Genomic DNA, 288,358 nt, shown 5'->3' on the forward strand with positions numbered 1-288,358 from the left:
TTGTAGCAATAGCCAAAAATACATTGTATGGGTCAAAATGAGCGTTTTTTTCTTTTATACCAAAAATCATTAGGATATTAAGTAAAGATCATGCTCCATGAAGATATTTTGCAAATTTCCTACTGTAAATATATCCAAACTTAATTTTTGATTAGTAATATGCATAGCTAAGAACTGCATTTGGACTATTTTTAAATATTTAGATTTTTTTGCACCCTCAGATTCCAGATTTTCAAATAGTTGTATCTCAGCCAAATATTATTATTGTTATTATCATAACAAACCAAAAGTCGATGGAAAGCTTATTTATTCGACTTTCAGATTATGTATAAGTCTCAATTTCAAAAAATTGATCTTTATGACTGGTTTTGTGGTCCAGAGTCACATATATTGACAGCAATTATTTGAAAAATAAATATTTTGTAACATTATAAATGTTTTTACTGCCACTCTTGATCAATTTTAATAAATGTAAGAATTTATTTTAAAATATGCTAAATAAAAGTAATAATTCCTTTAAACATGTTTTAAACATGTATTACTGTAAAAATGTATGTATTATTGTTACTAATGTAATGTATTGTTATTTTTCTTCTTTTTTCTGTCTAAAACTGTGATCCTACAAATAAACAAGTAAATAAAATACATTTAAAAATATATATAAATATATACATATATAGGGGAGGGAGGATAAAAAAAAAACAAAAAAAAAAACTTGTCATTAAAAATGTAAAATATTCAAATGTAAAATATATTTTATATCTCATAATTTTCTACAAAGCTATCATATGCTATATTGATTAGAAATTGTAATCTGTTACTGATTCCAATTTACATGACAAAAATTGTAATTAGTAATGTAATCATATTACATTACACATTAATAATATAACCAGAGTACGTTTAGATTGATTTTAGATTACTTTTGACCTAACTTGTTTATCTCATATTGATTTAAAGAAAATACAATCTTGTACCTTACTGACATATATTACATTCAGATGAAGTGCATTAAATATTATATTACATCAAGGTTTCCCAAAGGAACTGAAGGGGGGTTTGTAAGTTTAATGAAAAGCTAACAATAAATTAAATCATTAAAAATGCTAAATTAAGAGCCAGGGGTGTAAACTTTTGAACAGAATAAAGATCTGTACATTTTTTTATTTTGCATAAATATCACCTACATGTTTCCCAGAGGACAAAATAAGTTAAATTTACTCTAATCTTCCAATTCAAAAAGTTTTCACCCCCCAGCTCTTAATGCATTGTGTTTCCTTCTGAAGTATCAGCGAGTGTTTGAACTTTCTGTAATAGTTGCATATGAGTCCCTCAGTTGTCCTCAGCGTGAAAATATGGATCTCAAAATCATACAGCCATTGCTGGAAAGGGTTCAAATACACAAAAATGCTGAAAAACAAACTAATTTGTGGGACCTGAAGGTTTTTTTCCTAAAGAACAATGGGCAGTTTAACTGTTTAGGACAGACAATGAACAACTAGGGTGAATTTGGGTGATCTGGGACACCTAAGCTCCAGTGTGTTTATTTCCTGTTTTAACAAAATTTAGTCAACAGGACTTCAATCAAAAAACTCCCCTGGGAACTGCATGACAAGGTCAGTGACATAGGATTCTGACTAGATTAATGTTAAGGACATAAATCTGTCATAAATAAGACAATGTTCCTAATTGTTGTAAAATTATCTTTGTGATCAATTCAAGCAACAAAATATGTAAGTGTCAAAAGTGTTTTAGTGGGGTTTTTTTCTCCTTCATTTTTTCAACAATATTTCGTTGTCCCACATTATTAAATATGATCGAGAATGCTGGACAGCATGCTTTTGGTAATCTGGGACAGTCTTTACATGAGGAAAATATGCATATAAATCTATTGACTGTCACACCCCTGTGGACTGTTTTGTTGGTTTCGCCCTCCTGTGCCCTTATATGGTCTTTCCTGTTCCGTTTCTTGTTACCGTTTCTTGTTCTTGTCTTTATTGGTTAATTACCCACACCTGTCTTTGTCTAGTTAGCACCCCTTTATAAGTTTTATTCACTGCCTTGGTTCTCCTCTGTTCTTGAAGTTATGTTGGCGTGTGTCTTCCTGCGGTTCCTGTCTGTATGTACCCTGTTTGGATTTTAGTAAAGCCTTTTTGTTATATTTCCTCGTCCCTATGGCTCCTTCCTACACACAAGCCTGACAATGACAAGGGCTAATATATGCCATAATGAGAAATGGGTGTTAATGTGGACTATTGGAGGTTATAACATTAGCATAAATTCACAGTAGCTTGCAGCTGGCTAAACAAGCTAGCTAGAGAGATGCTACAGAGATAGAATCTGGGAACCATATTCCAATAGCAAGCAAAAGTATCAGGATGAAGTAAGCCGTTAATTTCATTTCTCAAATTTACAGTTAGTTTAGTAAATACAACGGTTTAAATCACTGAGCAGGAAGGGGATCTGCGCCCAGGCCAGTTGGCAATGTTCTGTACACAAATTTAAATGAATTAACACAGCAGGACGTTAATCTGTGTAGAGATATACATTTTGCAATATACATTTTCTTACTGAGATTTCTGTGCTTGTCATTTTTTTTCATAATGCTTTTAAAAAAAATTGGTGATATTGTGTTTGGCATCTATTAAAAATTGTGAAAATAGGCTTTTTTAGGCCTATATGTCCCAGATTATCAAATTCAGGCAGAGTTTTTTATTTATTTATTTATTTTGGGCACAAAAACACTAATAGGTGTGGCATGTCTCCACTGGGCATTATATCTACATTCTTCTGGTGTGGTTAGAAAATGTCTTGGGGATTTCAGAAAAGTCTAATATGTTGATTTAATGTGTTAGATATCAGAATAAATCGCATTAAGGCAAAATTGCAAAAAATGTCCCAGAATTCACCCTATCACTAAACAAAAAAAAAAAAAAAAAAACACAGCTGTGAATCACTCAGGTAACAACACAGTATTAAGAATCAAGCGCATGTTAACCTCTGTCGTTTTTATTAATTCAACTACTATTTTCTCTTGTGGACTAAGCATCTTTTATCTGAAATATCTTATTCAGGTCAGTACTAAATAAAAAATAACATGCATTTTGTATGATCCCTCTTATTTTAGTCAAATAATTAACATTTAGCAGATTCTGCAAGGCGTATGTAAACTTCTGACTTTATATGCTATATGCATTGTCAGGGCAGAATTTTTTATTTATTTATTTATTTTGGGCACAAAAACACTAATAGGTGTGGCATGTTTCCACTGGGCATTATATCTACATTCTTCTGGTGTGGTTAGAAAATGTCTTAGGGATTTCAGAAAAGTCTAATATGTTGATTTAATGTGTTAGATATCAGAATAAATCGCATGAAGTCAAAATTGCAAAAAATGTCCCAGAATTCACCCTACCACTAAACAAAAAAACACAGCTGTGAATCACTCAGGTAACAACACAGTATTAAGAATCAAGCGCATGTTAACCTCTGAACGGGGTCGTTTTTATTAATTCAACTATTTTCTCTTGTGGACTAAGCATCTTTTATCTGAAATATCTTATTCAGGTCAGTACTAAATAAAAAATAACATGCATTTTGTATGATCCCTCTTATTTTGGTCAAATAATTAACATTTTGCAGATTCTGCAAGGCGTATGTAAACTTTTGACTTTCTATGCTATATGCTTTGTCCGGGGAGAATTATCTACTGAGTTGATTTGCATTGCCATCAGCATTCTTACACCAAACTGAACCTTGAATATCATGTCGCATACTGACCACAAGAGGGATGCAATGAGCTGTGCATCTAGCTGCAGTTCATCTGCAGTGTTTCCTGTCGTCACTGGTCACAATATTAGAGCTTCTGCTGACATAATGTGTATGCATGTGTCACACTGGCATTATCTCCAGCGCTGTAATCCCGCTCCCCGTCAATAACACCATTCTATCCCTCACTTTCCCTGTCCTTTCATTTCCTGCCTTTCTGCTGGGGGTGGGAGTGAATGATGGGAGATGACATTTCAAGTATGACTTCACAAAGCAGTGAGTCACAATTGATTCACTGTTTTACGCGTACAAATATAGAAACTTTCTCTGTCCGCCATTTCTTCCGCGTCCTTTTGAGCTAAAGACCAACTTTCTGTCAGGTGAGGAGACGTTATTAAAACGTCGAAAACTCTTGCACAAAGATGCAGGGATTTCTCACAGACATGTAACGTAACGTTATCTGTATGGATGTCTGTCCTGTTTTGACCTTGTTTGACAGCCGCAGCCATGAATATGTATGGGGATTGCGTGGTCCCGCGGGTCCCGCTCACCTCAGCGAAGTCACGGTGGAAGATATGTGTGTGTCCGAGGGTTACAGAGACTGGTTAGCGTTATTAGCGAGGTTAAATTTGTCAATGCGGTGTTCCAAAGCACGCTAACCTGCTAACTGGTAACCTGCAGTACGGCGACGTGTCGTGTCGCCATGACAACAGCCGGCTCTCTGCACTGCTGCTGCCTGTCGGCCTCCAACACCAGCCATAAACACAACACAGAGAAGACAGGAAAACAGCTAAAAATAAAATGCAAAAGAGCACGTTTGAAAATAGACACATGTGGAGTCCAAATAACGACTTGTTTTAATTCCTTTTGTAATTTGAATAACACCACATAATGTGAGCGAGGATAATGTTATGAGGTAGGGTCTATAACACGTCTGTTTGACTAATGAACTTTTTCTTGTTGCTTTTGCACCCAAGACAGGACAAATAGCCTGCCATGCAAACTTGATGTTTGTGAGAGTGTGTGGAGGTGGATGCATGTAAATATTTTTATGTGGGTTACGTAAGTAAAGCATAACAAAATATGGCGGAAAGGAAGTAGCTTTGAAATTTGTTTGTGTGAAATAGTGCAGTAACCCCAGTGTGTGTTTATTATAGTGAGAGAGGCTACTAAACAATGGATGACCATCATCTCTGTGAGGAATAACGTCACAGATGCTTCTCGGAGGACCGACCCACCGCGGAGGTTTTCATGCTTTTATTCAATGCGCTAATGGTGAGTCATAACTGTTAGGACTGGAGATGGTTCTCCATGGAGACGTGATGCTGGAGCAGTCTCCTAACGATTTGGATGGCAATTTTTAATTATGAAGCAATTTATAGCTACATTTTTACTTTATCTCAGTATTATAACTAGGGGTTATGGTTGTCCAGTGGATTGGGGTTTCGGCATGTTCATGTTGCAAATTAGTTTAAAAAAACACTGGGTAACACTTTATTTAAAGGTCCAATTCTCACTATTAACTAGCTGCTTATTAACGTGCATATTACTAGCATACTAGCTATTTGTTAGTACTTAGGAAGCACATATTAATGCCTTATTCTGATTATCCTATCCCATACCTTAACTTAATAGCTAGGCTACCTGCTCATCAAAGTTACATTTATTTGATCAAAAATACAGAACAAAGTAATATTCTGAAAGGTTATTGCAATTTAAAATAACAGTTTTCTATTTTAATGTACTATTAAATATAATTTATTGCTGTGATGCAAAACTGAATTTTCATCAGCCATTAAGTGTCACACGATCCTTCAGAAATCATTCTAATATGCTGATTTATTATCCATTTAATATTTTTTGGACCCTGTAATGCCTTTGATGAATAAAGAGGTTTAAAAAGAACTGCATTTATTCAAAATAGAAATATTTTCTAACAATGCTTTATTTACTATCATTTTTTTCAATTTAACACTGAATTTAACAATATTAAATAAAAAGATTTCAATTCTGTCAAAGACAGAAACAATTTACTGACCCTAAACTTTGAAAGGTAGTGTATGTTGTTACATTATTCTATATTTTAAATATATTTCTATTTTAAATAAATGCTGCTCTTTTTAACGTTTCATTCATCAAAGAATCCTGAAAAAGTATCACTATCAATGAATCAGTATAAGACAAAATAAGTTAAATTTACCCTGATCCCCAAATTCAAAAAGATGATTTCTGTAGGATCATGTAACAAAAAAACAAACAAAAAATAAATAAATACAAAATTCAGCTTTGCATCACAGGAATAAATTCTATTTTAAAGTATATTAAAATAATTTAAACTGCAACAATATTTCACAATATTACTGCTTTTTCTGTATTTTTAATTAAATAATCACAGCCCTGATGAGCAGAAAAGACTTCTTTAAAAAAAATGTTAAAAATCTTACTGACCCAAACTTTTGAATGGCAGTATATACAGTTGATGTCAAAAGTTTACATACACCTTTCAGAATCTGCAAAATGTCAATTATTTTACCAAAATAAGAGGGATCATACAAAATGCATGTTATTTATAGTACTGATGTTTGTACTGATGCTCCAGAAGGAAACACAATGCATTAAGAGCCAGGGGTGCAATCTTTTGAGCAAAATGAAGATGTGTACATTTTTCTTATTTTGCCTAAATATCATATTTTTTCATTTAGTACTGCCATTCAGAAGCCACAGAAGATACTTAAATGTGTACCAGAAGACAAAATAAGTTACATTTACCCTGATACTCAAATTCAAAAAGTTTTCACCCCCCCAGCTTTTAATGCATTGTTTTTCCTTCTGGAGCATCAGTGAGAGTTTGAACCTTCTGTAATAGTTGCATATGTCCCTCAGTTGTCCTCAGTGTGAAAAGATGGATCTCATACAGCCATTGTTGGAAAGGGTTCAAATACACAAAAATGCTGAAAGACCAAAGAATTTGTGGGACCTGAAGTATTTTTCTGAAGAACAGCGGGCAGTTTAACTGTTCAGGACAAACAATGGACTTACGAAAAAAAAAACAGATATAAAAAACAAACAAACAAAAAAACAAACAGGATCATTCAGGTAACAGCACAGTATTAGAAATCAAGTGTATGTAAACTTTTGAACAAGTTCATTTTCATAAATTCAAGTATTTTTTTCTCTTGTGGACTGTAAATGTCTTTTATGTGAAATATCTTATTCAGGTCAGTACTAAATAAAAAGGAATGCGTATCTTATTTTTGTAAAATAATTAACATTTTTAAATAAACATCCCAATTGCTGTTGCGCACCCAACAGAAATTACTTTCTTTCTTCTATGAAACATAGAAGAAGATAATTACGGAAGTGTCTCAGTTTTTATTTGTCCATACAATGGCAGTTAATGGTCACCAAAACATCTTTCAAAACATCTTCTTTTGTGTTCCACAGAAGGAATAAAGTGACAATTATCATTTCATTATTTTATATTCTGTTGCTAAAAAAAAGGGGAAAAAGGTCAGAATTGTGACTATAAACTCAGAATCGTGAGTTTATACATAACAATTCTTGAACCTCTTTGAACTTTTTTTTCTCTGAATTGAGATATATTGCAAGAAAAAAGTTGCAATTATGGTTTTACATTTTTGTAATTTCGTGGCAGAAATGGGTTTCCATTTTAGGGTGAGTAAATGAAGACAGAAGTGTAATTTTTTGGGGTGAACTACATCTTTAAGGCTGCACGGTAAAGCCTATTGTTTGTATTCAGCTCTAATATGGCAGCATTGTTATTTTTACCCACTGGACTGCCCATTAATGCCATTAGCAGGCTCTGGATCAAGAAATCCCATAGGAATTCACTAGGATTGCTTATGTGCCAAGTCCAAACAACTCACATTTTTTTCCATTCAGCTCTTACATTTTAAGAGCAAATCTGCTTTTTAAATGCATGCAACATCCTCATACCTGCGGCTTTTAAACATACACATTTCCCTCCCCTCCTGCAGCGAGCGTGTTGTAGGTGTTACTGCTAAACAGAAAAGGCTGGTTTCTGTGACATTTCCTCAATCTTTGTTCTACGTTCATCCTCCTCTTATCCTGTTTTCTCTCTTGTTGTACCAGGAAGAGAACAAAAATTCATGTGTTTTCCCTGCGGCTGTGAGGTGGTGGAGGGATTTTGCTGCGGATGGTTTATTTTTAGCTGCTTTTCTTATCTGTCAACATGTGCACATCGATCGCTCCACACCACCTTCACATGAATGAGCCTTTGACGTAAAAGAGCAAACTATCTGCCGCTCGCTGGGACGAGAAAGGCAGCGTTCTGTTTCCCGCTTTGCCTGGAATTCCAGTCTGCTCTGATGCACGGCTTCACTCCCGACCAGCCTGAAGTCTAAGGGCGATGACTGTGTTTATGTGTGTAAGCGTAGAGCGAATGCATGTATATGTGCAGACACGCACAAGCGTGTGTGTTTATATTTAAGGCATGGCTCTGTAGTGACCTGTGGACTAGAATGAGGCACGCAAGCCAGATGCATCCATGGCAACCTGGTGAGTGCGCAGAGCAGAGTAAACAACCACTATGGACTGTGTTGCATATGAGAGAGAGAGAAAGAGAAAGAATGCATTTATGAGACCACCACGATAAGACGTGATCTAAGCGATATGTAGGGTAATTGCGCACTGGAGAACACAATAGCGAAACCACTTGAAATGAATTGTTAAGATGAACCGCCCACGAACAAAAAGCCGTCGTTCCACCTCCTGAAACTGTAATAACAACGAAATGTCAAAAGCATTACCAATGTGAAAACTCATTCGAGAGCATTGCAGCGTTTGAATGAATAGATATTTTGCACAATACAGGTGGGTGTTGGGTCAAGATGTCAAACCCTAGCAGGATGCAAAACCTACGCGAAGATTCACTACTCTTCATCCAGGAAGCTATGGTTGAGTACAGACTAGAGGGTTACTCTTTTTAAAAGGAATCTCCCAAAAGCTTTACCAATATTTCTCATGGTCATTTTAAAGTGCTGCAAGTCTTCTTTTTAATACTGCACATAAAATATTTCCATATCACCAAAATGCTATATATATAGTGCCCTCCACTAATATTGGCACCCTTGGTGCGTATGAGTAAAGGTGGCTGTGAAAATAAATCTGCATTGTTTATCCTTTTGATCTTTCATTCAAACAATTCACAGAAGTATCACTGAAGTAAAACAATGGAAGGTTGAGGGAAAATCTCATTATGAAATAAATGTTTTTCTCTAGTTCACGTTGGCAACAGTTATTAACACCCAATGTCCTTTTGCCAAGATAACAGCTCTGAGTTTTCTCCTTTATACTCAATCTCTCCAAATCCTTCAGATTCACAGCTCTTTTCTCTTCAGTTCACCCTACTCATTTTCTATAGGGTTCAGGTCAGGAGACAGCCTTAGAAGAAGCAGCTTAATTTTGTGCTCAGTGACATTTTTTGTGTTGATTTTGATGTTTGTTTTGGATCATTGTCCTGATGGAAGATTCAACCATTATAAGATTTCTAACAGCGGCAGTCAATCTTCAAGTATCCGTTGGTATTTGATAGAATCTATGATGCCACATTAAAGATCCAGCAGTATATTTAACTGTGGGCATGGGGTACCCTGTTTTATCCCTGTTTGCACCAAACCCATCTGGTGGGTTTGCTGCCGTAAAGCTCTTTTTTAGTTTCATCTGACCATAGAAGCCAGTCTCGTTTGAAGCTCCAGTCATGTCTGACAACTGAATATGCTGGAGTTTGTTTTTGGATGAGCAAGCAGGATTTTTAAAAAATATTTTTTAGGCTTTCTGGCCCCTGAACTAATCTCTGAGAATCTCCATCTGTGATCCTTGGAGAGTCTTTGGCCACTCAAACTCTCCTCCTCACTGTGCATTAGGACAGTACAGACACACTTCCTCTTCCAGGCAGATTTGTAACATCTTTAGTTGATTGGAACTTCTTAATTATTGCCCTGATGGTGGAAATGGGACTTTTAATGCTTTAGCTCATTTCTTAGCTCATTTCTTATTTTGTGATGCTCAACAATCTTGTTCTGCACAACAGAACTTTATTCTTTGACTTCACTCCTTGTGATGGATGATTAAGCGAATTTGCCCTTTTTGTTCCTCATATTTACAATTCTGTGAAACAGGAAGTCATGGCTGGACAGTTTCATGCTCCTAGTCACCATGGTGTGCTAAAAAAATGTAAATATGAATGTGAATATGTTTCAGAGATATTTTACTCATAAGAATTTTAAGGGTGCCAATACTTGTGGCCAACTTGCAATGGAGAAAAACATTTATTTCATAATGTGAGTTTCCACTTTCAACTGTTTTACTTCAATGAAAGGTTAGAATATTGTGCATTTTTAAATGAAAGATCAAAAAGATAAACAATGCAGATTTATTTTCACAGCAGCCTTTGCTCGTATTTACAAAGGGTGCCAATATTAGTGGAGGGCACTGTACATACCTACGTTTTCTGTAACTTTCTATTGAATATATTTTTGTGAATATATCAGGAGCTAGCTAGGTAGGACCAAATGGTTTTGTAGTTGTAGACTCAAATGGTTTTGTAATTTTGGAATAGGCAAGAGACAAGAGAGCGCCTACTCTATCGGCTAATCAGTTTTTCTAAAGGACTGTCTTCAGCTCATGTGAGTGTGCCTCCCTTATTGAAAAAAACAAACAAACAATAGACACATTCACAAAATTTGTAATGGTTTTACTGGTTATAATGGGACTTGTATTGCTTTAAACAGAAACTGTATTGGACCCTGTGGGTTTCTACTGGTAAGTGGTCACCTTCTATGGAGGGTTTGCACTTCCGTCTTGATTTGGTCAGTTACCCAGATGCACGGCCATATTGGCGATACTCGGTTATAAACAACGTTTAATGTACTACTGAATACATTGTTCTGCTATGCTGTCTAAACCATGGAAAAAAGCATGCAATGTTTTGATAAACTAAAGTTATTAGGTGGTAAAGATACGTACGAGCAGTATTAATTAAGATGTCAGCCTAATATTTCACCTACCTGACCGGAAATGATAAGAACAAAGAAATGTTGTCAAGATTCTTGCCCTGGAAATCCTGTTTCAGCTTGGCCAACCACAAACGCCTTTTGTTCCTCAGACAGTTTTTTTGCAGTCTTTTCCTTGATTTGTTATAACTTTTGGCAGTCTGTAGTGCTCCAAATGTTTTTCCTGGTCCGATCGATTAGTACAGCCCAAAACATGAAAATAATTTATTATTTTCAGCAGCGATAATCAGCGAAATATGCAAGTTTCATTCGGTTCAGTGGCATTGTTGGCGCTCGGTGCCACCAATATGGCCGACTGATGACACGTCGTGAAAACACTCTATTGGTGGCTTGTTAAAATCACTAAATCCTAATAGAATATGTCCCAAAATACACAAAAGAATACCATTTTAATGGTTAAAAGTTGATGGTTTGTAATATTTGTAATGTTGTTTGTCATGGAAACTATTAGAATTTCTTTTTTACCGTTTTCAAGAATTTTAGAATTTTACTCAAAATGATGTGTACGACTTTAATTATCGAAAAAAATGGTACACCTTTAATAACATGACCAAGTTCGGCATAAGTTCGTGAAAACGGCTGAAATCCCATACAGCGCCTTTAAGATGTTAAGTGAAACAGGCACACGCATCCTTCCTCGCCCACCACATTCTCCCCACGCATCACAGTGCACCACAACCTACCGAAAGGGGGCGCCCTCCTCCCTGAAAACAGTTTAGTTCCTGTTCAAAAATACACATGTAAAAAATAGAAAACTCCCGGTAAACTGGGGCCACGGTTTATAGCATTCCCAGACACACGGAAGACACACTCATAATTAACAGCGGTCTTCGCATTGGCATCTTTGAGACCCGCGAGACCCGCTCTGCGGGTTGTAATCTGTCGTGTCGCGCGCTATTTTTAGAACCCACAGCCGTGGTCACGTGACCGTCGAGAGCACGTCATTAATGTTGTTGTTGGTGGAGAAGCTGCAAATATGGAGGAAAGAGAGTTGAGACAGGAAAATTTGTACTTTTCATGAACAGAGGAGGAAAATAGCGTTGCAAAAGTGATAAAGTGGCAGACGGACGCTGAAATAAGACGGACCGTGACGGCGCGCCGAACGACAACAAGTATCAGGTAAAGTAACGTTAGAAACAAACATTTACATCGTCTGATAGTGATGGTTTATATTCTGTCTTTCCCCTCCTGGGTTTGACACCCACCGACAGGCAGCGGTCTTACCCGCAGGGAAACACGTTAGGTTGACAGCGGATTGATTTTGTAGTGCATTTAGACAGCTTTACACCTTTTGCACCCTGGCGGTTACGCAGCCTGGACGGGCTTAAACAAACAGCAAGAGTTTGTCTGATTTTGTCCGAGTTCCTGGCGTTAGTGCAAACTATCGCCATTTCTTTACCCGTGGGAATCGGCTGACGGGATGACTGTAACATTTTCATGACCATTCAGTCTCCCAGTATCACATCTGAGCGCTTTGTACAGTCAGTTGAAGGTTGATCTGCTTGAACTCCAGTATAACGCAGAAGATGTTTCTGGAGCTGGAGGAGAAGCGATTATATCATCATGATCATATTCATCATGATCTTCTTCTGTTGCGCAACTATGTATGAAAAAATCAGAATGTCGCGCAAGTGCGAATGTCATTTTGTTTTACAGTCAGGTCATGGTCACTTACAGTGATCAGGAAAAGAATTGCGATGTCTGAAGTATTTTATCTAGTGATTAATGTATATTTTCGTGTGTCATGGTTTCAGCATACGTTCTAGATGATGATTATAGGCAGGATGTTTAATTCATTCTCTGACAAAACTTTCAAGTATTTTTGATCAGAGAGAACATTCTGTACCCTGCTAGAAGATTTTGTGCAATTAAAGTTGTATTATTAGTATCTATCTGTCTGTCTATCTATAAACCATTGCTTCTAGACTAATACGATTCTTCTATCCACAATAACACTTCCTCCAGTAAAATGTCGTCTGAATCAGGAGAGAAATATACACAGATCACACACCTTTTACAAGGAAAAACAGTTCATTTGGACTTTGAATGTGGATTTTGAAGTGAGAGGATGTTGTTATGGATTATATAATCACAAAATAAAAGTTTGTGTTTATATCATGTGTGAGTACTGTGTATAATTATAATGTGTATACATATAAATACATAAGCATACATTTAAAAATATTCGTCTATATATATATATTTATATTTAAATATTTACATTTTTAAAATTTTATTAAAAATAATATTTAATAATTATATATATATATATATATATATATATATATATATATATATATATATATATATATCATTTTTTTTTAATTATAACATTATTTTCTTAAATATATGCATGCAAGTGTGTGTATTTATATATACACATTATAAATATGCACAGTGCACACACATATTATGTAATCAAACTTTTATTTTGGATGCGATTAATCACAATGAATCATTTGACAGTCCATCTATCTATCTGTCTATCTATCTATCTATCTATCTATCTATCTGTTTGTCTGTCTGTCCGGCTGGAAGCTGTGGTGTTTTCTTGTCTCTACCGTGACATTTCCAATAATTATCATTTGGTTATGAGATAATAACTGTATTTCACAGAGGTCAAGTCAAGGCTATCCGCTGTTCAGCGTTTTCACCTCTCTTGTCAAGTGGGTTGACTGCGGACTTGAAGTAATCAAATCATTTCTCAGGTTTTTTTTCTCCTGATTAACTCATCAAATTAAGTCATGACTTCAACAGTCCCAGGAATAGGCTGGCATATCACTCATGCACCAAGATTCACATTATTTTCTCGGCTAAAGCAGGTTGTGGCTCATTTGTCAAGATTTGCGTGGATGGCAGGTGATGCTATTATAGCGTTATTATGTTATGAGTTTAGATGGGTGTAACAAATAACACTTCATTGTAGGTTAGTGTTGCTAGGTCAGGTTCAATTATGTAACAGTAATTGGACTAGTTGACCGGCAACAGCAAATACTTTGGTTGGCTCTTTAATGTGGTGCGACTTCTGAGAATCTCAAGTCAAGAGGTTACTTTTTTTTTAAACGTGTATTTAGAAGGTTATTGACTTAATGGGTGGTTTAGACCAGTCATAAACGTAGCTTAAAAAGCTGTGTTTGCTCTTTAGGATGTGAGAGGGGTCGGCTGATAGTGGATGTGACAGTGCTCAAGGATACAAGCACAATCTGCCTTAGTCACATTTATTAGTGAGTTGACGCCATCAGTTATTTCCAGGAAACTACACCCTCTTCACTGCTTATGGATCTGTAGAGGACCATCTGTTGTTGAAGGGAAAAAAAAAGTGTTCCTTAAAAATCTGGTTTTAGTATTGGCAAAGCAATAGGTCCAGGGATTGATACACTGATGTGCCTGGTTAGATTTTGAAAACTGTGAAATGGTTATATCCTCAGGATTGTTTTGCTGTGCAAAGCAGCTGGATTTCATATTTGACTCTTGAACTGTGCTCCTGTATTCTGGATGTAAACGTAAGGTGTGGATATTAAAAGAATAGTTTACCCAAAAATGAAAATTTGCTGAAAATTTACTCACCTTCAGGCCATCCAAGATGTAGATGAGTTTTTTCGTTGGAACAGATTTGGAGAATGTAGCATTACATCACTTGCTCACCAATGGATCCTCTACAGTGAATGGGTGCCGTCAGAATGAGAGTCCAAACAGCTGATAAAAATGTCACTTTATTACAAAAGCTGTGCGTTTGCTGTAAAGAAATATGATTCTTCTATCCATAAAAACGCTTTGTCTCCATCAGGAGAGAAATATACATATATCGCACACCTTTTACAAGCAAAAACAGTCCAAAACGGTTTTAAACAAATATATATCAGTGGATTTAGAAGTGAGATGACTAGGGCCCTATGATTTCCATGATACGGAAAATGCGGAATCCAGGTATGAAAACAGAATTTACTGTATAACAAGGAATGTCACAGAATTTGTCAAAGTTTGGATGAATGTATCAAAAGTAGGTCATTACACTTAAATCAAATCGCGATATGGACTAGTATTAAGCAAAAAGACTATTTAAATATAATTCATTCATGTTCTACTTCTATTATTGCTAAAATTGTTAAAACTTTATTTTATGAAGGAATAATCACGCAATATTTCATTCATGTTGTAATTTTAGTAGTAACTTTGTTGGCCACAAAATAAAGTTTAATTTTTATTTGATTAAAAGATAAATTAAATGATTATTTTATGCCTTCATTTGATAACCAGAAAAAATTTAATATTGTAAAAATATTGTAAAAGTAAACTTTAGTAAATTAGGTTGTTTTTATGCATTCAAATAATTAAACATGCTTAAACAGAATTTGGTAACAATAAAACAGAAGATGTGAAAAAATAAAACATTTCATAGGGCCCTAAACATGTAAGTTTTGTTGAACTTTTAAAACATTGACGTTAAATTGTATAAGTTTCAATTTAAATTAATTAGACTTGATTTTTAATAAAAAAAAAAAAAATTAAATTAACTATTAAAAAATGAGTCCAAAAAAATAAAAATGGAAAAAATGCAGTCTAGAAAGATTAAAACGGAAAAAAATGAATTTGAGAAAAAATAAAACGGATTTCATAGGGCCTTAGATGACATTATTATGGATTATTGATAGATGGCTTATTTCTTACAAACAAGCCACTTTTCACTTCACAAGCTGTTAATTGCTGGACTGGAGTCGTGTGGGTTACGGGATTATTGTGATGTTTTTATCAGCTGTTTGGGGACTCGTTCTGACGGCACCCATTCACTGCAGATCCATTGATGAGCAAGTCATGTAATGATACATTTCTCAAAGTCTGTTCAGATGTAGAAACAAACTCATTTAAGTCTTGGATGGTCTGAGGGTGCGTACATTTTCACTGTGAGATTTTCACATTTGTACCACAGACAGTGGTTTTTGAATTAAAGGATGTCTTTGTATTGTCTTAATCAGATCACCTTTGCTTTGATTGTACAGATTTAAGCTTATGTAAATCGGAAGCAAGAAAATTCAAATATTCAGAGCTTTAGATTTGTTCCGACCAACTAATGTGATTAGGCTGCCGATGAACTTGCACTAGGTGACTGCAGATGCTTTAAAAAGTTGCGTAACTGTTTTATCTTTGAAGTTTTATTCAGTTGCATTTGCTCTTATCTTACAGTATGCATAGTTTTGTCTATTTTTGTCTGTTTGTTCTGTGCTTTATTTTGATTGGCTCAATCTGGTCTGACAGGCATTTGGACTTTGATCGCCTCTTCCAGAGAAGCTGAGTTACATATTGCTTGTAGTAAATGTAAGGTAATTGTACTTTATAGGCGCATTGACCAATACTCATGAGAACTTTCTGTTTTCAAAATGGGCAGTTGCATTTAATATTTAAAGGTTCATTTTTATGCTGGGCATCTGTAGTTCTATCAATTGTGTGTGTGTGTGTGTGTGTGTGTGTGTGTGTGTGTGTATATATATATATATATATATATATATATATATATATATATATATATATATATATATATATATATATATATATATATATATATGGTAAAAACTTGTTCCACTTCTTTAGTTGTCTTGTTCCTCACCTACACGTCCAGGTTCACGCCCTCATCTTTACGACATCGTTTGTGAGAATGGAATGCAGAATGCCGGTCTGTTTCGCGTTCTATATGAAAGGCACGGTGAGTCCTAGTAATGAATAGGCTCTGGGTGTAGAATGACGTAGAAAAGATCCGAACTTCTGCACCACCCACAGCCACGCCAGCTCCTTCAGCTGCTTAACAATATGCGTGTAACCCCTCTGGGCCAGGAGGTGAGTGTGGAATGTAGGAGTGTGGAGATCCGAAAATATTTTGATGCCTTGAAAACAGATGTTGCTGTGGTTACGCTACACGGATGACCTGTACCCTCTTTGACAATCCTGGCCGCTCAGAGGCGTCCAACAACTCCCTGTCAGGATTTCAGCAGGCTGTTGAGTGTTTAAAGTTTTATGGTCAGGGCTACATTTCAAGCCAGATTGAGTGTTGGGAAATCCAGTCTTCCACAGTCCGTGCAGATGACTGGCGATTTTTGTAATCGCTCTGGACATTACAGGCACAAAAACTGTCGAGTAAAGTGGCGTGTAATCAATGTGTAATCTAGTGACTCAGTAATCAAGGTGTGTTTCAGATGGTGCGAGATCCAGTTCCTAGAAGAGTTTTTGTAATGAGCTTGTGAGCGTGGTATGGATCAAACGGACAGGAAGCAGACGGTGATGTAGCTGCACCTCACGCAGACTCTGCAGTAAAGGAAAACGCATTGCATTTGTGATGAAAAACAAGACCAGTAATTTTTCAGCTCACAACCAAGCAAGCTTAAAATTAAATTTAAAAAATGTCAATTAAAATATCCATTTAAAATTTTGGGGCCAGTTTTTTTTTCCCCCATAGTATCAGCAAAGGCACATTAAAGGGGTCATCGGATGCAAAAATCACCTTTACATGTTGTTTGCACATAAATGTGTGTTGGCAGTGTGTGTACACAACCACCCTATAATGACAAAAATTAACTATAAATAAATATAAATAACGTGTCCCCGATCTGCCTAAATGTGTCTGTGTTCGTGTGAATCATTTGTGATCCAGCTTCACCTACAGAAGAAGTGAGTATAAGGTTCTTTTATGATTTTTTGCAAATCGCCTTGCCTAGTAATGTGCTAGTTAGCAAATTCCATTGCTAAATGCTGCTAAAGTAAACGGTACGGCTCGTCACCACGCAGAAGAGAGGGGCGGGGTGAGCAGAGCTCATTAGCATTTAAAGAGGCATGCAACAAAACGAGTTGCTATGAAAAGAGCTGATTTTGACCATGTAAAAAGGGATGCGCGATCTGATACTCATATCGGGTATCGGCTCCGATACTGCCATTCTTTGTGGGATCGGGTATCGGTCAAAGAGGGCCGATCCAAATCCGACATTGTGCGTATTATTCTGTGTTACCATCAAGCTGCATAAAAGCATTATAAAGCACAATAATGTTTTCGTGCATTATATTCAAAGTCTTCTGAAGCCATACCATAGCATAATGTGAGGTTCATATGAATATATAAGTCCTTACATTAAAGTTCACACAAACTGTTCTCTCCGCTGTGGCAGTCAATTCATTCATTCAGCTTTCAAGCCCTGGTCGCATTCGGTTACGACAGTCAGCTTGGTAAAGCTCTCTCCAAGATCATTCTGTGTTCCCATTATGCTTGCTACCATGTGTCTGTGAGAACAAAACAGGAGAGTAGAAAAGATTATAAATTGTTTTTAACGCGCACAGTAACTGAAATTTGAAACTGTTAAAAGAAAGGCTCAAACTGTTGCACAGATATAATAAACTACGCATCAATTTCTCTTCCCTCTGTGTTTTGAACTTTTTAATGTGAAGTGCTGCGTGCTGTGACTCCGTTGCTTCAAGCGCATCATTCTGCACACCGGATGCGCATATTGTAAGCGTTTCATGCCGCACTGTATTTGTTTTGTCCAATCTATCATATGTTGTTGCTATCATATGGTCATTTTGACGGACAGGGTCGTAAAAATTCTGTCATAAACTATTATTACCCGTCATTTTAATTTTCTTATTTTAATTATAATAACACATTTATTTGCTTTTATTTTTGTTCACATTTTCATTTTTAATCTTGCACTTACAGGGTGAGCAGTAGATTCTAATTTTTATGAACAAATATCTATTCTTAAATCCCAGTCAATCTTTTGGCCTGTCTATGCTGTTTTCAGTTTATGAATGAACAATACATAGTGCGTCTCCTATCCAATAGGCTAAATCGCAATAAGCTAAGCTCTGTGCTTCGTTACTTTCAAAATAAAAAATTCTCAGATTTCAAATTCTGTCCATTTCATTAGGAAATTCAACCAATAAGTACTGTTTTGGCGCTCTTTAATGTGGCGTGATAGATTGCTGTATCTTAAACTGGATACTCGCCTGTGCGTAATCAAATGCATAGCAGAAGATTTGTGACAGTTTTGTTTTTGTTCTGGATTCCTTGCTCTGCTGCCACCCTGGACAGGGGTGGGAATTACAGTTACAAGAAATCACCCTCAGTGCAATCTGTCAAAATGACGGACGGCCTTCAGATTTTTCCGTCACTGATTAAAAAAATCTGTCAATGACAGACAATTTTCAGTTAACGCAACCTTGTTGCCTTATTAAAAAGTATGCTATACATTTAAAAGAAATGTCTTTTAATTTTATAGTATATACTTATATATAAATACATTATTTTTCATGAATGGATTTTATAATACAAAAAGCAATGTGTAACATTTTACCAGATTTAGTGCAACAATTTATTTGTTCCCCATAAAATAACGTTTTTTTTTCAATAAATGTTTAGATTTCTAAAATAAATGTGCACTGATTTTTCTAGAATAACTTTTGTTGTTCAATTATCCACTAACCTAGTGTATGATATATTTTTGTCATAGATTATGAATGTACATATGTTTTTTTCGTATTTATTTATTTTTCTTTATCATGAAGTAGTCTGTATTACGTAGATGGAATTTATTTCTGTGATCAAAGCTGAAATTTTCGGCATCATTACTCCAGTGTTCAGTGTCACATGATAAATGAGCATTAGACAAAAAAAAAAATCCAAACCAACTTTGTTTTAAACAGTTTCCTCTTTGTATCCAGCTCCTGTAGTTTGCAGCTAACCGAGACTTTCTCACTATATAATATTGTTTGTAAGTATATTTATAAAATTCCTTTAAGGTCTTAAAGGGATAGTATACCCAAAAATTAAAAAATTACCTCATGATTCACTCACCCTCATGCCATCCTAGGTGTATATGACTTTTTTCTTTCAGACAAATACAGTTGGAGTTATATTAAAAAAATGCCCTGGTTCATCCAAGCTTTATAATGGCAGTGAATGGGTGTTTAGATTTTGAAGCCCAATATAGTGCATCCATCCATCATAATAAGTACTCCACATGGCTCTGAGGGGGTTAATAAAGGCCTTCTGAAGTGAATCGATGCATGTTTGTGAGAAATATTTCTAATTTTATGAACTGTAATTTATAGCTTCAGCTAACTGTCGTATGCGTGTTCACAAGAGAGTGGTGTTCCAGTGGATGACATACGAAATAGCGTAGGTGTAGTGTAAGCTCCGGTGAGAATATGCTAGTATCGCGAGAACCGGGTTTTGTTTACAGGAGCAAAGGAAGCAAAGAAACCAGTCTCCTCTTGGCTCACCATTAAGTTATAATGAACTAGTGAGTTGTTTATATTAATTAATTAGTTGCTTTAGGTACATTGTGTTTGGGGCTTTGAGATAGATGAGTTATGAGGTGATGTCAGACCATTAGTCTTTTTGTTCACCATTATAAATTCTTAACACACGCACACATAGTCCAGCCTCCCTCCAGACCTCTGTGTGTGCAGTCATATCTTTTGTGTGTATTTGTCTGTGAGCGGTTCTGTTGGTTTCTCTGACGTCTGATTTGAACTTCACAGTAATTCTTAGTAATGCTCTGGATTGTGTGGTGTTGCTCAACAGAGCTCTGTGCAAATCTGAATATCATTCTTTGTCAAAGTGTAGTGAACGATTAAGTGAGGGAATAGCAGTCTTTATGTAAACCGTGTCACACAGCTTATTTTAGACATTACTGTTTTATACTGGTCTATATTTCAGCACGTTGTTGAAAAGAACAGACAGAATTTCCCAACAGGCTTCTGACAGTTTTCTGGGTTTATATATTTGTTATGGGTCTCATGTTCAAGGTTTTTGCTTGAATTTGCTGTGAGCGGACTATACCACGACCATTAACTGTGCAATTTTAGGGGGGCATAAAGCCAGAATCATTTTGAGAAAGCCACGAGATGCATTGGTGCATTTGAGTGGTGATTTTTGTGATTGCTCTGGACATTACAGGTTCAAAAACAGCTGAGTAAAGTGCCATGTAAGCGGTGAGTAATAGTGACTATATCGAAGGTGTGTTTCAGATGTGTTTCAGAGTTTTCACTTAAAATTGCAGTAAGTAGGCTATTCCATGACCCTTAACGCCACAATAGTGGTAACTACATTATGATACGATACATTGCAGTGAATCACAGCAGCGCTACTGGATCATGATTGAAACTACTGCAAGAGTAAGAACCAGCATTTTAAGAGGGAGTGAAATTGTTATGCTGTGGGTTTATTCGCATTCTGGTATGTTCTGGATTAATTCAGTGGTTTTCAAACTGGGTTCTGGAGAATGTTAGAGAAATTTTTTTTTTCTAAATTGTTTATTTATTTATTTACTTATTATTAATAAGTTTTTATTTTATTTATTGTGTGTGTGTGTGTGTATATATATATATATATATATATATATAAATAGGCAGTTGAATTAATATATTGATTTATTATTTTTGTTATGTGTAAAATTGACAGAATTTGACAGATTGACTGAGATTTTCTTCAACTCTACATAATGCAATAGAGGTAGACCGATATTGGATTTTACCGTTACCGATAACTAGGTTGAACCACACTGGCCGATACGATTAATCGACCGATAGTTTTTTTTGTAGGTGGCGGCAAGTTCCTGATTTTATCACTGAATCATTAATTCATTTGATTCGTTCAAACGGCTGATTCATTCAGGAATGAAGCAAGTGACTGTCTTTAAAAATGGGTAATTGAATCATTGACTTAAATTATTGATTCTTTTAACGGCTCAGCTGTAGTTTTGTTTCAAACTATTTTCATTGATGAAATAAAGCAAAATCAGGCAATAGTGTGCAGTAATATTAACTTCTTGTTTGTTGAACTGTTGTATTAAATCAGTATCACATTTACAAACTCTTTTAGTAATAATTAAAAGCTGTCACTCATCCTAGTTCATCACAATCTCACAAAGTTCCATTATAATCAGCAAAGCTCTCTACACTGCACAATCAGTCTCTTATTTACACTCTGTCTACACTTTGTTTATGAAAGGATTCGTGAGATATGTCTGTGATACATTACTCAACGCTGCAAAAACACGTAAAAACCTTTGAAGCTTCCCTCAGAGCAAGCACAGTGCTAATCGGGTCAGCACTGGTGCTCTTAAATATTTTTTTATAGTCACACACAGTAATTTTCAGTCGCAAATGTGACTGAAATGGTCACACTGTAGAGCCCTGCTTACAAACGGAGAGGTTTTTACAGAAGGGATTTTTGGTATCTCTTTTATTCCTTCATGGTAACACTTTACAATAAGTTTCATTAGTTATCGTAAATTAACTACATTAGTTAACATTAACTAAGAATGAATAAGACATATACAGCGTTTATTCATCTTAGTTCATGTTAATTTTATTATATTATTAAGTTGTGTTTTTTAACATTTGTTAATGCACTGTGAACTAACATGAACAAACAATGAACGGTTGTATTTTCCTTAACTAACATTAACAAAGATTAATAAATAGTGTAATAAATGTATTGCTTATTGTTCGCTCATGTTAGTTAATACATCAACTAATGTTAACAAATGACACCTTATTGTGGAGTGTTACCCACTTCATAAATCAGAACACTGTCAACAGCCGGAAAATAAATTCATCATGTTTTTAGATAGGGATGCACCGATACCGATACTGAGCTCCTGTACTCGTACTCGTACTCGTACTCATTAAAACACCCCGATACCAAATGCCGATACCACACAGCATGTGACAAGTGTGTATTCAGGCAAAGAAACACAGACAACAGAACAACAGACAGCAGACAGAGTCATTAGGGATTAAGGATAGTATACATATAGGAAGTATATGTATGCGAGTAATATAATGTTAAACATTCAGTATCAATGCTTGTATAGCTGGTGCGCGTGAGCTGATAGGCAAAGCACGCAGAGTGGATTGAGCGTGCGGCGGCGAAGATGTACGGAAAGGTCACTGGAAAGTTTGTAGTTCGGTTGGATATGTCAAAAACAAGTAATATTTGGATTAAAACAAATTCGTAAATATGAAACAAAATTTATAGAGGCATTCACTATAAACATTTATTTATTTTCAACCTTAAGTAGACGTGACTGTACGACGAAAGTGAAACTATCAGTCTGTGTGAAATGCGCTAGGCTGTACTGTACTTGCGCGCGTTGCGCATGTTTTGCTGGCTTCATGAGTGTTTCTGCATTATTTGCGTCTGTTTAGATTATAGCCCAAATAGCAGCATGTTTCAGATGAAGTTAGAGTTAGGAGATTCATAACGAGTGGTTCCCTGCATTATTACAACAAAACGCATGATTACAGTACTGAGATGCTGCAATGGAGCAGTTTAATGCTATTAAATTAAAGATGATGTATCATAGAGCAAAAAAAAAAATTGAACAGTGAAAGTAACAAAACATATTTTAATGGGCATAATTAAGTGTAAAAATAAAAAGAGCTAAGGGATATATAGTCAAACCAAAAATTATTCAGACACCAGATATACACCACCTAATTTTTGATATATATATATTTTTTTCTAGTGGGTGCAGGACACAGTTTATGATAATGTGAAAAATGTCTGATAATGTGAGAAAAGGTATCTGAATAAATTTTGGTTTGACTGTATCTACACTGTAAAAAACAATTTGTTGAGTCAACTTAAATAATTTGTAACCTGGCTGCCTTAAAATTTTAAGTTCAGTCAACTCAAAAAAAGTTTATTCAACTTGAAATGTTAAATTATACTATGTGACAACGTAGATATTTGAGTTGAATCAACTTAAAATGTCAAGGCAGCTGGGTTACTTACCTATCTGTTAAGTTTAGCAAACACAAATATCTAAGTTTTTACTTAGTACAACTTAACATTTCAAGTTGTCTAAACTTATTTTAGTTGACTGAACTTAAAATTTTAAGGCAGCAGGGTAACAAATTATTTTAAGCTGACTCAACAAATTGTTTTTTATTTTTTACAGTGTATTTGATAAATGAAGTTAACCAACAAACATGCATGTTCTTGCAACATTGTTTGTTAATAGTCATTTAACAACATAGTGTGTTTTTTTTTTAATAGTAGAATAGTGCCACATAGTTTAAGTGAAAGTTTGTGTACTTAAAAGCAGGAGGCTGTTTTGAGACTTTGTGTAACTGAGTGCTAATGAGTAATAGTTCTGCTCCCTTTTTGTTAAGTTGGGTGCGTTAACTATGCAGCACTTTTCATTTCTTTACATTTTGTCTAAAGTGATGACATTGCCTTTTTTTGTTAAAACCAAAAAGATGTGTATATTTTTGGCTTGGAATAGCCTTCTGTTAAAGATTTTTGTATTCATCCTTACTATAGGCAAAAAATAAAACCTCCCTCTAAATTAATTGCACTTTCATTGAAACCAAATCTAAGAAGTATCAGGTATCGGTATCGGTACTCTGTATCGGCAAGTACACAAATGAAAATACTCGTACTCGTATCAGTTTGTAAAAAAAGTGGTATCGTTTCATCCCTATTTTTAGAAATAAAACATTGTGTCAAATCAAGCAAATTATATGAACAAACCCGTCTGTAAAAAGCTTCAGGATGGTACTGAAAATTGAAATAAAACTGTAAAAGTGTGGTGTGTGTATATAAGTGCTACTGAAGGGAAAATTTCTGTCTCTCCGTGTGAGGAAAAAACAGCCTTTGAAGATATGTATTGCAATACAATTCTACAGATAAGAATAGATAAACTTCAATACAATAGTTTATTTTGCATGATTTCTTTTGACTATTCTGATGAAAAACAAACAAACAAACAAAAAAACATGAAAAGCCAAGTAATTCAGAATCGTTTAAAATGATTCTAAATTGATCAGTGCATTTTTTTTTTTTTTTTTGTACTTATAGTGCCCTGCCTTATTAGAAAGTATTTATATAGTCCAGATATTTACACATTTATTACACACTGTAATAGGTTTTAATGCATGTTAATTTATATAGCTGCTGTAAAAGGTTAGTTTACTCTAGATTTTCCTGATAATTTACTCACCCCACTGTTATCCAAGATGTTCATGTCTTTCTTCAGTCGAAAAGAAATTAAGGTTTTTGAGGAAAACATTTTAGGATTTTTCTCCATATAGTGGACTTCAATGGGGATCAACAGGTTGAAGATCCAACTTGCTGTTTCAGTGCAGTTTCAAAGGGCTCTGCACAATCCCAGCCAAGGAATAAGGGTCTTATCTAGCAACACAAATGATCTCCTTTTAAACACAAATGCTGGTCTTCCACTAGCTCGACTTCATGCATTACGTAGTCACGTTTGAAAGGTCACACGTGATGTAGGCAGAAGTATCAGTGCAGTGTTTACAAAGCATATGACATCAAAGACAAACCAATGCCCCTTACAAAAAAAAAAGCGAAACAACATCGGGTGATTTTTAAGTTGCATGTTAGCATTGCAGAGCTTGTGCAAGACGAGCATTTTTGGTTAAAACGTATATACATTTTTCTTTTATTTTTTTTGAAAATAACCATTTAACTAGATAAGACCCTTATTCCTCGGTTGGAATCGTGTAGAGCCTTTTGAAGCTGCATTGAAACTACAATTTAGAGCTTCAACCCATTGATCCCCGTTGAAGTCCACTATATGGAGAAAAATCCTGGAATGTTTTCCTCAAATACCTGCATTTCTTTTCGACTGAAGAAAGACAAACATGAACATCTTGGATGACATGGGGATGAGTAAATTATCGGGAAAATTTTAATTCAGGAGTGAAATAATCCTATAATCTTTTAGGAGGGGAGCCCCTTTGCTAGGGTATTATCATATTTGGGTGTTTTTTGAATTATCAGAAAGTCTGGTTTAATGTCTGGTGTGTTAGGCAGCCATTGCTAAAGGGATAGGGAGGTGAATTTGTCTTTGTGGATGAGCTATGCAGAATCCTGGAGCACAGTGGGCAGAGACTCAAGAGGTCTGATGGAGGACACCGCCACTCTCTTGGGCGGCTGCCATACCTGACATGCTCCATGCTGCATGCTAATGACCAATTTCGGCAAGGACTCTGTAACCTTACCTGACTACGTGCACCTGGTACTAAAGGTGTAAATATTATTGATCTTATATGTTATAGTATGTTGTCAGCGTGTTCATTGCGTGACGCCACATGGATGATTATCTGTATTTGGTTAAATGAGTGCTGAGTGCTGAATCTGAAAGGCCTCCTTTAAAATCAAGTCAAACAAACCTCTTGATCTCATCTCAGGGGGAATGACGCAAGGGCTTTTGTCTCCGCCGTCTCCTAGGCGAGCTCTTCTTGGGTCACCAGGCAGCGCTCACCTGATTTTTGTGGAACAGCTCACCCATCGCCCTGCAATCGAATGCCCCGCTTATTCCCCGCAGGCCCGCCGCGTCTGTACGCCCATCCCAGGGGGTGGGAGAACGATGGGGAGTGCGGCAGCACGCTGAATCTGTTGTACTATTTTAATCTTCACACGTCACTTGGATAATGCATCCGCAGCTCTCCAGCCAGCAGTCAGAAGTGGTTAAAGGTTTTAAATACTACAATTATTTCTGTGACTGCTTTCTGCCACAACTCCTTACAGTTTTTGTTTGACTTAGAAAATGGACCATAATCAGAGTAGATGTTTAATGTGATCTGCAAGAAAATGAGGCTGTAATGGATGGATGCAAAGTTTAGTAGGTTGTGTGATTTTTAAACATTAAAGGATTAGTTCACTCCTGAATAAAAATTCCTGATAATTTACTCACCCCCATGTCATCCCAGATGTTCATGTCTTTCTTTCTTCAGTCGAAAAGAAATTAAGGTTTTTGAGGAAAACAATCCAGGATTTTTCTCAATATAGTGGACTTCAATGGTGGCCAGTGGGTTGAATGTCCAAATTGCAGTTTCAAAGCAGCTTCTAATTGCTCTAAACGATCCCAGCCAAGGAATAAGGGTCTTACCTACTGAAATGGTCTGTCATTTTCTAAAAAAAAAATTATATACTTTTTAATCACAAATGCTCATCTTGACTTTCTTTGCATATTCGCTTTGTAGACACTCTTTGTACTACCGCCTACGTCAAGGTTGACCTTTCAAACATGATTACTTAATGCATGAAGTTGAGCTAGTGCAAGCTGAGCATTTGTGGTTAAAAAGCATAGCAATTTTTAAAATTTCTTTTAGAAAATAAACAATTGTTTCACTAGATAAGACCCTTATTCCTTGGCTGGGATCATGTAGAGCCTTTTGAAGCTGCATTGAAACTGCAGTTTGGACCTTCAACCCATTCATCCCCATTGAAGTCCACTATACGACATAAAATCTTGTAATGTTTTCCTCAAAAACTTGAGGAAAGATAGTGAATTCTGAGAGAATTTTATTTTATCTCACTTGTGTTTTACTTAAATGAGCAAATTCTTTTTTTTTTTAAATCCAAAACAATAGCCTGAATCCTGAATTGATTAACTCTTATGAGTCAGCTCTTTTAATGAATAGCTCTAAAAGACAAGTTACTGATTTGAATCAGCCTGAAACATTTACTGAGAGAAAATTCAGAGAGAATTTATTTCATGTGTGAACGAAATCGGCATTAATACTCAAATATAAATAAATAAATAAATCTGAACTGAATCAAGAAATCTGTCGACACTCAGCTCTAGTGCTTAAAGGAGAAGTTCACTTCCAGAACAAAAATTTACAGATAATTTACTCACCCTTCTTGTCATCCAAGATGTTTATGTCTGTCTTTCTTCAGTCGTAAAAAAATTTTTTTTGAGGAAAACATTTCAGGACTTCTCTCCAATAGTGGACTTCAATGGGGATCAGCAGTTTAAATGCAGCTTCGAAGGGCTCTAAATGATCCCAGCCGAGGAAGAAGGGTAGAAGGGTCTTACCTAGCATAACGATCAGTTATTTTCTAAAAAAAATTACAATTTGTATACTTTTTAACCTCAAATGCTCATCTTTTCTAGCTCTGGGTCAACTTCAAAATCGTCGCTGTTTTAACTTTCTTTTTGTAAAGGGCATTTGACCATCTTTGCACGTTCACTTTGTAAACACTGGGTCGGTTCTTGTGCAATAATGTATTTTAAAGTTGGAGGAGAAAATGGGATGGGAGTTTTTCAACATAACCACACTGTATCGAATCGGAATGCACAGAGCTAGACAAGACAGTCAGTTGAGTTTTGTTTTTTTTTGTTTTTTTTAATAACAAATCGTTTTGCTAGATAAGACCCTTCTTCCTTGGCTCGGAATGTTTAGAGTCCTTTGAAGATACATTTAAACTGCATTTTGAAAGTTAAAACTCGCAGGCACAATAGAGAGAAATCCTGAAATATTTTCCTCAGAAAACATAATTTCTTCACAACTGAAGAGAGAAAGACATGAACATCTTGGATGACAAGAGCTGAGTAAATTTTTGTTCTGAAAGTGAACTTTTCATTTAAGGCCTAAAGAAGCAAGAACCACACTAGACAACAATACAAAACGACGACATAAGTCCCCAAAAATTACACAATAATTTTATTCCAGTTTAGTTTGTGAAATAAGTTGGCACTGTGCTTTCAGCAGTTTAGTAATAGAAAATCTTCTGTTGCTTTTATTCCTAATAGTGCTATTCTTACATTACATTCATATACTGTAAGCTTATGTGAATCCCAAAAATGTTGATGTCTTGATGCCTTTCTGGATCTACTAAGTTTTCTCTTGGGGTTTGTGTCATCATTGTGTGACAGAGATGGAGAGAATTAGTGGACCTGTATGGTCTGGAAACCTTCATTCAGAGAGATGCATGAGGGTTTAACATCAATCACGGACGCTAGCGAGTGCTAATCAACACATCTCCACCCCCACTGTATTCACACCCGCGTTGAGTGACTGATGCCTTCTCATATTCTCAGCCTCAAAGAAAGAGAGCTAAGCACCTCGGGAAGCGTGATTTTCTCAAGCGGGCACATTGACGAGCGAGCCAGTGTTTAAACTCTCCTCCAATGTCCCATCCTTTTTAAGAGCATTAAACGCTGATCAGCATTCTGGCACCAAGCCTGACCGCTTGCACGAGAGCAGAGAGAGAGAGACAGAGAGGAGTGACAAAGATTTGGACAGGAGGAGTTTTCAGCTCTTCCATTAAATCACTGCCAGAGCTTTAAAGACCAGCTTCAGCCTGCTCTTTAGTCAATACAGGGCTTTCCAGGAACTGTACCAGCATGTTAGCGCCCCACAAGGCCCTGGGACATGTCAGAGCTGGCTGTGGCCAAAGACAAGAACAAGCCTTTCAGAATGACGTGAGAAAAGATCCATACTGTAGGTCCATAGTTTTGTTTGCAGACCATGACAGAAAATACTCAAACTTTCTGCAGTGACTCTTGTTTTTCTTAACTTGATTTTTATGATTTCATTAAATCATCATGTGAGTGGTGCTGTCACAATTAATAGGGTGTTCTGAGTGGTTTTTATTGTATTTCTGTGTTTGCTAGCAAGGTTGCAAGATAAATGTTTGGTGGTTGGTAGTTAAAGGGATAGTTCAGCAAAAAATTAAAATTCTGTCATTAATTACTCACGTACTCCTGTCCCGTAAGACCTTCGTTCATGTTCAGAGCACAAATTAAGATATTTTCGATGAAATCCAAGAGCTTTCTGACCCTACATAGACAGCAACACAACTGACACATTCAAGGCCCAAAAAGATAGTAAGGACATCATTAAAATAGTCCATGTGACATCAGTGCTTCAACTGTAATGTTATAAAGCTATGACAATACTTTGTGCGCAACCAAAATAACTTTATTCGACGATGCATTGTGGTACTCTCATGAGTGCACGTCAAAGACTTTCAGGGATGAGAAGAAATCATTGAATAAAGTCATTATTTTTGTTTTCTTTGCACACAAAAAGTGTTCTCATAGCTTAATAAAATTAAGGTTGAACCACTGATGTCACATGGACTATTTTAACAGTGTCCTTACTACCTTTCCGGGCCTTAAACGTTTCAGTTTCTTTGCTGTCTATGCAGGGTCAGAAAGCTCTCAGATTTTATTAAAAAATATCTTAATTTGTGTTCTAAAACAAAGCTCTTATGGGTTTGGAACAGCGTGATGGTGAGTAGTTAATGACAGAATTTTTATTTTTGGGTGTACTATCCCTTTAATGGTTCCTAGTTACTTGCTAGTTTTATTTTATTTTATTTTGTGTTAGTCCTAAGTATTAATTTCCATTATTAATTAGCAAAAAATATATACAAACCTTACATATTATATATTATCTTATATATTAGATAAATCTTAGTTGTAGAAATTTAATTGTGTATGTCCCTATTTTTACCGTTGTTCTTATTTATTTTTATTTTATTTGTTTGTTTTTTTAACAGGGACAATACACTAGGCATTGTTACACACAGACAACCGATGCCGTGTGCATAGGGTCTATAGCATAGAGCTAGTTTGCAGTCATCGTCCCTGGTTAAGCTTTTGCATAAAATCAAAACAACCAAATAAAAAACAAGCACAATCATCACAAGAAACAATACAAGTACAATAAACATGTAGATAACTACGTGTGTAACACAGACTAACCAACAGACTACATCAGGGACAAGGCCATATATACAGTTAAATAAATGAAAGCTTTAAAAAATTGTCAAAACTTAACAAATCATACTTTTGAAAAATTTGACAGTGATGCCATTTCATTGGTTTCTGATCACTTACTTTTAAAGTTTGTTTGTATAGTGACATTACAGGCTTAACAACTGATAGAGAAGCTTGACCCCAAATTATCACACAATAGGTTATATGTGATAATATCATAGCATAAACTGATCATAAACTGAGCTGCTTTAAGAGATATACATGGTCTTATCATACGAAAACAGTTCAGATTTGTCTTAATAGTCTTAGACATTTTCTTTATATGTAAATTAAACTTAAGCTTAGAGTCTGCAGTGGCATCTAAATATTTAAATGATCTAACACTCACTTGGTTAATTTTTAAATACACTAATTTACAATAAATGCAATAACTTAATACTATTTGTTGTCATCTTTAGCAAATCTCAAAATGAATATTCAGTTTTCATACTATACTACTGAACAATATTGTTGTGATGCCAAAATTAACAAAAGTTAATCAGATAGCATTTTATTTACATGTTTATTATGCAATTTTCTTTTTGCATTTTGCATTTTACTAGGGATTTGCATCTTGAGTATTTGTGACCCTGGACCACAAAACCAGTCAGAAGTAGCACATTGTATGGGTCAAAATTATTTTTCTTTTATGCCAAAATCATTAGGATATTAAGTAAAGATCATGTTCCAAGATATTTTGTAAATTTCCGACCGTAAATATATCAGAACTTATTTTTTGATTAGTAATATGCATTGCTAAGAACTTCATTTGGACATCTTTAAAGGTGATTTTTCAATATTTTGCGTTTGTTTTTGAACCCTCAGATTTTCAAATAGTTGTATCTCGACCAAATATTGTCCTCTCCTAACAAACTATACATCAATGGAAAGCTTTTTTTTCAGCTTTCAGATAATGTACAAAATCTAATTTTCAAAAAAAATGACCCTTATGACTAGTTTTGTGGTCCAAGGTCACATTTAGTGGAAAATCATACTTTTATATTGAAGCTGTTTGTTTACCTTATCAAACTTCCCATATTAATTTCCAGTTGGGATGCATTGGCCATTATATACATCTGAATGCAGAATTGAAACCATTCAGGGTTTTTTTTTTGTGTGTGCATGTTTATTCTTTATACATAAATCATTGTTTAATTCCTAAAATATAAAAGAAATATCTTTGATATTTTAACTCGGTTGTATTTTTCGTTCATTTTTATTTGCATTCCTTTATAGAATTGAACTGTCGTTCAAGACTTGATTTAGTGGACATCGAAAATGAACACCGCTTGTGAAATTTAAGAAACACATCTTAGGAACAGTTATTTTGTTGAGCCACATTCTTCAAGACTCATAAATTGGGGATTTGTAGTTCGAGATTAGCGCTAAGTCGAAAGACTACACAAGAAATCCAGCTACCATAAAGTTCTGGCCCAAGTTCAAGTTATGCTCTAAGTGCGTCAAAGCAAAACAGCAGGACTATTTCTGACATTTATCAGTCACTCATTACGCTTTATTGGCTCTCAGCTGATAACACATTGTGTTCACAAAGGTACTGATTCATTTAAGTAGGAACACTATACGCACATAGTATACTGCTGACCACTTAATAATTAAAGACTAATCAAAAAGTGATCGATTCCATTAACTATTCCATAGCAGAGAAAGTGTGCTGAGGGCACATTCGGTCATTAGACAAATTACACTGCAGCCAGACTGCATTTGCATGATTCAACCAGCAGGTGAGGCTACTGTCCCATTGCATGCAATGCAAGGCAACTTCTCAATGCAGAGCTGCCAGTTTTACCAATGATTTCATGTAAAAAAAAAAAATAAATTACATAAAAAATCATGCACATGTTGTTGATGTGTGCATTTGCATTAAAATATATTTCAGACTGTTAAAATCCCCAAACCCGAATGCTTTTTGGTGCATAACATTAACTACTTGAATACTTAACAGGCCCAAGGCTCAGGAAGTGTGGGCCAGTGTTTTTAATAATCACTAAAACTAGACGGTCCAGAACCTTTCTCTTCGTTGCTTGGGGCAGGGCTCTTGGTAGAATGATAAGGCAGCGTGGGTAATGTGCTACCCTGCTGCGTATCCAGTCGCTGCTAGGCAGCGTGGGTATTGTAGTGCGTCTCCGCTGACTTAGAGGCAGGGTGAGTCATCCATTAACATCCTCTGGATCTGTTTTGGAAGCGGCAAATATACAAGCCTGTTATGAGAGCAACATTCTGACACAGGCATTAATGACTCTTACAATTTCTGTTAATAGCCTGCTAGAGGACTTTGTACTGTCTTTGAAAAACAAATGAGCTGTTTTGCTATTATTTAAAAAATTTTTGCTTTACAGACAGATCACAGCCTCATTCTACTGTAAGTTTGAGTATGTGTCTTGCATGGCAAAACTTTTCAGGTTCATTAATGCGTTTGTGTTTCTTACAGTGAGGGTGTTCGGCTGGCCATCTTGGGTCATGGCTGACGCCGAGGACCCCCTTTAGAGCTCGGCGTCTTGCCTCTGAAACCAGGCGAACCTGAGGTCGCACACTGAGGTTTATTCGAAAAGCATCTTTTCCTGCTACTTGGAGAATTTCAGAGGCGGAGAAGATCCGTGGCGTCATCCATGAATTCATCAAACACACCCGGTAAGGGATTTTACTCACTCATGTTGCACCAGGAGTTTAAAGGCTGGAATACACTATGTGACTTTTGGCCAGATTTACAGTCTACAGGAGGAAGTGCTAGTTGCTGAAAGTCAGAGGCAGTCTGCAGATTTTGGTCAGCAGGAGTTGAACAATTTCATGGAAAACTGTGTTATGTATGGTGGGCGCAGACTTTGACGTCCAGTCTGAGAATATCAAACATGTTTCATATTTTGAGGTAGTTAAAGAAAACATTGTTTTCCATTTGTCATGCATTTCCTAGAAATGCGGTACATGTTTGTGTGTTTGTATGTGCCTAGTGTTTTAAATGTGTTCAGCTTCAGTCTTTTAAATTTGTTTAGTTTGTGTGGTGTATTCCAGTCTTAATTCCAGAATTCTACAGCTTGAACTCCAGATTCCATCTGGGCCTACAAAGAAGAGCTGAAGTATGTGAACGTTCGCGTTTTCTGATTTTGGTAGCACTGCATACATAAAGTGTTGTTGTTTTTGCTGGTTTGACTTGGATAAAAAAATAAAATAGATATAGTATAAATCTGTTCAGGGCAGCACAATTTGGTTGTATTTTGTTCAGCAATTTTTCCACTTTTCTTTACCTGACCTGTGGAAATAGTGTTATTTTATTTCAGTTTTATTTCATTTAAATTTTATTTTGTTTTATTTCATTTTTAATTTTTAATTTTTTTTTTTTTTTTTTTGGATAGCTCAATTTATATTATAACTTTTCATTTTTATACTTTCAGAACTAATATTAGTTGGATTTTCAGCAACATGTTTTTTACGTTTTGGCAAACCCTCACTTGAAAGATTATTATTATTGTTATTATTATTATTATTATATGAACCAAATTAAACCATTAATTCATTTCATGATTTAAAAGGGACAAATTGCCTTTATTATTTTATTTTATTTATATATATATATATAATATATATTGCATAGCTCAATTGTATATTTTAACTTTTATTGTTTATATTTTCAGAACTAATATTAGTTGGCTTTCCAGCTACATATTTTTAAATTTTGGCAAACCCTCACTTGAAGTGGATTATTTTTATTATTTATAATAAAAGCAAATTTATTTGATTGTCTATGGATACTATTTTCTCACAGTAGCTGTATTGTTTTGATTGCGCATATTAAACCACAAGCAATTCATTTCTTTAATTAAAAGGACCACATTTTATTTTATTTTATTTTACTTTATTTTATTGGATAGCCCAAACTTGAACAGGATTATTATTGGTGTTGTTGTTGTTGTTGTTGTTATTATTATTATTATTATCATTATTGATTGGTTGATTTTAGACAAGTCCATAAACTAATGGAAACAAATGTAGATGATCGACTATGGATACTGTTTTCTCCCAGCGTATTGTTTTGATTGCGCATATTAAACCACAAGTAATTTTTTATTTTATTTAGTTTTATTTTTCAGAACTAATATTAGTTGGCTTCCCAGCCAAAAGCCACATTTAGCCACATACTGTGGCTAAAACTTCTATTTCTGTTTTCATTGTGCCAATTTATGTGGAATTAATAGTTTTGTACTTTTGAGCAAGTTATGAAACCTCCAGATACTCTTAATTGTTTTGCAGTGTTATGATAGTTAGCTCTAGTCCTCACTGTGAAGCTCTTTTAAGCAACTATATCCCTAAATTAAACTAAAATCGTGAACATTTTTTGGTTCACAAAATGTGGTGATAATTTCAAATTTGCACTGCAATTAGTGGCAAGACATCATTTGGACATATTAGCGTTGTGTTAAGGAAAACAAATGATTAGTGTGGCTTTATTTAAAGGCGTTTGTTGTTATAGTAGTAGTAGTGCAGCGTGACTCACAGCTGTAGCAATTACAGATCACGTTTGGAAGAAGATTTTTGGTCTGTCAGCGGGCGAGTAACCCGTTGTTATGATTGTGTGCGTAATTGCATATAATTGTCTCGTCTCAGGTGAAGCTCGCCAGGGTTTCTCGACTTGTTGCTCAGGCAAACAAAACCTGTGGGTTTTGTCCGTCTTGCTGCATCTGTTGGCGTACTTTGCAGCTTTCTTCTCCTCCTCGCCCCTTTCTTCTCCCATCAGCCCCCTCTTAATGCTCCTTTAATTCATACCTTCGGCCCTGTGCCCGCCCCCGCTCTCTCCTCCCCAGCGCTCCTCGCTTGCCTCTCTCTGACTCTCTGCCGTTTATAATTAGAACCGGTAACAACCTCTATTAACCCTCTGTCCCCCTCATGACGTCTTTGAATGTCAGTGGATGCCGTGGCAACCTTCTACGCTGTGCCCCGCTCCACATCAACACTGCCCGAGGGCTCTTCGCTGATTGGCCCGTTTGCTCGCTTTGATGCAATCTCATTGGCTCTTTCTGTGTGTGTGTGTGTGCCAGTGTGATTGACATTTTATTGAATGTACAGCTCCAATGAAACCAGCTTAGGAAGGTACTCGTCATATATAACAGCAGATGTTGTGATTCTGTGGGTAACATTGTACCAGGTCTGTCATGATAGCTATTCAGCTAGCAGCTATCGAGTCATTTTATTTTCTTTAACTGGTCTTTTTTTATTACATTAAGGAGTTTTATTTAGTGTCCTGTACCCACTACTAAAAAAATATTCTAAATTATATCTGGTGTCCAAATAATTTTTGGTTTGACTGTATATGTGTACGGTACCTCCCCTAATTATGTTATGTCGCATTATATTATATTACATTTAGAGTTGTCAAAAGGTAGCAGGTTCGGTACTAAAATTTTAAAAAACGTCCATTTCCCGCTCATATTTGAGCGCTGTTGAGGCGATTTTTAAACATCGCTGATTGGCCATAGTGTTCACGCGCTCAGCAGACATGACTGTGATTGGCTACAGTGGGAAATGGACGCTTTTAAAATTTCAGTACTGAAAATATCGAACCCGCTACCTTTTGACAACTCTGTATTATATTATTCAGGTACAAATCGTATCTCATCTAATGCTGTGAAATATACATGCGAGTCAGTTCGTACTAATTACTATAATATTGAAGGTTAAAATGAACTGATTTGTATACAAATTTAAATGCTGTTTGTCATAAAAACTTGACAGATTTATTCAAACATAAATTAATTAAAAATGATAATGAATATGTTATATGGTGCATATATTTAGCAAAATGCTCCTCTCTAGAGGTTATTTTTCTAGCTGACTAACCAGTTCACCAGATATGTTTTTTTCTGAGGTAAATGGGACGTTACGTGACATTGTTTACAAGCTGTTATTTTGAGATCTTTCAGAACGCTGATTGAGCGATTACATGAGACAGATACAGATTTTGGTAAATTGTGCGCTTTCTTTTAAAATCTCTATGGAGGTTTATTCATGTTTATTTCATGCTAATACTAGTATTAAGTCAGAGGAGACGATCATTTCTTGTCCGCTTTGTGTTTCCGCTTCTCTGAAACTGATGTGCTACAGCGATCTGTCACTCCACATTAAACAGGGCCATTATTATTTGAATACTGTAATAAAATAGACAGAATTTGAAATCTGAGACTTTTATATCAAAAGCAATAAAGCACAAAGCTTTTTGTGATTTATTTAATGAGAGGTGCGCTACAGTGTTCCGTTTATTAACTGAAAACAGGTTAGACTAATCGATTCCTGAGATTTAAGAATCAATATTGTTTTGTAAAAATCAATTAAAATTGAGCAATTTATATTTTTTGCCCAGCCCTACAAAATAGCATAGAATTTTACTAGCATGAAAATAATTATGTGTATCAGAATCAGTGCATCCCTACTTGAATTATTTTATTTTTGCTGTTATCTGATTTAAAAACTCAACGTAGTGCCTAACGACACCCCTTAAATTAAAGTAAAATCACTGTAATGTTCCACCTCTTTTGTCATATTGCTTTATTATAGAGCTGTCTGTCATAGTTTAGTCAAGTGCACCAAGCTGAAATAATCAGCTATCATCATGTTAATCATCTCAGGATGCTTTTGATGTTGTGCCGTATCAAAGGACCTTGCTTTGCTTGTCTGTGATGATGTCCAGTGAGCCTGGAGCTCCATGTGATCTGGCCTATACAGGCCCATCGAGGAAAAACGAGTTTCAATCCATTCAACCATGCAGCGAGGCCTTTTGTTCTGTCGGGGACATGTCGTACAGTTCTGTTCCTCCAATAAAAGGTCATTTCATCTGCAGAAGCCCTTCACTGTAATAGGCTCCATGCTTTGCACCGGGCAAGTTCAGGGACGCTCGTGTCAAACGTTATGCACTGTCGCTTTGCTGTGCTCTTGTTTTTTCAGGATTATGTGTCTTTAAGATGTTTTCTTGCACTTTCTCTTTGAACTTTCCTGCATGTCCGTGTCTTGCTGAGGTCAATCAGTAGTTTGTGATTTAGTAATGGCGTCTTTAATGAAGCTAAAATTGTACCACAAAAGGATGTGCAAACACATTCAGAGATGCTGTGGAGTGACAGGAGAACATGCTGCTTTCTGTGGTTTTATCCCCCTTGAATTTTGAATACATATTTTCTAAAGTTTGGGTTAGCTGTTATCCAACATGTGACATCTAAAGGCATTTAAAGATTAATGTATTAGCATTTGTTTAATGATAAAATGCTTTTGATGTCAACTCCCTCACTTTAGTTTTAATGAGTAGGATTGCACGGTTTAGCCAAAAAATCATGTTGTAGGGCCCTATGATTTCGGCGATGCTGGAAATGTGGATAGAATTGCGGATTCCAGTTGTAAAAATGGAATTGACTATATAACGTGGAATGTCATGGAATTTGGCAAATTTTGGATAAATAATCAAAAGTAGGTCAGTACACTTTAATCAAAATGCGATATGGACTAGTGTCTGTGCCACAAATACTGTTTAAATATGAATCCTGCATGTTCTTTACTACGCACATACTGAAGTATGCATGATGCTCATGGTGTTTTCAGCCTCAGTATGAGTACATGAACACATAAACATAATCTCTAGAGTCACTTTACGCACATTTTACTATGTCTTGTAGGAAAAAGTAAAACTACCATCATATCATTTGCAAACAGAAACGTAAAGGTCTTCACAGCAACCCATCAAAGTAAAAGTTCTGTTTATCTTGAAGAAACTGTGAAAGAAATATATTACTTGATGTAATGATATTACTACTACTAATAATACAGTTATTATTTTTAAGGAATATTTACTAGAAAAATTATTTACCAGAATTTAATTACCAAAAGAAATTAAATACACAACAGTGTTTCTGAAAAAAAAGATCATTTATTATTACTATTATTATTATTTTTTTTTTTTATTATTATTATTATTATTATTTTTTTATAAAATCAATTCATTTTTTAGTTGAATGAAACCATTCAAATGAAATCCAGAAAATGAATGGAAAACACAAAATTTGGTAAACATAAAACTAAATTTGAGAATTTAGAAAATAAATAAAACATATTTCATAGGGCCTTAAAATTTCATTTTTGTGTCATGATTTCAGTTAATTAGACATGCTTTTGATTAACAAAATTTAATTTAACCACTTGAGTCAAGGAAAAATGAAAATGGAAAAAAATGAAATCCACAAAAATTAAAAAATACATTTAGGAAAAAATAACACATTTCATAGGGCCCTAATGTTGCAATTTATTTTGACAAATGTGACTGCGATATTTACTGAATTTTATTTACTTTTTGTTTTGCTGCATTGTAGATATCACGATTATTGTTGCTGTTATATACTGTTATTATTATTATCATTATTATTATTATTATATTTCATTAAATTATTAATTACACATATTTATTGTATTTTTATTATAATAATTGTGTAATAATTTGATATTTTTTTTTAAATAATATGTTATTTTCTAATAATATATTTTATTATATTTTAATTTATTACATGTAATTAATCTTTTATTAATTAGATCACATTTTGGTTTAATAATCATACTTGACCGAATAGCAGTTTGGATGTTATTTGGATAATTGTTTAGCCCTAATAATGAGTTTTCTCATTAAATTAACATGCATATATTGCTGTCATGTCTGTAAAAGAGTGCATCTTGTGAAAACCCTCTGTGTAGTTTTATGCAAAATACACCCTTTGTGAATAAACATCCTAAAATTTGTGCATTCACAAACATAAAATTTATGGCTGTAAACCAGTATTGTTTTCAATATTTTGATATATATATATTTTTTTTCACCCTCAAATTCCACATATTCAAATAGTTGTATCTCGGCCAAATATTGTACTATCCTAACAAACCATACATCAATGGAAAGCTTATTTATTTAGCTTTCACATGATTTATAAATCTCAATTTCGAATTTACCCTTATGACTGGTTTTGTGGTCCATGGTCACATATGTGTTCCTTGTTTGAATGTCTGTTTTTATTTTGGTTAGGGATGCACTGAAACGTATCGGCCGAAATGCTTGCGCGTTTTGTCAGTAAAGCCGGTTCTGTAATCAGCGGTAAATGCCATCAGGTGTGTGATTTCACGTTGAGCCATATATACTACACACAGCCGTTGTTCACCGACGAGCTGCGCAAATTCACGCTGATAATGAACATGGATTTGCGCAGCTCGTCAGTGAACAACGGCTGTGTGTAGTATATATGGCTCAACGTGAAATCACGCACCTGATGGCATTTACCGCTGATTACAGAACCGGCTTTACTGACAAAACGCGCAAGCATTTCGGCCGATACGTTTCGGTGCATCCCTAATTTTGGTGTGTGTAATTTCTCCCACTTCCAATTTACCCAGTAGTATTTCAACGCTTTGGGTTGCTATTGGGTGGAAAACACAGTGTATAGCAATGAAAGCGAGCAAACAAACTGGGTTAGAGATTGCAAATTCTACCTGATCTAAAAAACATCGAGATACATCTAAAAAAAGCTCTAAGACATATTCAAATGTGGCTAAATCAACTCATTAACTTACAGTGCAAGGCACATTCCTGTTGCTTGTCCTCAATCTGGCAACCCATTTGAGTGTCGAGTCTGAGGAGGAGGGAGCGGACAAAACAACTCTCTCCAATATTTTGAATTTGAAAGGGAGTACCCATTTCAAACGGTAGCTGTTAATATCATTTGCTGCATTTCTTTTTTTGCATCTGCTTTTTGACAGTACAACAAAAAGTGCAGAGTTTATCAATAGACCTGATATCAAAGAATGGATAAACCTGTTAAAAAAAAAAAGCGTTGGTCAAAACAAACATCTTTCTATCTCTATTGAAAGCTCAATGACGTTCTCATGTCTGTTTAAACAACACAAATGACCAAATGCTCTAAAATGGCATTTTCCAGACATAAACGCACACATTAAATCATTTTGTCATGTTTGTGCGTGCACTTTTCTTCATCCATAATTCTTATAAACCTCCGTTTCCATTTGCAACTCAACTCTCATTATAATTAGAGCGGTTTGTTGTCTAAAAAGCGAGCGAGACACGGGTCAGTAAACGCCGCTTTAAATGAGTCAACCTGTTCGAAACATTGATTTCTCTGGAATACCGCAGGAGGCCTTCTTCCAACACAGAGGATCTTGTCATTATCTGTATGTGTTAATATTTGAAACGGTGGAATAAATACACACGAGTGTGTATGTGTATGTAAGCATGTATGTGTGTGTGTATTTGCTGGCAGGGAGGAGCATTGCAGTTAGGGCTGTGCAGAGAATGAGTCATCGCAGCTTTCTATTTGAGGAGAAAGAATCTGTATGCGTCCCCTGTGCCGTGTGTGTATGTGTGTGTGAATCCTCACTTTGGGTGTAAGTGCATCAGTCTATGCCTTGATATGAGTCATCAAATGATGCTTCTAAAAAAGGTTGTTTTTCTCGCTGTAAATGTATACAGGCAGCATATCAGGCTTTCATGGGCAGTTTAATGATACATTTGACCGCATTTGCTCATGTATGTGTTCAGAAGGATTTTTTAGAAGGCTTGCGTCTGTCTCTGTGTGTATGTGTGTATATGTGTGTGTGTGTGTGTGTCCTTTAGACCCAATTTCAGAGCAGAACTGAAAGCTAATTCTCTTTGCCTTTCTCTCACAGGAATGTCTGGCAGTCGCTCAAACGAGGACATTTAAGAAACAATTTTGCAAACTGGAGCTAATTTCTCATTCCTTCCAGGTGATTCAGTTTAATTTCTTTTATTGGGTTTGTTTTTGGACTCAACAGCACTTTCAGAATGGATTTTGCGGACCTGAGAAATTCTTTTTTCTCATAATCAAGACAGGTAACAAATTGCTCATCGATCGGGCGGCTGTTATTCAGGCGCTATCGACAGGCCCCGGGCTCGTCTGTGCCGTGTCGGATCGACTTGCAGTGAAATGATCCCACAGCACCGGCCGCGGCCGTTGAGCGCCCGGGCCGAATTCAGGAGCAGCGACATGCCACCTTTCCAAAATAATCGCAGAAAAATTATGTTTGGGTGTTGCTGTGTGGTCAGTGGCCCAAACCCAAGCTTATGCGGTATTTTGGTACCTACGTAATACCAATTTAAGCATTTTCCGACCTGTAAAGTATAACCCACATAGATTGTGTAGATCAAAGGACTAAATTTAAAACATACGGTTCATTTATGGATACTGTAACTTCTTAGCACTTGCAGTGCCATCTAGTGGCTGTGTGTGGGACACCCTTAAAGTTTTATGTTTAAGGTTTAATGTCTGATTAAGGTTTAATGTCTGATGCATATGGCACACAAAATTGGAAACACTTCAGGAGTTTGAAGTCGTCACCGGATTGGTTGAAGTTTACAGGATTTCCGGAAGACGTGTGTGTGTTGAGTTCTTTAAAGGGGTCATCGGATGCTAAGTTCACTTTTTCATGTTGTTTGAACATTAATGTGTGTTGGCAGTGTATGTACAAATCTACCCTATAATGATAAAAATCCATGCAGTGGTTTTTAATTCATCTGTAAAAATAATATCCCCTTTTTCAAATCGAGCCGTTCTCAGATGCCTGTCAGTGTGCCGTCACACCCACAGAGGCCGCTCCCACGATAGTTGATTGACATGAGCGTCTTACCTCAGATCAGCTGTCACTGTCCAGTAACTTTCCATGTTTTGATGCCGGAGCAGGGATGTAAGTTAGACAAGAATATCTCAGATTGAGCGATTGAGGTGTTGTGCTGCTGGATGTAATAATGAACATAGTGGTCGTCATTTACTCCCGACATCTGAGCCGCTGAAGATGCAGTAGATTACATTTGTTTGTGAAGGGAGTGTGCCTCCCGGTCTACATATATCCGTCTATGTTCGCGCGAATCATTCATGATCCAGCTTCACTTACAGCACAAGTGTGTATAAGCGTTTTTTATGAATCTTTGCGATCGCCTTTCCTTATAATGTGGTAGTTAGGAAGTTTAGCGGCTAAATGCGGCTAATGTAAACAAGACCGTCTTTCCACAGAGAGAAGAGAGGGGTGGGGTGAGCAGAGCTCATCTGCATTTAAAGGAACAACCCCTTAGAATGAGATGATTTTTGCAGAGCTGATTTTGACAAGGTAAAAAAGGTGTTGTTTTACAAAACCATTGAGAATTTTTAATCAAAGTATATTAGAGACTTTTCATTAAGACCCTAAAGAATCATATCAACTTGTGGAAAATGGGCATCTGATGACCCCTTTAACATTCCGCCTGGGAACAAAGATGCCGTGACGCCAACCCCCGCTAATGTTTACGAGTGTGAAGATGAGTGCTTATCAGGATCAACTAAACACTGGATTTTCGAAAGTATGTGAAGTATGTTAAGTTCGCAGCATAGGCTATTTAAAATACGTCTGTGAGTTTTACATACCGGTCTGTTATTGTGGGACATTTGTGCACCCCTAGACATAACGTGGCACAAAGCAAAACGTGATTGGTTGCTTTACCTGTCAGTCATATGGCGTTTTGGGCCGTCCTTGGCTGTTTAAAGCGGACAAGGTTCTAGTGCTGTCAGTCTGAAGGTCTGGCTACACGAGACTACCCCAAAATTAAATTGTCGTCATTTGCTCACCCTCATGTCATTCCAAATCCCTAAAAATGTGTTCATCTTTGAAACACAAATATGGCCCTGGACCACAAAACCAGTCATAAGATTTTGAATTCTGAATAAATAAGCTTTCCATTGATGTATGGTTTGTTAGAATAGGGCAATATTTGGCTGAGATGCAAATATTTGAAAATCTGGGGGTGCAAAAAAAATCTAAATGTTGAGAAAATCGCCTTTAAAGTTGTTAGCAATGCGTATTACTAATCAAAAATTAAGTTTTGATATATTTACGGTAGGAAATTAAAAAAAATATGTTCATGGAACATGATCTTTAATTAATATTCTAATCATTTTTGGCATAAAAGAAAAAGTGATAATTTTGACCCATACAGTGTATGTTTGGCTATTGCTACAAATATACCCGTGCTACTTAAGGTTTTGTGGTCCAGGGTCACATATTGCACACCTCTCGTGTACAGTCCGCACAATTTGAGGTGCCATTAATGTTTGTAGCACAGCAATGCGTGATGAGTCATTTGCAAAATAAAATGATTAAAGTTGAATATTTAGGGTTTGGGGATTTAGAACAAACCTCACAGACCCTACAATAATAGTGATGCTTGCCTTAGCATACTTAAAATACATTTTCCTAACATGGCAGCGGTCACAGGACAGTCCCCAGTATGAGAGTTGGTTATCTGTGTGAGAAACCACTGTGTTTTTCTTGGCTTTGTTTTAATTAATCCCATCCAAACCCAGACTATTTTTGTGGGCTCGTAAGTGTGAGCTAATATAGTCCATGTTATTTAGGGTTAGAGAGAGAGAGAGAGAGAGAGAGAGAGAGGGTTCACATGCTCCCGAAGCTTCAGCGCACATTTAGCCCATCTGTCCGCAGCCACGGTAGTGAGGAACGGCCACATTTATTTACCATTCTTCTCCAGCGTCCAAGATTCCTTCAGAACCCGGTGGCAAAAGGTTACAGCTCGCTTTGGGTTGGCCTTAATTGGGTCAGGTCTGGCTAAAGGCGAGAGACTAGCTGTCAAACAAAGTCTGCTGCCAAAGTCCTTGACATTACCAACATGAGTTCATCACTCGTGAAAAAAAAGGGGCTTAAAAAACAAGTGGTACGCTCCCCCCACCTTCTCACGGCTAAATATAAGCCCAACTAACGTCAGAAAGCCCAAAAGGTACATCCACCTATAAATAACAGGGACGGCTGGAAACTAAAGCCAACAGACGAGACTCAAGTTGAAAGGACTTTGTAAAATCTTTGACGTCCGTGCAGCTGCACGACAGATAGCAGTTAAGCATGCTTGTAACTTAAAGAGCAACAAGTGCAAACTCTAAGAGGTTTTTAAGACGCAAGCATGCACTGCATTTATATATATATATATATATATATATATATATATATATATACACACACACAGACATACAAAATTATACACACACACACACACACACACACAAATAGACTAATTATTTAATACATAGAATTTGTTATATTAAATGTTGAAATTTTGATTCAGTTAATTTTGATTTATTAGGTGCTAAATATTTAGCTAAAATTTACAATTAGAATATTTAAATTTAACACGTTTTAGATGCATTTTTGCACACTTTGTTAGATAATAATAATAGTAATAATAAAATGTTACATTTGTGTTAAGAAATGTTTAAATGTTTATTTTTAAATCTAATTTATTATTTCTTTATTTAAAAACTTAAATAAAAAAGGAGTATGGAAATGCCTTTTTACATGTTTTTTCATGCTTTATTAGATAAAAATAATGATAGTGTTAAAAATATATTTGTTTAAATGTATATTTTAAATTTTATGTATGTATTTATTTATTTACTAATTTACTTCAAAATCTTAATTAAAAATATAAATTGTATGCCTTTTAAATGCGTTTTTTGCACATTCCATTAGATAATAATGATAGTATTAAAAATATATTTGTTTTATTCAGTTTTTAAATCTATATTTTTAATTTGATTTCTTATGTATTTATTTATTTATTTATTACTTTAAAATATTAATTAAAACAAATTATGTCTTTTTAAATGCGATTTTTGCACATTTAAATAGATTATAATAATAGTATTAAAATGTGTTTGTTTTATATATATATTTAAATATATATTTTACATTTAATTTATGTACTCATTTACTCATTTATGTAAAAATATTAATTAAAAATATAAATTGTATGCCTATTTAAAATATTTTTGTACATTTCATTGGGTTAAATAATGATAGTATTAAAAATATATTTGTTATACTAAATATTTAAATGTATATTTTAAATTTGATTTCTGTATTTATTTTACTCATTTACTTAAAAATCTTAATCAAAACATAAATTGTATGCCTTTTTAAATGCGATTTTTGCACATTCAATTATATAACAATAATAATAGTATTAAAAAGTGTTTGTTTTATTAAATATTTAAATATATATTTTAAATTTGATTTATGTATTTAGTAATTTACTTAAAAATCTTAATTAAAAATATAAATTGTATGCCTTTTTACATGCATTTTTGTACATTTTATTAGATAACAATAATGATAGTATTAACAATATATTTGTTTTATTCAATGTTTAAATGTAGATTGAAAATTTGAATCATGTATTTACTAATTTATTTAAAAATCTTAAATAAAAAATATAAATTGTGTGCTTTTTATAAATGCATTTTTTGCACATAATGTGCAATAATTTGCAATAATGATAGTATTAAAATATATATTTGTTTTCATAAATGTTTAAATAAATATCTTAAAGTTGATTTCTTATGTATTTATTTACTTAAAAATCTTAGAAAATATAAATTGTATGCCTGCATTTTTGCAGACTTCATTAGATACATATAGTTTGGGGTTTTTTTAATCATCCTGCATGCTGATGATGGTTCATGGGCAAATCAGGCCTTGCAAAACTTGCTTCTATTTTCAGCCTTGGTTCAAATTATGTGTTAGCCTTGCTATGGGTGCCAAAACATTGAAAGTTGAGCATGCTTTGATTTGGCCTGCGTAAATACAGACGCACAACCTGTATTTGCCCTCTTAGGTCCCGCCCTACGGCCGTGCAATGATAGGAGACACTGGGTACGTGCACATCTGTTCCATGTTGTTTTTAAACGTGTCTTTTTTCAAACAAGTGCTTGACAAAGCTTCTCTTTGATCGTTGCCTGCTCTTGAGCCAAATCCATTTTAACTCTCCAACACACTAGTGGTCATGGTGACAGACTGCTCTAAGAAAAACACGTCAGAGGTCTAATTTAGGCGTTCTGGATAAATCTTACCCTTTAATATTGGTCTGAGACCAACTTTCCTTGCATGAAACAAATGTTTAGCCATCATTGTAAGAAACCTGTGACACTGTGTGGTCTCAGATTTGATTCTTTCTCTTTTTCAGTCTTGACGCATCTTTCCCAGAGCTTTGCCCTTGTGCAACAGGTCAGTCCATCTTGGATAATAAATGCGATGAGCATGCATTAGGCTGTGGGCTCCTAAACTGCTGCAGAACATCGACGCCCGATAACCTTGTCATATATCAACTCGGAGGGCATGAAATCAATGGTGCAATTCACAATGGACGCGTTATGCTGCCCTCACACCTAACATCACAAAGATTTAGTGCATTACTGATATAAATTCACCTCCAAACATCATGTGGGCTTTTTTAATAATTGAAATGGCAAATGGTTTTAATAATTGAAATGGTAAAATTGCCTTTTAAACTTTCTATTTATATTCATTATATAATACGGTAATAAATTATGTTTTATTAATTAAATTATATATATATATATATATATATATATATATATATATATATATTTGACTAAAAGTTTAAATAGTTATTTTTAATGTTTTCAAAAATATTTTACTATTTTTAATTTGACTAAATATGCTTATTTATTTCTTAAATCTAATTTATGTGCAGAGTATATCTATTTATTTGTTTTAAAAATGATAAAACTTAAATTGAATTATTTTATTACATTTAAATATTTTACATTTGAGCAAATGTTTTACTACTTTTTTTAATATTTGTAAAAATATTTTATGTTTACTAGACTTGTGCTAAGTAAAACAATAACTAAAACATTCATTATTTTAAATGTTTCAATATTTGGTTTTTAATATTTGTAAAAATATTTTATTATTTTTACATTTTTACATATTTTATTATTTTTATTTTGCTGAATGTTTAAATATTTATTTCTTAAATTTAATTTAAGTGAAATTTATATCCATTTCTTTATTTAAAAAAAAAAATAGGTAATATAAAAAAATATTTTGCTTAATGTTTAAATAAATTATTTATTATTTTTAGGTTTGCATATTTATTTTTAATAGTTTTTAAAGTATTTGAATATTTTTAATTTTACTAAATGTTTGAATATTTATTCTTTAAATACTGTTCTTAAATCTAATTTAAGTGCAAGTGATTTCTGTTTATTTATTTTAAAAACTTTATTTTATTAAATGTGTAAAAAAAAATTATTAAATGTGTAAATATTTATTTTTAATATTTAATTTTTTATGTTTTCAATTTTACTTAACGTTTAAATATTTATTTTTTACTAAATGTTTGAATATCTATTTTTAACATTTGTAAAAATATTTTAATATTTTAAATTTTATTGAATGTTTAAATATTTATTTCTTAGATGGAAATGTTTAAATATTTATTTTTAATATTTAAAAAAATATTTTTGCTTTTAATTTTACAAAATGTTTGAATATTTATTTATTTAATCTGATTTAAGTGCAATTTTATCTATTTACTTATTTAAAAAATGCAATTTCCCTACATTTTGCACACTTCTACATCACCATCATCATAATAATAACAATAATAACAGTAATAGTTTATGTAATATATGTTTTAATATTTACTTTAGTTTTGTTTCTTAAAGGCTGTTCATTTATGTATTGATTGTAAAAATTAAAAATGTAAAACTTAAAAATAAATTCATTTTTCACACTTTGTAATGTATTACATGTATTTTGCCAAATGTTAAAATATTTATTTTAAATTTATAAATGTATAATTTTATTTATTTATTGAAAAATGCTATAGATCTCAGTAAATATAAACATGTTTAGTTTTTTATTAATATATATATTTTTATGTTTGTTTAAGTTTAAATAAGCTATTAAATTAAAGATAGTATATCATTAAATATATTTTTGTAAAATGTTTCATCAATTTTGTTTTATTTTTCAACACAGTTTGAACACAATTTGAAATGATTTCCTTATTTTATCATTTATTTGTCGCTAAATAGAGTGACCTTACAGCGCTTGACATGTTACAGCTTTGGTAATGCTGCATTGGCCGCCCTAGTCTTTTGACCCACATGCGCTTGTGAAACGGTGACCCTTGTGTTCTCTGTGTCAATAGTGCTGACGCAGATTCCTTGTGTAAGAAGCGGCAGCCCTCGGTACAAAAAGCTCCGATTTAAGCGCCTCTGTTTCAAACGCATGAATTACTTCCATTCATTCCGGCTCGCATTGGCACGGAATTTAGCAGCGCTCGTGTCGTTTTGCATCTCGTTTGCCCTCGTGTTGGCTCGCGTTATCGAGTTAAACTCAGTTTGGTCTCACTCCTCCAGTCCCGTCACGCTCTTCTGTCTGATTGGCTCCCTTTGTGGCTCCTATTATTGTTTTTGGCTGCGTTATTTACGTGATAAACAATCGTCCATCCCCTCTCTTCCATCTCCCCTCCTCCCTCTCTCTCTCTCTCTTTCTCCGAGCGAGCTCTCAGCTCCCGACTCTATTTATAGCACGGTCCCGCCCCTCCCCTGTCGCTCGGCAGCTATTTCCAGCAGCCTGAAGCAGCTCCAGTCTGTTTGTAAACTCCACGTCTCTATACCTCTGCTCTCCCGTTCGCCACGCACGGCGGGTGAGGCTGCAGAGATTCGGCTTTGAACAATTCGCACTAAACCGAGCGGACGGACGGTTCACTTTAAGCCCATTCATCGGCGCTGTAACCGAGGAAAGCAGGAACGGAGGGACCGGCAGGCGAAAGTCTCCCCCGTTCTGTCGCTTTCATCTCGTCCCGTCGCATTTCGTCATGGGGAAGTCTCTCTTTTGGAGTCCGCTGACACCACATGCGTGACTTTAGACGTTTGCGGGATCCAGGCGCTCTTGGATACTGTTGCTGTGAATTAGCACTTTGTTTCTGACATCCACAATTAGACGAGAAGGTGATGTGGTTTATGAATAGACTCGTTTGTGCGGCCACGAAGCTGATCGTTTGAACGCACAATTTAAGGATTTGTCTTTTACGGATACCTGTTTTGATTGCACCATGGAACTAACAGGCAAAGCGATTGTCGATTCTTTGCACGCATGTGTTTTTCGATAAAGGACGTGCTGCTTTTTGCCAAGTGTTTGCATTTTTCACTTTCTTTGCACGGAGAGTGGGTAGGCATCTCCTTTTTGATGTTAATTCGTTTTTGCATTAATTGAGCGGCGATATTTTGAGACTGGCATGCTTTTGAAGCCAACCGTACCGGGACTGTGCGCGATGTTGCAGACGATCTATGAGACAGAGTCCTGCTTCTCCTCAGACAGCACGTCCAGCAGAGAGCGACCCGTGGAGCTGCTCTCTCCATCCAGAAGCGCCAGCATGCCCGGCACCGGTGAGTTGACGAGGAGCAGATACACAAACGCAAGCGTGCGTGAAGAAACGTGTGTTGTTTTGAAACAGAAAGAGGGCTGGGAGGTTGAAACGTGCAAATTCTTTGAAGTCAAAGGTTGTTGATGTTTGTTTGATACACATCTTGACTCTGTTTTGTCTGGGTCAAACTCTGTTTGGGTAAAACCCACGAGGGTCATGGTGTTGGGCATCTCTAAACAAAGGTGGCTGCTTTTCCTTTACCACCGTCGATTGCACATCTTCTCATTGCGTTCTCTTAGGCTGGTTAATCTTTTAAGTTTGTTAAGTTAATATGGTCAACCATGAGGTTTCGAATGCTCTTGTAAGTGTTTAACTTGCCAGACGCAAATGTGTTGTGTCAGTTGAGAATGACTTTCAATTTAAGGACTTGACTTTCAACTGTTTTTGGTTACACTTTATTTTCCGATGGCCTGGTTTAAAGGGATTTAAATGGATAGTTCATCCAAAAATGACTTTTTGAGAATTATTTACTTACCCACATGTAGTTTCAAACCTGTGTGAGTTAATGTTTTCTGTTGTGCACAAAAGAAGATATTTTGAAGAATGCTGATTTTTTTTTTTTTCCATATCAGTTGATATCGATAATTATCATGATAGATGTCAAACTTTTATTTCAGATTTTTGTTTCAGTGTAAAATTGTAAAAAAACAGACAGTTAATTGGTTTTAAACTGTTCTTTATGGTCAGAAGATGACAAACACTTCACATTTTTTAATTATTTACACTTTTCCAGTCATTTTTCCTTAACAAAATAAATGTCTTGGTAGGAAAAAAAATAGATTTCTTAGTTTTGCATGTACTGAGTAATGTTGTTTCAAATCAAGAAACAGGTTTGTGTTGCCTGATAATATTAATAATATTACATTTTTAATATTACATATTTTACATTTTTTGTCTCTTAGAAATACACATTTGATAGTAGCTTGAGGATGCAGATGTAGATTCCTGTTCATTGTCAAAATCGGCAATGTCTGTAAAAATTGTAGCAACCTCATTTTTATATGGTGAAATGTAATTATTCTGACTACTTCTTTTTTTTTCTTTCTTTTTTTTTTAATTAATAATTGGTCTTCCATAGTAGCATACATTTAGATCATGATAATAACAGTTAAAACCACCTCAGCACCATGGTAAAAATGTAATATGGTTTTAAGGTATTTGTATGAAAAACAGTAGTCTAAATACATTTAGTATAAATGCATAAACGCCATAGCTTAATCACACAAAAATACTATAATTATATTAGGGATTCATGATATTAAAGTTTTGCTCATATCCGATATGGCAATATTTTTCCAACTCATTTTGGCTGATGTCGACATATTTCCTTTTGTTTGGAAACAGCACCAAGTTTGTCCTGTGTGGAAATTATGAGCAAATTTTTTGGTTAATTTTCAACAAGAACTTGTACAATACTGAAGTTATTTTATAATGACAGTACACTGAAGCTTTGAAAATAACTATAAATAAACTATATATTAATCGCTGCATTTTTCCCCCGAAAGATGCAGTGGTACACTGTAAAAAAAAAACAAAATCAGTAAAATTTATGGTAAAAAACCAACAGCTGTGGTTGCCAGAATTTTACCATTAAAAATACGGTACCAACGTTTCCAGTTTTATGGTTTTAACTTAAATTTACATTTAAATACTGAAATTTCATTAACTGATATAATGTAAATGTACCAACCTATTGAAGTACTGAAATCTGTTTCGTACCTTTTTAATACAGTGATAACCACCAAAAGCAGGTGGTGATGAAAAAGTGACATGATGAACCAAAGCTCATCACAAGCAGCTTAGTAACATATATAGAAGGTGCACAGTGTCATTCACACAAAAATGTACAAAACTGATAAGAAAAAACTAAGAAGAAATAGTTATTTCCAAAAAAAAAGAAAAAAAACAAACAAACATCAAATTTAAATCTAATGCAGGGAATTCTGGGAATGTCAGTTTATGGTTATTCACTGTAAATTTCACATCCTTGTTCACTATTGAAAACGGTATACTACTGTAAAATTACATGCAACGTCCAATACAGTTTTACCGTATATAGTAGGGGAGCTTACCGTTAACAATTTAACAGGTTTTTACTGTAGCATTTTTACAGTTGTAAAAATTCTGAAAATCTTTAAGAGCTCATAATTTGTTTAAAATAAATAATAAAAAAAAAAAACATATCACACATTAATGAATAAATCATTATATATAAATTTATTTAATTTACATTTGTCCTTAAATACATGTCTACATTAATAATATAATAAAATTCGACACAAATGTACTTACATTTCTGACACAATACCACTGTGCAGTTAGTGCTACTGCAGTAAATCTATGGCAAATGATGGCGATTTGTAGATTAAGACTGTATCGTTGCACACAGTGTTTCTCCTGTTGGTCAGCGCTGTATTATCTGCAGTTATTTGTGTTCTTCGCTGATTTTAAGCACTGTTCAGTGTTCGCATGACCGAGACTAATCAGCGAGTGAATGCATCTGCTCTAGTAAACTCGCGCAATGCCGGGTTTAATCCGAGTGGATAAACGGTCCGTGTGGCACGCTTCAAATGACTAGCGCTCTTTTGTTCCGCCATTGCCGCATAAACATTATATCGAACGCTTATCAAACTCTTGTTGTCGTTTATCGAGGAAATTTATATCACGCGCTTTATAGCCCTATGCTGAACCGAACAGTTGCTGGTAGACATTGACGTCTGTAATGGGAAAAAACAATACTGTGGAAGTCAAAATATCTTCTTTTGTGTTCAGATGAAGACAGAAATTCATACAGGTTTGGAAATTGTGAACTGTGCTTTCAAATACTGAGTAATATTAATTAACAGCATGTACTTGCGCTAAGGCTGAGGTTACCATTAGTATTTGGTTTAGGGTTTTTACATGTAGTTATACATAATTTACTGTTATTACTATAGTACTTAATCTGTGACAAGGATACTGCTCAGAGCTTGAGAGGCTCATAGGCTTATTTTGGCAGAGTAAACTTGTGTCTCGTCCTTGTCAGAAGTGACGTCAGCGTTCCCGTCAGAGCTTTGCGAGGTTCGGCTATCTCTCACCTGCGCTTGAATCAACACAGAGGAATGACTATATAACAGTGTGTGGGTGTGCAGCCGCTTCTTTTCCTCGCACCGGGCCTGTTTATCTGTCAACTGTTCAAATAGTTACGCTGTTGTTTTCGAGCCATTCACCTCTTTAAATCCCCCTTTGTACTGGTTTGAAATTATTACGGCAATTCTCTGATGATTTAGATTGTAACAGACTGAATGTGCTGCGGTTAAAAGTTCTACTCAATTGTATTTGTATTAGTATTCTTCTTAATGAAGTACTACAGAGTTGATGCATTCTTTTTGTTTTTGCAAGTAAAGTTTTGAAGTGGGGACTTTATTGTGTTTATTTTAATTGGTATAGTCTGACCTTGTCTTTGCCATGTCTTGACAACTTAAACAATGCATATGGTTTTATATTGAAACAGAGAAAAAGAAAATCATTCACTTCTCCTTTCTGTTGACAACTGACTGTTGTTAACAGCTTAAACTTCACAGCATGTGCCATGATCATGTAGTGAGCACTCTAAGAGCATAATCGCACAAAATCCTAATGGAATGTGTACATGATTCCTATTGGAATTTCCAGCTCTATTTGGAACCAATCCTGAAGGATCAAATAAAAATCCTCTTTAAGATTCCTGTAAGATCCTACTGAATGAACTGATTTTTATGTTGATGTTGTATTGGAATAATGTCTTTTAAAAGAAATAATGTCAGAATAATGGAATAATGTCAGTTAAAAGAAACTGCATGGCAAAAAATAGTCATTTTAAAATGTTTACAATATTTGATTCCACTAATAATAATATGTGTGATTTTTTTTTTTGTTTTTTGAGAAGTATTTTGTAACAAATCACATTTGTTTACACTAGTTAATGCATTTGGTATTATAAACTAACAATGAATAGTACCTCTACAGCATTTACTGATTAGTTAATGTTAGTTTCTACTAGTGCTGTCAAATCGATTAATCGCGATTAATCGCATCCAAAATAAAAGTTTGTTTACATAATATATGTTGTATATACATATAAATATACATACACAGTACACACATATATTATCTAAACAATCTTTTATTTTGGATGCGATTAATCGCGATTAGTCGATTTGACAGCACTGAGTTCTGCGTTCACATTTTTTTTCTCTAATGCTCAACTAGGCTGCATTTATTTGATCATAAAATACTATTAAAATAGTAATATTGTAAAATATATTTACATTTTTAATAAACAAATTAAATCAAATATTTTTAGCGATGGTGAAAATTAATTTTCAACATCATTACTTCAGTGTCACATGATCCTTCAGAAATCAGTCTAATTTTTTTAAACTTACTATCTTAAAAAAAAAAGTTATGCTGCTTAATGTGTGTGTGTAAACCGTGATTTTTTTGTCAGGATTCTTTGATGACTGTTTGGATGAGGAATCTTTGAAGTTCAAGAGAACAGCATTTATTTGGAATATTTTTATGACAATGTAAATGTCTGATCAACACTGTCACTTTTTATCAATTTTGGAACAAAGGATTACCCAACTAAACCTTATTGTAAAGTTTACATTATGTTTTCTAAAAGTTCAAAAAGTTTGTTTTGTGCCGTTTTGAAATCCTGTAAAGAAATTCTCAGGACGCCTTGGTTCCAGAGCATGATGCGGATTAGAATCCAATAAAATTCCTTAAAGGGGTCATCGGATGCAAAACTCACTTTTACATTGTTTGAACCTAAATGTGTGTTAGCATTCAAAGAAACATGCAGTAGAATAGCTCGCTCTGAACAGGGCGGATTTTGACAAGGTAAAAAAGGTGTGTTTTACACTACCACTGAGAAATTGTGTATATTATTTCAAGGGAATGTTCAGTTTCAAGGGTAAAATCCACAATTATGATTTTGTTGTAATCATGCAGCCCTAGTTCAAACGCTCACTGATGCTCCAGAAGGAGAAACCTTTTTTGTTTTTTTTAATTTGAAGAAAGTATGTTATAGACTTCTCATCCAGCTTGTGGAAAATGGGCAATCCAAGGTCTACACAAAAAACATCAAAGAAGCAGAACCTTCTCCTTTAACAAAACATGCTATGCATTTTAGCATGTGTCATAGTTGTTTACTCTTCATCACTAGTGTGCTGACATGTCTAATTGTCCTAAAGGAAACATGACACTCATCCACATCTGCTGTAACACCATGTACAACATGTGTCCTTATTATGCAACACAGTATATATGTAACGTCAGGATTTGCACAATTACTGTGCTTGTCTAGACATATATCTGCTGCACTGTGGAGGAGCTGCAAGACATTCTGTCAAACATCCAGCTTGGAGGTGTCTGACATGTGTTGATGTGATTTTGTTCAAGCAGACACTTTCGAATTTGCAAGCTCTACAAAATTTTCTTATATTGCTCCAAAAGTAGTGCACCTTTAAGTGCTTTATGAATGAGGCCAAATGAGTTCCCTCTGAACATTTCTTTGCAGATTTTGCAAGTTACGACAAATTTACGGGATAAGCTGAGCTGATCTTCTAAACTTGCTGAACTGGGATTGAATCATTATAAGTCGATACTCCCTGAGGAGGTTTTTAATTAATTATACCTGGGTTATGTAATGGAAAAAGCCTTGCAACATGATGCTGAATCATTATGGATTATTTGATGACTGACCGGTGACTGCTTGTCCGAGCTTTTATCTGACTGGAATGTGTGACTGTAAAACAGCCCTAGAGAATAAAAGCACACGTTTGTAACTTTAAACAGCTGACTTCATAATAAAGAAAACCCCTGCTGGGATTAAATGGGTGTGTTTGGAAAGACATTCAGACAGTTGAACCTCCTTTGTTCTGTGGTCTGTGTTTAAACTGCGTTGCAGAAATGTAGATCTTAATAGCAGTTTGTATTGTGTCAATCACTTTGAACAAAGCAAAGGACTGTATCTTTCAAACCAGTGACAGACACTGCCAACAGTGAAGCCGGAACATTGCATAAATGCATTGAATCGAGTGCTGATTTAGATATCAACGGCATGGGTTTGACGTTAAGATGCTGGTTGGTCTCCCAGCTCACCTACAATCTTTAGATGTTTTAGACTTTATGTTGTTTATGTTCCTGACATAAAGCACATGTTAATATCTCTGGCAAATTTCCTAAATGTCACTGCGGCAATGTAAATATTTTTTGGTGAGAAATGAGACATGCAAACAATGCTACATCAGTGATTCTGGGTGGCGTGTTGGGCATGCACGTGCCATCTGAGTTGTATGCCAAAACTAGCTAATGGATTTAGCCAAACTCTCTGGAGTTGTCATGCAAGGCCATGCTGCCATTTGGCATGGGGAAACGTTGCCAATACATGGTCATGTGAAAAAGGCCCTGACCTGAGTGTTAAAAGCCCTATTCAGGCAGGACTAGTTTTAAAGGGGGTCGTTAGAGAAATTTGTGTTTTGCAGACATACTTTAGCATTTTAATCCCATCCAAATAAAGTCTGTGTTTTTCTCACACAACCTCTGTAGTAATTCCAGAGCAAATTATGAATTCTCAAATTAGAAATCTAATCCTGTCCGAATGTCTGTGATTGCTGACAATGTTTTTTTCACAAGTAATATAGTTTTATGTAAATAGGGTAAATAGGGTGAGTTACGTTAAGAGTAAGGTAAACCTTTATTTGCATATCAAGTTCGACTACTTCTTATAGTCGCCAAAATTGAGAGCTCTTCTAAATTTAGCCATATCGTTCCCACCAAGGCTAGTCAACTATGTCTCCCCAGTGATGCCCCATGCTATAATAAGCACCAGGCATGTTTACAGGCCTATGGTCTCACCCTCATGTCTTGAGTGGCAGCTGGAGTTTTTAGGGCACTATGGGAGTGCATGAGCCCCACCCACTTTATAGTTTTTCAACACCTACTTTGAGATCTGTTCTCAAACTGCAGCGCACTTGATGCCGTGGTTGACAGACGATCAAAATGAAACAAACATGAGTCAGTCAATCAGTGATTCAGACATTGATTCAGCGGATGATTCAAATGATCAGTTGTTTATCTCTTGTTCTTTTTTTTTGTCTTGCAGTTATCGATGCTGCATTTGTGTAGGTGTTCATTTGACAGGTTACAAAAGTGCCTCATCGACAACAATGGGAGGGTGACGCAAAAAATGACAAAAATATGCTCAATTCGGAAAACAATGAATATTAAAATGTACTCTAGCAGTGGATCATTATCAGGAGATCACTGGAAGCATTCAGTTTAGATTGAGAACATTGTGCAGCAGAGTGGAAATAGAATATGTACTGTATATACTCCAAGCAGTTCTGTTTGTACCCTACACATGAGCTAATAATATCTCACTGGTCTCATTTTACTATCGTCTATTATTGGGTTTTAGTATAGGATCGGCCTATTATGGTGCTCAGGGATATTTCTGGAGGCAAGATATTATTGTAGACAACAGTATGTATAAATTTGGTGAGCGGTGACACCTCTTTACAGTAACTGTGTTCTTGATGTCATGGTTGCTAGGTGGTGTGGGTGATTCCTTATGACCTACCTTAAGTTAAAACCACCATATTGGTGTAAATCCAATGTAACTTGTACTCATTTTTAGGCAAATTCTCCAAATTCACCCAGTGTCCAGTTCCACCACAAGAAACTGCATAATTAGCACAAAATAAATGTTTTCAGATACATACAGTTGAGATCAAAAGATTACATACACCTTGCAGAATCTGCAAAATGTTAATTATTTTACCAAAATAAGGGAGATCATACAAAATGCATGTTATTTTTTATTTAGTACTGACCTGAGTAAGATATTTCACATAAAAGTCGTTTACATATAGTTCAGAAAGAGAAAAATAGTAGTTGAATTTATTAAAATGACCCCGTTCAGAAATAAACAAAATTAAGTAAATTATAATAGTGTTGTTACCTGGATGATCCACAGCTGTGTTTAGTGATAGTTGTTCTTGAGTCCCTGTTTGTCCTGAACAGTTAAACTGCTCGCTGTTCTTCAGAGAAACCCTTCAGGTCCCACACATTTTTCAAGAACGACCTGTGGACGCATTTTTCAGCATTTTTCTGTATTTGAACCCTTTCCAGCAGTGACTGTACAATTTTTGAGATCCATCTTTTCACAATGAGTACAACTGAGGGATACAGAATACAGAAGGTCCAAACGCTCACTGATGCTCCAGATGGAAAGCCAATGCATTAAGAGCTGGGGGTGAAAACTTTTAGAATTTGAAGATCAGGGTAAGTTTAACTTATTTTGTCTTCTGGGAAACATGGAAGTATCTTCTGTAATTTTTGAAGGGCAGTACTTGTCACTGGTGTGAAAAGATGGATCTCAAAATCATAGTCATTGTTGGAAAGAGTTCAAATACACAAAAATGCTGAAAAACCAAAGAATTTGTTTTTCTGAAGAACATCAGGCAGTTTAACTGTTCAGGACTTTATGTAAAATACCTTATTTTGCATTTTGTATGATTCCTCTTATTTTGGTAAAATAATTTACATTTTGCAGATTCTGCAAGGTGTATGTAAACTTTTGACCTCAACTGTATTTTTCATTTAAAACCAAAAACAAAAAACAGTTGTTTCAAATTTTTGGTTGCTTTGTTGTCAGCCTGCCACATCCAGTATTTCTATATTGGTACATCTGATGTGTCAGTTTTCAGTAATTTGTACTGTAAGATTTTGCAGGAAAGGCCCTTTCTATTATTTAACCTGTCTGTGGATATGCATTTCATCTTTGTCGTGTGCCAGGGCTCCGGTGACACACGCCGCCAACTCTTTTTTTCATGCACCAGCCATGGTTTATTTGATATTCTGCTAGTGAAGAATGACTTGCCACTTCTTCGTTTACCTCCTCATCTTCATTTCCCTTCTCATCTTAATAAGTGATAGCAGAAAGTATTCTTCAGACTGTTCAAAGATAGATGCAGCCTATTGTGTTGTTCTTGCCTCTTGCCAAATGACCCATGACTTTAAATTCCTGATATCTTTTAATATCCTTTACTGGAAATAGTTTCATAAGAAAAGAAGTAACCTTTCTGCGACACATGCCATCCAAACCCCACAGGAGCTGTGTGGAGTAGAGGCTCATATTCAGAGATCGAGCTCCTGCTCTGGCTTTCCCAATTGCCCGTCTCCCAAACGCTGGTGTTGTGAAAGGGTTTATAAGAAGAATTGAAAGTGCTGTGGGAATTCAGGCTGTTGCGGGTGATTTTTTTTTTTTTGTACCTACCAAAAGCAGTTCATTCCAGAGAAGTCACTAAAGCTGCTTATTTTGTTAGCGTTTTCTCAGAAACTTCCACTTTGTGAGCCACCTGTTTATCTGTTGTTGAGACTGAATAGGAATAATGTTAATAATTAAGAACCTTAATAGAAATGGCTATAATTAAATGATTATTTCTGAAGGTTCTAGCTCTAGAGCAGTTTTTCCCAAAATGCTGTTAAAGCAGTGAAAGTCCTGCTACCAGTATTTGAAAATAAATCAATACTAACTTGAAAAAACATTTTAACACCTTAATATGTATTTCACATGCTGTTTTGAAGAAAAACACTCTTTTTCTGCTGGAATACACCCTGCGACCCCCTCTTTGCTTCTTTCTAAAAAGTGGTGTGAGATGAATTCCGCACCACACATTGAAGTTTACCCAGAAAACAACATTCCTCTCATGCAAGCGTTTGACGTCAATGCTGGTGCATTTATAGAACCTGTAAACAGTGGCCGGCACTCAGCCTGCTACTTAGCGATGACATTTCATCGTCTGAATGTTTATGCTTTGCATGCGGCTTCTTCTTCTTCTCTGCTTTTTTTCCTGCTCATGAAAGGTTGTCCCATTTGAACTAGAGCCCTAAGGAATGGCGGTTGGGCATACGCAGCTCACCGTATGATTGGTAGAGGTTTCGCTGTTGAATGGGACACTGTTTTGGGGCTGATGGGGAAAGGAGGGGGGTGATGGGAAATTGAGTTGATGGCCCGAGCTTAGTGCCATGTGATGCCTACAAAGGACAATGGTGTCGTTTTGGTTCATATGTTAGGGGCTGTGCCAACTTGTCGACTAGTTCTGTTTCTACCGATACTAGTAGGCAATGGTTTTGCTGAATAGGTTTCATTTCAATTCAGTTCACATTTACAGTATTTGTATAACACTTATTTACGATACATATCGTTGCAAAGCAGCTTCGTTTAAATGCAGCTTCTATTTAGGTTCTGCACTGGAAGTAGTTCACCTGTTTCGAGTCTTCGGGTTTTTCGAGTCGTTTGTTCATCTTATGGGGCTGTCACGTGATGCTGATTTTGCTAAAATTAATGAAATTACTCAAAAACATTCGTTCATTTTGCTGAACGCGACTCAAAGGTCAGAGTCGGTAAAATGATCCGAACTTCCCATCACTACTACGAATCACGTCTAAATTCATTGTCTGTGTACTCTGGCTAAAAAAGGTTGAGTATGGTGAAAAACTCCATCGTTTTTTTCTCCTACTTACTTAGTCTTTGCGCGTTCGCTTTGTAAACACTGGGTCTGTAGTTCCACCTACATTCGGCGTGACCTTTCGAACATGATTCAATATGTAGCATCGTGAACGTGCGTGCGAGAAAGTATACAGATTTTATTTTCCGAAAAAATGACAGATCGTTTCGCTAGATAAGACCCTTCTTCCTCGGCTGGATCATTTAGAGTCCTTTGAGGCTGCATTTAAACTACTTTTTGGAAGTTCAAAATCGGGGGGCACACTTGAAGTCCATTATATGAAGAAAAATCCTGAAATGTTTTCCTGAAAAACCATAATTTCTTTACGACTGAAGACAGAAAGACATGAACATCTTGAATGACAAGGGAGTGAGTAAATTATTTGTGAATTGTTGTTCTGGAAGTGAACTTTATATACCTTATATTTGTGACCATGGACCACAAAACCAGTCATAAGTAGCACGGGTATATTTGTAGCAACAGCCAACAATACATTGTATGGGTCAAAATGATCAATTTTTCTTTGATGCCAAAAATCATTAGGATATTAAGTAAAGATCATGTTCCATGAAGATATTTTGTAAATTTCCTACTGTAAATATATCAAAACTTAATTTTAAGAACTTTTAAGGCGATTTTCCCAGTATTTTGATTTTTTTGCATCCTCAGATTCCAGATTTTCAAATAGTCGTATCTCAAACAAATGTTGTCATCATAACAAACCATACATCAATGGAAAGATTATTTATTCAGCTTTCAGATGTATAAATCTCACAAAATTGCCCCTTATGACTGGTTTTGTGGTCCAGGGTCACATTTAGGAGTAGCTTATCAGCGGTGATTATGGCAGAAATGTACAGTAAAAATGATGCAGTTAGCTATTGACATGTATTAAAACAAACAGTGAACACTATTAACACTATTTCACAGTGTTATTAAAATATTTGTCTTTTGAATACTTTAAAAATGTCATAATATTAAATGATCGTTAGATGACAATGGAAATGGTATAAAATGTTATAAAAAACTGAGAAAATTTAACACACAATTAAATTTCTAGTATTGGCTGATCCATAGCAAGCAATGAATATTAAATTGTGCATGCTCATTTCTGTCTATTTTAATTTAATAATTTAGTAACACTTATCTTAGTTCACAAAAGGGTTTTTTTAAGTTTAATTTAATAACAATTAGCATTTAAAACAATTGATTTTATTTATGTTTTTGTTTGTTTTTATTTATTTTATTTTACTATTTTTTTGAAGACGTTAATATTTTTATTTAGCAACGATGCATTAAAATGATCAAAAAGTGACTGTCAAGAATTTCAAATAAATGGTTTATATATATATATAGCAGTTTCTACAAATATTTTCTTTACATTTACATTTTGTTGTGATTTAATATTCATTTAAGGATAAAATTCATTAGCAGTATTAGTTTAAAGGTCATTTATCTATCTGTCTATCTATCATCTATCTATCATTTATTCATTTATTTTTATTATTTATTTATTTACTGTTTTTACTTTTTTAGTAATTACATTTATTTCTAGTTATTACTCTTAATAGTAATAGTTTTTAGTAAGCCTTTGTGGTAACACTTCACAATAAGGTTCATTAGTTAACATAAGTTTACATTAGTTAACGTGAACTAAGAATGAACAATACTTCTACAGAATTTATTAATCTTAGTTCATGTTAATTTCAGAATTTACTAATGCAATTTTAAAATCACAAGTAGTGTTTGTTAACATTAGTTAATGCACTGTAAACTAACATGAACGAACAACGAATGACTGTTTTTATTAACTAACGTTTACAAACAGTGTAATAAATGTATTGTTCATTGTTCATGTTAGTTAATACATTAACAAATGTTAACAAATGACACCTTATTGTAAAGTGTTACCCACATTTGCTAACTTTAATGTATTAACTAACATGAACGAACAATGAACAATACATTTATTATACTATTTATTCATCTTTGTTAATTTTAGTTAATAAAAATAGTAGTTCATTGTTAATTCATGTTAGTTCACAGTGCTAACTAACGTTAACAAACAACTTTTTTTTATAATGCATTAATGTTGAAATTAATATTTAATATTAATAAATGCTGTAGAAGTACTGTTTATTCTTAGTTCACATTAACTAATGTTAACTAATTAACCTTATTGTTAAGTATTACCGATTTATTTAGTTTTTGAATTATCAGTGATTTATTGGTAATTGGCCATAGCAGCTTTGACTAGTCTACTAGAAAAACTAGCCATCATGCAAGTAGTATAAGTAGGAATACAAAATGGAGCCCAGTGCTCGAACTGGCATATCCCAATACCGTTAGCCCCTCTTTTCCCATCATTTCTTGTCTTCTCTCAGCTGTCGTGTAAGTAATTAAAGGGGTCATCGGATGCCCATTTTCCCCAAGTTGATATGATTCTTTAGGGTCTTAATGAAAAGTCTATAATATAATTTGGTTTAAAATTCTCAATAGTTGTGTAAAACAACACCCTTTTTTTAAAAATCATCTCATTCTGGTCGAGGCTGCTTTAAATGCAAATGAGCTCTGCTCGCCCTGCCCCTCTCTTCTCTCTGTGGAAAATGAGCCTGTTTACTTTAGCTGCTAAACTTGCTAACTAGCACTTTATTAGGAAAGGCGATCGCAAAGATTCATAAAAAAAACCCTTATACTCACTTCTGCTGTAAGTGAAGCTGGATCACGAATGATTCGCGCGAACATAGACGGATATATGTAGATCAGGAGGCGCATTCCCTTCACAAACAAACGTAATCCACTGCATCTTCAGCAACTCAGATGTCGGGAGTAAATGACGACCACTATGTTCATTATTACATCCAGCAACACAACACCTCAATCGCTCAATCAGAGATATTCTTGTCTAACTCACATCCCTGCTCTGGCATCGAAAGAGCGCGGACTGTTACAGCTGATCTGAGGTAAAACGCTCATGTCAATCAACTGTCATGAGAGTGGCCTCTGTTGGTGTGACGGCACACCGACAGGCATCTGAGAATAGCTCGATTTGAAAAAGGGGATATTATTTTTACAGATTAATTAAAAACCACTGCATGGATTTTTATCATTATAGGGTAGATTTGTACATACACTGACAACACACATTAATGTTCAAACAACATGTAAAAGTGAACTTAGCATCCGATGACCCCTTTAAAAGGCCAACAATAAAAACAAAAAGCTCTGTTCTGTTGCTGAAATCGAGAATAGCACCATTCAGCGTGCGTGACGTGAACGAATCAACATGCGTTAGCCGATAAATGCTGTTGACTTCCAGCAGTGTCATTATCCATTTTAATTGACGTCATCGTCCGCATGTCTGATGGATCAGGAGTCGTTATGAACGAACATCATGCGGTGCACAAACCCTCTCTTTCCCTTTTTTCACAGCTGTCTTTTTTTGGGCTTCCACCAAAGAACTGCTGGTTTCTTGTTTTCCCAGAGCGAGGGGATCTACCCCTCCTTTAGGCCTGCCAAGGCATCGGAGGTTCCTGGGGCCCATAAATCACACTGGCTATTTGTAACTCTCCCTTACCAGCTTGAAACCCCAAGTTTAAGCTGCCAAGAAGCTCTTCCAAAGGATGTAAATATCACCCAGCTTTTTTTCCCTCCTCCCATACAGTTTTGGTGGCAGTGTCGCCAAACCATTGGCTGGATCTGACCCACTCCATTTGATTCTCTCTCTCTCTCTCTCCCCTAGTTCTCTCGCGCTCGTTCATCTATGTGCCGTTAACAAGGAGAGGATGCAGAACCGATTTGACAGGGCAGCCTACCGCACGTCGCTATGTGCTATTTCTGGAAAGCAATATTCATGCTTTTTTCTCTCTCTCTGCCTTTCCATCTCTCCCGCTCGTTTCTCTGAAGCGTAGCTGGTGTACCGTTGCTAAAGAAAATAACCATGACGTAAGCCGGGCTCTCTGCAAAATAGACTTTAAAACAGGGGGATGGTAGAAAGCGCCTGTAGAGCTCAAATAATAAATGGTTCCTCCAGGGAGGCTGCGGATGCAGGAGCCCGTTTCGGTCAAAAAAAGCAGTAAAATCAATATGAAACCGCAAACTATTTATAAAAATGAAGCACATTTAAGGGAAAAGTAATCGGCCCCGTCGCTTCGGAAAACGTCATCCTTGCACTAAAGTCTTAATTGATTGATTGCAACTTTTTCTTACAGCGATTATTTGCTCATTGCTGTGCGGTTTCCACTGACAGCTTTTATTTGAAGGCAAACCACCATGGACTCCTAATACATTTTGCTTTTTTTTCATTCTGTTCTGAAGATTGTTGGTTTATAGTACAAATTTATCTCGCTCTTGCCGCGGGTATATGTGTGTGTGTGTGTGTGTGTGTGTGTGTACGGTCTCTGTTTTAATATATCACAGGTCTGCACCTTCTCAGCCTCTAGTTTGTTTCTGTGCTGGGGAAACACGTCCCATGATTCACTGCTGTGTCCCAAAGCTTACCAACAGAGACGCTTCTGCAGAACAGAGGGAAGTGCAGGCACATTTATTAATGACTGTCCTTGAGGTCCTACCTCAGTGTCCTTAGCTTCTCTTGCTCACTTTGTCTTCTTTCTCTGTGTGTCTCTCATATATATATATATATATATATATATATATATATATATATGTATGTATGTATGTGTGTCTCATGGGCATTCCATCCGAGTAGGCAAGGGAGGCAGTTTCTCCTCAAAAAAATCATAGTTCATAGTTCAAAATTCAAAAATAAAACTATGCAAATATTACAAAATATGACTAAAAAGGTGTATAAAAGGTGTATTTTTTTTCTCTAAAAAAAAACATTGTCTAACAGCAACACCAGCAGGTAAAGTTACAGTGGTAGTCCGTGTCTCTCTCTCCTCCCCTGAGCCCATTGAGTTTTAACAGACCTCCTAAAGCGTGTGGTTGGTTTGGTGGGGGGTGGTTGAGAATGAATGCGGGAAAGTCACATGAGAGGGGACAAAGCGATATAATTGGATATGACTGGTTATGTTTGACTGTGATTGGTTCATGCAATAAATCCCGCCTCTTGTGTTCATGCATTATCCGCATTCGCAAATCAGTCTGAATTAGCAATATAATGGCTAATAAAAAAGTAAACAACTCACACGCTTACATATTACCACTTTGTAAAGTCAAAATCAAACTTCAAATACCCTGGAAACCTGATCTGTGGGGGTTTTTAGTGAGTGATCAGCTGCATATCTGCGTCTGTGACTAGTGTTTACCAAGCTCTGATGACTGATGGTCTGAAAATAAGTTTGTTATGAAAAAGAACAACTGAGCATCAGTTCTAAAATAAATTATATAATGGTTCAAATAAAATATATTGTTTAAATTGTTACTGCCTTGAGTTACTATTTTGGAATAAATGTAAAATTAGAATATGCACTGATTGCAATTTTCTTGGCCGATTCTGATTTCCATTTTTTTTTTTTTTTCCCGCAAGTGTACCAATTTTTGCAAATGTCAATTTTCTTTCCAAGAACTGTAATTGACAGCATGTACAAAAACTATCATTTTTTTTCTATGCACATATATATAATAAATAAATCATGGATTTCGAAAGGGCTGCCCTCGACTAAAGATTTTTCTGGTCGACTAGTCATTAGTCATCTAATAGTCGCACGTTTATTAATAAACCGTTTAGGCAAAATCATAATAATGAGCCTTTAATTGCCTACATAGCCTAATAAGCGCTCAAGCACACACATAAAGCTTGCCACAGCACACTGGCAGAAGTTATGATTACGAATGTGTCGGGAAAAACAGTAAAGAGACTGCATTAACATTGTAATAATTTATTGATAAACTAGTGCTTTCTTTGTTTTCGGCTTAAGACGAACTCTGAAGACTCAACTCTGCAGTACACTGTAAAAAACAATTTGTTGAGTCAACTTAAAATAATTTGTAACCTGGCTGCCTTAAAATTTTAAGTTCAGTCAACTAAAAAAAAAGTTTATTCAACTTGAAATGTTGAATTATACTAAGTGACAACTTTGAGTTGAATCAACTTAAAATTTGAAGGCAGCTGGGTTACTTACCTATCTGTTAAGTTTAGCAAACACAAATATCTAAGTTGTTACTTAGTACAACTTAACATTTCAAGTTGACTAAACTTATTTTAGTTGACTGAACTTAAAATTTTAAGGCAGCAGGGTAACAAATTATTTTAAGCTGACTCAACAAATTGTGTTTTTTATTTTTTTACAGTGTAGTGGATACGTCTGTATGCATGTTTCATACGGATTACATAATCTGAGAATATTAGTTTTCCTTTTGAATTGGTTCATTTGAAAGTACAGTAGACATTTCGCTCTCTATAGATATTTTTTTATATCTGTAAGGCAAGTATACACAGTGTTTCGGTTAACTGACGCATTCAAATTCAGAGACTGAGACTGCAGAAAATGCTTTCATTTTTTTACAAAAGCGCAATGTTTTGTTGTTATTGTGAGTGTGCGCAAATAAACGTAGAGTCTTTACAGATTCAAAAGATGTATTACTCTTATCTGTATGACCAAAAATGAGGGAGTATTTTAAGAGCAAGGGACCGCCTCCATCTGTCATGCAATGAGCTTGTTACTATTCAGCTTCCACACCTCGCACAGACACTTGAATAGCACACATTTTTCTAGGTTAACATTAGATGCTATTACTTGCATATTTTAGATAATAAGCCATATTTGAGGTTGATGAATGATAGGCCTGCCCAATGTACTGTATTACCACATAGATAACGATCTGTCTGTCACGGAATGCATGACTTCGCCACTTCCTGAGGATTTTTCAAAATTATTTTCTGTGACTAAGCGACTAATAAAGTTTTGGTCGACCTAGCCTGTTCTCATCGACTATTAGGGGACAGCCCTAGACTCCACAAAAATATTAAGCAGCACAACTGTTTTTAACATTAATAATCGGAGCATGCCTACTATTTTCTTTCTTTGCACATCTATTCCTCTTTGTCATCAGCTCTCTTTGTCTCTGCACAACAGGGTTTTAGACTAACTGCTAAAATAAAGCTCCCCTGGCTGGAATGAAAGCAGGAAATGGTGTCAGCAAATTGTGTCAGCTGTAAGTTTCTCTTTCAACTGAGCTCTGAAAACAAAAGGACAGCCCTTCGGGAGAGAGGAGAGGAGAGCGTTAGGTTGTTGCTGCCATGAGGGACAGCGTCCCTAAGGATACAATGGTTAGATGTCAACTTAAACGTTGTTTTTAGCTGGAAAGTTATCCTTAAAATGTTTTAGTGCTTCGACTAGATTGTTAAATTATTATCTGGTTTAGATCACTGCACACTGGTTAACATCTATTGCCTGCAGTCCCCGGGCGGAGCTTTTATCACATTACCGACAGGTTATCGGCATGCTTTTCGCGAGGGTCCTCAGGTCAAAGGCCGTCTCTGCAAAGAAACTGCATGCACGCAGACGTCTATAGCAAGATGGAAGAGAGCGAGAACAGTGCGCGAGAGAGAGATGCACAGAGAGCCGCCTGGAAATGTAGCGTCCTAAAATAGATTCGCGCACTTTTAAAAGCGCAGCGTGCCCCCCATCCCCCACCTCCCCCCTCCGCTCCCCCCAGAGCATTATTAATCCAGGGCTATTTATAACTGCGCTTTTCGCAGGCAGACTGTGTTCTGTCGCTGCTTGTGTTTAATCTCTTCTGGGAGTGAAGGGGAGGACGGGGGCCGGGGAGGATGAGGAGGAGGAGGCGAAGGTGTAGAGGAAAGCGAGGAAGACGGGGGGAAGGAGTTTGAAGCCAGGAAAGACCCCCTGCTACGGTGGAAATGGGGCAGCTATTTCAATACGTAACTTGAGAAAGACAAGGGGAAAGGCAGTAGGGTTTCTTTTTTGGATTTCTTTATTTTGACCAAAATGTTAAAGAGATTTCCTTGGTGTGATAAACATCTTTCCATGGGACTGTTTGCACGTTTTGGGTCTCTGCAGATGCTTATCTGCTGTGATTGTGGAAGTAGGTACAGGAAAGTGTTTAGAGGAAACAGCCATCTCAAACAGCGAAATGAGAATGGACAGATTGACACACAGCGTTTGTCTGCAGAATTTTTTTTCAACAACAAAGCACAGTTCTTCCATCACATGAAAAATAGCCAACAAATTTAAGAAATATTATTATTTACATTTTTTATTATTATACATTTATCATTTTACGACTACTACTACTATTACTACTACTACTACTACTACTAACATATTATAATAATAATAAACTTTGTAGTAATGATGTATATATTTGTTTGGTACGTTTGGCAACAAATTAATTAATTAATTAATTTATTTATTATTATTATTATTATTATTATTGGAGGACCTGTACAGGTCGTTGTTGTTGGTGTTGTTGTTGTTGTTGCTGCTGCTATCACTTACATTTTTTATATTTCGTCATTTTACAAATAATATTAATATATTATAATAAATTGTGTGGTAAGGATTTATTTATTTATTTATTTTGTCTGGAAGAGGGCCAGGGTCATCCCAGCAAAATAAACAAAATGTGTCTATTTATTTATTTATTTACAATAATAATAATAATAATAATAATTATATATATATATATATATATATATATATATATATATATATATATACACATATATAGTCATTTTATTGTACTTACTACTAATACAAATATAAAATTAACATATTATAATATTTTTTGGTAAGGATTTATTTATTTATTTATTTTGTCTGGAAGCGGGCCAAGGTAATTCCAGCAAAATAAACAATTATTTATTTATTATTTATATAATAATAATAATAATAATAATAATTATTATTATTATTATTATTATTATTATTTGAGGACCTGTATAGGAGAAATACAATGATAGAAACACAGAAGCACAGATCTTCCATCACATGAAAAATAGCCAATAAATTTAAGAAAAAAAATTATCATCATCATTATTATTATTAGTACTGTTATTTACATTTTTATATTTTGTCATTTTACTACTACTACTGTTACTAATAAACTGTTATTTATTTATTTATTTATTTTTCTGGAAGAGGGCCAGGGTCATTCCAGAAAAAAAAAATTTTTTTTATTTTATTTATTTATTATAATGATAATAATTATTGTTGTTGTTTTTGATATAGTTGTTGTTATTGGAGGTTTTACTTCATTTACTATATTTATACAGCAATCAGCAGTTGTTCATTGTAGAAATGGCATTGGTTATGGGTTGTTAAATAGTTAAAATAATAAAAAAAAAAAAAATGGCAGAAACAACAGATAATTGCTGCGTTTTATTTTGGATGCTGCGTCCCCGAGGGTCACGTTTGTTGGCTGCATTGAGGCAGTCTCGTTTAATAAAAATTAACGGTAATAAAGTTGACTGTTATTCCTCATGTAAGGTGTAAAATACTGTCATTTCTTTCTTTCTTTCTTTGCAATCTAACAGTTGCTTTGTTTAAAAAAATGAGACCGTTTCAATGACGTATGCAGCTGACAAATGCGACCTCCGGAGGACGCAGCCTCTGAAAGGAGATGAAGCACAAAAATATCAGCATCGTTTCTATAGAAATAAACAATGAATCTGAAGATGTTAGTGTTAAATTTGTAAATGCATGCTGTTTTGATGCACAGCACCAGCGGCTTCTCAGATTCAGTGATTATAATGGAAATAATTTCTTTTTGACGCTATTCATTGTCGTTCCAGACAGGGTGTTGCAATTCTACAATTCAATACTGTGTGCTTTAGTCTTATTGTCAAAATCTGAATATGACTGAGCTGGGAATTGTGATTAACAATTGTGCAACTGCTTATTATTAATAAACTGAAGCTAACTGCTGCATAAGGAGATCAAGTGTGGATAAACACACACCTATACACACAAACACACACTGGCACCTTGCTCTTAATGCCAGTGACACGGAGTGAGAGGAAGCTATTTCTAGTCCTTCCAGCAGGCGATTAGCATAATCCATGGAGTACGATATAATCTGATGAAAGGTAAATCTGGCTACTCCAGCATACTCTGGCCCTCTTCCAGACACTCCATTGATTAGTTCTGCTTGGCTTTTTATCCAAATAACATCACCCAGTTTTACTCTGTCTGTCGTCTCTCGTTCCTGTCCTCTTCTCTCTCTCGCTCCCCCAGCCTCACCCATAGCTTATGCAACACCTTCTTTTATTTTTAATGAGGAGGTACCTCTCTCTCGCACACACTGCTATTTTCGTCCTGTCAGGTTACAATGCTCTTACCTCGCTTTTAATGCATGGTAAGTGCCTCTGCAGAAATGTTTTTTTGCTTTTTTATGCCTTTCCCTTGGGACGAGATCACCATTGTCCTCATTTATACATCACCTGGAGATACTGTAATACAACAGTGAAAGATGTGTTTATGTATGTGTATGCAAATCATTTTAAAATATTATGTTTAAACGTGCATGCATTTTACATTTAGATTACCTTTTCTGTCATCTAACACTCAAATGTAATCCTTAAGCATTAATAATTCAATTAAAATGAAATATTTAGCAAATCTGTAAAAGATGAATATTCATTTTTCAAACTGTACAGTGTGATGCCTACATTTACTTATAGCCTTAAAAAAATCTATTTAGTATTTTGTGTTATATTTTTAATTTATTTAGGCAAAATAGTATAGAATTTTATTGTCAGTCATTTAAAGTTTACGCCATCAAAAATAACAATCTGCCGTGACGTCAAAATAAAAGTCCCTCCTTGAACGCTTCAGCCAAACAGAAAAACGTATCAGCCGATGCCGATATTTGAAACATGCCAAATATCATTGGATATAATAATATTATTATTATTATTATTATTAACATTTATTTTTGTATATTTTATTATTTATTTATTAGATTTTATATTTTTTATATTCATTTTACTACTCCTACTTCTGCTGCTACAGATAATATATTATAGTAATTATTATATTATATTAATATAATATTATAGTATTATAGTAATTAAAATTAAAATTAATTAATTAATTAATTGTGTCTGGAAGAGGGCCAGGATCATTCCAGCAGAATAAATAAATTAAATCAATAAATTAATTAGTAAGTAATAATAATAATAATAATAATAATAATAATATAATCATTTATTATTATTATTAACGTTAATTATTATTATTATTATTATTATCTTTATTATTATTATTATTATTTACATATATTTTTTTTAGATTTTGTCATTTTGCTATTACTATTACTGCTGCCGCTGCTTCTAGTAATATAATAATAATAATAATAATAATAATAATAATAATAAATGTTTATTTATTTATTTATTTATTTTGTCTGTGTTTATTGGCTTATTGGTATTGTTTAATATCATGCATCCCTAGTATTTTTGTGTGGTTTTACATTAAAAGTACCTAAACATCCTTAAAAATGTTACTTGAGAAGCAAAGTGTCATATTTCCACAGTTGTTCCCAGGAGATTTTTAGTTTTTTTCCTCATTCCCCATTTGAGTTTTTAAAAATGTTTCAGCAAGTGACAACATCTTGCATAGTTTTGCATCTTAAGTATCATAATCTTTTTTTTAAGGATGTTTAGTTTACCCATTCTTACTAGAAAACAACAAATACTGATATGATCTTTTTCAGTACACATCACGAAAGCTTGATTCTGTTTATATCAGTCTGCAAGTCTGTGTATGTGTGCTGCGTGTGGGCGCTACAGTAATCAGTCGAGCCTCCACTTTGGAGAGATCTCTCCGAGGGAAATTGCCTGGAAACCCCCTCAGTCTGCCCAACCTCCACACTGAGGACTTCCTCGAAGAGACTCCAGTCCCGGAGTACCTCCCCTTTTTTCTTTTTTTGTCCTGCATGCGTTTTTCATCTCCTTCTTTCAACTTAAAAACAGGTCCGTGATGAGTAACTACCAATTTGGAGGCGGGTGATATTTAAAACGGACAAGAAGTTTGAAAAAGGATAGACATTAGCTGTGACGGAATACGGAATTGCCGTTTTCTTTCGTTGGACAGGAAGGAGTTGATAGGAAGGTTGTCTTTAATAGTCCCTATGCTTGCTAATTATCACCTCAAAGGAGTTTTCCGTAGGGATGTGGGAGTCTGTCACATAGATGTTGTGTTTGGACTGATTACTGATCTGCGTTGCTTCTGCGCACACGCTAGACTGTGAACAAACATGTTAACAAAACATTTAATAACTGTAACCAAGTTACAGTATTAATAGAGCTTCATTTTACAGTCTGCGGAGCGTTTCACAGTCATAGGTAGATGTTCAGTCAGATGTTCATTCACCAGGAAATTTTTTTTTTTTTTTTGGCATGAAATTCAACCATAATCTCACTATTTGTGCCCAGTGCTTCATTAGTCATATGTTGCAGACACCATTGAACAACTTACACGGGAAGCACCCTGTTTTTCTCCTGGAAGTCTACAAGGTGTCTATGCTAAGTTCATCTGGTCAGTAACAGGAGCAGTAGCCCTGGCGACCTCGGCTGGCCAAGCGCTGACGTCAAAGACTTGACACAGTCGGTCTGCCCCAGGACGCGAGGAAGGCTATATTTAGCCCCTGACTGATAAAGGGGGAGTAATCAGATTTTCATGTAAGCTGAACGCTTCTGCCAGGCATCCAGCGAAGAAACCGGATCATTAGCTTGCTGGTAAACTTTAGCCGATGCTGGGAGGGCGAGCCGGGCGACGGTAGAGGCTGAGTGACATGTGGGTTAATGTGTTCTCAGCAGTGAGGGCCCCCACATAGTGCTATCCTACCTCACTCTTGAGGTCCCTGCAGACTCAAGGACACCGTGATGACTCTTTAGCGTTTGATAGGAAGAAGTATAGCTTCATACTATCCTAAGAGATGTGCCAATATTTAGCAATAGAGTAAAGTTACATTAGTGTGCATCAGTGCAAGGATGTGAAGTACTTCACTGACAATTAGAGTAAGATTAAGTGTTTGGCTGCAGAATTCACAGATTGTCTTGTCCGAAGCAGTATGCAAGATTTAAATGAAGCTGTCTTGAATAACAGCGATGGAAAAAAAAATATGCCAGGAATGCCCAGATGATGTAGTATTTCTAGTGTGAAACACATGTGCTTTTTGTGCCAGTATTGCCCAAAATTGGGTATTGTTTTCTTTTTTTTAAACGGTAACAAATGCAATGACAAAATTTGAGGTTAAAGATTAATTATGCTAGATGCTAACTAGGGTTGTCACAATGCATTTATGCATTTGACAGACACTTTTATCCAAAATGACTTGCATTGCATTGAAGGTATACATTTTTCAAACCCATGACTTTGGAGTTGCTACTTCCATGTTCTACACTTTAAGATACAGGAATGCAATGCGTGCACCAAATGTATATTTTAAATTGTTGTATTGATTTGGTAACAACTGGTACTTTTGATGTGTATTGTTGTATGGATTTGAGATTATTTGTTTCTGGTATTGGATCAGTGATGCACTACTGTTAAAAACTTTGGGGTCAGTAGGGTTTTTTTTTTTTTTGTATTATTAATTCTATACAGCAAGTGTGCATTAAATTAATTGAGTGACAGTAAGTGACAGTGACAATAAAAGTGGCATTATAGATTGCTATTTTATGTAAATGCTGTTTTTAACTTTCTGGAAAAAATTGTATTACTCAATATTTGAAACAAGAAGAAAGAACAATCTGCACACAAAAATAAAAAGCCACAGGAAAAAGTGAAAATGAAATTTAACCTTTTAATTTGAGGAAACTGTGACAGAAATATATTACGTAATCTGATGATAATACTACTACTAATAAAATTATTATTAAAACATTATTTTTAAGGAATATTTAGAACATGTGTGTGTGTATATATATATATATATATATATATATATATATATATTTTTTTTTTTTTTTTTTTTTTTTTTTTTTTTTTTTTAAATCTTTTGATTTGATTAATTTTGATTTATAATGACACCATTAAAATGGAATCCAGAAAATTAATTGAAAACACAGAATTTGGATAGAATTTTATATTGCCCTAAAAATGTAATTTTTGTTAAACTTAATAAATTGCTGTTAAATTATGTATGTTTCATATGTATATTTTCAATCTTAATTAATTAGACATGCTTTTTGATTAATATTTTTTAATTTAACCATTGTCTAGAAAAATTAAAATGAAAGGAAAAAAATCCAGAAAAATTAAAACAGAAAAAAGCAGTATTTGGAAAAAAAAAAAAAAAAGATAAATAAAATGGAATTAAGGAAAAGGGCCCTATATATGTTTGTTTACGTTATATGTGTAAGTACATACTTATAATCTGCTATACTACATACTTATCATAAAACAATCCTATATTACCTTTTAAAATAACTGAAAACATTGTTTTTAGCAATATCATTGTTTGTAAGTAGGGATATAACAATATCAAAATCTCACAATGTGACAATATCATGATGTAAAGTCCATTATTGTTATTCCTATGACAGTAATAGCCATATATTGTAAAACAATTGCACTGTAAAATAAATGAAAATGAACATTTCATAGGTATATTATTTTTGCTCTAGACTGCAGTAGGGAAATCACAATACTTCTTTCCTAATTTCTACACCTGAAAGAAATATTTAGAATTTGGACTGCAGTAACATTACCTATTTAAATCGCTAGCTGTCAGCAATTCATACTGCACTTTTAAGCTTTTATTTTGATGGCGAACTCCAGCTTCAGTGAAAACAGGCTTATGAAAACACGTCTCACTACAAATCTAGTGAAATGCTGTAATTATCTGCTGCAAAAATAAAGCATAACAGGTGGCCAAACTAAACTCACAGCACATGCATTCACTGTGAACTGATCCGTTCTGAGACGTGGAAAACACAGAATCACGAGCTGATCACCTGAACGAAGTGCGCGGGTCGCTTTGAAAGGCGCATCGAAAACAGGCTTGATGAAGGGATTAAGCCATATTGTCCTTTGAGTTTTAGTTTGTTTGACAGATACTATGCCAAAGCATAATAGCCTAAAACACAAACTGAAAGACCTTTTATGTTAGAATAAGAAGTTTAAATATATTTAAAAATCTAACGTTTCATATTGTCATATGACCATGATAATATCGAGACAGCTTTGCTATCACGATACCACGAAATTGATAATACCATTACATCCCTATGTGAAAGTATCAGTTTAAAACATAGCATGCAAGTTGATCCAAATCGTATCACACATATGTATCATTTTTAGCCTAACACTTAGTTTATATATTAGTCTGCAAAAATATTTTGCACAAAGCAATTCATAGATTATTCCTCATATTACTCAATATATGTTGATGTATGTGACTTCAATGTGTAGTACAGTTGGTGTATGCGTAATGCAAACCCGTAAAGTTCCATGCAAATCCTCAAAACTGGTCTTGAAGTAAGAGGCAAGTTCAAACCCGTTTTGTTTCCCTGCACCATTGATATGCACTACTTTGATTTGCACTGATGTTCGGAAGCTGCTGTGACCTGGTCACCTTTAATGAGAGCGCTCTGTTTCCCTGACTGAATGCCTTTGGAGAGAGCTTAAACTAACTTGCGCAAGAGGTTGAAAACAACGCTATCCCCATGACAACTCATTAATGCCACCTCATTGCAGTGAAACTAAAAAGACTATTTAAGGAGGGAAAAAACAAGTAACATTAACAAAAGCAGGAATGATGAGTTTGTAAGGCTTTTTTTAGTCATCACTTGTTCCAAAAACTTTGGCTGAGAGGCTTTGGGAAGCCCAGGCTTGTGGTTAGTCGTGCTATTGGAAATGTCAGAGATGCAAAAAAAAAGTGATTGGCCTGCTTTTTAGAACAAGCCTCAGGACATCACCTTGGTTTCCCCACTAGTTTATATAACTGCATGCCTCTTTACCACTAGTGCCCTACCATAAGCCAGGCTTGCATGTTACTTTTTCCTCTTGACCTATAATCAAACTCTTGCCCTTTTACTCAATATTTTACACCAACGTATTTTTCTATGCTGTGCTTCCTGGATGAAGCTGGTTCAGGCTCAGTTGGATGAATTCCCAACTGGCTCGTGATACGAAAGACAGCAGCGTCCGCTAGCCGCTAGACATGTGAGCCCACACGCTTGGTTACGGTAACATGGGCAGACACAGACAAATGTCAGCTCAACATTTACAGACGCATCATAGATGAACTATATAGTAGCGTCTCAATTGCAAATGCACCCATGTCTTTTGCTTATGTAACTGAGTGCCCTAAACAGATTGTAAGTTTATGTGTCAACAGACTATTTTGAGTAGAACTAACAGAGAGGTTAAGGGAACATGTTTGAACCCATGCAAAGGCGACCCATTACAAAATACATTTATGCATAGAAAAAGATTAGAAACAGTTTTTGAAAGAAGTATCTTAATCTCATCAAGGCTGCATTTATTTGATTAAAAGTACAGTAAAACAGTAATGGGGTGGAGTAGTATTAGAGTTTAAAATTAAACTGTTTTCTATTTTATTGTAATTTTATATTATTTCATTGTAATATATTTTAAAATATATTATAAAACGGATAATTCTGGTCCTTGATTCTGATTGGTTGAGCCATGTTCAAAGCTGTTGTAAATCATTCTACAAACATACACCTTTGTTTACATCTGTGTTGTTCGGCAACCACTTTGTTTCTGTGTAACTACATTGTTTGGTGGAAGAATAATGTTTTTATAAATATCATTACGCTTTATTTGCTCTGTTTTTTTGTGAAACCTTACTACGTATATGGAATAACTGTTTTATAAAAGCAGTAAGCCCCATGAAGCCATGGTTTACAGTGAATTTATAACAGCTAAGGCGGTTTTAGGCAAACTCTGCTTTGTGTCGTGTCACTGTAAACCATGGCTTCTTGGGCGTATTGCGTTAGTATTACGTTTTTATTGTAATTTTATATTTCTGTCATTGCAAAGCTGCATTTTCAGCATCATTACTCCAGTCTTCAAGTGTCACATGATCTTTCAGAAATCATTCTAATATGTTAATTTGCTGCTCAAGAAACATTTATTTATTTATTTATTTATTATTATTATTATTAATAGTAAAAACAATTGTGGTGCTTAATATTTTTGTGGAAGCTGTGATGCATTTATTTTAGCATTTTTTGATGACTAAAGTTCAAAAGAACAGCATTTATTTGAAATAGTAAAAGGATTAACAGTGGTACAAAATACACTTTTGATTAATACAAAATATTCATGAAGTAAGTCTTAATTTTAAAAAAAAAAAATATTTTCACCCGAAAGTATTTAATGTTTAATTTTAAATAAATTTTTGCTTCATTTTGGTACTAAATTAGGTCCTGAAGTAAACCCAGTTTGTCCTTCAAAATCTTAACTCTGGCTTTTTTTTTCTTTTCTTTTTCTGCTTTTTGGTGGCAGAAAAACACTGGTAACAAATGGAGGTAAACAGGTAAAATCCATGGAATAAGAGAAAAAAAATATTTTTTTGTGCCTTTTAATGGCAGAATCAGAATGCAAATCATTTTTAGAGAATATTGTCATCAAAGACGCCATTTGAAGTTAAACGCAGACATTTAAACGGACAGACTATGGATGAAACCTGCTATGATTACTCATTCACATAACATTCACATATGCTGTTCATAGGGGACACATTGTATTAGCCCTATAGTTACAGCATGACATAATATTTAAACCTATTACTATTAACATTTTACATAACATTTTTTTTTTTTATTTTATCTCACAATTCTGACTTTTTTCTCACAAATGCAAGTTTATATCTCCTAGTTCAGACTTTATAACTCGATTTAACTCAACAATAGACTAAAAAAAGATAAATTTAGTAAATTTAACTTTTCTGCAACCAGATAAGCTCTATCCACAAAAAACGTCATCACTATTTGCAAACACTGAATTGGTCTGTTAGTAACCAGTAGCCTTCGATTTGGCCCCAAAATAATTACCCTGCTATTTTAGCATACCATTAACTTTTTAGCCTGCAAGCCTAGCATGTATTCAAAGTATTAGAAAGGCACTATTTTTTTCTACAGTTGTTCTGTTGTTCTACGGCTTTGTTTGTGGTGTCTAAATTACACACTTCACCTTTAAAGTGATAGGTGACCCAAAAATGCAAATTCTGTCAAGAATTACTCACCCTCATTTCCTTCCAAACCCGTATGACCTTCGTTCATCTTCAGAACACAAAGTAAGATATTTTTTGATGAAATCCAAGAGCTTTCTGACCCTGCTTAGACAGCAACACAACTGAAACGGTCAAGGCCCAGAAAGGTAGTAAGGACATCGTTCAAATAATCCATGTGACAGTGGTTCAACCGTGATGTTATGAAGCTGCAAGAATACTTTTGATGCGCAAAGAAAACAAAAATAATGACTTTATTCAACAATTTCTTCTCTTCCGCGTCAGTCTTCGATGTGTGTCTTCGACTGCCTATTTGACTGTCTCTCTGTCTCTCCAGCAGTGGATGTGAAGACCTTGCTACCCTCTGGGATGCAGAGCCCGGTGGGAGGTGGAGGAGATCAGGGCGGAGGCAGCGGAGGCCCGGTGGACCTGCGTACGGATCCGCGTCTGGGCGCCCTAAGCACGGTGGACCCGGCGCTGAGGGAGAAACAGCTACAGCACGAGCTGCTCTTGCTCAAACAGCAACAAGAGCTCCAGAAACAGCTGCTGTTCGCCGAGTTCCAGAAGCAGCACGAGGTTTTGACGCGCCAGCATGAAGTGCAGCTGCAGGAACATCTTAAGGTTGGACCCTTTCTCTGTCCTCTCTGTACACATCATCTCCTACAACTTTGGTTCTTGACCTCTGAACTCTTTCTGAATAGCAACAGCAGGAGATTCTTGCCGCAAAGCGTCAGCAGGAGCTGGAGCAGAAGAGGAAGTTGGAACAGCAGCGTCATGAAGAGATGGAGAAGCAGAGACTGGAGCAACAGCTCATCATGCTGCGGAACAAAGAGAAGGGCAAAGAAAGTATGTACCTCTCCAATAATCCATCAATTATGTGCAATACAATATATCTACAGTGAACTCCGCTCATCATTTCCTTTTGCTTATTCTGATGCTAATTTACAAAATGCGAAGAGTTTAAATGCACTGTTCACCTTTTAGTTTGATTGAATAAACACCTTGCTGAGCGGTACGTAGCTAATGTTTATTGTTGTTTTGCTGCTATAATTACACACTGTCATGGATATCCCTTGAAGTACTTTAGGCACAGCAGGCACAAATTGCTCTATTATTTCTCATCTTTGGTTGTTTACGCTTAAAAACGACACAATGCAGTATTAGGTATTATTGCACCACAAAATGAACATATTGGATCTTTTCCAAAACCTAGTAAGCTGCCTGCTGCCTACATAGTATCCCATAGTAACCTCGTAAGTGCACACACAGGCAGCTATTATGTGCAGCACTCACATGACTCTTATTAATACCAATAGAGTTTGATGTTAGCATGTTAGCAAGCTAACAATCTGTCGTAAGACAAAGTATGCACGTGTCACTGTAATAAAATATGCGAAGCACACACAGTTTTTTTGTTTTAGTTATTAATAATAAAATAACCATTTGTTTCTGGTATTGGATCAGTTATACAGTACAATTCAAAAGTTTTAGGTCAGTTTTTTTTTTAAGAACTTAATACGTTTATTTTGTTCAAAAGTGACAGTAAAGATATTTATTATGATACGTGTCCTGTTTATTCATATCATGATTTACACAAATATTAAGTAGCACAGGAAACTGTTTTCAACATTGATAATAATGTCATGTAATGGCTGCTGAAAATTTAGCTTTGATATCAAAGGAATAAATTACATTTTGCATATATTTGAATAGAAAACTTATTTTAAATTGTAATAATGTTTCACAATATTACTGTTTTACTGTATTTTTGATGAAAATTTTGTTGATATCAAATGAATAAATTAAAATTTAAATATATTTAAATAGAAAACTTATTTTTTATTGTAATAATATTTTTTACAGTATTACTGTTTTTACTGTTTTTTTTGGTCAAAATGTAGCTTTAATATCAAAGGAATAATTTCAATTTTACAATATATTTAAATGGAAATCTGTTTTTTTTAAATTGTAATATTTTACCAATATTACTGTTGTTACTGTATTTTTGATCAAAATGTAGCTTTGATATCAAAGGAATACATTACATTTTAAAATATATTTATATGGAAATTTGGTTATTTTAAATTGTAATAATATTTCACCACTGTTACTGTTTATACTGTATTTTTTATCAAAATGTAGCTTTGTTATTAAAGGAATAAATTACATTTTAAAATGTATTTAAATGAAAATTTGGTGATTTTAAATTGTAATAATATTTCACCACTTTCACCAAGGAATAAATTACATTTTAAAATATAGATAAATAGAAAACTTTTATTTTTAATTGTAATAAATACACACACACACACACATAATAATTGTTACAATTATGTAATTACTATTTTAAATCTTATTATCTTTCTCCTGCACTCAAACATGATTAATGTCCTTTGCCTCTGTTCTCAGGTGCTATCGCCAGTACTGAGGTCAAACTGAAGCTGCAGGAGTTCCTGTTGAGCAAAAAAGAACCCGGCCCCGGTGGACTCAACCATTCCTTCCCCCAGAAGTGCTGGTGAGAGAAACCTTTCTAGTCCATACCGCTGAGCCATACTCAAGTGCACTATTTTTAAATGTAGTTTAATATATCACCGACAGGTTCAATGTGCACTCTTTTTCTGCTGTTCGATGTTAAAAAGAGTTAGTTCATAACACGAGCATACAGATATTGCATCATGCCACATTCTGCTGGAAGTTTATGACTCTCATTTGTACTCATTTGAATTGTGATGGATGAGTCTTTGTGATAGACTGCGTTTGTGCTTTTTAAGGGGGCTCACCACGCGTCCCTGGAGCAGAGCTCCCCTCCGCAGAGCAACACACCGGGCACGCCGCCCTCCTACAAACTCCCCCCTCTGTTAGGCTCCTATGAGGGCAAGGATGACTTCCCTCTCCGTAAGACCGGTGAGTAGGCTTCTTACACACTTACACTGTAACAGTGTATCTTCTAGTGATGATGTCATTCCGTCCCGCTCACTTCAGCTGATGATGTCATGCATTCCTTTTCCTGGATCATTTCACCAGTAAACACTATCCTTTGTAGTTTTGCACTTGCAAGCCCTTGTGTTACCTCCACAAAATGTAAATGTGGTTATTTTTGTTATCTTCATAAATTGTTTAAATGAGTAATAGCTAAGTGACATTGACGCCGCATTATAAACCATTACAGGGTTGAATAAGCCAATGCATGAGTGTTTGCGTGCAAATGTCAGACGGTTATTTTCTTTCTGTGCATGAATGACGATGTTCTGAAGTCACCAGCGGTTTGTGTGGAGAAGTTTAAGCTGTTTAACAGTGCAGAGGTGTCACAGAAGATGCAAGGGTGTGTGTGTGTAGGGATGAAGTGAGGAGTCTGCAGGTGTGAGTCATAATGAGTCATCAGAACAGCGGACCTACACACAAACACACACCTTAGAGCACTCTGATTCAGTACCATTCAGATACTAGTATAGTTTTCATTAATAACCAGTCAGTCCGTTTTTTTGTTTGTTTTCAGTATATTTTTATTTTAGTAATATTTTTGTGTTTATATATACATATATACATACATGCAGTCAAACCAAAATTTATAAATGGAGCCTTGATGAGCAGAAAAGACCTCCGTAAAAAACGCTAAAAATCTTACTGAACCCAAACTTTTGAACGGCAGTGTATATAATTCTATTTATTTTAGTACATCAAGTTAAACTAACTAGCTGAAATAAAAAAAATGCTTTTTTTAAGGAGCAAAAATGTTTTTTAAATGTTTTTAATTTTTTTGTTAACTGTAATAACCCTGCCTTAGAGGCTGTATTAGTGAGAAAAAAAATTCTACAAAAAGTAATATTTATTATTCCCTGCCTAGCACAGGGTTCATACAAGGTACATAAAGTGCTTGAAGTACTTGCTTGAATTATTAAAAGACAATGTATCTATGAAATAAGTTTTTAATTTTTTATGTATCTTTAATATCACACAAAATTCACGCAATTCAAAAAACAAAATAATTATTTTTCACTTATTTCAGTTAATAAAACCATTAAAAAAACAATAAAACATAAACCTAGTGAGCTAAGCCAGTAGTAGTACAGACAATGTCATGTAGAGGAATCAATTTTATTTTGAACTGAATCAAAGTCATTTATGCTGGCATCGCTCCGACTGATTCAAGCTTGTGACTTCGATCATTCATTTCAAGCGGTTCACTAGCAAAAACAAAAACAGATCAAATTAAAAGAGCCAATTATGCTTGTAACTATTTTAAAAAGCATGTAGTGATTGGTGAAACTGAGTTTTTCGAAGCGCACCTTATCGCAAATCATTTGATTTAGATCAGAACGTGGATTGCGAATCATTTGATTCTGATTGGAACTTTGGAGCAGGTTTGCAAATCATTTGATTCAGTTTGGGAGCGTGGATCACAAAGTTATTTGTTTCAGATCAGAAATTCGGACTGGTTTTACAAATCTTTTTTTCTGATTTTTAAAAGATTAAACCGTAGAAAAGATGAAACTATGAATGCAGTACAGTTATAAAAACAAAAAGATGAAAAAGAGGAAGAAATGCAAATATACAAATAAAAAAAAAAAAAAAGAAGAAAATGAACTGTGGTTTTGATTTGAAAGAAGACATTGTTAGATAAGTGAGATCTCTGATTGAAGTCCTTGAAAATGAAAAAAGTAGTGCTTGAAAAGTCCTTAAAAGTTCTGTAAATTCATTTTACAGTGTCTGTACGAACCCTGCTAGCAATATAAAGGGATAGTTTCTTCAAAAATGAAAATTCTGTCATTAATTACTCACCCTCATATCGTTTAAAACCCGTAAGACCTTCGTTCATCTTCAGAACACAAATTAAGATTTGTGTAATTAATGTTTATTTTTGGGTGATCTCTTTAACCCTCACACAGTTTGCTGAAATTACTAGATTTGATGCGAAACACAGTTTAGCCTGTTGATGAGAGATTCAAATACCGATAGCCACCTCAAACGTTGTCTCAAATCATGTTTGACATGTTTTCGACTATATTTGTGAGAATTTTTTCAAAGCACTGCTGGTCATCTGCTGTTCACTCTCATAGCCGCCAGCCATACTCCAAAACTCCCACACAGATTCAGTGAGTTTGTTCCCGCAAACACACACACAGTCCCATATCTCCTATCTGCTTTTTACACACTGCTATCTTTTAAACTGTCACACCCACGCTGCTTTATAAAGCTCTCTATAATAGAACTGACACACATATACCATCCAGAGAATAGGAGACACACACACACACACACACACATGCGCCCTCTAGCTTGGACTCCAGCACACTGATAAAGTAATCGCAGACGGGTCTGTTAACGTGGGCGAAGCGCTTACTCTATATTACCACTGTTATGGCAACAACACGGCAATCTCCTTACATAACGTGCCCTCGGTTTGTGTGTGTCTTTCCGTCCCGTCCCCTCCCCCTCGTCTCACACTTTTATTTGAAATCTAATTAAATCCATACTAAAGTCACTGATAGCATTAGAGGCTAAAGTCCTTTCTGCTCTATATGGCCAGAGTGGCTGTGACGCACAAACGGTCCCAGAAAAACACACAGGGCTCGGTCAAGCCGCTTTACACACGACGTGTTCGGATAATTGCCCCAATTTCTTTCCTTTTTTTCTCGTTCAAATCCCTTTTTACTTCAATTAGTTTAATTTGGCCCGTCATCTCCGGAATCAACAAGAGATAAAATCGGCGCGCTGTAAATCTAACTTTTATCTTTAGCTCGTTGTGTGTTATGAGAGAAAGAGAGAGACAGGAAAAGATGGGCGGTTGCTGTCCATGGTCCTGATGCACAAGGGCGACAGATGCAAACCCTCATTAGTGCTGCTTATTAAGTGAAACATCACTATTTTAATTGCTCATACTTAGGGTTGAGGTTTTTAAACAAGCCCCTGAGCATAAGTAGTGCAACTCTCACCCCATAAGTGCTTGTACTTTTCTAAGTGATTGAATTTTTTTCTTTCTCTCTTCTTTTCAGCCTCCGAGCCCAATCTGAAGGTACGTTCACGGTTAAAACAGAAGGTGGCTGAGAGGAGGAGCAGCCCACTGCTTAGACGGAAAGACGGTACTGTGATCAGCACCTTCAAGAAAAGGGCGATTGAGATCTCAGGTAAACCATATGTGAGAATGTAAAACTTGTCACATAATCTCACGAGTAATAGAAAAGGAAGGCATTAAAACATGTTTAAACCTCTTTCTGGCTTGAGGTTTGTGTGTATATATATATATATATATATATATATAAGTTCAAAAGTTCTAATGTTTTTAAAAGAAGCCTTTCTGCTCATCAAGGCAGCATTTATGTGATTAAAAATACAGAAAAAACGGTTATATTGTGATAAATTATTGCAATTTTAAATAGTTGTTTTCTATTTTAATATATTTTAAAATGTAATTTATTCCTGTGATGCACAGCTGAATTTTCAGCATCGTTACTCCAGTCATCAGTGTCACATGATCCTTCAGAAATCATTCTAATATGCTGATTTATAATCAATGTTGAAAACAGTTGTGCTTCTTAATATTTTTTTTGGAACCTGTTATACTTTTTTCAGGGTTCTTTAATAAGTAAAAAGTTAAAAAGAGCAGCATTTATTTAAAATATAAATCTTTTTTAACAATAGAAGTCTTTGCTATCACTTTTTATCAATTTAACACATCCTTGCTGAATAAAAGTATTCATTTCTTTCAAAAAAAAAGAAAGAATAAAAATGTACTGAGCCCAAACTTTTGAACGGTATAGTGTGTATTGTTAGAAAGGATTTTTATTATTTATTACTAAATAAATGCTGTTCTTTTTAACGTTTTATTCATCAAAGATTTCTGAAAAAGTATCACAGGTTCCAAAAAAATACTAAGCAGCACAGCTGTTTCCAAAATTGATCATAAATCAGCATATTAGAATGATTTCTGACGGATCATGTGAAATTGACGACTGGAGTAAATTCAGCTTTGCATCCCAGAAATAAATTGCATGTTAAAATGTATTAAAATAGTAAACTTGTTATTTTAAATGGCAATAATATTTCATAATATTACTTTTTTTCTGTATTTTTGATTAAATAAATGGAACTGTGATGAGCATAAGAGACTTCTTTTAAAAAAAACTTAAAAACCTTACCGATCCCAAACTTTTGAACGGCAGTATGTTTATATTTTATGATAGGGACCCCTAAATATCTTTAAAATATATATAAAAAATATTTGCTTTCTACTACGACACTATAATAATGCGCAATAATGCCAAATTTTGTAAATTTGCCATTATTGTGTACATTTTAACTTATTTACCTTTGTTTCATTATTTTTATTAATGTATTTTTTTGCCCTATTTGCCCTAAAATTAGGCTCAAAGAAACTTTATTAATAAAATTTATATAAATTCAATAAAATAAACACTCGGTTTCGGCATAGTTGTGGAACATGATCTTTACTTAATATGCTAATGATTTTTAGCATAATAGAAAAATAGATCATTTTGACCCATGCAATGTATTGTTGGCTATTGCTACAAATATACCGTGCTACTGGTTTTGTGGTCCAGGGTCACATATGGAAGATGTAATCTTGATGTTATATCAGCACCTGGGTTGTGTTCAAATAGACCTATAAAAAAAAAAACCTGCCGTCAGATGTGTGAAGATTTGCAAACAGAAATAATGAACACGTGGGTATTGTGTGATTTCTGTGCTGTTAATATAAATGCGGCATGGAGGTAGGGAACAGTTTAACATCCTGCTGATACATTAAAACAGGTTCAATCAATCACAAAATATTGTGAAATCATCAGCTATATTTTCTAACGATGCAGCTAAAATGTGATTGTTAAAATCTGTGTGTGTGTGTTTCAGTGTCCTCTATGTGCAGCAGTGCTCCTGGCTCAGGTCCCAGTTCTCCGAACAGCTCTAACTGTGCCATTGCCGAGAACGGCTCCAGCGGATCCGTCCCAAACATCCACGCTGAGGTGAGAGACTTACCCCCTACACGTTTGCATCTCCTCTGCTCTCGCACTCCCCTCGGTTCTCGGTAGGTTAGGGATGAAAAAAGACACAATAAATTGGCTTCACCTAGATAATGACACTGTTTCTATGGAAACAATCTATCGTACAGAGCCTTGTGATGGCCTGGGATAACACTGGTATGCTAATCCCCCCCCCAAAAAAAAAAAACACATGTTCTGAGAGTCAGCCTTGCAGTGAATTGCATCTGTAGGCTCAAGAATGGCCGCAGCTGCTCTGGATGGACAGCAGGAAGCTGCCTGGGGTCAACCCTGCATGCTAAGCAGCTAGCCTTGAGGATCACCTTAACCTTGAGAGCCAGAGAGAGTGAAATAATACGTGCTCATGCCACAAAGTGCTTGAAGCTGTAAGAGAGGAACACTGAATTTGAATGAGCCAGTTTGTGTTTAATTTTGAACGACCAGCATATTAAATGCTAAACAAAACAGTTTATTTTAAACAAATCTTGCAGTTTACATAGGGGTGGGCAATATACCAGTAGACAAGATTAACTGGTAGAAATTTGGCAAACAGTAGAGATTTTGGACTGTCGTCTCTTTCGCGGTCACATGTTCACGTGACGTTGCTGTGCTACGTGGTCACGAAAACGTATCGTTTGCATACGTTTTTAAGCATTGCTGTTTAAATACAAGTGATTTTAAGCCATTGAAATGCAATCAGCAGTGAAAGATGACTCATTTCTCTATATGCACACACTGAGAGAGTTTCTGAGTGCTGTCAGAGAGGCACACACACATGAAGACTGTGCACATAGAGCACGGGAGCACTGAACTCTTATTTGTGCTGCTTTATAGGCCTTGAACAATTAAATACACACGTTCGTATGTGTCAAAATGTCTGTCTTTGCAAGTATCCTCGTAAACAGTAATTTAGGTGAGCAAAGTGAAAGCAAACAGCTGAGAAAGAAAACACATGTAACAGTACATTGGATCCTGGCAGCTCTTAAAGTGACAGCAGTCTAATATTCCTGCTGTCTGTCATTCATGTTAATCAAACAACAAAAGAAAGAAAATCTCTCACTGCTCTTGACTAAATAACTTTTGTAACTGTAATAAGATGAGATATATATTTAATATACATTTACATTTGATTATTTTATGCAATGTATGTAGCATTTCTTATTTATTTGTTCTATTGTAGCTTTTTTTTTTTTTTTTTTTTTTTTTTGGCTTGTAACTAGTTTCTTATTTTTATTTAATCACTGACTGTTTACTTGTTCTCAGCGAGCTTCAGAATAGTATTATTTGTTTAATATAAATACTTACTTTATTTTTAATAAATATAAATTTAGGCTAGTATTATTTTTTTGTGATATTGACACTGGTGACAAGAATGATGAAATTTCTGTGGTATCAAAAATTTTGATATTAAGCCTTATTTAAAGGAAAAATAACTACATTGTGATATATATCATTACTGTGAAACAAAATTACTCATATCATGATATAAGATTTTGGTCGAATCCCGCACCTCTATTACAACTTTTACATGTAGATTATGATTTTGTAATTTATCTACTTGTCTTGATATTTTACAATGCACGATTGCCAGACTTATGTTTTATTGGTTGTGAATAGCATCTTTTGAGAAAGAATAATCAAACTAAAATGTTTTAATTTATTATGTGTATTTTTTATTATTTATATATATATATACATATATATATATATATATATGTATATGTATTCATTCTCATTTGTAAGGCACTTTGGATAAAAGCATCTGCTAAATAACTAAATGTAAATAATAAAAAAAAATGTATATATTATATATATATATATATATATAGTACATTCTCATCAATGTTGTGATATTTGCATTAACCATATATGTACATGTTGATGTAGGATTTTGGCCCTACCATCCTTTTTGTATTAATGTCTAAATATGAGGTATTTTGCTAGTAGTACGTAATGTGTTAAGTCTTGACTATGACCTCTTAAAGGGATAGTTCACCCAAAAATGAAGATTCTGTCATTAATTACCCTCATGTTGTTCCAAATTAAGATATATTTGATGAAATCCAAGAGCTTTCTGACCCTGCATAGACAGCAACACAACTGACATGTTTTAAGGCCCAGAAAGGTAGTAAGGACATCGTTAAAATAGTCCATGTGACATCAGTGCTTCAACTGCATGTCGAAAACTGACACAGAAGAGAAGAAATTGTTGAACAAAGTCATTATTCTTGTAAAAAAAAAAAAGTATTCTCATCGCTTCATAACTTTACGGTTGAACCACTGATGTCACATGGACTATTTTAACAATGTCTTTACTACCTTTCTGGGCTTGAACGTGTCAGTTGCGTTGCTGTCCATGCAGAGTCAGAAAGCTCGGATTTCATAAAAAATTTCTTAATTTGTGTTCCCGAAGATAAATAAAGGTCTAACAGTTTAGAACAACATGAAAATGAGTAATTAATGACACAGTTTTCATTTTTTGGATGAACTATCCCTTTAAGTATATAAAACTTACTAATATATACATATTAATATGTCACATAATTACTAGTGGATGTTCTGGAGTTTGTCAAAGAGCAAAGGAATAAAGTTCGTCAGCATCATCAACCAGAGGGAAAAAAATCCCTTCAAATAGGTGCCAGTGGAGATGACTTAAGAATCACCTCATTAGCTCTGTCCAGCACTCGTACGACTTCCCAAAAATAGTCATAGATCGCTATTCCAGAGCCTCTCTAGCCTAGCAGTACAACCTCGAGGAAGTGATGGGTAAATGTGAGGGAGAATAGAATGCTGACATCATCTCTGCTGCAGGTAGGGCGCTCTGCCACGGAATGTCCGCTTTGTCTTTATCTTGCTCGTCTTTTCTTAGTGTAACCTTTGAGTCAGCGTGAGAATGACGTCGATTGTATGAACAACTTATAATGAAAGACTTAAATTGGGTCTTCGGGGATGAATAAACGTTGCCTTGTAAAGCAAATCCATTCGTTTTTTGTTCTTTGGCTTTGGAAATGGCTGCACTCCAAGTATAGGGTCAGATGATGGGATTACCAGAACACCTCAGAAACACCTCAGTATTTCTCACATAGCTCTTTTGGGATATTTTTTACTTAATGAGTCAGTGCAAAACTCGTTTTAATTTTAAACGCTTAGCTCGTTTATTTAACGTGGCGACTGAAACGGTTGTCTTCTTCAAGTGGCGCTCATCCAATCCCAAATACAGACAATCCATTCCCACACGCTGCTTTCCCCGTCACAAATACAACTTAGTGAGGATTTCCAAAGAAGAATGCTTTGAAGTGATCAAGTCGAGCCGAAACTCCTTGTCTGGGATGCCTTCCTGAGATAAAGCAGATTCTTTGTGCTGTTTGAAGTGTACATCCTGAAATATAGGTCTGTTGATTGTCCTGTGGGATTCACGTCTTTCTCTCCCTTTCTTTTTCGGCAGCAGTTGCGTTCACTGCATCAGTCTTTGACTGGAGATGGGACGCCGAGTCCCCTTAGCCTCTACACCTCTCCATCTCTGCCCAACATCTCTCTTGGACTGCCTGCCAACGCACACATCACGGTGAGTGTCCTCAACTAAAGTCTGGTGGCTTTGTGATAGTGATTCAGAGTTAGCAAGTGGTGTAGGCTGAACCCTAGTGGGCTTGCTAGATCATTAGGATGTTCTCACACTAGAGCTTTTGGTCTTAACTCAAGAGTTTGATTGATGTGAAAGTGTTTTTCAGAAGAAACACTAGTCTGGTCTTGGATACAGTTCATATGACATACACTGCAGTTTACAGTTGGTCTGAAAGCTATTTGTCCTGAATTGCAGAAGTGAACAACTATTGATGATGTATAATTTGCATCTTTGGACACTGCTGGTCACACTTATAGTATAAAGCAGCAGAGTCCAGTCCTTCTCTAGGAAGACCGCTGTCCTGTCCTAATTAAAGTTATAGTTCACCCACAAATGAAAATTACCCCATGATTTACTCGCCCTCAAGCCATCCTAGGTATATATGACTTTCTTCATTCAGATGAATACAATCGGAGTTATATTAAAAATGTTTCTTCCATGTTTTATAATGGCAGTGAATGGCTGTTGAGTTTTTGAAGCCCAAAAAAGTGCATCCATCCATCATAAAAGAGCTCCACAAACAAATCGATGCATTTGTGTATGAAAAATATCCATAATTACAACTTAATAAATCATAATCTCTAGCTTCCGCTAAGTGCTGTACGCACATTCACAAGAGAGTGACATTCCAACAGATGACGTAGTTATAGTAAAAGGTCTGGTGAGAATATGCTAGTCTTGCTAGAACCAAGTTTTTACATAAATTTACATAAACACGTCAATTTGCTTCATAAGGCCTTTATTAACCCCACGGAGCTACTTTTTATGATGGACGTACTTTTTTGGGGTTCAAAATCTCAACACCTATTCACTGCCATTATAAAGCTTGCAAGAGCCAGGACACTTTGTACTATTACTCGGATTGCCCTTGTCTGAAAGAAGAAAGCTATATACACCTAGATGGCTTGAGTGAGTAAATCATGGGGTAATTTTCATTTTGGGTGAACTGTCCCTTTAAACACACCTGAACAAAGCAGGACAATTTCCAGGCAGGTGTGTTGGGGTAGGTTGGAGCTACACTCTACAGGACTTTGACCCTCCAGGAGCTGGATTAGACACCCCTGGTATAAAATAAACTCTCACAGTGGTGCTGTCATTGATGGACCGAGCATATTGCAATTTCAGACCGTTAAGGAGAGTATTAGAATGGGATGGAATCAAACTGGTTTGGAGCAAGCAATCGAACCAAGAGTGAAAACAGCCTTGTAGGCTTTGGTGCCTCGGTTGCAGCTTTAAGCACCCGAGTCTTCCCAAATCTGAAGAATAAATTCTCATTCTCTTCTAGGCTCCTCAGAAACTCAGTGCCCAGCAGGAGGCAGAGCGGCAGACAATCCAGAGTTTGCGTCAAGGTGGGGCACTGACAGGGAAGTTCATCAGCACATCGTCCCTGCCGACGTGCCTTCCCACCGGGGCACCCCATGACCCTGAGCCCCCCTCCGCCTCTAACAGCCACAGTAGCCATTCCTCGCTGCTCCAGCACGTCCTACTGCTGGAGCAGGCTCGTCAACAGAGCGCACTTCTCGCAGGTACACATGAATTCATACTATACAGTTACCCTGAATGCACTGCAAAAAGCTGTAAATCCTTAATGTGTCGTATAATGTGTAAGTGCCTTAGGCAAGAACCATATTTTATGCAAGTATGCTTGGCCAAAACTAGGACTATCTCCGACTAAAGATTTTTTTGGTCAACCAGTAGTCGTTCATTTTATTAATAAACCATATAGATCATAATAATGAACCTTTAATTGCCTACATAGCCTAATAAGCGTGCACGCAAAAGTGCACGCAAAAAAAGGCTTGCCACCATGCAGATATAAAAAATTATGAATGTGTCAAGGAAAAACAGCAAACAGCACTGCATCAACATTTTAACAATTTATTGATAAACTACTGTTTTCTTTGTTTTCGGCTTAAGAGATGAAGTCAGCAACACTGACACGTCATGTCCACAGTAGTGATGCATCTGTATGCATGTTTCATATGGATTACATATTCTGAGAATATGTTTTCTATTAGAATTGGTTCATTTAAAAGTAGACATTTCACTCTGTATAGGTATATTTTTCATGTGTGTAAGGCAAGTAAACACAGAGTCTGGATGTACTGTGTTCCCACATAGACCGTCCATTTCCTCATCTTCAGAACACAAATTAAGAAATTTTTGATAAAATCTGAAAGTTTTCTGACCTTGCATAGACAGCAACACAACTGAAACGGTCAAGGCCCAGAAAGGTAGTAAGAACATTGTTCATCGTTAGTTGACCTGAAAGAGAAACTGACAATGGAAAGAGACAGTTTATTAAAAACTGTGAACGTTATCAGTTTGTTGTGTAGGTGTAACAGCATGATGTTTATCCCACAGTTCCCATGTACGGGCAGTCTCCACTGGTAACGGGCGAGCGGGTGTCCAACAACATGCGTACAGTAAATAAGTTGCCTCGGCACCGGCCGCTAAGCCGTACACAATCAGCACCGCTGCCGCAAACGCCACAGGCCCTGCAGCACCTCGTAATGCAACAGCAGCACCAGCACTTCCTGGAGAAACAGAAACACTACCAGCTAAATAAGGTACGGGCTGCTACAATGAGGTACTTGATGCTGTTTGAACTAAAAAAAAAAATCGCTAACCAGCTCCAGCTTCTTTCAGATCCTTTCCAAAGGGACGGAGCTTCCCAGGCAGCCTCCCACGCACCCTGAGGAGACGGAGGAGGAGCTTACGGAAACGGCAGAGATGCAGGACGAGCGAGGGGAGGAGCTTGATCATGTCAGGGAGGGGCTACAGAAAGAGAGCTCTGGTGAGACCACACCCCCTTCTGAACGCCTGGTTCCGTTGAAGGGAGAAAGCACGGAAAGTGACCTGGAGGAGGAAGATGATGAAGATGAAGCCATTGAACTGAGGGAATGTGATGAAGAGGGCGCCCCCTATGGCCAGGTGAGATATTGCATCTTGTTGCATTTTTTTGGTCATTTCTGTGCCAGTAGTGTCAAACAGAATTGCAAAAAATACATTTTCAACAAGGTTTCCTGAACTTGCCTCCATCTGACGTTTGTCTAACAAACTGCTAGTCCATTCGCATTGTTGCCAAGTCCATGTGGAATTGGGCTACTTTAACACTGTTGCAGCGGGTTTAAGCGACCCCAATAACGTCATATTTAGCCCCTGGAATGTGAATTTAACAGGGGAACCCTGACAAAAACACAGTTTTAAATGGGGGACCCCCCTCAAAATGAGATTGGGCTAGTTTTGAAGGGTAGTTGGGCGGGTTTTGTTGTGAAAACCTGGCAACCCTGTCCACTTGCTACTTTCTTTACCTTCTAAGGATTGTTAACGTTCAAAAATTGCAGTTACCTTTGTTTACCATTTTAATAACAACTTGTTAAGACAGCTTTCTATATTTATCCCTTTCTCCTTTATCATCTTTTCCCCATCTCCTTTCTTATTTGCATAACATGCACAGCTATCAACCCTATTCAGAAAAAATGTTCGGCTTTAGAGGATTTCAGTCATGAAAAAGCAGCGTAGTGACTGCATGAGTCACCATGCAATACCTATGCACGTAACATAGCTTAACGTCATTTGTTATGAAACAAGATGTTTTTTTTTTTATCTTAAATGCATTAGTTTGTATTTATTGAGGTAGAAGCAGCTGTGTGGATTTTGCTTTGTGGTTTGACTTTTAAGATCCGTCTAAACGTCTTTCCGATGGCTCTGTCACCGCACTTTTTTTCGAGAGCTTAAGTGCGTGGGCAAGTTCCCGATGAGTGTTGGGACGCACATGCGGGGGCTCGGTGACTGGAGATCGAGGGTATCCCTCTCAACCAGAGCATTTGCAGCTTTTTCGCCCCCTGAAAAGGAGGGATTAAAGAGGAAGATTGCTCTCTTCTCTTCCTCCCACCAGTGACTCACTACTGGAGGCAGGAGGAGGGAAGCGGGCGAGAAAAGGGGAAGAGAGACAGATAAATAATTGCTAGATAGGAAGGCACAATGTAATTGACTTGGGAATGATGGCGGGGGTTCCTCCGAGAGCTAAGGTTTGTCTAGTTAGCGCTGCTTGCTTAGGCGTTTCTCTTTGAGGTAGTACTATTGCTCATAGTTCGGGATTTGAACAAACTCTTATCCCAAATTATTAAACTTTAATGTCAAACTCTAGCATATATGAAGCAGAGGTGAGCTTTTGTGACTTGAGCCAGCAAGGAACCACATAGCAAAAGTTTTGAAAATACTTCTTAGCAGGGTCAGAAATAAACTTTTCCATTAAGGGGCAATACTATGTTGTCTTTAATGCCAATTACTTAAATTTACCCAGTTACTTTCAAATTTTAAACTGTTTAAAATTGTAGCCTATCTAAATTATACATGGAAAAAGCAGAATCTCATAGGGCTGCATTGATATTAATATCAGTATAGAAAATAATATAAAAACGTTTTTGTTTTATGTCTGCGTTTTGGGCATGTCACATTCTGGCTTCACAGACAAACATGTAGGTCCATGACGTTAGTCTAGTCTAATGCACAATTAGGCAAAAACTCTATTTACGTATCTGCGTATGTGTTGTATATGATGAGGGAATGCGCATTCAAAACAACTCCGACATTTTCAGTGCTTCTGATTGGTTTGTTTTCACCGCAGACTAATCTAAGCGCCTCTGATAGGCCAATGCATTCCTAAGTTCAACAGAAACGTTTAATTGGTTATAAGGCTCAACGCTGCACAAAATAGCGTGTTAAAACAATCAGATGCAGTGAGCGATGTGAATGTAATTCCGCAAATGTACACTTTTTAATCATTTTCACGTTTCATTTTAATTGCGGTAGCCGTAATATATTGCCACAAGCAATACATTTTTGCCACAAGCCCTTGTTAATTTCCAGCCCTGCTTTTTAGCTTCATGGAGCCAATAGTGGCAAGCACCACTCACATTTTGTTCAGAAAGTGTAAAATCAGTATTTGTCAGAGAGTTGCACCATGTACCATGGTTTTATCATCTGAAACAAGCACTGTACTATAACACATTTTAAAGAGGTTGATCTTTTTAAAACATTACTGAGTAGGTTAGTCTTATCAAAAGTTCTGTGGTGTTACCATGTTTACACTGTCTGTTTGTTTGTTTAAACAATACCCTCATAGTAATACCATGGTGTTCTTCAAAGTACTGTTTAAATACCATAGTATTAGCTTAACATGATAATGTTATATTTTTAATATATTGCTTATATTTTAATATGATTTATATACTGTTATGGTTTTTGTCTTTATTCATATTTCACATTTATTTTTATATTTTCAGTCTTCATTTTAAGTTTTAGTTAAATATTTAAATAAACTAGATGAAGTTTATTTCATCTACTTACAGTTTTTGGTTACACTTCACAATAAGGTGTCATTTGTTAACATTTGTTAATGTGCTAACATTAACATGAACAAACAATTCATTTATTACACTATTTATTAATCTTTGTTAATGTTCGTTAATAAAAACACAGTTGTTCATTTTGTTAATTCACAGTGCATTGACTAATGTTAACAAACACAACTTATGATTGTAATATTATTAGTAATGAAATTAACAGCATTAATAAATGCTGTAATAGTATTGTTCAATCTAAGTTCATGTTAACTAATGTAGTTAACTAAAAATATATTACCATGGATTTTGGATTTGATACAGTGGTTATATATGTGTATATACCCTCAGAGTAATATCATGGTGTTCTTCAAAGTACTGTTTAATAACATGGTATCAGCTTAATATGGTAATGTTATATTTTTACTATATGTATATAATTTTTTTTAATATTTGTTTTTATTCTTATATTACATTTATATTTATATTTTCAGTCTTCATTTTAGGTTTTGTTTAACTATTAGTAATGTTATGTGATTTTGTAATTTTTATTGATTTATTTTTTAATAGTACTATTTAGGTTGAATTTATTTTTTATACATTTCATTTTATTTTAGTAATTGTTGCTTCATCTTAAACTTATTTCATGTTCAGGTTTCCATTTTAATTTTTGCGCTTTTTTGGAAGTTTTATTTGTTTATTTATTCATTTATGTTAATATTATTATTTAACTTTAATTTATATATTTTTTGTTTTAGAAATTTTATTACATCAATTTAAACTTATTTCATGTTTAGGTTTTATTTTAATTTTAGCACTTTTGGCTGTTTTATTTATATATTTTTAATATAATTTATATACTAATATGAATTTTATTAATATTATGAATTTGTTTTTATATTACATTTATATTTATATTTTCAGTCTTCATTTTAGGTTTTGTTTAACTTAGTAATGTTATGTGATTTTGTCATTTTTATTGATTTATTTTTTTAATAGTACTATTTAGGTTGAATTTATTTTTTATACATTTCATTTTATTTTAGTAATTGTTGCTTCATCTTAAACTTATTTCATGTTCAGGTTTCCATTTTAATTTTTGCGCTTTTTTGGAAGTTTTATTTGTTTATTTATTCATTTATGTTAATATTATTATTTAACTTTAATTTATATATTTTTTGTTTTAGTAATTTTATTACATCAATTTAAACTTATTTCATGTTTAGGTTTTATTTTAATTTTAGCACTTTTGGCTGTTTTATTTATATATTTTTAATATAATTTATATACTAATATGAATTTTATTAATATTATGAATTTGTTTTTATATTACATTTATATTTATATTTTCAGTCTTCATTTTAGGTTTTGTTTAACTTAGTAATGTTATGTGATTTTGTCATTTTTATTGATTTATTTTTTTAATAGTACTATTTAGGTTGAATTTATTTTTTATACATTTTAATTTTATTAATAAAAATATTTATTTTTTAAGTTTATTTCATCTCAGTTTTAGTTACGTTTTTATTTTCTTCTATTTACAGTTTTTCATCTAATATTTATGTTTATTTCAGGTTTATTTAAATCAGCAATGTTTTAGTTAATGATGATAACTGCATGTTACAAAAAGTACCATGGTATTACCATGTTTTTTTTTTTTTTTTTTACTAAATTTTTATTAAACTGATGTCTTAGTGTTTTTCAATAAAGGTCATTAATTAAGTATATTAGTTAACACAAGCTAAGAATGAACAATAATTCTACAGCATTTATTAATCTTAATGTTAATTTCAGCATTCACTAATGCATAATTAAAATCACAAGTTGTGTTGGTTAACATTAGTTAATGCATTGTGAACTAACATGAACAAACAATTATCGAATGCATTTTTATTAACTAACATTAACAAAGATTAATAAATAGTGTAATGTATTGTTCATTAATGTTAGGAAATACATTAACTAATGTTAACAAATGACACCTTATTGTAAAGTGTTACCATACTAATTTTCATCCTGCATCATACTTTTCATAAGGCGTTTTGTGCCTCATGTATTTGTAATTTTGTGACACATAATTATTCCATTGAGAAATGTGCATTATTACAATCTCTCGATTCTTATTTGTCACTTTGTTATATATATACCGAAAGCGCCGCTGCAGTGATTCATGCCGTTACGTATTCCAGCCCATTCATTTGCATGACATCCAGGCAGATTTGATCCTCCAAAAGAGCTCATTTTGATCTTAACACAGACCCCACAAACACACTCTGCTGTTGTGAGGGAGGGAGGAAGGAAAAACAAATGAATGAGTGAGAGTGAATGAGAGAGAGAGAGAGTTATTGAGAAAAGAGCAACACCCTCCTCCTCCTCGCACTCGCTCTGCCTGCAATCATTGAGAAAAAAATTTCAAAAGAGCACGGCATTAGAATTCAGACTGCATCCTCCTCGCGCAGCGGCAGACTCACACACACGCAGATCTACACACACACACACACACACACAGATCTACACATATACTCCCCCGTGAATGGACCGTCTCTGACTCATCTCTCCTTGGTGATTCATCTCCTCCTCCGGACCCCGCCCGCCTTCGCTGCCCTGCACTTCACACCCAATCACAGCCCACCGGGGTGACGTGACACGCCGCAGTGTGTGTTTGTGTGTGTGTCTGTTCTGCGGTGACATGCAGTCACCATTCAGGGAGCGATATACGAAACACTCCTTGTCACTTTGGTCAGTCACAGACCCTAGCTGGCCTTTCCTTCTCATTAAAACACCCCCACCTACGTCCTTGTGTGTGTGTGTGAATGCCTCTGCTTGTCTGCCTGAGTGTCTTGAATACAAATTGAGCCCCCGTCACCTGCCATGGTGAGTGAGACAGATGCTGCATGGCTTTAGCTTTCGTCAATAAAGAGGGAGTTGGCATGAAGAAGGGAATTATGAATATTTGTCAGCATACCTTAAACCTCAAGGTCTTGTGCAGGAAATAAAACCAAAAAAAACAACTCGTATGAATCCCATCATCTCGCATGTGCTTCCATCGCACGTTGTACTGCATCAGCGTCTGTCTCGCTGCTCACGCATGCACACGTTCGCTCCGCTCATCTGATATAGAGCAGACTCTGAGCCTGTTTACTGCAAGAGACTTTTTGAGAAGATTTTTGGCAAACGTTCACTGGATTTCTTTAGTGAGACTGTGCTTGGACTGAGATTTAGTCTGTGGTGACTTTAACTTAATCTTTACACACATTATGTTAATTTGGAGTTGTTTGTATATGATCATAGTGTTTATTTTTATTTTCATGTTTAGGTTTTCATTTTTATTTATCTTATTTTTATATTTCTTTTTTTTTATTTTAGTAATCTTATTGCACTTTTTTGGAAGTGTTATTTATTTATTTATATATTTATGTTAATATTTCTGTTTAACTTTAATTTATATATTTTTTGTTTTAGTAATTTTATTACGTCAGCTTAAACTTATTTCATGTTTAGTTTTTTTATTTTCATTTTAGCACTTTTGGCTATTTTACTTATTTATTTTTAATATTTCTAATTAACTTTATACATTTTTTTTTTGAAAACATTTCTTTTAGCAATTTTATTTATTTTTAAAATATTTCTATTTAACTTTATATATATTTATTATATATTAATTATATATAGATAGATAGATAGATAGATAGATAGATAGATATTGTTGTTGTAATTTTGTTTAACTTGAATTTTTTTTTTTTTTTAGTACTTTTGTATTTAATTTTAGCACTTTTGGCAGTTGTATTTATTTATTAATTTTTTATCTTTTAATTTAACTTAAATTTTTTTGTTTTATTCATTTTATTACTTCAATTTAAACTTATTTCATGCTTAGATTTTAATTTTAGCACTTTTGGCAATTTTATTATTATTATTTTTTCAATTTCTATTTAACTTTTTTTTAGTTTTATTCGTTTTATTACTTAAACTTATTTCATGTTTGGCACGTTTGACAATTTCATTTATTTATTTTTTATATTTCTATTTTTTTTTTTTTTTAGTTTCAGTAATTTTATTACTTCAACTTAGGTTTTCATTTTAATTTTAGCATTTTTGGCAATTTTATTGATTTATTTATTTTTTTAATATTCTATTTAAATTAGATGTTGATTTATCACATCACATAATCATGTTTGGTCATTTTTTTTTAAATATTTCTATTTTATTTTTTTTTTCGTTTTAATTTTATTACTTCAGCTTAAACTTATTTCATGGTTAGGTTAGGTTTTTAGGTTCAAGTTTACGTTTTTAATCTTGGATAAAAATCGAAGAAAATGTAATTCTATTTTAATTTTATCTGTTTATTTCATCTGTGTCATTTCATTATTTTTGTATTATTGTTTCATTTTTTGAAAATTGTCTTGGCTGGAGCCCTTTTCAAACACTTTTAACTCCATTGATTTAACTCCAAAACAAAGGGTTATTGAACTGAATTACACTAAATCTTGTTAATTGCGAAGTAAATGAAGCCCAGTCTTTTATCTGAATTAAATTCCATTCAAAATACTGTTTAAATACTATAGTACCAAGGTTAGTACCACCATTATTGTCCGATACCATCATGGTTTTCTATTTTTTATTATTTATATAACATGATGGTTTTTATTAAAATTCAGTTTTCAGATTTAAGCTCAACTAAAATAGTTGTTTAAATGAATTAAATTGAAACAAAAAACTCTTCTAAATGAAACTGATCTGAATAGAAATTGAAATTTGAATGAATCTGCACAGAGCTGAACTAAGTTAAAATGAACTGATTTAAACTGCTAAACTGAATTTAACTGTACTGAACAGAATCTATTCAAAGTGTGCTGAACTAAACTGAGTTTAAATGAACTGAATCAAAAGGAGTTGAACTGAGCTGTTGACCTGCACTAAAAGTCTGATGTTTGTATGCTCTTTCCGCAGTATTTGGACCAGCAGCATGTGCAGCAACTGAATGTTTTCCAGGCCTCGCTGTCCATCACGGGAATGCCCCACAGACCCCTGGGAAGGGCACAATCGTCCCCCGTCACTTCTAGTCTTAAAGGAGCGCCCCTGAACGAGGTTCCCATTAAGCATCTCTTCACAACAGGTAGCTGCGCCACTGTCAATCAGTTGCACAGGACAGAGTGGAAAGTTGATTCAACTGAATTGATCTTTCATAGTAGTTTTACTCCGAATGGGACTGATAGTGGCTGCGATTAATAGATGTGCTAGACTTTTATTTTTAAGAATCTCCTCACTCTCTCTGCAGGGCTGGTGTACGACACTTTTATGCTAAAGCACCAGTGCATATGTGGGAATACAAACATCCATCCCGAACACGCCGGTCGCATTCAGAGTGTTTGGTCCAGGCTACAGGAAACAGGGCTGCTTGGTCGCTGTGAGGTGAGTGCGCCACCTGCTGGAAAGGTCAGCCACAAACAATAAACAGGAAGCTTTGTGTTAAAGCTCAGCTCTTTAAATACACACCATTTTTTTTAAAGAATAGTTTTATTCAGCATGGATGCATTAAATTGATCAATATTTGTAAATAATTCTGTCATTTAAACTTTCTATTCATTGGCAAATCCTGAAAAAATGGTTTCCACAAAAATATTAAAGTGATAGTTCACCCAAAAATGAAAATTACCCCATGAATTACTCATCTTCAAGCCTTGCTAGATGTATATGACTTTCTTCTTTCAGATGAAGACAGTCAGAGTTATATTTAAAAATATCTTGGCTCTTTCAAGCTTTATAATGCCAGTGAATGGGTGCTACGATTTTGAAGCCCAATAAAGTGCATCCATCATAAAAAGTGTTGTACATGGCTCCGGGGGGGTTATAAGGGCCTTCTGAAGTGAATCAGTGTGTTTTTGTAAGAAAAATATAATTTTTTATGATCTCTAGCTTCCGCTAACTGTCAAATGCATGTTCACAAGAGAGTGGTGTTCCAGCTAATGACATAGGAGAAGCATAAGCATAATTTTCAACATTTTTCAACATTGATAATGAAAATAAATGTTTCTTGAGCATCATATCTGCTTATTAAAATGATTTCTGAAGGATCATATTATGAAGTGTGGAGGAAAGTCTACTAAAAATTCAGCTTTGAACACAGGAATGAATTACATTTCATAAAATATTAAAATAGAAAACATTTATTTAAAGCTGTAATAATATTTCACAATATTACTGTTTACACAGTATATTTGATCAAATAAATGCAGCCTTTTTCAAGCATAAGGGACTTCTTTAAAAACATTTTTATAAATCGTTTCGACCCCAATCGTTTAAAAGGTAATTTGTTAAATATCTTCGAGCAGCATGTTTTATAACATAATTTAACCGATCAGTTAGTGATAAAATTGCACAGCTTCATAATTTAGAGCTCCATCAATCAAAGAAAACATGAAAATATCATAATATTTTAAAGAAAATGGTCAGAATAATTTACAGTGACTCAGTCTAAATCAAAATGCTGTTTAACTCTTTCCCCGCCAGCATTTTGGAAAAAGGTTGTCGGCCACCGACAGCATTTTTGATTGTTTTCAATAAAATTTCATCAAATGGTTTGTCGTGTGAATATCTGAACATGCAATACGCCAAAATAAAGAACAGAGCCTCTACTTTTAAACAATTAATCTGTGTTATTCTAGCTTTAAACATTCATTTTTTTATCAACACTTGAATGTAGGAAAGTTTTGTTAAAAAAAAAAAAAAAAAAGCACAAAAAGCACTTTTTTTTAAATCAAGTACTACATCTGGATCATATTCAGTACAAAGATCAAAGCAAAGATGTGGTGGATCGCTTCAGTCAGCAACCCCAAAGCTTGCACAGTACCACTTACTGGATTGACAGTTCACTCATTGGGCCTCGTGCATGAAACTTGTGTAAATATATGAGTAAATTCTGTGTAATTGGTGCGTAAAACAGACCTTACCGAAAACTGTCCTCTGAATTCACAAACGCGTAATTCGTAAACCTGTGATTTGATAGTTAAATGCGTATGTGCATGCTCATACACAATTAGCATAATGAACTACAGCAATGCAAATTGCGTGTCCAGGAATGCAGTGGAATATTCCGGTCTGCTTATCAGGTTTGGTTCCAGTATATTGCATAAATGCAAAAAAGACTAATAGGCCATATGCCTAACAAGAAATATTCATTAATGTGTGTCCACCAAAGACTTTTCAGCCAGCTGAAAAAATGTCAGGTGCTCTTCTTAAAACGACCAGCTGGTGGCGCTTAAGAACACTTTGGTGGCACAGCGTTTTTCCGGCGGTGGCACGTATTACTAGTATCTCGTTTTTAAGAATTGTATTGAATTTTAAGAAAGAATATTGACTTCTCCATTGTTGTAAGCAGTTTTTGTAGGATCGTTGGTCTGTATTTGTCCCAACTCGTGTTTCATAAATGAGGTCCAAAAACATTAAGCAGTTTTCATTTATATACTGTTTATTGTTGATGATTGCGTTATTTTTCAGATGCATCCAGAGATTTTCTTACTATAGGGAGATGAGTGGATGTTTATTACTTAATATTGCAGAAAGCATAACGGTCAACTTGGATCACGTGTCCCTTAATAACCAATCACATTACAGCACTGACATCGTTGAATTTCATTCAGAGTTGTGCGACACTCAATCACCATTTACGAATACCATAGGAATGAATGAGAAGTGCCGTAAGCTGAATCCCACCCGTCGCAAAAAGTCAGTGACTTTTCTTATAAAACTGCATTTTTTTCGTGGTAATCTGTAAAAATAGTTCAATCCGAAAGTATTTTGTAGTGTAAAACATGTTGAAGATTAGCAGATAGGCTGTCGATTCATTAAATAAGCTGTTTTTTCTAAAAAGTTGTTTATTCAGTGTAGCGAAGCCTCTCCTTCATTGACAATAAAAAATAAAGGCCTCTGGTCTCCTTTCCCACGTTACGGTTTTTTAGCTAATGGTTGCAGGCTTGCCATCTAGTGGCGTTGATGCATCTGCTTATGAGATTGCTCGTTTCTGCGCCTTCCTCGACTGTTTTTGATCGCGAGATTCTGGACTCATTCAGGAGGTTTGACAAGGAAAAAGTTTAAAAATCTTTAATCACAAATATTATCCTTTCAAAATAGTGGGATTTGTTGTAGTGTTTTGGTAAATCATAAACGTTACCTGAATGTGCTTTTGTGTTTGTTTGTGTGCAGAGGATCAGGGGAAGAAAGGCCACGCTAGATGAGATCCAAACTGTTCATTCTGAGTACCACACGCTGCTCTACGGCACCAGTCCATTGAACCGACAGAAGCTGGACAGCAAGAAACTTTTAGGTGTGTTTTCGAAGCTCTTTGTTGTGATGTAAGTAGTCGCTGCTGTTTTGATTTTAGGACACCAGAACAGGATTCTCCTCCTAGTACAGCATCCACAAAAAGCTTCCCCTGCTTGCTTCCAATCTGATGGCTTGCTTAAGCAAACCTCCTTTGACAGACGCCTAGGCTTTTTTTAGGTCCTAGACATTTGCCCACCCCCGCTTCTGAGTCACCAGCGAAGAGAGTGTGTGTGTATGTGTGTATGAGGGTGAGATGGTTCAGCTGCGGACAGAGTTGCCATCACTCCACCACCTCCACTTTTATATGAGACACGCTTTGAAGAAGTGCAGACTGTTTTGACCTTGAGTGCTCTTTGTAGAGCAGCGAGACAGATGATGGCTGCGTCAGCCTCATCCAATGAGCATCCTCCAGACTGAATTAGCATAGCCAATTATGTCATTAACTGAATAGATAATGTGTGAACAACAGATGTGGGCCTAAACATAACACCGCTTCAGATCCGCTTCTGATTTCCTGTCTTTCTATTTTCTAGGTCCAATAAGTCAGAAAATGTATGCTGTCCTGCCATGTGGAGGCATTGGGGTACGTTTTGTGCATTCATCTGTTCAGTCATCACACTTCTTTAAAAAAAATGAAAGGCATTCACAGTGAATGTAACTGTACATAATAAGTGGTATTTCGAAAGTGAGAATGTCTGTGAGAATTTGTTTGGATTGTGAAACATAAGCCATGGTATTATTGATTATATTATATTCTCTCAAAATTGCAACCTTACTTACCTTACGATTTGGTACTTGGATATTATTAGTACGAGTAGTAGTAGTAGTAGTGTTATTTTATAAACATTTAGCCTAATATTTAGCAGTTATGCTAATAATTTATTATTATTATTATTATTATTATTAATAATACATTAGATTATAATAAAATTACAATATTAAAATAAATTAAAACATGTAAATAATCATAATAACTAATTAATTTAATCTTATTTTAAATAAATGAGCATTATTATTGATAGATCACATTCTAATATATATATATATATATACATTATAGATAAAAATAAATAAAAACATATATATTGACTATAACAAATAAAACATCTAAATAATGATAACCATTTATTTATAAATAATTTATAATAAATTGTAATATTAAAATAAAACAAAACCCTTGTTATTATTATTATCATTATTATTATTATTATTATAACATTAATTTTAAACATATACCACTAGTATTAGTATTTAGATGTTATCTTATTTTAATTTATTAAAATATTTTCTTATATTTTTAAAATATAATTCTAATAATCTTATAATAATAAATGTTTCATCTTATTTTAAACAAATTAGCATTATTATGGTTAGATCCGAATGTAATATACATTATAGAAATAATAAATATGTAGATATATCGACTATAATAAAATAAAACATCTAAATAATGATATTCATTATCATTAATAAAGTATAATATCAAAATAAAACAAACCCTTTAAATAGTAATAATAATTGATGTTGTTGTTATATTTTATAACATTCATTTAATAAATGTATTATTATTATTATTATTATTATTATTATTAAATGTTTCATCTTATTTTAAATAAATTAGCATAATTATTATTATTAGATTAGATTTTAATATAGACATTGTAGATATAACAAATATACAGATATATAGACCATAATAAAATAAAACATATAATGTTAATCATTATTATTAATACTGTATAATCTAAAAAAAAACACCTTATTATATTATACTTTTTATTATTATATTATATTATACTTATTATATTATATTATTATTATTTTATTTTATAACATTTTAGAAATATACTGTTATTAGCATTATTATTAAATGTTTCATCTTTTTTAAATAAATTATCATTATTATTGTTAGATTAGATTGTAATATATACATTATAGATACAATAAATATACAGATATGTCGACTATAGTAAAATAAAACATCTGAATAATGAATCGTTTTTATTAATAAAGTATAATATTAAAATAAAACATTATTATTATTATTACTCTAACAACATTAATTTTATCAAATTATTTTTATTATTATTATTATTTTTATTACTACCCATGGTTTTGCGCTAATGAATTGTCCTGCAATAACAAGCATAGACATTTATTAAGAAAGTAAAAAGGATCAGTTCTGAGTTAATCCATTTGTGTCAGTATTTAAGATGATTTCATGCTCTTTAGGTGGACAGTGATACAGTGTGGAACGAGATGCACTCGTCAGGTGCCGTCCGGATGGCGGTGGGCTGCGTCATTGAACTGGCATTTAAAGTTGCTGCTGGAGAGCTGAAGGTTCATATTTATTTCTCCTACCACAGCCTCGTGTTTATTTGATGGTCTGGCATAAATATTCTGTGCTTATATTATATCACACCTCATCTCTCTTCTCTTCTATTTTTGTTTGATGGATAGAACGGGTTTGCGGTGGTCCGTCCTCCTGGTCATCATGCTGAGGAATCAACTGCCATGTAAGTAGTCTGAACTGCCTTCCTTTTTAAGAGTCTGTGTAAAATATTTCATTAAAATATTTGAATGTCATTTAAGGTTGTTTACTTCAGCATATTTAATCTGCATAATGCAACAAAACACCTTTAAATGATTCATGTGTGGACTTTTATGTCTCGGTGTTCAGATGTTTGTTATCTTGATGGATAAATCATTTATGTGTGTTCAGATGAATAACAGTCCACTGCTCTGTGTGTATCTTGGCAGGGGTTTCTGTTTCTTCAACTCAGTGGCCATCACTGCCAAACTCCTGCAGCAGAAACTCGGGGTGGGCAAGATCCTAATCATAGACTGGGTGAGTTTTTAGGCTCTCGGTGCGATACGCAGCGGCTTGTGATGTTACAGTCCACATGGAACAAGCTATATTTTTGTACTGATTCAGTTTAGCTGATTTTAGAATTCATTTTATTTCATTGACATTTTGACAGAACCATAAAGAACAAAACCAGACTGTTTCAAAACCGTCTTCCATTCCTTTTCATAGGATATCCACCATGGAAATGGGACCCAGCAGGCTTTTTATAATGACCCCAATGTTCTGTACATTTCCCTGCACCGTTATGACGATGGCAACTTTTTCCCAGGCAGCGGAGCTCCTGAGGAGGTAACAACATTTTGGTCACTGTCACAATAGTAGCTTTCTGTAATCAGATGACCAAAATGTTCTTTTATTTCTAACTGGCTGTCTCATGGGTTCCTCTTTAGGTGGGTGTAGGTCCAGGAGAGGGCTTTAACGTCAACATTGCCTGGACAGGTGGAGTGGAGCCACCTATGGGTGATGTGGAGTATCTAACTGCCTTCAGGTGAGATCTGCACTTCCTGTCTGTCAGAGAGAAATAGAGAAAATGCAAGAAACCTTATACAAAATACTAAATATAGCTTCAGTATTAATTTTTTTTTTTTTAGAGCCCATGAAGTGTTTTGAGGATTTCTTTTAAATTATTATTTATTATTTATTTTATAATAATCATTTTTAATATCTTTTTAAATCATTTGTCTTTAATGTACATTTTAACAATATTTCCCCAGGACAAATGTTATTTATTAATTAATAAAATTATATAGTAATGTGTTATAAAATGTTATATATTCATTTTAAAGATCTTATATAATTATTTGTATTATTTGGCATGGCATCAAAAAGTATTAAATGTTTAAAAAAAAAAAACAGTATTGAGCTATTTTAGTATAATTGAGATACTATTATAATTGTATTAATAGTTTAAATAATTTTTCATTTTAATATTTTTCATTTTAAATTATACGTTTTCATAATTTTGTTGTGCTTTTTTGTCATTTTCATATTTTGATATATTCATAATTTTAAGTGTGTATATATATTTATATATTTATGTGTTTTATTATCTATTATTACTTATAAAACTTTTCAAATTTTTAAACCTTTTAGGTGATAGATAGATAGATAGATAGATAGATAGATAGATAGTTTAGTTTTAACAATTAATAATAAATAATAATATAATTACAGTTTTAAAAAACACAAAAATGTAAATAAAATACACAAAAATTTACTTGTGTAAAAGTAAACTTTTCAAATGTAAACTGTTTAGGCTATATATATATATATATATAAATTATATAACAAATCACCTAAAAAGTTTACATTTACTTTTTTTTTTACAGTTAATAATAAATAATAAAATAATATAATTACAATTAAAAAAAAACAAAGAACAAAAACTTAAATTAAAAAATACCTTTTAAATTAAATTTAAAATTCTATTATATACACACACCAGTCAAAAGTTTTTTAACTGTAAGATTTTTAATGTTTTTAAATAAGGAAGTTTGTTCTGCTCACCAGGCCTGCATTTATTTGATCCAATATACAGCAAAAGCAGTAATATTGTGAAATATTTGTACTATTTAAAATAACTGTTTTCTATTTTACTATGTTTTAAAATGTTATTCATTCCTGTGAAAAAGCTAAATTTTGAGCATCATTAATCAGTCTTCAGTGTCACATGATCCATCAGAAAGCATTCTAATATGCTGATTTGCTGTTAATTTTTTTTTGGAGGCAGGACATTAAAGCGATTGCTCTTTAAAAATGTGTTGAGCACACTTACAGAGATGTTGTCTCATGGGAGTCATTTGTAAATCAAAGTCCCGCTGTCTGTGTTTTTGTAGGACGGTGGTGATGCCCATAGCCAATGAGTTCTCCCCGGATGTAGTGCTAGTGTCAGCTGGTTTTGACGCTGTGGAGGGCCATCAGTCGCCCCTGGGTGGATATAATGTCACCGCCAAATGTGAGTTTGCTGTTTTTCCGTTACCAGTACCAGAGGTCAGATGCTACAAATGCTATTTGTACCACTTGATTGCATCGATGGGTTGTAATATACACGAAAAATCCATCTATTTATTTGTACTTGGACTACCTCAGTTCTTTTGGGTCATTGCTTTGGGGGAGCAGTAAATATTGGTATCACACTAGTAGTACTCAGTAGGATACAGTGATAGTCTTTTTCACTGTTAACCTACATTTCTGTTCAAATTGGGGGCGTTAAGGTTTGCTGAAGGCTTCGGAGTTTGTTTATAGATCATGAATTACCCAGCATGCTTCTGGCTCTCTGCGTAGGTTTCGGCCATCTCACTAAGCAGTTGATGAAGTTGGCTGGCGGCCGTGTGGTTTTGGCACTGGAAGGAGGTCACGACCTCACCGCCATCTGTGACGCATCCGAGTCCTGCGTGGCTGCATTGCTTGGAGACGAGGTGCCCGTCATTCATTCACACACATCTGAACACTACATGATGTGATTATATTTGAGCTGCATTACGTGGCGCTTCTGTATTAACCCTCATGTTCTTTTTTGGGGTGTCACTGATAAAAACAAAAGGTTAAAAACTTCCAGAATAAAATATTCCTGATAATTTACTCACCCCTGTGTCATCTAAGATGTTCATGTCTTTCTTTCTTTAGTGGAAAATATTTTTTTGTTTATTTTTTAAGGAAAACATACCAGGATCTTTCTCCATATTGTGGACTTCAGTGGGGATCAGTGAGTTGAAGGTCCAAATTTCATCCCCATTAAAGTCCCCATGGAGAAAAATCCTGGAATGCTTTCCTCAAAAGCCTTAATTTCTTTTCGACTGAAGAAAGAAAGACATGAACATCTTGGATGACATGGGGGTGAGTACATTATCAGGAAATTTTTATTCTGGAAGTGAACTAATCCTCTAAAGCCTAAATAATATTTGCCTGCTTGGAATAATTAGATCAGATGAACATATTTGAACTATTTGAAGGGTAAATAATAAGTTATTGACAAATCAGTAATGTTATATTTACACATACATTAATATGGTCTCTGGGACCTGCAACATAAAATTGGCAAGGTTAATATCAGCAGGACATGAGTTTTTAATAGTGTTCCTATTTATGAAATAAACATAAAATAAATTATTTCTTGTTTTGTCATGTTTTTTGTGTGTTGCAGTTGGATCCTCTACCACTGACAGTACTACAACAGAAACCCTGTCCGAAAGCCACAGCCTCTCTAGAGAGGGTCATTGAGATTCAGAGTAAGTGAAACTGAAGAAAACTTGGTTAAGATTATATTGTACTGTATTAATTTCTGTATTCATTCATTTTTTTTTCAAGTGTGTTAAATATCAGTATTGTGGTAATGGGTATATTTAGAAATATCTTTAATGGACATTTCTAAAATTAATTGTTAAGATATGTAGTTATTTGTAGTTTTTTTTAAAAAGCTTATTTGTTTGTTGTGCTGACATGACATAAAAATGAATAGTTATAAGTTATAAAATAATACAGCTATTTTATAATGACTTAAAATATTACTTTTAGATACTATTATTTTTAAAAAATATTTTAAATCAGTTTTTTATTTTAATTTTCATTTTAATTAAAGTTTTGATAATTTTGTTGTGTTTTTGGCATTTTTAGAATGTAATATTTTATATTTTTAGAATTTTTAAACTAAATTAAAATTTTAAATATTGTCTAGGCAACTAGCTGTAAAATAAAAAGAGTTTAATATTTTATTTTATTTCAGTTATTCTCTATTTTATTTTTAAGTAACAAAAATGTTTTTAGGGGACATCGGGTGCAAAATTCACTTTTACATATGTTTGCGTACAAATGTGCGTTCGCAGTGTGTGGACACAACCGTCCTATAATGATAAAAAATACATTCACTCTTTTTTTTTTAAATCCCCCCAAAAAAACCTTAACAGTCTCAATTATCAAGCCATTTTGATTTTGACGTCATACTGCTCAAACCCCGCCCACAATTGCTGACAAACTGTCCCATATTAGCATATTTCCATCCTCAGCCAGTTGTACGGTGTCCGCCATTTTATCCGCACTCGAGCAGCTGTAGCGACAAGAGTGTCTCGTAAGCAATGCAGCTGTTTTGTACTTGGATGTAAAAGTGAACAGTCTTCATTTTCTCCTGATATCAGAGCCACTGAGGACGCAGTAGATTATTTTTGTTTTTGAGGGTAACGCGCCACTGAATACACAAAAATTGAAAGAGAAGGGTGGAGTGAACCGAATGCACCAAAACGACTCGCTGTGAACAGAGCTGTTTTTGATAAGGTAAAAATGGTGTTTTACACAACCATTGATTGCAGGCGTTTTTATGAAGACCCTAAGAAACATACCAACTTGTGGAAAATGGTCATCCGATGTCTCCTTTAACAGTTCTTGAGGTCATGATGACATAACGGTCTTTATCATCATTTATCTTCTCATGATCCATAGGTAAACACTGGACATCTCTGCAGAGGTTGGCTCCTACAGTGGGTCACTCTCTCCTGGACGCTCAGAGACGGGAGAAGGACGAGGCAGACACTTTGACCGCCATGGCCTCTCTCACTGTGGACAACGATCAGCAAAAGACCTCCACAGAAACCAGCAGGTACTGTTATGTTCACCTCTGCTGTTACGTAGAATGTTAAATTCATCATTTACCCCCTTCATTAACCAATCATTCCTTCCTCAGACCAGCAGAGGAGCCGATGGAGGAGGAGCCCGTGTTGTAGAAGAGCGAGTACAGTGCGTCACTGCTCCAACCTTCTTGTCCACGCGTGCTTGGCACCGGTCACCCTGACGTCACGCCTCATGTTCCTCCTCCCAGCTCTTTGATTGGTTCCCTCGGTCCTTCACTCATTTCCAGGTGCTTGACTGACACATTCACAGCCCACCCACTTTGGCTTTTCTAAAGGTTAAAGCATAGCAAACTGTTGCCGAAAAAAGGGGACGACAAGGCCTGATGGGTAATTACAGGACCACTCCAGTGAGGGCTGAACAGCAGCTGGACAGGCCGAACAATGGAGTGAGTGCTCTTCAGAGAGAGGCCTTTGATTTCATTTTCTCATTGTATTGGACTGAGGACGTGAAGAAGAAAATGCAAAAAAACAAAGAAGAGGAGGAAGGGAAAAACAACACGACAGCACAGGGATGTTGTCGCTCAGAGGGCCGTGAAACGCTTTGTTTTCTGTACAAAGTATAATGTACAAAGTTCCAAAAAAAGCCAACAAGCAGCAAAAATACTTCAGCACAAAACACACACATACACTCACTCACAAAACAACACGGTTCCTAAAAGAGGAACCTGAAGAGTCAAAACACCTTTTGCAGACAAGTATACTCGTTTACACTGTACTGTGTCGATTATTTGGTATACTTGTTCATCTGTATAGTATCCTGTTATGAAAAGCACACAAAAATACGAGAAGTATATAATATATATATATAAATATACATACATACATATATATAAGCATATATATGTAGTTTTGTGTGTACCGTATACACATTTGAACATACAAAAAACATACTTTATATCCCTTACCGAACATTTTCTTATCAGCTGTGGTTGTACATAGAGTAAAAAAGCCTGCAGACTTTTACCAAGAAGTGGAAGAACGACGGTTAGCCTTTTCTCCCAGAGAAAACAGTACTTTTTTTGGAATATAAGGCTTTGCTATTACATACTCGCACATAAACGTAAAGAGAGGATTTTCAAACCTTCGGTGGAGAACGAGGAAAGACGCATTGTGGTAATGTCTCAAGAAAGACTTTTCTTCTCCAAGAACTTGGTGCCTTTTATACTAAGGAAAACATTTGACAACACCAATACTTAACGAATCGCGAATCCTCAGACTTAACGTTCACTGATTTGTTTGTTTTCAAATTGCCTTAATTTTTTCAGCGAAAACGAATTTTAGCCATGAAACGACGGAGAGCACAAAACGATTACTATCCTGCCCCGGTTTCTTTCCATTTCTTTCTTTCGTTTTGGATGTAAATGTTATGTTCTTGGTCAAAGGTTTTGATACTTTTTTTTTATGTTGCTGTTCACAGACGAACGGACGAAAGAAATTCAACGATTGTTTTATTTATCAGTCCTGTGCGGTAGACTAGCACACGACGCGATTGTTTTGGAAACACTGACGATGTTGTGACCAACTTGTACATTTATTTGTTTGGCTCCCTCACGCTCTTTTAAACCTGTTTTGTTTGACTTTCTTTCCATTGGCGAGTGTAAGCGGTGAGTTTTTTTATGAAAACATTTCCTTTTTGTACAAAAATGTAAAAGACAACAAAAACGTCTGTATCAGTGTTAATTTCGTCATTTGATTTGAAGTATTCTCTGATAAGGAATGTACAGCGTGGTACAGATATTATCAATGATGTTGATTTATGTCACTGTGCAGTGCATTTGGCATTGTCCTTCTTCAGGATTTAAGGATATTTTTTTCCGGCAATAAGAGTGACTACCACTTTTCTTTCTTTGTTTGTTTGTTTAACACTAAAATACGTTTGGTTACATTTTCGTCATCTTATAGCTCTTTTACGCTATGGATAACGGCTATTTTTCACCGGACTAATTAGTATTGTTCATAACTGTTGACAGTTAGTCGTCTCTAGCTGTATGCTGGTCAATCACTTGCGCACTTGTGGATGAAACGGCTTGTTTATGACCCTGAAATAACATCCTTCATTACATTTTTGGGGGCCAAATTCGACTAATCACCTGTGTCACTTGGTCTGAGAGCTGATGGCAAGTACTTTTCTTTCTTTCTTTCTTTCTTTAACGAGACTGAACCGGACCGCGAGCATCTTGCACTAATAACTTAACGGTAGGTCCAAACCTAATCGCGTTTTGTTTTTACTTTGGGTTCTCAGACGCAAATTACGAGGCATTAAAAGCAAGCGAAATCTCAGCTAACTCTCGTCAACGTTTTTCTCTGTGTGCGTTCGTTGATTCAACGGTTGATGTTGAAACGTTAGAAATTTCGAAGCGCGTTTCTCGACTCTGCTCTCGTTTGATTTATTTATTTGGAGTCAGAAATGACTGCTCAACGTTGCGTCGCGATGTCTGTCTCGATGAATAGTGACATACTGATGTATCTTCGACGGCCTCATAGCCTCTGGGCAATAACTTTTAACTTTAAATAAAAAGAACATGATATATTACAATAGCTAAAAAGCGAACGGCCAGTTTTTCCGCAACAACTACAACAACAGTGTGTTTATTACGTCGCCATTTGAAACACTAACGTCACCTGTTCGTTCTGTCTCTAACCGTCCGTTTCGCGCGTTAAAGAGAAACAGGAAACACTTTGTGAACAAGCGGGCTGACGCTAGCCTCTGTATTTAGATACTGTAATATACACTAAGAGAATTTCCCTCTTCTGTGTGGCTATGGGATGTGCTGTCTGAATCAGGAACTACTGTGATCAGGTTTCGTAACGTTTGGATGTGGATCACCAAGCATTTGTGCATAGTTTTGTATTTTCACCCTATATGGTGTCAAAGAGTTTATTGACCGTGCAGTTGGTGGTGAACGCTTTTCTTCTTTTCTTTTTCCGTTCCTCTTATCCTTTTTCTGGATGAGTCGGCCGACCCTGAGAAGTCCTTTTTCGAGAGCTGAACCTTCTCTTTGGGTGCGTGGGGTTGAGCAATACATAGAGAGGGGAAATAATGGCTCCGATGTAATACAGTATGACGCTTGGCTTTTTTAAACGAGGCGCGCTGAGGGGGACCGTTGGTCTCTTTGGCGGCAACGTGAACAGGGCCTTACGATGGACACCGGGAAACCTCTGTATGTGTAAAAGACATCGACATTCGCCGTGGAAGATAGCTTTACTGTCTCTGCCACATATTTTGCTATTGGGTAAATATGTATATTTATTGATGATTCATATGTTGTGTATATGTAGTGACCTATGATCGTCGAGGTTCAAAGATTGCTTGTATATTTTTTGACTTTTTTGAAAGAGAGGTTGTGTCTCCTCCACTGTCTCTTCATTTCTTTGCTGTTCTACATCACTTGTTGTGATTGGGTGTTTCGATTTTGTGAGATCTTTTAACCTTGGATTTTTAAGATCTTTTTTCTCTCTTTCTCTCGCTCTCTGCTCTCTCTCTCTTTCTCGTCTCTCTTCTGGTCATATTGATATGCAGAAGTTATCTGAAATTATCAAAGCACATTCCCTGATTTATTGTGTTCTTTCAGTGCTTTCATGTTGCGACAATACAAAGGTGTGTATACTAACTGCTACACACGTGTATATAGGGTGCATATATGTGTACACATGTGCAATACACGCTATTTGAGCAATCTATTACTGTGACTATTAATCATTAAAAATTGCTGTCCCTTTGATTCCTGCTGTTTGTTTGTGTGTGGGATTTTTTTTTTTAAATAACTTTAAATAACTCCTCAACATTTACAGGGAAATCCTTGAGCCGGTGGCGACAACAGAGAAGACATTTGTATTCCTGCAGTCTAGTCTATTTAATTACATTTAATGCAAAGTTGTTACCCAACAGTTGTGCCAGTCCATATTTGAACCAAAGTTGGATTGAAACAACACAGCATTTTTTAGAGAGAAAGCAAAAATCCTGATGTTGTTAGGCTCATTTTTTTCATTCAGCTTCATTTATGTATTTAATATTTTGCAATATTTTAGTGATTCTTTAAAATAATTAAATCACTTATCATTTTTTAATAATATATTACTACTATTATTTTTGTCATTTGCATTTTAATCATATTTATAAATGCACATTTTTTCATTCAGTTTAATTTATTTAATAGTTTGTTATATTTTAGTGATTTAAAAAAAAATTAAATCACTAATCATTTTTAATAATATATTACTACTGTTATTTTTGTCATTTAAATTTTAATTATATTTATGAATGCTATTTTTTTTAATTCAGCTTCATTTATTTAATATTTTGTAATATTTTACTGATTCTTTAAAATAATTAAATCACTGATCATTTTTAATAATATATAACTACTATTATTTCTGTCATTTGCATTTTAATTATATTTATAAATGCAATTTTTTTCATTTAGTTTAATATATTTAATCATTTGTAATATCTTACTGATTTTTTTAAATAATTAAATCACTGATCATTTTTAATAATATATTACTACTATTGTTTTGTCATTTGCATTATAATCATATTTATTAATGCACATTTTTTCATTCAGTTTAATTTATTTAATAGTTTATAATATTTTACTGATTTAAAAAAAACTAATTAAATCACTAATCATTTTTAATAATATATTACTATTATTTTTGTCATCTAAATTTTAATTATATTTATGAATGCCACTTTTTTTAATTCAGCTTCATTTATTTAATATTTGTAATATTTTACTGATTCTTTAAAATAATTAAATCACTGATCATTTATAAATAATATATTACTACTATTTATGTCATTTGCATTTTAATTATATTTATAAATGCATTTTTTTCATTTAGTTTAATATATTTAATAGTTTGTAATATTTTACTTATTTTTTTAATAATTAAATCACTGATCATTTTTAATAATATATTACTACTGTTATTTTTGTCATTTGCATTTTAGTTATATTTATAAATGCTAATTTGTTTTATTATTCAGCTTCATTTATTTAATATTTTGTAATATTTTACTGATTCTTCAAAATAATTAAATCACTGATCATTTTGTAATATATAACTACTATTATTTTTGTCATTTGCATTTTAATTATATTTATACAGGCTAATTTTTCATTCCACTTAATTTATTTAATAATATGTAATATTTTAGTGATTCTTTAAAATAATTAAATCACTGATCATTTTTAATAATACATTACTACTATTATTTTTGTCATTTGCATTGTAATTATATTTTAAAGGCTAACTTCTCATTCAGCTTCATTTATGTATTTTATAATTTGTTATATTTTACTGATTCTTTAAAATAATTAAATCACTGGTAATTTTTAATAATATATTACTACTACTATTTTGTCAATTGAATTTTAATTATTTATAAAAGTTATTTCTTTCATTCAGCTTCATTTATGTATTTAATAATTAGTAATATATTAGTGATTCTTTAAAATCCATAAATCTCTGATAATTTGAATAATATTACTACTATTATTTTTTGTCATTTGCATTTTAATTGTATTTATACAAGCTTTTTTATTCAGCTTAATTTATGTATTAAATATTTTGTAAAATTTTAGTGATTCTTCAAAATAATTAAATCACTAATCATTTTTAATAATATATAACTACTATTATTTTGTCATTTGCATTTTAATTATATTTATAAATGCTATTTTTTCCATTCAGCTTCATTTGTTTAATATTTTCTAATATTTTGGTGATTCTTTAAAATAATTAAATCACTGATCATTTTTAATAATAAAACTATAAATTGTAATAAAATATTATTTTGTCATTTGCATTTTAATTATATTTATGCAGGCTATTTTTTTCATTCAGCTTTATGTATTTAATATTTTGTAATATTTTAGAGTTTCAATCACTGAATTTTAATAATATATTACTACTATTATTTTTGTCATTTTTGTCATTATTTTTGCCATTTTTATATTTGTAAATGATATTAAATGTAAAATTATTTTAATTCATAATTTTATAATAATTTAAAATAAAATATTTGTTAGTGTTCTTATTTGTATTTGGAAAATTATTGTAATGCATATGGAAATCTATAGACAACGTAATCACACATCAAATATTTGCATACTAAAAGACAAATACTGTGAGTGTGAGGTGCAAGTTTAGCCCAGAAATCATGTGATGATTTATTTATTTTTAGTTTTTATTTATATATTTATACTTTTTTTTTTTTTTTTAGGTCAGGTTTTAAACTGACCTAAAACTAAGGGGAAAAAATTTAAGATTTTTATTAATAATTAAAATATAATTAATAAACAATTTTTAAAATACAAACTACAGTATTTGACAATATTACGGTTTCTAAAAACTGCTCAGAAATAATGAAAACTATGTTACTCTACAGTAAACACATTTTTCTCTTCAGGTTTACAGGCCTACATCTTAAAATACTTTTTTGGTGGGTAGAAAAAGATTTGAAGTAATGAAATAATATTTTGGTTTTTCACAAAAGGGTTTACTTGAAATACTTGAAAACATATAGCTGCCTTTAAGGGGGTCCTTTGCAAGAAGGACCATCATACTTGGGGTTCAGGGCCAACAAAAAGTTAAAACAGCCGCTTTAGGTCACAGAAGGTAAAATCAGGCTCCCGTGTGTCTTCAACCAACCTTGTGCATAAACCAGGAAGATGAGTAAGCGAGAACGAATGAATGAGGGCGTGTAGCGCGCTGTAGTAAGATATTCATGATCTACTACTCCATAGTAAAGTGGGCGTGGCTTCGCTTGCAGCGGCGGGTTTTGCGTCACTTCATTCATTCCCGCGGAACGCCTACTCGCGCTCCCACCCGTGCTGACGCGGCTGCGCGTGTTTACGTGAGGCGACTGACTGCTCCCGTTTCCTGGCGGAGAAGATGGCGGCTCCTGGTCCAGGGGAGTATTTCAGCGTCGGGAGCCATGTCTCCTGCATCACCTGCCTGGGGCAGCGCTTGCAAGGAGAGGTCGTCGCTTTTGACTACCCGTCCAAGATGCTGACTTTGAGTATCCTTTTGTCGTCTCGGCTTGTCATTGAATCTTCGGGATCCACAACTGCAAGAGGCCTGGTCTGGGGTAATGCCAAAGACATTTTCTCCACGGCGAACACACTCCACCCGGCGTTCGCTTCCGTGTTTAGCGCACGCTGAGTCAGGTGGTGCGCATTTGAACCTCCGATTGGTCACTGCGTTTCAATCGTGCGCTCTTTAGCTCATACATCCTCTCCATTACACACACATTTGGACTCGCACGACGTGAAATTTATTGTTTTTTGTTTTTTAATAATTTAGCGTTTTAGGTGATGTATAATGGTACTACTCAATCCTCGTGTTCACACAGAACACCTGGAAATATCAGGAGGGGTTAAAAGTGTTTTAATATGGGAATTTCAGTGTTTAATATATAATTATGTTGTCTAGTTGTTGGTAGATTTTACTTGCTTGTGTAAAGCCGTGGTGATGTCAAATTGACATTGATTTAGTTGTGGAGATTTTGATTCATCTTAGTGAGTCGAATCTTTTGAATCGGTTCGCTACTCGTATTGTGTAATACGAGCGTTTTAAAAATTAACTTATTTGTTTTAAAAAGTGATGGATAATCAAATTATGAAGAAAGTACAACATAGCCTAAAACAATAATTTCAACGTCCCTATTTGATTTTAATTGCGTATGAGCATCTTTTGTGTTTTAGTAGAATCATAATTTTTCTGCCCCCTTAAATATCAGGTGACTTGTGGTATAAAAAATGGGTAATGGTTGTAATTGTACTTATTTTGTAAGGAACCCTGAGATTTTAGAGAAAGAGAACCGAGGTGAGCTCGAATGATTCGTTCACTCAGATTTGTTCAGAATGACCGATTCACGCGTTCGTTTGGCTCAGTCAAACGGGTGAGCGAATTAACATCATTATCTCAAAAATCATAGACGAGTCATGCAAATCTAGTTTAGATGCTTTTGACTTAAACGAAGGGCTTTAGTGCGTTTATTTGCAGTATCGTTTGAGCCGCCGTTACCAAGCCATACTGGAAGTAAATGAGGGTGGACAGGCTGTCAAATACAGCATTGCCGCTCTGTCGTACAAAGATGTGCGCATGCGTGCTCAGGGGGCGTCAGCTAGCCTGAACGCTAACAGACCAGTCTCTGCCTGACACAAAATGCGCATCCTGTCGTGCAATAGCTGCACTAAACGGCTCATTCAGTGCGTTTTTACGCACACACTGTTTTATTTCTCCCATGCATCATGACCTATTTTCTTCATTGCAGTTGCTGGTCACCATGAGTTCCCTGTGGTTTGCTTGCTAACCTGCTGATGTGCTGCCATTCCTATTTAATATTCAAATAACAGTCATATGTCAACATACTGAGAGTAGAGATAAGCCTTTCTATATAAGGAGATTTCTGGAACTTACTATTACTGTGATTTTGTTGTCAGGCCTCTTTAGATGATAAGCTCAGCCAGCTATTGCATTAATTTTTACTCCAGGGTCAGACATGAACTTTTCCATTAAGGGGCAATATTTGCCCCCTGGAATTAGTTTCCAATGTCAAATACTTAAATTTACCCAATTACTTTAATGTTTTAAACTGTTGTCAATAACCGCAGACAGTTTAACATTGCATCTAAATTTTAGAGTGTTTCACCAACGTCATCAGGCGGCCGTACTGGCGGGAATCAATGTATATTTTGCTGATTATTGCTCCTGAAAATGGTCAATTATTGTCATGTTTTAAGCTGTGCTAATCGGTCGAACCAGAAAAAACATTTGGAGTACTATAGATTGCCAAAAGTTGAAACAAATCAAGGAGAAGAGTGCAAAAAACTGAGGAACAAAAGGCGTTTGTGGTTGGCTGAAGTGAACCAGGATTTCCAGGGCAAGAATCTTGACAACATTCGTGTTAGCTGTGATCGTTTCCGGTTTGGTAGGTGAAATATTAGGCTAATATCTTAATTGATATTGCTTGTATGTATCTTTACCACCTATTAACTTTACTTTCTCAAAATGCTGTGCCCCTTCCTGCTTACTAAGTCCTTATCTGTATGATTTAGCAGCTTCCACATATTTTTTTCCATGATTTAGACCTCATTTAGAACAATGTATTCAGTAGTACATGAACCATGCAATCAATGCTGTGGTTTACATCAGAGTATCGCCAATATGGCCGCGCATCTGGGTAACTGACCAAACCGTGACGTAAATGCAAACCCTCTATACGTTTAAAAAACAGGAACTCATAGGACATAGATTAATGCTCTTAATATTGTAATAATGATTGTTAATATTGATATAGAAAACAATATTAAATGTTTTTAAGTTTTGGTCACGTTACATTCTGGCTTCACAGACAAACATGTCGGTCCATGACGTTAGTCTAGTGTAGCACAAGTTATGCAAATAATCCCGTTATAATGACTGAAGCTACAAAATGAATCTTTTATTTACATCGTATCTGCACTGTGTTTATGATGAGGGAATTCTGGCATTTAGTCAGTTACCTGGATGTGCAGCGATATTGCAGATACTCAGATGTAAACAACAGCATTGGATGCAATGTTAATGTACTACTGAATATGTTGCTCTGCTAATTTATGCTGTCTAAACCATGGGAGAAAAATGTGGGAAGCTGCTAAATCATATACAGAAGGAATATATTTGATGCAATATTTTGACAAACTAAAGTTAATAAGTGGTAAAGATATGTACGAGCCATATTAAAGGAGAAGTTCACTTTCAAAACAGAGATTCACAATTAATGTACTCACCCCCTTGTCATCCAAGATGTTCATTTCTTTCTTCAATCGTAAAGAAATTGTTTGAGGAAAACATTTCAGCATTTTTCTCAAAATCATCCTACATCGCTGCAGAAGTACCAACCCAGTCTTTGCAAAGTGAACATGCAAAGATCATCAAACACCCTTAACAAAAAAGGTAAAACAGCGATATAGGATGATTTTGAAGTTGAGGGAGAACATGAGATGGGAGTTTTTCAACATACCCTAACTGTTAAGAAGTAAATAAATTGTACTATTTTTATGAAAATAACCGATCGTTTCGCTAGATGAGACCCTTCTTCCTCGGCTTGAATCGTTTACAAACTGCATTTTGGAAGTTCAAAATCGGGACACCATATCAGTCCATTATATGGAGAGAAAAAAGCTGAAATGTTTCCCTCAAAAAACATAATTTCTTTATGACTAATAATAGAAAGACATGAACATCTTGGATGACAAGGGGGAGAGTACAGTATATGTGAATCTTTGTTTTGGAAGTGGACTTCTCCTTTAATTAAGATATAAGCCTAATACTTCACCTACCTGACTGGACACAAACAAATGTTGTCAAGATTCTTGCCCTGGAAATCCTGGTTCAGTTTGGCCAACCACAGATGCCTTTTGTTCCTCAGACGGTTTTTTGCACTCTTCTCCTTGATTTGTTATAACTTTTGGTAGTCTGTAATACTCCAAATGTTTTTCCCAGTTTGATCAATTAGTACAGCCCAAAACATGATGAAATTGACCATTTTCAGCCGCAATAATCAGCAAAATTTGCAAGTTTTGTTTGGTTCAGTGGCAGTGTTTACATTCAGTGCCACTAGCATGGCCGAATGAAGACTCGTTGTGAAAACACTGTAACAATAGTCTGTTTAAAATTGCATCTAAATTATGCATGTAAAAACAGGAGCTCATATGGCTGCACTATTATGACAAAAAAAAAAAACCTTATTGTAGATTATTAATCTTGCAATAATGATTATTAATATCAATATAGAAATCAATATAAAACGTTTTTGGGCACGTCACATTCTGGCTTCACAGACAAACATCAATCCATGATGTTAGTCTGGTCTAGCACAAGTTATGCAAAACCTCCAGTTATAATTACTGAAGCTACGAAATTAATCTTTTATTTACGTCGCATCTGCACTGTGTTGTTTACGATGAGGGAATTCGGGAGCATGCACACTCAACAACAGCTCTGGTGTTTTTAGCACTGACTGATCTAAGTGCCTCTAATTGGCCAGTGCATTCCTAAGTTTAACAGAAACGTGTTTGATTGGTTATAAGCCTCAACGCTGCACAAAACGGCATGTAAAAAGCAATCTAATGCAGTGTGAGAGAATCTAATGTAATTCCGCGAATTGACATTTTAATTGCAACAGCCATAATACATTGTTTAGTTGTGTAGGGGCATTTTTTTGGCCCTTTGTCTTGAATTTATAAGGCATTTGTGCCACAGGGCCTTATTAATTTCCGACCTTGGTTTACTCGTCGGTTTTGGACATTTAAATAAATTGGTATGAAAATGCATAGTACCCTAAAACAAATGTTCTTACCGGTTTTATAAATAAAGCACAATAATTAAATTTATTAAATTATATACATTAATTAAATGTTGTTCCTTAAACGTTTTCTCTCTCTCTATTTTCATGGCATTGATATTGTCAGAATTCCCACAGCCACTGAAAACATAAAAAAAAATACTTTTTTCTTTACTATTTTTGTCTTGTTCTCTTCACTTAAAATATTTTATTGGCTAGATGTTTCTCTTAGTATTTTTATAGAGCAAAAATCACTTACTAACTGTTGGTTTAGGGCCTACTTTTTCTTTGTTTACTCCAAAGGATAACTGTTTAATTTGATTAACAGTATATGTTTCAGGTTGCATGACTGTGTGTAATTTTATATTGCAGCACGTGATCATCTCTTCTGGTCATGTTAAAGTCACGATTAAACTGAAGTAGTGTCATATCTTTTCTTACATATTGTAATGTACATGCGAGTTTTTCAGAACTGAGTGACTTATGAGGTTTGGAGATAGGGTTCCCTATATTTAAACTATTAGAAAACTTCCTAAATACCTTTAAAGTCAACATGAATGCTTTAGTAACCACATTAGTCTCTCCTCAGTTGAAGGCGGCTCATATCTGATTGCACTCTGTCATGCTAGTAAGCAGCCTCCTCCAGGACACTCATCTCCTTATTGACAGACATTCATGTCATTTTATCCTGTTTGTTAACATGAGATGCTAAACATGAAACTAGAGTGGAGGAACATGGCTGATATACAACACTGATCCCATGATAATGTCTATCTAGGTAGCTTCCTTCTCTGTGTGTGGCATTGCTTTAATAAATACGTATTTGCCAAACAACTACCTTGACTGGTGTCATCAGAATGTGCCCCGTCCAGCGGTAAACCCAATCTCAGCGACGTGGTGCTTGTTAACCTGGCCTACGTGTCAGATGTGGATGTCATCAGTGACCGCGCTGAAACTCCTCCCCCTTTAGCATCTCTCAATTTTAACAAGGTAAGCCTAAATGGTGACCCACATCTAGTAATCTAAGACAGTTGTTTATTTGTATTGTCTTTATGTTTCTTCATCTCTGTGCAGCTTGTAAATAGAGCACGGGCGGAAAAGGAAGACAAGTTGTCGCAAGCTTATGCAATTAGTGCTGGTGTTTCTGTAGAGGGCCAACAGCTGTTCCAGACCATTCATAAAACGTAAGTGATGGGAATATTGAAATGCCCACCTTCAGTTGGCTTATCTTTGGGTTAGAGTTCTGTAATAAGTATTATTATTAACAATCCTCTGTATTGAGGATGAAACTGAATGAATCATTCACTTTCTTCCTCCTCGTCTTCACCCGCAGCATCAAAGACTGCAAATGGCAGGAGAAAAACATCATAGTGATGGATGATGTGGTCATCAGTCCGCCATACCAAGTGGACAACTGTAAAGGCAAAGAGGGCAGCGCGTTAAGCCACGTGCGGAAAATAGTAAGTCTGTGTTTGTTTGTTTTTCTTTACTCATGCAAGAGTGCATGAAACTGATTTTATTCCATCAAAGAATCCTGGAAAAAGAAATACAGTGCCCTCCATTAATATTGGCACCCTTGACACATATGAGCAAAGGTGGCTGTGGAAATGAATCTGCATTGTTTATCTTTTTGATTCTTTCATTCAAGAAATTCACAAAGTTCTAACTTATCACTGAAGTAAAACAATGGAAAATGGGGGGATATCTCATTATGAAATAAATATTTTTCCCTAGTTCACATTGGCCACAATTATTGGCACCCAATTATTGCAACGTCTTTTTCCCAAGATAACAGCTCTGAGTTTTCGCCTGATGAATTTGGAGAACACTTGATAAGAGATCAGAGACTATTCCCTCATACAGTATCTCTCCAGATCTCTTCAGTTCACTCCACTCATTTTCTATAGGGTTCAGGTCAGGGAACTGGGACGCCCATGGCAGAAGCTTGATTTTGTGCTTAGTGAAACAATTTTTGTTGATTTTGATGTTTGTTTTGGATCATTGTCCTGTTGGAAAATTTAACCATGGCCCATTATAAGATTTCTAACAGAGGCAGTCAGGTTTAGATTTTTTTTTTCTGTAGGTATTTGCTAAAATCCACAGTGCCATGTATCTGAACAACATGTCCAGGACCTCCGGCAGAAAAATAGACCCACAACATTAAAGATCCAGCAGTATATTTAACCGTGGGCATGGGGTACTTTTTATCCCTGTTTGCACCAAACCCATCTGGTGGGTTTGCTGCCAAAAAGCCAGTCTCGTTTGAAGCTCCAGTCGTGTCTGACAACAGAATATGCTGGAGTTTGTTTTCGGATGAGCAGGGAGGATTTTTCTAGAAACCCTCCCAAACAACATGTGGTGATGTAGGGGCTGTTTAATATTTTTTTTAGGCTTTCTGCCCCCTCAACTAATCTCTGCGATTCTCCAGCTGTGATCTTTGGAGTGTCTTTTGGCCACTCAAAAACTCTTCTCCTCACTGTGCATTAGGACGATATAGACACACTTCCTCTTCCAGTGCAGATTTGTAACGCCTTTAATTATTGCCCTGATGGTAGAAATGGGGATATTCAAAACTTTAGCTATTTTCTTACAACCACTTTCTATTTTGTGAAGCTCAACAATCTTGTTCTGCACATCAGAACTACAGTATATTGTTTGCTTTTACTCCTTGTGATGGATGATTAAGGGAATTTGGCTTTTGTGTTCCTCATATTTATAATCCAGATGAACAGGAAGTCATAGCTGGACAAATACATGTTCCTAGTCACAATGGTGTGCTAAAAAAAAAAATATATATATATATATTTTACTCTTTATAGGAATTTATAGGGCTGCCAATAATTGTGGCCAACATGCATTAGAGAAAAAAAAATTCATCCCCACTTTCTGTTGTACTTCAATGAAAGGTTAGTGAACTTTTTGGGGATTTTTTTGTTTTTTTTTTTTTTTGAATGAAAGATCAAAAAGATAAACAATGCGGATTTACTTTCACAGCTGCCTTTGCTCATATTTACCAAGGGTGTCAATATTAGTGGAGGCCACTGCATCACCGTTTCTACTGAAATATTAAGCAGTTATTTCATCCATTTTAAAGGGGTCATCGGATGCCCATTTTCCGCAAGTTGATACTTTGGTTAAAAATTCTCAATAGTTGTGTAAAACAACACCCTTTTTACCTTGTCAAAATGAGCTCTGCAAAAATTATCTCATTCTGGTCGAGGCTGCTTTAAATCCAAATGAGCTCTGCTGCCCCGCCCCTCTCTTCTCTCTGTGGAGTGACGAGCCTGTTTACTTTAGCCGCGTTTAGACGCTAAACTTGCTAACTGTCACATTATTAGGAAAGACGATTGCAAAGATGAATAAAAAACGCTTATACTCACTTCTGCTGTAAGTGAAGCTGGATCATGAATGATTCGCGCGAACATAGACAGATATTTGTAGATCGGGAGGCGCATTCCCTTCACAAACAAACGTCAAATAAAGCCAGCCTTTGAGAGCATGAGATTTTTTTTTTTTTTTTTTTTTTTTTTTTTTTTCTTTCAGCAATATTTTTAAAATCTTACCTGCCCTGAACTTTTGAAATGGTAGTGTACAGAAGTGAAATAAAAAATGCTTTTAAAAGCTCCTTATTGAGCTTCAGAATTTAAGTCTATAAAATCTAGACAGTGTAGTAAAGTTAACTTTGAAGTTAACTCTGATGACTTAAAATGTGTTTTACTCTGTTTCAAAAATATTATTTATTCATCTGCACAAAATATTTGTTTTGTCCATTAGTAAACTTTTTATAATATACTTTTATTTTTGTTTTAATGCAACTAAAAGGTTATGTTGTTTGGACAAACAGCAAATTGTTGGCTCATGGAAATAATAATAATAATAATAAAAAAGTGGGCTGGGATAAACTCTTCAATAGGTTTTCCCTTATTTTCTTTTAGAATTAAGTTAGCTCAGGAAAGACAAGTTCATTGATCAGGTTGTTTATGGAGTCTTTAATGTTGGAAAAATCAGGCTTTGATTTTTTTTTTTTTTTTTTTTTTAAATCTAAAATTTAACTGGATTATTTGCCTCAGGATTTTTAAAATCGACACATAAGCTGCAAAGCTTTATTTCCAATTATGAAAATGTCAGATTGGTGAAACATTTACTATTAATGTTTGGTTGATTATAATGACAAAGTAATTTTTTTTTTTAGAGGTGTTGTGCTGTGCCAACCTTTGTTCTCTCTGTCCACAGGTCGAGAAACATTTTCGAGATCTGGAGAGCCAAAAACCAGTGCAGCATTCACAGCAAGCTCAACAAACACAGAAAGACTCTGCTTTATCATCATGAGCCGAGGCTCAGAGAGAGGGAACATTATGCTGACAAAAGAAGTGTTGTTTGTTTTAAATTAATATTTTCTGATGTTTTTTTTTTTTTTTTTTTTTTTTTTTTTTTTTTTTTTTTTTTTTTAAACCAATCGCCAGACAAAGGTTGAGATAGCTGATACTCAGCGTTTTGAGCAGGGATGACGGTCCTACACATCCGAAGAGAAAAACTGCTTCCACTAACAAAAGAGAGGGCAAAAATAGAGTGCCGTCTTAGAATATCATTTCATATAGAAAACATTTGACATCCCTTCCAACATCGTCCAAATCCCACCCTTTTGGATCTCCTCTTTTTTGTGTTGTTTTTTTCCCTTGTGTCATCAAACAACCCACTTGTTCATTTCATCGTGCTTGGATAGCCAACAAAGAAACACAGATTCTCTTCTAATCCATAATCTTCCTTTCTACCACTACAAAATGTGGCACTAAGTGTGTGAGGGTAGAACAAAAACTATTTTCCTAAGTTATAGAGCCTTTCAGATTGGATAAATACAGTTTGAGCTCCTTGGCGCACGTGCTGGGTTTGTTATTTTTCGTTTTAGATTGACTAAAGGCTAAAGGAGTATGGGAAATTGAATTGCACTTAGCATCTACCCAACATCTCAATTTCTGCATCATTTTTTTTAAAATATAAAGCTCCCTTGTTTTACTTTCAAATGTCACTTTTTAAGTGATAGACGAAGGAGTAACACTCTTGAGTACTGTAAGCATCCTTTCAGTTTACGTGTAATATATTATGTTATCATTTTCTTCCATATTGGTCCTGTACTTGCCATTTTAAATACCTCTTCCATAGTGGGACCATTTTCTACAATGCAATGTTTGTATTATAGTTCTTATTTCCGAACACATCCAAACTGGAAGGGTACATGCAGTGACCGATGAGAGATTGGCATTTCTTTGTTATTCCAGCTTAGACGTGTGTCAGCGTTAGACGGCTCATATCTTGCTCCTCTCTCGCGACAGGACTGATCTCTTTTCTGAACGGGAATATTTGTAATCACCTTTTTGGGAAAAGGAAACGTTAAAGTGATATCTTGCCATGTTGAGAGACCGGGACAGGGGGGACGAGCAGCGCTGGCTCAAAGCCGAAATCCTCCCCATCCCAGCCTCGTGAACCTCGTAGCCTGATGGAGGCTCTAGCAGTGGCGCCAAGCTGTGACGGGCATCCGCGTTGCATACCAGTTTATATCGCTGTGTGTTAACGGGTTTGCTGTTCGCCTATAGGTTTCTTTCGCAGTATTTTATTTTTTATTTTTAAATAGTAATGAAGAAATAAAAAAGAGAAAAACCTCACTTGTCTGTTTATCTTTGTTTTATTTGATGCATAATTGCATACAGTTTAATCATACAATCATTTATAATCATAAATTTCAAGGTCACTACTTAGTCCTATTTGAAGTTATCCTAACAGGAGCAGAAGGGCATGTTTCATAAATGAATTGTATTCTGAAGCACAGTATAAAAATTTTAAATGAGATATTTGAAAAAGAACTGATCTAAATTAGAGAACACTTCCAGGGAACTCTAAGTTATTGGAGTTAGTTTCACACCTGCTGCTAATTTACTGAATTATATGACAAACCCTATTTAACTGGCAGAATTTGTCAATTTTTCAGATTGCAAGATGGCGGGACGCTCTAAGGTGACTGGAACCCTCTGACAGGAGGTTGTCCAGATGAAGGCTAACGGGCCAACCCGATCTCACAGCAATTTGTTCATATTTTACAAGGTGGCTAATTCGTACAAATTCGAAGACCTCACTTGCAGAAATTCATAAGATTTTAGCTAAAACTTGCATATTGTACGAGTTGCAAAATACGTATTAATTTCTACACCCAAGCCTAAACCTACTCATCACTGGGATTTAGACAAATTATACGGAATCATACAGATTAGCCACCTCATAAAATATGTACGAATTAGCCGTAAAATAGCATTGAAAGGCCTGACACTTTCAGCCGTTGCAAGAGAAGTTGGTCGTTCCAAATCTGTGATTTCTCGAATATTACAGCTTTGCAATGACTAATTCATTCAAGTCTTCCAAAAAGGCTGGCTGTCCATGTAAGACAAATGCACGAGAAGACAGGATAATGCAGAGACTCTCAATGGGGAATTGGTTCAGCACTGCAGCTGGAATTGCTTGCCATCCCATGCTTGGCATGTCTAAGGGTGTTTTCTACCTCATTTAGTTCAGTTGAATCGCACTAGAGTTTGTTTTCCCTCTTGGTGCGGTTCGTTTGGACAGGTGTGAATGAAGCATTCACGCTAGAGTGCGCACCAAAAGCGGACCAAAGAACACTGGAGCGGTTCGTTTGTGGTGAGAACGTGATCCGAACTCGAACAGACCCAACTGCAAAAAGTACTGTGCTTTTTTTGGACTAATCCAGCTGCCGTAATCAGCTGCGCTGTGCATTATTGGATGGAGACAAGTATTTGTCAACAGTTAGCGTTTTAGCAACATAGCCCCATGGCAGCTCGCGGACAAACTTGGAGTTGTGAGGAGGTGCGGAGCCTCATAGAAATTTGGCCTGATGATCATATTAGGTCCCAACTTTCGAAAACTCACAAGAACACCGCAATCTTCTCGTTGTTTAGCAAACAGCTCAGGGAAAGGCGCACCGAGCAGACAGATCGCTGAATGGGTACTTTCATGTTATACACCTGCAGCGCCACTTTAAGTCGAACACACCTTTTCCTTTTGTGTTCGGTGAGTTCCATCACGAAATATACGTCATTCAACCCGACCAATCAGGTTGTGAACGTTTTCGGTATCTTTAGGTTCGCTGTCAAAAATGCCACTGTGAACGCTAAGCAGACCAGGACCAAATGTATCATTTTCCTTTTTGGTCCAGACCACATGAACCAAACAAACCGAACTAGTGTGAACACAGCCTAAGAGAGGTTGGACTGAAAGTGCACTCTGCAGTGACCAGTCCTTTCATCAGCAAAAAGAATCAAAAGTCTAAGCTCACCATTGCTGAGGAGCTAGTCCAAAGTTCAATTTAGTGATAAGAGCTGTTTAATTTATTTGGGTCTGATGGGAAACATTATGTTCAAACTGAGAAAACACTGAGGACCAGGTGTGTAAAGATGTCAGTCAAAGGCGGAGGAGAAAGTGTTTTGAGGGATGTTTTCTGCAGTAGGAGATGGGCCTCTTATACAGATACATGGCAGGGTGAATGCAAATGTTTAGCAGAACCTCCTTCAGCAACATACAGTTCCTTCCCTACAAGCATCTCCCAATCAGCCCGCAGTTTTCATGCAAGACAATGCCCCTGACACACTGCAAAACAGGAAACCTGACTGAAAATTTCTGGAAAATCCTTGCAGACGAAGTTATGGCTAAGAAACCCATTACAGTTACCAAATTATGGAAGAGAGTGGAAGAAGAGCGGACCAAGATCGCACCAGCACAGTGAGAAACTAGTGATGTCCTGCAGCAGCTGCTGAAGTCATTCAAAGCAAGGGCCTCGACACTTCCCAGCAAGCAATTTTTGGTCTAAAAAACGTATATTAGCTGTTGAAACACAGCCTAGACGTCTAGGCTAAAATAAGGTTGTCATTGGGCTGTCAGTGAAAATTTAATAGACGTCTAAACATAGCCCTAGAATAGACTATACATATATATATATATATATAAATATATAGAAATATAGAAATAAAACCAAACACCTTGTAAACGCTGTTGACTTTGCTTACATGATGAAATATCATATATCTCACAAGTATTTTGCCAAAAAATGACATGTAACTAAATTCAAGATTATTTGGTCTAGAAGTGGGTTACAAATAGCCAGACTATATCGGGTCTATAGTTAAACTAGACGTTGAAATGACGACTATTGCTTGCTGGGTTCCTACTAATTTCTGACAGCTGTAACCCTCCAAACTTTGTAATTGTCTTTTGTGCTACAGTGGTTACTGTTCTCTAATTCTGATCACTGTGTTTTCCACAAAATAAAGGTTTTTGTTGAAATGCCTTGGATATTTTATTAGTAGAACAGTGGTTTAGCTACTGCTGATGCTCCATAAAATTTTGAGTGATGAAGATTAACAATATTTCAGAAAAAAAAATCAAGTATTTATCGATTGTTCTCTAATTTTGATTTCCAATCCACTGTATAATGGTATGCAAAATAATGGTCTTAGTCATACTCATTTTGTCAGGGAATCAAAGAGGATCCCTTGTCATTGTTTAATGAATATTTCCAGCACTGACTGGAATGAATCATTGATGCTTTAGTTTTTCTATTATTCACGTACAAACGTATGCATTATTTAATCACGCATGATCTCATGTTTCTGCCACTGACCCCCACTGCACATCCAGGTTATGAGGACATCCTGTTGGGTCACTTTAGTTTGCAGTTAAGGTGAGCACATAGGCATAACATTAACAGTGAGATATGGCACGTTCACTCAAATTTGTTCACTTCTTCAAATTTCTTCTTTAAACTCAAAAGTAAATGTTAGCCACTGTCTTACTCAAGATTCATTGGCATTCATTTATGGACATGCAGTGGCAATGAATGGTGAGTGAGGCTGATAACAGGCCTATAACTTTTTGTGTATCACAGGGGGGAATGTAAATAATGACATTTTTCATTTTTGGGTGTACTGTACGTTTAAGTTGTCATATTAGGCGACCAGGTTTTAAATGGTTCAAGTTTCATAATGAGGTAAAACGGTGAAATCAGTTGTAATCCGCGCACGTCTTTAAAATCCACTTGAGCCGGAGTTCCAGGGATATACGCTAGTAATTCATTGTTGTGTAATAGATGAGCATTAGGACGGGTGTATTGACGGCATATTTCTAAATTTAGACAATTGCGCGTAATTAGATCACACTGGACACTAGGGTTGTTTCGTGAAGTTATCAGACCTAAAATGAAAACAATACAACGTAGGTAATATAAGGCTACGTCATGGTTTTAGGCGTGTTGGATTATGACCAAATGTGCCAGCTGCGTTTCTGAGTGCACGAATTATTTTGATTCGGATCTTTTTAATAAATCTTAAACCGATTCTCAAACCCCGTTCACTAGGCGGATAAAATAGATGGACCACAGACCCAGTCAAAAGAAGATGCCAACAATCATTAGGATGTTAAGTGAAGATCATGTTACATGAAGATATTTTGTAAATTTCCTAGTGCAAATATATAAAAAAATATTTTTTTGATTATGCATTGCTAAGAACTTAATTTTGACAACTTTAAAGGCGATTTTCTCTCTCTCTTTTTTTTTTTTTTTTTTTTTTTTTGCACCCTCAGATTCCAGATTTTCAAATAGTTGTCTCTCGGCCAAATATTGTCCTATCCTAACAAACCATACATCAATAGAAAGGTCATTTATTCAGCTAATGACTGTATTTATTTATTGTATTATTATTATTATTATTTTGGTCCAAGGTCACAAATAGAAATAGCTCTGGAAAAGTTCTGTCGAAGCAAATGCGTCAGTCCATTTTAATAACTTTAAAAATGTAAAATCAAGTAAAAGCGGACGGATGTTAATGATTTTTGTACAATTTAATGTAAATTACATAAATGTTCTAAATAACTTTGGGCTGATTCCTGGCTTCAACCAGCTGAACTGGCACAGTAAAATAAATAATAAACAGCTATACATAAAGCTGTATGGAACGTTCGAGCATGCAAATCTTTTTATATGATCACGGTATGACGTAAAATAATCTTTTTTTTTTAATCGGTTCTTTGAAACCTGTTCGAAAGAACCGATTCGCGGAAATGAGTCTTCGCATCACTAGTGCGCTGTGCGTCTTGGTAGGGAGCCAGACTAAATACAAAAGACAGTTGTCATAGGCTAAGAGAACCAAGTTTTTTTTGTACATTTAGTGGAGGAAATTCACAACAAAATGACTTTTCAATGACTCGATGTTTCACGCATTCTTTGTACTACTAGTTTTATTTTTTCTTTGGCAATGATAGCAAATTCTCGTCTACCTTCGTTTTTCTGTGTTTTGCGTGTGTGAGTATTTTGCTCGGGAAAATAAATTGAGTCGCATATGTTTTTAAGGCGATTAAATGCTTCTGACAGACATTTCAGCTGCACTGCGAATATTCTGCTCATGTGTGAAAGACTGTTTTGCCGTCTCAATACAGAAACGTTTAATAGAAACTGAATGGGGATCTCGTTCCTAAGCTGAGGATCCGTTAATTGTCGCATGCAGAGTTCTGGACAACAATTTCGCGCTCTGCAGAGCTCTAGTTAGCTCTCTTGAAGCTGTCACCACATCATGTTGCCGTCCATCGCGTTATTTTTACTCCTTTTATCTCCATCGAGGAGCTCGAGGCTGTGTAGTCACCTCTGCCGGTGCTATGAACACTCAGACCTGGTGGACTGCCATTCCAGAGGTTTTGAGGACGTCCCACATGGACTTCCCCATGGCACCTGGCTCCTAGATCTAGGAGGAAACAAGCTCAAGGTGATCCGGAGCCGAGCTTTTGCTGGCCTTTGGTCTTTGCGTATTCTAGTGCTGTCAGACAGCAGCATCCAGGCTGTTCAAACACAGGTAAGATCACTTATTCCAGCGGTGCCTAAGCCTGTTCATCTCCAAACCTAATCAAATGCACCTGAACCAGCTAATTAAAGGGATAGTTTACCCAAAGACATGAAAATTTGCTAAAAATGTACTTGCCCTCAGGCTATCCAAGATTTAGGCAGATTTTTTCTTCATAAAAACAGATTTGGAGAAATTTTGCATTACGTCAGTTGTTTACCAATGGATCCTATGCAGTGAATGGGTGCCGTCAGAATGGGAAGAAAAAAGTAATCATGTTTGAATTAGGAGAGAAATACAGTATGCACAGATTAAGCAATGTTTACAAGTGAAAATAGTCTAAAACAGTTCTGATCAACAGAGACATCTATTTGACATCCACATTTACATTTGCAAGATGTATTTTTTGTAGTGTTTGCTCATCTGCAGTACATATATAGGACATTTCCTATCAGACATCAAATAGATGTTTATTAGATGTCTTTAAGATGTTTATGATTTAGAATGTATGTAAAACTGACATCTTAAAGATGTCTGTTAGATGTTTGTACACAGCAGATGCTTTCCAGATCAAGCGATCTTTAACAGACATCTTGTAGACGTACATGTGCCATCTGGGATTATGAATGATGAACTAAAGCCCTGATAGCACACGTGCATCATGGAAAATGTCTGTTTGATGTCTGCATTTACATCAGGAAGACATATTTTTTAGATTGTTCGCTCATCTGCAATACGTCTGTAGAACGTTTCCTATCAGATGTCAAATAGATGTCTATTAGATGTCTTTAAGATGTTTATGATTTAGAATGTATGTAAAACTGACATCTTACAGATGTCTGTCAGATGTTTGTACACAGCAGATGATTTCCAGATCAAGTGATCTTTAGCAGACATCTTGCAGACATACGTGTGCTATCTGGGATTATGGATGAAGGACTGGAGCCCTGATAGCACACGTACATCACAGAGATGTCTATTTGATGTCTGCATTTACATCTGGAAGACATCTGCAATGCGTCTATAGGACGTTTCCTATCAGACTTCAAATAGACATTTATTAGTTGTCTTTAAGATGTTTATGATTTAAAATGTATGTAAAACTAACATCTTACAAATGTCTGTTAGATGTTTGTACACAGCAGATGCATTCCAGATCAAATGATCTTTAACAGACATCATGCAGATGTACATGTGCTATCTGGGATTATGGATGATGAACTGGAGCCCTGATAGCACATGTACATCATGGAGATGTCTGGTTCATGTCTGCATTTACATCTGCAAGACTTTAATGAGTGTTTGCTCATCTGCAATACGTCTGTAGGACGTTTCCTATCAGATGTCAAAAAGATGTTTATTAGATGTTAAGATGTTTATGATTTAGAGTGTATGTAAAACTGACATCTTAAAGATGTCTGTCAGATGTCTGTACACGGCAGATGGCAGAGTAATGTTTTAGTAAATTAGTAAATTTTATGGACTATCCCTGATAGCTCACATACATAATGGAGATGTCTATTTGACATCTGCATTTACATCTGCAAAACATATTTTTTAGAGTGTTTGCTCCAATTCGTCTATAGGACGTTTCCTATCAGATGTCATATAGACGTATATTAAATCTATTTAAGATGTTTATGATTTAGAATGTATGTAAAACTAACATCTTCCTAGTTCTGGGTTATGAGATGAAGATAGTAGATTTACCCAAATATCTGTTTTCCCACTCAGGCTTTCTTCTCTCTGTCCTTTCTGGAGAAGCTAGACATGAGCCGTAATAACCTCACTCAGATCCCTCCTAACTTCTCTGAGAGCCTGTCTTCCCTGCGTGAGTTACGTCTGGACCACAATGCACTGTTGCTCTTGAAACCTCCAGGCCTTGAGCATCTGGAAAACCTTGAGAAGCTAGACCTCAGCCACAATCGCATCCAATCTCTTGAACCAGGGGTGTTCCGTGGCCTGTCCCGCCTGCGCCACCTTTTCCTCCAAGGAAACCACCTGGGTGTTGTGCAAGACGGATCCCTCACCATGCTGCCTGCCCTGGAAGTTCTTCTCCTGGGGAACAACAACATCTCTCGGATTGAGGTAAATGCACTTGCACCTTTGCACAGTCTGTCTCTGTTGGGTTTGGAGGGGAATCATCTGGAACATCTAAACTTCAAGACGTTCCTCAGCTTACACACGGCTGCTACGCACCTGCAGTTGGCTGGGAACCCGTGGAACTGTGACTGCGACCTGCACCGTGTCTTCAGCAAGCTGCTCAGCGTGCGGCACCTCCTCGTGGACGACTATCGCAATGTAACTTGTCGGGAGCCTTGGCAGCTCGCCGGAGCCTCTTTGGCTTGGGTGGACAGCCAGTTGTGTGTGGCTGAGACCGTTACTGTGTTAGTCATCACTGCTACTGTGATTGTGACTGTTTTTGGTGCCTTGATCATGGCCGAGAGAAAACGCAAGAAACGAAAATACTGGGAACAGAATGAGGAGGAACCGCAAGAGCAGTAAGGCAATTTGGATATATCTCTTTTTTGGCATTTTTATGCCTTTATTTTTGGACAGGACAGTAAGCAAAGTGAGAGAGAGAGAGAGGGGGGACTGGATCAGGAATGGTCCACAAGCCGGGACTCAAACTCGGGATGCTCAGAGCACATTGGCAGCACGCTGCCCACAAGGCTATTGGCACTGACTTTTCTTCTCTTTTGTACTATGAAAACACAGATAAAATGTCCTGCGTTAGCTCCTTTTCACAACAAACAGCAAATGCACCGATTCATTGTGAGAACCTGGACTGATGTCATGAATTGCCATGAGATCGGGTTGATCTGTCACAAAAAAAATTTGGATAGGGTTCAATTTTCTGTTTTTCACATCCATAGCAAGCATTATGATGTGAAGCACTGTGATGTTCTGTGCGTGACGAATTTTGACGAATATGAAAAAACGCATATGAAAATTTCGCCCTCAGTGTGCATGGACCTTTATAGTGTGTACACACCAAAAAGTGATTACACACAAGTCAATACAAAGACACAAATAGATGCGAATTTACACCGGGCAATGCATTTGCTGCAAACAAGTGAAATTCGCATGACATATTGTCACAAAAGCCAGTCAGTGAACAGATTATTGACATGTCCGGTTGTATCAGAAAATGTACATTTTTTGGGGAGACATTTTAAATTTGGTTCACTCCTCTTCCATTTGTGCCAGACATGGCCTATTGCAGTGTAAGGTGCTCTACAGAGCACATTTAACAAATGATTTTTCCAGATAGGAGTGATGCTCGCTGCAAGCAGTCTCCTGCCAACTATCTTCATATATTCTGGAGTTGCCCTCAGCTGACAGACCTTTGGTCCAATGTATTTGATACACTCAATAATGCTCTTAACATAGACTTAGACCCTAAGCCCCTGACAGTTCTTTTTGGCATTTCCTTGAGATCTGATTTGACTGTTTCATCCCACCAGGTCTTTGGCTTCACTACTGCCTTAGCTAGACAAGCCATTCTCCTCAAGTGGAAACAGGTCGTCGCCCCGTCGTATGATATGTGGATCCAAGAAATCTTTTCCCGTATAAAACTTGAGATGTTAAGATTTTCGCTTTCAGGATCTCTTAAATCTTTTCATAAGACCTGGAAAGCTTTTCTAGTTTACATCAAAGAATTACTCTGTTCTCTTGACACTGGCACTAATACACAATAATTAAGTTCTATTGGAAAGAAGGAAGATTGTTTTTTGAGAGAAGAATGTGTTTTTTTTTAAGGTACTTGTTCATCTTTATTGGTTTATTTAATCATTTATCATATTATCATTTAAAGTTTTATTTTTCTCTTAACTTTAAATGTCTTTTGGGTGGGAGGGTTTTGAGTAGGTTTATATTGAGACAATCTGTAGTTTCTTATTTTTCAACTGAATACATTATATATTTTTTTAAAAGTGGTTTTTATGTTTTTATTCATGAAAGTGGCACGAAAAACATCCTGCGAGTAATTTAGAGTGAGTAAATGTTTATTGACCAGCAAATTAGCACATTAGAATGACTTCTGAAGGATCATGTAACACTGAAGACTGGAGTAATGATGCTGAAAATTCAGCATTCCATTCCATTCCATTTAAAAATATATTAAAATAGAAAACTGCTGTTTTAAATTGTAAATATATTTCACACTGTTACTGTTTTTAGCTGTATTTTAATCAAACATATGCAGCCTTTCTGAGCAGAATATACTTTTCAAAAACAATAAAAAACGTACTGTTCTAAAACTTTTGAATGGTTGTATATATCACGTTTGCATAAAACTGCAAGATAATTTTTACTTTATTTTACATTTTGTTCTATTTATTTTAATGATTTTATTTTTTTATTTTATTTTGTATTATTTATTTGAATAGTTTTCCCTCCTACGACCACTTTTTGTGTCTTCTAACATTTCTATTTTATGCTTTTTCCTTTAGTTCTTGATGTTTTATATACAGTAGTTTCAATAGAAAATTAATGCATGACAATAATTATGTTCCTTTTTACAATATAAATAAAGTATATAAATACTCCCAGTGTATCTCCTACCCCTTCTGTCAACAAAGCTCTTATCATGTGTCCTTATGTGCTCAAAACAGTCTATTAAATTCATTTCCTTCTGGTTGGCTGTAAAGCCTCAAAGCCCAAATCTCTGCAGCTGCTGTCAAAGGATTACACATCAATTAATGTGCATGGTACCTCACTCACCCTGACTGAACTTTCAAATCATAATTTATAGTCTGCTTACACTTGGGGAAGTCCTCTAGGTTATTACATTGATCTGTATTAAAACAAAATATGGAAAAAAATACTTGTATTTGCAGTTGCTTTTCTGTGGCACAGGATGGGCTTTAAACCTCTGGAGTTTAAGCAGATTTGTGTGGAGAATTTTGTGGACAGAGAAAGTGAAGAAATCCAGGTCAGTGAGTGTTTGGCACCATATGGAGCTCTCACTGACAGCAGCAGCAGCATCAGATTACCAAACTAGGCACTGGCATATCTCCTTCTTCAGGGAAATACCAGCTTTCGAAAATTCACATGGCCTAAGACTTATTTTGCTCATTTCTGTCTGACATATATAAATGGGATATACTCTAATGTTTCAGCAAAAAAACGTACTGTAATAGACTGTGAACCAATAAACAGTACAGCTGCCAAAAAAAAAAAAAAATCTTATATTGTTGAACATTTGTCAATATTTGCTGCATAAAACACATGCCAGTACAGAAAATCAAATCTCCATTATGAATTTGCATTATGGTCCACAACATAATTGTTTACATCAATAAACATCAAATCAGATGTGAGGTTTGAATGGTTAGGGATTGATTTAAGCATGTTATCTAAGACAAAAGAACCTTCTGAAATTGAAAAACTATCCTGATCTTACAAAATTTCTGTAATATACAAGTAACAGACTGTCCCAGAGAATTAATTACAATTCATAAACAATTTTAGTTATCCTGTGCATACTGCTTTCCATTTAGGTCTTTATGGCATAAACGGTGACAGCTGATTTAGCCACGTGGCCGCGCCTGGACCATATTCATCCCATTCATCCCTCTAGTTCCTATGGTCGGTTGAAGTTAAAGATTTTCTGGAGTCATTAGGTAGTGATGGCACAGAGAAGCGTTCTGAACCAGCGGTTCATGTTGTGGCCATCTAGTGGTCACAGAAATGAATAACACCTTCCAAAGTGCTGCGTTCTCTTACAGCCGCTGGTTTCACATACAAATGATTCTTTGTTTTATTTTACTGTATATAAATAACGGTCATTGTCAAAGTCTTTTATTTGTGTCGGTGTATCAGCAATAAAATAAGTAAAACAAACGTAATATAAATTCATAAATTAAATATATGATCGGTTTATTTTAACTATGTTACTTCATGGGCAAACTTAGTTTTTAGGCTCAATATAGAAATTACGATAATAAAATAATAAATAAACAATGCTAAAACATTAACTGTAATATAACGTAAAGGAAACAGCGCTGAGAAGAGATGTGTTCGACTTAACGCAGCGCTGCGGAGCTCGATCAAATTCTGACTTAAAGTGCATGGCGGTTAGAAATTTTGTCAGACTTGAGATGGCGCCGACACTTCGTGACTGTCACGTGTGGCATCGAAGTACCGCGATAGCGATTCAAGAGCAGCCGACTGACTCAACCGACGCAGTTTCTTCAGAGCAGAAGCACGTTTAAGCTCAGACCGATACCCAATGTTTTGCTACGGTTTTCGAGTTGAACGACATGTTTCCTGGAAACGGTGTGCAACGGGGTTTAAGATACGTTTTCTCTTGTTTGGTGGGTGTGTCAGAAATTTCAGCCCAATCAGCTGCAACATATAAGGTGTGTTCGACTTCATCTACGGCTACAGACGGCGATCAACGAGAGTAGCCGAGAGCAGTCGAATCTGGCCAATCGTGAAACAGCCATGTGGTCATCAGAGCTCCTGCAGCCGCTCTGAAGAAACTGCGCCGGCTGAAGCCCCGTTCACACTACAAGCGACAGGCAGCGGCAAAGCGATACGATCCCATTCATTTCAATGGAGAGCTGGCGATTTCCGGCGACAAGAGCACATCGAGCTACAGCGACCGTTGGCGACCGGATGGGGCGTGTCCAGCGACGCGACAAAGTTCAGAATCTCTCAACTTTATGCAAATGAAGAGCGACTTTCGGGAGCGACAGCCAATAGGAAAGAAGACGGTAGAGCTCCTGTGATCGTTCTCCTCTCTCAGACACAGATAAACATACTCGATGGAAAAAGTAGGCTCTGCTTTTCATTCGTTTTTGTTTGTATGTACAGATTTAATTTATATTTATATTATATTTAGTCTTTTGCATCCAAAATGTTTGTATTTAGCGGGCAAGAAACCTGATTCGCTGTCAAGGCAACCAGTAGTGAGAACGCCCACGAGCAACCTCGTCGCCAGTCTCTGGCAACATGCATAAGTCGCTGCTAATAGGCTCGTTTGAGATAAGCAAATTCTGCGCAGAATCGATCACCGCAAGATGCATGCCAGTTAGAAATGTGTCCGAGTTAGGTCCGACTTGCTCTTATGTCATGCTGACCTGTGCCAAAAAAATGAGCTTAAAGCATGGGCGTCGGAACCATTGAATGCGGGTGGGACAGGACCCACCCACTTTTGAAGACCAATGATATCGGACCCACCCACTTTTGCCGTCTTCCATCAGTCAAATCCATTGCACGTGACGAATGCGCTAATAGTTGAAGCTCTATGCTCACGCGTATGAACAGGCAGCATCAGGGGTGGAGGATTGGACGGAGTCTGGGCGGGCGCATATTTCAAAGGAAGCGGGCGCCACGGTCCTGACCGCATCGCTGTCTATACTGGGTGTGTTTAGGGAATATTCGCGCCTGTTGCACTTCTGTAACACAGCAAAGTAAACAAAGCATCTGAGCGTATCTGCTGCTAAGATACAACTAAGCCTACCCGATACTTTATTCAAACTTTTCGATTATTTCCTTTCATTTTTATTTTTATTGAAAACAAATGCCTTTCCGATGTAAAATGAGATGTGAAAAAGGAAAAGACCGATTTCGGCAACAGGCGTACGCGAACTCGGGTGATTTGCGTCAAAAAACAGCTTTTCACGTTACCGCTTATGCTACTGGAAACGCGTTCTAACAGCTGTCTTTTGTAGTGTTGTTACGTTACTGATAGACGCAATACACATAGTGAAAGGCACCATACTACAGAAAATGGCATATACTCCAGTAATTTTTTTTTTTGGGGGGGGGAAGACCCACCCACATTTATTTTGCTTCCGACGCCATGCTTAAAAGACAACCGTGATGTTGCCGTTTTTTATAAAATGTTTTATTTTTTATTCTAATATCATGTGACTTTGTGTTTAAATTATGCATGAATATTCCCAAACACTATGCCAGTGCGATCTCTGCGTGAGATATGTGATTGTTGTCCTATTTCTATAAAAATCTAAAATACACGTTTGTATTAAAGTACAAATGGATGATAAATACGCCTTTCGCATGGCTCTTTGAGTGTCTTGTTCATCATATTTATTTTCATATAAAAACAACAGAGCTGAAATTATATCATGTTTGTCAACAACACAGCACGTGAGTGTGATAACGCGATATCCGCCTTCGATCTCGTAGGTATCTGTTCTACTTCTAGAGGTCGGAACTGTCCGTGACTGCACTCATTTCACGCCTCCCCTCACTGCAGCCGCCTACTCTCGCCTACATTTCAGGCAGGCGAGGCGAGGCGCATCTCAAACGAGCCTAATTATTCAACAGTTACAGGAGTGACAGGCAATGAAGCCTCGTGAAGCACCGAGACTTATGGGAAGCCAAACAACCCAAATGTGGGACGAAACAGCGCGGTATTAAAATACTCGCGCCGCGCTGACATGTCAGCCGCGCGACCGACTCGACAGCGCAGGGAAAACGTGTTTGCTAGCGCCGCCCAATGGGCAGCGCAGTGCAAACTAATAGGTGTGTTCGACTTAACGCAGCGCTGCGCAGCTCGATCAAATTCTGACTTGACGTGTGGCATCAAAGTACCGCGATAGTGATTCGAGAGCAGCGACTGACTCAGCCGGCGCAGTTTCTTCAGAGCCGCTGCAGGAGCTCTGATGACCACATGGCTGTTTCACGATTGGCCAGATTCACCGCATGACAACGATCACGTGTGTTTTGGGTTTATTCTAACATCCTCAAGTCCGATAATGCTGACAAATCTGTGTTTTTAGAACAGTAAAAGTGTTTTTACTGTAGTCGCAATGTTATATTGAGTCAGATCTATCATAAAACACTGGTAAAGGCATATATAACCCCACTTTATTAGTATTTAAATAGTATATGTTTATATTGATCAATTCTTGTTCAGATGGCGTTGTAATAAGCAGTATACGAAACGTGTTTCTGTTGCACATGAAAATGCTTTTGAAAAGTCTGTGTATTTGATAAATACTGCATTTAATTCACTTCATCAGTGATAGAGCATGCAAACACCGCGAGAGCTTCACTAACGAGAGTAAAAAGTGTCCGACTTGACGCCTCTGTTTTCAACTCCGCCCCAGACTGCTCTTGGCTACTCTCGTTGATCGCCGTCTGTAGCCGTAGATGAAGTCGAACACACCTAACACCGCGCTGTCTCGTCCCACTTTTGGTGTTTGTCAGCGCCGCGCTGCCCATTGGGTGGCGCTAGCAAACACATCTCTCCTGCGCTGCGAGCACTTTTATACCGCGCTGTTTCGTCCCACATTTGAGTTGTTTGGCTTCCCATACAGACTTTCTCTGACTGTTTCGGGAAAAGATTCATAGCTTCCAGAGTTTCGAAAATAGCGCGATCTGGTGGTTAGTAAAAAAAAAATAAAGCAGCCAAAAGCCTGTGAAGCTCCATCGGAAAAAGCATTCATTACAATTTCCATAGATCGACTCGTTATCTGCACAAATGAAAGCCTAACCGTGTGTGTGTGTTTGTTGAATTTCTCACTTTTTTACTTTAATACTCACTGGGTATTTAAAAATGTAATTATTAAGTAAGTCCCAATGAAAATGTACTGGCAAAGTAAGATCTGGGGGTCAAACATTAGGACACGCAAAGTGAATCGCGCACATGACTGGACAGAAAGTGAGGCTTCTACGAAAGTGATTTCTATGTTAACAAGCCTCGAATCGAGGTTTCATCTGGCATGCCCTTTAACACAAGCTCTGATGTCTCGGTTCAAATGTCATTTCACTAGTTGAGAGTCATTCAAGATTTAGCGATCCAAACTTGCTAACGATGTAGGAACACAAATTCGAACAGCATATGTTGTCCCTAAGAACCGTAGTGACATCTCTTATAAAGGCTTGCAACTTTACAAAGTAAACAATGGTCCAAAAAAAAAACACTTAGCCTCTTTGCTAATTAGCACACAAAATACTATGGTATACTACTTTCGCCGCCTCACCGGAAGTTGTACCCGTGTTCTTTTTACAGTAGCGCCCCCCGGAAACTTGTGGATAGTAGAATTTTCGACATCCCCTATGGTGCTGTAAATAAGCTGACACAAATATTGCCATGGCTGTTGTTTACACACTGATGCACATACTATAACAGTGGAAATTTGTAAGTAAATGTAATTAAAATCAAAATAAATTCACAAGAGCAATATATATTGTTTGCACATGTTTATTTACATTAAAGGCAAAATAACTAAAATAATAAGAGCACAAGTATAGATCTGGAACTTCTTTAAGTCTGTCTAATATCATGTTGCAATGTCTTCTGGTCCATATCCTTTCCTTAGGAAGGTGTGCTAGACACTGATTAATGTAACATAAAAAATTGTAAACATATTTATATATTTTGCTATTGTATTGCGGAGTGACACTTTCATAAACTTTTCTATACTCCTCTAAATGGGATATATAATAGTGAATATTACAATATCATAGCAGGACAACAGTGATCAGCAATAATGATAAGCGCACAAAAAACTCAAAAAAATAATAAGGTCATATAGATTGTAACACACTCTTGGAGGTAAGAGGATTATCCTTCACCTGAAATATTTGTCTTTTCATCCTGAAATGCAAGGCAAATGTTGGATCACAATAATTAGGAACCACAGATTCCACAAATCCCTTGACTCAACTGGGACGTTCTCTTTTATTCTGGACGGCAAAAGCAGTGACTATAACATAGAGGTATTTTGCAGGTATTAAACACGTATTTATACCGATTTCATCAGGCTCCGAAAATTCTTCAAAAAGAATTTTCTTTTTTAAAGAATGGACTCTCAGCTGCCATAGTTGCAACTCTTGCGTCATCAGAACAGGGTGTTCAACGCACCACCGTTTCCGCTTAAAAAACGTTTTGCTTCGTTTTGTCGGGGCTGAACGCAGCCCTGTGCGCTTCGTTTGAATCAGATACTGAAGCAGTCATGTGGTTTTCAGGCTAATGAAGCTTCGGACGTCATAAATCACGTGCTTCTCAAACTAAATCAAGCTCCGATACAGTGCTTCAGTGTGAAATGTATTGTTATTGTGATACAAGCTTGGAGCTTCCGTGTTGAACGTAACATCACTACCATTAAGTTTCCCTGAGCGACTCATGGCCAAAGTCAATAGCGGTTCGTCCGGTTGCAGGGCCGTGGTCATGGCTGGCCAGTTTTGGACCAGACCGCCAGCTCTGAGCCAGCACAGGAGCAGTCATCATCAGCGGAGACTAACCTCAGTGAACCAGCGTATGAGGGCATCCAGCGCCGCGGGCCCCTGGAGCAAAAGCCCGGCGTGGAGCCAGCAGGAGCTCCCCAGCTACGGCTCCCTGAGCGAGCGGAACGTCTGGTCCAACCGCACGCTGATCTACAGAGATGTGAAGGCTTTTCTCAACGAAGTTGGAGGAGATCCACGGGAAGCTCGGTACTGGTTAACACACTTTCAGCGGGCCGGTTCATCTCCAGCGTTTGCGGTCCTGGAGGTGCGTTTGTTCTGCGGCCCTAGTGAGAAACGAAAGCAGTTTAGATAAACGGTTTAGATAAACTTTAATGCGCATTATTTTATGTAATTCAGATTTTAATTAGATTTTAATCATGTCAATTATGTTTCTTTTTTTAATACATTTTATTTAATGGTGTTCTATTTTAACAGACATGTGTTAAATATAATTTGATTAATTTACGTTGACATTTCAATACATTTAAGATGTTAAATTGTAATATATTAAATATTTTAATTTGTACTTTTTTATCCAGCTTATTCTTCAAAGCTTAAGTAAGCCTATGAGCGAGACTTCCTGGAGCTCCAGCTCCCCTCACTGGAGGTAATGGGTGGAGATAGACACCTAACCACACCCTAACCCCCTTACCCTATCCTAAACCTAACTCCACCCATTAGTTCACACAGAGGTGGAGCTGGACATCCAGAGAGGGGGAGCTGGAGGCCAGTGAGCAGTACTTGGGTTCATTAGCCGCTATCAACAACGTGCAGTAAATGGTAAAACTGTGCACTACATTTATTCATAATGAAGATAATTCATTAAAATAATATGGTAAGACACACCAATTTGCAGTATAAAGCAGCAAAACGAGTTGTTTTGTACAGCTAACAATAACTGCATCAGACCAGAAGTCAGACCTATAACATTTACAAATGGCAGCGCCCGCTCCTTATACGACAAAAATAAGGTGGATAAATTTATATTCAACGTAATATTTTATTTTTTTTTAATAGCTTATAAAATACCATTTTAATGTGTCTATGTTACTAATATCTTGTGTGATTTTTATTATAATTGTATATACTATGCAGAGGTCGCGTTAACCGAAAATTCTCAGTCATTGACTGAAATTTTTTATAAGTGACGGAAAAATCTAAAGCCCGTCTTTTGGCAGATTACACTGAGGGTGATCCATTGTATAACTGTAGCTATAATTCCCACTCCTGTCCAGTTGGTGGCGAGTGCGCTCCAGTCAGCAGAGCACGGGATACAGAACAAAAACGAAATTATCAGGAATGTTTTCCTGCGCGTTTGATTACGCACAGGCGAGTACACGGTAGCTACAACGATCTATCACGCCACGTTGCATCAAAATTATAGTATTTATTGCTTGAATTTCCAAAGTAAATTGACAGAATTTGAAATGTGAGACTTGTGTGCCTATTTTGTTGTTTTTAATCACTGCGCTGTCCTCCTGTAGGTTCATGATTAAAAACGAAAATGTGAATAAAAATAAAAGTAATTAAATGTGTTATTTTAATTAAAATATGAACATTAAAATGACGGGTAATATTAGATTATGACGGAATTTTTACGACCCTGTCCATCAGAATTTTAAATAGATATTCATATAAATATTGTTTTTTTAAAGTTGTTATTTATTTTTTTAAGTTTATAAAAAACAATTTAAGCCCTTTCCACAACTTCATATTATTTCTATATTACTAACATCTTATTGCAGATTTTATTTTAGTATAATTTAATAAAGTATAAGTGTATATTTATGTAATACTAGTATGTTGATGCAGGTGTTATTTTATTATACTTTTATAAACTATATTAAGTATCTATTTATTCAGGTCATTTATTATTAATCAACAATAATGTAATAAATATTCACATAAACAAAACTGTTTTAACAAGTATAAAGTACAAAATGGCGTATTTGTACACCAAGTTTAATCCGAAGCTGAATTTGAACATTTTATGTGAAGAGACTGCTGACTATTCATCCAGGCTGCTGTCCAAATTGTGCATGAGTGTACAGATCCTTTCTGTCATCCGGTTTTGGTTTGTTGACACTGTAGACAATTGAGCCTTTTTTCTGTTTCAGGATCACAGGTCAAACAAAATTAACTTATTAGGTAGGCTACACTGCAGATATCTGACCTCTTAATAGCCAGAAAGAAGCAGACTTTGACTTAGTCTAAATAAAAAACAACTGTTCCTCATGACACTTAAAATGTATTTAGATTTTTTATGCAGAAAAAAAAAATTCACAGTTACAAAGAAATGGCAAAGAAATGCTAAATTTTGAAGTAGAAAAACTAAAATAGTATTTTCTTGTAAAACATTAATCTTTATTTAATTTACAACTTCAAAAATTCATTTCTACATGTATATAGTTATTTTATACTTTCTTTTTATACAAAAATGATATTAAATTTAGATTTTTATGTCCAGACTGATGCTGATTTTTGCTTTGTCTGCAGGTTGACACTTCAGTGTTTGATAGCCATGAGATGGTTCAGAGTCTGGCCTTCGGGCTCTCGTTTCTGCAGCGAATGGATATGAAGCTTGTGGTGGTGATGGGACTCCCGCCTGAGATGGAAAAAGAGGACAGTGCCAAAACTGGGACTAAATCCTCCCTCACCAGAACTATGATGGTGAAACACTGTCAGGCTTTAACAGAAGCACTTCAGCACAACTCAGCCAATGTGATGCCCTTCTTTAGTTCAGAGGCTCTCTTACAACTGCAGCACACTCAGGATGAGAGCAGGTTTAGCAGCCACTTTAACCGAGTGATAATGGGCTGATAATGGAGTCCCCAATCTCTCTCACTGTGTCTGTGTTCTCTGTCTGCATGTATCAGCAGTGGTCCATCAGTTCTTGTGGACTCAGCTCTTCTGCAGTGGACTCTGGACTGCGGAGTCATTCCGCTGGTCTGTCCAGTGGGCCGTGATGCAGCTGGCCACTCTTCTGTCCTCAGTCCAATTCAGGTGATGACAGCCATCTCAAAGTCACTCCAGCCTCTGAAAGTCATAATCCTGAACAGCTCAGGTGGCATCCGCAACCAAAACCACAAGGTAGGGGCAAGATGTGAATATGACAAACAGAAAGCTTTGTATGTGTGTAGTAAACCAGGTGCCAGTCTGTCCTACATCATTTTTTATAAAGGGCGTTTGACCTTCTTTGCATGTTCACTTTGTAAACACTGGGTCAGTACCTCTGCAGCAATGTAGGATGATTTTGAAGTTTGAGGAGAAAATGAGATGGGAGTTTTTCAACATTGTTTAGAGCCTTGCTTTGAAGCTGCATTTAAACTGCATTTTGTAAGTTCAAACTCGGGGCACCATAGAAGTCCACTATATGAGACATGAACATCTTGGATGACAAGGGGGTGAGTAAATTATCTGTAATTTTTTGTGTTGGAAGTGAACTTCTCCTTTAAGCACACACCTCAAGGCTCAAAGTTGTCTGGTCTTGTTTCAAGTTAAGACTGTTTACGTGTGCTCCAAGTATTTGCTGCAATAAAACCACAAACTTTTGAACTTCTTTGCATTGGAGTTTAAAACCCTTTTCTCTATTTAACCTTAAATACTATACTAATTGTAATATAAGTAAGTAACAGAACATGCATGGTCACATTATAAGCAAGCAATACCTGAGGGTAACCCTTATGAAAACTAAACCATGGTTTTATTATAGTAAAAGTGTAGTAACCATGTTTTTTTGGTACATTGATTACCATTTGTATAACCATAGTTTTACTACAAATACCATGGTTAAACTGTGGTTAGTGTAGCAAGACCATGATTAATTTGTGGTTACAATGGTTTAACTATAATAACCATGGATTTTTTTGTTTGTTTGTTTGTTTTATCTGTGATCTGTAAAACCAGGGTTGCCTCTTCATCACTCTCCAGGATAAAATGATACTGTAAATGTCATCGACGTAAAAAAAATACAGCATAATATGCTGTAATGTTTTCCAAAAATTGCTGCAAATACCTGTATATATAAGCTGTCTTCTCTATCCTACTTAAACACATTGAAATATACTGTCAGCGCTGGTTTGTTTGCGGAGCTCCGTCAATCATGTGACCACGTGGTGGCGACGCCGGTGAGATCAAAGCTTATGGCAGCTCTGTTTTACAATGGCTCTGGCGTTAAAAGGGCTACATTTTATGATTTACATCACATTAAGTGCGCTAAAATGATATTTATCGTTTGAATTTAGTATTAAAACTTACAAAATATGAAAGCTGACTTTACATGGGCAGAGTGAGATTGTGAGACAGAGCCTGAAAGCGTGTGAGTTGGCATTTTGGCAACCCTGACATACATGGAGGGTGAGTAAATAATACACTACAGTAGTGTTGGGTCCTATCATCAGCCTTCGAGATTGCCAATACATGATATTATCGTGCTAATGTATCTAATTATTTACATACTTAGTTTCATCGCCCGAAACCAGCTCCAGAATAAGGCTAAAGGCAGCCTAACATTATCAAAGAACATCATCACTGATTAGCCTAGCCTATTCTAGTACAAGTTTATGCATTTTAAAAAACACTTGCGTTATAAGTGAAGCTAACGTTATCTACACTGTATGATAAATAAATCTCTTACCACACACTGCACACGTCTGTGGCGCATGGCTCCGACGCAGCAACCGGAGTAGATTTGTGACTTTGTACATCCTTTTTTTATGCCCAAAGATGCACACCACACACTGACTAAAGTTCAAAAAGTGAAAAAGCATAATATGACCCCTTTAACAATGACTTTGCAAACTTATATCAGCATCCAAACATGGCGAATCCAATGTGTTTGTGTTTAGCTGCTCTTTCAAAAAAAAAAAAAAAAGCCTGTTCAAGTTTTTGTTTGTCTTGTTGGTCACGGTAACCCCATCCCCAGCCCCTGTCACAAGCGGTTCCTACCTCTAGACCAGAAATGTTTTGGTGTTACCTACAAACCACTTTTCCTGGTATCAGCCGGTGCTTTGGGTGTCGAAAGAGTGAAGGCTCCAGTCCCCCAGTGCAGCCCAGAGTTGATTCCAGCTTCAGAACCCGTTCCAGAGCTTGCAAGCCTTGAATCCATTCCACAGTGTGAAATTCCTGAATACGCTCCAGAGAATGAAAGCACTAAACCTGTTTCAGAGAGTCAGAGTTCCGAATCTACTCCAGCCAGAGAATAAAAGCCCTGAATCCACCCCAGAGTGTAGAGAGATGGCTCAAGCCCCTGACCAGAGTCAAGAGGTGGCTCCAGATTCTGTATTCTACCCTGAGAATAGTTCCAGTGTTTAGCCCAGAGAGGGCTTCTGTTCCCAGACACAGCCCAGAGATTGCTCTAGCACCTAAATGCAGCCCAGTAATGGCTTTAGTACCGACAACAGCCTAGAGATGGCTTCTGTTCCCGAGCCCCTGACCAAAGTCCAGTACAGGCTCCAGCCTCTAAATCATACATTACATTACCATAGAAATGTAGGCGGTTTGCTGTTGATTGCTGTAGTGACGCTCACAAAATTTGGATTACATTGGATAAACTTTATTAATCCCTGCAGAGAAATGTACACATCACAGCAGCGCACACCACACACAAATAATATATAATATATATAGAGCAGAATTTACTCACAAGGGTTCGAACTGTTTTGTGAAGGGGGTGACAATCATGATACATCACAGAGACCACATTATGAAACATTCTAACCTGCGCTATCTCTATGGTGGGTAACACACCCCCCGCAACAGAATCTGCCTTCTTTATGATTTGTTCTTCTCCTTTTACAACAACCGCCAGCCCCAACAGGTGGCAGCATACAAGATCACCGACGATAGACGCTTAAAAATAAAGATTCTTTATTGGCATCAAGAACTTTGAACATCCATGGAACATTTCTAATGCAGAAAAGGTTCTTTATAGTTTAAAATAAATGTTCTTCAAAATGGTTCTTTTAGCAACTGTTCACTGGAAGGTTCTTTGGGAAATCAAAAGTAGTTCATCTATGGCATCAGTGCAAAAACATTTTTGGAACCTTTATATTTTTAAGAGTGGACCACAGAATCCTAGAACTTAACAGATAAATATGACTTTGACCCTTCTTATAGATTTGTATGTATCATCAGACCAGATACTTATATGTTGTTACAATCTCGTATGTTTGCTGAAGCCACTTGCTAAAGATAGCTACTATATTTTATATATATTTATATATATATATATATATATAATGAAGAGTGGCTTTTAGTAGGTTTTGCATCTGAAGTCCATATATGTGTGTGTATATATATATATATATATATATATATATATATATTAAGTAAAAATAAATAAATAAAAAATACAATGTAACTGCAAAAGTCCACCAAAAAAGAGGTTTAAGCTAGTTATTTCTATCTTTTGCTGTAGTGTGACAGTAGGAAATATCAGTTTGCATTTTCAAACGTTTCTTTTGCTAATATTTGTAATAATAGTTTACATATAGTTATTATTTCTCTTGGGCTTTATAACATGGTCTGTATGGCTTATTCTTTCTAATACTATACAATTTGAAATAATATTTGAAGCCTAATCACTGCAGTAGTAGTAGTAGCCAGTTATGAGATATATATTTTTAAACTGATATATTGTTACAAGGTTAGATTTGCACCCAATAGTTTTTTACTCTCTAAATAAAAATGTGGTGCAACCTTAGAGTTCAGAAATACGATTCAGTAGCGTGAAGTGAACACAAGGTGGTAGTGTTGCAATTTGTTGACACAGAAGTGTATTAGAAAACGTAAAATTTCTGGATGATGTGCATCAGCTTCAAATGCAGTTTTTTGTGTGTTACATACTTTATAAAATTATACTTTTACTTACTTTTTGTGGGCATACTTTGTCTTGGTTAAGTTTCCATAAAAATGAAAAAACATATGAAGAAACTTGAAAAATAACGGGCTAAATGGTTCCTTATTACATTGCTTTATTTGTTCAGGTGATGGGTTTGGTATCATTGCCGGGAGATTTGTCAGGTCTGAGTTCTGCGAAATGGCTGAGTGACGTGGAGCGCAAACGCATCAGTGCCGTTGCGCAGCTGCTCAACCTGCTGCCGGCGGAGAGTTCGGCTGTCGTCACCTCAGCGGACACGCTTCTCACTGAGCTCTTCAGCCATAAGGGTGAGAGAAGACATAAAACACACACCTGCTAAAACAAATACCTCTTGTCAAAGTCAAAGTCTAAAGTCAGTGGAGATCAAATGCAGTCCGGCGAAGATTACGTTTTGTTAGCACACCTACGACCCCACTACAGCTGCTATAAGTCAAATAACGCTAACTTACTGGCAATAAATATCCAGTTATCCAATTAACCATTACCGCAGTAATATTGCTGTAACACTACCCACTAAACATTGGACGTCGTAGGGACGTGACCCTGACCGACGGACCCAATATAGACATGATCTGCACGTCTATCCGACGTCCAATGTTTAGTGGGTAAGGACAATAATTTTAAGCGTACTGTAAAATGAAGTAGCCGACCGCATTACAATGTTATTTTTATTTTATTATATCCACCTTTTTCTTCCCGTAAGAGTGGGCGCAGCCATTTGTAAATTTTGTGGGTCTGGCTTCCGGTCTCATCCGTGTCCAGCTATTTTTAGCTATACAAAACAGCTGGTTGGCTGCTTGAAATTGCAAGTTGGTGTGGTTTACCATGTTAATTATGAGCACCCTGGTTTGTGGTGCAAACAGTTTTACCTTTATTCTTGTTATTTCCCTTTAGCGGCTACTGGAAGTCTCACCCATAGGCTTACTTCCGCACAGAAGAAAAAGGTGGAAGTTATTACTTCACATCAAAAGCTTTATTCAGGCTTCATCTTTTACATTTCATAACTGAACTACAATAAAATACACGTAACAGCATATTAAGAATATTTCATCAGTGAACAAAATACAATTACAGATTACTAGTAAAGAAATCACAATAACACATTGTGCCAGTAGAAAATAAATGTTGGAAATATATAAAATGTTAGTTTGAAGTGTTAAAGTACTAAATTAGTGATAATAATCAGAGAATACATATTGTCTCAAAACATTTAAAAAGTCTTTAGTGATGACTCTTCCCGCCTTTTTCACAATGGTCCCACTGGTCTGCAAGCGCCGCTGCTGGAGGAAAATGCCATAGCACAGGTTAACTGGGAAAGTGAGCAAGTTACATTAAAAAATACATACACTATGACAAAGAAAAAAGTCTATACATGTGTTTTACTGTAAGGCCGGATTTAACAGTTTGACTCTGAAATTGAGCGCCTTCGTCAATGTGTTGAGCAATTCATTGTGTTTCTTAAACCCACATATGTGTCTTTGTTTTTATCCATATTTCAGGCTCAGGCACCCTATTTAAAAATGGAGATCCCATTCACAGGTATGAGATCATTGCAATTCAGTGTTTCCTTTATAGATGATGCCCAATCAGAAAAAAGTAGCAATTTTCCATTCACCCACCATCTTTTAGGTTGGAATGCGCAGCTCAAGGTTTTAGGGGGTAATTAAATAATCAAGAATGAACAAGCAGTTTTTATTGCCACAGGTGTAGGGCTGGATATCTCAGTGAGAAGTACTGTATCATTGGACCAGCTGTTAGAAACAAACATTTTATGTTCACTGTGTGTAATAAGAAATGCAGTTGTCTGTCATTATTCACTCACACCCATGTCAACTGATATCATGTCATGTCATACCTGGTGAAGAATAGCAAATTCAGTTCTGCTCTGTTCTTCATTCAGAGGTATTGTAATAATCCAGAATACTTAATGACAGCAGTTGTATGGAATACATATTCTGGTCACACTTTTATTTTACAGTCCTGTTACTTATATACATACTATGTACTTATTATAGTAATTACAATAACTACTAACCCTAAACTAACCCCTAAACCTAACCCTACCCCATGTAGTTACCTAATATTATCAGTACTTTCTGTAATTACATGTACAGTTGAGGTCAAAAGTTAACATACACCTTGCAGAGTCTGCAAAATGTTGATTATTTTATCAAAAGAAGAGGGATTATACAAAATGCATGTTATTTTTTTATTCAGTACTGGCCTGAATAAGATATTTCGCATAAAAGACATTTACATATAGTCCACAAGAGAAAATAATAGTTGAATTTATAAAAATGACCCTATTCAAAAGTTTACATGCGCTTGATTCTGAATACTGTGTTGTTGAATGATCCTCAGCTGTGTTTGCTCGTTTAGTGATAGTTGTTCATGAGTCCCTTTTTGTTCCTGAACAGTTAAACTGCTCGCTGTTGTTTAGAAAAATCCTTCAGCTCCCACAAATTCTTTGGTTTTTCAGCATTTTTGTGTATTTGAACCCTTTCCAACAATGACTGTATGATTTTGAGATCCATCTTTTCACACTGAGGACAACTGAGGAACTCATATGCAACTATTACAGAAGGTCTTATACGCTCACTGATGCTCCAGAAGGAAAAATTATGCATTAAGAGCCGGGGGTGGAAACTTTTGAACAGAATGAAGCTGTGTATTTATCTTATTTTGCCTAAACATCATACATTTTTTCATTTAGTACTGCCCTTCAGAAGCTACAGAAGATAGTTACATGTTTCCCAGAAGACAAAATAAGTTAAATTAAACTTCTTTCTTCACAGATACAGTAGCCTAGATGACATTGACATTAACCGTCTCTTGGCACTGATTAACAAGTCTTTTGACAAGAACCTGAGAGAGGATTATATATCTTCTCTCAAAGGTAGACTGCATTCCATTTACCTGTCTCAGGGGTAAGTGCATTGTTTCTATATGTCAAGCCTCAATTATTCAGTGTAGCCAACGAAATATGACATAACTTGCTTCTTGTGACAAGAAAGCTGAATCATTGGGAAATGAAAATAAATAAATAGGAAACTAATATTTGTACACCTGAAAGAATCTGGTTAGCCAAAAAATAAATTTTTACCAGGCAAGTTAACAATTACTTTGAAGTTATTATAAATTTGTATTTTAGCATTCTCTCATGTACAATTATATGCAGCTTAGCAACATTCTAAACAGACATTCATGTGACAAACAACACAACAAACTGAGTGACACAGCATACCAAACTCTTACATGCCACAGTTGTGCTAAATTACATGCTTGTGGTGAGCCACAAACATAGTTTTAAAGTATTCTGCTACAGCAGCATGAGCTTGTCAAATCTGCAGTCACATTCTGTTGCAGGTACAGTGCAGCTGCTATAATCACCACAGAGCCTGTGAACAGCGGCACTCCGTACCTTGACAAATTTGTGGTCAGCAGCAGTAAACAAGGCCAAGGAACCGGTCAGATCTTGTGGGAATGTATTCGTCAGGACTTAAGGAAGCTTTTCTGGCGATCCCGTGCTACGAACCGCATCAATCCCTGGTGTGTCTTGTCCTCCACATTGCCCTGTTGTGATTCCCAGTCTTTGCCCATCCATCATTCATGTCTCAATCTGCTTTAAAATCCTCAGGTACTTCAAGCACTGTGACGGCAGTTTCGTAAACGGTCGCTGGATTGTATTCTGGCTCGGCCTTTCGGACATCCGTGAGTCTTATGAGCTGGTGGAGTACGCCAAGTGCCTTCCTGACTCCTTCTGCTCTCACATCGCAGCAGAAGCTAAACCAATTCAGCAACCTCAAGGGTCATAAAACACTACTGCAATGCATCTATCGGTAACAACTGCAATGTCGTCCCAAACCCACAGGACTGAGTGGAACACAAAAAGAGTTTTGAGTCATCTTCCCTTTGACCTCATCTACATTTATTGTATAGGAAAAAGCAGCTTGAGCATATAACTAAACATCTTCTTTTGTGTTCTACTCAAGATGGCAACAGATGAAAATTAGCCATTGGGGCTAACTCTGTCTTATTTACAGTAATTTACTGTTGATTAATGAGTACTGTCCCTATTAAATAAATAAAGAAAGCCCATCATATGGGTTGAGAGTGACAGGAATTTTGTTTAGCCAAAGACTTTTGTTTATATAAATCGGAACATCACAACTAACGCCACAATGTAATCTATTTTATTTACGTTCATTGTCACTGAACAGTGAAATTCAATTTGTCATTGAAAGACAAGTTGTGAATCTACAATGAAAATTGTGGTAAAAAATGCTGGAGCCTGCAGAAAGGGCGAGGCAGTGTTATTACAATTCAGACCTGAATTTTCCTTGCAGAACCTGATTTTACCAAGTACAACATGTTCCTGGATCAACATCTTTGTTGACCCCGAAACAACACAGAACCTGATTTTACCAAGTACAACATGTTCCTGGATCAACATCTTTGTTGAACCCTGGAACAACATTGTGATTAACCAATCAGATTTGAAAAAACAGTTTATAGTTTTTGTGAAGTTTAGGCTTACAATCACTGTTTGCTGCTTGTACATCAGTGTCATTCATCTATCATTTCCTCTGATTTTAGGGATTACTCATGGGTAAGGTTAGGTTTAGGTGTTAGGATGTAGTCAAGATTCAATTTTTGGATTAAAATGTTGTTCCAGGGTCAATAAAATATGTTGACCCAGGAACACATCAAACTCAGCAAAATCAGGGCGTGCCCAAAACAAAATTGTGATTAAACCGATCAGATTTGAAATCAGATTTAGGCTTACAATCGCTGTTAGCTGCTTGTACATCAGTGTCATTCATCTATCATTTCCTCTGATTTTAGATATTACTCATGGGTAAGGTTAGGTTTAGGTGTCGGGATGTAGTCAAGATTAAATTTTTGGATTAAAATGTTGTTCCAGGAAACTTGACAACCATGAACACATCTAACTCAGAAAAATGAGGATGTGCCATTTCCTCCTCTATGAAAAAGAAAGCTGTATCATAGAACGTTTTCTTCAGTTTGACTTTCCAGAGACAATGGAAAAGATGTTTTCGACATGCTGTAATGTGTTGTGGGTTGGCAGGATGCTAAGATAGGGGCTGTGTTTTACAATTGGACATAAACACAAGATTTAGTGAATAAATTATTGTCAAAATCGCACTTTTAAAACAGTTTTAGTCATTTTTTGTTGTGAGACACACCCGTTAACTTGACAACCGAACTGAGTCAAAACAATAATGAAAACTGCATGGACCATTAAAAAGTATGTAAAAGACACTGAACCAACTTGTTAGGCGAGTTTGGAAAGTCGCTGCTTTACCTGTGTGCGTATTGAGCAGCCTGTGTTTCAAGGTGAGTACGGCAATATAATCTATGCATATTTTCAATGACTACTACTTACATCTGCCAATATTGTATTAACGAATATATCATCAAATCAAGTTAGTTTAATTGCAATTTGCGGTTTACACAGTACGATGGACTTTGAAATGGGTATGTGGGACTTATGATGTGGTAAACGATGTGGTCAGTGTAGTGATTTAGTCATTTAATATAGAGATGATGTCTGAATTGTCTTCCAGAGTAGCGCAAAGAAATGCGAGAGCTGTAGGAAGTCTTTGATAATTATATTATATTATAGCTATATAAATGACTGATCGTTTTTTTCTGTAAGTAAGGAGTTTTTGAGCCCAGTGTTGCGTTTGCTGACAATTAACAGGTAGGGTAATGTATTCACGTTTATAATACGCTGTTGCTGTAAGTTACCTAAACGTGTTTTTTCTTGTGTACGTTTGTTTGTCGCTATACACAGATAAATAATCATACATTTTAAAAATATTTAATAATTCCTGGTTTAAAGTCGACAGTACAGGTGAAAAACGATTGTATTGTTTTTATTTCTTTCGATTCAAATGCAAAATAAGATGTGTAGACTAAATATAATGTTACTGAGACGATTTATTGTATTTGAGTTAAATAATGTAAATCTGCTTGTTAATTCGTGACGTAATTAATACATTGTCCAAGATTCGAATTCATAATCGTTTATGAACAATTCATTTAGCCTGTAGCACACATTGAGGCATGGGCGTAACTTGCGACTACAAGAGACAGCTATTGTTCTTTACTTAATAGGTTATTATTTTCAATCCATAAGCTGATATTCAGGCTTTCATGAAATCCACCACCTGCAGAGAAATCTGGACCCATTCAAAATTAAAAAAAAAGAAAGAGAAGAAAAAAAAAAAGGGTGATGAAGACCGATCCGTGCTTGATGATGTGGATCATCTGGACATGGAAACGTGTTCCGCAGGTCGCACCGGTTGTAGCGGCGAAAGTCTTTTATTTAAGGACTTTACCTAAAATCATTTGATTCGCATTTTATCAGTCGCACATGATTAGTTTTAGGGTATGTGTCAGTAAATTAATTGTTACTTCAGAACATTTCAGCGTTCTTTCTCTGAACGGTGTTGTGTGGGTGTATTTCCTGATTGAGCAACAGCTTTTTCAGACTCTTCAAGACAGCGCAAATTCTTTGCTGGAATTACAGTTTCCATTGGAGTTGTTACATGTGTGAAATGAAATCATTGTTGAAACGTTTGCAGTCTACTACGAATAACACCATTACAACACAACAACAATTACATACACAGTGAATAACTACAAGACTGTATATGAATTAAGGTATATGCGTGTAAGTCATGTTTAAACAGATTTCACAATGAGCACTATGACGTTTGTAACAGCTACATAGGCTGAGGTGCGACTGATCTGATAAGAAAGGAATGTTTTTAACAGGGAACATTCAGGTGAAATATCCTGACTTTATGCAAACTATTTTTAAGACTTGAGATATAAACACGGTAACTCGTTTAGAGAATGATTTCTTAAAATCGTACGATTTCGTATTATTTTAATAAAATAATGTATGGGAGGAAATAGCAGGTGGCTTCACGTTTTATGACGTCATGAGCAGCCCCGTTCTCTATTAGTGGATCTGTTTCTGAAGATATCTGAGGATTCATTAGGAGTGAAATTTGTTTGGGAATGATGCTGTGCTAGGTTTTGCTGATATAATAGTTTTATGCAGTTAGGCTTTGATTTTAATGCTGGCAAATCCAAATGTTAAACTTCCAGACCACTCTTTATTGTTATTGTAAAAGAGTTTGAGCGATCGCCCCCTTTTCGTCTTATTCATCTCTGTTTTTTTCTTTCGTTGTCTTTGTTTATCATTATTATTTCTTAATGTAATTTTCGTTTATTGTTTTTTAGTATTAATTTAAAAAACAAGAAACAAAAAAAGATCTGATGGAGCGCGTGGATCCGGAAAAGGTGACGCGTGACGTCAGTTTTATCAAGCGGGGTCCGTGTCAGATGTGCGTAAACGGAGAAAATGAGTCGCTGTTACTAGGGCGACAGATTTATGGCTTGTATGAGCTTTTTCTGTCGGTATAGAAACCTTTGGTAGACCTTGAACTTCCCAAAATGACTCATAAATCCGATGCCTAAGAACAGCCCTGCTAAGTTAATGGATAATGTCGAAAGCCTTTTTCATCCGGAGCCACGTAGTGTGTGGGAATAAGGTGCAGATAATGCTACCAAACATTGATTTACTTATTTAGCATTCATTTTATTCGGTTAGTATATGATCAATGCTGTTTTCGTTTGTTAGGATTTTGTTTTGTTGGTTTGATTGATCAGTCATTGGTTGGTACAGCTCCAGCAAAGCTATCTTTAAGTGTTTTCTTAACTGCTTTTGGCGTCTTTATTTCAGGTAATCTCCAGAAATGAATTACAGCTTTCTCTTTAAGTTATTCCTGACTTCGCTCTGTGTTACTGCGCTGGGTATTTATGCTATACAAAGTGGATTTCTGGATGTTACAGATGTCACAAAAAGACTGTTGCCATCAAGGTACGACCCTACTACACCGTCTCGCTGGTATTTGTTTGTCAGTTTTTGATTGTTTGTCCTATTGTAGTCTTGAAAATTGGTTTGATGGGTGACTTCTTTTTTCTTTTTCTTTTTTTTTTTTGCAGCACAAGGCGCGTCCAGTTTTCTAAAGGAAGGTAAGTGGTCGGTTATTTATTCAGAATACTATACTCTCTTGAATTTAAGATTACTTCTGTATCATCGTATATGACTTCTTATTTGTGATATTTATCTAACTTTTACCTTTCACAGACCGCCTAACCGCAACATTGGGCCATTTCCCAGTAAAAATCGTTCGTCTTGTTCCTGTGAAGGATATGCGTTAAATGCTAAGCATGTGGCGGTGGATGAACTGGAAGACCTTCAGAGACGTCGGTCTGAGGAGTACCGGCAATACCAGCTCAGGTCAAAGAACATTCCAGTTCTTAGCCCGTATTTCATTTGGTTTGGCTGAATTCTAAAAGCTCTAATTCTGTATTTCTTAGGATGGGCACAAAAATGGAGTCCCTTATACTAGCCCAATCCAACTCACCCCTCCAATATCCCATCCAGGGTTTTGTAGTAGAACCTCTTACAAAAAGTGTGATACCAGGTAAAAATCTTTCCTTCATGTGAAACAGGTTTCTGATCTTGAATGTGTTTATGACTTTGATTAGATATCCCTTTCTACTTTGGGATGTTAGATATTATGTGTTGGAAGCCATTACAGATAAAAAAGAAATTAGCAATTTACTGTGTCTTCAAACTGAATCGAGGGATTGCACGGTTAATGTACTACTGAATATGTTGTTCTGCTAATTTATGCTGTCTAAACCACGGAAGAAATGTGTGGAAGCTGCTAAATCATATAGAAAAGGACTTAGTAAGCAGGAAAGGGCGCAATGTTTTGATAAACTAAAGCTAATAGGTGGTAAAGATCTGTACGAGCTGTGTTAGTTAAGATTTTAGCCTGATATTTCACCTACCTGACCAACACAAATGTTGTCAAGATTCTTGCTCTGGAAATCCTGGTTCAGTTTAGCCAACCACAAGCACCTTTTGTTCCTCAAACAGTTTTTGCACTCTTCTCCTTGATTTGTTATGACTTTTGGCAGCCTATAGTACTCCAAAAGTTTTTTTTCCTGGTCTGACGGATTAGTACAGCCCAAAAACATGACAATAATTGACCATGTTCAGCAGCAATAATCAGCAAAGTATAGTGACTGGTGACGTGTCGTGAAAACACTCTATTAAAAGTTGAGGTGTGTTAACCAAGTAAGAATGTACTTTAATGGAATTTTACTTTTTGGTTGATTTGTTAAACTGCCCATTTTCACAGGTTTGGCTGTGCATGCTCAAAAAAGAAGACTATATAAGGTTTGTTTTCAAATTTGTGTGGCCCATAGAGTTCCTTTGGGGTTTTCTGGTTTGGTGATGTCAATGAAGGTGGAGGGTCTTTTTGCGTTTCGGGCTTACAGGGTTCAAATCAATCTTTTCTGTGTTCTTCAAATGCAAACTCAAGAATACTGGTTTCTTTTTGTGAAAGACCTCCATGCATCATTATTAATGAATATCACACTGATTGGTGCCTATAGGTGTCTTTGAGTGTGAAGAAAGGAGTGCTCTCAGTAGACGATGTTCTGGAAGGAGATAAGGTAGAAGGACTGGGTCAGAGTGAACTGATTATCTCATCCAGCAGCCTCACACATCTCAATGATCTGCTCTCCAGAGTGACTTACACCAGCACCATCTACCATATAAAATCTAAAGATCTGGGTAAAGTCAGCACCACGCTCTTTGTCTGATATGTTCAAAGAATGGGTGTGAGCTATTGAGCTTATTGTTTTTCCACAGTCTAGTTTAATTTTTACTTTTGGATTTATATGCAATTTACTTTTTATTTTTAAATTGAAAGGTTGTAAATCACGTTTTCTTTGTCTCCCTAGTTAATTTTTCTTTTGAGGAGTACGAGGCCATATTTTCCATTGAGATCAAGAGACCATCAGTTCCTGTTCTGTATGACCCAGGGGAAGGTAAGTTCATGAAATTTATCTTATCACATATCTTTTGTTTAGATTATGCATGATCAATGGCCCTTTACTTTTGTTTCTCTATCTTAGATATAAACTCACAAGTGACAATAGCAACCAAGACCTTTCTGAGATATGACGAGCTGAACATCCTTATCAAAAGCATCCGACAGTTTTATCCTGAAATCAAGATCATCATTGCAGATGACAGCCTGGAGCCGCAAAACGTGACTGGCTACAAATTAGAGCAATACATTATGCCTCCTACACAGGTAAGTATTTTTTTAAGGCCACAATGCTCAACATAATGCTGTTGAGTGACTAAAATCTGGAATATGTCTTCATCGGTTGCCTCAGGGTTGGTTTGCCGGCAGGAATCTGGCTGTATCTCAGGTCACCACTAAATACTTCCTGTGGGTTGACGATGACTACATATTCAGTAACAGTACACGGATTGAAAAATTTGTGGAGATAATGGAGAAAGTTCCAGAACTGGATGTGGTGAGTAAAGAGACTGGAGAACAGTGGGTCTCATTAACTAAACGTGCACTGGCGCATTTCCTCCGAGGAGGCGGTGCCTCTTCAAAATATTGGATGAGAAAAAAAATTAGTAGTACAAAAATAAAACAACACCAATATTACAAAATATAACATTAAAAAGTGTATAAATCACAAAAAAACACTGTCCAACAGCGACACCAGCAGGTAAAGTTACAGCGGGAGACCGTGTCTCTCTCGGCTCCTCTGAGCCCATTGAGTTTTAACAGACTAAAGCCTAAAGTGTGCGCTGAGTTTGTTGGGGGGTAATTGACCCGTCGCAAACAGCTTGATTGACAGGCAATCTGACCAATCATAACGCTGAATCTGCCACTCTGTCCGACAAACAAATCAGACAGTAGCGTAGATTAACTTCGGTGGACGTAAACTTGAAAATTTGTGTGTATTGACATCTTTTCGCGGTTGAAGTAAAATACGTTTTTCATGCTTTAAGTAAAGAAGAAAAGATGATTTATTCATGTGTCGATTGATCTAATAAGGCAATACAATGATATATATAACAACTTTAAAGAGCCACAAAACAGTATTTATTGTTGGAATTTCTTAAAAAATGACAACATTTTAATGGTGAGACCTTGTTTCATATCACACGTAACCTGCTCTGTCTTGTCCGTCTGCGTGTTGTCAGTTTCCTCTTTGTTCGGCAATGTATTTTTCACTGCGTGAGAACATGTGTACTGTGAGAGCAGTATTGTTTGTTGGACTTAGCAACAGTAACTAAGGAGGGTGGGTTTTTGCAAAGGGTCAATTGAGAATGAATGGGGGAAAATGTCACATGAGAGGAGGCAATGGATATGTCCGGCTGTGATTGGTTCATGCGATAAGTCCCGCCTCTTGTGTTTTGCGTGTTCTGCATTCACAAATCAGTCTAAATGAACAATATAATGGCCTTAATGGGAAGAATAATTTAAAAAAGTAAACAAGTCACACACTTAGATGAAACCACTTTGTCAAGTCAAAATAAGACTTAAAATGGGATGAAAACATGATCTGTGGGAGTAATCCGCTTAAAATAAATCTCCATCTGTGATCAATATTTACCGAGATGATTAATTTGATGACTGATGATCCGAAAAATTCAAAAATAGTTAAAAATGAACTGTTACAAAGACTAGCTGAACATAAGTTCACAAATAAAATGTATTACTGAATTGTTACTGCCTTGAGTTGAGATTAATACTTGGCTTTAATAAACAGAATATTGATTACAGTGTTAATGTAAAAATCTAAAATATATATATATATTTTTTTTTCTGATAGTGTAAGTAATGTTTAACCAGGAAAATGTGACTGGCACATGAATTTACATTACAGTTTTTTTTTTTGCTAAGACACATTTCTTGAAAGCTGCTCTCCTTTTCTCTAAACTGTGAACACAAAACCCAATTTTCAAGCTACATTCACAAAACCTCAGACTCTTCTTGCAAAACCAAACTTTCACCTCAAACAGTTCAATCTGTGCTCAAAATTGAACTATGTTGTCAAATCGTGCCCCGAGTCAATCAAAATTAAAAACACTACTGAACAGTCACTAAACACTACGTAGAAAAATAGAAAACACAATGCTCAGGACATGAAGCTGGAGAAATAAATGTTTATTGTTCACTGTAGGCTAAATGCATGTTGCAAAACAAAGAAAACCTGTGCATTTAGCACTTGTACAAAAAGACAAAACAGAAATCTTGTGCATTTACACGTAGCACTTGTAAAAACAAACAGAAATCTTATGCGTTTGCCACTTGTGTACAGTAAGCCCATGTAAAAATGAAGTACAAAAATATACAAATAAGTGCATTACTCAGCCACAGCATCATGTCTCCGTACTGGGTCAGGCCACAGGACTTCATCCACATCACAGGCCACATTTTGTCTGGCCAGGCAACGGGGGAAAAAAACCCTGGCATGCCGTATCCAGGCTTGGCATGCCTCCACACCTATGTCACCACAGGCAAGTCCCATGGCTTGCAGGAGATTTACCCTGGTGTAAGGTTGGCGTTCATATACCTTCCACCGCCATGAGGAGAAGAATTCCTCAATGGGGTTTAGGAAAGGGGAGTACGGTGGAAGGCAAAGATTGATAAAACCTTGGTTCATATTGAACCACTCTCTAACCTGGAGGGCTCTGTGAAAACTCACATTGTCCCAAACAACAACATAGATGGGATGCTCATCCTGCTGCCCTAACAGAGCATCTCGCATGTGATTGAGGAAAATGAGGAGCTGGTGAGTGTTGTAGGGCCCCAGGTTGGCATGATGGTGGACAACCTCATGATTGCTGATGGCAGCACATAATGTGACATTGCCACCACGCTGCCCAGGAACACCAACAATGGCCCGATGGCCAATCACATTACGGCCTCTCCTTCGCCTTTTGGTGAGATTAAACCCAGCTTCATCCATGTAGATGTATTCATGGGATCTTTCCATTGCATCCAGTTGAAAAACCCTCTGTAGAAATAGATATAGTTTTGTAAGTGATACGGAAAAAGTGATTTAGGCCACTACAGTAAATCACTACTTAGAGTAATCAACACTGAATGTGTCTGGATATATGCCAATCTGTACATACTGGAATCTTTGCTCTTTGACTCTGTCTGAGTTGCGATCAAAGGGCACTCTGTATAGTTGTTTCATGCGCAGTCTGTTGCGCTTGAGGACACGATCAACAGTAGAGAGGCTGACACTGTTGATACCCTCAAAATTTACATGGTCCTCAATGATCTTCTGCTGAATTTCACTCAGTTTAATGGCGTTGTTCTCACGGACCATATCAACAATTAGGGTCTCTTGGTGTGGGGAGAACATACCTGTCCTCCCACCCCCATGTGGCAGTCTTTCAATTCTACAAAAAGAGAACATGGAGTTACAAAAAAATACATGGAATACTAGGCCTACAAACAGTTAGACCAACCCTCCATTACAATACTACAGTACATTGGTACAGTGATGTACTGAAACATATATTTACTTACAGTATACTGTGGTACAGTATATACAGCTGGTAAGTCCCGCCCATCCGTAAAACCCCACTGGACCTCTAGATTGAAAAATCGTCAATGCAAGTGAATGTGAGAAAATTATTATTTCTCTATAGTATGTCATACAGTAATTGCTGTCAACATTTACATACTGTACTATAATGTCAAAAAATGGTAATTACCTGTTCTCTTCTCTAAATCTTCGGATTATGGTGGACACAGTGAATCTACTGATGTTTGGTTGTACCCTTGGTCCAGCCTCCCTCATGCTCATACCATGGACAAGAACATGGTCAATCACAGTAGCTCTGATTTCATCAGATATTACTGTTCTTTGTCTTCGCTGACCACCTCGACCTCCTCTCACACAAACTCGTCCTCTCAGATTTCTATCCATTGTAGGGCCTCACAAACCAGTGCTCTCTGAACTGGCTTACTGTATATGTTCCCTCACATCATTAGCCACAAGTGTGATCAGTTTTGAGTTGTTGTGTTCAAGTGGTGACACCTGTGCTTTAATTGTGTTTGACTTTTGTCACCTGTGCTCACCACTATGCAGCACGGGTGCATCACAATGAAAATGTGTTGGCAAGTTGTAGGTGAAAAGTGCTTATGGTTTTGCCAAAAGAGTGATTGATTCAATCAGTGGGTTCAGGCAACTGAGCATTTGGTTCAGACAATAGGGTTTAGTGTTTTAGCAATTGAGAAAAACTGTAAAAAAAATGTTTTATTAGTGTTCGTGGATCGTTCGTAGATGATGTTGCCTTTTTACATTTCAGCTATGGAAACAGTTCCTTCCTCTCTCTCTCTCTCTCACTCACTCTCTGTTTCCAGGTTGGTGGTGCAGTGGGAAGAGATCAGTTCTTTTTCCGTCTTAAGTACGAGGAAGGGGATGAAGAGGAAGGCGGTTGTCTCAGACGTTTGCATAGGAGGAAGATTCAATCCGTTCCAGGCCTAGATGGCTGCTTCTTTGTAGACGGGGTTGTCAACTACTTCCTGGCACGGACAGATGCGGTGCGACGGGTTGGCTTTGATCCATTTCTGAAGAGGGTGGCTCACACTGGTAGGTGCATCCTGAGGGTTCAGGGTGATTGCCTTTAGTATCTAGTGCGGGGGTGGTGAACTCCGGTCCTGGAGAGCCGCAGCCCTGCAGAGTTCAGCTCCAACCCTAATTAAAACTCACCTGCCTGTAGCTTTCTAGTAACCCTTCAGACCTTGATGAGCTTGTTCAGGTGCGTTTGATTAGGGTTGAAGCAAAACTATGCAGGGCTGCGGCTCTCCAGGACCGACGTTTGCCACCCCTGATCTAGTGTCTTGAGTATCTTTTTTATGATTGCCCTTCTAATTCTGTTTCTCTACCCTAACCCCCCTGCAGAGTTTTTTCTCGATGGTCTTGGAGATTTGCTGATTGCCTCTTGCAAAGGACTTTCAGTCGGCCATCAGAAGAAACGCAAACAAAGCAAATACAGGCACTTTAGATTTCCAGGACGAAAAGATGGAAGAAACAAACTGGCCCATCATTACTTCAAGAACTATTTAAATTGCATTAGGTACTAAAAGAGTTTTGAGGAGAAGGGTGACCATTCACCTGCACAAACCAAACTGAATTGAGCTTATAGTTGAATTCATTAAAGGAATGTATGTGAGCAAAGGTTCGCCTGAGACGTGTTTTAGTAAAGAAAGGTGTAGTGAAACGGTATTTAAGACAAATGAACAATTCAGTCAATGGAATCAGCATCAAAAAAACTATGAACCAAGTTTTGTCTTCAGAAGAACCGATCTCAGGGTATGAATCTTCTCAGCATATTTATTTACAGTAGACACATTTTATTATATTTATTACTGTGGGTTACTGTTGTGAAATAAAATATATTACACTGCTATAAATGTGACTGTTATGTGCCATCATGGACTTTCTTTATCTAAATAAAAAGTGCAAAATGTTTACAGAGTGAACTAAAAATCACCCTTATCTATACTGAGCTTGATATTTGTATCAAATTGATTTTCAAATTGATTTTTGTAGGGTTTACTCATTTTCTATAATAAAATATTTATTTTTTTGAAGGGTAACTTTTTTTGAAGAATTGCTGAACTTTGCACAAAGGTTGTGTCTGTCCCTAAATGTATTAATCTTAATTATGTGGATGATTAACGGTGTTGTTGCCTGGCAAGGATATAGTATGTAAAATTATGAAATGCATGTTTTGGAATTTCTTTTTTGACTTTTTTTTTTTTTTAAAAAAAAAAACATTAAATGCTGAACTGGTTTAAGTCTCATTTACTGTTATGTTTACTTCTTCAGACAAGGGTGGGATTTCTTGCAATGTTTTCTGGATTCAATAATGTCTGGAATACTGTTTATCTCAAACAATTTCTCTGGGCAATTTACATATTATTATGGAATTGTTGATGTTGAATGTATTCTGTTGTTGTAAACAATGCCAATATGGATGCATTTTAACAATAATTGGGATAAAATAATAGCACAGATAGTGACTCATATTACCCAATGAAGTCTGCTGCCTGCTTCAGTTATGAAGATTTCAAGCCTTAGTATGGCAAAACATTTTTGTGCAGCTACTGTAAAACTTTTTACATAACACATGGAATAGGCTTTTTTTTTCTTGAAGTGCAAATATAAAATAAATCACAGATGCTGTCACGAGGTTATAGTAATATTAGGTTCGTTTGAGATTAGCAAAATCTGCACAGAACCTATCACCGGTGATCACCGAGAGATGCATGCCGGTTAGAAATGTGTCCAAGTTACGTCCGCCTTCCTCTGATGTCATGCTGACGTGTGCCAAAAAACACTCGCGATGGGGAGGCGGCTGTGTCGGATTGAGCAGTCGAGCGCAGTAGCTCTCCACCGACTGCGCTGACCAAAAGCACGATGGGAAACGACTGCCTGACGACACAGCAGTTTAATGCTCATTGGTTCAGACAACCATGATGTTGCCGTTCTTTTCTAAAACTATTTTTTTATTAATATAATATCATGTGGTTATGTGTTTATTATGCATGAATATTCCCATGCACTATACCAATGCGATCTCTGCGTGAGATATGTGATTGTTGTCATATTTCTATAAAACTCTAAAATCATGTTTGTACTGTAACGTTTGTACATGTTAAAACATGTTTGTATTAAAGTAAAACTGGATGATAAATACGCCTTTCGTGTGGAATTAAAAAGCAAGCACTTTGAGTGTCTTGTTCATCATATTTATTTTCATATAAAAACAACAGAGCTGAAATTATATCATGTTTATCAGCAACACAGTGCGTGAGTGTGATAACGCGATATCCGCCTTTGATCTCGTAGGTATCTGTTCTACTTCGAGAGGTCAGAACTGTCCGTCTTGACTGCACTTATTTCACTCCTCCCCTCACTGCAGCCGCCTACTCTCGCCTACAGGCTCGTTTGAGATGCGCCTCGCCTCGCCTCGCCCGAAACCTAGGCGAGAGTAGGCGGCTGCAGTGAGGGGAGGAGTGAAATAAGTGCAGTCAAGACGGACAGTTCTGACCTCTCGAAGTCAGATACAGATACCTACGAGATCAAAGGCGGATATCGCGTTATCACACTCGTGCTGTGTTGCTGATAAACATGATATAATTTCAGCTCTTCTGTTTTATGTGAAAATAAATATGATGAACAAGACACTCGAAGTGTTTGCTATTTAATTTCATACGAAAGGTGTATTTATCATCAATTTTTACTTTAATACAAAGGTGTATTTTAGATTTTTATAGAAATATGACAACAATCATACATCTCTCACAGAGATCGCACTGGCATAGTGTTTGGGAATATTCATGCATAATTTAAACACATAACCACATTATATTTGATTACAAAATAATACATTTTAGAAGAGAGCGCAACATCACGCTTGTCTGAACCAATGAGCTTTAAGCTGTGTCGTCATCCAGTCGTTTCCCATCGTGCTTTTGGTCAGCGCAGTCGGTGGAGAGGTATTGCGCCCGACTGCGCAATCCGACACAGCCGCCTCGCCATCCCGAGAGTTTTTTGGCACACGTCAGCATGACATCAGAGCAAGGCGGACGTAACTCGGACACATTTCTAACCGGCATGCATCTTGTGGTGATCACCAGTGATCGATTCTGCGCAGAATTTGCTCATCACAAACGAACCTAACATCATACTTCCCTTTTATCATACAACTCAATAATCCGCTGTACAGTAAAATCTGTAGCTATCATGTTGCCTTCACACCATGTCGTAATTACCGTAATTGCAAGATAAGGACACGAGACATTTTGTTCATGAAATGTGTTCGACTTAACGCAGTGTTGCACAGCTTGATCAAATTCTAGGTTAGTTTGAGATAAGTAAATTCTGCGCAGAATCGATCACCGTTGATCACCGCAAGATGCATGCCGGTTAGAAATGTGTCCGAGTTACGTCCTCCTTCCTCTGATGTCATGCTGACCTGTTCCAAAAAACTCATGCGACGGCGAGGCGGCTGTGTAGGATTGAGCAGTCGAGCGCAGTAGCTCTCCACCGACTGCGCTGACCAAAAGCACGATGGGAAACGCCTGGCTGACGACACAGCTTAAAGCTCATTGGTTCAGACAACCGTGATGTTGCTGTTCTTTTCTAAAATGTTTTATTTTTTTATCTAATATCATGTGATTGTGTTTAAATTATGCATGAATATTCCCAAACACTATGCCAGTGCGATCTCTGCTTGAGATATGTGATTGTTGTCATATTTCTATAAAAATCTAAAATACACGTTTGTATTAAAGTAAAAATGGATGATAAATACGCCTTTCGCATGGAATTAAATAGCAAGCTCTTTGAGTGTCTTGTTCATCATATTTATTTTCATATAAAAACAACAGAGCTGAAATAATAGGTGTGTTCGACTTAACGCAGCGCTGCGCAGCTCGATCAAATTCTGACTTGAAGCAGTGTATGCCGGTTAGAAATTTTGTCCGACTTGAGGCGGCGCTGACGCCTCGTGACTGTCACGTGTGGCATCAAAGTACCGCGATAGCGATTCGAGAGCAGCGACTGACTCAGCCGGCGCAGTTTGTTCAGAGCGGCTGCAGGAGCTCTGATGACCACACCTTCCGACTTGACAGCTCCGTTTTCAACTCCGCCCGCGACTGCTCTCGGCTACTCCCGTCTGTAGCCGTAGATGAAGTCGAACACACCTTTCCATGTTGTCGGACTCGGAGGTAGCGCCTAAGTAGCGCCAAAACGAACCTGATGGTGGTCACGTGGTACATCTGTAACTGGTTTAAGTCGTAATTCTAAAAACATTCCGAGTTTACAAGTTGTAATTAGGAGTTCAGGAGCACTTTAGGGCTTTGGCAGTGTTGCCATAGAAACACATAATTAAGATAGAACGTAGAATGTCACGTGCTTTCATCTCGGAATTATTGCATGGCGTGAATGCCGCATCAATTCTACTATTTTTGGAGCCCCACACTACATTGCCTAACAGCCAATCACAAATTGGAGCGATATTCAGTTTGCTAGATTTTAATTTGTCTTTATTTTTCTAACCGTTCACACCCGAAACATTTTAATATTGTATATAGTTTTCGCGCTATCAGTACGTAGGGTATTGAAATCGCTTTTGCGCTGTTTACTTTCACTTCTGCTTTCGTGATTAACGCGCACTCTGTGTAAAGAATGTTTGTCATTGAGCATTAAGCAGCAAATCCTCAAGCATGGTCTGTCAGTCTGATCGATTTAGATTTTTAGCCCCCTTAGCCTACCCATTTTATAGCTAATATAAAAGGATATAAACGGTAACTGACCAAAATATGCAGGGAAATTACCATTTTAGTAACAGTATAGCATAAAAATATTTTTATATTTGCTAATCCCATTACTACCTTTAAACCTAACCGTGACTCTCTCTGTACAGTAATAATAATAATAATAATGATGATAATAATAACATGACAGACAGATAAGTACAATCACAATTATTTATTTATTGCAAAAATGTCAAAATTAAGCAGTACCAAAAGCAGTCCAACTGACTCTGACTCTGCATTACAGCCGCAGTCCTCTCTGGCTGAATACAGTATGTTTGTGAGGTGCAGTGCAGAATTTGAGTTCTTAATCGCTGAAAATATTATCCAGAATATTTCCCTGTTCATTCCATTAAGGCGCACGCACATCATTTAACACGCCTCACCAGAAAAGGGCATGTCGTAATCTGTGACGAATGCAGGCGAGAGCCAATGAACGTTCGATTTTCCTGCCGGAAAACCTGTCGTTTCTTGATGCGGCAATATTTGAGTTTGTTAAATGCACTTCAGCGCGGGTTTATTGCAGTTGCCTACGACCGCTGCTCGGGATGGAGATGAAGATCGCCGGATAAAAGCTTGAATTTGGGTCTGTTCCTCGCAGTCGTATTCAGATTCTGAAGATTTGGAGTATAGCACACAAATAAAATCACTTAATTTTGTAATGTTGCATTTTGGTCTATTGTATGGTTCTGTTGTTAGTCACAGCATGTCGGAGAAAACGCCTTAAACGTGAAAACGTGTCCTACCACGGCAAACAAAGTAAATATTAAATGAATGGTTAAACGATTGAGGAAATGTTAATTATTTTAAGGGTTTAATACCGCGATTTTAATATTCATAAGGATTCGTTTTTAGGTCAATACATTAGTATTTGTACGTTTAGATGCTGTGAATACGTCAGTATAGTACGTTTTAGTGTCTTGGAAAACGTAAGTAAATATACGTTTTATAGAACCACTTTTTACGTAAAATACATACGAATTATCATGAGATCCATAGGTGGATTAACCATATGGGCAATTGGGCAAGTGCCCAGGGGCACCACGCAAAAAAAGTTTTTTCGTTAAGACAAGCGATGTACTCTCAAACGTGTGTTTAGCCATGGCCTATATATACCCTTTCATCAGAATGTACTAAGTCCCCTGAATATTTTTTGAAAGCCTTTTTTTCTCCTGCATGAATCAGTGGATGCGCGATCTATGGCCAGATTCACACAAACTGCGTGAACCCGTGCGCTTTCCTTTCGACGCCTATATATTACTCAACCAGATTCTAGGAGCATGCTGTGCGGTGTGTTGCGCAACTCCCGTCTCTTCAACTGAAATTGAAATGCCTCACTTTATATATATACGTATATATATATATATATATATATATATATATATGTGTGTGTGTGAATTCAGCCTTGCGCTTTGATGTTATACTTTGCAGCTGTTGGCAATCAAGACAGGGGCAGACTGTAAAAAAGTGAGTTTGTAAGTTGTATTTTCAGTTCAAATCCTCATAAAAATATCTCATATAAGTTACTACTCATTAACTAATCATATGGTGAGGCAAATGTCTGTTTTATAACAGTGGTATATTCTAATTAGTAAGAGCAGGAAATAGGTAAGACTGCTGTCACTAGCAGCAGGAGGAACTAGCGGACGCACTATGTTAAGAGTATAGACGAAGTTATTTCAGCGCTGCTTGAGCGGTGAACTCCGGCTTCAGTTGTGTGTTGGTACTTATAGGAGCATTAAAACATTAATTTGTGATGTCATGTGGCTGTGGGGAAATTTGGGAGTTTCAGTAATTATTTGAGAATTAAAGCACCTGTTGTGGGGAGGGGTTGGTAGGAAAGGAGGGGTGAGTGTGGGAGATACATTTGTTTGTTGACCGTAAATTCGTCTAATTCTTGCCTTAAGTTTAAATGATCTACCGATCAAGAAGTGATTCAATGTTAAGTATTTGGTGGATAAAATAAATTTTGCAAATGTAATGGATGATTGACACGTCACAAGTTATTCCCGCACTCAGCTCCTGCGGCTTTGGTTGGCTTTTAGGCCGCTACAGTACTGATTTTAGTATTTAGCAGTTCTTTTATTTCTATTAATAGCCGTTGTTGTATTTCAGATGCGTTATAGCACTGGGTAAAATATAGACAAACCCATCATTGGGTTGTTTTGACTACCTAGAACAGGGGTGCTCAACCTTGGTCCTCTAGATCGACCTTCCTGCAGAGCTCAGCTCCAACATTAATCAAACACACCTGAAACAGCTAATTAGGATTTGAAAGAGCACTTGATAATTACAGACAGGTGTTTTTAATTAGGGTTGAAACTAAACTCTGCAGGAAGGTCGATCTATAGCAGGGGTGGCGAACTCCGGTCCTGGAGGGCCGCAGCCCTGCAGAGTTCAGCTCCAACCCTAATTAAAACTCGCCTGCCTATAGCTTTCTAGTAATCTTGCAGACCTTGATTAGTTTGTTCAGGTGTGTTTGATTAGGGTTGGAGCTGAACTCTGCAGGAAACTCTGCCTTTTTACAGTGCCTTTCCTGTCATATTCGTAACATGGAAAGTTTATTTTATTGGTTTATTAGTCATTTCAGCTAGTTGAAACATTTTTAAAAGTACATATTTTAATTTCTAATTAAAATTCTAAATGTGGTAAAGAGTGAGAACATCTACAAGGCTTTTGAGTATTTCAACCTATGAACTTTGGCGGTTTCTCATCCTCTCCTTTGTTTTAGTATTTATTTCTTATTGGAATGGTGGAAAAAAAAGTTGACAGCAGCTCTCCTAGCTAACCTATCCATTACTGTTTGGGAAAAATAAATAATTTCGCCTGTTGGTGCTCACTCTTTCGTGTTCATTCTCTCTTGTCTATAGCTTGTCTTTATATGATGAATCATCAGTCACTGCCAGAATTTAAAGGTTGTCGTCAGCTTCATTCTTACAATGACAGATGTGGTTTGACGGATTGCCTTTGATACGCTCTGTAAAAGCGCTGCTCCTACTGGTAAGTAGGTGCATCTGAAATTTCGGGTTTTCCCGCATTCTCTTTTTGTCCATTGTTACAGTACTTTTTAAAAGCCTTTTGAAAGAATTTCTAGTACGTCTGTGTTCTGATTAAAAAAAAAAGGGACACCTTTAGTCAACAAAACTTTTTCAAAGAAAAATGCTTTAGGATACTATTTGTGGATGATCACTTTGTGGGTACTAATTTTATGTTATTGCTTTAAAATGCTAATGCAAATCTTTCGCAAGTTTTACCATATCAAAAGGTTAAAAAAAAACAAAAAACATAACCAAATCTCAAGTGATCCAAGATGGGCCCAAAAATCTATTTATCTTGATAATAACTTTAATGGTTTAATGGAAATGAACTGATCATTGTTTATTTAAAAGCTTTGTTGTATACTGTTTGCCTTCAGATAAAATGTGAACAGGATAAATATTATAGACAGACTTTTACAACCTTAAACCTTGAATTATTCTCACTAGGCTGTAAACATTTCCACCTAGGCTACTCAATTTAAAGATAACCTTTATTTCCACTCAGACAGTGGATTTCTTTTAGGTTATTTAAAAAAAAAAAAAAAAAAAACTTGTAATTTTATAGTCGGAAGAAAACAGACTTTGAAAGACTAGCTGTCTATTACTATGAATATCGGTGTGTGTATTTAGAGGTCAACTTTCCTTTTTATTTATTTTTTTGTTTAAGCTCCAGATGTCAAACAACCCTAATCACACTCACCATAGCATCATAATTTATCACATACAAATCTTACATAAAAATATGTGTAATCTCAGAATCATTTAAAAATGTTCTTATCTTGTTTTTCAATTGTTTTCAAGAAAAAACTTAAATCTGAATTCCTGAAAAGAATGTTTTTAAATAATCGTAGATAACTTCCAGCTTGTCTTAAATCCCCTAAGGTAAAATGTTTAACTATATATATAACGTTCTTATTCGTTTTATTCGTGCGGTTATACAAAATAAAGATGAAACTATAAAGCGAATGAGACTACATTCCACCTATTACCGTTCGGGATTAGTAGTTTTTTTTTCCTAAACCAACGCCTCCTAACCCTAACTTACTAGAAATATTTACTCCACCCTGCCTGATCAACGTGAATTTTCAAAGTGCGGTCTTGAGTCTTGGTCACTGCTCACGCGTTTCAAACAAGTATTTGTCCTGCGAGGCTGTTCATATCTGAAGCCTGTATGACAACCATTCTTTTTACACGTGCTTGAATGAAATCTCGTGCAGTCGTCTCGTTTGAAGTATAAAGAGCAATGTTTGCGCCTGGTTATTGCACTGGTTATTCTGGACCGGATTAATTCTTCACATTTAAAATCCTGTTTTTCACAAAACTAGGATTAGATTTTTATTTAAAACGTTTGTAGGTAATAGTTTCTATGGTAAGAAGCGGAATATATTAATTTGAATTAAAACAAGTAAAACGGGGGAAAAAGAATAAACTGAATATCCGATGACAGAGAGGTATGTTTCTCCAATTTCTCTTTATAAGGTTTATTATATATTTATCGTACTTCTTGTGTGTACATGCATTTAGCCTTCGTAAAATATAAGACTCCAGTATTGTGTATCTTTTTTTCCCCAGAGTAATTAAATAAGTGATCTGTGTAACAAATTTATCAACCGGCATATTCGTATAAGTCAGTGCTGCCGGCTTTTTTTAGTTCAGCTTGTTGAATTAGCACGGAGGGGTTTTATTGGGGTTGTTTTGTTAATAATAAAGGGTTTTGACTGACTTCTGAACATAGCTAACGTCATGATGCGGTTTTATAATAAGTTTATTTTTGAAATTTTTAAATCGAATTCCGCATCGATGGCCCTTACGGAAATTAACCATGATTTTATTATAGTTAAAGTGTAGTAACAGTGTTTTTTGGCGCATTGATTACCATTTGTATAACCATGGTTCACTGAAATTCTGAATTGATTATAAAGCGCACAAAACATCGCTTCCTTGTAATCACTAAAAAGCTGTGACTAATCAATAAAACTCACAATAAATCATATTTACAGTACATCGTGTATACATTTTTCCCCAGTCAAACATAGCTTGCGCACTGGAGAAGCCGCCAAATCGATTTTGCAAATATCCTATAATTACGGCATACTGAGTATGCTTTTCATTGTATGAGAAAATAGACGAGTTGCAAGAGATCGTTATCTTTTGAGTGAGTCATGATGAATGCGTGAGCGCTGATAGCCTTAATTATAAATTCCTTAATGTGAGCTTGTGGCGAACTTTCTTGTTTCGTTTTCTAAAAAAAAAAGCCCCAAGCAAAAACTACAACAACAAATAAACAAGCAGAAACTCTGAATTCGTTCTAATTCATTCTAAATCTCCAACTGGTCAAACGCTTACGTTTTCTCATGAGAACTGGTTGAAAGTTCAATGTTAAATCTGTTTTACCTTAGAAAATTATACTCGCCAAAAGCTGACTTTTGTTGGAGACTTTCTCGTGGGCCCAATGTCAAACCTGACAAAAATAAATGTTTGGCAGAAGTGGTAAAGCCGGTTTTTGTAGGGATTTTTTTGTATTTAATTTATTTTAATTTATTTTCCCTACATACTTATTTTTTTTATTTTTTTTTTTTTTTTTTTTGGTGAAATTAAAAAAAAAACTGGTGTAGAAAAAAATGTCACTCTGAAATGACTAAATTTAACCGTTACAAAAGAAAATATTTTACAGTGTAGGTGAGGTTTGTAGAATATTTGTAGAAACTTGAACTGCAGCATTAACTGCAATCATAACATGTTGCTCTAAAAATATTTTTGCTGGTTGCTGTTGATATGTACTCTCTATTTGTCCTTACAGATCATATCCCATAATGAACTGCAGACGCCACCACCTGCTCACAGTTTTTTTGATTTTGCTTTGTATTGCACTGTCTGTTTGTTTGTTGCAACTGGGGGCCATGGATATCATGAAAACCATAATGGCATCTGGGTACTCTGGGTATCTATTGTTGTTTCTGTCATTTAAAAGTAACTTTAATTCAGTGTGCTTTTCAGTGCACTCACGGTGTAACAATTTTAAGCGCTAGGCTGCATCTTGCTCCTTAATTTGTTTTTAGGTTTCAATTGTTTTAATAATGAGTGAATAATGTGTTTTTTTTTTTTTTCTTCAGCACCTCTCACCATGTCATTTTTGTCAAACCAAAGTAAGTACTTAAGCCATAAAAGGGTCTCATATTATTTTTTTGTTTGTTTGTTTGATTTTTAAATGAAAGGATGTGCTTCACTTGGTTAATGCCTGTTGTTGTTTTTTTTTTGTTTTTGTTTTTGTTTTTTTTTCTTTCCACAGAATTGGAGCATTTCTCAGTACAAATCGCTCATCATGTTCCAGTGAAGGTATGCTTACAAAACCAAAAATATCTGAAGAACTGCTGAAGGGCATTGTGCAGCGCAGAGCAGAGGAGTACAGGCAACATCAGATTAGGTTCATCAGGATTTTTTTTTCCCTCTTTCAGCCACCGTAGCATTGTCGCTATCACTACATTATCATACATCTGTTTGATCTCTTTATCTTGCATGCAATGATCATTTTTCTCTTTAGACCTTCATTTTTGTGATAGATTCTATGCATTTTGAAAGGTAATGTGAATTTCTTCATTTGTCTTTCTCAGGATGGGGGCAAACTTGGACAAATTTATTATTGCACCAGCCAACTCTCCTCTCCAATATCCAATCACAGGTTTCACAGTATCTCCATTGAAAAAATCTGTAATACCAGGTATGCATGCAATGTTGTTAAAACTGGCACCCTCGGCCCTGATTTTTAGTTTCTTGTGTATTACTTTTCATAAAGTAGAAAAAAAATGATCAAAAGTAACATTTCTAAATGTCAAACATTTTTAAGGTCTTGCTCTTCAAACACAAAAGAGGGAGGTGTACAAGGTTGGTTTAGACAAAAATTAGGTGGTGGGCTAAAATTAGAGACTTTTTTTTCCTACTTCATTTATTTTCAAAAAACTGTAAAGTGGTGAATGCATGCTTCACATTCATTCTTGAGTCTGCTTGAATGTTGGTTGCTTTCAAATAGGGGTTTGGTCTGGTTTCAACTTTTACGGACTTGGCATTGACTGAAGTTTAAATCCTTGTTGGAAAATAATTTAGCATGCAGGAACACTTCATTTGCATTAAACACGATCATGCCTGCAGGTGTCTTTGAGTGCGAAGACTGGAGTGCTTTCTGTGGACAGTGTCACGGCTGGAGATCAGGTGGATGGACAGGGTCAAAGTAATCTGACCATCTCATCCAGCAGCCTCACACATGTCAATGATCTGCTGTCCAGAGTGACCTACTACAGCACCATCTACCACATCAAAACATCAGACTTTGGTATGTATAAGAGAGACACTTAGACTCTTAAAGACAGTTCACTCAAAAATGAGAACTCTTGTTGATTACCCTCGTGTGATTACAAACTCTTAAGACCTTCGTTTATCTTCAGAACACAAATTAAGATATTTTTGATTAAATCCGAGAGCCAGGTCCCAGAAAGGTAGTAAGGACATTTAATAAAATAGTCTGTTTGAATGACAAAAACTATGACGAAAGTCTATTGACATTTTCATCAATGAATAAAAACGAGACAAATGTTAGAGAGGCACACTTTGTGAAGAGATTCATTCAGAATGAATCTGGGGCGTGGTTAGGAGATTAGATGTGTACATTTGAACAGTATCATAGTCTATTGTTCTATCTGGTGGGACGATTGCCTGTTTGACGAGTATTCATGTAAACGCACTCAGTTATGTCTTAGGTGAACGTAAACTGTAGAGAGAATATCGGATGTGTGTCAGTACATTGGATCCATGCATTCGGTTAATTAGCAGCCTAATTTAGTTGCTACTGTCTTGCTGTTGTTATAAAGTATACATATGAATATAAAAGCATGCTGTGTGTGTCAGCAGTTAAATCTGTATCTATCATTTTAAAACCTTAATATCAAACCTATACAATGAGTTTGGTCACTTCAGATTTTACACTGTAACGAAACCCATTAGATTTTAGCCGACTTTAGTTGACTAAAACTAAATGGCATTTTAGTCAAAAGTCTATGATTAAGACAAAATTAACACTGCTCTGTCGAAATCTTCATGCTTTGACTTGTTATTCCTTACTACCTTTCTGGGCCTTGAACTTGTCAGTTGTATTGCTGTCTATGCAGGGATCAGAAAGCTCCTGGATTTTATCTAAAATATCTTAATTTACGTTCTGATGATGAACGTATCTTTACGGGTTTGGAACGACATGAGGGTGAGTAATTAATAACAGAACTTTCATTTTTGGATGAACTGTCCCTTTAAGTGTTCGGTACAAATTGAGAATTTATTAATCATTTGTTCTTCAAACCAAATGTTCTCCTTAGTTCATTTCATATTTGAGGACCATGAAGTTGTGTTTCCCATCCTGATTAGGAGACAAACGGTTCCTTCTCTGTATGACCCAGGGACAGGTAAAACCACAAAAAAACACAGATTAAAACCAGATGCTTTCATGGCACCAGATATGCTTAATTCCACCTAATTCTCTCCATTGTTATTCAGATGTCAACTCGCAGGTAACCGTACTAACCAAGACATTTCTGCGGTATAAGGAGCTGAATGTCCTCATCCAGAGTATCCGGATGTATTACCCAGATATAATGATAATTATCGCGGATGACAGCATGAAGCCTGAACCTGTGACTGGAAAAAACATCGAGCACTACATCATGCCCCCTACACGGGTAAACGCTTTTTATATTGTGGATTTGCATTCACAAAAAGGCCTCGATTCCCGATCTTCTATATTTACAGTGGTTTGTTGGTATTTTCTGCCCTGCTGTTAGCTGATATGCAACTATTGATGACTATTCGCTTCTCTGCTTTCTTCAGGGCTGGTTTGCAGGGAGGAATCTTGCTGTATCACAAGTCACCACCAAATACTTCCTGTGGGTGGACGATGACTTTCAGTTTTTGAAAGGAACCAGGATTGAGAGCTTTGTAGAGATTATGGAAGCGGTTCCAGAACTGGACATTGTAAGGTTTCTTTGGGTAAAAATGCAGTACAGTAATGAATCTTTTATTGCTTGAGGTAATGAGAATCCTTTCTCTTCTTGCCTCTGCCTAGCTTGGTGGTGACGTTTCAGGCAATCAGTATTATTTCACATTTGAGTACGAAGAGGGAGATGAAGAGGAAGGCGGCTGCCTGACACGCATTAAAAAAGGCTTTCATCAGCAACTTCCGAACTTTCCAAACTGCTTTCTAGTAGATGGAGTTGTAAATTATTTTTTGGGTCGGACAGATGCAGTGAGAAGGGTTGGCTTTGACCCGTACCTGAAAAGAGTGGGTCATTCTGGTAAGTATTTACTAAATTTTGTCTATTGGTTACATCGTGTGTGTATATATGAATTCTTTTGAGGCTTCTTAGTGCCTGGTAGTCTTTAAATCTAAAGTATTTTATGTATGACTGAGGATTATTTTAAAGGATTAGTTCACTTCTAGATCAACAATTTACAGATAATGTACTCACCCCCTTGTCATCCAAGATGTTCATGTCTTTCTTCAGTTGTAAAGAAATTTTTTTTTTGAGGAAAACAATCGTTTTCTCCTCCAACTTCAAAAACTACATTACTGTTTTTATCTTTTTTTGTAAGGGGTGTTTGATCTTTGCATGTTCACTTTGTAAATTCTGGGTTGGCTCTGCAGCGATTATAGGACGATGAAAATGAGATGAGTGTTTTCAGACGTACCCTAACTGTCATGACCAGGAAAAAAACAGTTCACACAGAGCTAGTATATAAATTGTAATTTAAAAAAAAAAAAAAAAAAGAATTGTTTCACTAGATAAGACCAGTTTTCCTTGGCTGGGATCATTTATACGCCTTTGAAGCTGCATTTAAACTGCATTTTGGAAGTTCAAATTTGGGTGCACCCTAGAAGTCCATTACATGGAGTGAAATCCTGAATTGTTTTCCTCAAATAACGTAATTTCTTTACGACTGAAGAAAGACAGACACGAACATCTTGTATGACAAGGGGGTGAGGGCATTATCTGTAAATATTTGTTTTGGAAGTGAACTAATCCTTTAACGGAGCCTGCCATAGCATTATTAAAATGATTTCATTTCATGCAATGGTCAAGTCAATTCATAGACTTCAGATGGTATTATCTCTTGTATCCACATTTTGTCATGTCCCTTCTCTGCATCCTTCGCTTTCTTCAGAGTTCTTTATGGATGGACTTGGACAACTGTTGATTGCTTCCTGTAAAGGCCTCTCCATTGGACACCAAAGACATCGGCCTCGGGGGAAATATGCCTACTTCAGAACTCAGAAGAAATCTGAGGGGAGGAATAAAGTGTATCATCATTTCTTTAAGAACTATCTGAAACACGTAAAGTTCTGAAGGCTTTTTGTCCTCCTCTCCCATAAGATTTTGACTTACTGAAGGAATATTCTGACTCGTCCATCCTTGTTTCAGATTTAGGTTTGCTTGCAAGACAGCTACAACTGGGTTATAACTGCAATTAAAAAACAAACAAACAATATATATACTTGAGCCTGTCCAAATGTGGCAGCATACTTTTTTTTTTTTTATAAACATGAAACCAGTTGGATCCCCAGTCTAAGAAATTTCTTTCTGTAAATTAATTTATTTAACCAGCAGTGGATATTATTAGTCTCCATGTTAGTTTTTTCTTGTCTGCTAAGGTCTGCAGCATCTCTGTGTCTGTATTGTTAAATAAATAATAGATGATATTCTGCTAATGTGTTTGTATAAGATGCCAAATGACTGCTCAACATGTTTTGTCAATATTACATTGTAATATTTTGTGAACAATTTGTAACCCTTTATAGGGTTAAATAAACTTGTATGTTATTTATTAATATAATGTTTTCTAATTTAATCCTCTGTCTGACTGGTCATAAAATACCTTATAACCTGTACTAGGTTTATATTAAAGGAGAAGTCCACTTTCAGAACAACAATTCCCAAATAATTTACTCACCCCCTTGTCATCCAAGATGTTCATGTCTTTCTGTCTTCAGTTGTGAAGAAATTATAGTTTTTGAGGAAAACATTTCAGGATTTTTCTCCATATAACGGACTTCAATTGTGCCCCCAATTTTGAACTTCCAAATGTTGTTTAAATGCAGTGTCAAAGGACTCTAAACGATCCCAGCCGAGGAAGAAGGGTCTTATCTAGCGAAACGATTGGTCATTTTTTTCGAAAAATTAAAATCTGTGTACTTTTTAAGCACAAAAGCTTGTGTAGCACAGACTCTGGGTTGTGCGTCCGTGATGCTACGAATTAGTAATGGGTTGTTCTTGAACGATTCTTTCATTTTGAATGAATCTTTAATGTGACTCGGGAAGTGATTCGTTCAGTTGTTATCATCTTCTTAATATAAAATATTTATCTTAATGCATAAAGCGAAAAAACTGAAGAAGAAGAGCTCAGTTTCTACATATTTGTATACAGAACAAAGTGATTCTTCTCTCTTCATTTTTTTTTTGGGTCATCTTTTGACCCTTTTCCATTGATTCCCGTTGTGCCTAATCAGCACTCCTCACTCAATGCAACTGTACACTTCAGCATATCATCTGTACCAGCATATATTAATGTGACATTAAATATCTCATAATATTATCATGCCTTCATGCCAGAGATATCAGATACAGCCCTAGATGCCAGATCCTGTCAAAAATCCTGTCTGACAACAGAACAGATAATCAGCAAAATTGTCTAATTTCGGTTCATTAGCCGTTATAGGGAAATAACAAGAAAATTAACAACATGCAGTAAACAGTAAAACCGTTTGCACTACAAACCAGTGTTCATAATTAAGATAATACATTAAAATAATATGGTAAGACATATCAATTTGCAATATCAAACAGCAAAAGCTGGACACGGGTGAGACTGGAAGCCAGACCCATAGAATTTGCAAAAGGCCGCTTCTGCGCTTGCGGTAAAACTAAGGTGGATAAGTACTGTGCAGTTTTAATTAATGATTGAAGTGAGTGGCACTTAATAAGAACTTTTCTCTGAAGATTGGTCTCATGATATCATGAAACATATCATTTTACAGCCTTAATCACTTATTCACTTGACTTAATCAAGATCCTGAGGACTTTAACACCATGATGTTTGAAATGCACTGAGTTATATAGAAAAAAAATGTCTACAGTATGTGAAAGGTGCGTTCACTATTGCACTTTCTGATTTTTAACAGACAACCATGGGAAGAAGTTACATGCGCTAATAATGGAGTGTGGTTTTAGTTACTGTGGTTATCTTTTTCACATTTTAACAGTTTTATCGTTTTATTATGTTTTATCAGGCCAAGCTGTCTGATTAGGTTACATGCACTGAAAACTAAACATCTACCATGTGCACCTGTTCAATGACTCGATGGTTCATTTAAATGTTACATTCAAAACGAGATTGGTATGTAGAAGTTAAACATTAAACTGAAATTAGAGATTTTATCACTCACTTTATTGAATGCTATGAAGTTGAGAAAGAAAAACTTGCTATTACTGTGTCAAGAATAAAAAAAAAAAAATCTGAATCAGAATGCAATGTTGTCAGCTAAAGAAAGATCAAGACATTTTTAGTATAAGAGAAGTCTGGAGTTTAGGTGGTTCAACTCATGACTGTTTGCCCTTTGCCCACATTACTCTCTGCAGATTTTCCACTCCAGTTTGTGAATGCAATTATGTTCACATTAATGTGCAAGAAATTTGATACACATTAACTCTCTACCTCGGTGGGGGAGTGTAAAGTGATCAGCTCTATTCCGGCCACTGGACAAGGAAGAGCAATACATCTCGGAAAAAGAAAGCAGCTAAGATTGGGAAGTTTTAAAAAGACTCGACTGCTCTTCTGACACTGTCATACTGGCAAGTACATCTCACTTTTTTTGGATTTCCATATGTGGTTCTCATTTTGCTAATTCGTAAGTTTGTCCAAGAGAGGCTGGATCTACGGTAAACGATGATAGAGAAGCAGCGATGATGGCTTTTATGTCTTCTGGGTTTATTGACAACAGAGACGTGTACACTTAGGTGGACTACTTTTACTATTGGCTTTCATGCTTAGATTTCATCTGAACTCCTATTCGTTTTTAATACATATCAGGTTAGATCCACCGTCAGTAAACAAAAAACAATGGCTCCTATGCACATTCATTCGAGATATGAGCAGCACTCAAATGTGGTGCAGTAATGTTGTCAATGTTGTCAATTAGAAATATGCACTTTAAATGTGCTTATGTTGGCTTTTGGAGCATTTATAAGAAGTGTGTGTTTTGGAATTGTCTTCATATGGCGTAGCTGCGCATCAAACAACCGGACAATCCCTGCTTGCGTAGCCCTCTCCTGTTCCTTTCTCACTTCTGTTGCTTCAGGTTTCTCTCTGTTTTATCCAGAACAACAATTCACAAATAATTTACTCACCCCCCTTGTCATCCAAGATGTTTGTGTCTTTCTGTCTTCAGTCGTGAAGAAATTACGTTTTTTGAGGAAAGCATTTCAGGATTTTTCTGCATATAATGGACTTCATTGGTGCCCCGATTTTGAACTTCAAAACGTAGTTTAAATGCAGCGTCAAAGGGCTCTAAATGATCCCAGCCAAGGAAGAAGGGTCTTATCTAGTGAAAATAATTTTTGGAAAATAAATTTTTTATACTTTTTAAGCACAAAAGCTTGTGTAGCACAGGCTCTGGGATGCACGTCCACTACGCTACGTACTATTGAATCACATCGGAAGGTCACACGAAACTACAGACCCAGTGTTTACAAAGCGAACGCGCAAAGACTAAGAAAGTGCAAGTAAGTTTGTAAATGCTGTTTACAAACAAAAAGGTACAACGATGTCCCCCTCTCAAGTTGTAGGAGAAAATAAGATGGAGTTTTTCGCCATACTCAGTACACAGATGATGAACTTACACGTGATTCGCAGTAACGATGGGAAGTTCGGATCATTTTACCGACTCGGACCTCTGAGTCTCGTTCAGCAAAACAAACAAATCTTTTTTTCAAGTCATTTTGTTCATTTTAGCAAAATATAATTAAAATGTTACGTGTTACTTCCCTAACACATCTACTGCTTACACAAACGTTGATCACACTACAAACAAGACAAAACTATAATACTGTAAGAAACAGAAAAGATGAATTCATTGTTTACCTGGGTCTTTAGCCTATGATTAGCTCACCTCACCTCTTATCTGACAAGTTTTCGGGTTTGAATCATTCGTTTGTCATGTGACAGCCCCATAAGATGAACGAACGACTCGAAAAACCCGAAGACTCGAAACAGGTGAACTAATTCCAGTAGAGAACCGAATAGGATGTTGCGCATGCGCGACTTAACGAATCACTCCCCGAGACGTCTCGTTCTTCCTGAGTCACATTAAAGATTCGTTCAAAATGAAAGAATCGTTCAAGAATGGCCCATTACTAATTCGTAGCATCGTGGATGTGCATCCCAGAGCCTGTGCTACACAAGCTTTTGTGCTTAAAAAGTATACAATTTTTTATTTTTTGAAAAAAATGACAGATCATTTCGCTACATAAGACCCTTCTTCCTCAGCTGGGATCGTTTAGAGCCTTTTGAAGCTGATTTTAACTGCATTTTGGAAGTTTGAAATCGGGGGACCAGTGAAGTCCATTATATGGAGAGAAATCCTGAAATGTTTTTCACAAAAAACATAATTTCTTTATGACTGAAGAAAGAAAGACATGAACATCTTGGATGACAAGGGGATGAGTAAATTATTTGTAAACTGTTGTTCAATTGTTGTTGTAAGGATCCATCCACTGGTCTAAACGCGGAGTCCAGTTGTCTGGTTGAAGGTTTAATGCATGTTCGGTCTTTTCAAAGCGCTTCTGCAAAGTTTGCTTAATTTATCAGGATTTAGTTTCACTTTTAATCTAGCTCCATGTTTAATCTGACTCCTATTTCATATGATTGTTAGAATTTAGGTGTTTAATTTAGGCTGATCGCAAATATCAATTAAATATTAATTAAAATATCTGATTATTTCGGACTCGCTATACTTTCAGTTATTCGTTCATTGGGGACCCGATGCCTCTTTCGAGTCTTGTGCCCGCGGAGTACGCAGATCTCGTGATCACGAAAACGCCAGTCTGATTGTTGAGTCAGAGGTATGTAGGTGACTAATACCCTTTTTGACAGCCGCCCACTGCTTGCCTTCACAAAAAGTGTAGTTTACTTTAGTCTTCGCCAGTACAACTTGCTAACATCAGTGATAGACAGAAATCAGGAGGTCTCAGATGAAGTGCCTACTGCTCCATTCAATCCTGAGCCTGCAGTTTGCTCTATCCTGGTCGTAATTCGCGGTAGCACCAGCCTCCTCACAATCTACTAGAAATAAGGATTTCAGACGAGTCTAAAATGAATCAAATAATAACATTTTATTTGTCAGGTAAAAATGTATCATGCCAATTACATAGTTTAACAATGAGAATCCAATTCAGAATTAAATTCAGTTCCAATTAAAATAAATACATAACATCAATTACTCCAAGATAAATCTAAGAGTGAGAGATGCATACCTGACCGCATAGAGATACACAGCAGCATGTGAGCGATTTGGAGGTCAAGCTCCAGAGACTCTCACACACAGTGTGGGGTTCTTCTGAATACAGAATCCCAAAGTAATGTTTTGTCACTTTGCTTATATACCCAGACCAAAACAAACAAATCTTCCAATCAGTTGTAAAAACATAAAAGACCTTTTGGTTTGTCAGGAGATCTCGTGACCCAGGGTCACACCTGGCTGGAGATTCTCACCTGACCCCAAAGGGAAAACACACCCCTCAGCAGCAAAACACAATTCTACAAAAGTGTTCAGTCTTCCTCATAATATAAGTGACTTCTGTGAAATTGAGACCATTTTACCAATCGCACTAAGACCTTTAGAATGATACCAAACATGAAAGGGAAACTTCAACATATCCACAAAATGTAACACATGTAATATATGGACATTCGTAGTGACTTTCAGTGGAACCTTTTGGGGGAAAAGTGTGAGATGCAGGAAGGGAGAGGAGAGGGAGGAAGGGGGTTGTAAATGAGCAATAGAGGTGGTGTTGTTTGCCCTCTTTGAAGATCTCTTCTCCAGATTAGTTTTATTGTTTTGTTGCATGGCATCTGTTTTTGTCAGGGTTCCTGGACTTTGAATTCATGAGGAAATAATTTCACATCTTACATTGTTCAATTACATACTTTTATTTTTTATATCTTTATTTTTTAATTAATAAAGGGAGAATGTAGATGAATACAGCTGAATCCATAAACAACTGATATCATTTGACACTTAAACATTAATAATTAAAGAAAAATATATAAGCACACTATAGATGTAATGGATGGACTACCATTTCCTTGAACTAACTTTAATAGCTCTAAATGAAGTTTATTAAAGGACTAGAAGTCCACTTCCAAAACAAAGATTCACATAATGTATTCACCCCCTTGTCATCCAAGATGTTTGTGTTGTTCTTTCTTCAGTCTTAAAGAAATTATGTTTTTTGAGGAAAACATTTGAGGATTTTTCTCCATATAATGGACTGATACGGTGTCCCGATTTAGCACTTCCAAAATGTAGTTTAAATGCGGCTTCAAACGATCCCAAATGTGGTTGTAAACGATCCCAGCCGAGAAAGTAGGGTCTTATCTAGTGAAACGATCGGTTATTTTCATTTAAAAAATACAATTTAAATACTTTTTAATCTCAAATGCTCGTCTTGTCTTGCTCTCCCTGAACTCTAACTCAAGATTTTCTCCCTCAACTTCAAAAATTATTTCCAAAATCATCAGAAGTACCGACACAGTCTTTGCAAAGTGAACATGCAAAGAAGATCAAACACCCTTCACAAAAAAGGTAAAACATCGATATAGGGTGATTTTGAAGTTGAGGGAGAACACAAGATGGGAGTTTTTCGACATACCCTAACTGTCATGAACCGGAAACCGATCGTTTCGCTAACTAAGACCCTTCTTCCTCGGCTTGGATCATTTACAACCGCATTTGGGATCGTTTGAAGCCGCATTACATTAATGTGCAAGAACTTTGATACACATTAACTCTCTACTTCGGTGGGGCAGTGTAGAGTGGTCAGCTCTATTACAGGCCACCGGAAAAGGAAGAGCAAAACGTCTCGAAAGAAAAAGCATCTACGATTGGGACGTTTTAAGAAGACTCAGCCTTCAGATTTCCATATGTGGTTCTCATTTTGCTAATTCGTAAGTTTGTCCAAGAGAGGCTGGATCTACGGTAAACGATTATAGAGAAGCAGCGATGATGGCTTTTATGGCTTCTGGGTTTATTGACGATAGAGACGTGTACACTTAGGTGGTTTTACTATTGGGTTTCATGCTTAGATTTCATCTGAACTCCTATTCATTTTTAATACATATCAGGTTAGATCCACCGTCAGTAAACAAAAAACAATGGCTCCTATGCAGAGTCATTCGAGATATGAGCAGCACTCAAATGTGGTGCAGTAATGTTGTCAGAATGCACTTTTTGCAGAAATATGCACTTTAAATCTGCTTATGTTGGCTTTCGGAGCTTTTGGACACTTAAGAAGTGTGTGTTTTGGAATTGTGTTCATATGGCGTAGCTGCGCATCAAACAACCGGACAATCCCAGCTTGTGTGGCCCTTTTCTGTTCCTTTCTCACTTTGTTGCTTCAGGTTTCTCTCTGTTTTATCCAGTAAATGTAGTTTAAAAGGATAGTTCATCCAAAACACAGCTGATGTGACGTCACCTGCGAGAACTGATGCTGACGCTAGATTTTAGGCCACCCTAAAATGTGAATCATTGACTCACCATTGTGTTGTTCCAAGCTTTACATTTATTTTTCTTTGATCCAAAGTTCCTGTATATGAGTGTTCCAGTGTTACTGATATTGCTGTATAACTGTTCTTTCAGATCATCCCATAATGAAGTGTATGTCGTACATCCAGTGTATTTTTTTCCTGATTCTTCTTGGCATTGTACTGAGCACGTACTTCTTACAGAGTGGGGTGTTGAAAAGGAAAATAGTGCCTAGGTACGCATAGTCTTTTATTTTTCATATTTATTACTGTTAGTCTCAGTTACTTTATTTGGAAAATTCTCAAAATGATTTACACTCACTTCATAGCAACCTGTGCACAATGGTGGTTTTAGTAACAGGGTGTTTCTTCAACTATGAGCACTTGTAGCCCTCTAAACGTTTACAACAGATCCCAATCTCATTCCTGGAGTATCCCACACACTGCTCTACAGTCTCTGCTAATGAGCTGATGAATTGAATCAGGAGTATCAGATGAAGAAGACATGTCCACACTAATACGTTTTCGTTTGAAAACGCATCTTTTTTCTCTCCGTTTTGTCCTTCCGTCCACACTGAAATGGCGTTTTTGGTCAAGGAAAACTGAGCTTTTTGAAAACGCTCTCCAAAGTGGATAAATTTGAAAACGGCGTTTTTGCATTGCAGTGAGGACTGTGAAATCGGAGGCTTTTGAAAACGATGACGCATGTTTAGTCATGTGACACATATTGTACCTATAGATATCCATGTTTATACCGGTAATTGTGGCTGTTACGTGCTATTTACTTTCACACTGCTGCTAAAGATATATTTGTACACTCTTCATATTACAGTCCTAAAAAGATGACAGAAAATGTACTCACAGTTGCTATCCTGACTCCTGCAGCTAAACGTGAGGGCAGTTGCTTTTTAGATCAAACATGAGAGCGCGCGACATGGACGCGTTAGTGAATGATGAGATATTTCCGTAAATAAAATGATCCTGCCTAGAATTGCATGAAAACTTATTATGTCTCTGCCGTCTGTATCGTCTAAGTGAGTTTTTACGCATGCGCAGTATGGCGAATTTAACATTTTCCTACGTTTCAGTGTGGATGAGAAACTTTTGGAAAACGCTTGAAAACGCTTGTTTGGACGGAGAGCGTTTTAAAACGAAAACTCCGTTTTCAAATGTATCCGGATTAATGTAGACGTAGCTTCAAGGTCCACTTTCCTGCCAACCCTAATCAAACACACCTGAACAAGTTAATCAAGGTCTTTAGCAGGGCTCTCAACTCTCCAGTGTTAATTTTGCCAGCAAATTTTGATTTAGTCAAAAGTGCCATTTAGTTTTGTCATATTTTAGTCATCTGAATTATTTTAAAACCATAAGATTTTAGTCGACTAAATCTACAGTAGATTTAGTCACCTAAAATCGAATGGCTTTCGTTAGAGTATAATGCATTTATTAAGCATTTCTCTAAAATTACCAAACTCACTGTATAGGTTTGATATTAAGGTTTTATCATAATAGAAACAGATTTAACTGCTGTGACGCACAACATGCCTTTATATTAAAATTAAATGAAACCACTTCTCATAAAGAAACAGGAACATGGTCTTCTTTTCAATGAAATGCCAATGGTTATATCAACGTTCTCACTCCCAACTCGTCACATATTGACGCTAACGATCAGGACCCTTTGGCGTCGCTTTTTGACGCTCAAGGTACCCCTTTAGCATCACTTTTGGATGTGCAGAGTCCTCCATTGATTTCAGTTGTTTGCCTTATTTTAATGGTTTTCTTGCATTTGTATAAAATATAAATTTTTTTATATAAATTTATACTTTTATTGGAGCACCTAAACCCACTTCTTAAAACTGAAAACTTACCCACTTCTGAACAATATAAAACACATAATAAGTACAGCAAAATATAAGTACAGTCACAAGTATTTATTGTAGAAACTGACCATAAACAAGCAGTATAAAAGCATTACGAACAAGTTGTGTTGCATTCCGAGTCTTCTGAAGCCATATGATATCTTTATGCGGAGAAGAGAGTAAAACAAGGTTTTAATCGCTGAAAATGATCCTGCTCCGTTAAAGCGCTCACATCTCATTCAAAAAGATACTCCTGAACATTAGCATGACACAAATGGTCAGGAAACACACAGGAGCCAATGGCATTTCACAACCAAGGCTGACCTAACGCTTTTTCTGGCGGGTGACATTTTTTTTTATTTATTTACGGACAAACAGACTGAGTTTTACAGCAGACGGAGACGGATTGCGTCTATTCCTCTCACAAATCAATTGTTTTGCGTCGGAAGACTTGGAATATTCATACTTTTTGAATAAATTATGACTGTAACTGTATCTGCCTATTATATCTTGTGTTTTATTGACAAATGGTAGGTTTAGGGGCAGGCGTTGGGTTACGTGCTCATAAATGTGTAAATAATGAAATTTAAATAAAACTTGTGACTGTTTACATTGAAAAAAATCACACCACAACATATATGCAATAATGGCAATATTATTACCCAATATATAATTTAATCATGACGATACAACTCCCAGTGCCTATTGCGGCAGCATTTTGATGCCTAGGGTTTCTTATTTAAAGCAATGAAGGATGCTGCACGTCGAAAAAATGATGCTAAAGGGTCCTGACCAAGCGTCAAAATGTGACTACGAGTTGGGAGTAAGAACGTGTTGGTTAAATAGGCTAAATATGCATTCTTTATAACAACTTGTTCATTCTTCATTTTTTCAAGCAGATACATTTATTTCTTTGAATAAATTTAGATAATCTTTATTAGGGCTACTAAAGTGATTCAGTCAAGAGCAGTGAGTGATTTTCTGTCTTTCTTTTGTTGCTTGATTAACAGACAATAGCAACTAAATTAGGCTGCTGTCAATTTAAAACTGAAGGCACAGATGCAATGTACTGATACACTTCTGATATTCTCCCAACTGTTTACGTTCACATAAGACGTAACCGAGTGTGTTTATATGAATACTTGTCAAAACGGACATGAGACGTGAAAGAGTACTTAAGCACTGTGGAAGAGGTGCTGCTTTGAAATGTTCATCAAAATTTCTATTTACAACGTGTTTTTGTAGCGTTGATAAGCGTAGCCAATCACAGACATATCTGTTGATTTCTTGAACTCCTCTGACTGGCCATTGCGATCAAGGTAGTCCTGGAGCCAGTTGCATAAACTTAGCCTCTATGTTAAGACACTGCGTCACTGCGTCCCAATGTTCATACTATCCATCCTAAATAGTATGTGAGATTAGAATAAGTGTGTCCCAAAGCATAGTATGCTGAAAAGAGTATGGCAAAAGTCCCTGGATGGTCTACTATTTCAGGTCAAAGTGTGGATCCGTGCACACTCTAATGGCCAATACTGCCCACAATCCATTGCGCTCTGGTGAAGGATTCGGTTCAGAACTACAAACACAAATAAAACGCGTTAAAAAAAACTACAAACATGGCGGATGTGTGCAACCGGCGGTTAGGTAGAGATGTTTAGAAAAGGGAGTTTGAGTTACTAATAATCAACATTTAACCTGGTAAAAATATGTTATGTGTGTTATATTTCATCTGCAACAGCGACGTGAACTTTTATAAGCATCCGTTTGGACATTAACTTTTAAATGCATCATTATGCAGAAAATATAAGCAGAGTTTTCAGCATGAAAGACCTGCGACTGGCAGATGAACGTGCTACTTCTTTTCTTTCCAATATGGTAGGAAGTTAAATGAAATGAAATGAGGAGGATGTTAACTGTGACAAGATGACTGACAGGCCAGTTTACAGTGACAGTGTGCGTGTATTAATGCGACAGAGCGTCCGGTAAAGACGCAGTTGTGTGACATGATAAGTAAGTAAGCTTACTCTTCTACTTTTTCTTCACCAAAAGAGTACATACTTTAAGGGCGTAGTTTAAGTAGGCACACTGGGATGCAGCAAGTGTCTTAGGAACTAGTCTGACCAGCTAGAAGTTAGCCAAGGGGTAATCAGTCTTATTTTTTATATTCAGCTTAGACTAATCTACATTTTTATGCAAAAAATTATTCTTAAAGAAAAAATTAGCTGACTAACTTTTAAGACTAGTCTTAACCTTTTATGCAACTAGCCCCAACTAAAAACACTTTGTAGTATGCATGCCAGGTCAATAATTGATTCATAGTTTATAAGATGATAACAGTATGAATATCAACAACTGGCACTTTGAAACCCTTTCGTATTCCACGACTCCAGTCCATCAATTTACATCTTGTGAAGAAAAAACTGTGTGTTAAGAAATAAATCCATCAAGAAATTTTACTTTAAACTTCTGCTTCTGGCCAAAATACCAGTCCATAACCTATAATAATGCTTCCTCACACATCAAAATCCACCAACATATTTGTTTAGACCTGTTTTACAGTTAAAAACGTCTTTTCACTTCACTGAATGTTAATTGTTGGGCTGGAGTCATATGGATTACTGTATTGTTTATATGAGCTGCCTGAACTCTCACTCTGAGACACCCATTCATTGCAGAGGGTCCTGTTGAGCAAGTGATGGAACAAACCAAAATTAATGTTTAATGGCAAACATGCTGAAGATCAGCAGAGAGGCTGTTGATGCATTAGTCCCCCTGTAGTCAAAATTTGTATCCCTTAAAACTGGTCTTTATCATCAAAATTAAATATTTAAATGTTTTTCTTGTGAAAATAATTTTCTCATGCCTTAAAACAGCTTAAAATAACCCCCCTTGCCTCATTTACTATACGCGGATATATGAATATGCAAATTTGCCCCGCCCCCACACCGTCACACCAGTCAGAGCCCCCTGATCTACTAACAGTAGTAGACGCGATATAATGGCGAAACACGGATAATGACCGAAAAAAACTATGTTTTACTAGCGGACAACTACGGTGGATACTGTAACATTCTATCCTTTGACGTGATTGGTTACTTAGTTTGTGACGTAGCAAAAAAAAGGGCTGTTTTGAACTGCATTTCTGGGACAGCCTTTGGGAAACTACAGTTTTAAGGAGAAAATACTCAGCAATGCTGTTGATTAATATACTGGCACATGGTTTGTCTAAAAGCATATTAAAAACACCACATAGATAAATAAACAACATAAAACATGCAGGTCTATGCAGAAACCAACAGATAAAGATGGCCCCAAACACAAGAAGACACTGTGCAGTGCCGAGTTGTGGAAAAACACATTCTTTGCACTGCCTTCCTTCTGATCTTAAAGGAGTAGTTCACTTCCAAGTTTGAACTTCCAAAATGCAGTTTAAATGCAGCTTCAAAGGGCTCTAAACGAAACTGCATTTTGGAAGTTCAAAATTGGGGGCACCATTGAAATTCACTACATGGAGATAATTCCTGAAATGTTTTCCTCAAGAAACATAATTTCTTACTGACTGAAGAAAGAAAGACATGAACATCTTGGATGACAAGGGGCTGAGTAAATTATCTGTAAATTTTTGTTCTGGAAGTGGACTTCTTTAAGTCGTGTAGCGCAATAGAACAGCTGGACCACACCGGACCGGTGTCTCCCGCCCACTGTAGCTTGACACTTTCGCCGCTCTATTGGAGTGATAATAAGCAGCACTTGCCCATTTGAATATGACACATGACACTTATATGTGAAGCGTAGGCAATAAGTCACTTTTATAAAGGTTTACTAATACTATACAGTTAACTCTGGATTCAAGAATTAGCTTTTCATTATAGGGAAACTACAAAAGAGATTTTAATAGTTCTAATTAACTTTAATTGCAGAAAAATATGAGTTCAATAATTAAGAGCCTGCAATAAAATGAAATAGTAATATTGTTTCGTATTCAAAAATATAATTTGTTTATGTCCATTATTAAATAATTGGAATTAAAATAATTTATTTTTTAAAATAATTTATTAATTCCAATTGCCCTAACCCCAGCAAAACATTTATGGGGAACTGTGTGGGCCAGATGGGCTGAATTATAGCACCAGTCCAGCCCTGATGATTGTCCTCTTCTAGCCTTTCTGGCTTCTTAAGGGAGCTGTATATGCTCAAAAGTTGTTGCTGCTTTTGGAAACCTGTTTGCTTTGACTTCATATATCTGGTGTTAATTTATTTATTATTTTAATGTGCTGTATATTTAGTGTGCATTATATCTCTCTGTGTTGGAGATCTGGAAAACAAACAAACAAACAAACAAACAAAAAAAAAAAACGTTGTGGCATGATGTGTTCTTAATCCGGGCATGTGTACAGGAGTGGATATTTCACCTGAATCAACTGTAATTTATACAAAACAAAGATTACAATGCAGTCTATGTGACTTAAAGCACATACTATACAGTAGGTGAATAATAGCCTTGTCAAACTGATTCATTTTCCTTGTTTTAGCACTCTATATCAAACGTCTGTTTTACAATGATGATAATATAATCTGTCTCCCCACAGTTTTGTAATGAACACTAATCAAACAGAAAAAGAAATCACAATATAGTAGTGTGCTTATCATTTGTCAAAGGATAGTTGTGGCGGGATTCCTCACGTAGCACAGTGTACACACGCGCAAATGATGATTGATGTCTCAGAGCGGCTCTATTCACAGTCAGTAAATACCGCTTGTGCTGCTTGTTAACCTGCTTACTTTATGACTCCTATGTATCCAAAGTTGCACTTTGATAGTCGGTTTGAGATAATATAATTATATTGTATTATTGCTGACAGCTGAAGATAGGCAGGTCATTCTCCTTCTATGACAATGACCATAAACATACTGCCAACAAAATGGTTTAAGGACAAGAAGGTGAATGTGCTCGAGTGGCCAAGTCAGAGCCCTGACCTAAATCCAATCAAAAATCTATGGATGGATTTGAAGAGGGCAGTCCATTGCTGCTCACCACAGAATTTGACTGAACTTGAGCAGTTCTGCAAAGAATATGGGCAAATATTCCCCAATCAATGTGTGCAAAGCTAGTACAGACAAATCCGAAAGACTGATGTCTGTAATTAAAGCAAAAGGTGGCTCTACGAAGTATTAAACCAAGGGACTGATGACTTTTCCAACCCTGTTATTCTAGTATTTTTGTTTTTTATTAATTTGCAGAACTGTTGTGTTTTTTTCTTTCATTGGTTCGATGTTGTAAAACCATAATTGTTAATAAAGCTATAAAAGTTGTTTAATTTTAGGCTGTATGACTATTATAGTAAGTATTTTAGAAGGGTATGATGATTTTCTATAGGCACTGTATATACACCCACACACACATATATACATACATATGTTGACAAGACACTGAACTTGTTTTTTCTTAATGTAAATGACCTTGACATGAAATCTTCTCTGGAAAAAACTACAGTAGGGGAAATTCTATTGTGGTGGGAACGACACAAAAATGTCATTTGGGTAAAAACTTGATATAAATAATTGTCGCACAATAAATATCAAAATAGATTATGATTATTTCACTCTTTGTTTAGATTATTGTAGTTTAAGATGTATCATCATCTATGCATTTGAGGTCAAAAGTTTACATACACCTTGCAGAATCTACAAAACTTTAATTATTTTACCAAAATAAGAGGTTTCATACAAAATGCATGTTATTTTTTATATAGTACTGACGTGAATAGATATAACTATATTTTATTATCGTGTGTATCGGATAGTTTACAAAATCAAACGATTGGGACACTTCTTGTCATTGAAATGACTTGGAAAAAGTGTCCCAATCAACCTGAATTGACCCTGCTCTTTGAAATCATAATTGCATTACAACATGTTGTTTTAAACCCCAAATATTTTACTTATAACTTTATTATATTTTACTTATCAACTTTATTATAATTCTTCATTCTTCATAATTCTAACAATTATTTAGTTACTTGTAATTTTAAGTGTAAAAATAATAATAATAATAATAATAAATTGAAAGTAGTTCCAGTGTACTTTTTAAGAAGGGTAGTTTGAATGTATCTTAACTACTTTAATTTACGAGTAGCTTGTAGCTGCAAGCTACAGCTTCAGAGTAGCTTCCCTAACACTGACAGTAATTTACAAGCAATCCACACGACTCCGGTCCATCGATTTACATCCTGTGAAGTGAAAAGCTGTGTGTTGAGAAATAAATCCATCAAGACATTTTACTTAAAACTTTTGCTTTAGGCCAAAATACCAGTCCATTATCCATAATGCTGCTTCCTCCCACATCAAAATCCACCAACATATTTGTTTAGACCTGTTTTATTATGAATACATACCATATATACCATTATAAACTTGCTCAGGTACAAGCAATCAACTTCCAGATTAAAGAAGTCCACTTCCAGAACAAAAATTGACGGATAATGTACTCACCCATTGTCATCCAAGATGTTCATGTCTTTCTTTATTCAGTCAGGAAACAGGATTTTTCTCCATATAATGTTCTGATATGGTGCCCCGAGTTTGAATTTCCAAAATGCAGTTTAAATGCGGCTTCAAACGATCTCAAATGCGGTTGTAAACGATCCCAGCTGAGGAAGAAGGGTCTTATCTAGCGAAACGACTCAACTTCAAAAATTATTTCAAAATCATCCTACATTGCTGCAGAAGTACCGACCCAGTCTATGCAAAGTAAACATGCAAAGAAGATCAAACACCCTTAACAAAAAAGGTAAAACAGTGATATAGGGCGATTTTGAAATTGAGGGAGAACATGAGATGGGAGTTTTTCAACATACCCTAAAAGTAAATAAATTGTATTATTTTTATGAAAATAACCAATTGTTTCGCTAGATAAGAACCTTCTTCCTCGGCTAGGATCATTTACAACTGCATTTGGGATCGTTTGAAGCCGCATTTAAACTGCATTTTGGAAGTTCAAACTCGGGGCACCATATCAGTCCATTATATGGAGAAAAATGCTGAAATGTTTTCCTCAAAAAAAAATGTGGACATCTTGGATGACAAGGGGGTGAGTACATTATCTGTACATTTTTGTTCTGGAAGTAGACTTCTCCTTTAAACACCAGGCTAATTGCCCCACCTGACATCAATAGTAGTGGTGTTGATTACTTCAGAATAAAACGAGCCGTTTCCTGAATATTCCACTGTTAGTAGTGCATGGTGCGGCAAAGAATTCACCATGGTTGGGAAACTGCTTTCAAATGACCTCTGGGATAAAGTTGTAGAAAGGCACAAGTTAGGAGAAGGCTACAAAAAACATTTCAAAGGCTTTAGCCGTCCCTCAGAGTACTGTTCAGAGCATCATTAAGATGTGGAAAGCGTATGGCACAACCAGCACATTGCCTAGATGAGGCCATCCGTTCACAGTGAATGACAGAGCCAGAAGAACATTGATAAAAGAAGCTACCAGTAGGCCAAAGGCAACTTTGAAGGACTTACAAGGCTTTATGGCTGGGTCTTGTCAGTCTGTGCATGTGACAACTATCTCCCAAGCTTTACACAAAGCTGGCCTATATGGTAGGGTGGCATGAAATAAGCTTTTTCCGTTTGCGCCTTGCAAAAACACATTTGGAAGAGTCTGAAACCTTCTGGCAAAAGGTGCTATGGTCTGATGAGACCAAAATTGACCTACAAGCACTATGTTTGTTGACAAGCAAACACAGCACACCACCCAAAACACACAATACCTACTGTGAAGCATGGTGGTGGCAGCATTATGTTGTGGGGGTGTTTCTCTTCAGCTGGGACTGGGCAGTTGGTCAGGATTGAAGGGAAAATTGGATGTTGCCAAGTACATTCAAATTCCAATTCCAATTAATTAGTAATTCCTTCTGCAGTATGTAGTAACACTTGAGTCATTACTATCCGAAACCTTACATATACCTCAATAGCTTACAATGATTTCAGTCAGTACTAGAGAGTTATCATGATCTTTACTATACATTTTGCATCATTCATATTAATTATGAACATGTATATAGTAGTTCTTAGTAGTTCTCTGGGAGATATGAAAAAATAGTAGTTACTGATTAGCTAATAGTGAACTACCATGTTCAACTGAGCACTATTACTTACTGATTCGTTAATCAGAGTTTCTTGTTAGTCTGTAGTAGTTACTAGAATGTTAATAGTGCATTAGTCATTTGTTCCTGTGTAGTTATTCACTAATGACGGATCTGTATTCTAAAGTGTTACCCAAACATGTTATGTAAGGCTGGACAATATTTCCCTCAGCAGTGAGCAACATTACCGGTGTTTCTATTGACCTTACTTGTGAGTATCAATCAACAAACCACAGCAGGCTACAGCATACATGACCCTACCTGTGGTTGGCCTGGCCATGCATCACTCAGAAAACAACAGGCCAATCAGAAAAGAGTCTCATGAATATTAATTAGACAGACCACAATGGACCTATTCTGAGCAGAGCTCCTGAAAGAGGAGCTGTAAAAATATATTGAGATGGTTTTTGGTACTTATACCGCAAATATATGTTCTTAACGACATCAAGACCTAAAATAAAACTCCAGAAAGGTGTACAATATGTGACCTTTAAACCAAGCGACTGATGACTTTTCCATATGTGTATATATACATACACACACACACCCTCACACATATATCCATATATATGTAATGTAAATGACATGAAATCTTCGAGAAAAAGTACAGTAAGGGAAATTTTCTTGTGGTGGGAATGACACAAAAATGTAATTTGTGTAATGACTTTTTAAATTGTTTTTTAATTTTCACAAAATAAATATCAAAACAGATTATGATTATTTTACTCTTTGTTTAGATTATTGTAGTTTTCAATGTATCATAATCTATGCAGTTGAGGTCAAAAGTTTTCATGCACCTTGCAGAATCTGCTAAATGTTAATTATTTTACCAAAATAAGAGGGATCATACAAAATACATATTTTTTATTTAGTACTGACTTGAATAAGATATTTCACAAAAAAGACATTTACATATACTCCATAAGAGAAAATATTAGCTTTTAGATTTTATAAAAATGGAACAGAATTCATAAAAACAGAAAAAAATAGAATTTATAAAAATGACCCCATTCGAAAGTTTACACACACTTTATTCGTAATACTGTGTTGTTACCTGAACGATCCACAGCTATGTTTTTTTTTTTTTTGTTTAGTGATAGCTGATAGAGTCCCTTGTTTGTCCTGAACAATTAACCTGCTGTTCTTCAGAAAAATCCTTCTGGTCCCACAAATTCTTTGGTTTTTCAGCATTTTTGTGTATTTGAACCCTTTCCAACAGTGTCTGTATGTTTTTGAAATCCATCTTTTCACACTGAGGACAACTGAGGCGCTCGTATGCAACTATTATAGAAGGTTCAAACACTCACTGAAGGAAAAACTATGCATTAAGAGGGGGTGTGTAAACTTTTGAACAGAATGAATATGTGTACATTTTTCTTATTTTGCCTGAATATTGTTTTTTTTTGTTTTTTTCATTTAGTACTGCCCCTCAGAAAAATACTTACATGTTTCCCTGAAGACAAAATAAGTTAAATTAACCCTCATTTTCACCCCTGGCTCTTAATGGATTGTGTTTCCTTCTGGAGCATCAGTGAGCATTTGAACCTTCTGTAATAGTTGCATACGAGCGCCTCAGTTGTCCTCAGTGTGAAAAGATGGATTTCAAAAACATACAGACACTGTTGGAAAGGGTTCAAATACACAAAAATGCTGAAAAACCAAAGAATTTATGCGGCCTGAAGGATTTTTTCTGAATAAGGGGCTTATGAACAACTATCACTAAACAAAAAAACAGCTGTGGATTATTTAGGTAACAACACAGTATTAAGAATTAAGTGAACTTTCGAACAAGGTCATTTTTGTAAATGTAACTATTATCTTCTCTTGTGGACTATATGTGAACGTCTTTCATGTGAATAATCTTATTCAGGTCAGGGCTAAATAAAAAATCACGCATTTTGCATGATCCTTCTTATATTTATAAAATAATTGCATTTTGCAGATTCTGCAACGTGTATGTAAACTTATGACTTCAACTGTACTAAAACCCCTGGGGCATAAAAGTGGTCAAAATCGAAGAAACACCCATTTGTAAAATTATTCGTATTTTAACTTTTCTCATACAGTGTTGCATTCTATATAGTCTGGAAATTAAAATCTATTTGTCTGACTGTTTACTGAGCAATGTGATAACTTTGAACAAGATCAAATCTCAATGTAAGTGTCATTTAAATTTTCCTAAATTAGCTTATGTCGTTAGCTTAGACGCTTGACATAACCTGTGGTATTTACATGTTTGTCAAGTTTGACAGAACTGCAGCCAACTGAATCTTGTCAAGGAGCTGAACTTACCAAGCAATTTGAGACAGATGAACTTGATGACCTTCTGGAACGCAGAACAAAAGAGTTCAAGCAACACCAATTCAGGTTGGACTGGATTTCTCTTCATCTCGCCCACAGTCCTGTAACACAACACCATGTGTCATGGGTTTCACGTTAAATACACATTCATATTTGAATTTCTGACAGTCATCACATTTTTACAGCTCCATATTATCTGAGCAGTCGAATGATCATTCTTTCATTAGACTTTTTGGGAGTCATTTATATAGTTTTCTAATATTGTGGTATTTTTTCATGCCTTTTTATTTTCAGGAGGAAGACAAATGCAGATATTATTATTGCCCCGGGGAACTCTCCTCTCCAATATCCAATTACAGGTTTCAAAGTAGCTCCCCTAAAGAAAAGTATAATACCAGGTTAATATACTTTCCCTGTTAACTGAGTTATTGCTGAGTTGCTGAGTAACTGAGTGTCGTTTAACTGAGTCAAACTGACACTATATGCTGCTTAACATATTAATAAATGTTCCAAAAGTGTTCTCTTCTTTGATCTATTAAGTGAACTGTCTATATTTATTATTATTTCAGGTCTTGCTCTTCAAACACAAGGGAGAGGCAAGAATGAGGTGTACAAGGTAGAGCAAACAATGCCCTTTGTGCTTATTGTTTTTTAATATAGTCTAGTTAAAAGCCCTAGTACAGTTAAAAATTCTTTTATTTTTATTTTTCAGTTGTAAATAAAAGTTTATTGGAGTATGTTTTACAAGAGAATACTATTTCATTTTTTTTTTTTACTTCAAAAATGTTATGTGTAATTCAGTGTGTGCTTGCCATTTCTTATTTGTTATATTTGTTGAAAACTGTTTCTACGTCCTTTTTTTCAGTGCATTATGTATTTATTTAGTATGCATGTACTTTAAAACTGTTTCACCATTAAATTTGCTTATTAAGCATTAAATGCTAAATCTTGAATTCTGTTTCCATTCTAGATGTGAACTTAAAAGTACTTTATGTGCATTTAACACAATTGCAGGTGTCCTTGAGTGTAAAGAAAGGAGTGCTCTCAGTGGAGGATGTTCTGGATGGAGATCAGGTGGAAGGACAGAGTCAGAATGAACTCACCATCTCATCCACCAGCCGCACACATCTGAATGATCTGCTCTCCAGAGTGACCTATACCAGCACCATCTACCACATCAAAACATCAGACTTGGGTAAGAGACAACTAGGCCTTCAATATATAAAGTGTGTTACTCAAGCATGCAGTTATGAAAAGGCAGGATTAACGTTCAAGTTCACTTGAACCAGTGTAACCTGTTGAATTTGATTGTTAGTGTGAGTTGCCTTTGTGCAACCATTCAATAAACAAGTTGTTAATATTAAGCAACTAACATTTTACACACAATATTGCTGAACAGTTACTCTTCTCCAAGCAAGTTAGTGGTTGTGATTTGTTTCTGATTGAATCAGAGTTTTTTGACTGAATGATTCAGCCTCCAATAAAGACATTCAATTTGTCGACACTTACTGGTGTAACAATATAAAGAAAAGAGTCAATGGAAAACCCCACAACCTCATTACCAATGCAGTCTGTGGAACAAACACTCCTAGTTCACCCAAAAAATACTTTGCTGTTAATTTACTCACTCTTAGGCCATCCGATGTAGGTAACCTTATTGAGAAACACAATAAAGAATATTTTAGCTGAAACCATGGCCATTGGTGGTTCATAAACTGCAAGTCAATGGCTGCCCATCTTTGAGAATATCGAGAAAAACATACCATGGAACACAAAATGAATATTCGTGTCTTAAATGATGATATATTAAGGTCTCATGATGCGAAACAATCGGTCTATGCAAGAAACGGAACCTTTAATCCACAGCCAAAGCAGAGGGAATATGGAATCTGAGTCTTTTCTGCAAACTAGTTCTTTCGGACAGTTCGTTTCTATTAACTGTCCGAAACTCGACAACATAACGTATATGCACTTATATTATTAAAGCACTCAATAATGATGTGAAACTTGGATCTTTAGGTTTTAAGCATATACAGGTGCATCTCAAAAAATAGAAATATCATGAAAAAGTTAATTTTTTGTTTGTAACTTATTAATTTTTTTTTAACTTTCATATATTCTAGATTTTTTACATGTAAAGTAAAACATTTTTAAAGTTTTTTTTATTGTTTTCATTTTGATGATTGAAGCTTACAGCTTATGAAAGTCAAAAATCCAGTATCTCAAAATATTAGAATATTTCCTAAGATCAATCAAAAAACAGATTTGCAAAACAAAGTTGAAGTTCTTTAAAGTATGTTCATTTATGCACTCAATACTTGGTTGGCAGCACATATTACAACAAATTCCTTGCTCCTAGCATAAATTACAGCATCAGTAAAGTGCGACATGGAGGTGATCAGCCTGTGGCACTGCTGAGGCACTATTGAGACTTCAGATCGACTGTATATTGTTGGATCGACTGTTTCTCATCTTTCTCTTGAAAATATCCCATAGATTCTCTATGGGGTTCAGGTCAGGCATGTTGGCTGGCCAATAAAGCACAGTAATATCATCGTCAGCAAACCACTTGGAAGTGTTTTTTGCACTGTGAGCAGGTGCTAAAGTCCTGCTGGAAAGGAAATCAGCATCTCCATAAAGCTTGTCACCAGATGGAAGCATAAAATACTACAAAATCTCCCAGTAGATGGCTGCATTGACTTTGCACATGATAAAACACAGTAGACCAACACCAGCAGATGTCACGGCACCCCATATCATCACTGACTTCAGAAATTTCACACTGGACTTCAAGCAGCTTGGATTCTGTGCCTCTCCAGTCTTCCTCCAGACTCTGGGACCATGATATAAACATGAAATGCAAAATTTACTTTAATCTGAAATAAGGATAATGACTTTTGACTTTGGACCACTGAGCAACAGTCCAGTTCATTTTCTCCTTAGCCCAGGTAAGATGCTTCTGACGTTGTTTCTGTTTCAGAAGTGGCTTAGTAGTCCTTTTCCTGAAGACGTCTGAGCATGACTCCAGCTTCAGTCCACTCCTTGTGAATCTCTCCCAAGTGTTTGAATCGGCTTTGCTTGACAGTTTTCTCAAACTTGCGGTCATCCCTGTTGCTTGTGCACCATTTTCTACCTAATTTCTTCCTTCCAGTCAACTTTGCATTTAATATGCTTTGATACACCACTCTGTAAACAGCCACCTCTTTCAGTAATGACCTTCTGTGACTTACCCTTTCTGTGGAGGGTGTCAATGATCGTCCATTATTGTGGTTTCAAAGAACAAGAGATACCCGGAATTTATACTGTAGGGATGGTTATTTAATGAAACTCAAATATAAATATTCTAATATTTTGAGATACTGTTTTTTTTGACTTTCATGAGCTGTAAGCTATAATCATCAAAATTAAAAAAAAAAAAAACTTTACAAATGTTTTACTTCACATGTAATAAATCTAGAATATATGAAAGTTTCGGTTTTTAAAATAAGTTACAAACAATACGATATTTTTACGATATTCAATTTTTTTGAGATGCACCTGTAAAGTCTTCATCAGCTCAAATTTTTGAGATTTTGCCCATCAAGTGCTTGATTCACGCATGCACATACAACGTTTTCCATCGGTTCCATCCAACGAGTCAAAGAGAACACTTCCTGGTAACCTGACTCTTAATGTGAATAAGAAATGTAGGAGAAGCCACTAAATATAATCATTTTCATACATAATAAATAACTTTGACCCTTCGCAGCAATTTGACCAATCATAACACTAAATCTGCCATTTTTGACAAACAAACCAGACAGGAGAGTAGATTAATTTAGGTAGACTTGAACTTAAAAAATGATGTATATTGATGTCTTTCCACTGTTGAAGCAAAATACCTTCTGAAGTTTATTCATGTTTATTTCGCGCTTTAACTAGTAAACAGGAAGAGACGATCGGTTGACGTGCCACTTGAACTGAGGTGCTACAGCTTGCAGAGAAAGGATTACCATAAAAAAAATGTACTGAGTTGTTCTTTTTTACGTTTTCTGGGTTGGTAGATGCACCGGGGACCCGTTTACAGTACTTAAGTCAGATTTTCATGATAAGTCACCTTTAAGAATGACCACAACAACATGATGTTGTGCAACAAGATTGGTTAGTCAGGTTATGCCGTCCCATACTGTGTGCAGTCACATGACTTTTTTATGCTCATGGAGAAATTTATTCAGCAAATGCATTTCTATCTCCTATTATTTGCATTAACTCTTTTTCGCACAAGTCAAAAACCACCTCAAGTGAGCGTAAAAGCTTAATTGCAAATAAGGGATTTTTAATTTAATTTAATTTTAATTAGTTTATTTATTTTTTAAAGTTGGCATTTCCATTAATCCTTTCTGATGCCATACTTCAAATTGACTGCTGGAGTAACTGGAGCATTAAATAAGCTAGCAAAACCAGCATGTTGGCTCATTTCGAGTCGGAGTGACTGCAGGAATGTCCACAAGCGAGTTTAGATTGCTTAACTCGTAGATCTCTGCTCCTTTGTGCCACAAACTGGTTTAGATGATCCATTCTGATTTGGTGAAATTGTTCAACTAGCCATACGGCTATGGATTTCAGATAACAATGTTGTAAATAATGCCGGGCTGCCACTGACTTGCATTTTATGAATCACAAAGGACCACGGTTTCAGCTAAAAATCTTCTTTGATATTCTACTCAAGTAAAAATGCCTTTAAAGGAACTATCCCTTTAAAGAGTTTGAGCATTTAAAGCAGCAGATGCACAATTTGATGTAGAATGTAGTTATCATTATCGTATCTTTCGTGGAGTGAACAGGCCTTTGTGATTAAGTGCAACATTTCAAAAATCCATCATGCATATTGAAAACTGTATGGTTAGCCATCTAACTAACCATACAGTGTTCCTAAAAAATGGTAAACCTTTTAAAATTTTCTATATTTCTGCATAAATATAATAGTCAACATTTGAAGTGGATCAAAACCTTTCATTAAAGCTGTCCTAAAACCAAAACAATACTCGTTCTTATCTTAGGACAACTTTGATTAACTTTTTTGATCCACTTCAAATGTTGACTTATGTATAACCCAAAACATTAGGATTACACACAAGTCCTGAAAGTAGACAAAGAGAACTCAATCAAATGAGACAGAAACATTCTTTGTCATTCATTTGAGAAAAATGATCCAGTGTTACATATCTATACGTTGCAAAAGTATCTTTGCTTTCAGTATCTGGTGTGACCATCTTTTGCAGCAATAACTGCAGGTAAAGTATCTTGTAACTGCTGATCAGTCGTGGAATTTAGCCCATTGCTCATCACAAAACACTTTAGATCTGTGATAATGGTGTGTTTTCTCCTGTGAACTACTTGCTTAAGGTCCTTCCATAACATTTGAATTGAATAAAGATCTGGACTTTGACATGGCCATTCCAAAACTATGTTCTTCTGTAGAATTTGCTGGTAAAATTAAGGATACATTGTTTCAAGCCGTCCTGGCCCTGATGCAATAAAACAGGCCCAAACCATGATACCACCACCATTTTCACAGATGAGATAAGGTTCTTATGCTGCAATGCAGTGTTTTTCTTTCTCCAAACATACAGTATGCTTCTCATTTAAACCAAAAAGTCCTATTTTAGTCTCATCTGTCCATAAAACATTTCTCCAGTAGCCTTCTGGCTTGTCCACATGACCTTTAGGAAACTGTAGACGAGCAGCAATGTTCTTTTTGGAGAGCATTGGCTTTCTTGCAACTCTGCCATGCATCAGTGTTCTCCTGATGGTGGACTCATGAACTTTAACACTAGCCAATGTAAGAGAGACCTTTAGTTGCTTAGAAGTTACCCTGGGGTCTTTTGCGACCTCAAAGGACATACACATCTTGCTTTGGAGTGATCTTTGTTGGAGAACCATTCCTGGGGAGGATAACAGTGGTCTTGAATTTTCCTCTATTTGTACACAATCTGTCTGACTGTAGATTTGTGGAGTCCAAAGTCTTTAGAAATGGTTTTGTAAACGTATCCAGCCTGATGAGCAACAACAACTCTTTTTATGAGGTCCTCAGAGATCTTCTTTGTTCGTGCCATGATTTACTTCCACAAACATGATCAGACTTTTATAGATCCATGTTCTCTAAATAAAACCGGGCTGATGGACTTTAAATTCACCTTCAAATTAACGGCTAATTCTAGAGATTCACATACTTTTGCAACGCACCGATATATAACACTCATTTATCATTTTTCTCCATAAATAAATGACAAAGAAAATATTTTTGTCTCATTTGTTTGATTCCATTCTCCTTGTCTACTTTTTAGGATGAAAATCTGATTATGTTTTGGGTAATATTTATGCAGAACTATTTTTGAATCACTATAAAAAAAAATATTTCTTATAATTGTTAAAAACAAAATTACAATGACTTACGAAGTATATCTTCTTTCCTTAGTTAATTTCTCTTTTGAGGACCATGAGGCCATATTTCCAATCATGATTAGGAGACCATCGGTACCTTTTTTGTATGACCCAGGAAAAGGTAAAACCACAACACACCATTTAAAAATCAGATAGTTTACGTTTGTGCACAGTTAAACCTTCTAAGAAACCTTATTGTCTCTTTCTGCAATTCAGATGTCAACTCACAGGTAACCATAATAACCAAAACGTTTCTGAGGTACAAAGAGCTGAACATCCTCATCGAGAGTATCAGAAAATTCTACCCACAAATCAAAATCATTGTTGCGGATGACAGTCTCAACCCTGAACGCTTGTCTGGAAACAACATCGAGCACTACGTCATGCCCCCTACACAGGTAAACCCTTCTGTGGCATCACCTCTATTGATCTAATTCTTAATTTCAAACATCTTCAGGCTAATTCACACCCCGCCAACATAACCAACGCCTACAGCTGACAACAATATGTGACTTCTCAGACATTCCAAAAACCCACAACGCAGATACAACATATACAATAGCTGATAATAGCAGCTATTGTAAGCTCCTTATTCCTCAGGCAACGCCGGGTAACACACCTTTCCGACAAAACCTGACGAACGTGTCTGTTGCTGTTAGTCTGCATCTGTTGGTTCAATGTAAATCAGCCTTTAGGCATTAAAGGGAAGGTCTAATGCTATTTCATGCATTCAGACTTATTTCCAATGTTAAAGAGTTGGATTCCCATGCTAAACAGGCCATAGAAGTGCGTTTTTGGTTGTGAGGGAACGATAACCTCGTTCAGCCTCCCAAAGAAGTCAGCGTTATCGGAATTATTTATATTGATGTCACAGCTTTAGATGATCACTACGCAAAAGCTTTGCATGCTTGCGACTCTTTAGCTCCACGGTGGTCAAGATTAACATGAGATTGGTAGAAACTGTGTGTGTCCCCTTTAAGTGTTGATGACCTGGTAACTGATCATTGGTGATGATTATTTTGTTTTTCAGGGCTGGTTCGCTGGCAGAAATCTGGCTCTGTCTCAAGTCACCACCAAATACTTCTTGTGGGTCGACGACGACTTTGTGTTCTTGAATAACACACGGATTGAGAGTTTTGTTGAGATTATGGAAGCAGTTCCAGACCTAGATGTTGTAAGTATATACAGTTGTCAAAATTTTACGTACACCTTGCAGTGAGTCTGCAAAATGTTAATTGTTTTACCAAAATAAGGGGGATCATACAAAATGCATGTTAGTTTTATTTAGTAGTGACCTAAATAAGATATTTCACATAAAAGACGTTTCATATAGTCCACAAGAGAAAATAATAGTTGAATGTATAAAAATGACCCCATTCAACAGTTTACATACACTTGAATCTTAATACTGTGTTGTTACCTGAATGATCCACAGCTGTGTTTTTTTGTTTAGTGATAGTTGTTCATGAGTCCCTTGTTTGTCATGAACAGTTAAACTGCCCGCTGTTCGTCAGAAAAATCCTTCATGTCCCACAAATTCCTCAAAGTTGTCCTAAGTACTAAATGAAAAAATATGATATTTAAGCAAAATAAGAAAAATGTACACGTCTCTCAGTTGTCCTCAGTGTGAAAAGATGGATCTCAAAAACATACAGACATTGTTGGAAAGGGTTCAAATACACGAAAATGCTGAAAAACCAAAGAATTTGTGGGATCTGAAGGATTTTTTTCTGAAGAACAGACAGTTTAACTGTTCATGACAAACAAGGGACTCATGAACAACTATCACTAAACAAAAAAAAATGGAATCATTCAGGTAACAACATGGTATTAAGAATCAAGCATATGTAAACTTTCGAATCAGGTCATTTTTATAAATTCAGCTACTGTTTTCTCTTGTGGACTATATGTAAATATCTTTTATGTGAAATATCTAATTCAGGTCAGTACTAAATAAACAGTAACATACATTTTGTATGATCCTTCTTATTATGGTAAATTAATTAACATTTTGCAGATTCTGCAAAATGTATGCACACTTATGACCTTAACTATATGCATATTCTTTTGTAAGTGAAAGTCTTTGAGCAATATGCTTATTGTAAAACCCTGTTTTCTCTGATTAGCTTGGTGGTGAGGTGATGGGTGACCAGTTCTACTTCATTCTGGAGTATGATGAAGGAAATGAGAGTGACGGTGGCTGCCTAAGGCGTATTAAAGAAGTTCATCAGCCCCTTCTAGGCTATGATGGTTGCTTCCTTGTGGATGGAGTAATTAACTATTTTCTGGCTAGGACAGACACGGTCCGAAGCGTGGGGTTTGACCCATTCCTCAAAAGAGTTGCTCACACCGGTAAGTGTACCCAAATTTTACTTCAGTAAAACATCTTCATTGATTGATTCCAAGCACATTTCATTCTTCACCATGCTCTCTTTATTTCCATGTCCCATTTCATTTCAGAATTCTTCATTGATGCACTTGGAAAGCTCCTGGTTGCTTCGTGTAAAGGACTCTCTATTGGTCACCAGACACATCGGGCAAATGACAAATATTATACTTACAGAAATCAAGGGAAACTTGAAGAGGAGGAAAAACTGGCTCACCATTTTTTTAAGAACTATCTTAACTACATCAAGTACTGATTAGTAATAATTAGTGACTATTTTTTAATTAATCAGTTAATCATGTTAATTTTGTTGTTAGTGACTTATTTTGATTGGTAACAGCTCTATATTGTCATCTTACTCTATTTATTAATCAAACACTGGACATTTCTCAGGCAGTAAATGTGGATCTTTTAGATGAATTTGGTTTGGTCTTGGTCTTGACTCGGTCTCACCCTGCCTTGGTCTTGTCCTTGTCTTGGTCTCGGTTTAGGTGGTCTTGACTACCGTATCAAATATGATTTATGACCTGATTTATGACTGGATTTATGACTGGACATATGACTCTGTCATTGTTGATGGACAGGTAGACATATGTCTAGTGTGTACATGATTAGATTTATGAGTGAATTTATGTGTTTATGACCTCCTCTGTCACCCTGACAGCCATGTCACCCAGGTCCTGTCAGCCCTGAGTGACATGACAGTGTTTGTGTAAATCAAAAGATCAAACCAGATGTTAGATTTGACTTTAATTGGATTTCTGAGTGGTTTTATGATGTTTCATCTCATCCGCTTCCCCGTGTTTTATGGTGTTTGCTTCTTCCAGACCTTTTGGTAACAGTCTGGGGTTTTAGGTTTTGTCTTGATTGTGGAAAAATGGCTGAGTAAATGTGTGTGTATTGCCAGCTCAAGAGGATCAGTTTGTTGTAAGATCACTACGGTATATGCTAATGTTTAGATACCAGCCTACTGGGGCCCCATTTACATCTACCCCCACGTGCAAGGACACAAACCCCCTAACACAAACCCTAACACCATAAGCAGAGGCCAACGCAAAGATTCAAATGTATGATAAAGAATTAAACAAAATAAACTTTTCAAAAAAAAAAAAAGACTTTTATTAAACTGTCACCCATCTCCTCAGCAGGACGCCTAAGTTTACTTCACCGTATTACAAATAGATCCTAAACTAATCATGACAAAACTGTATATCGTTGGAAAGGTCTAAGACACCTAAATAGATATTTGGCCACTGTTTGTGCTACAAATTATGTAGGAAAAGTAATAGATTAAGTAATGACAAGAGTGCACCTCAAAAATCTACATCATAACAGGAGTTCTGACTTTTTCACAAAAAAAAAAAAAAAAAAAAAAAAAAAACATTCTCCATCATGTTTTAGAAATCGTGAAATTATATATCAGTTGAAAACTTTGGGTCTGAAAATGTATCTTTTTTTTTAAAATCAGACATTGCATTACCATGGAAAATGTACATCAAAGTCATATTACAAAATGTTTTCGTTCATGAATTATAAAAATGTAAGTTTTGGCATTTTGGCATTTTCAAGTCTATGTTCAAAATGGAGGTGACCGTTAAAGGGTTAATAAATCTATGACATTTCTTAATTGATGAAAGTATTCATCCTGTTTTAATATTAATACAAGTAGTTTTTCATTTTAAAGATCATACCAGTTTCCTTTCAAACAAACTTCTCCTAAGCCACAGGAAAATGTTTCTTTACTTTAGTTTATTTTATTTAGTTATTCTCACTTCATTAATTTAATTTATTTATTCACTCTTTGATTTTTGTCGGTCTTAGAACTTACAACCTGTTATATCAGTTGAAAAGTGCTTATGTATGTACATGTAGGTAGTTAAATATCAAGGTGAATGCAAATGTTTTGTTCCACGCTACACAATAAAACAAGAGAGGATTTTCTTCCCGTAAGACTTGCGGACTGGTAGTTAAAACACACGTTTAGCCGCATGTAGTTAATCGTCTAAATTTAACAACTTCGCACGAAATGTAAAAAGATTGTATCACAGTCTAATAAAACAGAGAGGTTGGTGAGTGGGGGTCTACGATCATCAATGCATGTCTTATCAGATCAGCCAATGTTGTAAAACTCTAAAGATGGTTTCTGGGGGTTTGCGACTCATTTACACTTTTTGTGGGGGTGTGTCAGGTGAAGTTCAGTGATCAAAACAGATATTTTTTCCAAGATGTTCAGTGATCAAAAGGGTATCTATTCCAACCATTTATGGTATACACCTGTGACCACAGCTGGGTCTACCAGTTTTGTGAATATTGCCAAAAAGTTCAGTAGGTCATAAGATGTGCATTGAACCTTTTTTACAACACACAGCTGGATCTGTGTGAGGGGCATCTGGTAAATTGTTAGGTAAAGTTGAAGAAGAAAATACTTTGTCTAAGAAAAACAGGAATGTTTATAATGTGGATCTGTTGAATGTGGTTTCAACTGATGTTCAGGATGGGGTTAGATAGATAAAGGAAAAGTCGATAACAACAAACTTAAATAGGGACAAAGGTGATTGTTTTAACAAACCGCTGTATGCTGTTGGGAAATTCTTGTTTCATTTTAGTGAATATTGTTTGTTTAGTTACATTTGTTATCTCTTTATATTCACTCCTAGATTTTTCAGTCCTCAACACAAGCACAGACACATACACAAGCACTCACACAAACACAAACATATACAAACTCAAACAAACTCAAAACACAAAAACAAACAACAAACAAACAAACATGCACGTAAAAACAAACAACAAACTCACATGTAAACACAAACACAAATGCAAACTCGAACACAAACATACATACAAACTCAAGCACAAAATGGCAAACATAAATGCAAACGCAAACATACATGCAACTAAAACACAAACATACATGCAAACTAAAACAAACACACATGTAAACACAAACATACATTCAAATTCAAATGCAAACACAAAACATAAATGCAAACCCAAACACAAACATACATACAAACTCAAACAAAACAAAATGCAAACACAAACATAAATGCAAACGCAAACATACATGCAAAAACAAACACAAAAGACAAAGACACATGCAAACACAAACATCCATGCAAACTTAAACACAAAATGGCAAACATAAATGCAAACACAAACACAAACATACAACACAAAAACAAACACAAACACAAACATACATGCAAACAAACAAACACAAACAAATGCAAACTCAAACACAAACACAAACATAAATGCAAATCAAATGCAAACAAACATAAATGCAAACAAACATACATACAAACTCAACAAAACACAAACAAAACGCAAACACAAACATGCAAACACACAAACAAACATGCAAAAACAAAACAAATGCAAAAACAAAACAAACATCCATGCAAACTTAAACACAAAATGGCAAACTCAAAACACACAAAAATGCAAACAAACACAAACACAAAAACTATCAAATGCAAATGCAAACAACACAAACAAACACAAACATACATGCAAAAACAAACACAAAATGGCAAACAACATGCAAACACAAACACATGCAAACAAAATGCAAACACAAAAACAAACAACAAACACAAAAACAAACAAAACAACAAAAAACAAAATGGCAAACATAATTGCAAACACAAACATACATGCAACTAAAACACAAACACAAACATACATGCAAACACAAACAAAGCATGCAAACTCAAACACAAACATAAATGTAAACACAAAAACATAAACACAAACACGCACGTAAACACAAACATACATGCAAACTCAAACGCAAACATAAATAAACACAAACATAACAAACACAAACATGCACGCAAAATCCACCTGATGATGGAAAACCGTAAGATTAAATAACGATGTAACTTTTGTTTTAACAAATAAGTTTTGTAGATTTTAGATCTTTCAGACCTAAAGCCATGATGAGGATTAGAAGTTGTCAAATGATCCTCTGGTGAGTGCAAGGCACTTAGACCTAAATATACTAAAAATTTGCTGTCGTAAACTTGTCTGCAACAAAAGAATGTCTTAAACAAGGTGCAACAAGTGACCCCATCTTTACATCAGATTCGATTTTCTTTCTGACTTTAAAATGCTATTATTATCCATGCTGTTTAAATGCATCATATTTATTGTCACACTGTAATGCTATATTTTATTAAAATACAAACAACTGTCTTTTAGTTTTATTTGACTAAGATTTGATCAAATAATTGACAGAATAAATGATCAAGTATTCGATAAGACCGTCTTGTCACCCCAAGCTGATGCGTCTGACGATTTGTGATGACATTAATATCTTACTGATACAGATGTGTTAAGATGTTAAGTATGTGTAAAAATATTTGTAAAGTTCAATATTACTGTTAAAACAGTTTAAAAAGCATGTTTTTGTGTAACAGTGTCCTGAGACAAATGGAAATAGAATGTATGAAAGCCTCTTCTTTTAAGATATTTGTAATGCAGACTAAAAAAACTTTAGATTGACAACTGTGGTTATTCTCTTGAACATGTATACAGTAACCAGTGGGTTCATGAAACATTATTGTATAAATACATAACCATGTAAATTCATCATGATCATAACATATTAAAAAAAAAAATAGGGTTATGTTTTCTAAGTTAGAGTGCTTATAGTTTGTAGTAAAATCATCTGTAGCAAATGTAGCAAAACATTTTTATCCCAAAACATTTTTCTTTCAAACTCTCTCACACACACACACACACAGCTTTTTCAGCGGCCCACAAACGGCCAACAACATCCTCAAGTTTGTTTTATCATTCAGCTGTAGCTGAGACCCTAATGAAATTATTTTATGCATTATTACAAGTACAGATGCTGAAAGAGTTCATTAACCTGTTTAATGTGAATAATATCACTTAAGACTAGTTTGACAAACACCGTTCTAACAACAAGTACAACCGTTGCAGATTTGTGTTCATGGCTTCTCTTTGTTCATTAACCTCAGTATTTGCATTTGCTTAATTTAATGAAGTATTTACCAAAAATTTTGAATATAGAATGCTACACAAGGATCTTTGAAAATGCTTTATCTGGAAATATACATGTAGCACTCAGAATAATTTAAGACTGCTTACTTTAAAATAAAACTACAATTAACACATTAACATTTTACAAGACTGTGAGATCTCGACTGATTTGTACAAAATTAAATAAAAATTCTATTAGAAATTATACTTTGATTTACCAGCAAGATACTTTAGCCCATTGTTTGCAAGAAAATATGTGAGGTAATTTAAAAGATAATAATCTCACTAAATGTGTCAAACTATCTGATGTTTTAAGACTACTGAAGGTGTCACGTTCTTGGTTTTTTTTTTCACACCTACTGAGTCCTACCTACATTCACAATTGGTATTTAAATAAGGTTTAGCAGGGGACATAGTTAACCACTGAAGACATTCTGCATTCTCCAGTGTGACAATGGCGGCCTCCGGTCCAAACAGTCCTGAAACATCTAGAAGAATGATGTGTGTAACACCAACAAGACGTGTTGTTGAAATGAGAGAGGAGCTGACTTTTGCACCAAGGAAAAGTCAAGGGAAGAGTCTAAAAAAGATTTTCTGTGAAGATGAAGATTTTGTGAAACAAGATTTCCCAGTGTCTGATGATCGTGTGGGAAGATTTGTGTTTGACAAAGAGTTGCAGATTGTGAAACTCTACATTTTGGAATCTTACAAAGAATATACATCTGAATGTGACTATCTGCTTTTGACTGCCATAGACTGGGCATATTTCTACAATCAAATTTGGAGAGAATTCAGTTTTGGTGGAAAAGTCTGGTACTACTTCCAGTGGGATGGATCAACACCAGGTATGCGGTATCGTGCAACAAAGCCACCAGACTACATTTCTATATCATCCTGCTGGAATAAAACACTTCATGACCAAAATTACCTTATGTTGGTAAATAAATGCAACAAGGACTCTGAAACAGACATTTTGTCTCAAAGCAGTGACGAATCTGACTCCGAGTATGATCGCGACTGGCCTACTCCAGAGGACAATCCCTTTGAATGCTGCAAAACGAGTCTATGTTTTGACCAGAGTGACGTACCTGTTTTACACACCATTTTCTCAACAATAGACAAGCTGTTTAAGTTGAGTTGAATTTAAACATTGCTGAATATCGAGTAAGTGTTTAATCCTGATGACTCGGATCAATATGTTTTGAATAGAGCCATGCGTTATAGCAAAACTATATGGTAAATACTCTATTTGCACATCGATACTGTAAAGGATTGAGTCCTTTCTTCTGTTTCCATGTTACAATCTCAGCATTCCTTGCTGTATGTTTAATTGTTTAATAAAAAGTTATTGGATTAGATTTTCCCTTGCCTCTAAGACTCTTTTATTCAAATTGTATCATATGTTTAAAAGGTGTAAGCCTATTTTGAAACACATTAAAAATATTGTTGATGTACAGTGTTGAATGAATTCATCACATTTGTAATTTATTTAAAATATTTTAATATGGAATTGTCACTAAAGTCTTTAACTGTACTTAGCATCTTAACATTATCTTTGGTATAAAAGGCAAAAAAAAAAAAAAAAAAAAAATATATATATATATATATATATATATATATATATATATATATATATATATATAAATACAGACTTCCTCTCTGGTGACAGACTTCATGATATATACTTCCAGTCATCTCGCAGTGATGTCAGTATACATTTCTTTTCCAACAACTCAGGGTCATTTTATATCAGTGGAATATTTAACTAAAGTTAACTGTACATGAACATGTATAGCTGATTAATGTCTTTTGTTCATTTAAGTTAATGATGTTTGTGGTCCAAGTTTCATGCACCGATACTTCATTGTTTGTTTAGCTTAAATATTAGTTTTAGTCCGTTACAAAGTGTCAGGCATAAAGCTTATGTGTATTTTAAATAATTACGATAGAGTTACAGGTTTTGGGTAGTTGGGTGCATGTAAGCGGTGAAAACTTGTGACAGACGTGAATGTTACTCAAACAGGCCTCTGTCTGAATCTTTTTATTCAATTGCAAAATTTTATTTATTTCAAATTACTATCTGCACTGTTTTAGACTATCCAGGACAATAGCAGACCTAGAAAATAATTTTTAGGATGGCAAAGTGGTGGTGTGTGGTCTATGAGGGGTGGTAACACCAAAGCAAGACCCCCATGCATAGTTTTTGGGGGTTTATGATCTGACATACACAGTTGTGTTCCCAAATTGAATTACCATTAAGTAATCATCTATACTGTTTAAAATGAGAAATAAATAAATAACATTTCAATACCCATCATGGCAACAAGCAAGTATGCAATATTAAAACTTCAACAGGTTATACATGTTTCTGAGCTTGTATCACTAAAGAAGACATGTGGTTCTATTAAAATTACATAGGCTACTTTTGAATTTCCTAACATTAGAAAGGGATGCAATAATATCAGTTTTGAAAACAATGTGATTTTCTGTTATTAACAGAGGTGGGAATGTCTGTAATCACAATGAGGTTTAAAGCAATATTTCATAAAAAAAATTATTATTATTATTTATTTTTTTTTTTTTTTTTTTGGTTGCCTTTTATACCAAAGATAATGTTAAGATGCTAAGTACAGTTAAAGACTTTAGTGACAATTCCATATTAAAATATTTTAAATAAATTACAAATGTGATGAATTCATTCAACACTGTACATCAACAATATTTTTAATGTGTTTCAAAATAGGCTTACACCTTTTAAACATATGATACAATTTGAATAAAAGAGTCTTAGAGGCAAGGGAAAATCTAATCCAATAACTTTTTATTAAACAATTAAACATACAGCAAGGAATGCTGAGATTGTAACATGGAAACAGAAGAAAGGACTCAATCCTTTACAGTATCGATGTGCAAATAGAGTATTTACCATATAGTTTTGCTATAACGCATGGCTCTATTCAAAACATATTGATCCGAGTCATCAGGATTAAACACTTACTCGATATTCAGCAATGTTTAAATTCAACTCAACTTAAACAGCTTGTCTATTGTTGAGAAAATGGTGTGTAAAACAGGTACGTCACTCTGGTCAAAACATAGACTCGTTTTGCAGCATTCAAAGGGATTGTCCTCTGGAGTAGGCCAGTCGCGATCATACTCGGAGTCAGATTCGTCGCTGCTTTGAGACAAAATGTCTGTTTCAGAGTCCTTGTTGCATTTATTTACCAACATAAGGTAATTTTGGTCATGAAGTGTTTTATTCCAGCAGGATGATATAGAAATGTAGTCTGGTGGCTTTGTTGCACGATACCGCATACCTGGTGTTGATCCATCCCACTGGAAGTAGTACCAGACTTTTCCACCAAAACTGAATTCTCTCCAAATTTGATTGTAGAAATATGCCCAGTCTATGGCAGTCAAAAGCAGATAGTCACATTCAGATGTATATTCTTTGTAAGATTCCAAAATGTAGAGTTTCACAATCTGCAACTCTTTGTCAAACACAAATCTTCCCACACGATCATCAGACACTGGGAAATCTTGTTTCACAAAATCATCATCTTCACAGAAAATCTTTTTAGACTCTTCCCTTGACTTTTCCTTGGTGCAAAAGTCAGCTCCTCTCTCATTTCAACAACACGTCTTGTTGGTGTTACACACATCATTCTTCTAGATGTTTCAGGACTGTTTGGACCGGAGGCCGCCATTGTCACTGGAGAATGCAGAATGTCTTCAGTGGTTAACTATGTCCCCTGCTAAACCTTATTTAAATACCAATTGTGAATGTAGGTAGGACTCAGTAGGTGTGAAAAAAAAACAAGAACGTGACACCTTCAGTAGTCTTAAAACATCAGATAGTTTGACACATTTAGTGAGATTATTATCTTTTAAATTACCTCACATATTTTCTTGCAAACAATGGGCTAAAGTATCTTGCTGGTAAATCAAAGTATAATTTCTAATAGAATTTTTATTTAATTTTGTACAAATCAGTCGAGATCTCACAGTGTTGTAAAAGATCTCACAGTGTTGTAAAATGTTAATGTGTCAATTGTAGTTTTATTTTAAAGTAAGCAGTCTTAAATTATTCTGAGTGCTACATGTATATTTCCAGATAAAGCATTTTCAAAGATCCTTGTGTAGCATTCTATATTCAAAATTTTTGGTAAATTCTTCATTAAATTAAGCAAATGCAAATACTGAGGTTAATGAACAAAGAGAACCCATGAACACAAATCTGCAACGGTTGTACTTGCTGTTAGAACGGTGTTTGTCAAACTAGTCTTAAGTGATATTATTGGGATAAACAGGTTAATGAACTCTTTCAGCATCTGTACTTGTAATAATGCAAAAAATAATTTCATTAGGGTCTCAGCTACAGCTGAATGATAAAACAAACTTGAGGATGTTGTTGGCAGTTTGTGGGCCGCTGAAAAAGCTGTGTGTGTGTGAGAGAGAGAGAGAGAGATGGTATTGAAAAAAAAGTTTTTTTTTTATTGATTTTTATGTTATGATCATGATGAATTTACATAAGGTTATGTATTTATACAATAATGTTTCATGAACCCACTGGTTACTGTATACATGTTCAAGAGAATAACCACAGTTGTCAATCTAAAGTTTTTTTTTAGTCTGCATTACAAATATCTTAAAAGAAGAGGCTTTCATACATTCTATTTCCATTTGTCTCAGGACACTGTTACACAAAAACATGCTTTTTAAACTGTTTTAACAGTAATATTGAACTTTACAAATATTTTTACACATACTTAACATCTTAACACATCTGTATAAGTAAGATATTAATGTCATCACAAATCGTCAGACGCATCAGCTTGGGGTGACAAGACGGTCTTATCGAATACTTGATCATTTATTCTGTCAATTATTTGATCAAATCTTAGTCAAATAAAACTAAAAGACAGTTGTTTGTATTTCAATAAAATATAGCATTACAGTGTGACAATAAATATGATGCATTTAAACAGCATGGATAATAATAGCATTTTAAAGTCAGAAAGAAAATCGAATCTGATGTAAAGATGGGGTCACTTGTTGCACCTTGTTTAAGACATTCTTTTGTTGCAGACAAGTTTACGACAGCAAATTTTTAGTATATTTAGGTCTAAGTGCCTTGCACTCACCAGAGGATCATTTGACAACTTCTAATCCTCATCATGGCTTTAGGTCTGAAAGATCTAAAAATCTACAAAACTTATTTGTTAAAACAAAAGTTACATCGTTATTTAATCTTACGGTTTTCCATCATCAGGTGGATTTTGCGTGCATGTTTGTGTTTGTTATGTTTGTGTTTACATTTATGTTTGTTTGTGTTTACATTTATGTTTGCGTTTGAGTTTGCATTTATGTTTGTGTTTACGTGCGTGTTTGTGTTTATGTACATGTTTACATTTATGTTTTGTTTGTTTGCATGCTTTTTTTGTTTGTGTTTGCATTATGTTTGTGTTTGTGTTTTAGTTGCATGTATGTTTGTGTTTGCAATTATGTTTGCCATTTTGTGTTTTAGTTGCATGAATGTTTGTGTTTGCAATTATGTTTGCCATTTTGTGTTTAAGTTTGCATGTATGATGTTTGTGTTTGTATGTTTGTTTTTTTGTTTTTTTTTTGCATTTTGTGTTTGTGTTTGTTTTTTATGTTTGTGTTTGCATTTATGTTTGCATTTTATGTTTGTGTTTTATGTATGTTTGTGTTTGCATTTGAGTTTGCATTTATGTTTGTGTTTGTTTATGTTTTGTTTACATGTATGTTTGTGTTTATGTTTATGTTTGCCATTTTGTGTTTAAGTTTGCATATGTTTGTGTTTGCATTTTGTTTATTTGTTTGCATGTGTTTGTTTGTTTGCATTTATGTTTGTGTTTTGTGTTTGTGTTTTGTTGCATTATGTTTGTGTTTGCATTTATGTTTGCCATTTTGTGTTTAAGTTTGCATGGATGTTTGTGTTTGCATGTGTCTTTGTCTTTTGTGTTTGTTTTCATGTTGTTTGTGTTTGTGTTTTTTGCATGTATGTTTGCGTTTGCAATTATGTTTACCATTTTGTGCTGGAGTTTGTATGTATGTTTGTGTTTGGGTTTTCATTTATGTTTTGTGTTTGCGTTTGAATTTGAATGTATGTTTGTGTTTACATGTGTGTTTGTTTTAGTTTGCATGTATGTTTGTGTTTTAGTTGCATGTATGTTTGCGTTTGCATTTATGTTTGCCATTTTGTGCTTGAGTTTGTATGTATGTTTGTGTTCGAGTTTGCATTTGTGTTTGTGTTTACATGTATGTTTGTTGTTTGTTTTTGCGTGCATGTTTTGTGTTTGAGTTTTTGTTTGTTTGTTTGAGTTTGTATATATGTTTGTGTTTGTGTGAGTGCTTGTGTATGTGTCTGTGCTTGTGTTGAGGACTGAAAAATCTAGGAGTGAATATAAAGAGATAACAAATGTAACTAAACAAACAATATTCACTAAAATGAAACAAGAATTTCCCAACAGCATACAGCGGTTTGTTAAAACAATCACCTTTGTCCCTATTTAAGTTTGTTGTTATCGACTTTTCCTTTATCTATCTAACCCCATCCTGAACATCAGTTGAAACCACATTCAACAGATCCACATTATAAACATTCCTGTTTTTCTTAGACAAAGTATTTTCTTCTTCAGCTTTACCTAACAATTTACCAGATGCCCCTCACACAGATCCAGCTGTGTGTTGTAAAAAAGGTTCAATTGCCAAAAAGGAACTTTTTGGCAATATTCACAAACTGGTAGACCCAGCTGTGGTCACAGGTGTATACCATAAATGGTTGGAGTAGATACCCTTTTGATCACTGAACATCTTGGAAAAAATATCTGTTTTGATCACTGAACTTCACCTGACACACCCCCACAAAAAAGTTAAAAATGCAAGATCCCTCAATCAGACTGTAAATGAGTCGCAAACCCCCAGAAACCATCCTTAGAGTTTTACAACATTGGCTGATCTGATAAGACATGCATTGATGATCGTAGACCCCCACTGTTTCTCTGTTTTATTAGACTGTGATACAAGCTTTTTACATTTCGTGTGATGTTGTTAAATTTAGACGATTAACTACATGCGCCTGAACGTGTGTTTTAACTACCAGTCCGCAAGTCTTACGGGAAGAAAATCCTCTCTTGTTTTATTGTGTAGCGTGGAACAAAACATTTGCATTCACCTTGATATTTAACTACCTACATGTACATACATAAGCACTTTTCAACTGATATAACAGGTTGTAAGTTCTAAGACCGACAAAAATCAAAGAGTGAATAAATAAATTAAATTAATGAAGTGAGAATAACTAAATAAAATAAACTAAAGTAAAGAAACATTTTCCTGTGGCTTAGGAGAAGTTTGTTTGAAAGGAAACTGGTATGATCTTTAAAATGAAAAACTACTTGTATTAATATTAAAACAGGATGAATACTTTCATCAATTAAGAAATGTCATAGATTTATTAACCCTTTAACGGTCACCCCCATTTTGAACATGAAAATGTGAAAATGCCAAAACTTACATTTTTATAATTCATGAACAAAAACATTTTGTAATATGATTTTGATGTACATTTTCCATGGTAATGCAATGTCTGATTTCTCAAAAAGGATACATTTTGAGACCCAAAGTTTTCAACTGATATATAATTTCTTACGATTTCTAAAAGGCAACAAAGAATGTTTTTTTTTTTTTTTTTTTTTTTTTGTTTTTGTGAAAAAGCTCAGAACTCCTGTTATGATGTAGATTTTTGAGGTGCGCTCTTGTCATTACTTAATCTATTACTTTTCCTACATAATTTGTAGCACAAACAGTGGCCAAATATCTATTTAGGTGTCTTAGACCTTTCCAACGATATACAGTTTTGTCATGATTAGTTTAGGATCTATTTGTAATACGGTGAAGTAAACTTAGGCGTCCTGCTGAGGAGATGGGTGACAGTTTAATAAAAGTCTTTTTTTTTTTATTTTGAAAAGTTTATTTTGTTTAATTCTTTATCATACATTTGAATCTTTGCGTTGGCCTCTGCTTATGGTGTTAGGGTTTGTGTTAGGGGGTTTGTGTCCTTGCACGTGGGGGTAGATGTAAATGGGGCCCCAGTAGGCTGGTATCTAAACATTAGCATATACCGTAGTGATCTTACAACAAACTGATCCTCTTGAGCTGGCAATACACACACATTTACTCAGCCATTTTTCCACAATCAAGACAAAACCTAAAACCCCAGACTGTTACCAAAAGGTCTGGAAGAAGCAAACACCATAAAACACGGGGAAGCGGATGAGATGAAACATCATAAAACCACTCAGAAATCCAATTAAAGTCAAATCTAACATCTGGTTTGATCTTTTGATTTACACAAACACTGTCATGTCACTCAGGGCTGACAGGACTCTGGTGACATGGCTGTCAGGGTGACAGAGGAGGTCATAAACACATAAATTCACTCATAAATCTAATCATGTACACACTAGACATATGTCTACCTGTCCATCAACAATGACAGAGTCATATGTCCAGTCATAAATCCAGTCATAAATCAGGTCATAAATCATATTTGATACGGAGTTAGTGTAAATAGCCTCTGCCAACAAGGCGGGCTATTTGCATTGAGTAGCTCATTTCCAGAACGAAAATTTACAGACCATGTACTCACCCCGTTGTCATCCATGGTTTTCATGTCTTTCTTTCTTCAGCCGTAAAGAAATTGTGTTTTTTAATGTAAACATTTCAGGAATTTTCTCCATATAGTGGACTTCAGTGGTGCCTGTGAGTTTGAACGTGCAAAGAAGGCCAAACGCCCTTTACCAAAAAAGTTCAAATAGCCATGCAGAACAATTTTGAAGTTGGAGGAGAAAACGAGACGTGAGTTTTTCGACATACCCTACCTGTCTTGACCCTTGACCCGGCTGGGATCATTTAGAGACCTTTGAAGCTGCATTTTGGATGTTCAAACTCGCGGGCACCATAGAATTCCTAAAATGTTTTCATCAAAAAACAGAATTTCTTTACGACATGAACATCTTGAATGACAATGGGGTGAGTGCATTATATGTACATTTATATTCCGGAAGTGAACTACTTCTTTAAGGTATTTATATGTTTACAATATTTCTCATGTTAATTATTTATTACGTCCAGACTGTGGAAAGTCATTTCATTAACACTGCAGGTTTTCATCGTTTACATTTACATCCATGTGTTTTCAAGTTTTTTTTTTATGTCATGATTTTATATACTGTACAGAATGTGTAATAAACATATATTGTTTCAGTGCCAGTTAACAGTTAATTTGTCAAGTGTTCTTATACACACCTGCTATTCCATATCATTTCATGTGTCAGGGAAATTCAGATGAATCAGTTAACACTATTTAATTTCATGTACAACCGTAGGACTGTGTGTTCTATTTTTTAAAACTTATTATGAATATAAACAATCAAAAAATAACAAAGAGCAAACAAGGAGAGGAAATAAATAACCTTGCTCTATATTTCATAGTGAAAATCAAGAGTGAGAGTGACATCTCTGAGTCTAATCTGTTGGATTAAGACAGTCAAGACCTTGTGATGGGATTCGCTAAGGTGATGCACTTAAGGCAAGAGGCTTGTCTCCAGGATAACAGATCACTCAGATGAGACCTTTAATTGGCATTGACATCACACAGATAAAAAAACAAATATAAGATCCTTGTAGGTCAAGGATTGCATTTCTCAGTCATTAAGGATTTCAGATCATTCTGGTTGTATCTGAAATGCTGCGCAGAATGAATTAATTGGTGTCTGCTTACAATCACCTAAATATGACTGTGTTACAGGGCAAGGGACTGAATTAAGGAGACCCTATGTCAGCAGTCACATATTACTGGTCCTGCCCTATTTTAAGAGAGATCACTATGCCAGTTATCTCTATTATTATTATCAATTATAATAGATGATGAGCTGGGATACCAGCTAGGCTGATTATCTGGCCATTTTGAGTCTACTAACAGTCTTGTTGATGGAAAATAAATTTTGATTAAATATTATGAACCATTAGAAATTTTGTAATAAATACCTTTTTTTTTGATAAATATTTATTTAAGGAACTGTGTAACAAATGTATGTTTCCAAATCTACAATAAGTATTTTTTTTTTTTTTAAAGTTGATGTAAAAAGTTTACATCCCCCTTCAGAATCTGCAAAATGTTAATTATTTTACCAAAATAAGGGGGATCATACAAAATGCATGTTATTTAGTACTGACCTGAATAAGATATTTCACATTAAAGATGTTTACATATAGTCCACAAGAGAAAATAATAGCTGAATTTATTAAAATGACCCTGTTCAAAAGTTTACATACACTTGATTCTTAATACTGTGTTGTTAACTGAATGATCCACAGCTGTGTTTTTTGTTTAGTGATAGTTGTTCATGAGTCCCTTGTTTGTCCTGAACAGTCCAACTGTTTGTCCAACTGTCTGCTGTTCTTCAGAAAAATCCTTCAGGTCCCACAAATTCTTTGGTTTTTCAGCATTTTTGTGTATTTGAATCCTTTCCAACAATGACTGTAAGGGACTCATAATATACTCAGATTTCTGAAAGGGGGATGTAAACTTTTGACCTCAATTGTATATATATACAGTATATATTGTAATTATCTCAAATTTTTTTAACGTTCAATTTTCATGTAATTTCAGTTAAAGGTTAAAGGTAGTTATGGAAAATAACCCTGACATTGAATAAATATTGTGCAGTATTCATTCATCAGTATTCAGTTATTAACTTCACTTCAGAAATGTTATCTCATTTATGTTAATCTTATTAAATTATATAAAAATTATGGATTAGCATTGTAGGTAAACCTGTCAGCCACCCTGCTGCTAAAGCCATCAGTCAACCACTTATTTGTTCTGGAAGTGTTTTGAGTTAACCGGATAATTGATTTGTTTATAAGCTGGCTCACACATTCAGTCGGTCATGTCTAGGCTACCTGATCTTATTCAACACAAATTAACTTGTGCTGAAGTCTAGAAAAGGTCAGTGGCATGTTGACCTCTAAAATGTCTTCAATACATCAACTGCACAGCTAGATCCTCCATACCCACTCTTTGCACCAATTTTTTTTCCATGGCACAAGACATTATATAAAATTAAATCTTGTAAGAGCATGTAGGCTGTTCTTCTTACAAATAAACCGCTCTGCCTTGATTCCCGGTGATTTGACCTCATTAATTACCAAGATGGCTTAAGCTGATCAGGAATCTGGATGAAGGAAGTGTGCTTGTTGGGGATCAGCCTCCACCCCCCCTCACCTCTTACCATCTGGAGGTGATCCTGAAGAGGCGACAGCAGCAGACCGAAGTGCTCAGATCATCACTGGACCCCAAACCCTGTACATGGTCCCTTAAAGCGCAGAGAGTGACTCCTTCCCTCCATCGGCTGCCCCGCTGACCAATAGGTGAGTAAAACAAACAGCGCTGTAGGTGATAAATCGGTATACACATTATATAAGCATAGTCTAAAGTTTAATTATTTGAATGACTAAATGCACATAACAATATAGAGAGAAAAAGATAAACATTTGATTACATTATAAACTGAGGAATTGTGAATGTTGTAACGCTACAGTATCTTCTCAATCAAAATGCAGCAGCTGAACATCATCTTACCCCAATGGCACAACCATATAAATGAGTTATGCTAGCATGTTTTTCCATAAATGTGCTCATGTACAGTACATGTTTACTTTATCATGCTCATCTTGGAAACAATACTTGGTTAAAAGATCTTGACAATATATTGTCATTTCAGGTGACATTAATTACACTAATTACATTTCATAAAATAAAATACTTAAATAGTTAGGCCTTGTTTACAGTACTGTACTTACGGTAGAAAAAAAGATTGCAAGCGTTAATGACATACACTTGTTTATTACAATTAGATTTGATTTAATATGTGATCCTAAACCAGTCCTAAGTAGCATGGGTATATTTGTAGCAATAGCCAGCAATACACTGTATGGGTTAAAAATATTGATTTTTCTTTTATGCCAAAATAATAAGTATATTAAGTAAAGATGATGTTCCATGAAGATATTTTGTAAATATATCAAAATGTAATTTTTGATTAGCAATATGCATTGCTAAGAACTTCATTTGGAATACTTTAATATTTAATTTTTTTTGCACCCTCAGATTCCAGATTTTCAAATAGATGTATCTCAGCCAAACATTTGAGTCATGATTCATGCTTCAAGTCTCAATTTAAAAAACGCTTTTGCGGTCCAGGGTCACATATTAGGAATTTGGCACCTCAATCAGAATGTAATGAAAGTCGGGTTTTTACGTTTACATTTTAAAAAAACTGAGACTTGTTGCATGACCGGTGTAAATTGTTACGTGCTATTAACCAGTCATCAGTAGAAAAAAAAAAAAAACCCTGTGTTTAGTTTGTTTAAACGATCAAGATACCATAGCAGTCAGTTTACAATTGCGGCTCAGCTGATGTTTTCAATAGCTTAGTATTACACAAATCATGCATTTAATCTGTTCCACCCACTTTATTTCTGAACAATAACACCTACTTTTCCAGTGAGACTCATTATTAGCATTTCTGATTAATTGGCACATGTTCCATGTGTCAAACAGCTTTTAAAGTGCCCCTATTATAGATTACGAAAGGTTCATATTTTGGTTTTCGGAGTCCCCAAACAGGTTGACATGCATCAAAGAATCATTTGTCCAAACCACTCCTTTGCCAGACGCTAATCTGCGGTGATTGTTCCGATGACCCAGTCTGTTGTGATTGGTCTACTGCATGCAGCGCATTTCAGAAACAGAACACCCATCACCATAACTCTAACCCACAGCTCCGTGGGTTGATGTTCATGTCTTTCTTTGTTTAGTTGCAAAGAAATTAAGGTTTTTAAGGATTTTTCCCAATATAGTGGACTTCAGTGGTGCTCAATGGATTGAAGGTTAAAAATGCAGTTTCAATGCAGCTTCAAAGGGCTCTAAACAAGCCCAGCCAAAGAATAAGGGTCTTATCTAGCGAAACGATTGGTCAGAGAACTTTCAGATTTGAAACTTTGCAGGATGTTTTTATTCACTTAGAGCCATGTTACACACTGCATGAAGGGTAATTTTCAAAAATCCATAATAGGAGCACTTTAAAAGTGATTTGTCTTGACCTTTAAGGATATACTGGGACATTTCCCTGGTGACAGCATATGCTGGTAGGTATGTTTTGATGCTGGTTACCAGCATATGCTGTTTTTTTCACCAGGGTTATATCTGGGATTTACATCAAATTCCTCCTGTTACACTATGAACATTATTTTTTATCCTTTTTTGAGGCATTTAAAAATGTGATCTTTTAAAAATGTGTGATTGTTACAAATTTAAAATTAATGTTTTTTTTTGTTGTTTTTTTCGCTCAGGGCAAGATGGCGCGAGATATGTCCGATAAGGACATCCTGAAAATGGAGTTGGAACAACTTCAGAAGGAGGTGAAGACCACTAGAGAGCCTGTAAGTTTTTGCTAATTAAATTAAATTTACATTGTGTTACCATTTTTATTTTTTAAAGAAGACATCATTATGAGGCAAAAGTCTGACATATTTTCCCTCTTACCTCAGGTCTCTAAAACCGCAAAGGAGATCTGTGAATGGGTTGAGGCCAAAGCTGCAGAAGATCCTCTCATAAAAGGAGTTCCTGAGGACAAGAACCCCTTCAAGGAGAAGGGTGGATGCATAATAACTTAGCACATGTGACTTCTTGAGGCAAAATTATAAGAGGATGTTTTAAATTGTGCAAATGAGAGCTGTTTAGCAGTCTGTTGTCAGCTTTAGCATCTCTACTAGATACCATAGAGACTGCTAGACTTGAACAAATACTTGACCTTACTTACAAAATCAAAAAGTATTGGTTTTGGCTGTGTTTGTCTATTCTTATACTGATGATTGAGAATGCCTTTGTAAATAAAATGGACAGCTTTGGAAATGAGCTACTATAAATCCATTCTGGTTACATTTCTCATCACTCCATCTCCAAAAAATAAAGTCGCATTCAGAAAACACACAAAAATTCTTTTCATTCTTTTCTCATATTTTTCCTTCTACACATCTTTTATCTGATATGCGATGAGCATACACGGAAGATTTCTATTAGTTTAGTGTGTATGCCATCTGGTGTGTGATTGTGTAAATGTGTCCGAGTGTTTTTTTTTTTTTTATTATTATTTAAACGTGTGCTTTAAAAAAAGAGGAAGAAATCACTAAGTCACCTCATTTACTTGTTGACCCTTAAACTACCAGCATATGCTGGTTTTTTCACCAGGGATCAACCTCATCTGCCTGGTGAAAAAAACAGCATATGCTGGTAGGTATGTTTTGATGCTGGTTTAAGCTGGTCCTTTGCTGGTTTAAGCTGGTCCTTAGCTGGTCAAGGACCAGCATAAACCAGCTAAGGACCAGCTTAAACCAGCATCAAAACATACCCACCAGCATAAGCTGTTTTTTTCACCAGGGATGAATGCAATTATAATAACAATAGGCTAATAAAGAGCCTGCTAAAAAAAAAAAACTATAGAAACCATCACGGTAATTATAATGATTTCCACTACAAATACTATTACAAACCATCAACTTTTAGCCATTAAAACCATTGAAAAATGGTTTTCTGCAAGTGTGTGGGATATTTTCCATTAGGATTTAGTAGTTTTAACAAGCCGCCAATAGAAGGTGATCAGTTACCAGTAGAAATCCACAGGGTCCATTACAGTTTCCATTAAAACCATTACAAATTTTATGGTATCTATATTTTTTTCAGCAGGGCATTATTAGACAAAGCGTTTATTTCTATTATTAGAATATTTTAGCGTACATTCATATAAATCATCACTTTATAGTTGATCCTGGTTTTTAAAAAATCCTCAAACACCATAAGAACTTCTATGTTTGGTCACATCGCACCTCAAGGAGGCAGCATTGCAGTATAAATGGGAAGGGTATGAAGACGTGGTAAGAAGAAAAACATGTTTTTTTCCCTCCCTCCCTCTTGCTCTTAGGTTAACTTGTGTAAATGTATCAGTAATGAGCAGTCTCACAATGCCTATATGTAAAATGTTAAACATTTTGGCACCATGAGTTCGGCTATTTGATGCTACGCAAAGTAGCCTATTGTTTATTTCATTTTATTTCAGTCACCGTCTTTTCCTTGAAAACTAGGGCTTTGTGTTTATTGTAAAGCAGATTTTCTTAATTGTTCTAATGGTTACTTAAAGTTGCTTTAACACCATTATTTTCTGTCATATATTTTATGTTTGGCTGAAGTTGTGTGAATAATTTGAAAAAGCATAAACTAACAAGCAACTCCTTTAACTCGTAACTCTGTTAGAAATCAATCAGTCGATCAAAATTAAGAAAACTATCTTGGATTTGATGCAAAAAATCAGTAGTGATCAGATTGTAGCTCTAGAGCGCCATCTACAGACTCAATATTTCATCTACATCTCTAATGTATATACCATTTCGCTAGATGTAAACAACACTGGTCCAGAAGCGCTTCCTGTTTTTTTTTGTTTTTTATGTTTTTTTTTTTTTTTTTTTTTTCACATATACAAATACATCTTAAAGGTGCTAATGTAACATTTTCATCCAGTCAAATGTTATGTTGGTTGTATTTTTTGTGATGTTTGTGTAAAGTTAAAAAAAAAGAAACAGGAAGTGTATCGGGACCAGTATGTTTAGATCTAGCGAAATGGTCTATATCCAAAAGTGTGAGTTCCAGTCTGTAAGTGAAATGTCTTTCCATTTTTATTATATGTTAGAAACAAACCCATTTCACTAGTCAATCATTGAGAATATTTTGCTTCGACGTAAGCAGCAGTTTGGAGAGAAAACAGATTTTCTTGTCTGAAACCTGCCTAAACCAATTTGTATTTGACTTGCGCGTTTATTTACCCGGGCCCCTTGGGGCCCGACACTTACTTTCACCACTGATAGTGTTATCCTTGTAAATCTTCCGGCGGGTATTTGGACAAGGCCTGGTATCAAAGGTGTGGTGCTGAGCCTGTGCTCTGGAGGACTAAGTGGACATTTCCTTGTGAGACGCGTATAATATTAGCCTGAGATGCGATGAATGAAACCTTTGTCAGAGACCAAACTCCAGTCCTCTCCCTTTTGCTTCTCTCTGACTCACTCACTCTTTTTAACACACTGTAATTTTCTGTCTTTTGGATGGAGCCTTCTCCTTCATTTTATATTTGGGAAAAACTCTCACACACCTATTTTTTCCCTCCTTTTTCCACTTTGCAGCTATGCATAACTTGTATTTAGTTGTGTGTTCAAGTTAATCACTAATTAATTTAAAACGCTTTTATATTTGACAGATTGGCCCCAAAATACCATGACCTCGGTAGTTCAGTAAGTTTTAAAGTGGAAAGAGAGTGGGAAAAACACTATGAGGGTTACAGGATGTAATTAAGCTGTCTAAAATAGTCTTGAGAGCATGTTTGGCCCTCAGAGATTTAAATGTTTTTCCGCCGTGTTAGATCTTAGCTGAGATATGAAAATTAATTATCCTTTTAATTTATCAGCAGGAATTAAGTGTAACACTGCTCTGAAAAAAAAAAAATCACTTGTAATTGCTAATAAACTTCAGAGAAACTGCAAGTAGCACAGTGAATTAAGCATGAAATTTTAAATCTGAACACCGTCGAGTTCTTCAGCCTTTTCAAAACGTAGCTGAGTTTCACCAGAAGAATCTTTTTTATAGTCTATCCCTGGATCACAGTGCTTCCAGACTTCCTGTTTTGGGGCCCGACTTACCGTGCATGCTCAGAAGGAGCGAGCGGTTGATGGTGGTGAGCGTTTAAGAGCGTAGGAGGTTTCGCTGGATTGTCTGTGCGCCACGCATGTCAAACCAACCACAATGCATAATTAGCCTGTCTTTGCTGGGCAGTGCCAGGATATCTATAGCCTACGGTGGCTTGCTGTAATTCATGCTCTTTATAGTCTAAATACTGATTCAGAGGGAGGAAATCTTGCTGAGAGAAATATGAGGTTTTCAGTCGAGGCAGAGAATTGCACTTTGAGATACGACAGAACCTCCAAGTTGGCAACCTACAAATGACCTTAGATACTCTCTTTAAAATGAAGGTTACAAATAGGGTTTTTTGCAGCAGTGATGTAGAAGAACCATTTTGCAACAATTTCAGTGAACAGTTATTGAAAGAATTTTTTTTTTTCTTAGTGCAAAGACCATTTGTGACCCTGAACCACAAAACCAGTCTTAAGTAGCATGGGCGTATTTGTAGCAGTAGCCAAAAATACATTGTATGGGTCAAAATTATTATTATGAGTTTTCTTTTATGCCAAAAATCATGATTCATGAAGATATTCTGTACATTTCCTACTGTGAATATATTGAAACTTAATTTTTGATTAGTAATATGCATTGCTGAGAACTTCATTTGGACAACTTTAATGGCAATTTTCTTAATATTTAGATTTTTTAAGTCTTTTTCAAAAAATTGACCCTTATGAGTGGTTTTGTGGTCCAGGGTCACATTTTAATAAGCTATAGAAACTTTTCCATTATGAGAACCATTTGTCCACTGGAAAGATTCCGTGGATGTTGATGGTTCTTTGTGGAACCACAGATGCCAATAAAGAATGTCGTCCCAAATCTGTATGACTTTTCTTCTGTGGAACACAAAAGAAGATGATCCAAAAAATTCTCAATTATTTATTTTTTTGGTTGATACAGAACAAGTCGTCATCCAGTGTTGTTTGAACCTCAGCGTTCTGCTGAATATCTTCTTGTGTTCTGCAAAACAAAAAGTCTAATACGATTGGAACAAAGAAGTTAATTATAACAGGAATCCCTTTTTTATAAGGATATTGTGCCATCCATTGCTCAACCAGACATAAGTCACATCTTCCTGACTTTAAAGCTTCATGGATAACAAATACTCTTTGGTTCCTTTGTGGACATTTTAAATGAAACAGTCCAGCTGAACTCTAAACGCAATGCTGTGTTACTGAAGGGCATTTCTAATAACAACAGTGTCTGTGTGGCTCGCTCTGATCAAGGAAGTCTGGTTTCTTGGGTTGTCTTTGAAGAATCTGTGTTTCGTTTTTTGGTTGAGAGGAAAACTTGCAGGCACTGTATAGAGAGCACATACAGCACTACACTGTCTGGCAGTGTTTGTCAGGTAACCTAAAATGTACTTAGGATATCTGATGTAATATCAAGGTCACACCTACGTCCACTTTTTAAAGGTTAGGTAGAAAATAGAAATATCTCATTAAGGTATAAAATATACATTCATTACTTTTTTACAGTGCAGGGCTTTGTGATAAATTGTGGAGAGTGTTTGTTTAGGCAGGGTTAATGGAGCAATGTTCCTCGTTTGAATAAATGAAGCACATTTGCTGAGGCAGTTGCAAAAGGAATGTAGTTGCTTAAGTTTTTGTAGCAGTTTTGTGGTTTATTACATGTATTTTACAAACATCTTCAGTTAAATCTGACCATAGATTTTTATTTTATTATTTTTTATTATTTTATTTAAAATATAGTATAGATTTAAGGTTTGTAGTCAATAACAAATTGGATTTTCATCTAATTTCCATGCATAACTATCATATAACTTTGGAAGATGTTAAATATACACAATGTTCAAAAGTTTGGGTTAGTAAGATTTTTTTTTTTTTTTTTTTTTTAATTTATTTTTGTTGAAAAACAAACATACTTTGTTTTTCCAGCAAGTTACATTAAAATCAGCGTATTAGAATGATTTCTGAAGGATCGTGTGATGCACTGACAACTGCTGAAAATTCAGATTTGACATCACAGGAATAAATGACATTTTGTAATGCATTAAAATGGAAAACGTTTATTTTAAGTTGTAGTAATATTTCATAGTAAATTGTTTTTCACTGTATTTTTGATAAAAAAAATGCAGCTTTGGTGAGCATAAGAGACTTCTTTCGAAAACATTTTTATGACACAGCACTTTGATTTGTTCTTGGTGTATTTCTTTTTTCATTTACCATCGTTTTTCTTCTGTTATAATGAAAAGAGCAGCCAGGATATTCTTTCCAAATATACCTTTTGTGTTATGAATATTTCATATATACAGGTTTGAAATGACATGAGGGTGAGTAAATGATGACAGAGTTTTCATTTTTGGGTGAACTATCCCTTTAATGAAAACATCATTAAATATAACTTAAGACATAGAGGAGGGAATCAGCTCAGCTCCCACCATGCAGTTTTCAGGCCTGATTTCTGAATCTCCTCCTTCACATCAGCAGAAGGGAATGTTCTTCCCTTTCGCCCAAGGACTGGCGCGTCTGATTGTGTGTGTGTGTGTGTGAGAGAGAGAGAGAGAGAGAGAGAGAGATAGAGAGACGCTGAAACTGGCATTCGTCTGGGATCCTTTTCCGCTTGCTCTCTCTTCTCCAGATGTGGATCTCCTGTGGCCTTTCTCGTTGGCTATTCCAGCGCTCTGACGAGACTTCCAGCTGTACGGCATCCAGGATGGGCCACAGCTGTTTCCAATCTGTGTGCTTTTCCAAAGGGGAGAGGAAACTTGAGAAGAATAGGACTGTACTCTTAACACTAAACAATTGGTTAGATCGTCTTAGACACCCATTAAAAACCAGAAACATTTCAGTGCGTTTCCCAAGTTAAATGCATATGTCATGATTAATGTTGAAACACCTTTTTATGACATGTTGTGGTTGTTTTATCACAAATGCTTCATGCATCCTTTCAGAGAGTCATAAGGTCACTGTGCATCTCTTGGTTTATGCAAGACATATTTTATTTAGCTGGTTTAGTGATGTGGTAGCATATATATATATATATACTTTCTTAAGCGCCAAAGCAGCATATTGGACTGATTTCTGAAGGATCATGTGACACTGAAGACTGGAGTAATGATGCTGAAAATTCAGCTTTGTATCAGAAATTATATTTTAAAATATATTAAATTAGCAAACAGTTATTTTAGATTATAATAATATTGTTGCAACATGGTTTTTACTGTATTTGTGTGTACATCTTGGAATATGAGAATGTGTCAGAATGAAAGTATCAACAAATGTCTGCTAAGAGTAATTCTTCCTCCAATAGGAGATCTGGACCAATAAATTAGGACACATTTACTAGGACACAAAGAAAGAGAAAAGACAAAAAGCAGTTTCGCTTTCCAATGCAATGAACTTTATTATTATTAACAACAATTGCCTGCTAGAATTGATGTTTTTAAAAGAAGTCTCTTATGATCACCAGGGCTAAATTTATTTGATCAAACATGCATTAAAAATTGTGAAATATTTTTTAAAATGTGATTTTATTAATAGTCCTGGGCAACGCATGCAAAACAACAGTTGTTGCAGCAATATTTGTGTGTGTACTGTGTATATTTAACATGTGACCCTGGACCACAAAACCACAATTTTTTTTTTTTTTTTTTTTTTTTTTTTTAAATTAAGGACAATATTTGGTCGAGATACAACAGTCTGGAATCTGAGGGTGCAAAAAATAAAAATATTGAGAAAATCACCTTTGAAGTTGTCCAAATGAAGTTTTTAACAATGCATATTACTAATCAAAAATTAAGTTTTGATATAATTACAGTAGAAAATTTACAAAATATCTTAATGGGACATGATCTTTACTTAATATCCTAATGATTTTTGGCATAAAAGAAAAATCATTATAATAAATTTGACCCATACAATGTATTTTTGACTACTGTTACAATTTATATGCTTTGGTGCTTTTCTTTTTTTTTTTTTTTTCTGATTTTTCCGTTACTATAATAACAAACCCAGTAACTTTGTTTTGTTAAGCAAGCATGTGTTTTCTGCAAGCATGTGAAAAAACGAGCTGCTTAGATTTAGCTTTCCCCGTGACATAGAAAGGGTATTTTATTATAGTATTACCACCCCTAAATCTGAACGTTTCCACTCACAGGGTCGCCATTTTGTTTTTGCAAGTGATAATGGTATACCAGTTCCAACGCAATGTTGAAAGTTCGAACAAAGCATGCAACTGTTCTGACGTTGGCTGCACTGACAAGCACTGAACACATCACAGCCTCAGCGGAGGCAAGAGAGCAGTGGATGAATTTTTTTTGACTGTATATTATGCTGCTGCCACACAGATCTAATACAAACATGTGATTTCTTTCCCAGCTGTGTACCTTAACAGACGTAACTGACTGTTCTTATAACTTGTGTGTTTTTAACATAAACTTGTGTGTATTTGACAGTTTAAGTGCAATAAGACATGAAAGAACTTATTTAAAGGTGTAACGTTCTGGAACGTTCTGCAAAGGTGAACAGATGACTTGCTCTGCCGACATCTGTCTCTCGGTATTTTATTTATTTCCTTTCTGGTTGTGACTTGAGTTGGATGCATGCTTGTGTACATTTTTCCTTGCTCAATCCCCATGTATGTGGACGAATGTGACGATGCGTGAGGCGTTTTATTAAACTCAGGGAAAATACGCCATCTTATTATCTTTAATGCATTAGCACCACACAGGTCTCCTACCTGGGCTGTTGAACATTTCATCTCGGTGTTGCATTATATTGTAGTAATGTTGTCTCTGGTCGTTTAGTCTGTGCGTTCATGCGTTCAGGGGGCGTGGCTTTGGACGGCGTTTTGCAGGGAGGGTGGGATGTTCGCTTTCAGTGCTATCAGGCTATAGTTAGCATTTTCCAAGTTGCTCCTGTTGCTTTAATTTAGTACTCGCATGCCGTGTGACAGCCACTTTCTGTATGCATGCTCAGATGTGTGCGCTCAGAAAACCGTTTATGAGAAGTTTAAACTAATATCACTTTAAAACGCATTATTTCAGCACAATAGACAAGATAATCAAAACCAAACAGATGTTTTTTTTTCCAGTGTATCTGAGGTATGAGCTGTAAAGGCACAGCCCTATTCTGGAAAAGAGGGCGGGGAGCAGGAGCTCATTTGCATTTAAAGAGACATGCACAAAAACAGCGCGTTTCTGCTTTCCCTCAAACTAGGCATTTTCAGAATGATATAATAAATGATCTGTGAGGTATTTTGAGCTGAAACTTCACATTCTGGGGACATCTGAGACTTATATTACATTTTGTAAAAAGGAGCACAATATTATTAAGCATACATATTAAGCATGACTAAACAGGCCTATAATAAAATATTATAAAATATACCAGATCAAAACTGATCTCCTAAATAATATTTAAAGCTCACTATTAGTTTACTTAAGCTAATAATGTAACAGCAGCCATTTGTTCCACAGAGTACCATCTTGTTAATCTTCTTTCTCTTTTAATCTTAATCTGTAATTAACTCTAGTGTTCTTTTAAACTTAGTTTCTGTCTTGCGCTCAGAGTGGAAAACAGAGAAGCTGTGAGGGAGAGAAGAGCCGGTTTGTTATTTCTAGAAAATCCTGAGAAACACTGATCTTCGCCCTGCCGTCTGCACCGGACATGTCAGGCCAGCATGACTCCAGCAGCCGCCCCGTGGGTGGCCTTGTGTAACTAGACGACACTGAATATTTTGCATAGAGATGAAAAATTCAGAGTATATCAGCTCAGTCTTTCTAATGCATGTGCATTTTGCTTGTTATTTCATGTGTTATTCTGAACTGAGCAAGTCCGATTCAGAAAGAAGATGCTACAATAAATACAAAAAATGAGAAGTTCACTTCCAGAACAAAACTTTACAGATAATGTACTCACCCCCTTGTCATCCAAAATGTTCATGTCTTTCTTTCTTCAATGTCAGTAAGAAATTATGTTTATTGAGGAAAACATTTCAGGAATTATCTCCATATAGTGGACTTCAACGGTGCCCCCAAGTTTAAACTTCCACAATGCAGTTTAAAGGGGTCATCGGATGCTAAGTTCACTTTTACATGTTGTTTGAACCTAAATGTATGTTGGCAGTGTATGTGCAAATCCACCCTGTAATGATAAAAATCCATGCAGTGGTTTTTAATTAATCTGTAAAAATAATATCCCCTTTTTCAAATCAAGCCATTCTCAGATGCCTGTCGGTGTGGTGTCACACCCACAGAGGCCGCTCCCACGATAGTTGATTGACATGAGCGTCTTACCTCAGATCAGCTGTAACAGTTCACCCTCTTTGTTTTGATGCTGGAGCAGAGATGTAAGTTAGACAAGAATTGAGCGATTGTGTTGTGTTGCTGGATGTGATAATGAACATAGTGGTCGTCATTTACTCCCGACATCTGAGCTGTTGAAGATGCAGTAGATTACGTTTGTTTGTGAATGGAATGTGCCTCCCGATCTACATATATCCGTCTATGTTTGCGTGAATCATTCATGATTCAGATTCACTGACAGCAGAGGTGAGTATAAGATTTATTATTATGAATCTTTGCGATCGCATTTCCTAATAATGTGCTAGTTAGCAAGTTTAGCGGCTAAAGTAAACAGGCTCGTCACTCCACAGAGAGAAGAGAGGGGCCGGGCGAGCAGAGCTCATTTGCATTTAAAGCAGCCTCGACCAGAATGAGATGATTTTTGCAGAGCTGATTTTGAAAAGGTAAAAAGGGTGTTGTTTTACACAACCATTGAGAATTTTTAACCAAAGTATATTATAGACTTTTCATTAAGACCCTAAAGAATCATATCAACTTGTGGAAAATGGGCATCCGATGACCCCTTTAAATGCAGCTTCAAATGGCTCTAAACGATCCCAGCCAAGGAAGAAGGGTCTTATCTAGCAAAATGATAGGTCATTTTCGAAACAAATTGACAATTTATATACCTTTTTTTAACCTCAAACGCTTGTTTTGTCTTTTCTCTGCGATGCGTATGTGTAGTCTGTGTAATCCAGTTCACGCAGATTTAGACAAGATAAGCGTTTGAGGTTAACAAGTATATAAATTGTCAATTTGTTTTGCTAGATAAGACCCTTCTTCCTCAGCTGGGATCATTTAGAGCCATTTGAAGCTGCATTTAAACTGCATTTTAGAAGTTCAAACTTTGGCACCGTTGAAGTCCATTATATGGATAAATTTCTTATTGACTGAACTGAAGAAAGAAAGATATGAACATCTTGGATGACAAGGAGGTGAGTAAATTATCTGTAAATTTTGGAAGTGAACTTCTTTAAAACACATCTCAAATTCTAGATAAATAAACATGATTTCAGAAGTAAATACTGTATCAGATATTGGAAAGACTTTGAAATGTATGCCTCAAAACACTAGAATTAGTCTTCTACACCACATAACCACACCTCCTTATTTATTCCACCCACACCGGTGTTGCCTGTAGGGTAGTAAAACGTGTGTGAAGTTATTGGGTGTGGATCCATGCATGATGATTGACAGTAGCAGTGGTTAAAAAAGTGGTTATATATCTGTTTAATTCAGCTTCTCTCTGTATCTGTCTCTTCTGTTTGTGTACTTGTTTGTTTGACAGCAGTCGATATACTGTGGGAATCTGGTTGTATGAAACTATTACTAGACTAACAGCAGCCTTGTGTTGTGGCTTTTTCTTCCTCTTTGACATTGCTTTTTTCTATCTGTTTCCATTCATTCCTTCAGATTTCTTTCTTTCTTTTTTTTTTTTTTTTTTTGTATTTACACCGGTTAACTTTTACTACTTAAGGCACAAGATTGTACTTGTACTCAAGCATTTAGATTTTTTTTTTATTTGTCCTCTTTCTTTCTTTCTTTCTTTCTTTCTTGCTTTCTTTTTTTCTTTCTTTTTTTCTTTCTTTCTTTCTTTCTTTCTTTCTTTCTTTCTTTTTTCTTTTTTCTTTTTTTTATTTTCCTTACTTAGCTTTTATTTCTTCAGACTTTGCTCTTTCTTTTTCTTTCTTTCTTTCTTTCTTTCTTTCTTGCTTGCTTGCTTGCTTTCTTTTTCTTTCTTTCTTTCTTTTCTTTCTCTTTTCTTTTTTTATTTTCCTTACTTAGCTTTTATTTCTTCAGACTTTGCTCTTTTTTTCTTTTTCTTTCTTTCTTTCTTTCTTTCTTTCTTTCTTTCTTTCTTTCTTTCTTCTTTCTTTTCTTTCATTTATTTCTTCAGATTTTGTAACTCATTTGTAACTCGTACTTACACATTAAAATTTTTTATTTGTCCGTTTTTTGTTTTTCTTTATTATTTTATTTTATTTTATTTCATTTTATTTTATATTTTATTTTATTATTTTATTTTATTTTCATTGGTTAGCTTTTATTCGTTCAGACTTTGCAACACAAGTTTGTAACTTGTACTCAAGCATTTTAATTTTGTATTTATCCTCTTTTTCTGTCTGTCTGTCTGTCTGTCTTTTTCTTTCTTTTTTTCTTTCTTTCTTTCGTTTGTTCTTTCTTTTTTATTCTTTATTCTTTATTTTATGTTATTTCCATCTCTTTTCTTTTATTCCTTCCAACTTTGCAACCCCTCAGTTTTATCCAGCATTTTCTATTTTATTTCTTATCTTTTTGTTTTGCTTCTGTTTTTCGTTGTTTGTTTGTTTCTCTTTTAGTTTTCACTTTTGCGTTTTCTTTTTATTTAATCATTTTCTAAATCTTTCTGGCCTGTTCCTCTTATCAACTCTACAAAATCTCCCTCTATTCATAGACTTCGCAGCTCCTCAGTTTTGTCTCATACATTTTTATTTTCTCTTTCCTTCCTTTCTTTGTTCCTTCCTTCAATGCTTCCTCTTTCTGCGTCAATCTTCATCAATCTCCTCCATCTCTCATTTTCTCTGCCCTCATCTATAATGCATCTTTTGTTCTCATCTGGTCTTAGATCAGTTTTGGACTTGGCAGAAGATTAAGTCAAGATTAAGGTACAAATATGAGAAGTATCTACATAGCTTTCTTCAGACATGTCAGAGGATTTAAAAGAAACACATTTAAAAGAGAATCCTAACATACAGATCCTCATGCATGAAACACTTCAGTACAAAAGTGCTGATTTGGATAAAACCCTTTACTTAAAACTATTTATTCAGGTGTTACAGTCTAATCTCTGATTACTTCTCTTCATTTGAGACTCTTGAGTTATTTGTTTTCAGTTGTGCTCTGGAGGGCCAGTAGAGGGCGTCAGTCATGCTGTTGCTGTGTATTCTGGATCCACTGCTGTTGCTGAAAATAAGTTCATTTTTCCTCCTCTCCTTTAGTTTTACATCTGCTAATCAGTAAGATCTAGTAATGTGACATTTAAGATTGTAAAATCTTAAAAGCATGTGAACAGACTACTGTACTGAGTTCAGCTTTTACTGCCAAAACTGAAACGGATATTTATGAACCATTTAAACAGATAATATGTTGATGCTGGAATAGATATAGCTTGTGATAATAAGAAATAAGATGTTCTGTATCGTCATTAAACTTCTCAGGCCTGTTCTGGGACAGTAGCATTATCAGGTTTGTGCAAGAATATTAAAAGAAGGCCAGTAGGAGAGAGAAAAGCACCCACTTCCATTCTGTCAGGTGAACTGACAGCGCAGCTTAGCAGTCTTACAAAATGGCCTTCCAAGACTCCTGATCAGATTGCAGCTAAGGCAGAACGCTAAGGAGAGAGGAAAGTGGGAAGCTCATCATCCTTCTTTCCAAAGCCCACTGAGGAATGTCAGCAAGTCTGGAGGAGAATATGAGATTCCAGTTTCTAAGCGCCGTTTTTTTTTCTCTATCAAAGCATCTTTTATTCTCGCCCTCCATACTTAATTATTATTCCTTTTGTAAAATATTTAAAAATAACCCCCTTTTTAGGCCACAATGACACAATAAATTATTGCATTAAAGCGGGCATCGGATGCAAAGTTCACTTTTACATATTGTTTGAACATTATTGTGTGTTGACAGTGTATGTACAAATCTACCCTATGATGATAAAAATCCATGCAGTGTTTTTTAATTAATCTATACAAATAATTTCCCCTTTTTCAAATCGAGCCGTTCTCAGAGGCCTGTCGTTGTGGCGTCACACCCACAGAAGCCGCTTCCACGATAGTTGATTGACATGAGCGTCTTACCTCAGGCCCGTCTAAATCAGCTGTAACAGTCCGACCTCCACTGTTTCGATGCCAGGGTTTTTTTTATGAATCTTTGCGATCGGCTCTTCTAATAATGTGCTTGTTAGCAAGTTTAGCGGCTAAACGCAGCTAAAGTAAACGGGCTTGTCACTCCACAGCAAAAAGAGAGGGGCGGGGTGAGCAGAGCTCATTAACATTTAAAGCAACCTCGACCAGAACAGGGTGATTTTTGCAGAGCTGATTTTGGCAAGGTAAAAAAAAGGTGTTATTTACACTACCATTGAGAAATTTTAACCAAAGCATGTTATAGACTTTTCAATAAGACCCTAAAGAATCATATCAACTTGTGGAAAATGGGCATCCGATGACCCCTTTAAACACAACAAAAGCAAAGCAAGTTATAAACAACAAATGGCTGATTGATGAATGATAATTGGTTGTTTCTCTCCACTAGATTTACTGAGTCATTTTGATCTATATTAATTAACAGTAATTAAAACAGATTTCTGGTCCTTTTTTTTTAGTTGTTGAAGCTATATATAAATATAATGGACTTGATGTACTTCAGTAGAGAATGAGTCAGTGACTGTGACTGAGTATGTTGTTACTGAACTAATATTTACAGCTGATTGTAAGTCATTTGGCAGTCTGTAATGCTTCTCTTCAGCAGAGAGAGAAAGAATGAAGGCACTTAAGTTATGCTGCAGACAGGTAGAGGCAAGTAAGCAGCCTCAGAGAGTCAAAGGGGAGATTTAAAGGTGTAATTCTATATCACCAAGCCTATAGTCCTTTATAGACCTCCGTGTATAAACATGACACTACCCTCCAAAAGTTTGGAAACGCCCTAGAAAAGTGGGGTTTTGGACAATATTGGCATGAATCCTTTTTAATTTGGGATAATTGTGCACTGATAAGGGACAACACAAACTACGAAAACATATTTTATTACATAAACAGTTTATACGTAGAAAAAACTTAAATGTTTGATTCATCAAAATATCCACCATTAGCAGCTATTACAGCTCTGCATAATCTGGGCCTAAATTCATTGTATTTTAAACTTAACTGGCAATCAATTGTTGAAGCTATTGCTATTACTATAAGCAAGGTGTGCTGACCCAAAAATCTTTTAAAAACAGGCATCACAGCTGGCAAGGGGGCATGTCTGACTTTGACATGTATATATTGCCATTATCCTGTAATCAAAATGAAAATTATTATTGCTGGTCTTCAATGATAATGTCAAGTTACTTTAATGTAGCTGCACCAAAAATAAGGATTTATGCTGATATCATCCAAAACCACACTTTGCCAGGGGTGTTTCCAAACTTTTGGAGGGCAGTGTACCTTCAAATGTTTGTAGGACTTGCATGCTGGAATTTAGAGGATTTTGCTCCCATGATGGTTTAAATGTGACAAATAAAGAAAGTGAATGAATTGTAAATGTAACCCAGCATGGTCCAAAAGTCTGAAACTAGTGAAAATAGTTCTGAAAATTGTTCTGATGTAATATTAATAACATACTGATGTGTTTTTTCTCTTCTTTAATGGCAGCCATACTTGATATTCAGTCTAAGTTGATGATCATGATTTTGAGAACGATCTAAAGAGCATCTTGTTCAATAGAAGCAAGAACGTCAGACCGTTTCTTATATAGAAGTCGCATGATCACTGATTAAACTCTTTATTTGTAACTTCTTTATGGATTTCAAAAACTTTTAAACACTACTGCATATAGATGGACAAAATTAAAATTTGCTTAGCAAGCAGAAACATTAAGACATGCTAGTGCATTTTAACATTTAGATTGTATATTCGGTCCCATTCTTACTTTCTTTCTCCTTTCTAAGAGACAATATTTGAAACAATTTTTGTTTGTGTCAATCATTTTTAGCTTCTTCAGGCTTGATTTCTTATTTTTTCCTCTAAATTGTTATGTTCAGTTTCCTGCCACATTCGCTTTTTCTTTCTTTCCAGTTTTCTCTCTCGGTCTACACTCACTCCATTTTGCAATTGTCCAGCCTCCCCGCTTTCCTACTGAAGGTTTGTTTACGTGATATGTCCGTGTGTGGAGCTAATCTCTGTCCCCCTCTCCTGTTTGTGTGTGAGATTTGCTTTTTTTCAGCGGCTCACAAAAGGACCCAGAGTTTGGGCTGTTTAATGAATGAAGGTCCAAGACGTTCTCCAGTTAGAGCTAGAAACATTGGGGATTGTTACATAATCTAGAAGAATATCTTGAATAGAATACAGCCATATATTTAAGATCAATAATAGTGTATGATTTGCCAATAGAAAATTGCACTGCTCGCGTTTCATTATATACACATACCATTCAAAAATTTGAGGTCAGTAGGATTTTTTTGTTTGTTTTTAAAAGAAGTCTCTTATGCTCGCAGAGTCTACATTTTGTAATGAATATAGTACTGTTGTGAAATACTAAAAATAACTGTGATATATATTTTTTTTCCTGTGATGGAAAAGCTGAATTTTCAGCATCATTACTCCAGCCTGTCACATGATCCTCCCAGCAGCTGATTTGTGCTGCTTCATATTTTTGTAGAAACAGTGATTCAGTTTTTTTCAAGACTCTTTGAATAGAAAGTTCACAAGAACAGCATTTATTTGAAATATAAATCTTTTTTTACCATTATAAATGTCTTAACTGAGAGTCTTGATCAATTTGATGCATCCTTGTTGAATAAAAGTATAAGAAAACTGTTAAAGCATAAAAAAAGCACTTTTGAATGATATTGTATAAATAAATATAGTACATAGATAAAAGTTACCCAAATTATCTATTCTATCTATATATTTCCAAACAGGATAAAATATCTTAATAACCTGACAAATGACTAGTCTTTGTTTTCCCTCATTTGGGACTGATACCAATAATTTGGTAATTTCAGAGAGACTTGTAAACCAAAAAAGTGCTATAAACCTGAGGTAAAAATTAAATAAAGTTGCAGTATTTATCATAATTTGCAGTGATGGCAGTGATAGAAATGAATCTTTTTCAGTAAGTTTAAATTTTTACCTTTATAAAGCCATTTTTAAGTCAGATTCTTACATTTAACCAGTCAGTTATAATAAATAATAATAATAATAATAATAATAAGACATTTGGGCTGTTACCAAGCAAATTAAATCAGTATCAGCAAAATTCATCTTTGCAATGCAGAGGAAACAGAAGCTGCATCTGAAGATGTATTTTAGTTGTCTATTTATTTTAGATATCTGTTTAGCTCAGTGGGACCTGGAATGCTTTAAGATGAAGTTACAAATGCATAAATAATGTTTAGATATTTTAAACATATTTGAAATTATTTAAAAATGAAAAGAAAGGCTACTTTAAATGTGAAAATAAAACCGCCAGTCGGTGGCACGTCACTCTTAAGTGAATCATTGCGATTGAACCGAATCATTTAAAAGGTTGATTCATTCAGGAACGAAACACCGCCATGATGCTCAGAGACGCAAAACAATGCTGTGGCTGTGTTTAAAATGATTTCTGTTGACGAAATTGAGCAAAAACAGGAAATATGTTGTCTAAAACGTAAGTCTCTTAATATTAACTTCTTGTAGACAGAAATGACATCATGTAAATAAGATAAATAACATAAGGGCCTTTAGTTTGTATGGATCTGTTCTATAGGATAGGTAACCTTAAATGATTTCTGTTGTGATCTGGCGCTATAAGGAAATCAAATTAAATCAAATTAACTTGACCTTCAGGTGGAGGCGGGGCGCCCCCCTAATGTAATGCTAGAGGAAACACTGTGAGGCAAAAGTCGTAGTTAATGGTTTGTTAATAGCGAGAATTGGACCTTAAAAAATAGTTTGACCCAAATATTTAATTCAGTGTATTTCTCTTTAGTGTATATCTTAAGACATTTTTTTTTAATTTGCCAAATGTGCAGATTATTTAGAACAAAATACATGGTCTGTTTTGTTATTCCCCAAACTTTTCTTCCTAAATCAGGAAACTAATAGTTAACTGGCTTTCCATTTCAGCAATTACCAGCAGATCAAGGCTTTGTGCAGGAAGAGCCGTTCCTGACCACCGAATGCTATTAGAAATGGCGTGTTTATGGATGTTATCTGTGTAGTTAAGTGTAGCAACTTCACAGGATGAATGCACAGACATTTTAAATAGTGCTAATGCTGTATTTACCTTTTAATTCTATTCTTTCCCTAAATCGTTCTCTCTCCTCCTCCTGACCTCCTTCTGGCGAGAGATCTACTTCAAGGCATGTGTCTGTCTTCCCTTCACTCCTCCTCTATGAGTTCGACTTCAGGACATCTGCTCCCCCTCTACATTTTTTTTTCCCTTTCATTACTGTCTTCCCTCATACTCTGACATACTCCGAGTGTTGATGTGGCAGTAGTTTAGCTACAGTGGAAGAGAGGGAGGAGGGACAGAGAAAGAGAAATATATGTCATTATTCAAACAAAGCAATGGCGTCTGTAAACATATGATATGGAAGTAGTTGTAATCATTCAGCAGCTGTAACTTTAAAGTGATCTAAATGCATTTCTGTAAAAGTAGACTTTCATAACTTTTTGAATAAAATCAAATTAGTAAAAAAAATCTGGGGGTCAGGAACATTTTTTTTAATGTTTTTGAAACAAGTATCTTATGCTCAACAATTTTGCATTTATTTTATTAAAATTAAATAATTAGTTTTAAATATACGCTACCAGTCAAAAGTTTTTGAACGGTAAGATTATTGTTTTTTTTTTTTTTTAAAGAAGTGTTTTCTGCTCACCAAGCCTGCATTTATTTGATTCAAAGTACAGCAAAAACAGAAAAATTCTGAAATATTTTTACTATTTAAAATAACTGCTTTCCATTTGAATATATTTTAAAATGTAATTTATTCCTGTGATTTCAAAGCTGAATTTTTAGCATTATTGCTCCAGTCACATGATCCTTCAGAAATCATTCTAATATTCTGATTTGCTGCTCAACAAACTTTTATTATTATTATTATTATGTTGAAAACGGCTAGTAGAATTTTTTCAGGTTTCTTTGATGAATAGAAAGTTCATAAGAACAGCATTTATCTGAAATATAAATCTTTTGTAACATTATAAATGTCATCATCACTTTTGATCAATTTTAAAGCATCCTTGCTAAATAAAAGTATTAATTTCTATTAAAAAAAATTATACTAACTCCAAACTTTTGAATGGTATTGTGTATAATGTAAGCTTTTTAATTCAGATAAATGCTGATATTTGGATCTTTCTATTCATCAAAGAATCCTGAAAAAAATACTCAACTGTTTTAAATTTTGATAATAATAATAATAAATGTTTCTTGAACAGCAAATCAGCATATTAGAATGATTTATAAAATCATTTTAATTTGATTATTATTATGCATAAGAAAAACAGTGTATACAGTTTTTTTTTTTCAGGATTCTTTAACAACTGTTTAAAAAGACCTTGCTGAAGAATAGTATACATTTCAATATTAAATTAAAAAAAAAAAAAAAAAACTTTACTGACTTAAAACTTTTAAACAGTAATGAATTTCTTGGTTATTGTTTTTTTCTGTAGATACCACAACTTTTCGTTAAAAACATTTCTGATAAACATAAATGCATAATGAAGCATATTTATTAATTAACATCAACCAAGATGGCTAAATGCATTGTTAGTTCATGATACATAATACATTCATTAATATTAATATAAATACATGCTGTCTTATTGTAACACGTAGCCTATTTGTAGTTAAAATCATGTTGATTCTTCCTGTGAATGACAGGGGGAGTTTTAGTTTTGTTTTGGCTTACAGATGGGAACAAAAGAATGAGTGTGGGAGAGAAAAAAAGTTAGAAAAAAGAGAAAAGCAAAAGAGAAATAACAGATGGAGCAGTAGAAACCGCTCATCTTGTAGTGGGTGTTAAACAACGACCAGTTAGAGGGCTGCATGCTGCATATAGGCCCGCCCATCCATGAAATATGCCCACCCCGCATCCCTGTCTTCCCTTTCAACTGCACGTAAGTCCCAAATCCTATACAGAGGTGTGGTATCTACAAACACGTACGGTTTTGCATTTAAAGTTTTTTCCTCCTCGTTTATTAGTGTGATCCATTTGCTTGATTTGGGAGTTGCAATCTTATTGCATCAACACCACCAGGGGGACAAATCTGGGATGCACACAGTACATCCCTCCTTCTCCAGTACATCCCTCCTTCTCCAGTACAGACTGCTTTGGTTTACTCCCCTCCTCCGTTCCACATCTACTTTCTTACTCACTCCAGACAAAACTATAAGGGGGGGTAGAAACAGCAGCGCTATCTCTGATGTGAGATCAGCTCGGGGTGACTAAATCACATGTCCGATGAGCGCATGGCTGATTTCAGGTCAGCGGTTGTGGTCAGTCGTAACAGCTGAGTTTTTCCATGTCTTGAGACCTCTGTAATTCGTCAGAGTACTTTCATGAGTCATGGAAAAACAGAGACAGAGAGAGGGTTGGGGGCAGAGCGAAAAACAAAAAGGCCAGCTTACAGGGGGAAAATCTCTTCAGTGTGGAAATCGGTCAAAATATAGATTTATAAATGCAAACTAACAACATAAATTGGAGGCAGATTGCAGCTTTTTTTAAGTGATTTTAAGTGAAGTTTTTGGGATTCACTTTATGTTCATGTCTGCTGCATGTGTAAAAATAATCATGCTATTATGCTAATTCATGTAAAATGTTCCTTTGACCTACTTAAGACCCAGTGGACAAATGTCAAGCTGTATACACATCTGTTTTATCACAAATAACCCTGCACATTTTAGTATTTAGTATTTAGCATTGCTTTTGTTTGCAGTGAAATAAATCAATGCAATAAAAGAAATCAAAGTAAACAGATGACAGATGTTTCTACAGTGTTTACACCAGCAAGAGAATCTAAGCTTTTGAAAGTGATTGCATTCAGTCAAGTTGCTGAAACCTCAAACAGAAGTAGTGTAGTAGGAGTAGAGAGTCTGATGTTTAGATTATGTGTTATGTTGTTTTGGGGGTCTCTGCCCTCAGACAGAACATGTTTTGGCACCTTAAGCGGCACAACAATTAAGGTTTTCCTCTCTGTAACTTCTCTACAGAGACATGCATGCACACACAAAGTTTCTTGCACTTACTTATATGCATGTATTATTTCTTACCGACCCTAGGGGGCGATGTGCCAGAAACGTTCTTCCTGTGAAACCCAAGTGCATGCAATCTGGTTGAGGAAACTTGATCTGGTCCTGCAATGATAAAGGACGTACTTGAATTTATTTAACTTGCACAATTAAAATCAATTGTTATATCATGAATCAGTTGGATGTTTTTACTTTATTTTCACTTTTTATGACAAGTTTTGCATTGTAGGTTGAGCAGGTGTGGCCTATTTATTTGAAACCGATTTTGTCTGGGATAGAGCATGGTGCTAACAGTGGCAAGGTCACGGGTTTGATTCCCAAGAACTCTTTGGTATTATTTAAAATCTCTTATGGTCGCCATTTTTTTAGTCAAATACAGAAAAAAAGCAGAATTTTCATTATTCAGTGTCACAATCCTTCAGAAATCAATCTAGTATGCTTTTTTTAAATTCTAATATGTGACCCTGGACCACAAAACCATCATAAGTAAATTTGGGCACGGGTAAATTTGTAGCGGTAGCCAGCTATACATTGTATGGGTCAAAATGATCTATTTTTCTTTTATGCCAAAAATCATTAGTAAAGATCTTTATTAAGTAAAGATCATTTTCCATGAAGATATTTAGTAAATTTCCTACCGTAAATGCATCACAACTAAGAACTTCGTTTTGGACAACTTTAAAGGCGATTTTTATCAATATTTTGATTTTTTTTTTTTTTTTTTTTTTTTTTGCACCCTCAGATTCCAGATTTTCAAACTGAGTTGTATCCTAACAAACCATACATCAATGGAAAGCTTTATTTAGCTTTCAGGTGATATATCACTTTTAAATCTCAAAAAATGGACCCTTATGACTGGTGGTCCGAGGGCACATATTTGGCTCAAGAAACACTTCTTATAATAATCAATGTTGAAAATGGTTGCACTGCTTAATATTTTTTGTGGAAACCATTTTTTTTAGGATTCTTTGATAAATGGAAAGATCAAAAGAGCAGCATTTTTTGGAAATAGATTTGTTTTTACTGTTACTTTTGATCAATTGAATGCATGCAATTAATAAATTAAAACATAAATTTCCTTTAAAAATGACTTTTAGACTCTAGTGTATACAATTTTATACAATTATACTATGACAAATTCTTTTATTTACTCTTTGAATAATATAAGAGCAATATATGTGATTTACATCTTTATTTATTTATTTTTTACACTCAAAGAATGATCCTAGGTATTGGTCCCAGAACTTTGCTTGATGGAAAGATACATCTTAACTTTCTAAAGACCCTTTAATAACCATTGGAAATAATTATGGACGACATCCTGAAATAAAAATGCTTAAAGGAATAGTTCACCCAAAAATGAATATTCTGTCATTAATTACTCACCCTCATATTGTTCCAAACCCCTAAAGACCTTCGTTCATCTTCAGAACACAAATTAAGATATTTTTGATGAAATCCGAGAGCTTTCTGACCCTGCATAGACATCAACGCTGACACGTTCAAGGCTCAGAAAGGTATGAAGATATGAGAATAGTTTCTGTGCACAGAGAAAACAAAAATAATGACTTTATTCAACAATTTCTTCTCTTCCATGTCAGTCTTTGACATTTGTTCAGTAGACTACCACATCACATGCTTTTATCTTTCTGGGCCTTGAACATGTCAGTTGCGTTGATGTCTATGCAGGGTCAGAAAGCTCTTGGATTTAATCAAAAATATCTTCATTTCTGTACCAAAGATGAACAATCTGGAGCTAATCCTCCACTGTGTGTGCCTTCATTAGGACAGGTTGTGCAAGTAGCTCTGGTGTGCCACGTTGGCTGGACCATCAGATAGGAGTGGAGTCTCTGGTTATTTATGGGTGTTTTTAACAGGGATCCCCCTTTGTGTTTCTAGCCTGTTGATGGTGCAAGTCGCAAGCCTTTAAAACAACTTGTTTCCACCGGCTTGGAAAGTCATAAAACATAAAGCCGCTGCACCATCTTTCTCATTTTACCTGCCTTCTGCTGCCTATTATCGCACCAGGCTTCAGTAAAGGGGGTTTACAGGGAGCCGGGCTCTGGAGCCATAGAGGGGTCCGTAGGCATCTTTGAAGTCTCTGGTCGCTTGCAAAAGAGCCTTGAGCGTAGGATATCACCATGATTGTTGGTCCTAATGAGGGCCTTGTCTCAGGCAAGCTAATGAAAGCTTCTGTTTAAGAATGGAAAGAGGGCACCACTGCTGGAGGTCAAACTGCTTCCTGCCAGCCCAGAGGCCGCTGGAAACCTCTGATGTGCCCAGTGCCACTTAACATGAGAAGAAGATGGTAGTTACTGGGTAATGTGGTCGTAGTGGAAGACATGCTGTAGCCGGAACTCCTTTACAGGTGATGTTAGGAGTTACAAAGCTTGTCGAAAGGTTTTGAGTGCTGTTAGCAACAGTCCAGTAGGACATCCTGGATAAATAACACAGTACACTCTAAAAAAACAAAAGTTCTTTATTGGTTCTTTATAGTTCTTTATCTGTGGTTTCATGAAGATCCTTTAACATCTATGGAACCCTTCCATTGCTTGAAAGGTTCTTTGGGGAAAAGTTTCTTTAGGTTCTTTTTAGAACTGTTCACTGGAAGGAACCAAAAATTGTTCTTTTATGGCATCTCTGCAAAAACCTCAGTTTAGAATCTATATATTTAAAGGATAAGTTCACTTTCAGAATAAAAATATCCTGATAATTTACTCACCCCCATGTCATCCAAGATGCTCATGTCTTTCTTCAGTCGAGAAGAATTTTCTCCATATAGTGGACTTCAAATGGACCCAAAGGGTTGAAGGTCCAAATTGCAGTTTCAGTGCAGCTTCAAAGCGCTCTACACAATTCCAAGGAATAAGGGTCTTATCTAAGGAAATGATCATCATTTTCTAAAACTAATACAAATTTATATACTTTTTAACCACAAAAGCACTTTTTATGATGGATGGATGCACTTTTTTGGGCTTAAAATTTTCAACCCCCATTCACTGCCATTATAAAGCTTGGAAGAGGCAGGACACTTTTAATATAACTCCAACTGTATTCGTCTGAAAGAATAAAGTCATATACACCTAGGATGGCTTGAGGCTGAGTAAATCATGAGGTAATTTTCATTTTGAGTAAACTATCCCTTAAAAAAAACTTAATTTTGAACTTCTCACAATGGTTCCATATTTAAAAACAAAACACTTACCTTTTTTCATTAGCGCTTACTGTAAATTTTGCCATAAACAGCAATGCTGACACGAGTCCCTTAACCGGTGTACCTTTTCCGCATCGTCAGGGGATTTTGTTCCTCCATGATTGGCCCATATCACCTCTCCCCTATAGTTCTCAAAGCCCCCTACCCATTTTTACAGTGAAGCCCCCTGCTGCTTTCTGGAACCTCATCAAACCAGGGCCGAGACCCCGATCCACCATTAACGCACCGGGGGATACAACACGCCTTGTCCCACTTGGCCTTGATCCTCAGGTTTGTAAAACGGGGCTGTTTGTCATAAAACACAGGTTTGGTCCTGCAGCTTCCTGAATAAGCTTCCATCGAAAACCCTACCTGTGGCTCTAATGCATGCACCTAATCACATGCAATGCAGCATATAAGAAGAAACTTGTTGGCTTTTGCAATAATCTTGCCTTTGATCTTTCTCATCCACCATGTCCAATTATCCTACAAACAATAATAGTAAAATGTGCTGATGATGTTTTCCCATAACTGGCTTATTTTGATTAATTGGACACATGCCCCATTGAAACAGTCACATTTAAGTAAGTTATACAGTATGAATGGGACCATTCAAAATAGATCAACCTATTTTGTCAGTGTTGTTCAACAAGGTGCAAATTTGGATTGGCAGTAGTAGGGCCTGCTATCCGTTTAGGTTTAAAACTCTCTAACAGATTTGGTCAAATACGAGGATGCATCATATAAGATCTAGATCAGGGGTCTCCAACCCTGCTCCTGGAGAGCTGCTGTCCTGCAGATCCAATCCCAATTAAACACACCTGAACCATTAAGGTGTTCAGGATTACTTTATAATTACAGGTAGAAGTGTTGAAACAGAGTTGGAACTGACGTCTGCAGGACGGTAGCTCTCCAGAAGCAGGGTTGGAGGTCCCTGATCTAGATTTATTCAGAATTATTCATCCATGGGAATTTAAGACTTCCAGGCTTGACTTTAAAGGTCCACTGAAGTGCTTTGAAACATGCAGCATTATTGTATGTACTGATGTAACTTTAACTAACTACTTTAAAATAGGCAGTAGTGTTTTGTTTGAACAAGTGACTGATTTCATCTGCAGCTTCAGCCTCTATTTATAGTGTTGGGTGGGCGGGACGCTTCGGATTCTAGAAAGCATTTGATTGTACAGAAAGTTTGATGAGAAGCTGAAGTGCAGGGTGATGTCATCAAAATCGTTGATCCATATTGGTGGAAGTCAGAGACTTTACATTTTTAGTGCTTAAATCTTATAGGTGCAAATTTTGTCATTGTTGTGGAGCATAGTAGCTTATAGATAACCTTAATAATAATAACATAACATAATAATGCTGGAATAAAGCTAACATAATAATGCTAAAAGCCAATACTTATAAAAGCCAAAACTTTCAAGGTTGTCTGTTTTTGGTCTTGTTTGGGAATCTTGTTTATGAGGTTGTTGTACTTCTAGAAACGCATTATGGATACACATATATTTGCATCAGACTAGAAAACTGTTAGTTTCATGATCCAACAGCAATTACTTTTTGAAGACTTTTCCGTCCAGGTGTGAAAGAATATTTGGAAGATCGAGGCATATTTTTGTGCTTCTAGCGCTTCTGGAATCTTCCTAAAGTAAAGCTGAATGCTCTTTTTAGAGATTTCTTTTTCACCCATTCATTTTCATCAACTGCTTATCCAGATTGCTAGGCCAGGTGACAAAGAACAAATTTAAGGTGACATGCTGCAGATCTACCTGGCAGTCTGCACAGATGATATCTGGATTTTCACTTGGCAGGATTACCAACCAGTAGCCTGCTGTCTTCTGGTTTGAGTGTTTCGCAACTCGCAAGATAGTGGGAGTTTTAGCATAGCTCAGATTTAAGATACGAGGAGGCCTGACTCCAACAGAGGGATGATGTAGATGTAAACTAAGATGTAATGTAATCTGAAAATTTTAGACTGCATTGAAAAGCTGGGACTGTGTTTAAACCTGGGAATTAACAGTGTTTGTAGATTTGGAATAATGACTGCATTTATAAAGATTTTATAATAAATTACAATAAATTAGACAATTGCAATGTACAACCCCAATTCCAGAAAAATTAGGACGTTCTTGTGAAAATCAAGTATATGTTATCTGTTTATTCTCTTTAACCTTTGTTTAACTGACTAAAGTACAAAGAAAAAATGTCCAGTGTTTGCACTGGCCAACTTTTAATTCTATTTTGTAAATATAACCAAATTTTAATTTTCATGGCTGCAACACACTGCAAAACAATTGAGACAGAGGCATGTTTAACATTGTGCCACATCAACTATCCTTTTAATTACAATGTTTAGTTGTTTGGGAATTGAGGAAACTAATACTTCAAGTTTTACAAGCAAAATTGTTGTCCAATCTGGCTTGAAAGTCTGGATGGTCCCTTTGGTTTTTGGTACTGAGAACTCAACATCCAAGCTGAAACATGGACTTGTTCGACCACAGCACACATTTCCATCGTGGCATCACTGCATAGAACTGATGTATAGCTTTCTGCTAAAGTAACAGAAATTCAACTTGCATTTATTGATGCAGCTGCAGAATGAAGTACTCCCCATGTGGCTTCATTTAACACTGCAACATGACAGTTTCTTATGCAATGCCATCTGAGGGCCCAAAGGTCATCCACATTCACCTGAGGTGTCTTGCCTTGCCCTACACAGACTGACATTTCTCTTGATTCTCTGAATCTTTTCACAATATTATGGGAGGTAGTTCGTGAAAGACGTACATTGTTTGTGATTTTCTACTGAGAAATGTGATTTTTGTTTTGTTTGACACTTTTGTCATGAAATTTGGCACAAAGTGATGAGCCATGATCCAGCTTCACTTGCAAAGACTGAAATGCTCCTTTTATACCCAAACATGATATCCTCACCTATTTTAATTTCACCCGCTTACTGTGATCTTTCAAAACAGTTTAATTTTGATATTCTATAACCTTTTCACTTTTATTTTGCCTCTGTCCCAACTGATTTGGAGTGTGTTGCAGCCATTAAAATCAAAATTTTCTTTGTACTTTAGTCAATTAAATAAAGGTTAGCCCTTTAACTGTCACTGTCCACCCAGTGGGACGCCTAAGTTTACTTCATCATATTACAAATAAATCCTAATCTAATTATGACAAACTATACATCGTTGGAAAGGTCTAAGACTCCTAAATAGATATTTTAACATATTTTTGTGTTAGAAATTGTGTAGGAAAAATAATAGATTATTATATGTCAAGACAGCAACTTAAAAAATCTACATCATAACATGAGTTCTGACCTTTGTGACAAGACTTTCTGCATTGCCTTTTACCCTGTCACGCTTTAGATATCATAAGAAATTATATCAGCTCAAAACTTAAAATCTCAAAATTCATCCTTTGAAAGGCATTTTAAAATCAGACATTGCATTACCATGGACAAAATCATATTACAAAATGTTTTCATTGATTTCATGGCATTTCATGAAACGTCCAACTTTTCTGGAATTGGGGTTGTGTGTGTACAGTAGTCAACATTTGAAATGGGTCAAAACCTTTCATCAAAGTTGTCCTAAAACCAAATCAAACCCTGTTTTTGTCTTAGGACAACTTTTTTTGATACACTTCAAATGTTAACTACTGTAATATATATATATACATATATACATATATATATATATATATATATATATATATATATATATATATATATATATATATATATATATATATAAATATAAAACTTTTCTATTTTAATATTATTTTTGTGGAAACGTATACATTTGAATTTTGGATGAATCAAACATTTAGAAGAGCAGCTTTTTAAAAATAGAAATCTTCTGTAAAATTATAGAAATATATGCATATAAAGACTTTTCTTATTTAAAAATAAAATTGTAATAATATATTTATATCATGACAACTCACTGAAGATTTTAGCATGGTAAAGCATTTGGTATTGTCAGAAAAGATCTGCTACGCTGCTGAATTTCTGATGCTGTTGGTTATTGCTGTTGTTGTAGATTATTGCTGTTGCTGCTTCAAAGCAAGTACAGGAACTTGCTAATGTCAATACATACGCCGATACAGTAATGCGAGTATTGCATGTATAATAACCCGTAGCAAATCCATACAGGTGGAGCTGGGGAGGTGGAGGGTTTCAGAAAAACTGTGAAATAGTCTAGTGAATGCTAACCAGCCATTTAAATGTAGCAGCAAGCTCATTGCCTGCATATGCAACATGAACCAATCAGCTTGTGCTAAGTAGTTTTGTGCTGTGAATATTTTATAAGACATCAAATATTATTCCTACATTGTATATTATACCTGCCATGTAGTGTCTGTAATACTGCGAACAAATCTCTGGGGATCCTGTGCCAGCTGAGCAACTTGGCCTTGAGACCTCCTTGAGAAAAGCAAGAAAATAAGCTGAAGTGAGTGAGAAAGCGAGCTGGAGAGAGAGAGAGAGAGAGAGAGCACAGGCTCTGGTGGTCAGGATGTCTGTAGGCTCTAATCTGCCTTCAGGCTACGAGGTCCAGCCACGTCTGTGAAGCCTTTCATTTACGGTTTATTTTCATCCCTTTATTGGACGGAGTTTCCTTCTGCCAAGGCAAAGACAAGCCCTCAACAATTACTATGTGCTCCTTTCTATCCCAGGACCTTTGGCTACTCAAGTCAAGTTGACTTCAAAGTCTATATTTTCATAAAGTATGGTGTTAATGTGTTTTAAATTCTTGATTTTTAAGAGAAATCTTTGTGGTCAGACCTGGTAGCATTGTGGTATAATTTACAAGCATTCATACAGTATGTTTCATATACATATTTATTTGTGCGTGTGTACACATTTACACACACATACTGCACTACCATTTAAGAGTTTTTTTTGTTTGTTTGTTTGTTTGTTTTTAAAAAAAGTCTCTTATGCTTACAAAGGCTGCATTTGTTTGAGCAAAAACAATTATATTGTGGTATATGATTACAAAATAACTGTATATATAATATATATGACCCTGGACAACAAAATGTCTTAAGAAGCACGAGTATATTTGTAGCAATAGCCAAAAATACATTGTATGGGTCTAAAGTATCTTTTTTTTTTTTAATGACAAAAATCGTTAGGATATTAAGTTCCATGAAGATATTTTTTGAATTTCCTACCGAAAATATATCAAAACTTAATTTTTAATTAGTAATATGCATTGCTAAAAACTTAATTTGGACGACTTCAAAGGCGATTTTCTCAATATTTTGATTTTTTTGCACCCTCAGAATCTCAGCCAAATATCATCCTATTCTAACAAACCATACTTCAATGGAAAACTAAATTTTCAGCTTTCAGATGGTGTATAAATCTCAATTTTTTAAAAAAAATGTACCCTTATGACTGGTTTTGTGGTCCAGGGTCACATATGCTGTATTATAAATGTAATTTATTTTTGTGATGCAAAGCTAAATTTTTAGTATCATTACTTCCGTCTTCAGTGTCACATGATCCTTCAGAAATCATTCTAATATGCTGATTTACTGTTCAAGAAACATTTACACAACTTTTTGTTTATATTTACATGGACAGCTTTTCAGACTTATGGAGCCAATGAAATAAGTAAGACCACTAGTGTACACCTGATATCCAGGTATAAGCGCGTGAAAGGCTGTAATCACTACCTTTTTGGTCCAGGTGTGCGGTTGTAAAGAATTTGACGGATCCACATCTCAAATCTCAACCTTTATTTAAGACAGGAATGTTCTGAATGCTTTCAGTGTCAATACCAGATGACCTTTCTGAGTTTTGGCCTTTTTCTATTGTATGTCAGCATAAAAATCAAGTTCCTTTATGAGCACTGCCTTGGGTTTTCAGGAAACTAAGCTCTCCCTAGTTCACATTCTCACTTTTAGAGTTATTTTTCATCAAAACAGAAAGGTTTAAATGGGATATCCAGAAAGCAGTTTTGATCAGAGTTCAAATCAATGAGTTTCCAACTGCTACTGAGAAGATCTGCCAGCTTTCCACTCCTCCTTTTTGGTCAGAAAGAAAGAAAGGGTACTGGAATTTTGACTGAATTCCAATCCTCCAATCCCTTGAGGTCGAGCATTTTTGGGACGGTGTTTCTTTCTAGCTTTTTGGCAGTTTTTTAATGATTAAATGTAAATACGGAGAACATAATTAAAATTCCTTTTTTTTAAATAAGTGCCTAGGGTTTTTATATAAGAGATCCAGCTTACCTATTTATTGTATAATTATTTGTCCATATTGATATCTGTTTTGGGTATTGTAGTGAAAACCTTCAGTATAAAGTTTCAAGATTGGAGATATACTTCTGTATTGCATTTGGTAGTTTCTCTGAGCCTCTAGTAGGATGATTTATTGCACTAAAGCTCTTTTGGAAAAGAGCTGGCATAAATAAACTCTATCCTATAAATAAACACTAGTAGAATGAAAGCTCTTGTGTGGTTCAGGAATGCATCGATTAGTCCACAATCAAGTCATGCAATCTTCATTTCTTATCATTGTTTTATCTGTAGCCAGTTTGACGTTTGACAGCTGTCATGTCAAGCTAAGATGTATTAATCTGGAAGCAGTAAAGTGGGGCATGCCATTGTGAAAACAGTATCATACCAGCTACTTCCAATCTAGTTCGGTTGCAGTAACAGTGTGCATTATTGATGATAACTAAGAACCAAATCAGCATATTAGACTGATTTCTGAAGGATCATGTGACACTCAAGACTGGAGTAATGATGCTAAAAATTTAGCTTTGCATCACAGGAATAACATATATTATAGCACTGTCAAACAATTAATCATGAATATTCACATCCAAAATAAAAGTTTTTGTTTACATAATATATGAGTGTGTACTGTGTATATGCAGTATTTATGTATATATAAATAAACACACATGCATGCATATATTTAAGAAAACTATGTTAATGTATTAAATATTTTTATTCATAAATGAATGTAAATGCATGCAATTTTTGTTTAAAAATACTGTATATATTGTGTGTGTATTTGTATTTACATAATAAATATACACAGCACACATATATTAACTAAACAAAAAACCTATTTTGGATGCAATTAATCACGATTGTTCGTTTGGCAATACTAATTAAAATAGAAAGCAGTTGTTTTACATACAATGAATTTACAAATGCAATGAACAGACAGGGTTTTAAAACATTTATGAAAGTAATGAAAGACTTGGCAGCTGGTTTAATTTGGCAAACCTTGGCAACAACAAACTGATGAAATGCAAAAAAGTCTTAAAAGCAAAGTTTGAATTGAACCCAATGAAAACACTTCTTTCAAAGGGTCCTTTTAATGCTATTTCAGTTTGGAGAGACCTTAATGCCCTCTTATATGTTTATTTACGCTGTCTGAAATCAAGAGTCTAGTTTTGGCAGGGTATGGCGTTCACTGTTTTTTCTCATTTGTAAAAGCATTCTTCTACACTGACAGCTATTCAAGTCATCTGTTAGTATTCTAACGGATAGCTTTATCTAGGTACTATAGCTCTCTTTGTCTAAAACTCACTGTTAAGTGATGCTAAACTGGAAGTAATATCAGCTAGCAAAGCTGTGTATTTATTTACACGTATTTATTTATATCGCTCTCATCATTTTTTTTTCCTCTCTTTTTTCCTCTGTGGCCTCACCGAGTAAAACTTTTATTGCATGTAGTTCAGTTTGACTTTATGTATTTCTGTTACCTGTATGAGTGATATATGGTCACATAACATCTGAATCTGCAGTGAACTCCATCTGCACTAGCATCTCTTTCCCTCTCTCCTAAAGCTTTAATTATCTGAGACAGTCTGCTCTTTTGGGAAATGACAGGGTTTCTGTATAGGTGTTTGCTAGTAAAAATGCACCCTAAATGTCACATTTTGTCTAAAAACCAGAAGTCAAGTTGTTTAACAACAATAAAAATAGCTTTACAGTTTTTGACAGAGGAAAAAAACTGCCTTCCATAATATCAGGTGATGATTGGTATGTAAGGCCTGTTTGCACTAAGATCAAAAACTGCAACAGTAACTACAAAAGCTTTATTGGCATCTGCACCAAATGGCAATAACGTTGTTTTTATATTAAACACGTGCTGCAGTTGTCCTTTCAGATGGAGTTTGATTGGTTGTGATAGTTTTTATTGATTATAGAAGAAAAAAAAATGTTCTGAAAGTGATTTGTACATATAAATTTACCCCATGTCATTTTTATTATAGTTGTGGTGTGGACTGAGTTAGAGCAATTTTCAAACTTTATGGTTATATTTATCGTTCTTCATTTGATCATGAGGCCATAAGTAGGTTTAGATTTACATTAATAACACCAAATGCACACAAACAATTTACATTTTACTTGTGACCTGTATTAGTTAATTTTATTGGATACTTTTCTTTAACACTTGATTCTGACTGGTCCATCACTAACTATTGCTCACAAATAATGTGCCCAAATAGTGAATCTGTTTTGGAAATGCACGGAAAATGAATTGACCAATTATTGGTTTGTAAACATTCAGGATGCACGTGCATGGTTACAGAAAATCCGGGAGAGATAGCCTTTACGGCTAGATAATTATGGTACGAAATAGTTTGATTTAAAAGATTATAGATTATATTGATTAGATGTCATTTTCAAAACGTTCTGCGCATATTACAAGAGCTTGTCACCCAGCGATAAGCACTGTTATTCAACGAAATTGACATTAGATAGTGGGATTGTCTTACAGATCCGAAATAGGGATGACGTTTTTGTGGGCGGTTTAAGTAGCAGTCTATGGAGCCATGGAATAAAAAAGGTAAATTTAATTTTATATTTCAAAACTTTAGACTTTATTTTTGCAATTCTGAGATTATATCTCACAATTTTAATAAGGAAAAACAACTCGTCATTCTCTCTTTTCCCCTCTGCTCAGAGTTTATATCCCACACTTCTGGCTTTTTTTCCCCCTCAGAATAAACAAACTGATTAGTTTGGAGTTAAATTGAGTTGTAAAGTCTGAATTAGGAGATGTAAACTTGCATTTACGAGGAAAAAAAGCCAGCATTGTGAGATAAAATAAATAAATGATATGTAAAATCCTAATAGTAATAGGTTTAAATATGTCATGCTGTAACTGTATTGCTAATACAATACGCCCCCTGTAACAGCATATGTGAATATTATATAGACCTGTTGTTTAAATAAATTTATGATTTAAAAGGGGAATAATCATAGCAGTTTTCATCCATAGTATGTACATTTAAACATATGCGTTTAGCTTCAAATTGCATCTTTGATGACAGTATTCTATAAAAACTATTTGCATTCCGATTTTGACATCAAAAGGCACAAAAAATATATATTTTTTCTCCACTTGTTACTAGTGTTTTTCTGCAACCACTATGCACGTGCAGCTGCAAGTGACGTAACTGTGACGTCTACTCCAAATTGGTCTATAATTACCCAACGATATAATTGCGAGAGAAAGCAGTGAAATGTATTATTTCTTCTCATCTCGTGTTTATTCCCTTTAGGGGTTCCGTAGTACACGTCATTTCCTTTCCGAACAGGGTTTTCAGATTGGGCACATCCCCCCAAAAATATTCTGCATTATTAATTTCACAAATTTATATCCAGTTTTGGGTCCCATTAAATTAGTTCATTATGTAGACAAAAACAGCTGAAACATCAAACAAAATAGCCTAGCTCATCTTTCTGCCGAAGTTTGTAACAATGTGAGGGTGAGTAAATGACACAGTTTTCTGCACTATTTTATCCTTTTTTTTTTTTTTTTTTTTTTTTCAAGTTTAAGTTATGTAATGATTCAAAACAAAATGTACAAATAGTAGCTCTATGCTGAAAACAAAACATGGTTTAGGAACAATATTTTCACAGCTGATCTGTTTAATGAGTGTCTTTACAATCAAAGATCATGTTAAGTTGTGTGACTGCCTCTTCCTGCTCTGTAGTGAGCTCAGGAAGGCCAGACGGCAGCACTCTGTCACTTCCTCATGTAAACAAAATCCACACTCATTGCCCTTTTCCTTGCACACTTTGACAAATAAACAGAGATAAGGTGTGTGTATGTGGTGTGTGGGAGAATACGAAGTACAAAGAAAGTGGTGGACATCTTGGGAAATATAAATACACATGTAAAAAGAGATAAAATGGCGGCTGAATTTTAGCACTGCACTGCGCAGCGCAGTGGGGCAGACGAAAACAGGAAGGGGACGATAGACAGAAAAGAGATTAAATGTCCACGCAGGCTCTTTTTTCCCAGTTCCTTGTTGGTAATACTCAAATTATCGTCGCTCTTAGTGAGTTCAAGCTTGGCAGATGATTCATGGAACCGAAACGCTGCACTACTGTAAATCAAATACCAAAGAGCGAGCTTCTTCAATACTTAAAAAAAAAAAAAAGAAAGCAAAAGAAACCCACATTAGCAGTCATTCAGTTTGTCTGAGGAATTTTCCAGAGTTATAATTCAGTTCAATAACCAAAACAGTGTTGAGACTGTTCCCCGCACCAGTCAGACACATACAGGAGAGGAGCATTTTTACTGAAAAATAACAGTTTTTTTTAGGAGCTGCCTCTTACATTGTACTGTTTGGATTTACGCAGGCCATTTGGAGCTGAAAGTATGCTACCCATTTAGTCATTGTAAACAGTCCTAGCTTTAATGCAGCCTGCGTGAAACAGACTGTGAGGATATACAGGGAGAGACGGCAATCCCAAAACAATACTAACGCTTTTTGTGTACTCTAAAAGCCTCCAAAACTGGCCATCAGTAGAGCTAGTATGTTGCTAGCAAAAATCTGAACCGATTGAAAGTTTTCGAAGGAAAAGGAAAGAGGGGAAAGATAGAGGGAGAGCGTATAGGTGGGACGTGTGTGTGTGTTTGTGTGGAGGTCAGAGAAAAAAGGAGAGACAAACATGTGTGGCGGTGGGCTGAAAGGAAAAAGCGTTAATATATGTTTGTATGAGCTTGAGAACCAGTGGATGTGGGGTACTGAGGTGATGTCAAGGATGCGTATATATATATAAAAAGATGGGATGTGGTTTGTGTGTGTGTGAATATTCCCAGACGTCTGGCAGTGTTTACTTAAGGATTGGGGTGCTGCTCTGAGACACAGAAGAGCAGAGCTCTGCTATTTCAGCTCAAGTTCCTGCAAAAAATACCTCAAACTGCTGTGATTCTTATTTTAGTAACACTGTGATCCAGTTATAGTTTTATTCATATTTTCCATTAGTTTTTATATTTTCCTCTTTAATCTTAATTTTAGATAAACTTTGTCATATTGCTGGTTTTGTTATTTTTAATGTCTATAAAGTTTTTATTTTTATTTGTTTTATTATATATATATATATATATATATATATATATATGTGTGTGTATATATATATATATATATATTTAATGATAATAATTTAATTTAACTTATTAATAGTAAAAATGATCATTTTTAATAATTGTATATATTAATATAAATTTGATTTATTTTACATACCAACTATTTTTTTTTTTTGTATTTTATTTTTTAAAAATGCTGACTTTTATTTTAATATAAGCAACAATAAAGATAAACACACACACATACAGGCACACACACATGCACACAAATATATATATATATAAAATATATCTATAAGATATATATATAACATATAGTTTTCGTTACCTGTGTTTTAGTTATCTGTCATCAAATCTGTCACCTATCTATGTGCACTGTCCTGCCGTCAGGCTTTTTTCACTGCCTCTCCACGTCTCCAAACTAAAGCAGGCAAATATCTTAAAAGCAAAGGTATCTTAAACAAAAGGACCACATTTGACATCAACATTGAGAAGGTCTTTCCCACTAGTGCACAGTTTGCTCCTGCAAGGGTCAGTCGCAGCCTGCAGTGGGTCAGTTTTGTTTCAGTCAACAGCTGCCATTGTCTGACATTTCTGTTACTTATCGCTATAGACTTTCAGGAGACTTAAAAAGATAGTTCACCCAAAAATGAAAAATACCCCGTGATTTACTCACCCTCAAGCCATCCTAGGTGTATATGACTTTTTCTTTCAGATAAATACAATCAGAGTTATATTAAAAAATGTTCTGGCTCTTCCAAGCTTTATAATGGAAGTGAATGGGTGTTAAGATTTTTAAGTTCAATAAAATGCATCCATCCATCATAAAAATACTCCACACAGCTTTGGAGGGTTAATAAAGGCATACTGAAGTGAACTGATGGGTTTGTGTAAGAAAAACATCAATGTTTGTTGGCGGCGATAGCCTTTTGGGCATCGCACCAACATGTAGCGACATGTGGGCGTCCCGAGTTCGAGTCCCGGCTCGTGGACCTTTTCCGATTTTCCTTTTTTTTTTTTGTGTACAAAACTTGGTTCTCGCAAGACTAGTATATTATCACTGGAGTTTACACTATGCCTGCCTCCTAAATCATCCACTGGAACGCCACTTTCTCGTGAACGCATGTACGGTAGTTAGCGGAAGCTATTATAATTTATAAAGTTGTACATATGGATATTTTTCTTACACAAACACATCAATTCCTTTTAGAAAGCCTTTATTATCCCCCTGTGGAGTACTTCATGTAATGGATGGATCCACTTTATTGGACTTCAAAATCTCAACACCCATTCACTGCCATTATAAAGCTTGGAAGAGCCAGGACATTTTTTAATATAACTCTGATTGTATTCGTCTGAAAGAAGAAAGTCATATACACCTAGGATGGCTTGAGGGTGAGTAAATCATGGGGTAATTTTCATTTTTGGGTGAACTATCCCTTTAACAGCATTTATTTAGGTATCAACATTGCCACTGATGTTTCTCCTAACATTCTGTAGGAGACATAGAATCGGACACAAATTAGACAATATACAGTAAGTGTATAGAGCGGTGAAGCTAATGTGCATGGCATAGCTCAAATATTTTGGTAGAATTTAATGAGAAATGTTATTGTTGGTTTTAAAATTTTATCTCAGACTTTGGTATCTTTATTCTAAGCTGCTTATTTGTTTCTACAGGTAACACAAGCTCACAAAAACATTCTCTGAGGAAAGATTTACATTGATTTTGAACAAAAAAAAAGATGTTTTAGATGGTTGCTGTGTTTGTGCTATAGAAGAGTATTTTCTAACCAACTGCTATGCTAACATCAGAACCAGTTGTGTTTGTTGTGTCACTGCAGTTGATTCCCATAAAAAAGCTCCTCACATGAGTCACTTATTCCATGTCTATGTGGATACAGTCAGCTTGTAAGACTTAAAGTGAGCTGAATGCTCTGAAATCTTTCTGTCTTCCTTGTCTTCGCTGATGTATCCCTCCACAGCACCTAAGAAGGAACTAAATGATTTGGCAAGGCCAGGAATACCAAATAAACTCATTGCTTTGCATCAACAGTGAAACTGGTAAACATACTAGATGAAAGAACAATTGTACATGTCATAACACCCATCAAATGCATCAAATGCAACATTTATAAAATTGCACTAATGGGCTTCAGCTGTGCATCACGGGGCATCACAATTCACTTCTCTCATCGAGTATTTTAGAGTTGTTTAATCATCAAACTTACTAGAAAAAACAGTACAGATGATATACATACAACTGAGTGTGGAAAGACCATTTATTGATTTGAATAGCAAACAAAGCAGCAAAGCTATTCTTAATTCTTCAAACTTGGACCAACTCTGCTTAGGTCTCTAAATGATTTTAGATTTAGTCAGATTTTACTGACTCATGACCACAGAATGAAATGTTCTAATTAATTAAACACAGTCTGCAATGGTGCAGTAAAAACAGTTATTAAGAAAAGAGACGTGACACGTAATATTGAGCTTGGATTTCTCACATCGGTGGAATAATTTCTAACTGATTTTTTACTGAATTCTTCAGCAGCACCATTGCTGGATGAGAGCTGCCTGACAGTAGAGGTTTCTCTCTCAGACTGGTCAGAGAGGCAGTAAAGAGCTGATCTCAATGGAAAAGAATTCAAAGCCTCTTCCCCCTCCCTTTCTCTGCAGTTTAATTCAAGCAATATGTGTCTAAAGTGACACTGAACTTTTCCTTCCTCCCTCTCTTTCTCTCTTCCTCTCTTCTTGTGGAGAATATGAGCTTAAAAGTCATTTTTTCTGTGTTTTGCATTGTGTCACAGTTATGGTTTTGTCTTCATCTCTCTCTCTCTCTCTCTCTCTCTCTCTCTCTCTCTCTCTCTCTCTTTCTGTTTGTCTCGTCTGTATTTTCATCTTCAACAGTGTGGATTTTCCTCAAGTCTTGATACGTCACACTGCCACGTTATCGGAAAGCCATATTTACTCGCTTTGACTCTTGGTTTCTGGATTGCTTCTGCTGGCCAGAATCAGAATATGGTCATCATTGGTTTAATTTGTACCATTTGGAGCAATCTTGGCCTGTGGAGCTCAGATTTCACCCACAATTCCTACTAGATTAATAGATTAGTCACTTTTCACTCAAAAAATTTGGAGTAAATTGTCAGTTTATAATCATTTTAAGATTTTATTGATAGTTCAGTATTGAATGAATTGGAAGTGTATGCAGAATCTTGTAATTTAAACAGTTATAGAGAAATATAGAATCTAAAATAGAATAGAATAATTCGACAAAATTTGGCATGTTTATTTAGAATGAACACTACCTATATACTTCTTTAGGTTTATCTATTTTTTTTCACTAAGCTTGTACCAGTGCTTTCTGTGATTTTCTATACATTGAAAGTTGCGTGCAGCCTTAAATCTCAAGGTATCTTAAGTATCCAACTTTTGGAATAGTCTTCACTTTGGGCGTCTATTTATAATGGCTTAAAATGACGCTTACGGTGGCAGCTCGCTGGGTTTTAGAACTGAGCGCATGTGTTTGTGTGCTTTTGTATACTTCATTGCATTTTGGATTGACAAAGAAGAGAAATGAGAAAGAAAGTGCGAATGGCTATTCTAAAGGAACAAGGCGTTCCTTACATTTTTGTGGTGTGGTCAGGAGGTCTCCCTGTTTTAGACGTAATGTTAAAAACTAAAGTGGGACCTTTTTTTGGAGCTAATCCTTCTCTCTCATGCGTTTCATCTTACAGACTCCTGCTCTCAGTTTGTAATGGGCCGAGACTGTTTATTCTTGATTGCAGGTCAGGCCAGAGAAAGGCAGAAACTATAACTGAACTATAGAGTCCTGTAATGTTGCTCACATGTGACACGCAGCATGTTGTAATTTCGTCCTCTACCCAAAGCACTACATTTTGCCACACGACACTGGGACTTTGACAAAGGGCTAGAATTATTTATATAAATAGTTTAAAAGATGATTATAAATAGTTATCCATGTTCACACGTGTCTTTGTGTATATATATTATATTATTTTACAGTGGAGGTCAAAAGTTTACATCCCCCTTTCAGAATCATTAAAAATGTATGTTATCTTACCAAAATAAAAGGGATCATACAAAATGCATGTTGTTTTTATTAAGTACTGACCTAAATAAGATGTTTCACGTAAAGGATGTTTACATATAGTCCACAAGAGAAAATAATAGTTACATTTATAAAAAACTGTGTTGTTATCTGAATGATCCACAGCTGTGACAGTTGTTACTTGAATCCCTTGTTTGCCCTGAACAGTTAAACTGCCTGCTGTTCTTCAAAAAAAAGCCTTCAGGTCCCACAGATTATTTGGTTTTTCAGCATTTTTGTGTATTTGAACCATTTTCAACAATGACTGTATGATTTTGAGATCCATCTTTTCACACTGAGGACAACTGAGGGACTCATATGCAACTATTACAGAAGCTTCAAGCACTCACTGATGCTCCAGAAGGAAAAAACATACATTAAGAGCTGGGTGAAAACTTTTGAACTGAATGGAGATACATTTTTCTTATTTTGCCTAAATTATTTCATCATAACAGTTTTCTTATCATAACAATTTTAATTTAGTACTGCCTTTCAGAAGCTACAGAAGACACTTATGTTCCCAGAAGACAAAATAGGTTAAATTTACCCTGATCTTCAAGTTCAAAAAGTTTTCACAGTTTCCTTCTGGAGCATCAGTGAGTGTTTGAACCTTCTGTAATAGTTGCATATGAGTCCCTCAGTTGTCCTCAGTGTGAAAAGATGGATCTCAAAATCATACAGTCATTGTTGGAAAGGGTTCAAATACACAAATATGCTGGAAAACCAAAGAATTTGTGAGACCTGAAGGATTTTTCTGAAGAACAGCAGACAGTATAACTGTTCAGGACAAACAAAGGACTCACGAACAACTATCACTAAACAAAACAAAATACAGCTGTGGATCATTCAGGTAACAACACAGTATTAAGAATCAAGCGTATGAAAACTTTTGAACGGGGTCATTTTTATACATTCAACTATTTTCTCTTGTGGGCTATATATAAACATATTTAATGTGAAATATCTTATTTAGGTTACTACTAAATAAACAATAACATGCATTTTGTATAATCCCTCTTATTTTGGTAAAATAATTAACATTTTTAATGATTGGATGGGGGATGTAAACTTTTGACCCCAGCTGTATATTATATTATATTATATTATATTATATTATATTATATTATCATATAATGACACATCAAGTTCTGTCATGAAACTCTAGATGGGACAGGCTAATGGGTCCTTAAAGGAGAAGTCCACTTCCAGAACAAACAATTCACAAATAATTTACTCAGCCCCTTGTCATCCAAGACGTTCATGTCTTTCTGTCTTCAGTCGTAAAGAAATTATGGTTTTTGAGAAAAGCATTTCAGGGTTTTTCTCCATATAATGGACTTCAATTGTTCCCCCGATTTTTAACTTCCAAAAAGCAGTTTAAATGCAGCTTCAAAGGGCTCTAAACGATCCCAGCTGAGGAAAAAAGGTCTTATCTAGCGAAACGATCTGTCATTTTTTTTGGAAAATAAAAATGTGTATACTTTTTAAGCACACAAGCTCGTGTCGTGCGCATGCACAACTGAACGAATCACTCCCCGAGACGACTCGTTCTTCATGAGTCACATTAAAGATTCATTCAAAATGAACAAATCGTTCAAGAACGACCCGTGGACGAGCCTTTGAGAGCCTGTGCTACGCGAGCTTTAGTGTTAAAAAAGTATAAAGTTTTATTTTTCCAAAAAAAAATGACCAATCGTTTTGCTAGATAAGACTCTTCTTCCTTGGCTGGGACCGTTTAGAGCCCTTTGAAGCTGCATTTAAACTGCATTTTTGACGTTCAAAATCGGGGGCACAATTGAAGTCCATTATATGAAGAAAAATCCTGAAATGTTTTCCTCAAAAACCATAATTTCTTTACGCCTGAAGACAGAAAGACATGAACATCTTGGATGACAAGGGGGTGAGTAAATTATTTGTAAATTGTTGTTTTGGAAGTGGACTTCTCCTGTAATAAATTTCGGACAGCAATAATGCTCTCTTCCATTTTCTGATATAACTGGCACAAGAACGAATTTTCCACTTGAGTTAAAATATTTCAACTTGTGCGAAAGACGCAATTGAGACTGATATTGCACGTCATTCACGTCGCCCCACATAAATTTGCCTCTATTCGCGTCTTTGCACTAACTTTGTATATAATCCACTCGCGCGAATAAATAAATTTGCATTTGGTGTGAACACACCATTACTGTACAAAAACGATTACAAGTGGACACTGTTTTAGCGCCTCTAGTGTTAAATTCTGTTGGAAACTGCAGTGAAATGTACTTATTAGTACGTATTTCACGTCTTGCAAAAAAGTTCCCACAGGTACGTTTTCATCATGATATCAGTTAGGATAAATCCAACAAACTTAAACAACAAACAAAAATAACGTGCATTCAGATGGAGCGGCATTTAATACACAGAACCATAAATCGCTAACAAGCTACGCAATATCACGTTCATAATTGCAGATGAATCACATTTGGTTATGAAAGTGATATTGCGTCGTTCATCAGCGAACTACGGCTCTGTGTATTAAATGCCGCTCCATCTGAATGCACGTGATGAAGATTTACTACTAATCACAGAACCGGCTTTACTGACGAGATGCGCATTGCAATCGCATGGGATTTATCATGCAGCCCTAGATATTAAAGCAATTTAAAAAGGTTATTTTTAGTTATTTAAAAAAAATGTTGGATTCATCCCACATGAGCCATTTTGTTGCATATGGCTAATTATATATGTTGTATTGAAATGCGCAGCACATTTAGTGAACTTAAATTGAATGTATTTTGCTTGACTTTCACTTAGTATATAATTTGCATGCCGGTAAAACTCATTTTAAGGGCGTAGACCAAGAAGCCTTTAGCTGTCTTTGATCATGGGCTATAAAGAATCAAAACAAGTCGAATGCTATTGCAGCCAAGAGTGACCACTTTGTGCCATATTGCCAATGCTAGGGCTGGTATGTTAGCACTCAACCCTTGATTGTATGTGTTCTGCCATATGCAGGGTCATCACCCATTGAAAGGTGGAGCTTCAGTCTAATGGAGAAAACTTCTGCATCACAGTCTGAAATTTACAACCCTCTGGGGCTGAAAGTTCCTCTGGGAAGAACCACAGGTCTGTGATCAGGTTTCGCACGTCTTCAACAAAACACAGACCAATCCTGGACCTGAGTTGAGAGAATATATGCAGGTAATCACAGTTTATGAAGAAGTGGCTGGATATGTTTTCCTCCCAAGTAAAATTAACTGGTATATATGTGTCACTGCACATTTTTAAGGGCAAAAAAGCCACCCAGGCCACTGTAGCAGCTGCCAACGTTGACCTTCAAGGGTGTGAACTTTGACCCCGCTATCTAGCAGATCCCACCCACTTCTTCTGCTTTATTTTCCCCCCTAGCAGGCGTCTGGTGGCCCTCTTCCCATCATGCCTGGATCTCACATGTGGCTGCAGAGAGGGATGAGATTTATTCTATTCTTTAGCGCTGGAGGATCGCCTTGGCAGCGTCACTCTAAGCACTAACAGATGTGCGTTGCAAACAGAGGGAGGAAAAAATGTATTCAAGCAGACGCTTGATTTACTTATAGATATATATGAAGACTACAGGAATTTGTAGGCGTCTTTAAGGTGCTCTTTAAAGATTTAGACAGCTTCTGAGTTTCAGGTCCCGTCACGGAGAAGGAAAAGGAACTGTAAACGCTAACTTTTTGTGGTTGAAACCTGCTATTGTCCGCCGCCTGTAAGCCTGGGCTTCAGCCAAGCGAGACGTGGCTACAGAGGGAACTTAGCCCAGAATGCTGCTTCCTGTAAGGCTTCTGCCACAGAGGGCTGGGCGGGGCAATGGGTGGAGTATATGGGTTTTTACGGGTGGGACATATTCCTAAATGTCCTGACAGAAGCTAAATCTTGGAGCGACTAATGTGACACATTTAAACCAATAACCTTCGCTCTCCTCATTTTTCTTTTTTCCTCCCGATATCAAAATATTTTGGATATTTGCAGACCGAGTGGAACTGAGATAGAGGATGGAGAGGTGCAAACCTTTGGGTTGAAGGCTTGTATGATGTGCAAAAAGTGTCACAGCCAGAATAGAATAGAAGTCAAATTTATTTATGTAGTTCATTTAAACAGCAAAGCTGACCAAAGTAATGCAATAAAAAATAGGACATACATAATACAAAAAATAACTTCAAAAACACCAAAGAATAAAGATGGATTTTGAGTCTAATTTAAAAACAATGAGTGAATATGCATGCCTGAATAGAATAGAATAGAATAGAACAGAACAGAACAGAATAGAATAGAATAGAACAGAATAGAATAGAAACTAACGGAAACTACTGACGCTTTACCTCATGTGAAAAATAATACAGTAAGTTTCAGACTTGTAAGTAAATAAATAAATATAAATAAATAATGACCTTGGCAAATTAGAAGTTAAAAATCTTTTTAACAAAGTAAATTTTATAAAAGCTCCAACTTTGCAGTAATCTTATCCTGTTTTTTTATAAATAAATAAATTAATTAATTAATTTTAAGGGTAGTCGGGTTTTGTTGCGGATTTTTTATTTAATTTTTTTATTGCCATTCTTTATAGACAGTCACTACATGCACTTGAAATGTTTATTTTTTTTAATAAAATAGAATACGTTTTCTATGATATATAAACATTTTCTATGTTATATAAATTACAACACAATGAAATAAACAGTAATCATATCCTGTGTTTTAAATAAATAAACAACTAAATAACTAAATATTCACACAAATAAATTAAATAAATAAATTATATCCTTGTCAAATTATAAGTTAAAAACATGTAACTTTTTAACAAAGTAATTTTATAAAAGCTCCAACTTTACGGTAATCATATTCTGTTTTTTTTTTTTAAATAAATAAATAAATAGCTACAAATATTAAGAATCAGGGTAGTTTGGTACAGTACAGGTAATTTTGCACTTTAAATGTTTATTTTTAAAATAAAATAGAATATGTTTTCTATGTTACATAAACTTTTTTTAAATTATATAAATTACAACACAATAAAATATAGGGCATACAAAAAAAAAAATTAACAGTAATCATATCCTATGAATGAATGAGTGAATGAATGAATTAATGAATGAATGAATGAGTAAATAAAATCCTTGTCAAATTGAAAGTAAAAAACAATTTTTAACGAAGTGAATTTTGTAAAAGCTCCAACTGTACGGTAATCATATCCTGTGTTTAAATAAAAAAAATAATAAATAAATACTTGTCAAATTAGAAGTTAAAAACTGAACTTTTTAACAAAGTAAATTGTATCAAATTTCCAACTCTACGGTAATCATAAGTAGGCAAGTAGGTAGGTAAGTAGGCAAATAAATAAATAAATATTATTTAGAGGTATTTCCAACATAAAGACAAAATAAATAAGGTAGAAGAAGTGGAAGAAGATGGCCTGGCAGTTGGTGTATGTGCTCCACATTGCACAGTGGTGCTCAAATGGGTTATATGAGTTTGAATCTGGCTCGCATCCATTTGCATCTCTTGATCACATTTCTGGCTTGGCAGGTGGTGTATGTGCTTCACATTGCACAGTGGTGCTCATATGGGTTAAATGAGTTTAAATCTGGCTCGCATCCATTTGCATTTCTTGATCACAGTTCCCTTTTTTTCCCTTATTTCCTCTCTTACTGTCCAAAAAGTGATAAAAAGGCTGCAGATCTCTGAAAGCTATTTTTGCAACTCCTACACCTTTTCCTTTCTTTGGCTTTTTCTGACTCACTGCAAGTCTTTCTCTTCAGTTCAGGATTTTTGGAGTTTATTCAAAAATCCTGTTTCTCCATTTTCTCTCTTCCTTAATTTTTTTTTTTTCCCCCTCTCACAGTGCACCTATTCACCTACTTTATCTTTTGTTCAGCTAGCACCAATTAACATTTCTCTCTGTATGGGATGGAGTGGAACAAACAAAACTCTTTCACTCTTACTGTTCCTCTATCACACACAGACTTGGGCTTGACTTAAAGCTGACTCAACAGTCTCTCGACAGCTGATGTAATGGCCGTTGCAGAACAGAGAATGTTGTTTGTGCTGAACGGGGTGATGGACAGAATGAGACACAGAGGAAAAAGTGGGCTTGACAAAGGAAGTAAGCCTAACTCTCTCCATACGTGATATGTTGTGGTTACCTCTCGCGCTGACTATTACATAGATTACATGGGTTGTATCTTTTAAAGAAAGTAATACAGATAATTTCACAGATATATAAAGCTTTAGACGGTGAGCCCTCCATCCTGCCCATAACCTGAGCTTTCATATTTCCACATGCTGTGATTCACTATCCTGATTGTTTTTCTTGGATCATGTTTTCTTTTCCTCTGAACGTGGCTGCCAGCAGTTGGCCGAAGGTCAAAGGTCAACCAGGATCAAAGAGCTGTTTAGGAGGCAATGAGTTAAAATAGAGCCTGAAAAAGTGCCCAACAAATCTCATCCAAACAGCCAGAGTCAACATCAACACACTGAACTTATCACAAAGAGTGGTGAACTTTTGGAAATATCAGTTTCTCCTCCAGTATTCACTGAAATTACATTACGTTTCATTTCATTTTTTTATGACTAAGCTGAATGCCTTAAATTAGTGAAACTCTTCACAACCATTTTGACAATACAATTTCAATCAAAACTGCAGCTACTAAAGCCTAATTAAGCCGGTTGTCTTTCCTGTTGTTAACTAGTCTATCCTCTTGAATTTTAAGAGAGTTTTGCTTTACAGAGTCCGAGGCGCCACACAGATCTAAACAGATCCTCCAATGAAACTCAAAACAGTCGGTCAAGCAGTTAAACACACAGGAAATAGCAGCTCTTCAGCATTTATGTGGTATCGTTATTGGGCCTTTTCACCTTAGGACATTTCACACATTGCGTACAACAATTAAAACTTGCAAGCGCAGACAGCGCCACTCAAGGTTTTACTGATGACTACTTCTAGACCTTTTTCAGACTTCCTTCATCTGTTGCTAACCATAAAATAACTGAATACCTGAAAGCAGGTTTTTGTGCATATCAGATTTTATTTTAGTTTTAGTTTTTTTTTAAATGTTTTATTTTGTTTTATTTTATTTTCAGTTTATTTTGTAATGTTTTGTTTTATTTTATTCAATACTGCTGTAGAACTATTATGCCTGTAATTTTTTACCTGTTCAGTCTTACTCTCAACTCAAGGACCAGTGCAGAACATCCACATTTTAAGTACAAGGAAGCAAAATGAATAATATAAAACCATTATTAACCAACTTCTGTCAGTACAATGGTGAATTTTTCTTGGCTCCTCCTAACGTTTGCATTCACTTTTTTGAACCCAGCCCTCTACAATAGATCAGCAGGCGAGAGAAAATGTGTGTACATATTCGTGAAATGAATCACCAAGTCTCCCCCTCCAGGGTAAGAGGAGGACATCAGTGCCAGACAACCTCTCAAGTCAGATAAACTAGCCTATGGGAAGGAATTCCTTCAGCTTGAGAGTGAAGCACTATCTAGAAGGCAACATTTATGCTATCCTTAAAGAGACGGTGACAGCCTGCCTCCTTATAGTTTGCATTTACCCCAGAACATTCAGCTCCGCATCACTTTTGTCTTCTGGGACAGATTTATAAATCAGTTGCATATGGTTGTTTATCAGTGACATATAACAGAATACACCTGGAAGTTGTTAAATTTCCAATTCGTGGCCGTTATTCTCACAACATAGTTTTGTCTTTACTCTTTTGCACATTTCAGAAGTCAAGAGCCTGAGAAAGAGAGAGAGAGAGAAAGGGGGAGGTAATGTTCTCTGCAGACGTAGAGTTCAGCTCACTCCCTGACTAATTTTCCCGGCTGGAACACTGCAGAAAGGGGGAAGGGAGCGACTAATAGCTTTTCAGCAAGACATTTTTCCTGCAGCACGCAGGTCTGGGCAAAGTGCTCTCAGTAGAAAGAGTTTGAAGATATTGAGAGGGGTGATTCTCAGAATGACTGATCAATGGCATGTTGAAGAACAAGCTTCATTCCTTGACCTTTCACATCTAGAGATGGCAGCTCATGGACATGAGATTACCAAGACAGTTAAAATGATGAGTGTATATCTAATGTATCCGTTGAGTAGAAATCCATATGCCGTATTTTACGGACAGTTGTCAATAAACGCAAGTTTGCATTGCTTGCGATTTATTCCTAAATTCACAAAAGCCGACTTATGAATGAATTTTTACTTATGGGAGAGTTTTTGGACCTGATTACACCTGGGCACTTAATGCGTATCTGATCATGAAAATGCCCTCCGAGAGCGCTTTCGAGATGGATTTAAATTCAGTCACTCAAACCACTTCAGAAGGTGGTCTGGGACGCATTTCAGACGAAACTGGACAAGTGTAAATGCATCTGATTGTTGAAACCACACATAATAGACGTGTGAGAGCACGTATTTTCTTCAACATGGAAGTAAGCCTATGGGTGAGACTTTGGGTTCATTATCTGCTTTAGAGGGTTTGCACCTAAGTCACGGTGTGGTCAGTTCCTCGGATGCACAGCCATATTGGCGATACTCATATGCAGACAACAGCATGAATTGCAAAGTTAATGTACTACTGAAGTAGACATATTGGCGGTACTGAACGTAAACAATGCCACTGAACCAAACGGAACTCACATATTTTGCTGATTATTGCTGCTGAAAATAATCAATTATTGTCATGTTTTGGGCTGTACTAATTGATCAGACCGGAAAAAAACATTATAGACTGCCAAAAGTTATAACAAATCAAGGCGAAAAATGATAAAAACTGTCTGCGGAACAAAAGGCGTTTGTAGTTGGCCAAACAGAACCAGGATTTCCAGGGCAAGAAACTTGACAACATACGTGTTTGTTCTTATCATTTCTGGTCAGGTGGGTGAAAATTTAGGCCAGTATATTAATTAACACTGCCCGTACGTATCTTTACCACCTGTTAACTTTAGTTTGTCAAAATATTGCACCCATTCCTGCTTACCAAGTCCTTCTCTATATGATTTAGCAGCTTCCACACATTTTTCTGTGGTTTAGACAGCATAAATCAGAGCAACATATTCAGTAGTACATTAACCGTGCAATCCATGCTATTGTTTACATCCGCGTGTAGCCAATATGACTGTGTATCCTGGTAACTAACCAAATTGTGACATAAGTGCAAACCCTGTATTAATCAACCCCCTGGGGTTGAAAAACGCGCCGGCGTGATTTGTGGCAGTTTTTCTGATAACGCCAAAAAGAACTTTAATTACTCTGTCATTTTTGATCGTACAGATAAGAGCAATACATCAATCAAATCTGTAAGGAATCTACTTTTATTTGTGTACGCTCATAATAACAACAACACTCTGTGGTTTGTGAAATAAACAAAACAATCAGGGTGTGCAGTCTGCTGCGTTGTTCTCTGTGATCGTCATTAAGAAATGCGTCACTAAAATGAACAAAAACTCAGCAAATACTCCACACAGAGACATGAGAGATATATCTATAGAAAGCCTGATATGTCTACTTTTAAATGGAGTAAGTCTTATCGAAAACAAATATCATGTGTTAAAGTAATCTGTATGAAACCAACCCCATGTCCAGTCTTTCTCGTCAGACCTAATTATTTTTAATTTGATCACGCCCACGAGCTACTAACACTTTTGATATTATAATCAGCCACGTGGAGGCGAAAGCGGCGTACCACCCACATCAACGTAAACAAAGCAGCGAGACTTGGCTCCATTGTTTATCTCGGCTACTTGCATCTTGTTACTGGAAGAAGACGCGCTGTGAGGAGAAAGATTTATATTTCCCTCAGAGGAAGAATGCGATGCCACGCACGGCGAGATCCACCAAAGGAGTAAGTCTTTCTTTTATTAGCCTACTTACGTTAGTTGATATTAGTCTAACATTTCACCTGCCTGACAACAATTCTCCATATAATGGACTGATGTGGTGCCCCGATTTTGAACTTCTAAAATACAGTTTAAATGCGGCTTCAAACGATCCCAAATGCAGTTGTAAATGATCCCAGCCAAGGAAGAAGGGTTTTATCAAGTGAAACGATCGGTTGTTTTCATTAAAAACAATACAATTTAAATACTTTTTAATCTCAAACGTTCGTCTTGCATTTCTCTCCCTGAACTCTGTGTATTCTGGCTCAAGACAGTTAGGGTATGTTGAAAAACTCCAATCATATTTTCTCCCTCAACTTCAAAAATCATTTCAAAATCATCCTACATCGCTGCAGAAGTACCGACCCAGTCTATGCAAAGTGAACATGCAAAGAAGATCAAACACCCTTAACAAAAAAGGTAAAACAGCGATATAGGATGATTTCGAAGTTGAGGGAGAACATGAGATGGGAGTTTTTCGACATACCCTAACTGTCATGAACCGGAAAAAAAACAGTCCAGGCAGAGTAAGACAAGACGAGCGTTTGGCATTAAAAAGTATATAAATTTTATTATTTTTATTAAAATAACCGATCGTTTCTCTAGATAAGACTCTTCTTTCTCGGCTGGGATCGTTTACAATCGCATTTGGGATCGCTTGAAGCCACATTTCACCATATCAGTCCATTATATGGAGAAAAATGCTGAAATGTTTTCCTCAAAAAACATAACTTCTTTAAGACTAAAGAAAGACAGATATAAACATTGTGGATGACAAGGGGGTGAGTGAATTATTTGGAAATTGTTGTTCTGGAAGTGGACTTCTACTTTAAAGGTGGTTTTCATCTGGCCTCCTAGTCTGACCAGTGTCTAAAACCAGCATATAAATCAGCTTGGCCAGATTGGGACAACAAAAAGACCAGAAAACCATCTTAGACTGGTATAGAATAATTAGACAGTGTTTGAACCATTTGTATACGTTGTTTACTCATATACTACACTTAATGCATTTTTGTCACTTTTTGCAGCCCCTTTTATTTTAAGGACACATTGGCCAGGATATTCCTCAAAGCAGTAGAAAGAAAGTCCAAACAGATTTGGAACGACATCAAGGGTGAGTAGATAATGGCTTTGCGCTTGAAGCTGAGATCCAGGTGAATGCTACCTGTGAGCCAAAAACAGCAGCCGTTTTTTGTGCATCACTGATTAAAGTTTCTGTGTGTTTTTTAATGGCGCATCAAGTTGTAGAATGAATAAAACAAGTCCCAAGACCTGAGGCTATAACAAAGTCAAAATTCACTAGATTCTCCTCAGATTGACCCACTTAAGCACAACTGCTTGTGCTTGGTCACCAAACTACTGAGAAAATGTTGTAAATATTTGCTTCATCTTTACACAAATAATTGAATTCACATTGTTTTAATATTCCAGATAAAAGTTTAGTGTTTGAAGACCTTTCTGCTGCATGTGGGTTATGTTAAGTTTTTAAAAACCGTTTTGATTAACCTTTTGCACATTGCATTTAGCTATTCTGGTTTGTTAAGCTGGAGACTAGATATCTACTTGACTTCCTGAGAACACATGCAATCAATTAGAAGAAATAACACCTTCTTGTATTCTTCCCCTTTACCTGTTCTCCATTCACTTTGTTGGAATATTCCATGACCTTCTGTTTTCCTTTGTCCTCCCCTACAGCAGAGAGGAAATGGTTGTGTCCAGTGCCAGAGTTCTCAGGATTTCTTTATAAAAGTATCAAATCGGTATAAAAATTTCCACTCCGTTTCACTCAGTTTCCACTTTTCACAGTTCTATCAAACCATAAAAACTGAACATCAAATCGGATTTGAGAGGCTATAGTAATCTCAGCGTCACAACTTCTAATAATAATAAACCATAAACTGTAAAAACTTGGGGTCACAAAGATTTTTAATGCATTTGCATGTAAAGACTTTTACATTGTCACAAAAAAATAAAGACTGTACAATTGATTTTTCTATTCATCAAAGAGTCACAAAAAACTGAGCAGCACAGCTGTTTTCAACACTGATAATAAATGTTTCAAAACCGCATATTAGAATGATTTCTAAAGGATCATGTGACAATGAAGACTGGATGCTGAATGATGCTGAAAATGTAGCTTTGCATCAGAGGAATTAAATTAAATTTAAAATGTATTCAAATAGGAAATTCTTGTTTTAAATTATAATATTTTAGAATATGTTTTTTTTAAATCGTAAAATTCTTACTGACCCCAAACTTTTGAAACAGTAGTGTGTTTATCACTGAATTTAATCAAATATTTGCTAAGTGATAAATATACCCATCTGCAGTTTGTTCCATATTTTCTGCACTTGTTGTAAGGAAACATGGATTTAATTATATGTTAAAATGTGTTAAAAGAAGAGAGTTGCACACTATTATTATTACTAATTATAAACATTTTAAATGCAAACCCAGCTAATAACTGCCATCTAAGGATCAAGGAAGTTTGTGAGTGATTTGTGAGCATTTGAATTCTTTTCACGCAGGCCTAGTAATAAATAACCAAATGACAATCATATAATACTGCATTATAAAAGTAAGCTAATCGTAATCATTGATAAATACAGTAGCAGCATAGATGCATTAATGTGGTTTGAAGGGTGGATTTTTCTCTCTCTCTCTCTCTTTCTCTCTCCTACATTCCTGAAATCCTCGTCTCTTCTCCTCATCACCATTTACTTTAGGTGATTTTGGGTTTTACTGCCTCGTGTCCTCCTTCTGTGCTGTCATTTTTGGCAGTACAAACGCAGAGTGCTGCCATACTTTCCATAAACTCTATCACTCTTTCTGTCTCTTTCCTTTTCTGTCTCTCTTTCTAACCCGTTAGAGTCTTGTGGTCCTTTAATAAAGTGGCAAAAAAAGTCTACATTAAATTACTGCATTGTGTCTGTAAGACAGCACTGTATGGAATTCCCTCATATCTTCTTTTTATCCTTTCCCCCACCATATTCTGTTACTAATTCTGCTCAACTCACTTGAGACTGCAGTCAAATGTTGATTTGTTTATAGTTTGAACTTTTACTTTATACTTTGTTGGGTGAGAAATTGGCTGAAGCCAATGCACTGCAAAATCAGCTGAACATTTTCCTCACCCTCAGCTCATCTAAAATGAAGACTTTATTTCTTCATCAGAACAGATTTGGAGAAATGTAGCATTACATCAATTTGCAGTGAATGGGTGCCGTCAGAATGAGAGTCCAAACAGCTGATTAAAACATCACAATAATCCACATGATTCCAGTCCATCAATTAACATCTTGTGAAGTGAAAAATTGTGTGTTTGTAAAAACAAATCCATTATTAAGGCCTAAATCTCTTTCTTTTGGCCAATATACCCAACGTGATCTCATGAGAATTTGTGTGTATTTTACATAAAATGTGGTTATACAAAACATTCATTTGCTTATGTTTGCACAGACACTGAAATGTACAATACCGATGTATTCACAGCATCTAAACGTACAATACTGACATATTGACAACACCATAAAAGTAATTTTTTTACATATGAAATTATTTTCATGCACTGTATTCCAAGTCTTCAAAATCCGTATGAATGCAAGGAAAAGAACCAAATCCAAGCCTTTATTCAGCAACTTCATGTCCTCAACAACAACCATAAGCAGCAATACCCGTGTTGACAGTGTGACCGAGGCTCGTCCCAATCGGCCTGACGGAGGCACTACAGCGTACAAAAGTATGAAATCTTTCATAACTATTAAACCGGCAGTCACAGGGTCAAGTGTCTTAAGTCATTGGAATCCTTGGCTCATGCCAGACAAAATGCACTCCTGAGATTCAATCGTGACCTTGGCAAATTGTTTTGGTATTTTGCGTTTTTTGAAAATCTTTACTTTTGTGATCCAGTCCTAGGTTTTTTGCCTGAATGGAATCAAACCAGTGTAGAAAGATTATCCACAAAGTGAATATCAATAATTATCAAAAAAAAAAAAGTTTTGACTCACCGTCGCAAAGGAGCACCAAAACGTTCAAAAGGGGCAGGGCCACTTTGCGTAAAATGCCTATAACTCCTGAACGGAATGAGATATCTTCGCCAAACTCACAACACTTATGTTGTTTTGGTCCAAAGTGCCACAAGTGTCTACACGGTTTTGGTCCGAAGTGCCAGAAGCGTCTACAAGCACATTTTGTATCTTGCAAAAAATGATCGCCATTGGCTGGTGAAGTTTGAGCACCTGTTAGACAAGGTTAATGGTGGCCGATCAGAACGAAACTCGGTGCGCCTGTTCGACTCATGGCCCCAAAGGTCTGAGAGAAATTTTAAAGAAATCAGCCACTGGGGGGGGGCGATATTGCATTTTGGCACATCGCACGGTTTGTCACACATATGTATGCTATTCATATCACACGATAGAACTCCTCATTCTGGACAACTTTGCCTCTAGACCCACTGCAGTCAATAAAATAGTTTGTTAAATGATTGAGAAGATGTAAAAACCCTACTTTTGAGAACTAGTCCTAGGTTTTTTGTTCAATCTGAAAAAAAAAAACAAATACTGCAGTACAATTCTCTGGACTCTCTAGGCCAATAATTATTTTAAAAATGTTGAAATTTACCCTTTGGGAAGCTATAACAGGGTAATTTAAAAAAGGGATCTGCCCAAATTTACACAAAATCCTATAAAGCCTAAAAGAAAATTCAAAACATCACGAAACCTGTTGAGCACGTGAGACAGGTGATTCTAAACAAGCATGCAAAGTTCTAAGGAGATCAGACCACAGCTGGCGCTATAACAGTCATAAACATTAAAAAAATATTCCTATACCTGGATTTGCCAAAAATAGTTTTTTAAATCATTGATTTACGTGCTTACAGGCTTGCTAAATAATGTCTTTTTGTCATATGTGCTGATTTGCCTTAAAGTGCTTGAACCCTGGTAGTCACTGCTTGCAGCTATATTATATCTTTTTATATTTGCTATAAAATGGGTAGGCTTAAGTTTGGGGGTTAAAGAGTCTAAAAATCTTAATCGCTTAGCGATTAAAATGATAAGAGTGCACTGATGCGAATATCCTAATGATATAGACCGTTTCATCGGACGCACATGCCTGGCCCAAAGTTAACTTCCGGTCTGTGTTTGTTTATTGGTCTGGCTAGTTACCGGGAAAGCCGCTCCAAAAGCACCTCCTGCTGGCAGAAAATGAATTTGCATTTTCAGTCAACCCATCTGATTTATGCAGCAAACACACAGAGCAGAGAGGCTTGGCAGCAAGGCAAGACATTGGTTTAACTTACTAGCTAATGTAACTTAACTGTTACTTGTTACATATTTTGCTTGCTATCAGAAATGATCTACTCTAGAGGGACTCAGTTGTTATTGATTCTAAGTGTACCGGACGTTAAGTTTGGGCCACAAAAGCGCGCATGCGCAGTAACGTTTCTTTACGTTGTTGCTGGTGAAACTGTCTATAAAAGATTTGTAAATATTTGTCTTTTTTTTTTAGCTAAGAATATGTATCAAATTGTACATTTTAATTGTTGTAATATGTCCAAATTGTAGATTTCAGCATCAATAAAAACATACAAAAATGTATGTTTTGTGCTTGTAAACATTACCCACTAAAACCTACCATAAGACCAGGCTGAAATGCCAGTCCATGATTCATAATAATGCTTCCTCCAGTGAAAAGTCCAGTCCTCTGACATCATCAACCAACATCTTTGTTTAAAATGGTTTTGAACTGTTTTTGCTTTTTAAACAGTGCTTGATCTGTGCATATTTCTCTCCTGATTCAGAGGAGATGGCTTTTTCACTAGAGAAAGCAATACTATGGATCGAGTTCTTGCATTTATTTGAAGTTAAAGTAGTTTTAATGATGGATTTGTTTTTACAAACACAGTTTTTCGCTTCACAAGAGGTTGAGTACGTTTTGTACAACTGTTCCTTTAAGGAAACAGTAAGACTTACTCTCAAATGACGTTTTTTTACTTCTCGCAGATGATAGGAAGAGCAGTTGTTGTGCATTAATAATAATTCAGGTTTGGCCACTGAACCTAAACTGTTGGAATTAATCTAGCAATTTTATAATATTTTATACAGTTCCTAACAGGACGGAGGGAGATGGAAAGAAAATAAGAGAAGAGAAAGAAAAAAAATCAAGAGCCAAAGACAAGAAGCCTCGCCTAAACCTAAAACACATAATCAGTCCAAGGCAAAGGAGATTAAATTATACCAAAGTAAAACAGAATCCTGCTTCCACTCTTTCAAGCTGTTTTGGTAAATTACATGTCTCTTTCTCTCGTCTCTCTCTCTCTCTGTAGGTCGTCCTTTAACCCTCCTAACCTCGTTCTCGTCTGGTGTGTGCTGTGAGCAGCCATGGTTGAGCAATAATGTACATTAATCAAAAGCTCATGCCACATTGATTTTGATATTCTCAGTCTTTTTTTATAGACGCAAGGACCACACAGATTGCAATAGTTTGAATATCTCTGGAGTAGCAGCTTCCCTGCTCAGTGAACGGTGAGTTGCAGAGAAGACGCCCCCCTGCTTTGTTTCTTTCAGCTTTGCCGGCTTGGACGGCTCTCGCATACACACACACGCGGCTCCATAATGCTTTGCAGCCTCCGGCGTGCCCAATCATTAGAGCTGTCTGTGTTTGTGTTGAGAGCTGGCATAACAAGCATCCGGAGCATTTGTCAGGGAGGGCAGGTAGGACTACACTAAGTGATATCAGGTGGACGGCATTGAGAACGGCTGGTCTCGGTTAAATGGAAGCAGCAGGAATCGAACCTGGAGGCGAAGCTCCTATCAGCAGCTTCTTGAAATCCTCCTTTCGTTCGTTTTCAATCCCTATAAGACCCCTGTCAGCAGATGCCCACGGAGATGTGGCCTTGTCTCCTCCTCGAACCACAGCGCTGTTCTTCTCGAACCAACACAAATAATCATGGAGGAGAAGTCAAATTTATCCCAAACAGTGGACGGCGAGTAGTTTTTACTGCTGAGGGTGGACAGACTCTCGGTTTCCTCAACTACTCTATGTCCTTCCCCGAGCTATAAAACAGTGCAAATAACATTGAACGGTCAATAAAAACTCAAAAGTACTTGTGCTATTATTGATCCGAGTTCATGTGGAAACTAAAATATGTGGTGCAAGCATTGAAAAGTATTAGTGAGTGTATTATTTTCATGCACCCATAATACATTAAGGCCTGGTTTTACAGATAGTGCTTAGACTAAGCCAGGATTAGGCCATAGTTCAATTAGGACATTGAAGTAATTTCTATAAACATTACTGGTGTGCATCTTGAGACAAAACAAAGGCACTGATATATTTTAAGATCAATAATTGCAAGTTTCTTTCAGTTGAAACAGATCAGACTTGCATTTTAGTCTAGGATTAGGCTTGAGCCTTGTCTGTGAAACTGGGGGTATGGATTAAATATTAAACTTTCAGTTTTTTAAGATGCAAATCATATTAGCTTTTTTTTGTTTTTTAAATAATGCCACAGTTATGTGAACTTTATTTTATTTTATTATTGCGAATCTAAACTAAACATGTTTTTTTGTTATATCATATAATAATAAAAGATAAGGTAATAATACCTGTAAGATCTTAAATTTACTGCCTCCTTTATTTTGTTGGTTTTTTTTTTTTTTCAAATTTTGTATATATTTATTTTGATTATATTTCATTTTATTGCAAATTAAAACTTAACATGTTTTCTTTTTCTTTTTATTGCAGATCAAAACTAAGCATGTTTTCTTGGTGATATTATAGTATTAAAATATATTGCAATAATACAACTAAGATCTAAAATTTACAGCTATTTATTTTGAAACGTTCTAGGTATTTATTTTATTTTATTGCCAATCAAAACTAAACATGTTTTTCTTGGTGACATTATAATATTAAAATATATTTCAGTAATAAAACTAAGATCTAAAATTAACTTTTTTTATTGCAAACTAACACTTCTTGGTGATATTATAATATTAAAATATATTGCAAAAATACAACTAAGATCTAAAATTTACTGCATTTTATTTTATTTTATTGCAAATCAAAACTAAGCATGTTTTCTTGGTGACATTATAATGTTAAAATATGCTATAAATAAATAAAACGTAAAATTAACTGCATTTTATTTTATTATTTTATTTTATTGCAAACTAAAACTGACAATATTTTCTTGGTGATATTATAATGCTAAAATATATTGCAAAAATACAACTAAAATCTAAAATTTACTGCATTTTATTTTATTTTATTGCAAATCAAAACTAAACATGTTTTCTTGGTGACAAAATATTACAATATATTGCAATAATACGACTAAGATCTAAATTTACTTTGAAATAAGTAAGGTATTTTATATAATTTCTAATGGAAAAGTTCAGAACAATACATGTTTTATAGGTGATATTATAATGTAATGTTTTTTTTTTATTATTATTTCTCTGTGATTTCAGTTTCAATCCTTTCAGTCATTCTCAATGAAGTCTACTGTAAGATCTCTTTAACTACTCGAAGACAGACCCCTAATTACATCATTCACCAGGAAGTGACTTTAGTGAGTACCAGCAGATTACTTCTGAGAAATGACTGACTTTAGCCCTTTATTTTTATCCTCTCAGGTTCCATTCTGATCATTTTGTTGCAGTTGTGCATGTAATGAATTCAAGTGTCTGAGCTTGATATCAAAAGTCTACATAACAAGAAATGACCCGTTAGTATTGGTCACCCCATCTTTTAGTAAGAATTTACTAATTTATACTAAATATATGATTGTTATTTTATTAGATTCCAGTTCTGTAACCATAAAACATTAGATCAGCTGAGGTTTTGCAAATATGAAACTCCAACCACCTGTTCCCCAGAAGCCTGCATTTCTCTCCAGTCTCTGTGTACAGTGGGCACCTGTAATTGTGTGGGATGATTTTTAACTCTGCTCTAATGACAGATGTTTACTGTTGTCTCCAGACCTGGGGCGGCACTCAGGAGCGAGATCCCCCCTTTCACCACCACCCACCTTCACCCTGTCATTAGTCTGGAACGTGAACAGATTATCAAAGCTAAAGTGATGCCATGGTAGCGCCTGGCGGCCAGACGGGGGGTGAAGTAAAACACGCCGTCCGTATGGAGGAAGAGGGCACTGAATCCTCCTCATTTCCTTTCTGCAGGTGTGTATCTACCTCAGACTCCTTAAAACAATAAATAAAGGGCACTGCCAAGCTACAGATGGTAATACTATGGTGCTTTGATATATGTCGTGGTGCAAAATGATTACCATATTCATGTACCATGGTATTTACATCACAAATGTGCTGAGGGCAATACACCCATCTCTCCTTCCATGATATTGTTAGATGGATGGATAGAAAAAGTTCAGCACTTTTGGATTGAGTAAATGCAAGCTGTTTTAGTGCTTTGTGGCCTCTTTGATCAAGCATTGTGAATTTGTGCATGCTTAGTTTTTGTTTATTAGAAGCTGTTAAATCGCATTGTGGTTCTGGAGTGAGAGCTGATGCCGTAAAAGCCCGTGTAAGTGTGCGACTGCTCACCTGCTGAGCTCCAGAAGTGTCTTAGTAGGCACAGGCGCCAACTAACACATTCACGTTGCTCTTTAACTTCTAACAGGAGCTTGTGAAGTGTGCCTCACACCCAGAAGCTACTGTTTGGCACACATATGCAAAGTGCACACGCAAACAAGCCAACACACACTTCACAGGGCCAATAAACACACACTAACTGAAACATGCGGCGTGAACGTTGCATATGCAGACGTGTGCAGTGTGTTATCTGTCAATTGGCATGTTTTAAAAAATTGCAAGGTTTGCTGTGATGTTTCTCAAGGTTCTGTGGCATTCTGAGCTGAATTGAGCCTTTTGAATCGCAGTTCAATTCCAGGATTTGAATCGAATTTGAAGTGAGGTAGCTAACAAATCAGTGTGGAGAACTGGAAAATCAAATTTGAATGTGAAGAAGCAAAATTGGATAAATTGAAAGAATGATAGATAGATAGATAGATAGATAGATAGATAGATAGAACGATAGATAAATAGAATGATAGATAGAATGAAAGATAAGTAGAACGATATAATGATAGACAGAACGATAGATGCATAGAATGATAGACAACAATAGATAGATAGGATGGTAGATAAATAGAATGATGGATGGATAAATAGAACGATAGAACGGCAGAATGATAGATAGATAAATAGATTCATGGATAGAATGAAAGAACGATAAATAAATAAAATGGTAGATAGAACGATAGACAATGATAAATAGAAAGATAGATAAAAAATGGATAGAACAATAGATAAATAGAACAATAGATAAAATGATAGACAATGATAGAAACTGAACAATTGATAGAACGATAGATAAATAGCACGAATGATAGAATGATAGACAGAATGATAGATAAGTAGATAAATAGAACGATAGGTAGATAAACAGAAGGGTAGATAAAATGATACATAAATAGAATGATAGACAGAACGATGTATAGAATGAAAGATAGAACGATAGATAGGATGATGGATATATAAATAGAACTATAGATAGAATGATAAATAGAACGATAGAATGAGACAGAACAACAGATAGAACCATAGATAGAATGGTACATAGAATGACAGATAGATAAGTAGATTGATAAATAGATGAACAGAATGATAGATAGATAGATAGATAGATAGATAGAGAATGATTGATAGAACGATAGATAAATAGAATGATAGAACAATGGATAGATAAGTAAGAATGATAGACAGAATGATAAACAACCAGTCTATCCGAAAACCAGTCACTATCTGGTGTGACCACCATTTGCCTCACGCAGTGCAACACA

The 288,358-nt window shown here is 35.7% G+C and overlaps 8 protein-coding genes across 21 annotated transcripts; all 8 read left to right on the plus strand.

Annotated features, from left to right (window-relative positions):
- Positions 1-11,637: 11,637 nt before the first annotated feature.
- On the plus strand, positions 11,638-114,903 carry hdac5 (histone deacetylase 5). Of its 7 annotated transcripts, none has more exons than XM_051103536.1 (26): positions 11,638-11,942; positions 32,841-33,040; positions 78,738-79,021; positions 79,102-79,246; positions 80,810-80,915; positions 81,171-81,304; positions 84,394-84,525; positions 86,267-86,379; positions 89,840-89,959; positions 91,302-91,542; positions 92,381-92,586; positions 92,666-92,950; positions 100,315-100,480; positions 100,643-100,776; positions 103,567-103,687; positions 104,220-104,269; positions 105,919-106,026; positions 106,147-106,202; positions 106,447-106,534; positions 106,724-106,843; positions 106,945-107,042; positions 108,391-108,509; positions 108,839-108,972; positions 109,698-109,782; positions 110,987-111,143; positions 111,228-114,903. In XM_051103536.1, the coding sequence occupies exons 2-26, from the start codon at positions 33,019-33,021 to the stop codon at positions 111,265-111,267; spliced, it is 3,264 nt and encodes a 1,087-aa protein (XP_050959493.1). In that variant the 5' UTR covers positions 11,638-11,942; positions 32,841-33,018; the 3' UTR covers positions 111,268-114,903. The 7 variants fall into 7 exon arrangements, with proteins under 7 accessions (XP_050959493.1, XP_050959495.1, XP_050959486.1 ...); XM_051103538.1 differs by having other exon boundaries at positions 78,741-79,021; XM_051103529.1 differs by lacking the exons at positions 11,638-11,942; positions 32,841-33,040 and adding an exon at positions 48,542-49,692 and having other exon boundaries at positions 79,108-79,246.
- A 3,116-nt stretch (positions 114,904-118,019) lies between these two features.
- Positions 118,020-126,964, plus strand: lsm12a (LSM12 homolog a). Its single transcript, XM_051103636.1, has 5 exons — positions 118,020-118,201; positions 123,369-123,502; positions 123,587-123,696; positions 123,846-123,972; positions 126,746-126,964. Exons 1-5 carry the CDS (start codon positions 118,075-118,077, stop codon positions 126,839-126,841), a joined length of 594 nt encoding a protein of 197 aa, XP_050959593.1. The 5' UTR covers positions 118,020-118,074; the 3' UTR covers positions 126,842-126,964.
- Positions 126,965-133,137: 6,173 nt separating this feature from the next.
- On the plus strand, positions 133,138-135,906 carry si:ch211-237i5.4 (slit homolog 2 protein). Its single transcript, XM_051101967.1, has 2 exons — positions 133,138-133,413; positions 135,136-135,906. Exons 1-2 carry the CDS (start codon positions 133,138-133,140, stop codon positions 135,904-135,906), a joined length of 1,047 nt encoding a protein of 348 aa, XP_050957924.1.
- Positions 135,907-144,296: 8,390 nt separating this feature from the next.
- nags (N-acetylglutamate synthase) lies at positions 144,297-156,491 on the plus strand. 2 transcript variants are annotated; one of them, XM_051103544.1, is made up of 9 exons: positions 144,297-144,874; positions 147,106-147,392; positions 147,486-147,699; positions 151,596-151,776; positions 152,989-153,028; positions 154,285-154,416; positions 154,856-155,038; positions 155,127-156,103; positions 156,353-156,491. In XM_051103544.1, the coding sequence occupies exons 1-8, from the start codon at positions 144,509-144,511 to the stop codon at positions 155,302-155,304; spliced, it is 1,581 nt and encodes a 526-aa protein (XP_050959501.1). In that variant the 5' UTR covers positions 144,297-144,508; the 3' UTR covers positions 155,305-156,103; positions 156,353-156,491. The 2 variants fall into 2 exon arrangements, with proteins under 2 accessions (XP_050959501.1, XP_050959507.1); XM_051103550.1 differs by lacking the exon at positions 156,353-156,491 and having other exon boundaries at positions 147,489-147,699; positions 155,127-155,761.
- Positions 156,492-156,545: 54 nt separating this feature from the next.
- Positions 156,546-167,887, plus strand: LOC127160945 (beta-1,4 N-acetylgalactosaminyltransferase 2). Of its 5 annotated transcripts, none has more exons than XM_051103582.1 (12): positions 156,546-156,847; positions 159,270-159,407; positions 159,533-159,562; positions 159,678-159,830; positions 159,911-160,017; positions 160,744-160,781; positions 161,000-161,180; positions 161,351-161,437; positions 161,525-161,706; positions 161,792-161,935; positions 165,805-166,033; positions 166,346-167,886. In XM_051103582.1, exons 2-12 carry the CDS (start codon positions 159,283-159,285, stop codon positions 166,525-166,527), a joined length of 1,458 nt encoding a protein of 485 aa, XP_050959539.1. In that variant the 5' UTR covers positions 156,546-156,847; positions 159,270-159,282; the 3' UTR covers positions 166,528-167,886. The 5 variants fall into 5 exon arrangements, with proteins under 5 accessions (XP_050959539.1, XP_050959560.1, XP_050959546.1 ...); XM_051103603.1 differs by lacking the exon at positions 156,546-156,847 and adding an exon at positions 156,861-157,214 and having other exon boundaries at positions 166,346-167,887; XM_051103589.1 differs by lacking the exon at positions 156,546-156,847 and adding an exon at positions 156,861-159,132.
- A 4,275-nt stretch (positions 167,888-172,162) lies between these two features.
- Positions 172,163-181,664, plus strand: LOC127160927 (beta-1,4 N-acetylgalactosaminyltransferase 1). 3 transcript variants are annotated; one of them, XM_051103573.1, is made up of 13 exons: positions 172,163-172,236; positions 173,640-173,769; positions 176,608-176,748; positions 176,921-176,953; positions 177,097-177,231; positions 177,419-177,525; positions 177,652-177,689; positions 177,954-178,134; positions 179,168-179,254; positions 179,346-179,527; positions 179,676-179,819; positions 179,911-180,139; positions 181,008-181,664. In XM_051103573.1, exons 3-13 carry the CDS (start codon positions 176,621-176,623, stop codon positions 181,187-181,189), a joined length of 1,446 nt encoding a protein of 481 aa, XP_050959530.1. In that variant the 5' UTR covers positions 172,163-172,236; positions 173,640-173,769; positions 176,608-176,620; the 3' UTR covers positions 181,190-181,664. The 3 variants fall into 3 exon arrangements, with proteins under 3 accessions (XP_050959530.1, XP_050959525.1, XP_050959518.1); XM_051103568.1 differs by lacking the exon at positions 172,163-172,236 and having other exon boundaries at positions 173,467-173,769; XM_051103561.1 differs by lacking the exons at positions 172,163-172,236; positions 173,640-173,769 and adding an exon at positions 174,904-175,258.
- A 1,937-nt stretch (positions 181,665-183,601) lies between these two features.
- Positions 183,602-210,254, plus strand: LOC127160972 (beta-1,4 N-acetylgalactosaminyltransferase 1). The gene is made up of 11 exons (XM_051103618.1): positions 183,602-183,691; positions 188,755-188,875; positions 200,890-201,012; positions 201,241-201,344; positions 201,516-201,562; positions 201,961-202,141; positions 207,404-207,490; positions 207,586-207,767; positions 208,400-208,543; positions 209,496-209,721; positions 209,830-210,254. Exons 2-11 carry the CDS (start codon positions 188,766-188,768, stop codon positions 210,009-210,011), a joined length of 1,386 nt encoding a protein of 461 aa, XP_050959575.1. The 5' UTR covers positions 183,602-183,691; positions 188,755-188,765; the 3' UTR covers positions 210,012-210,254.
- Positions 210,255-226,063: 15,809 nt separating this feature from the next.
- Positions 226,064-228,849, plus strand: gngt2a (guanine nucleotide binding protein (G protein), gamma transducing activity polypeptide 2a). The gene is made up of 3 exons (XM_051103648.1): positions 226,064-226,228; positions 228,212-228,301; positions 228,410-228,849. The coding sequence occupies exons 2-3, from the start codon at positions 228,218-228,220 to the stop codon at positions 228,533-228,535; spliced, it is 210 nt and encodes a 69-aa protein (XP_050959605.1). The 5' UTR covers positions 226,064-226,228; positions 228,212-228,217; the 3' UTR covers positions 228,536-228,849.
- The last annotated feature ends 59,509 nt before the right edge of the window (positions 228,850-288,358 follow it).

This window comes from Labeo rohita, chromosome 3 (assembly GCF_022985175.1).
Source record: "Labeo rohita strain BAU-BD-2019 chromosome 3, IGBB_LRoh.1.0, whole genome shotgun sequence".
NCBI lineage: Eukaryota > Metazoa > Chordata > Actinopteri > Cypriniformes > Cyprinidae > Labeo > Labeo rohita.

Bases quoted from the DNA above. Each gene is read 5' to 3' on its own strand.
- hdac5 (XM_051103510.1), top strand. From the start codon at position 49,542: ATGCTTTTGAAGCCAACCGTACCGGGACTGTGCGCGATGTTGCAGACG. The intron at 89,960-91,301 runs GTGAGTGTCCTC...ATTCTCTTCTAG, and splicing joins CTGCCAACGCACACATCACG to GCTCCTCAGAAACTCAGTGC. The intron at 100,481-100,642 runs GTAGCTGCGCCA...CTCTCTCTGCAG, and splicing joins TAAGCATCTCTTCACAACAG to GGCTGGTGTACGACACTTTT.
- lsm12a (XM_051103636.1), top strand. From the start codon at position 118,075: ATGGCGGCTCCTGGTCCAGGGGAGTATTTCAGCGTCGGGAGCCATGTC. The intron at 123,697-123,845 runs GTAAGTGATGGG...CTTCACCCGCAG, and splicing joins TTCCAGACCATTCATAAAAC to CATCAAAGACTGCAAATGGC. The intron at 123,973-126,745 runs GTAAGTCTGTGT...CTCTGTCCACAG, and splicing joins TAAGCCACGTGCGGAAAATA to GTCGAGAAACATTTTCGAGA.
- si:ch211-237i5.4 (XM_051101967.1), top strand. From the start codon at position 133,138: ATGTTGCCGTCCATCGCGTTATTTTTACTCCTTTTATCTCCATCGAGG. The intron at 133,414-135,135 runs GTAAGATCACTT...TTTCCCACTCAG, and splicing joins TCCAGGCTGTTCAAACACAG to GCTTTCTTCTCTCTGTCCTT.
- nags (XM_051103544.1), top strand. From the start codon at position 144,509: ATGGCCAAAGTCAATAGCGGTTCGTCCGGTTGCAGGGCCGTGGTCATG. The intron at 153,029-154,284 runs GTATGAGATCAT...CTTTCTTCACAG, and splicing joins AATGGAGATCCCATTCACAG to ATACAGTAGCCTAGATGACA. The intron at 155,039-155,126 runs GTGTGTCTTGTC...TAAAATCCTCAG, and splicing joins ACGAACCGCATCAATCCCTG to GTACTTCAAGCACTGTGACG.
- LOC127160945 (XM_051103582.1), top strand. From the start codon at position 159,283: ATGAATTACAGCTTTCTCTTTAAGTTATTCCTGACTTCGCTCTGTGTT. The intron at 161,707-161,791 runs GTAAGTATTTTT...CGGTTGCCTCAG, and splicing joins ACATTATGCCTCCTACACAG to GGTTGGTTTGCCGGCAGGAA. The intron at 166,034-166,345 runs GTAGGTGCATCC...ACCCCCCTGCAG, and splicing joins GAAGAGGGTGGCTCACACTG to AGTTTTTTCTCGATGGTCTT.
- LOC127160927 (XM_051103561.1), top strand. The intron at 179,820-179,910 runs GTAAGGTTTCTT...GCCTCTGCCTAG, and splicing joins CGGTTCCAGAACTGGACATT to CTTGGTGGTGACGTTTCAGG. The intron at 180,140-181,007 runs GTAAGTATTTAC...CGCTTTCTTCAG, and splicing joins GAAAAGAGTGGGTCATTCTG to AGTTCTTTATGGATGGACTT.
- LOC127160972 (XM_051103618.1), top strand. From the start codon at position 188,766: ATGAAGTGTATGTCGTACATCCAGTGTATTTTTTTCCTGATTCTTCTT. The intron at 188,876-200,889 runs GTACGCATAGTC...ATGTTTGTCAAG, and splicing joins AAAAGGAAAATAGTGCCTAG to TTTGACAGAACTGCAGCCAA. The intron at 201,345-201,515 runs GTTAATATACTT...TTATTATTTCAG, and splicing joins AAAGAAAAGTATAATACCAG to GTCTTGCTCTTCAAACACAA.
- gngt2a (XM_051103648.1), top strand. From the start codon at position 228,218: ATGGCGCGAGATATGTCCGATAAGGACATCCTGAAAATGGAGTTGGAA. The intron at 228,302-228,409 runs GTAAGTTTTTGC...CTCTTACCTCAG, and splicing joins TGAAGACCACTAGAGAGCCT to GTCTCTAAAACCGCAAAGGA.